This window comes from Phasianus colchicus, chromosome 27 (genome assembly GCF_987193195.1).
Source record: "Phasianus colchicus chromosome 27, bPhaCol1.hap1.1, whole genome shotgun sequence".
NCBI classification, from domain to species: domain Eukaryota; kingdom Metazoa; phylum Chordata; class Aves; order Galliformes; family Phasianidae; genus Phasianus; species Phasianus colchicus.
This window is the reverse complement of record NC_143462.1, coordinates 2387482-2650395: the sequence shown is the minus strand read 5'-3', so window position 1 is coordinate 2650395 and position 262914 is coordinate 2387482. Positions and strand designations below refer to the sequence as shown.

The window sequence follows — 262914 nt, the reverse complement described above, 5'->3', positions numbered from 1 at the left end:
ACTGGAACGACATCACTCAGAATCTTGGGCACAGAGACCTTGTGTCACGACATGCCTCAGTGTGCTGGAAGAAGAAATCAGAACTCCTGATTGATAACAATGAAGAAACGTTAGGACCTCTAGGTAGGAATAAGGAAGAGCATGTTAAGGATCAGAGTTAAACGTTCATGGGTAATGTCCATCCCAGAAAATGAAACTTCTCAGCCAGAGTCAAAAAAACAACAGTCACAAAGTACTACATTATAAAAGTGCAGCAGACAAATCCAAATGAGGAATTTTAGAACTGAATTTAGAACTGGGTTATGAAAACTATTGATGATACAGTCGTTACAGTAATAGATGTGTGCAGACTTGTAGGAATTGATTCACTAGAAATTGGTTTCTGATAAAATTTAGTGCGAGCACTGACAGAAATAGCATATGAGGGACCCCCATTTTCAGGAAGTGCACAGAATCCTCTGTCAGCAAACACGGTAAGGGTCATTTTGCACAATGGCAAAGAGGAAACTTTCTCTTGAATGTTTAGGTCTTCTCTATGTGGAAATCTGTGTCAAGATTGTCATATGTATCTCTGAGTAAAACTGCAGATGCTAACATAAATGCCATAAATCTGCTTTAGGAACAGTTGGAATTGACTGCTTCCAGAGAAGTCTGTATTGAGAAAGGATGGTTGGGCACTGCTGAACAAATGGGTTAACTTCTATTTCTTTTAAAGACAATATATTTTTTTTTTTTTTGCTACTGGAGTTGCTTCTGGAGTACTGTGTTGAGGTCTGGAGTGCCCAGTACAAGAAAGACAGAGCTGTTGGAGAGGGTCCAGAGGAGCCACAAAGATGAGCAGGGGACTGCAGCACCTCTGCTATGGAGACAGGCTGAGGGAGCTGAGCTTGTTCAGCCTGGAGAAAAGAAGGCTGTGGGGTGAGCCCATTGCAGCCTTTCAGTACCTAAAGGGAGCCTACAAACAGGAGGGGAATCAACTCTTGGAAAGGGTAGATAACAGCAGGACGAGGGGAAATGGCTTGAAGTTGAGAGAGGGGAGATTGAGGTTGGATGTCAGGGGGAAGTTGTTTGCTGTGAGAGTGGTGAGGTGCTGGAACAGCTGCCCAGAGAGGCTGTGGATGCCCCGTCCATCCCTGGAGGTGTTCAAGGCCAGCTTGGATGGGGCCCTGGGCAGCCCGGGCTGGTATGAAATGTGGAGGTTGGTGGCCCTGCATGTGGCAGGGGGTTGGAGCTTCGTGATCCTTGAGGTCCCTTCCAACCCTGGCTGTTCTGTGATTCTAGATTAAAGATTTGAATGTAGCAATAGCTTCCAGGGAAGATTTCAGAAGTTATTATTTCCTAGTTTTTTTGCAGCTTAGGGACAACTGTAGCTGTCTTAGAATGCTGTGGGTTATGTGCACTTCTTACTGTGCTTTAGGAAAAGCTTTTTTAGGAAAGCCAGTAGTAATAGTACCTTCTCTATTCAGCACTGTCCACTGATTTACCTCTCAGCTGATCCTGCATCAGGATAGGGCTTTTTCGAGACTGCTAAGTTAGAGTGCATCCCTACACGATGTCTGGATACGCCTCAGCTGTAAGGCAGCTGTTCAGGTGCTGCGTGGAGCCCCTGCTTTCATTTCCACACCAGATGCAAAATGCAGGAAACACAAAAGCCTGAAGAAACTTCGGTTCAGGCTTTACGTTGCCTGGTAAGAACCATATCATTCTTACAATAAATCCCAGCCGTGGAATGCATCCCTACTCCAGCCTGAACGGTCCCAAGTCTCAGAATTTCTCCATCGCAGAACCGCTCCGCTCCATTCATCGCCTTCGTAACCCCGATGCGACGGACGCAGGAGGGCGGTTGCGGCCCCTTTAAGGGCCGCCTCGTACCACGTGCCTCCGGAACCGGAAGTGCCCGCGGAGTCGGTCCAGGCCCCGCGGAGTCGAAGCGCCGCGGCCCAGCCATGAGCCGGCCGCCGGCTCTGCAGGCGCAGACCTGCGGTCCCTGGGAGATGAAGGAGCGCCTGGGCACCGGCGGCTTCGGCAACGTCATCCGTTGGCACAACAAGGTAAGCGGCGGCCGGCCCGCTCCTCCGGGCCCGAGCCGAGCCGCGCTCAGCCGCGCTGTGTCCGCAGGAGACCGGCGAGCAGGTGGCCATCAAACAGTGCCGGCAGGAGCTGAGCCCGCGCAACCGCGACCGCTGGGCGCTGGAGATTCAGATCATGAAGAGGTGAGCTGGCGGCGGGCGGGAGCGGGGCCTGGCGCTGCCGGCCGGGCTGAGCGGAGCTGAACGCCGCCAATCCGCCGGGCCCGGCCCTGCGATGTGCGTTGTGATGGTTGCGATAAGGGAAGGGCGGGAGAATCGTATAGAACCGTGGGATCGTATAGAATCACAGCACCATAGGATCATATAGAACCAGAGAGTCACAAGGTTGGAAACGACCTGCAAGATCATCGAGTCCAACCGCCCTCCCCTCACCACTGCTACCACAAGCACTAAACCAGATCTCGCAGCTCCTCATCCTCATCCAGCTCCTCATCCATCTTGAACGCTGCCAGGGACGGCGACTCCACCACCTCCCTGTGCAGCCATTGCAGTGCCTGAGAGAACAAGTTCTTCCTTAAGTCTAACCTAAACCTCCTCTGCTTCAACTTGTGGCCATTTCCTCAGGTTCTGTTTGTTGCCTGGGAGAAGAGGCCAAACCCCTCCTCACCACAGCCTCCCTTCAGGAAGCTGTAGGGTGCAGTGATGTCTCCCCTGAGCCTCCTCTTCTCCAGACTGAACGATCCCAGCTCCCTCAGCCACTCCTCATAAGACTTGTGCTCCAGACCCCTCACCATTTGTGTTGCCCTTCTCTGGATGCTTTCCTCAATGTCTTTTTTTGTAGTGAGGGGCCCAAAGCTGAATACAGTACTCTGAACATGCTGAGGAAGATCTCGCTTTGTTATTCCTCACAGCTTTCTTCTTCAGCTGTTCTGCTGGTGTCTTTGGTGTTAAAACAGTTCTGCTATATTCAAGCACGTGCTGGGCTGTGCTTTGGACTGATTGCAGCTGGGGTCCTGCTGGGGGGGGGGTGGGAGCAGGCTGTCAGCATTGAGCTTTAAGTGTAGTTCTGTGCACACCTGTTGTGGGTGTGTTTGTTCATGGAAAGCACTGGCTGCAGATAGAGCTGGGATGAGTCTGTAGGTCTGTGAGGGATGGATGAATTGCAGGCCTTTAGAACTGGCTGTTGCAGTTTCTAAAGCCATTCATGGCCTTGTAGGACTTAAGGTGACAATCACAACATGTGAGACTATGCACCTATTCAGGAAGGTGTTTATCCCAGGTTCTGATGATTGCCTTGTTTTTGTTTCTCAGGCTGAACCATCCAAACGTGGTGGCTGCCCGTGATGTTCCTGAGGGAATGCAGAAGCTTGCACCAAATGATTTACCGTTGCTGGCCATGGAGTACTGCCAGGGTGGAGACCTCCGCAAGGTGGGGTCACCGGGGTGGTGGTGTGGTTGAACCCAGCAGGTGGCAGCCATTCACTCACTGTCGTCTCCTTCGCAGTGAGATGGGGGAGAGAATTGAAATAAATAAATAAATAAAAACTAGGACTTCACAGAACCACAGAATGGCCAGGGTTGGAAGGGACTCAAGGATCACAGATCTCCAACCCCCTGCCACATGCAGGGCCACCAACCTCCACATTTCATACCAGCCCAGGCTGCCCAGGGCCCCATCCAAGCTGGCCCTGAACACCTCCAGGGATGGACGGGGCATCCACAGCCTCTCTGGGCAGCTGTTCCAGCACCTCACCTCTCTGTAAACAACTTCCCCTTGACATCCAACCTCAATCTGCCCTCCCTCAACTTCAAACCGTTTCCCCTCATCCTGCCGTTATCTTCCCTTTCCAAGAGTTGATTCCCCTCCTGTTTGTAGGCTCCCTTTAGGTACTGAAAGGCTGCAAAGGACTTGTGGGTTGAGATAAAAATCTATTTACTGAGTTAGAGAAAAGGATAATAATTGTGATAAATATGTATGGGTAGATAAATTAAAATTTGTGTGACAAATGATGCACAGGCATATGCATACCACCCCTTAGTCAATGCCATGCTAGCCCTCTGTATCCTTTTCAGCAGTTTAAGTCAGCTGTTTTAATCCTGTTCCCTCCCAGCACCTTGGGCCTTTGCTTAGAATGGCCCTGACTCTGTACAGTACTACTTAGCAGCAACTATAAACGTTGGTGTGTTATCAACATTGTTTTTTTCATAGAACCAAAACATCATCACACCCAGCACTCTGAAGAAAACAGCACCGCCCCAGCTGAAGCTAAGACAGGTGGTGGTGGTGAAAGTGCTGGTAGTGGCTAAAGGTTGGATTAGCTTCCCAGTGGAGTGGAACCTGGGATTAAAGAGACAGTTTTTAGAAAGTATTTTCATGTTCTGATGCTTCCTAATTCTTTACCAACAGGATTTTTTACCGACAGGATTTTACTAGTTTGTCCTTGATAAAGTTCTGAAAATTTCTGTGCTTTTTGAAACTTTTGACTCTTATTTGGCTGCAAGTAACAATACAGCCATTTTGCATGTAGAGGATGAGAGCATGTGTGAAGGATATGCAACAGGATCTGGAGTATGTCCAAGATCATTGTAGCTCAAGATGCTACAGTGCATCTGAGCATTGTATCCCTATCTGTAATAGTAAGATAAGTAATTGTATTTTTTTCCTATTATCTTATCTTACTATTTTTTTTTAAACCTTTGCTGTAACCTGCCCATAGGTGAGACCTGTAACTTACAGCTGACAGCGGAGCTGACATTGCCAGGCTCCAGGAAAAATGCTTATGAAGGACACAGCAAAGTCGCAGCAACACTGATATTTTTTTTTTTCCACCCACCCTTTCTTATCCCATGGATACATCGAGGCTTGAAGCTCTAATTATTACTATGAGGGACCCCAGTTCCATGGTTTTGCCTGTAAAAAATTCAGTTGTTCATGCTTAAACATCTTGTGTTTTGACAGACTGTGGGACTGAGATCCTTCAGTGGGATATAGGATGGAGAAGCAGTAGCATGTGGTATGGAGAAGCTGTGATTTGTGATGTTTTCTTGCAGTACCTGAATCAGCTGGAGAATTGCTGTGGTTTGCGGGAAGAAGCTATTCTCATCTTACTATCTGATATTGGTAAGTGATGGCAATATCTTCACGAGTCTGAGCGACAGAAGTGTTGAATCACTGCAGCAGTGACTTTAACCAGTATTCTTGTTTTGCTGACCCACTTTGTAAGAGAATGAGCCTTTGAGGTTTTCTTAATTTTTTTTTCTTGACACTTTCCGCCTGGAAAAAGCACCTTGGAACTGCCATCAAGTTTTGTTTTTCTTATTTTTCCTAGCAACACACTTTTTAATTTTATCCAGGAAAAAAAAGAGACATTGTGAAGTATAACTTTGAGAAAGTGTGGAAAATAAAGGCCGTTTATTTTGACTATGGTGTATTCTTAAGATCAGGTTTTTATCTTGCTTAGATAGCATTTCCTAGTTTTGGGGTGGCAGTGGCTCTGTGTGAAAATTTGGAGAATTCTTGTGAATCTGAAGAATTTTGGAGGTGAAATGGGGACAGCACCACTTTATGGACGGGACAGAAAAAGATGTATGGCTTTTGGATCTGGATTTAAAACTGAAGAAATTGGCAAAGAAGAGCTGAGTAGAGGCATTTATCTGTTGAAGAGATGTGTTTTACTTCTGCCAGCTGTTGCAGTTTTTTTTTTTTAACCTTTAGTACTTGGGCATGGGTACAGAAAATGATTTGAAGAGAAAGAAATCTACTGTAACTTTTAAAAATGTCATGCCAAGAGAACAGATTTGTGTCCAGAAGTGTTTGGTGCTAACTTTTTCCTCTTGCACTTGGAATTTTATTTTTCAGTCAATGATTTTGTCCTTTGTACAAGATTCAACTCAAACACCATGCTTTTGTACCACGTAGAAGTGAAGCCTTAGCAAGCTCATACTAGGTACTTTTACATTCTTAGCAAGTGGCTCTTTGTGTCTCAGCCTCTGCTCTCAGGTACCTTCATGAGAACAGGATCATCCACAGAGACTTGAAACCAGAGAACATTGTACTGCAGCAAGGAGAGCAAAGGGTAAGCAGTAACGTGGTGTCTCTGCCTACACAGACAGGTAAATGTAAGTGGAGAATGTGTGTGTGCTTGCTGCAGTTAAAGTGGTGAACATGCAGAAGCAGTCAACCTAGGGTAACAGCTCTCTCAGATCTGTGAGTCGTTCAGCACCCTTCCTGCATATCTTTGAAGAGCTGAACTGTTTTTGTCTGCTGTATGTATACAGCAAAACTTACCTCGCGTTCTTTTTTTCTGTTTTATGTTTCAGTTAATACACAAAATCATTGACCTTGGATATGCTAAGGAGTTGGATCAGGGTAGCTTATGCACATCCTTTGTTGGGACACTACAGTACTTGGTAAGGAAGGAATTCAGCTAGATGGGTGAATCTCACTTTGTGGGACAGAATTAACAGTGTAATTCAAGTTTGGACTGGGATGAAGTAATTGTCTTGGTATGGGGTGCATTTGGAGTGCTGCAGCTGACAAAGATAACAGTTTCCTTCTCCTGCCTTGTTTCCTTCTGCTGCCTCCCACCCCCACTGGATTATCACAGTGTCTATGATAACACTGTGTTCTGTATTTATAAGAAGCAGGAGTGTTCTGTGAGATCTGAAAGCTCATGAGAAGCAGTGTTTCAGCACAGCCATTAATGTGATACAAATGTTAATGAGCTCTTAAGAGGCAGAGAGAGCTGAGAGATGGATGGCTTTGACTTCTGCATGTGTAAACTGTCTCAGGCTCCAGAGCTGCTGGAACAGCAGAAGTACACGGTTACAGTGGATTACTGGAGCTTTGGCACACTGGCTTTTGAATGCATTACAGGCTTCAGACCATTCCTACCCAACTGGCAGCCAGTACAATGGTGAGTGACCTTGGGCCAGGTGATAAAAAGAATGCATGCAGTGCCACTGTCCTGTCTGTGGGAAGTAGAGGTGTGGTCCCTTGATTCTTTAGGGTAATATCTCTGTATTCCATACCCTTATGGAGATTGACTTCTTTTACTGGAGTTTGATCTACTTGAGCAAGTTGAGCATTTCTTAGATTTCTCTTTGGAATCGGGGCTGGCTTCTGCAGGGCAAGTAGCAGAAACTCAAGCAGTGTCTTTGTTTTAACCGTAAAAATTTGCTGGGAAAGGCAAGTGATGACTTCACTATTGTACTTGCTTGGAATTCATTAGGCATACAAAAGTGCGACAGAAGAGTGAGCTGGATATTGTTGTTTCAGAAGACTTATCTGGAGAAGTCAAATTTTCCAGCAGTTTACCCTGCCCAAACAATCTAAACAGGTGAGGACTAGAAATCTGTTGTGATCTGCTGTGACATACTGAAATGAACTTCTTACTCTGTGAATGGACGTTTGGAGTCCATGGAATGGACTAACAATTATTTTGTATGCCTTTCTGTAAATAAGTTGAGTGCTTGACACAAACAATGCTTGTGTACCTTATCAGACATGTAGGTGAGTCTCCATTTCTGCCTTCTAAATAGAGCATTTACACTCGGGAAAAGAAAATTGGTTGTCAGTTCTCCTGCAGAGACTCAGCCAGGTGATGACTGCAGATGCACTTCCTTTTCTGATCCCATTCTTGCTTTGGTCCTTCAGTGTTTTGGCTGGGAAACTGGAGAAATGGCTGCAACTCATGTTAATGTGGCACCCACGGCAGAGAGGTACAGATCCTGTGTATGGGCCCAATGGGTGTTTCAAAGCTTTGGATGACATCTTGAATTTGAAGGTGAGTAACGCACCAGGATTGCTTTGAAAACTTTTCCAGAGAGCAGTTGAACCTACTCCATGGGTTGAGTCATGAGCCTAGGAAGAGGAAAAGCACAGAATCTTACTTAGGAGTGTGCTTGCCTCATGCTTTTTGGAGAAGTTGATCGTGTTGGGTGTAGCAAATAGCAAACACAATTTGGTCTTGTATTCTGGCAAAGGTTTCTACTGAAAAAGCTGTTTAATTGGCATGTGACTCTCTTCCAGCTGATGAAGGATGAGGTCTTGAGCATATAATGTTATGAAGTAGCTGCAAAGTGACTTCTTGAACTTTGCAAGTGCTTTGAAACAGTTTATTGGTCGTCATTGTCTTAGTCCAGAGATTTCTGCTCAAACATAACCTATGCATTTTCAGCCCTTCTCATGTCACACTGATCTCCTTTTAGTTACTGCATGTTTTGAATATGGTTACGGGAACTGTGCACACCTACCCTGTGACAGAGGAAGAGACTCTGCAAACAGTGAAGGCCAGGATTCAGTCAGATACTGGGATCCCAGAGCAGGATCAGGAGCTCCTGCAGGAGGCTGGTCTTGCATTGTTTACTCAGAAGCATACAGCTGATAGCAAGGTGAGTCTGGATATTCCCCTTCCTTGGCTGTTCAGTGAATTTGCAAGTGCAGCTCTTGCACTGGGAGTACAGCACTTCCTGCTGTTCTGGCAGGCCTTAGTCATAGCAACCACTTAGACCTGATCCCTTGCAGAATAGGCACCATGTTCTCTTGGGGGGGAAAAAAAAAAAAGCATTTTGTTTGTGGTGTTATTGAGGCTTGCTGTTTTTGAAAGAACTCCGTTGGGTTCTTCTTTCTTCTGCAGGTGAATGATGCTGCAGTTGCAGACACAGACCTCCTCTTCCTCTTTGATAATCAGAAAGTTTCCTATGAGGCTCAGGTTGCCTTGCGACCTCATCCGGAAAGTGTTGACTACATCCGTAAGGACTTTCTCTAGCATGAATGTGAGAGGTTGTTCATGTTGAGAGGGCTGCCTGTATTCTCTAGTCTGTATCATGTGCAAAGAGCAGAGAGGGATTTTATATATTGGTACTGGCGAAGCAATAAAACAGTCTGGGATAGCATTTATTCAGCTTTTAAAAATAACTGAGGGAAGGAAGGGTTTAATAACACTGGGGAGGCTGCATAGAGGGTAGCCAGCTATAAAGCTTACAAGAGGTTTGGCTGCATGCCTTTCAAAGGAGTGATGTTTCAGTCTGTTTTGTCACACAATAATAGGACTTTTTCATACTGATTTCCTTCCACCCATTTTTCTGTTTCCAGTTCAGGATCCAAAGAAGAATCTGCACTTTTTCCAGCTGCGGAAAGTTTGGGGTCAGATCTGGCACACAATCAGGATGCTGAAAGAGGATTGTAACCGGCTGCAGCAGGGACAGCGAGCAGCCATGTACGGTGGCAGTCTCACTGGAATACATATTTCTGCCTTTGCTCCCTGGTGAAAGTGAAAGGACAGGAATAGGATCCTGTTAGAATGGGGAAGCCCATGAGTGGAGCTATTAACAACTAGTGGAAAACTGGGAATTGTGTCCTTTAGCACAGCTGCTTTTGTGCTCACTGCTATGCTCTGTCGTATCTACTTTTGTTGTAAGTGGAAGCCTGCATTTATAACTTGGGAGGATAATAGGATATTCTTGTCCATGCAGGATGAATCTATTGCGTTACAACAGTACTCTCTCAAAGATGAAGAATTCTATGGCCTCCCTTTCCCAGCAGCTGAAAGCAAAACTGGACTTTTTCAAAACAAGCATTCAGATTGATCTTGAGAAGTATAAAGAGCAGATTGAATTTGGAATTAGTGAGTATAGTGTCTTGTAGACAGAGGTCTTTTACATCACACACACAGTATCTTACCTTTCCCTGTGAGAATCTGAAAAAAAACAATTGTTCTTTTTTCATTCCTGTAGCTTCTGAGAAGCTGCTCTTTGCCTGGAAAGAGATGGAGCAAGCTGTGGAACTTTGTGGTCGGGTATGTTTCTAAATCTTCATCACTTATCCTAAGAAAGAAAGGTTATTTATTCCCCTTTGTTCTCCTTTAAATAGAAACCTACTGTGTCTGTGCTGACTCCACACATCGCACTGCCTTGGTTTGCATTGCATCTTTTCTTTTTTCTTTCACCAGTTTTTGCAAGGCCTTAGGGAGTGAGGGTGATCTTGCAGAATGTCAGAAGAGATTTTGCAGTGGTTGCACTCAGAGGTCCAGCTAAACAAGCCCGGAGGTAGATTTTTATCAAGAAAGCTGAAAGAAGGATTTGGGATAGTAGGTTAAACTGAATAGTAAAACAAATGATTAGATGATTGAACACAAGACAGTGTAATCTCTGTAAGTACAGCTAAGGGCCCTCCCAAATGAGGAGTGAAAAGTAACTGGTTGCATTAGTCTTATTCTGTGCCAACACTTCTTGCTCCTTCTCTAGTTGAAGGATGTGCAGTGGTGAAGGACTGTCTGACAAGTGACAGCTTCTGCATATCAACAAGTTCTGGTGAAAAGCAGAACTTGGGTTGCCAGTACTGGATGCAGTTGTATGCCAAATGAAAGGGGGGAAGAAACGATGATAGGTAGGATGAGAGAAGAAATCTGGAGCAGTGAATAAATAAGGAGGAAGCATTGCAGCCTGGAATTTAGTGCCACGTGTATTATGAAGCTTGGTCCTTCAATGGCACTTTGTCACAGACCAAATTTATCAACAAAAAAAAAAATATCAGAAACTATTTTATTCCAGAGCAGAGAGCTCATTTATTTGGAATGAATTCACTCATGTTCTCACTTGTCTTTGCCCAAGACTGTTTGCTGCTTTGTTGACATGTTTAGAAATATGAATGAGAAAGGAAGAGTTGGTGAGTAGTAGTGTCTCTTAGTATGTGCCTGCCTCATTGCTTATATTCTGCTCTGTTTTCAGGAGGATGATGTGGATGAGCTAGTGAAGAGAATGATGGCCTTGCAAACAGATATTGTGGACCTTCAGAGAAGCCCACTGGGTCGTAAACAAGGAGGAACACTGGAGGATTTGTAAGTTGCACGGTCTTCAATGTCAGATGCAGGAGTGCTGCTAGCAAAACTTAATCCCTTATTCACTTCAGGACAATGAAATTGCTCTCTTCAGTTTAAATTATGGGGAACTTAAAAAATTAAAACCTAACAAGAAAAAGTTTGACTCCTCACCTGTTGATCTGAAATAGCAGAATGTTATAGAAGACATTTTAGTTCTTGAATTACTCATTCATAATTTAGGCCCTAAAGAAATCCTTTGTGTTCTGTGCCTTTTTCTTCTAGAGAAGAACAAGCCAGAGAGTTGTACCGGAGACTGAGAGAGAAACCAAGAGGTAAAAGATATTTTATGTCAAGTTCAGCTTGCTTTCAGTAGGTTGTAACTTTGAAGATGGAATAATCTGCATTGAGAAAACTTTCTCTGCGTTTTAGGCCTGCACTTATGTTAGCTGTACGTGGAGTCTTCTGGATTTGCCTATTTTGGAGAGGGGAGTCAGGGATTCAATTTTAAACCAGGCCAGCCTTGCTTTCTTGACACCTTCTGAGCTTTTCCTGGAACTTCTGAGCTCTTCTCAGAGCAAGCTGTTACTGCAAGCGTATGCTGCTGCTTCATTTTCTGTGTAGGAAGCATGAAAGACACAGCTGGTTGTTTGAGCAGCTGTACAGTCCTAAGGCAGTAAACCCACCCTACCAACTCTGCTTTCCAGTTCTCATCTCTTGGTGGCTAAAAAGCAGTGCACTTCATCCCACCCAAACATGCATGTCCTTTATATTTGGGATGTTTCAGGATTGAAGAAAAGGTGGCAACAAACCACTAAGAAGCTTCTCACTGTAATAAAAGCCTACTTCTCTGGGTAATATTCTGACTCTCATTCCAGATCAGAGGACAAGTGGTGACAGCCAAGAAATAGTACGGTTGCTCTTACAAGCAATCCAGACCTTTGAAAAAAAAGTCCGAGTCATTTATGCTCAACTCAGGTGAGTTTGTAGTTAGCTTTTATTGACTATTGAAAAAATGTTTCTTCTGTCAGCAAGGGGTTCTGTTCTAGCAGTATAAGAAACAAGTTTACCTGTGTTATAGGGGTTAAGAAACTTCAGAAAACTTCCCCTACTGCAATTGATGATGTGTGATCTAATTTATTATTATTTTGTTTTTGTAAAGCAAAACTGTAGTTTGCAAGCAGAAGGCACTGGAATTGTTCCCCAGAGTGGAGAAAGTGATGAATCTCATGAATGAAGATGAAGAAACAGTTGTAAGGCTTCAGGAGAAACGACAGAAAGAACTGTGGAACTTACTGAAAATTGCTTGTGTAAGTAAAATGAAAACTCTGCTCTATTGTTAAAATAGTAGCACACCCAAGTTACAGAAATAAGTTTAGTTTATCCTATGGTTGTTTGTCTTCATTACCTTAAGTTAGGATTAAAGATGGTTTCTAGGCTGTGGTGGTGTTTTTAGATGGTCTTGTGTTGCTGGCTATTGGAAGTAAGTGCAAAGAATTGCAGTTTCAATCTGCTGTCTTGTCTTTAGAGTAAAGTACGTGGTCCTGTTAGTGGCAGTCCAGAGAGCATGAACATGTCACGTCTTAATAGCCCTGGTCAGCTGCTGCTGCAGGTCCCTTCTGGAACCTACGCCTTACCAGAATCTGTCAGGAAAAGGTGAGCTGAAGGCTGGAGTTCTGCTACTGCTAGTGTCAGCACTGCCATACAGAAGCTTTCTTACGTTTCATGCTTAGTGTTCAGTTTCCAGTGTCAGTCTTACCTACCCAGTGGCTGCTTTAGTTTGGTTGGTTGGTTGTTTTTTCTGGGGTTTGTGAATATTCCTTATGAACAACTGGAAATAAATATAGCTGCATGCCCCCCACTTCAGTAAATAGAGCTTGTTTTATCTGGACTTGCTGGGCTTGCTTGAAGTGCACTGACAGCAGGAATTGTTATTGTGGAAGGTAATGAATGGTAGCAGGGCTATGTCAGGAGATTGCTCTACCAAGCACCTGTAGTTCTGGCTTGTTTAAAGCAACTGGTCACTAATTAAAATGAGACCTGAGCTTGTTTATTTGTATGTTGCTTCATGTTTTCGTTTATAGGCTGCTCTAAAACATTTTCTCTAGTGGCAGTGGCTCCATGTAAGAACCCAATTCCAATTTGAACATGCTTCCTCTTCTCCCATGCCAGTAAGCCTGGGGATGCCACTGACTTCCCCTGTTGCAAAACAAGTTAATAAGCTGATTGCTAAAGGTTAATGTTCCTCAGTGTTGTGCAGTATACCTTCACAAAGTATTTCCTAGAGAAACTTCCATGGAAAATAATTGTCAAACACTCTCCTCTTTCAGTGAGGAGCTACTGCTGGAATCACAGAAACTGTGTAGCCAACTAGAAAACGTGATGCATGACACGATGAAGGATCAGGAGCAGAGCTTTATGGTAAAATGCTTGATATTCTTGTAGAAGTGTGGACTAGGGAAGCTTATTGCTTAAAACTTCTGTTCGTGTACCTCTGACGACTCAGTAAGTGAAATGGTTAACAGAAACCTGGAATTATGTGAAATGAAACCACTTGTTCTCCCACTTGAACTGCTGACACATTCCCTGCTTGTTGAGAGTGGGGGCCACATCTTTGGGTTCTCAGTCATTTTATGCCAAATTGTAAAGCAGAAGGGATAATCGGACTTCCCTTTCTTGGAAGGGCAGAGGCAAGTGGGGGAGGTACTTGTCTGTGGTACAAAAATATTGCAAAACTGCACTTTTCCCATTGGGATGGATCTGTGGTAGCTACACAGGTGTGCAGGGATGCTTATTTACTGCAGTAGAGTACTGACAAGCAAGTAAAATATAGAAGGAAACAGTTTCAGGTTGTGTTTTTTCATTTAAATAAATCACATCGTTCATCATGAAGCTACACTGACCAAGTTGTTTGCAGTAAAGTTTTTAAATCTTTGCAATCTCACATACAAGCTAGCACTGAACTTTGTATTTCTAACTGTTTTTACTTCAGGCTCTCGACTGGAGCTGGCTTCAGCTTCAGGCAGAAGAAAGAAGCAGTCCAGAACAAACCCATATGTAAAATCACCTCAACTGCCTCTTAAGACATGCTACCTGAGTAAGCCAACTGTGATAATCTGCTGCCTCTAGAAAGGGAAGTGCCTCTTTTTACTGCTGCCTACTGCTTATGTGAGATACGTGGCACAGCTAGTATCCACATCTCAGATACTTTATTTCTGAAAGATACAGTAGGAAATGCCTATCCTAACTGCTTGGAAAAAGTTCTTAACAGTGCCTTAAGACAGCAGATATTGATGTTTCTTCCCTTAGGCACCATGTGTGGTTGTTCTTCTGCCTTTCAAGCTTTCTGATGGAAAATGGACAATGCATGCAGTCAGCTTGCACTGTCACTGGTATATGTCACCTTCCTAATACACCTGAACTGTGAACACATTTTCTTAGGCTTTGCTGATTTGCACTTTTTTTCTTAAATGTAACAGTTATAATTAATACTTGTTTCCTGTATGGGAACGAAATTATCTAAAGTGTGAACTTTTTGTTTGTTCTTTTTAATGTACTCAAAACATTTTAATGAAAGAGCTGATTTTACTGTATAGGCCTCTTAAATGTGAGGTAAAGGTGTTAGCTTAAAGAGCACAGAAAAGCAAATTGTTTTCCAGTTAAAATTCTAGAGCACTGCAGCACCTCTCCTGTAGAAAAGGCACTTCATAGCCTAGAACAGAGAAAGGCTCAGTGGTGAATTTGATCACTGTATATAAAACACCTGAATGGAATAAGCAATGAAGATGGAATCTGGTTTTTTTTTCTTCCAACTGTGACTGATTTATTTCATTCTGACATAAAACAAAATTTTGCACAACAGCACGGATCACCTTTTATAAAAGGGAGTGAAATACAGGACATGCAATACAGTACAATAAGGGGAAGAGGTGGAATATTCTTCTCCTTTTAAGAACCCATTTAGAATATGATAAACAAGTGAAATGTGGCACAAACATCAGAGCTTCCATGCATGCCTTCAAGTATCTTCTGTTAGAGGTGCTTGTACTTTCTGGACTTCAGTGTTAGGGTAAAAGCATACTTTAGAAGGAGTAGAAAGTTCACACTTCTTGAGACTTCAGTACATTGTTAAGGCCAGAACCCTTTGGGTACACTTTACCTTTATCTTCCAGAGCACCATCTGTTGTTTTACTTAAAAATGCATTAAGCTTCCAGCTCAAATCCTAGCCCAACTTTGTGACCTCCAGCACTGAAATTCTTGCCATCAATCAAGCCTGAGAGGGTCAGCTTTACACCTACAAAAGCAAGTAATGAGATTCTAATCTTCCCTTATAACATCCATCTGCCCTCCCCCTTCAAGTACACTAATGTGTCTCAATTGCTATAGGACCTTTATCTACATGCACAGCCTTTACTTCTATGAATCTGTGAAAATTTCTAAGTAATATTTTTTGTTTGCTCATTTGGTTGGGTTTTTTTGCCATCTATCTTTTCTACTCCAGAGATAATATTAAAATAACACACAATGCTACCACTTGAACTTACGTACCAGGTCGAAGAGCAAGAGTGTAACCAATTCCAATCAGGCTGGCATTATTTACTTTAGCCTGCAGGAAATAAAAGAAATCACACCAATAAATAAATATTCAGATAATCATCCTGGTAGCCCAAGAAAGGAGCTTACATGTTATTGGTCCAGCTACTTGTAGACTAACCTCTAGCAGTGGCACATTTCAGTCTTCTTTCACACAAGTTTCTAGTCAGCTCAATTTCACTACATTCCCTGAATTCAAACTGTGACAGGCTTGAGTGATAGCTCTGATCTTTAAATTGTGACATATGTAGAGGTTCTATATCAAGAGGCAGCCTTGTTTTTAATATACAAATGAGTAAGCAACAAATATATGAATATGGAAACTTTTTCTAAACTGACTTTGAGCTGGTCATGTTTTTAATTCTAGCCAAATTATCCTGGAATTAATTAAGTGCTTAGTGTTACCATGTATTCAGTTACTTCTATTTGCTGGTGGGCATGTTTTCTCTCTGAGACATCTCTTGCCAGTGCTCAGCTCCCCTTCTTTCTCTTTTTGGGCCCTGGTATTCCTGCAAAACTTTGCAGGTGTTAATATCAACACTTGTGGTCCTAGTTGAAATCTGAACCACAACAGAAGCAACACTTTGTTATCTACTCTAATTTCTTAGGAAGTAGCTGAAGCAACTATTTCACACCACTAATTTTGAGCATTTAAGAGAACTTGGAAATACTTCTTCCTTTATAAAAATCCTTACCACAATGGAAGTCTTCTCATCCAGTTGGTACTTAGCAGCAATTCCAAAACGCGTGTTGTTACTGCCAGCAGTCCATGCAAGATTGACTGATGTCTCAACCTTATTATTAACCTTCTGATAAATAGACCCACCAAACTCTGTGCCATCATTCCTGTTTGTAAGAGATGAAAGCATGTAAAGATCTGCCTTCTTGAGAAAAAAGAAGCTCTTGAGATTAACCCTTTCTTTCCCAAGTCATGTGATCGTTATCTCTAAATGAACTGAGCATTCCATGGACCTACAGTCATCTTCTTCCTAGCTGGAGCTGATGTTATTCAAAGCATGTGTAACAGACCAAGATTTTCTGACAGTCGAGACGCAAGGTTTGAAATTCTGATAGAAATACCTTGTGTGTCTTAAGAAAAGCCCGTGGTAATGCATAAAGGGGCAGAGGCAGCTGTGGGAATGAGGAGACCAAAAACAATACTATTGCATGGCAGTTGTTCTCACTGCATTCGAAGGCTCCCAGAGCATCTGAGTGCCAAGGCCAGAACTACATTAAGATGACTGCTGGAAACACTCAAGCATGATGCAGCAGGCACCTCCTTCCTCCACTTTGGCTATTTCTGAGACACAGATTTTCTTCTCGGAAGAAGAAGGACATTATAGCTTAACTGAAGACTCTTATTGCTAATACAGAAATCGCAGTTTACAGATTTCACTCCAAATTAACAGTATAAAGTGCCTTTTTACCACTATCTTATGTAGACACAACTAAAATTACCCTGAATCACAGTTGCAAAAGACAGTTGAAAGTTGAAAAGTTGCCTCTGCTTTAATTGTACTGAAAATGGAATCACAGAATGAGAATTACTTTGCAACAAATCAGCATCTTCCTTCGTAATCCCCCTCCCCCTTTTTTTTTTAAACTTAGCTCAGTTAATTCTTACTACTCATCAGTTTGGTTTCTCCAAGAATGTTTTCCAAGTGCAAATCAATACTTACACGTTAGTGTGCAGCTGAAAGTCTCCTGCCTTATATCCCAAGGCAAAGTTGTTTTGTGAAAGCTTAGATTTGGCTGTATCAAAAGCCATCTGATAGCCAGCAAGCCAGCCTTCATAACCCAGCACTGCCCAGCCATAAATGGTTGGTCCAGAGAGATCAATGTCTATATTGCAGCCTAGGTTTACGTATTCTCTTTTGTAGGAAGTCTTCAATTTTCCACTCTTCTTCCTGAAGAGAAACAGGCCATTTTATTGCTGGTGGTATATCATAGGAGTAGTTTTAGTCCCATATGCATGTCCCTTAAGTCTAGTTAGTTAAATGATGGCAATGCCTACTCAAACAAGTATCACTGATATATGTATTTTGGTGCTACTTGTTCCACCATCTCAAAATCCTTGAAATCATCAAGAAGTTTATGGGAAATAAATAAGGGTTGGGTTTGTTTTTGTTTTGTTTTTTAATTTCCCAGAAACCATCAGTTCTCAAATCTTGTTCTTCACAAACAAGTGCAGTGTACCATGGTATCATCTGTTTCTTTCAGCACCATCTGTGACATCTCACACTGATAGCTGGTCTTTTATTGTCTTTGGCTATTCATATATCTCTCATGTTCCTTCACTGGTCAATTCCCTCCATCATTCTCTCACATGCAGTGCCTGCTTTCCTTCCTTCTTCACTGCAGGATCCCACTCTCCTCTACTGAAAACAAATTTCCTCATCTTCCATGCATCATCCATTTGGCCAGCCTTCTGGAGAAGCATGTCTGTCAGTGTGTCTTTCTGCTCATCTTGCTATCACTTCATAGTTAACCACCAAAAATAATGTATCACCTCCCTCATCCTCACCCCAACCTTGTTTATATTCCTTATTGAAGGCACCTGTCAAACCTAGGCCCAGGGGCTCATTTTTTAACTCCTTTTTTATTTCCTTATATTCAATTAATACCTTGAACAACAACTGTTTTGTTATGCTGACTCCAACGACAGACAATACCAGTAATTAATTATGAAGTCTCAAGCTTCATCTATAGACATATGTACCCTTTATATACTCCTCTCCTCTTCTCTACTGTTAACCAAAAGAAATCAATAATAAGAGAAGACAAAAATATGCTATTGCAGTGCTTATCATAATTAATATGCCATTCAATTGTGCATAGCCATATGCCCACAAGCTTTAGGGAAAATCAGTACTTTGCTCAGTGTTCCTAAGGCACCGAGTGGGCAGTAAATGGACCACAAACACCATCACAAAGACAGTACAAATTAAGTAGTGAATGTAAAACATAACTGTGTAAAAGGACAGTTAGAGAAACATAATATCTACTCTACAGTGAAACATTTGCAGTGGCCAAAAAGCCAAAAAATCAATCTCAGCACATTCTTCAGAGCCCACTGCCTTCAAAATACTCTACAGTGCAGGACAGGAATTTCTTGTTGCAGTATTTGAATATGACCATTCAGTGACAGTGTATTTTGAGCATTTACACAATGAACAGTACAAGGATTTCTAATCAAAAGGTAAAGACAATTCTAGGGCTTCCCAGGTTAAAGTAACAGAAAATATTTACCCTGTATTTGGTACAAATATAGTGTCAAGAGCAACCTTCAATCCTTCAGCCAACTGTTAAGAAAAACAGAGAAGTCTGCTCACAGCTCTGTCAAAATGTGGTTTCTAGTACTATGGCACTACTTCAGGTCTTAAGAGATGACACAACACGAAGGGAAAATCTCACACATTTTTACCATGAAATCTGTACATGCTGTATGATAAGAGCTGTCCTGCCTCATTTTGAGCTGAGCAGCATTTTCCATTTTAAAGTATTGGTTAAAGCACAAAACCATAACTACAAAAGGTGATGGACATACACAGTGGAGGGCACCACAGAACTTTCATTACCTTTGGCACTGTTACCTTATGCTGTAGGCACTTTGTAAAAAGCATAAAGCTACTGACTTTGAAAAGGAGTTATTTATTTTAAGAAACTCTTTGCTCAAGCAACGCCAAGCTGTAAAAACTCATCTTTCTCTTCAACCTCACAAAACATTCAGTCTCAAGGTAGCCAAACTTACAGCTTTCTGTATTAAAACATTAAAAAGGAGAGGCTCCTCTTTGGTTTTCTTTTATGAATGCAGCAGTGACAGCACTAGATAGCTAGACTTGATCTTCAAACAAAAACTGCTTAGATTGGATAACAGTGATATTCATTCAACTAGCTGATCTGGCACGCCTGCATCAGCAGTCATTCTGTACTTTTGGATCATAATGTAGCAGCACTTTGCTGTGAGGATCCTTGCACCCCCTATCCCTCAAAATTCATGCTGCTTCTCAGTCTGAACATCTGCAAATACAGCATAACTTTTTTTTTCTTTTTTTTTAGTACTTCAGGTAGTTTTGTGTTTCAGTGTCTTCTGTTCAACTCAATACTACTGTCTCATACCAATTGCAGAAACATTTTTAGAGAATTAACTTCCTCTTACCTGATCCTCCATGGAAACTTCTGTTCCCAATGTGTTGTCTGTGTTCCACTTCTGAATGAATGTAAGTCCATAGTCTTTGATCTTATACTTGGTTTCTAGATTACCCAAAGCCTTGCCTGTGTCTGTATTGGAAGAACCAGTTGCAGTAAATTCCTACCAAGAGAAAAACAAGAGTTTCATCACTCTAGATACTTTAAATTTGTCCACTTGTCAAATGCTAGCACTCAAACACTTGCTGACTTCAGACCTTTCAACAGAGCACTCCTCCCTGTCTACAAATAAAATAATTATTTTTGCATCTCAAAATGCACACCCCCTTTTCATCTCCATTCTGGATTTGTCCTTTATTAAGATGTGCTGATACAGCCCTGGAACTTTCTTAGGCCCTAACACACAAAGGCTTGGCACTTCACTCACCCCTCCTTGATCTTTTGTTACATTTTTTCCTAAATTATTCACCAACATTTCCCCTCAGCTCCCCACTAAAAAACAGAAAACCTTTGCTATCCTTTACTATTCCAAAGCTGCAACTGTTATTCCAACATTCTTCAACTTGTTCTGTGCTTCACATAGATTTGCTGTCCCTTAACCACATACAAGACATTCATCTGAAACACAAAGCTGCTCGTATCCTATGATTTTTCTTCTTAAAATTCTCCATGCTGTTTTTAAACACGCTGTCCTTTGCTATTTGAGCAGCTCCTAACATATCAGAGCTCCTCACTAAGGGCCATGAAATCTCAATAAATACATCTCTTCTGAGAATAACTTTAAGGTAGCCTATTCAGTGTTTGATGTATAAAGCAACAAGTAGGCATATTTTTGCAGTAAGTCCAAGGAATACCAGCCTAATTTAAAAAAGCTTCTGAGAACACAGCTAATTTCTGTTGTCCTCATCTCAGATATCTTCCCTGAATTAATCTGCCATTGCATTTCCAAGTCATCTCTCTTTTGAAGTTTAAATATTTAAAGTATCTACTGTCAACACATCTTAGTTTTAGAACCCTGACTTTTCAGATCTGGCTCATTCCAGGACAGTATTTCTAGTTGCCACCACATTACTTTCAAAATTTAGGATTTCTCAGGGTGCACTTAAAATCTTTAAATGGTTCTGAATTGCCAGGGAAAACAGCCAGATAACATTCCTAGCACACCATGGAAAAAAAGATGACATTTACTCAAGCTAATGCACTACTACAATAGCACAGCAGTTTTATTGCTTATCTGGTCACCTTGTGAAAACACAGAATGTAAGTCAGGATGCATGACTATCCTTGAAGATATATTCACTGCAAAGTAACTCTAATATCACTTCCACAAACACAATGTCAAGAATCTGCATCAGACTTCAGAAATAACTTTCTTCTGATCTTAGTGTGGATAACTGATTAAGGTTTTATCTGATTCTCAGATCAAGCAAATGGAAGGTTGTAAAAGTCTCTCTTTTTTAAAAAAAACATCTAAAGGACAACCAGCTGCCACAACTGGATCTGTTTCTGAAAGCAGAATGCACACAGTTAACATCTACTGCAATCAATCTTCAGTTTTCTAAACCAATCTTCTTATCAGGCCATTTCACGTAGAAGCATCATTTGGATTATCTGTAGATGAAAACCAAACTCATTCTGGCTCTGTATCAAATTCCAGTCTGACTCAGCAGTCAAGCTCAGCTTCTCATTGACCTTTTAGTTCACAGTGGCTGGTTTCCTCAAGAACATGATGCACTTACCACAGCCAAACAGTTGTAGTCTGTGAAACAATTATAATCAACAGAAAACAACAATGGTACTGTCTACACCCACATGAAAGAAAAAAGAACAACAAAACATTAATGTATGAAAACAGCCAGAGATAATGTTAATACCCAAGTATGAATTAGATTCCACACTCTGTACCTAACCTCTTCTCAATCCTCAAAACCCTATTTTGCAGTGAAATGTTTGCCAGAAACACTAATGAGCATGAAACCTCTAGCAGCAGACAAATGTACCAATACAACACCTATCCAGATTTTCCTCTTAATGTTTTTACAGTGTTCTTATCTTAGATTGCTGGACAGAGATCACAAATGACTTTACATTCGTGCATCATTCAGAACATTAAGCACTATGGACACAAGGCAAACTTCATGATGCAGATTGCAACTCAAAAACAACCAGGCAGATGAACAATAACCACCACAAAAACGTCAACAACAGAAGAATCAAAAGCCAACATGCCAAAATAGCCACTATTCTTACCAGCTGAAAAAGGATCCAGCATGAAATTTGCATGGAGAAGGAAAAACCCATTTTAAAACTTAATATTCTGCCACATGCAGAGTGTAAGTAACTATTACTAATTTGTCTGAGAATCATAACTTTGTGGCAGGAAAACTATATATATTCAGAGATGTCAGCAACTAATAGCAGTTGGAGATCCTCAGCCTCGTGTGCTGGGTGCATGATGCAAGCAATCCATCAAAAGCTTAAGTGAGACATCATGAAATAATACAAAAGGAATGAAAATGACCTGCACCATTTATGTGATAAGAATGCAAGAGAAAGTTGGAGGCTAAAACAAATATGGTTAAAACAAGTTGAAAAGCAGCATAAGCTTGTCAACTGGACAGCAGCAATAAGAGCTAGCACTCAGAACTGAGACTCACTAGAGGAGTTAGCTTATCTAGTATAAAATACGTGTGCCTGTGGGTAAAGATCAAAGTTACAAAAACAATTTCTTGTTTTGCCAGCTTTACTGTGAAGTCACAGAACTACAGAATGACTGGGGCTGGAAGGGACCTTAAAGATCATCCATTTCCAAACCCCCTGCCTTGAGGAGGGTTGCCACCCACAACATCAGGCTGCTGCAGATGTTCAAAACCTGCCTGGATGCTTCCATCTGCAACGTTCTCTACAGAACCTGCTTTAGCAGGAGGCTGGACTAAATGATCTCCTGATCTCCCTTCCAATCTTTACAGTTCTGTGATTCTGTAGTAATTCGTGTGCACCAAAGGAAAAGAAGTACAGCTACACCAATTCCACATATCACTGTAGAAACAAATCAGGGATAGCTAAAATGAGAAGCAAAAGACAGAATCAACATATGCTAGCAAGTTATTGCCACCAAATCAGGAATTTGCCCTTGCTGGTGCTGTTGAAAGCCCTCAGTACTTACCACCCCACTTGAAGACTTGGTCTTCAACTCCAACTTGACCATTCCGAATCCTGAAAACAGAAGAGTACACAACATGTATTTCACTGCAATATACAAGCAAGACGTATTTGCTACATAACCAAAGTCCAACAAATGGGGAACACTGGCCAAAAACAGCCTATTTCCAGATTCCAACAAATGTTGATATTAATGATGAATGACTGAAGGAGTTATGACAATTCAGAGTGGTTGGGCTCATAATTTCTGTTGCAACAGACAGAATTTACCAATAAATGTCATAGGATACACCTGTTCTTAGTTTTTGGCCAGGTTTAATGGTCACCCATTATTTGGTATCTCTGCTATCTTGGGACCAGTCAATACTGTTACCATTTCCTCTGAGTAACAAAGTTTACTTTTGAACCTCTGGTTCCAAGGCAGGAATTTTCCTCTTTAAGAGGAAGAATTCTTCCTATCGCTCTGCTGAATTCCCATCACAAGGTATCTGATGGGACTCTCAAATAATAATGACTTTGTTGTGGCTCTCAAGATGCCTAAGCCAAAATACAAAAACATCAAACCTCAGCTTACTTACCATAACCCTTATTGAATACATCCCTGGCAGCCTTTCCCAAATCACTGTATGACGGTGGGACAGCCATTGGATCTGAAACATAATGGAATCCTAAAAATATTAATACAGAATCTAAGCTATCTCCAAACATTTATAGACATCTATGACCAAGTACCCCCTATGTGCTTCACTGATGAGGAACCACAAAGCCTTTGGAGAACATTCATGAAAGTCATCCTTGTGTCACTGTTGCTTTGTCAGAAACAAACAAACACAAATACGAAGTAGTTATAAGAACAAATTCACTCTTCGAAATCACTAAGCCCTAGGATCAGTCTGAAAGTAAAGTACATACTTAAGGCTGTTCTATCTCAAAAAGAGCTCATGGAAGCATCTCATCACTGTTGTGAGACACAGGAACATTGCTTTCATTACAGGACTCTCTGAAAGAGGCTCCAGGCAGAGAAGCCACATCATCACTGAACAATGCCAAAGGATAAGACAGCTAATTTCCATATGTTTTGTAACTTCTTAGGATGTGGAAAATACATAAAAAGATCTTGATACAGCATCCAGTGGCCATGTGGGACTATTCCTAACACTAGCAACAACCACATTTTCTAATACACACAGCTGCTGCAACATAAATGGACAACAAAATTCATAGGGACAAATGTAAAACAACAACTTTTAAATTAGGAATTTTGCACCAGAAAGTCCAGATTAAGGGGAAAAAAAAAAAAGAAAAAAAAAAAAGGAAGTATGAATACTGTTCTCTGGTAGAAAATTAATTTTCCCCTTCTAGAATAAGATTGCAGAAATCTAAAGGTACACGTGTGTCATAAAAGAAAAGCAATTAGAAATGATGCTTGTGTTTTATTCTGATGGTAACTGCCATTTAAACTTCCTGCAGCTGATTGATTTGTTGATATTCTTCCCTGCAACAGCTGAAACACCAGAAATCCACCTTTGTTATCATTTCAAAAGACTGACTGAAAATAATAATGCAAGCAAAACATGTAAAATCTCTAAAATCATCACATTCCTTTCATAATTATAGTTACTTTCTTTTTCTGTACTGTCATCCTGCTGTTAATAACCCAGCAGGACAAGGGGAAATGGGTTTAAGTTGAGGGAGGGGAGATTGAGGTTGGATGTCAGGGGGAAGTTGTTTGCTGTGAGAGTGGTGAGGTGCTGGAACAGCTGCCCAGAGAGGCTGTGGATGCCCCGTCCATCCCTGGAGGTGTTCAAGGCCAGGTTGGATGGGGCCCTGGGCAGCCTGGGCTGCTGTGAAATGTGGAGGTTGGTGGCCCTGCGTGTGGCAGGGGGTTGGAGCTTCGTGATCCTTGAGGTCCCTTCCAACCCTTGGCCATTCTGTGATTCAGTTCTTGCTGTTAGTGCTCTGTTCTTTATTCAGACTTCTGGCAAAAATGTAACAAGCATTACTTGGACCTTTAATGTAACCACAAATCTGTTTCTTCAACAGCTTCTGACTTCCAAAAACACAAGTAACCAAAATACAAATAGATTTGCAAACTACAAGTCCAACAATCCCTGTATTATGCAATTAAGCTCTGTTTGGACAGTTGGCTCCTGCCTAAAACAAAACTCTCACACACTCTGCATCCCACAGAGAGGAATGCTTTTGTTCAATGACTCAATGTCTAACCTGCACTGCACGTCTAATAACCTGTGGGTCTGGAGGATCTAAAACAAGTGGATGCAAATGCAGCTTCCTTATCTGATGCTGAGGCAATCAGATCAGCACTTATCAAAAATCACTGTGCAAAATGGCCTCTGACCTGTCAAAAACGAGAGGATAAATTACAACTGGTGACTCGCTAAACTGATGATAAATGGAATACGGACTTTTACCACAGCATGATTTTAAATCATAACAGAACACTTTTCACAGCTGCGGGGCAGAGCAGTTTTTTTCGTTTTTTTTTTCTTTTTTTTTCTTTCCCCTCAGTTCAGAAGTTCCAAAATCCAAACCCAATGTCTGACAGCGGCGTCTCAACGTTCCTCACACCGGCTGTCCTGAGGAATCCCGCTCTCAGCCCTTTGCGAACAACCTTTCCCTCACCCCAACCCGATCCTTTCTCGACGCATTTTCACACAAAAAAAACCTCGTTCCCACACAGCAGAAATCCCCGCTTCCCGCCTCACAGCGGAGCTCCCTCAGCCAGCCCGATAACGGCGATACGACCGCCGCAACGACACCGCCCCGCAGGGTGAGCAGAGAGGGCAGCCCCGCCCAGACGCCCGCAGCCCCACCGCTACCTGCCGGCCCTGTCCTCTGCGGAAAGGTCTGCGGGGCGCTGCCGAAACGCTGTCGGGTCCGCATGCGCAGGGAGGGCGGGGTGGTGGTGTGTGAGGAGGTCCGCATGCGCAGAGCGGCGGCAGGGTCCGCGTGTGCGAAGGGCTAGTGGAGTACGCATGCGCAGAGAGAGGCGGGGATACGCATGCGCAGAGAGCTGATGGTACGCGTGCGCAGAGCGGTGCTTTTAGTCCGCATGCGCAGAGGGCTGGGCGTGTATGCAGATATACTGCTAGTCGGAGGTACGCATGCGTAGAAGGCTAGTGGAAAATGGTAAGTGGGAATACGCATGCGTAGAAGGCTAGCGGGTGGTACGCATTGCGCAGAGGGTTAGTGAGTACGCATGCGCAGAGCTGTGGTTTAATCCGCGTGCAGTGCTCGTTCGGAACGCACGCATGCGCAGAGGGCTAGTGGGGGGGGTAAGCATGCGCAGAAGGCTAGGCAGAGGGCGAGTAGGGGGTATGCATGCAGTGTTAGCGGGGGGTACGCATGCGCAGAAAACTAGGATGTACGCATGCCCAAAAGGCTGGGGTACGCGTACGTCAAGTGCTAGTCGGGGGTACGCATGCGCAGAGAGCTAGTGGGGAGGGTGTAAGGAGCACGCATGCGTAGAAGGCTAGTTGGGAGTACGCATGCGCAGAGTTGTGGTTTAGTCTGCGTGCGCAGTGCTGGTTGAGGACGTACGCATGCGGAGAGGGCCAGTAGGAGGCTACGCATGCGCAGGCTAGGAGGCATGCATGCGCACAGGGCTGGTGTACGTAGACGTCGAGTGCGTCAGGTTTACGCATGCGTAGAAGGCTAGTTGGGATACGCATGCGCAGAGGGCTAGGCAGAGGGCGAGTGGGAGTACGCATGCGCAGAATGCTGGGGTGTATCCAGAAGCTTTAGCCCGCATGCGCAGAGGGCTAGCCGGGATTACGCATGCGCAGAGGGCGAGTAGTGGGTACAGCATCTGCAGCGTTCAGCAAGAATGAGTGGTTTTGTCTTTAGAAGTTTACATAGGAATGGATGTCCGAACATTTAAGAACAGTAGCAAAGGAAGAGAAATAAACGTTTGTATCTCCCTTAAGGTAAATTGTTTATTTCATCCACTTCAAACCCTCCACAAACATCTCTACAGGCTTCAGTGCAAAGAAAGGAACCGTACAGATAGCAGTACGAGGATGTTAGAAGAACAGAACAGAATAGAAAGAAACAAATTACATTTTAAAATATGGAAATACGAGACAAAAACCAGTAGAACACCACATTTAAGGGGCAGGGGGGTGGTTACAGCTTAAAACAGCAGAAAGTATTCTAGGCTACCAGGACAAGCACAGCAGAAGGCAGACTACAAGCACTCTGCAGGGAGTGTTGGTTCACACTGGGTTCTCATCCACTTTTTCTAGAGCACAGAAAGGATTTTAAACTTGACTACACGTACCCACCTTTTAAATATCAGCAATGCACATTTTTTTTTGCAGTCACATCTAAAGAATATGCATGTTTTCTATATGTGTGTTCACAAAAAGCTATGGAAACATCTTCCTAAGTCACAGTTGCAGGCAGTTATTCACTCCGATCCTTTGGCTCTCGGTATTTCCACTGGATGTAGTCAAAGATGTCTTTCTCACATTCTACTGGTAGGGCTTCCCCGGCGACTCCTGCAAGCATATTGCAGATGCTGTTTGAAAGATAGAAATTCCATCTAATCCTGGACTGTCAAATGCATTGCAAGATCAAGACAATCCGCTGTAAGCGAAATGTATTTGCAAGTGAAATGATAAGCACCAAAAAACACACGGGAAAAAAGCCCAACCCCCACAAAAAGCCACCACCACAAACACCACCCACACAGTTTTTCACCCAATATTTAGGTATTCATCCTCAGTGTCAGAAGAAAGAAAATAATTAACTGCGGAGCTATAATGTTTATAGAGTTAAAAAATATACACACAATTTGCAGTCAGGGCCCCTCCCCCCAATGGGAAACAACTGAAAGATATAAATCACATTAAAAGAATGAGAAAGTATGTGCTGTGCATTGCACAGCAAATCCAAACTGTAGTTCAGTTAAGACCAGGTAGATTAGGTGTCCTGATGTGCTTATTTTGTTGCACAATGCTGTCTATACATTACTAGCTTGCTTCTCTCTGCTAAAATGGTTTACAGTTCCAGGAAGGACAGAGTGAAAAATTTTGTTAATTATAGTATTTGCCAAGATTTCCAATTGAGAAAATGATTAAAGGAGAGGATCACACAAGACGTGCAACTAGAAAGAATACTGTTTAAAAGCCCAGACTGACCAGTGACACCCAAGGGACGGATTGTGTACTCGTTGATTGTGAAGCCCATTTCCAGAGCATGGGCTCTCATGTTCTTATTGAATATATCACTGCCTGTGAAATACAGTACACCACAGTAATACTGATCCTTAGGGATAAGCCTAGAATAAAAAGAGAAGAGAAATATATATTCAGGACAAATATGAAGCTACAAGCCATTTGGAATTCAGCCACTTAAAAAGGGAGCAAATCTAGAACAGTGCTCACAAGCACACATTCTGGAATTCTGTACATTTGATTCTTTCAGATGCCCAATTCAAGAATGAAGTACATATCAGAGAAAAGTACAACACATCTAACCTGACTCATAACTTATTGTTACGATGCTTCATCAAGTAGGTCACAATTTTGAAACTGGATACAAAGCCATGATTTCAAATACAGTGTTCTTGCTAATAACCTGTTCTACACATGGGCACTTACACAGTGGTTTCCATACAAGGCAATTAGAAACCTAGTAAATGCCTTCTTCTAAACACAGAAATAGAGATGCAGAACTTGAAGCGAATGTCTGTAATACAGCAAATAGCTAAATTCTTTATTTATTGGAAAGTATACCGAATATCAATTCTCCTATGTGGGTAAGATGTTCCATCATCTTTATTTGGCAGCTGGCAGACACCCTAGGAGAAAGTAAAGGAAGTAAGAAATTAAGAATTAAGTTAAACAGGTCTGAGATAGACTTACATTATAGGGCTGGGCTGTTCTCGACTACCCCAGTGCTAAACAAACTTTTAAAATACACAGTTCCAAATGCACATAGCTCTTGTTTGATCATCAGTTATCTTGGAGAGTAAAATTAAATTCTTACCGAACCGATCAAATATTTTATTAGAACAGCTGGACATCACTAGTACTGGGAACTGCTGCTGACAAGAGGACTGTAATTCAACATAGCACATAATTACTTCTTAAGTTATATAGCAGCAAGGACAACAGGAATTATTTGCCATTTTAACATGAGATTCACTAAGCCACAACTGCAAAGAGCTTTTAAGAGAAAAAAAATATGAAAAATCCCACAACAGCAGCAGTCTAAACAATGTTTTTGTACATATCCTAGCTTTTGTCATGAGAGGTGATCCCTACCACATCCTCCCTTTCCCTGAAAGGTCTTACCATGAATTTGGTGTCACCTTTAGACAGCACATCAGTGACAAAGTGGACTTTTTCCAGTTGTTCTATAACTTGATGCAGAAGCTTTGACTAGGAACAGTAACAACACAGAAGAAGAAATTACTTCACTTACAGCAAGAATATCTTACCTATCTAGCTGCAGGACATCACATAATTACATAGCTTACTGACAGGAAATTTGACCAAGAGGAAAAGGATCAGAGCAACACTGAGAAAAAGCTAATAAAATTATAATGTTGAAACATGAGAAAAGTTTCCAGTGAAATCCATGTCAGATTGTATTCATTTAGAGTGAAAAAACTTGCTTCTTGGTTTGAGTTTTCAACTTGGAAGCAATTAATCTATAGAAACAACACGAAAAAATGGATTATCATTAGGACTGCCCCAGAGGTAGCCACAAAAGACTATAAGGGCAGCAGGACATCTGCTTCACCTCCAAAAGAAAGAGACTACATAAGGAGATACTTTAGTCCCTGCTTTATTCACATAGTTGTTACAATTCTACTTTGTACAGCATATGAATTTAGGAAGAATCAAGGAAGAAGACTGAGGGAAGGATGAGAGTAAAGACTGCTGAGAACAAAACATAAAATTGCTTCTCAGATCCATGCATTAACTCCTCAAAATAAAAATGGTGATCAAACAGCTACAAAAAGATGCAGGAAACTGAAATGCAAGTCTGACACTACATATCACCCACATTTAAAATACCCTTCTGGAAATATTGCTCAGTACTAAACATCGTAACACACCTGTTTGGATGATTCAGATGTGAAAGTTGGATGGGTTAAGAGAACATCCATGTCACCACTCGACTCTGCACCTACGCAAGTAAGAAGCAAAGAAAATTCCTTTTACATAAGATGAGAAGTATATGAACACTGACGAAAATGCTTCTAACCTCTTCTGATAAGTACACATTTCTTGTACATAACAGTCGGTGAATTTTCCAGAAACAGCATTTGTAGCATAAACTTACTCTCTAGAAAAACATGTATTATCGTGTTTGCTTATTTGCCCAAAATAAAATACAGCAAGATCACAGTGTACCAACCTCGCCTAAAACTGCCACAGACTGTAGCAATATAATTTGGGTCCACATTCTTTACCTCTTTCAGCACAATTTCCTATGGAAAGAGGAAAAATGAATGTTTCAAGATGCCTGTTGTTCACTGGCCTTCAATGCCTCAAGTCTTTGACAAAGACTTTCTGACCTGCATTTGCAACATTTCTTCCCTTGGGATTCTTTTCTCAAAATCTTCAAAATACCTGTGTGCAGAAAAGTAAAAGCGTCTGAAATTGGGTATGGGTAGCATCTTAAAATTTTAGTCAATTAAAAGTAGTATCAGAAGAAACAATAGAATTTTTATATGACATCACCAAAAGTTCCCCATTCTCACCACAGAGAACCAGCCCAATCCCTGCATCTTCAGACAACTCTCCTAGATGTAGGACTTTCCTCCAATCCCACTTCAGGTGGGGTAAAGTGGAACTAGGGACAAAAGGAAGCCTGCAGAGAGCTGAAAACTATTCCTGCAGTTAAGTACTGGAGTAACATCTGAGCACAGTGCCAGAAGCAGACCCAAGGATGATACACAAGCTAAACAAGTAACACTTCTCACTCTCTAGCAGGCCACAAACCCTGCATCCCTGCCACTGATTCAGATACACCAAAGCTGTCCCTGCACATAGAGCATATAGAGAGGACAGGACCTTACTTGGCCTCCATAATCTTACATTACATTCTGGTGTCTTAAGCAGTTATTAGAAAAGCCAAGCACAAGCAGCCAAAAAAACCTTACTTCAACCCAATTCGCTGGTGATGGGTCAGCTTGTGCTCATTTTTTCTTAGATCTAAAAGATTAAGAAGAAAGTTACTTAAGGGCAAAATTCTTACAGTGAGTTTTCAACAAGACAAAGATGATACAAATGAAGAATATCTGACAACCAAATAGCAACTTCAAACAAAATGAAGAGATTTTAAACAGGTTGCTCAGCTGCTGACAGTATGAGTAGAAATGCCTAGCACACCTTCCTGATACAGACTTCAATGGACTATTAATTTTAAACACAAAAATGATGTTATTTTCAATGTAACCTATAAATACTCTACTGCACGTATGTATATAGTGCCTCTAGCCTGTGCACCACATTTAGATTAGCTTGTTGTTGTTATTTTATCAATACAGTTTTCTCAAACTGAAGGCTTATCTGCTATTACAGTATCACTGTGAAACAAGCAATGTGATATAAGAAACATTATTGGAGAATAAACCAAGGACCAAAGTTACACTCATACTCACCTTCTAAAGTCTTAATTCCTTCCTCAACAAACTTCCTAGCAGCAGCAGGTCTGCAAAAAGGGCAAAGCAACATGCAGTTAGGAACAGCAGGAATCTTATAATGCTGCAAAGGACATTAGAATTCACTCCTACTGCCTAGATTCTTCAAGGTCAAGATTAAAGTTGCTTGTAAAGCTTATCATCCTTTTGTCATGCACGTTTTCAATTTGTATTTTCAAGCAACAGAAACAGCTATCCAAAGCTTGGTCCACACATTTTTAGTACTGATGGAACTATATACCAATTTTATGATTTTTAAAAGTAAACAAAATCTCAACAAACAGCCAATACAACTTTAGACAATGCTGATATGTAACTGAGGACACAAGAGCTACATTAACTATAAGCAGCCTCTGAAACAGCTTAAGGCAACAATGCAAGTGTCTTTAGAATAGAACTTAAAAACAAACAAAAATCCACATAAAACTCTGGCTTGCAACCTACAGTACAGAAAAGCAACTTGGCCAGAGGGTTTATCATAAGCACAACATAAACATCCACAAACTTTCAGCAAATCTTTCTTCAGAATTACTTAAGAACCACTGCATTCCTTGCTTTCAATCTCAAGGGGTTTCAATATTGCTTTTCCCTCTTCTTCCTCACAGCATTCCACTCTTCTGTTTTTAAGCACAGATGTTCTGTATTTAGCCAATCCTGTTCTTGGCAAGCAGTATCACAGCCCTTCTCACTCAAGATACGGACTTCTACTTCTATGCACATGCTAAGTGCCTGTCTGCAGACTGAGCTCTTTGCTGCCAGAATTTCCCTATGCACAGAATAGGAATGAGAACAGGCTTACAACCTCCTCGTATTATCCTTCTGAAAAGCCCTGTTTTTGAGGAGTTGGCAGGGCTCTGGATCTCCTTTTACAAACATGGTACAAATTCTCCCTAATCAGATTTTGCACCATAAGTCTCATAGGCTCCTACTCTGTCTTCTTGATTTTTCTCTTCTCAATCTTGATTCTACTTTTCTCAATCTTTTGATGCTGTTTTTGATCACCTCTCTCCTTCCCCTCTCAGCTTGCACACAGGAGCCTTCTACTTCCACTCCTCTACTGCAAAATCTGTAACTGACAGCTCCACAACTCTGACAACGACTTCCCCCTCCCACCACTAACAAATAATAACTAAGCTTTACCCAATGCCAGTAACTCGTGTCAGGAAGTTGATGGAAGCACTTGTATCATCTTGTCGAATCTGCAAAAACAGAATAATGTGAACTAACTCTTCTTTACTCCATTTCAGTAAATAAAGAAAGCTTATAAAACAACTTGTTCTGATTTACAATAGGTCTCCAAAGCAGAATCTGACCAAAACAGTTCTAACAGTAATACTGTGCATTAGAACAGTGCCATATGTACCACTCCTACAAATTAATTGTCTTAACTGCCTATACTAAAGTCAACAAAAAAAGTGGTTAAAATTCAATTCCACAGCCTTTCAGAGTCAGAACTCCACTTCCCACAGAAGACATTCATTGCCTATTATACAGTCTAAAATATTTTCATAAGTAGACAGTTCTGAGGCTTTGGCTAAGCTTCCTGTTCCCCACTTTTTACTTTGCACAGAGCCCACCACTCTTCTGCTTGACATCAGTCTCTCCACAGAGAGCAACAGAAACTGCACAAAGCAAGCAGACTACTTCACAAAGTACAAACTAAAACAACTACTGAGAAATAAAGCACAAGGGAAAGAAACACACCTTTTCCAACTTGCGAAGCTTTCCAGTAGACAAAAACTCATCTATTTTCTCAGCTATTTTAGCACCTACTCCATCCTAAACATTGAGGAAGGATGAAATACAAGTCAATTTCAAGGTCACTTACAGTCATTATATCTAAGAAAAATAAAGCTCAACAAAAAGAACAGTGAAGTCACAGAAACCATTTTAAAACACTGGTCTATAAGAGATCAAGAACATTGAAGGGTACAACACCAGTAGCACAAACACAGTACTTCAAGTGCTGTATTACAAGTCCCCTGAAAACAGTTATTTTAAACCACGTTTTGATTCCTACAACTCCAATTCAATTTACAACTCTTTGAAAGGGTAGATAACCCAGCAGGACAAGGGGAAATGGCTTGAAGTTGAGGGAGGGAAGATTGAGGTTGGATGTCAGGGGGAAGTTGTTTGCTGTGAGAGTGGTGAGGTGCTGGAACAGCTGCCCAGAGAGGCTGTGGATGCCCCGTCCATCCCTGGAGGTGTTCAAGGCCAGGTTGGATGGGGCCCTGGGCAGCCTGGACTGCTATGAAATGTGGAGGTTGGTGGCCCTGCGTGTGGCAGGGGGTTGGAGCTTTGTGATCCTTGAGGTCCCTTCCAACCCTGGCCATTCTGCGATTCTGTGTGAAGGGGAAACCTGTCACAGCAGAAGCCTTTCACCAAGGAGATCCAGCTGGAGTCCCCAGTTCCACCTATCAAATCCCTGCAGCTCATATGCTCCACTCCCCCCTCCTTAAGCCGGCTGCCAGCAGAAGCTGATGATACAAACAGAATCATTCACACACCGCTTCCCTCCTCCTGGAAACCTCGGTGCCATCCTAACACAGCTCCTCCACCCTGAGAAGCCCGAATTCGCCCCGAGGACCTACCAGCTTCTTAGCTTCGGCTCCATTCCGTATTCTGCTGGGGTACCGGGAGATGACAGAGGCCGCTTTCCTGCAGAACGGCGTCGGTCAGCGCGCAGAACCGAGCAGAGCTCAGCCCCGCGGCGAGGCCGGGCCCAAGAGAGACGGGAGCGGGGAAAAGAAAAAGGCAGCCCTGAGGAAAGAGGCGGTACCTGTAGGCGTTGTACTTGTGGATGGCTCGGTTCACGTTGCGCTCGTAATTCGCTAGCTCTACGGGGAGAACCATAGTCGGAGCAGTCGAGCCGGATCCCAGAACATTCCCACCACAACCTCATCGCCCTCCCCCCCGAGCTCCCCGTACCCATGAGGAAATCTGTAATGCCCTGGTTGAGGCTCTCCTGCGGCGCCTTCCGTTTGCTCATTGCGGGCAGCAGCAGCGACCGACACCGGAAAATCACGCAGAAGCGCTTCCGGCTGTGACGTCATCAGACCGCGACGGGCTGCGGCGCGCAATGCAGAACGCGCGAATCGCTCTGCCGCTGCGCTACGGCTCCAGCGGGGGGAAGGCGGGGCGGGGCGGGGATCTGCGTTCCGCCCGCGCCGAGGAGACACGGCTGACAGCGAGGAGTCAGAACCACGAAACCATTGAAGCATAGAATCATAGAACCATAGAATCACAAGGTTGGAAACGACCTGCAAGACCATCGAGTCCAACTGCCCTCCCCTCACCACTGCTACCACAAGCACCAAACCAGATCTCGCAGCTCCTCATCCTCATCCAGCTCCTAAGCCATCTTGAACGCTGCCAGGGACGGCGACTCCACCACCTCCCTGTGCAGCCATTCCAGTGCCTGAGAGAACAAGTTCTTCCTTAAGCCTAACCTAAACCTCCTCTGCTACAACTTGCGGCCATTTCCCCGGCTCCTGTTTGTTGCCTGGAGAAGAGGCCAAACCCCTCCTCACCACAGCCTCCCTTCAGGAAGCTGTAGGGTGCCATGAGGTCTCCCCTGAGCCTCCTCTTCTCCAGACTAAACAATCCCAGTTCCCTCCTGTGCTCCAGACCCCCCTCCAGTTTCGTTGCCCTTCTCTGGACACGCTCCAGGGCCTCAATGTCTTTCCCGTGGTGAGGGGCCCAAAACTGAACACAGCACTCGAGGTGCGGCCTCACCAGAGCTGAGTACAGGGGACGATGACCTCCCTGCTCCTGCTGGCCACACTATTTCTAATGCAGGCCAGGATGGCGCTGGCCCTTTTGGCCACCTGGGCACACTGCTGGCTCATGTTCAGCCGAGCATCAACCGACACCCCCAGGTCCAGTTCCTCTTCACAGTCATCCAGCCACTTGTCCCCAAGCCTGTAACGCTGCATGGGGTTGTTGTGGCCAAAGTGCAGGACCCGGCACTTGGCCTTGTTGAATCCCATCCCATTCCCCCCAGCCCAGCGATCCAGCTTATCTAAGTCCCTCTGAAGGGCCTCCCTACCCTCAGGCAGATCCACACCACCTCCCAGCTTGGTGTCATCTGCAGACTCACTGAGGGTACACTCAGTCCCCTCCTCCAGGTCATCAATAAAGATATTAAACCAGACAGGCCCCAGGACTGACCCCTGGGGGACACCACTTGAAACAGGTCGCCAGCTGGACTTCGCTCCATTAACCACCACCTGTTGGGCACGGCCCTCTACCAGTTCCTTACCCAAAGGAGTGTGTACCTGTCCAGGCCACGGGCAGCCAGTTTCCCCAGAAGAAGCCTGTGAGAGACCGTGTCAAAGGTCTAGGTAGACTACATCAACAGCCCTTCCCTCATCTCCCAATCTGGTCACCCAGTGGTAGAAGTACATGAGGTTGGTTGAGCACGATGTGCCTTTCATGAACTCGTGCTGATCCCCTGGACACCACGCACACGCTGTGCGAGTCTGCTCTGCTGCTGCTTCTAATTGTGTGCTGCATTTGCATCCGGCAGCGGAGGCAGAAACACCAGTGAGTTGCTCCCCCATCCCCACCCCAGCACGCTCTTTATTCCAGCCCTGCTCTGCGTGGTGCCGGGAGGAAGGAGAGCGGGGGGCTCCGCGGGCCCTCAGCAGTTCCTGTCTCTGCAGGCGCCTCATGGAATCCGCCAAAGCCCGGGCTGCTGCCCACGGACGCTCAGCACATGAGGACAGACACATGGCTTAAACAGAACTGGCTACCTAGTTTGTAGGAGAGTTGTTTGCGGTTGGAGGGCATTACGTGGGGCTGTTGCCAGTTTCACCAGTGAAAGGGGTCAAATGGTATGGAGAACATGAGTGAGGAGGTGCAGGAGGAGCTGCAGCTCTGGGCTCGCTGCAACCAGGCCAACATCCCTGGTGGTCGGTGTTGCTCTGGGGGGCTTTGGGGCTGCGTGAACGACTGCAGGAAGAGATGTAGCAAAGTGAATACGAAACATTTTGTAATTTGATGTAATTTAATGTAATTTAATATAATTGAAGATAAAATAACATAAAATATCATTCAATAACATAACATAAAGGAGTAGAGTTCCGCATTGTCCCAGTCCAAGGTGGTGTTGGTGGACAGCCCAGGTTTGGAGGGGTTGGGCTGAGGCTGCTGCTGGTGCCCCTGGAGCACTGCTGCTGCTCTGTGTGTGCCGCGGGGGCCGGCGAGGAGCCCAGGGCTACGGGGAGCCTCGTTTGTTGGCCATGGCCGTGTCTCCTGCTGCAGCACGTGGGCCGGTTTCTGCAGAGGCTCCCGTTTGTGCTGAGCTCACCCAGCTTTGCCTAGCGCCGGCGTTTCGGTTCTGGAGCATCCTGGCCATGTGGCAGCTTCCTCTTTGTGGCTTGGATGCTGCCAGTGCACTGCTGGTGCCCGCTGGTGGTGCCGGCGGGCGCTGGGCACTCGGCCGGCTGGGTGCCGTCCCCGCTGTGATTGTCCGGCACGTGGCAGGAGATGCAGCCGGGTGGCAGTGCCAGGCGGGTGACAACCACCCGGGGCTGCTTCTGCTGCGCCTCCTGCACCAGATGTGCTGTGCAGGGCGAAGGAGGTGCTGGGACGTCCAGGGGGCTCGGCACGGGCAGCTCTGGTGGCGTGCCGGGGGACGGCAGGAAAGGCCTGCAGGGCAGCGGCCTGGGGAGCTGCCTAGAGCATGATGGATGCGTGCAGAACAGGTCGCTGCTGATCCAGGCCTCTCCGTTCTGCCCCGTGCTGGCCCAGGGAAAGTCAGGGAGAGCTGCGATGAGTGGAAGTGTTTTGTTGCTGCTGGGGACGGCTGGGCTCGGTGGCCGTGTGGCATCGATCCACCGCAGCAGCTCTGCCCTTTCCTGGCTGTCCAGCTCAGGCAGCAGCTCATCGTGAAGACTTTCCTCGTTGAGATGTTCGGTCCCCTCTGTTTCAGTATCAGCAGGGTCCTGGTTCTGCTGGGGGACCTCCTGAGGACTCGCCACTTCTGAAAAAGCAAGAACATCCCCAGAACGATGAGGACAGCCTTCCCACAGGCACTCAATGCAGATCCCCCCCTGCCAGCTCTGCAGCCCCCAAACTCACCGGTGTTTAGCCATGTGAGCAGATCATCCATGCCCGGGATGTTGTCCGGGATCTCTGTGTCGGATGCCGCTTCTGGAAAAGGAAGAAAATCCCCACAGGGGTAATGCCAGCTTTCCTCACCCACGCAGTGCAGATAAGCCCCACCAGCTCTGCTGCCCCCAGACTCACCATTGTTCATCCAAGTCAGGAGCTCATCCATGTCCGGCATGTCATCCGGGACGTCATCTGGGACCTCTGTTTTGGGTGCCGCTTCTGGAAGAGGAAGAAGATCCCCACGGGGAAATGCCAGTGTTCACACACGCGCTCGGTGCAAACAGCCCTCCCCTGCCAGCTCTGCTGCCCCCAAACTCACCGCTGTTCATCCAAGTCAGGGGGTCACTGTAGTCAGTGATGTCCTCCTGGATGTCTGAGCTCGTTGTGGCTGCTGGCAAAGCAAGAACGTCCCCAGTAAGGCAATGCCATCTTTCCCACAGCCACCCGAGCGGACAGCCTGCCGCCCGCTCTGCAGCCCCCAAACTCACCACCTGATTCCAGCGCTGCGGTGCCGCAGGTGAGCGGAGCCGTGGTGGGACGGGGGCACACTGGAGCTCCTCGGAGGACTGTGGAGGGGCCGGGGCGGTCGGGGCCCTGCAGCGGGCAGCTGCCTGCGGGCTGCGGGGGCTCCCCATGCAACACAGCCCCAGGCCGCAGCCCCATCGGCTGCTGGGGCTGCTGCGTCCCTGGCACCAGGGGATGTTCCCAGCGGTGGGCAGGGGCGCTGGGGGCAGGCATACCTGGCTTCATGTCACCAGGTGGGAGCGTGACCAGGGGTAACTGCTGCCCCCCAGCTGGCAGCTGACCAACGTTTAGGGGCATCCCCCCAGCTGGCAGCTGACCAACGTTTAGGGGCATCCCCCCAGCTGGCAGTTGACCAACGTTTAGGGGCATCCCCCCAGCTGGCAGCTGACCAACGTTTAGGGGCATCCCCCCAGCTGGCAGCTGACCGATGACTGTGGGTATCCCCCAAGATGGCAGCTGAACCACATTTGGGGGCATCCCCGCAGGTGCCAGTTGAACCACATTTGGGGGCATCCCCTCAAGTGGCAGCTGAAGCACAACTTGAGGCATCCCCCCATTTGGCAGCTGACCCACCGTTAGAGGCAGCCCCCCAGGTGGGAGCTGCGCTCCCTGTCCCTGGACGCCTGGTACCCCAGGCCAGACAGAGCCCTGAGGCACCATGTAGGTGACATTGGGGACAGGGAAGGGTTGGAAGGACACTGGCACCGCTCCTCCAATGGTGGGCTGCATTGCAGCAGTGGTCGGTGGTGGCACAAAGGATCCGGAAAAATTGGCGTCGGGTGTCGGAAGCACCGTCAGCGTGCGTGGAGGAATTCTCTCTGTGGGGAAATGCCCAAATGGGCGCTGGGGTGAGATCTGGGGCACTGGGATCCCCTGGAGGGCCACAGTGCCAGGAGCAGGAGGAGCCTGCTGCCTTACCTGCCATGGTAGCTCGAGAGTGGCAGTGCGGGGTTCCGTGACCACATGGGTCAGCCCCTCTCCCCTGAGCTCACAATGCCCCTCTGTGACACGGTCCCATGGTGTCACAGGCATTGCTCTGAGCCTGCCCTGTCCCCATCACTTGCTGTGGCCGCACTCGTGGTGGTGACAGCATGGGACGAGTGTGGGGAGCTATGGCGCGTCTCATACTCCTCCTGCTGATGGCTGCATCTTTCTGTAAGGACAGTGCTGCTCTGCGGCGAGCACCAGGAGCAGGTGGGTGAGCAAAAGTGAGCGGCACGGGAGGCAAGAAGTCAGGCTGTGTCCCCACGGCCAGATGGCAGGCTGCCCTGGGGCTGTCCTTGCATGGGGGATGTGTTGGGCAGGGGAAGGTAGCCAGCACCCAGTTCCCAACACAGGGTCCCAGTCATCCCCCAGCCCAAGGGAAGAGCCAGGCACGTTTTCCTCCCATGCTGTAGTTTCACCTTCCTTTGTGCCCACCAGAGATCTGCAGGAAGAAAGGCCCGAGTGGCCAAATGTTGCCCCATGTCAACCATGGTGGTGTTGCACACGTTTAATGGAAACTTCTCCCATCTCTTTGTGATTCTAGATGACTACACTGGTTCTTTTCCTGAGGTTGCCTGGTCGGACTCGGCTTTTGTTCCTGAGCTGGAACCCGGAGGTAAATCACTGCCAGAACAGAGCCTTTGGGGCTCCCCCTCCCGTTCTCTTCCCTTCCCCTCCTCCAGACAGTTCCACGCATGGATTGCTGTGTATCAGCACGGTGCCACTGCAGGCACCCAGCACCTATGGTTGAGATGCTGCTGCGTGGAATGGAGAGAAGGGTGCTGTGGAGTGATCCCCCGTTGTTCCCATCTAGAGATGGATGTGTGGACGTGTTTGACACAACCTGCTCTGTCCTGTTTGTTTACAGATGTGAGTGGAAGTGAATGGGGTTCAGAATCCCAGCTGGCTCCTGGATCCAATGCTCTAGCAGATGGCATGGGTATGTCATGGCTTTTTACTATCTTTGCGAGCTGCCAGCTCACAGCCCCAGTGTCAGCCAGGCACGCCTGCAGGAGTGAGAGCACAGAGCTGCACGTGGGTGCGCTGTCCCTGCACCATCCCCGGGTACCACCTGCTCCTCAGCTGTGCCATTATGCAGTGACACAGACTGTGGTGTATGATGGAAAGCTCTCGTGGTTCTTTATTGCAGAAATGCCTCCAGAGAGGGCTGTGCCAAACCCGCAGCTGCTTCCCACGATGGAGCCCCGCTGGCCTCCCAGAGGTGGGTACTCTGTCTGGATGGACTTCACCAAACAGAGCGCTCAGTTCAGCCGTGGGTTTGTCTGAAATGGGTCCTGCTACGTTCTGTTCAGGTCCTGCGAGACAGAGAGGGAAACCGGGACAAGGAAGATATTCTCCGCGGTTTGCTCATGCTCTAAAGGCTGTGACGGGGCAGAATGAAGTGCCTGGTGGGTATATTTCTGTCTGCTCAGCAGAAAGCTTGGGAAACTGGCGTTCTACAAAGACATGGAGAAAATAGTGCTGTCTTTGGTGAAGTAACGCCTCCTGAGGATGTCATCCTCCTGACAAGAGCAGACATTTACAGTCCCACTTTGCTGCCTTCTTTCTCAAGAGGTCGATGGAGAGCCTGTGGACGAGGCTGTGTTTCAGGAGGGCAGCAGCCACACGCTGTCCATCTCCCGTGAAAGCGCAGAGGACGTGCAAGCAGCTGGCGCTCCAGGTAAAGGCCGAGCACAGAGCTCTGTGGCTGACGGTTGCAGGTTCTGTGATTTGTCTTCCTGGAACATTTCATGGCAGAGCTCTGATGAGGTTGCCAGTTAGGCACGCGGCGCGGCAGTGACCACAGTTGTTCCTTCAGGTGCAGGTGAAGAACACACTAAGGGCATCTACATTAAGGACGCCCCCATGTTCTGCCTGAAAGGTGCTATTGGTGTGTTTGTCCCTGTTCTGCTGATAATAATTGTGTGCTGCGTTTGCATCCGGCGGCGGAGGCAGAAACACCAGTGAGTTGCTCCCCCATCCCCACCCCAGCACGCTCTTTATTCCAGCGCTGCTCTGCGTGGTGCCGGGAGGAAGGAGAGCGGGGGGCTCCGCGGGCCCTCAGCAGTTCCTGTCTCTGCAGGCGCCTCATGGAATCTGCCAAAGCCCGGGCTGCTGCCCACGGACGCTCAGCACACGAAGACAGACGGTCTCGGCACCACCGGGCTCCACATGTGCCAGGACGTCCTGCCCGGGTGCTGAGGAGCCCCAGCAGATCGCCGCCCCCCAGGCCCAAACGTCCCCCAACGCGGCCCCCCAGCCCAGCTACGTACACCCAGAAGGCCCGAAGCCCCCAGCCCCGCCGGGCACCGCCACCGCCACCGCCACCCACATCCTTCAGGGGATGGTAGGAGGCTCCCTGGGGCCGAACACCGCGTCCCACTGCTGGACAGCCGCTGCTTCCATCAGCTGTGGCTGTCCAGATTTCTATTACACATAACATCAATAAATAATAACATCATTTCCTAACTGTATGAGACCTTGCTTGATCTGTGCGGGACACAGGGTGGGAAATGCCCCCAGTCCTCACGCTGGCTTCTGTTCAGGGTACGAACTTTCCACGCTACACCTGCCTAGTGTGTAAGTCACAGCGACCTCGTGTGTTTTTGGGGTGATGGAGCAGGTCTTCCTGGAGGAGATGTTGAGGCAGCTGAGGGATGGAGAAGGGATCCAGGACAATCAGGGCTGCGAGGCACCGAGGGCAGATCGTGCCTGAGCCACCTTCTTGTGATGCCGTGATGGCACTGATGGACAGCGGGAGGGCAACTGATGTCGTCTCCCTGACTCATGCAAGGCCTTCGCTGTGGTCCCGCACCGCTTCCTTCCCTCTGAGTCAGACAGAGATGGGTGCAAAGGACGGGCTGTGGGGTGGAGGTTCGACAAAGCCCAGGTTGTGCGTTCAGATGGGAATTTGCCTCTTGCGTGCCCGACATCGATCCCAAGTGAGAAAAGGAAACCTTTTTCTCCAGGTGGTTGGCTCAGAGGCTGCAGCACCTGTGCTATGGAGAAAGGCTGAGGGAGCCGGGGGTGTTCAGCACGGAGCAGAGAAGGCTGCGGGGAGCCCTCATTGCAGCCTTCTGTTGTTTCAAGGGAGGTGATGAACAGGAGGGAAATGAACTTTTCATGTGGGGAGATGGTGCCAGGACAAAGAGGAATGGTTTTAACGTCAAGGAAGGGAGATTCGGTTTAGACGTCGGGGAAGTTGCTCACAGAGGAGGAGCTGAAGCCCTGGCACTGCTGCCCAGAGAGGCTGTGGGTGCCCCATCCCTGCGGGTGCACCCGACTCAGCTCCCATGGCAGTGAAGGGAGACGAAGGGAGGACGTGGCTGATGACACTCCAACGGCCGGTGGCTTCGCAGGGCTGCGGTGCTTTGACCGTGCAAAGCCACCAAACATCCACCTGCTGGCTGCCTGCTTTCACACATCCGTCTGTCACAAGGCTCAGGGGCTGGGAGGGACCTCTGGAGTCTTAGTACAAGTCCTCCCACTCCCCAGTAGCTTCCCTGCAGCAGGTTGCACAGATCATTGCATTGAATGCCAAGTCTCCTGCTGCCCCTGACAGGTTTCTTTCTCAGGTCCTTAAGACAAGCAATCACAGAATCATAGGATGGCCTGGGTTGAAAAAGACCATGATTACCTGATTTCACCCCCCCTCCCAAGTGCAGGGTTGCCAACCACTGTACCAGGCTTGTTTTGAATCATTTCTAGGTCTGTCTTGCTCCCCTCTGTTGGGTACTGCAAGACTGGGTTCTGTGAGACTGTGCTCTGGTGATCCTCTTTCCTTTATGAGCAGTCCTGTTCCTGCTGCTCCCTCCGCACCTGTTTTAATTTAGCCTCTCCTTCTTCAGTTTCCTTCTTCCCCGCACAGAGATCTAGCTAAGAAGGCAGTAGGAATTTATTATTGGTAAGCTCAGTATCGGTCATGTCAGGGAAAGACCAAAGGAAAAGGAGTATAAGAACTGGGATCATCAGTAAGTCCCTCAGTGCACTGAGTTATAGACAACAAATGGAGCAGCGTTCTACTCCCAGGCACCGATGGTTCACAGAGAAACTGCAGGCCTCTGCTCCTGAACCCAGGAAAGAGGGAGTGGATCAAGGAGGGCAGGCTGAGCAGCAGCTGTCCGTCTGTATGGCCTCCAGGTTTAAGTAAGTGAGATCACATCCCCAATTTAAGAAATTTTCCTGAGGTGCACAGATCAGAGGGCCTTCTCAGCAACAATGCTGGGAGGAGGAAAAGCTGCCACTGCTGAAGAACAAGCACTGTCCAGCTGGGGAGCAAAGCTCCAGCCTGGAGGTCAGCCTGGGTGAGCTGCTCCACACATGGCTCAGTCACCTTGTTTCACGATGACATCAGACAGGTCCTCTGTGCCATTCAGTTTCAGATTCTGTGGAAAGCAAAAAGCTGAGTTTAGGAGAGCTCATCTCATCCCCTTTGAGGCTGAAGATCCAGGAAGCTGAATAAAAACACACAAGGAACGCTCAGAACAACCCCAGCCCCTTCTGCCTCCACCATAGTGCAGAAGATTGAGGAATGCCCTCAGCTGCTGTATCCACTCTGAAGCACCCACAGCATAATAACATTAAGCAGTGATGTGCTTCATCCCTTCGGTCCTCCCGTGTCCTCATATCTGGCAGAAGATAGAAGTCAAGCTGGAAATACTGCACTTTTTATTTCCAGCACATCCACCTGATTTGTGTTCACTATAAATGTGGAATGGGATTTAATTATAAGATTCTGATGTAAAAATAAAATGCTGTGTGCTTTGCCCACTGCTCCTATCCCATCTCTCTTACATACACTGCACTTACCTTCTCATTTGCTAAGTGCAAGAGGCAGGCAAAGGCTAAAGGGACAGACAGATTTTTAGCCATCACAGAAGGCAACCTAAGAAAGAGAAGGAAGGTTAGGATGGCCAGAGCCTGAGACTGTGGATAGAGCATGTCTGCAAGCTACCAGGTCACCAAAGATAAGCTGCATGTGACAGCTCCTTCCCCAGTCTCTGATTTTCTCCACCTTATTCCATTAGCAAAGACTTGGCCAAGCCAAGTAGCTCCATCAAGCAAATAGACAGCAAGAGATTTCCCTCCTCTCAGGATTCAGGTAGCAGGTTGCAACAGAAACAAAATGGATCAGTGCTTGCCCAAGCGCTGCTCAAAAGTCTACCCAGCCTGGAGTCCAGCCTTTTGTAGGGCCTCTCTACCTGTGAAGCAGTTCCTTTGTGATGCTGCTGAAGGCCTTTTCCCCCGTCACCACTGATACGTCGCTCCGTTTCTCCACATCTTCAATCTATTCAGCAAAAAGACAGACACTGCTGAGGCAGCTTTTGCTCCCCAGGGCTCAGCCTCACGCTCAGAGAACCATCACTGCAAATCACTGCTCACAATCCATCCTTAACAACTATCTCATGGGAGCAAGGCTATTGGAAAGGAATTGCCACTAACATGTCCATGATGATCTCTTCAGAAGCTAAGTATTGTTACATGCAGGGCATACTCTTCTCTTCAGGCCTGTTAAAGCATCTGGCTCTGCCTACACTCACCTCTGCCATTGTGTTTTTCTGTATATCAGTAAGAAGATCCCACATGTTTTGCTTCAACCTCTTCATATCCATTTTCTTGGCTGTCTTTGCGTACTGAATTGCTATCTTATTGACCTGAGGAAAAGACATTCAGGGTTAGCAGAGAGCAACTGAGCAACAGCGTCCTCAATCACAACCAAAGGAACAACCCAAACTTGATTTTCTTATAGCAGTGACATCATTTCAAAATAGAGCATCCATCAGCAAAACCCTGGAGATCCTGCACAAAGAAAACTGTGCTCTCTCTCAGAGAGGCCCTGCTGCAGATCTGCTCCGTCAGTGGCACACAGCTGGGCACAGCATGAGTCCTTACCTTCTGAGGCTCAGCAATGAGGTTCAGCTCCCCATACATCGTGATATCAACACCATCAGCCCCGTTGAGCTCATGATCTTGACCCTCAGGGTGAGAGGTAAGGTTGAACTCTGTTTGGCCCATGAATTGAACAGGGTCATTGTCATCATCACTATCTGCAGCCTGGTCAAGAAGAGACACACCAGTAAGGCCGCATCCAGATATCCTGGAGGAGCTGCAGACTTCCTGCACTGAGTACCCACCCCTCAAGGAGAGTGCTGATACCTGCCCACTGCCCCTGTGGACGAGTGATCTTCAGCCTCTTCTGACAGCTGAAAGCTTGGGTTAAGGCTAAACCCACCAGAGATCTAAAGCAGAGAATATCAAAAGGCTGTCCTACACAGAAAGATGACAGAGATGAAGGCTCTCCCACCAGCGTGGGGCCATGAGACCTGCAGCATTGGCCTGGCAGAAAGCTGAAGCTTTAGAGAAAATGTACTTCAGCAGGAGCTCATTGTGCAGAGGTGACTGCAGAAATGAGCAATGGCATCTACTGCTAGTTCATGGGAGGTGCCGTATGGAAAAGCATGGAATGGAGTTTCTGCAGGAAATCAGCCAGCAAACTCCAAGGGCAGACTGTCTAATTGACGTTACCGAAGTACCACTGAGTGACAGGACAAAGGTGTGTGGCATCAGCTTTGCCACAATCTGATGTCAACTCTTTTTCCACTAGTAAGTGATGCTAGACGTAAGATTCTTGCTGAATTCCTTCTACCACATGTCAAATGTGAGCAACAGAGAGAAATGTTCTTGCTCCCAGTTACCTGTGCTGCAGGGCAGAAATTGGAGGTGTCATTGGGGTTATTGTAATCATATTCACCAATCTCATCTTCATGATCCAATGAGCTGCCTGGGTTAGGCAGCCTGAAGAGCTGCAGAGATGAGACTGGAACATCAGGAAAGAGGAAACTAGATGTTTTCCCCAAGCAATGCCTACATCTTGCTAATCCTCCACCCTTTTTCCCAGCCTGCTGCCTCTTCCTCCTCCTCATGTACCACCCACCAATCCCCTCATAAAGCATAAAAGCCAAGCACAGACAACTTAGCATCCACAAGTGAGTTAGTTCACTAATAGGCATCATGATGGCTCATTTCCTGCCCTGAGGAGCATCCCAGAGTCACTTCGAGCAGATTAAGAGTGATTCTGCACACGGAACATTGCCAAGAAGATTTTGGAGAAGCCTCTTACCTTAGCAGCTGGTTTGAGGAACAGCTGGACAATGTTGTTAGGGTTGTAGTTGAAGTCTGCAGGAAGTGTGGTGCTCTTCACATTCTGGTTTTCCAGAATAGATTTGCTCAGAGTTAAAGCAGCCTGCAGAAGGTAATGCCATAATCCATGTGATATCCAGTATTCAGATGTGAATCAGCTTCTTATAAGGGCAGATGGTGACATGACAAGGATGAATGGTTTTATACTAAAAGATAGATTTACATTAAATATTTAGAAGAAATTCTTTACTCAGAGGGTGGGTGAGGCTCTGGAACAGATCACTAAGAGAAGCTGTGGGTGCCCCATCCCTGCAGGTCTTCACAGCCTGGTTGGATGGGGCCCTGGGCAGCCTGAGCTGGTGGGTGACAAGCAGCCCATGGAATGGATCTTTAAGGTCCCTCCCAACTCAAGCCATTCTATAATTCTTCAATTCTATGACCAAACATGGATATTTGTTTAAAATGAGAGAAGTTCTGAAGTGCTTCCAAAGATGAGTCCTACACTGCACGCAGTGACTTAAACACAGCATCCTGGGACACACAGCTGGGCCTGTGGGCTCTCGGTTCAGACAGGGTATTGGCCAGAAAGAATCCAGCCCAATTCTTCACTTCAAGGTTGGTAAAACTGTAAGAAGCTTTGGAGCCAGAAGACCCTGCATGAAGGAGCATGTCTGATGCTGTGTTTACAGAGCCAGTTTCCACAAGAGAACAAAGGTGAGCCACCTGCTGATGGCACTCTAAGATGCACTGATATAAGCAGAAGAGAGCAGAGGCAGAAACTCAGTGCATACCTTGGTCTTACGGAAATATGTCTCAAAGTCAACATCCTCATCAAAGTTCACTTCAAATGCTTTCTTTGCCTTCTTCTTCTTGTTCTCTTTCTCAGAGTCAGCACTTGCTGCAGAAAGGAAGGAAACTCTCAACGTGAGCATCTGCTCCACAATGACAGCTTACCTGTGTCCTTTACAAATACTTTTTTTCTGTGTTAGAGAAAGAAACAGGTGGTGTCCTCTTCTTCACACTTTAAAAGGGACCAGTATGTCCTTACAGAAGCAGTAAGTATAAATTAACCTTCAGTTTTTATGCTGAAGGATCAGTATTTTCTTCTATTGCTACAGTGAGACACCCCCTCAATGCTGAGCACCATTAACAAGCCCAAACAACAGAGAACATATCAGACACCAAAGGACCTGTGTGTGACCTGAGAGCCTTTCTGGCGTCCTAACTCAGTACTGCCTCCAGTCAGGCTAGAAAAGAGCCATGCAGAGTAGTCTCATCTCTACTGCCTTTGCTTTATGGCTCACAGAATTACAAGGTTGGAAGGGGACTCTGGAGATCATCTAGTCCAATTCCTCTGCTAAAGCAGGATCCCTAGAGTGGGCTGTACACCCATGTCCAGATACATTTTGAATATTTTCAGAGGAGAAACCACAATCTCTGTCACTCTCAAAGTAAAGTTCTCCCCCACATTCATATAAAACTTGCTCTGCTCCAGTTTGTTGCCCCCTCTTCTGGTGCTGAGCACCCAATCACTTGACAGCCACCTTTTACATATTTCTAAGATTGGTCAGATCCTCCTCTTTTGTTCTCCAGATTATACAGCCCCAGGGCTCTCAGCCTTTCCTTTGAAGGGAGATGCTCCAGCCCCTATTATCTTTGCAGTCCTCAGCTAGACTCTCTCCAATAGTTCCCTATTCACATATTGCCCATTTCCCAACAGAACCACAACCAGGCAGCAGCACATGAGCTCCAGGCTCTGAATACATACATACATTTGTGTCGAGGTTTGAAACGCCAGTGCTCTGGGCCAGCCCACATTGACAGAGTTCGGGGGCTGAAGTAGGAGTATTCCCCTGGTTTCATGGAGAGATGAAGGCACATGGTCCCAATGTCTCCTTCTCCAAAAGAAACTGCATCAATTCTGGAAAGAGCGCACACACTGCTCAGTAAAATCCTTCCTTTGAGATACACTGGGCCTGAATGTGTTTAATACCCTGACCAGCTCTGTAAGACTCCTGCTTTCTTATCAGGAAACAATACTGCGAATACTGCACTGTCTGGAGTCTGTGAGGCTGCTGCAAAAAAAGGGGGGCAGGGCAGGCTGAAAATGGGAGCAGAGTGAGCAGACAAGCAACCAAAGAGGAAACGTGACCATACAAAGAAGGTCGTTCTGGAAGGCAGAGATGTGAATTCCTCAGTGAACCTGAAACTTGATTAGAAAGCAAACTACAGCAAGATGGAAAACGCGCACATGGGAAAGTGAAGATCCTCCAGAGAGCTATCTTAACTTGTTGCTGGCAATCAAAGCAAAGCTATATAAGTGCAGTGACTACTCACCTCTTGCTCTCACAGACTGCCACGAGGGATTTGTTTCCTGCAAATTCCCCAATCTTTTCTGTTGTTACACTCCTGGGGGAGTCTGCACTGAAGTCATCATCTGACAGGGCAGGAACACCATCTTCCACATCACTGTCTCTTTCTGCATTGATATCGAACACTTGGTCGCTCTTCTTAAATTTATCCAGCAGGGCTGATACTGACTGCAAGAGAAGGTGCTCAGGGGAAAAGCCACAGCACCCCACAGCACACCTTGCTGCCCCACACAGCTCTCCAGGATCACTCTGGAGTGACAGAGCAGAGAATACAGCTCAAGTATTCAATCCTGCACAGAGCCAACTACGTACCTCTTCATGGGATTCAGCATCCCACTGCATGAACTGGAAGTCAGCCAGTGTAGAATAGATGGGGCGTTTTAAAACACACTTTTCTAGCAGAGCTAGAGATAGGAAGGATAAAGAAGTATCAGACAAAGGATGAAATAACCAGCAGGTAAAACAAATGCCAGGTGCTAAACTATTCTTAGTTTCAAAAGCACTTAGGCTCATTTCTCAGCAGAAAGGGATGCTCAGTCAGATCTCTGACGGAAGGGTGGGCATAACACTGTGAATCTTAACAGAGTAATGGGGTTTAGGAATACTGACAGGGTTAAAAGACTCTATAAAGGTCACTCCATAACCTGGAGCACGCTGATCTTAACTACTGTGTGGCTCCAATCATGCATACATGCTGTGCAATAGGTTGAGCTACATGCAGAGATCTAAGAGGCTGTGAGGGCCCTGATCCTGTCAGCAACCAGCCTCAGCCCAAGCAGGATCACAGCAAGGTGCCACAAGAGGTCAACCAAAGTATAAGCAAGCTGGCTGAGGCTAAAAAGGAGTATGCTTGGAAGATGAAAATGATGTCTGGATGGGAGAATTGCTTAGTGGTTACCAGCACTCACACTTCAAATCTGTCACCTTCACAGGATCACTGTTGGGCAGGACGAGGTTTTCCGAAGATGGGAGAGGCACAATCTTGGAGTCAAAAAGGAGCTCACTGTGACAATTCTGTGTACGTAGGCTGGTGAGGAAGATGCCAGCTGTGCTGCATTCATCAAAAGATGCTGCTGTTTTCTGGAACATGGGGTCAACCTGCAGGTGCAGAATCAAGGAATGGAACAGATGGGTGGTGAGAGGTAGAAGTCTCTGCAGAAGATTTGTAAATACAAAGCCAAAGGGAGAATGACTCATGCATCTTTTCTCAGTGAAGAGAAAACTCTCACAGCTGCTTCACACAGGAAGAATAGACACAATTAAGGACCACCGTGTTACAATAGCAAAATTCAGACATGAATGTGAATCTAGCAGCCCAAGAGAGGACAGCACAGTAAGGAAAACAATAACAAGGCAAAAAATGAGGTGAGCTTTCCTTCCTCCACTCACTACTACAGAAGGTCTATTTCCACCCACCTCACATCTCCGATTGGCCTCTGTCACATTGATGTTGTTCAAGTTCTGTTCAATCGTTTTGAAGGAGTGCTTTTTCTTTGTTTGAACTCTCTTGGCAGAACTGGAAGCTGTACTGTCTTCTTCTGAAAGAAAAAGAAGCTGTGGTTAGAAAAACTTGCTAAAATATCCTGAACAGCTGAAGGACAGTACAACTATAGTTGACTTTGTGTGCACACACACAAAAGCCCAATGGGCATAAAGTTACTCAGTTAGGGATCCATTAGCACAAACCACCAACACTTCAGTGGCTGCTCAATGTGCTTCTTTTTATTTTGTCTCCTTTGTCTTAACAGCACATTTCTGTTTCAAAGCAAAGGACAGCAAAGCGTGGGGTGCTTCATTCTCAAACGTTTCAGATTAGGCCATTCCTGTTTTGCACTCAAATCTAGCTGGCCAAGTATTCAAATACAGGGCTGAGCATCAGGTTCTCATCTCAAACGCCCCCAGACAAAGAAACTCAGTATTTCACATCCCTTAAGAAGAAATAAATACATCAAGCTAGTGGTATTCTACCAGCTATACATATTAGTAGAAAGAAACAGTGCTTTGAAATTCAGAAGAACACAGGAAGTGTTATGGGTGGAACCAGGAAGAGCTTAAGAGAAAAGGAGTGAATGGCACACCTTCTCCTGGGCTGCCCACATCTTTTGTAGGTGCTGACTCCTTGCCTAAGCCTCCAAGAACTTTGTATGTGTCTGCATGGACCGCATCCACACGCACAGCGTAGATCTTCACGCTGGCATCGATGGTGCCAGCTGCCATCTGAAAGAGGAACACAGGATGCAGTATTTAGTGAGGAAGGAACAAGACACATCAAGAGATAAATGCAAAAGACGAGATGCAGACCTTGGAGCAACAAGGAACTATCAATATCGAGAAGTCTTTGCTTGGATATTGCCTATTTTGATCTGTCCCTGCTGTCTCCTATACTCAGGTCACATCACCTTCTTTCCCATCACAGCCCTGCTCTGTTCCTGGCTGAAACACCCAATGTTTACCTCAGAAGCCTTATTATTAAAGCTCTCCTTTTGAAGGACCATCACTGAAAGAGGCACCTAGCTTTTAATTTCTGCAGTATCAAAGCAGTCAGCAGTATTAAGTTCCACTAAAAATGACAGTGCTGCCTCTACCAGATCTCTTGCTAAAAGCTCATTTATTTGAGATGTGTCATTTATTAGAGCTTCAATCCAGAGACCCAACACCGCTGTGAACAACTCACCTTGAAATTGGTCAGCTCAGAGTCCTTCTGTTTCAGTATATCTGTCATGTAGTCTATCAGATGTAAGCCAAAAACATTCTTGGTGTTGATTTTCTGCAATACAAGTGCAGGTGAAAATGGAAACCCAAAACATGATGCTGTCAACCTGCAAGCCACCAACCAACAGGGTGCTCACAGACCACTATGACCTGCTTGAAAGGCCCAAACCAGCTTTACACCAAGCTGAGCAGTGCATCTGACACATCAGAAAGAATGAATGCCATCCAGAGGGACCTTGAAAAACTTGGAAGGATGGACCTGCGTGAACCTGAGGTTCAACACAGCAAAGAGCAAGGTTTTACACTAGGGTTGGAGTAATCTCAGATATGTATACAGACTGGGGGAAGAAATCCTTGAGAGACAGCCCTGCAGGGAAGGACCTGGGGGGGGGTCCTGGTGGATGAACAACTGAACATGAGCCAGCAGTGTGCAGCTAAGAAGGTCAGTTGCAGCCTGGGCTCTATCAGCAAAGTAGTGGCCAGCAAGGAAAGGTGACTGTCCCTCTCTATTCTGCCCTCATGAGGCCCCATCTGGAGTATTGCATCCAGGTCTGGGAAGGAAAGATGTGGAGCTGTTGGAGAGGGTCCAAAGGAGGGCATGAGGATGATCAGGGGATTGGAGTACCTCCACTACAAAGACAGGCTGAGGGAGCTGGAGAAGACAAGGCTGCAAGGAGACCTCATTGCTGCCTAATGCTATTTAAAAGGGGTTTATAAACAGGAGGGGAATCAACCTTTTACAAGAGAAAGCAGTGATAGGACAAGGAGAAATGCCTCTAAGCTTAAGGAGGGAAGATTTAGATTGGATATCACTGGGAAGTTCTTCACACAGAGAGTGGTGAGGTGCTGGAACAGCTGCCCAGAGGGGCTCTGGGTGCCCCGTCCATCCCTGGAGGTGTTCAAGACCAGGTTGGATGGGGCCCTGGGCAGCCTGGGCTGGAATGAAATGTGGAGGTTGGTGGCCCTGCGCGTGGCAGGGGGTTGAAACTTGGCTGCCTTCCACCCGGAGCCATTCTACGATGACTCAGGAGCTGTGACATGTCGCAGAGGATTACTCCCACCCCAAATCCAGGTGCGATCAGAGCAGGGAACCCACTCACGTTCTCAGCGGACAGCTTGATGCAGGCAGAGTAATGCTCCGAGATCTGCGCGTTCGTCCATCCCGACAGAGCCGGCAACGACGCGTCCGCCTGCCTGAGGGAAGGAAGCACGGCCGTGCCAGGGGAGCCGAGCCCGCCCGCCGCCACCCCGCGGCCCGGCCCTACCTGGGCACCGGAGAGCAGAGACTGAGCGGCGATTCGGTGCCGCCGAGCTGCAGATCCACCGCCCGCGAGCGCCGACGCTGCCGCCTTTCCCTCTCATCGTCGTTACCGGGACATTCCACCAACGTAGGGGTGGCCGAGGCGCTGAGAGGGCGCGAAGCCGGGGACTCCGCCGCCCCTCCGCCGCCCCGGCCGCCCCGCCGCGGGGTCACGGCACTCATGGCAGCGGCGGGCTGAAGCTGCGCCCACCGTTCCGGAAGTTCCGCCGCCGAACTCCCGCCCTCTCTTCACCCGCTGACCAATCAGCGCGCGCCTCCCTTCCTCTCCGCCAATCCAAAGCCGCGGGGGGTCTCACGCCGCGCCTTCGCCTCCTAGTTTAAATTTGCCGCGCTCGAAGGGTAACGGTCGCCGCCTTCTGGCGCTGTGGAGCGGAGGTTTTGTTTCTCTCCTCCGCCTGCAGCGCTCCTGCTTTGCGGCTTTTCGCAATAAATTCCTCCATCGCGTATCAGCCCAGGTTGCCCAGGGCTCTATCTAGCCTTACCTTACACACCTCTAGGGACAGGGCATCCCCAGCCTCTCTGGGCAGCTGTTCCAGCACCTCAGCACTCTTTGTGAAGAACTTCCCTGACATCCAAATCAAACCTTCCGTCCTTGAGCTTAAAACCATTCCTTCTTGTCCTATTGCTATCTACCCTTGTAAGGAACTGGTAGAGGGCCGTGCCCAAGGGGTGGTGGTTAATGGAGTGAAGTCCAGCTGGCGACCTGTTTCAAGTGGTGTCCCCCAGGGGTCGGTCCTGGGGCCTGTCTTGTTTAATATCTTTATTGATGACCTGGAGGAGGGGACTGAGTGTACCCTCAGTGAGTCTGCAGATGACACCAAGCTGGGAGGTGGTGTGGATCTGCCTGAGGGTAGGGAGGCCCTTCAGAGGGACTTAGATAAGCTGGATCGCTGGGCTGGGGGGAATGGGATGAGGTTCAACAAGGCCAAGTGCTGGGTCCTGCACTTTGGCCACAACAACCCCATGCAGCGTTACAGGCTTGGGGACAAGTGGCTGGATGACTGTGAAGAGGAACTGGACCTGGGGGTGTTGGTTGATGCTCGGCTGAACATGAGCCAGCAGTGTGCCCAGGTGGCCAAGAGGGCCAGCGCCATCCTGGCCTGCATTAGAAATAGTGTGGCCAGCAGGAGCAGGGAGGTGATCGTCCCCTGTACTCAGCTCTGGTGAGGCCGCACCTCGAGTGCTGTGTTCAGTTTTGGGCCCCTCACCACGGGAAAGACATTGAGGCCCTGGAGCGTGTCCAGAGAAGGGCAACGAAACTGGAGGGGGGTCTGGAGCACAAGAGGGAGCTGGGATTGTTTAGTCTGGAGAAGAGGAGGCTCAGGGGAGACCTCATGGCACCCTACAGCTTCCTGAAGGGAGGCTGTGGTGAGGAGGGGTTTGGCCTCTTCTCCAGGCAACAAACAGGAGCCGGGGAAATGGCCGCAAGTTGTAGCAGAGGAGGTTTAGGTTAGGCTTAAGGAAGAACTTGTTCTCTCAGGCACTGCAATGGCTGCACAGGGAGGTGGTGGAGTCGCCGTCCCTGGCAGCGTTCAAGAGGCGTCTGGACGAGGAGCTGCGAGACATGGTTTAGTGCTTGTGGTAGCAGTGGTGATGGGAGGATGGTTGGACTACATGATCTTATAGGTCGTTTCCAACCTTGCGATTCTACGATTCTATGAAAAAGCTGATTATAATCTCCTTTTAAATATTGGAAGGTTGCAATGAGGTCTCCCTGCAGCCTTCTCTACCAGGCCCAGCAGCTGCCTCAACCCTTCTGCAATGGCCGCAGCTGGATGCCTGAGTTCTTCCCGACAGACTTCCAGCCTGAACCACTGGATGGTGCAAGAGGAAAAGATGTGCTTGGAGTCCAACTACGGTCCTCAGAAAGAGATGATGGAAAAAGACACTGTGTGTGCTGCTGAGCCAGCCCTGGTCCCATTCCCTGTTCCCCAGAGCTGAGGAATGGCCGTGCCATCAGCCGGCTTTTGCACTGACTCCAATCACCCCCAAAAATGGCCATAGAATCAACTTCTGGAGATTGGTATCTGTTCATCAGTGCAGCTGTAGTACCCTGGAAGCCTAGGGCACTTGTGCAAGTAGCAATTCAGAGGAACTCTGAGGGGAGGAAAAATCCTATAAAGCTTTTTTCTCATTTACAAATAACTCAGGGTCTAAGCAAAGAGGTCTGACCCTCTTCTTCCTTGGCTCCAGCAGGGCCAGACTAAACTGGGGGGGTTGTAAAAGCCAAGTCATGCTTCATGATGCTTTCCTCCTAACAGAGCTTCTAGCGGCCACTGTAAACAAATCAGTATGTCCAGCTTTGCATCCCAAATAAAGGAGGCACAGGGAACTGTGAGGGTTTTTGCTGTTCAGACGAATTATTCCTGCCCTTGCAATAGCGATGTGCGAAGCATTTGATTATCCCCTGCCATCAGTGGTGCAGGCGAGGACAGAAATATTCATGTTCTGTATTTAACTGGAAATTAAGAGAATGCATCATCTGGTGACAGGAACTTCTACACGTGGCTGCTTCCCACTCAGTCAGCTCCCAGACCTCTACATCACTGGGGGGATATTAGGAAACTTGATTTATGACTGGTGGATGTTTGCTGGAGGAATGTATTCCCCAAAGTTGATGGAGGTGTGCAGGGATTCTTTCCCTCTTGGAGGAGCACTTTGGGCTCTTACAAGGTTTGCCAAAGTAGCTGGGAAGTGACTCCAAAGGGGAGGCTGCCTGCCTGCCTGCTGAACCGCTGGTACTTCTTCACCTGTCTGCCTGCACTGTGCCAGGGCTGCGGGAAGCTCTGGGGTGAGTGAACTCAGAGGATGTCTCTGAGCTGCAGGCAAGCACCGGAGAAGAGGGGAAAGTTGATACGAGCAGGAAGGGGAGCACTCCTGTGTGACTGCTGCAGCTGCTGTGATGGATTTAAAACCTCATTGGTTGTGTCCTTCTGAGCTGCTCAGCAAGTTCCAGGGTGAGATCTGCTGTCTGCTCCGGACCCACAACACAGGTAACGTAGCAACAGGGATCTTCCCCAGCTGCAAGATTAAAAGTAGAGCCAGGGAATATTGAGCTTGCAGCCTTCTGAGGTTTCTGAGGCTGCTGCTGGCTGCAAGCATCTGACTTAGGCTCAGCTTTGGGCACTTGCCTGTGACAAAGGATTTGCCAGAAGCTGGGTTATTGTATGGGTCTGCAGCCTTTCTGTGCACACACACAGTCACCTTGTGTCTGGGGACTCTGCTGCAGCATCTGAGGTTGATGTTGCACAAGCAGAGTCTCTACTTGTTGCACCCTTCTACAAATGACCCATGAACTAAAGATTATCTGGTAATTTCCATGTGCTGCCGCAGACACTGCAGGAGCACTTATTAACTTGCTGCTACTATTTTTATTTAAACAAATGCTGCTCTTCTCAGTAATAAAAAGTGATTTGATACCTGCTCAGCTGCTGCCATTGACCAGGAAGGAAGGCGCTCGGTTTTGGTTTTCATTGCAGATCCTTTTTGGAGACAGACATCCTATGCTCAGCCTCTCTCATTTGTTTCTCCCTTCCAGAGTACATTCTGTTTTTAGCTTTGTTTGTTATTGTTGCAGAGCTACTTCTGTCTGGCCTTGCTCATACCTAGGGGCACAAGGAAGAGATTTAAACCTCAGAAGAGGTAAATGGTTTGATTTTTCTAGCTCATTAGGAAGGCCTGCTTTATGTCTGGAAAGGCTGAGGCACAGATTACACTAACACAAGTTGGATTTGTTTTTTGTTTTTGTTTTTTGTGTTTTTTTTTTCCTTTTGGCCCTCTGTTAGTGAATGCAATTATGAGCAGGGAGGTTAGTGGGCAAGGGACCGTATGGTGGGGTCAGAGCTAAGGATGGCTCGCATTTCCCTTTGCTGACTCCTGGCTCATTTGCTATAAACACCAATGATTGGAACTTTTGTTTGATAAAACAGCTCTCACGTTTTATTGCCGGTTGGAGTATTTGTACTATCCTGTAACCAGGATTTCACAGACTCTGTAGCAGCTGTAAAATGAAAGAACTCCTCACATGCAGAGATTTATAAGCCACCCGTAGCAAGGCTGCAGCGCAGGCTATACTTCCAGCTGAGAAGTCCTCAAGGTTCTGACAGAGCAATCAAGATTGCAGGGTTGGAAGCATTTGAGGGATGCTGTGTGCTGTAAATCCTCTGAGGCCACTGGAGCCAGCAGCAGCCCCGTTGGCACAGCACGGTGCTGGTGGCTGGCTGTGCCCACACATGTCTTGTGTTGTTCTTGGCAACTTTCCCTTACAGATGAAGGGAGAGAAATGTGCAGGCTGCTCTGGGCTCAGCTGCCACAGCTCCCAGGAGCTGCAGCACCAGTCATTTCTGAGCGCAGGAACCCACTGCAGAGATTATAGTGCTCACAGCAGTCCAGCTGGAACTGAGGCTTTCTTATTCAGGCCAATTTTGGGGGGATTTAGGAGTCTTAGCAGTTTGAAAGAATGTTGGCGATGGTGAATGAGGGGTTAGAGCAGTGCTGTGTATGCATGGGGGAGAGCAGGATGGGGGACACAGTCTGAACGTGACAGGGCAAGCTTAGTGATTCCCTCTATCCATGGGGGAAAGAATGAGTTGCTGAGCTCTGAGTCTTTGCGTAAGCTGCCAGCTGGACTGGCGTTTTTGGAAGCCTGAATGCCTTGGGAAGTGCTTTGAATGGCTTATGCCTCTGAAGAGCAGGGCAGAAAATCAGATAGCTTGAAGAGCAGGACAGCTCACCTTGCCCCACTTCTTACCATTCCTCAAAAGGAAGGACTTTGTAGATGGATGTGGGGAGAGCATCTTGGGCCTGAGATGCTCTGTAGAGCCTTATTGCTGCGTACTCCATCTCCTAAGCATGATGAGCAGCTCTGACATCTCTGGACATGTGCCCTGTGTGCTTCTGCTGCCTTTTTATGCTGCTGATCAAATCCCAGTGTGGATACCACCGTCTGGGTGTCGAACATCTGAGGGTTTTGTGGGGAGAGGTGGTAACACAGTAATGTTGGTGCTGCAAGGTAAAGTCTTAACTCTATCTAAGAGGCACTCAGATCTGATGAGCGTGGCTGGAGAGTTATTGCTGTGCTCCAATTCAATTGTGGGTATCAATCTCAGCATTCTAGATCTGTGTGATCTTATCTTGGTGAAAGGCAGCAGGACTGGTGTTGGTGGGGTAGGAATCACATGCAATGTTTGTTTTCTTCTAAAGGCTGTGAGTTACCAGAAGTGTCATACAGAGAGACCCGCTGCTCTTTGGGGTGAGGACTCCTAAATTCCTCAATTTCAGTGCAGATTTGCAGCCATTTGATAATGCCATGCATCAGAGAAGCTTTTGTACAATCAACAGCTTGCCATAATCAACTACACATCCCTCAGTACCGACATTATCTGCTGTTGTCATCATGGCTGCATGCCTCCACAGGAGGAAGAGTGGTTCAGAACAACACATCTTTTCTTCCTCCTTTCACTGTTAAAATTTTATCTTGTTACCTCCGTGAAATCTTTTAAATCAACCTGGACAGCACAACCTGCTTTGCAATAAGCGGGAATCATATTTTTGGAATATTTTTGGAATAATTTTGGAAGTGTTTTGCTCTTAGGAGTGTGAAATGCTGCTGTTCGTAATGACTGTGCCTTCAGGAGAAGCATGTTGCTTGACACTTCAGTCTTCTGTAGCCAGAATGTTTTGGTTGGAAAACTTATAGCTGCTTATATGAAAGTGAAAGGGGAAAGCAGGATCAGCATAGGTTGTTCCTGTGGGTGCACTGGTTGTGGCATGAGCCATGGGAAGCTGTTCCCAGTGGGGATCTGTGTCCTGGGAGATGTTCCAGGATGAGGCCTTGAGCAACCTGATGTCACGCAGTGAGACCAGCAGTCACACCAGGACATACCAGACCCTTCTATGACACTTCTCTGCCCATCAAATTGCTCAAATTAATCACATTTGACTTTTAATCGAACCCATCAGAGCCATCACCATGCTCAAGCATCCTTTTTAGCAGTAATTGCTCTCTCCCACTCCCTTCCTTTCCTTAGTTGCTTCTCAGGTGTTTGGGTCTTGCTGATGCAAAGTCCTCTTGATGTGTTTACTTGACTGCATCAAGAATATGGGAACTGCTCTTAATCCTCATTTCACACTTGCAATTGGATTGGGTTGATTTTTGAATCGCCACAGCAGGTTCTCAGATCTTTCATTAGCTAATGCTTGATTCATTTAATTCAGTGATAAAACATAATTGCTTGTCTAAACAAGCAGGCCACGTTGAAATGGTGTCTGTAATTCACTGAGTAGCCCCATTTGTGAGAGGGAAACCAAAACCCACCATGATCAGCGCAGAAATTGAAGTGAGGAGGTCAGGAGGTCAGATGAAAAACAGGAAGAACCCTCTGCCCTCCATACACTTCACACTTAAGCTGCTTCTCATTCAGCTCTTTGGTGTAATGATCTAACACACCATTTGGTGCTATGGAAACCCCAGTTTAAACACTGGTGCACAGCAGCAAGCAATTGACTATCCCTAATTTTCATTTTCTGAGGATATTTTTGACTCATGCATTAAGCAAACATTTATGCCAAGCACTGTGGAATCCAGAAACGCTAATCAAGTTGAACTTCTGTCTTTGTTGTAGTAAATAATCAGACTGACGGTGTCACTGATGTCTGCACTACCTGCGGGGATGACAGTCAGCAGCTATAAAAAGACAAGTGTACAGGTGCAAACAAGCTGCTGCTCTGGGCAGCTGCTCTGTTGTGCTCATGCTTCATCCTGCTTTCACTGCTGTATCTCAGCCTGACTTCTTGTCTCAGCTGCACATCTGGGCTTTGCTCTGATAACGAGACCAGAGGGTTTTGCAGGTACTGCATCAACTGTTCCAATGTGTGCTGCTTGCTGTGCCAGAGGGTGGTGGCATCCAACAAGCAGCAGAGCTCTCAGCTGGGGAAGCAGGATACTGATAGAGAAGAGCTCTGCAGTACTTTGCCAGGCAGCAGATATAGGGCACAATCTCTCTATCTGTCTCCTTAAATCCTTCCCAGAGACTCCACCTTGATGCAAACCCACCAGAGCACTTTTGATTTGGAGCTTTCCATATCTGATTGCAGGGGGAGGAAATGAGCAAATTGCTATGGGCTGGTGCATGGGAAATTTTGGATTTGCTTGTATGACTTCTGCAGCAGATCACTGTGACAGTGAGCATTTCTTATAGCAAGGAAGTACGTTCCTGCCATGTGCAAATGCATGCAGGAAGTTATACGAACCCCTTTGGGATTCTATGATTCTATTCTATGATTCTGTGAGACAAACTGACTCTCACTGAGAAGTGGGATCACAGAATCACAGAATTGCCAGGGTTGGAAGGGACCTCAAGGATCATGAATCTCCAACCCCCCTGCCACATGCAGGGCCACCAACCATTCCACCTAATGCTAGACCAGACTGCCCAGGGCCCCATCCAATCTGGCCTTGAACACCTCCAGGGACGGGGCATCCACAACCTCCCTGGGCAGCTGTTCCAGCACCTCACCACTCTCTCCGTAAAGAATTTCCCCCTGACGTCCAACCTAAATCTCCCTTCCCTCAGCTTAAAACCATTTCCCCTTGTCCTGCTGTCACTCACCCTTTCAAAGAGTTGATTTCCCTCCTGTTTGTAGGCTCCCTTTAGGTACTGAAAGGCTGCAATGAGTTCACCCCGCAGCCTTCTTTTCTCCAGGCTGAACAAGCCCAGCTCTTTCAGCCTGTCCTCATAGGGGAGGTGCTCCAGTCCCCTGATCATCTTCGTGGCCCTCCTCTGGACCCTCTCCAACAGCTCCCTGTCTTTCTTGTACTGGGGGCTCCAGACCTGGACGCAGTATTCCAGATGGGGCCTCACAAGAGCAGAGTAGAGGGGAACAATCACCTCTCTGTCCCTGCTGGCCACCCCTCTTTTGATGGAGCCCAAGATACCATTTGCCTTTCGAGCCACAAGGGCACACTGCTGGCTCATGTTAAGTTTTTCATCTATCAAGACCCCCAGGTCCTTCTCCACAGGGCTGCTCTCAAGGACTGCTCCTTCCAGTCTGTAGGGATGCCTGGGAATCCTCTGGCCCAAGTGCAAAACCTTGCACTTTGCCGTGTTGAACCTCATCAGGTTCACCCGGGCCCACCTTTCTAGCCTCTCGAAGTCCCTCTGAATGGCATCCCGTCCTTCAACCGTGTCGACCACACCACTCAGCTTGGTGTCGTCAGCAAACTTGCTGAGGGTGCACTCAATTCCATCATCGATGTCATTGATAAAGATGTTAAAGAGCACCGGTCCCAAGACAGACCCCTGGGGGACGCCGCTCGTTACCAGCCTCCACCTGGACATAGAGCCATTGATGACCACCCTCTGTCTGCAGCCTTTCAACCAGTTTCTTATCCATTGAGTGGTCCACCCATCAAATCCACATCCCTCCAGTTTAGAGATAAGGATGTGGTGGGGGACCATGTCAAAGGCCTTGCTCAAGTCCAGGTAAATGACATCGGTCGCCTTTCCCTTGTCCACCGATGCTGTCACTCCATCATAAAAGGCCACCAGATTGGTCAAGCATGACCTTCCTCTCACTGCAGAGAGGGCTCTCTGGGAGCACAGCAGCACTGTGTGGCACTATCCATCCTCTCCCTTTTGCATGATAAAGTAACCCATGGAAATAAAGAAACAGGGCTTAATAGGCATATGGGACAGGGCCTTTGGCAGTGATGTCAATCAAATGTGTCTCGGCAATGCTCCTCTCATTAACAGCTGCAAATTATAACCTATTCACCCCTTCTGCCCCACTCCCACCATGCTGCTGGCCACTGCCTCCCATAGCCGCGGGCTCATTAACCAGTTGCAACATAGCCTCAACAAAAGAAACATTTATTTATGAAAATCCACCGGGACTTAACAAACCCAATAATTAGAGAGGGAGGCCATTTGGAACAGGAGGGCTCTGTGGAGGGAAGCTTTTGCTGTATAGAGATGCTACCATGGGAGGAACCTCACCCAAAGCTCCTATGCACTGCACCACACCAAATACCCAAACCCTTAATGTACGCTGCAGCCCAGCTTGTCCCATCACATCCCTCAGGCATATTGTATTGCACTGAAACTGGATGCCTTTTGTCTGGGATGGAAAGGTTAAGGGCAGAGACACCAGAGAGTCTTCTCATATCCTCAGCTGCTGTTGGGATTCATTGTCCCTCCTCTGACATGCCCCAGCGAGCACATTTCACTGATGGGTGTGATAGAAGCTCCAACAGGGATGGTATTTTGGGCAGATAAGCCATGTGAGAAGGAACCAAGTTAAGCTTTTCATTAAAACCACTGTGTGAATTACTCAACTGGAGACAGGTTTGGGGATGCAGGATGATGTGATTAGACTAACAGGTTGCTGAAGCCTGAAAGCTGTGTGGTTGGGTTTTCTTAATAGCAAGCAAAAGCGAGGTGCTCTTGTGCTGGGAGCTTTGGCTGTGGTCTTGCATTTCAGAGAATCAGGAAAGAGGCAAAGAAACTCTCTTGCTTTGCAATTGAATTTCTAACCAGAGATCTGAAAGCAAACTAGAAAACCAGGCTTAACAAAGTAGGAAAAGTCTCTGTATCACCACTGATCTGTCTGATAGGAAAGCTGAATGTACTGCAGCTGGCATGATCAGAGGTCCCATCCCCCTCCCAGGCAGGTGAGTCTTTTTCTGGGCTTCTCAGACTTCAAAAGAAGATTTCACTGTGGCTTTTGCACACCAAGAACATGGTGAACGCAGCATGTCATCAGCATGGACACAGCCCTGCTGCAAACACTCCATCTCACAGGTTGGCCTGGAGCCTAAATGTTACAATAGCCTTTCCCACCTCCACCTGTGAGACAGCTTGGCACTTGGAGTTGGGAAGAGTCTTTGGCTCTGGACATATTCCCATTTACCCAGAGCATTCTCCTTTTCCTGTGTTGGCCTCCATCTGATGAAAACTTCCCCTAGAGTCATTTCTACCCGCTTGGACATCCCAGTTTGTAACTGGTGGGAATTCTGCCTGCTTTATCTCAAGAGACAGCTTGGTACAAGGGGCACAAGGGGCATTTCAGGCTGCAAGCCTTGATCTGAGGTCTCCACAAACTCTCTTGGGGTTATCTCATGTTTCAAGCTGAGCATTGCTTGTGAGAAGACGGCTGTCGTTTCTCTGCACATCTCATAATCACAGTGTCCTGAGGGCATCAGACACAGGGGAGAAAAAAGGCAGCCTGGTTATTTTCTGTGTATTTGAACGCTGACTTCTGTAAGCTCTTAAGCTAACACAAACTTGTGTGCTCAAGGTGCGTGCGGACCAGATCTCTGCTGGCCTTACTTGCTGGCTCTTCAGTGCACTTTGAGACATTCATTTTTGCCTTCATTTTGGGTTGGCAGCTGGAAATAAATCAGCATTTGGCTCTGGTTTGTATCACCTTCTCATGTATTGGCAGCACAGCACCTGTGGAGCTTGTGGCAAAGTTCAACCCACTTTGTGAGTCCGATTTCTGCACCAAAAAAGTGAGAGGTTATGCCAGCAGCTTTTGAGCAGGAAGGAGCAGTCAATACAACAGCCCAGACTGGTGGGTTTTTTCCTAACATGCTACATTTACCAACTTCTCATTTTATTTCATTTTTCCCTCCTTCCATACATTTACTGACCAAAGGAGCCCTTGCTGAGAGCAGCCCCTGGTTAAAATTGCATCATCAGAACAGGACTAAAACATAACAAACATCCAAGTTACCCATCATAACCTTAATGTTTCATGCACAAGCCAGGGAGAGGAAAAGAGAAACATTTCCCTGACTAAAACAAAATCCAGAAAGTGTGAGTGAAATCATTTCTGCTCTCCCCTGAGTCAAAATTTCTGCAAAATTCATGTCACCCTTCCAACATTTTATGTTGACAAAGCTTTGTTTTTCCAACAAAAACCTACTGTGCCTCTTTCTGAGCAGCTCCAGGCACTTTCAGGTTGTGAAGATCTTGTCCATTCAGTCAGTTCTTCTCCAGAGCTCCAGAGACTTCCAAAATCTACTTGTGACCTATAGCCTTAGGCCTAGAATGAGATCACAGTGATTGATTTTGGCACAGATGAATGATTAATGGCAACTAAAGCCTGGTTTAGTTCTGAAATCCTTTCCAAGAGCCCTGATTTGATGAGCTGAGCTGTGTTGTGGAGTGGCTCTTTGCAGAATAGTGGGTGCTGGAGATGAGCTGAGACTACAAAACCACCATGTTCAGCTGAAGCACTGACTGGCCAGTGGTGCCACAAGGGTATTTTGAAGTTGAAAACAGCACTTCTGCTTGATTTTGGTATTGAATACCTCTCTGGATACTCAACTGGGAAGGACAGAATGAAATTAAAGTTGGGAGCAGGAAAGATTTATTTATTTTCCCTTGGAGGTTGGATGCACTGAGAGACACCTGCTGCCTCGTAGAAAGCAGGGAAGTGCCTGCCAGCATTGTACTTCTGGTTTAAGAGAAAAACCCAGCTCTGCTCTATTTCTGCAGCCTATCAGCACATGGCAGGTTGGAGAGGCAGATAGCAAGGCGGAGGCCAGAAAAACCTTGTTTGTGTTTGGACATGAGCCATGATGAAACACATGAAATCAGTCTGAAGCTTTTGCTCTTGGGTTCACTCAAGCATCACAGGTGAGCAGCAGCACAGCAGGAGATGAAAAAACAGCACAGACAGAAGCCAGTACATTAAAACCAGGGTGATGATGCTGGGTGGATCACGCGCTGGAGCATTCTGGTGAGGGAAAGGTATGGCAGCATCCAGATGGGTGGCTAACAGAGTTTGGGAGCCGCTTAGGTGAGTGTGTTGGAGTAGAAGCTGAAGCTTTCGGAGACAGTTTTGGAGTCACTGCGTGAGGAGCCATTGGAGGTCATGTCTACAGAGAGACGTTTGCCCTTTTTGCTCTCTTCCAGCTCCTCCTCAGCTGCACCAACCGCCAAGGACACGGTGGTCTCTATCCGGCTGACCTTGTACATGCTGCTCTGTGTCTGCAGGTACCTGGCTGACTTCATCTCCAGACCCTCGTACTCAGCAGCACTGACAAATGGGCACCACCGGAATGCATGCTTGAAGCCCACGCGGAACCTGAGGGGACAGAAGGGTTGCAGAGAGGCAGGAGTGAGGAAAGTGGGGATGGGGAGAGTGGGGAGAGGACCCCACTGGACATGAGAGGCCAGGTCTAAGTGCTGCTGAACAGTTAAACAAACATTGCTTTTTATTCAGATGTGAAAATAAAAACAAAAAAAACACCACTGATAAATCCCAGTGAGGAGTAGGGAGGATTGTTTTGAAACATGAGTGACTTCAGATCCCATAGAGACTTCAGGGAAGATTTATTGAGGTGAGTCTTGTCCCCACAACAAACACAGCCCCTGGAAGAGGATAGAACAGAACCATCCTAGAATGCCTCTCTATCCACAGTCTCCTCCATCAGAGCCCTCTGTGTTTCTCTCTTCTCCCTGCCCTGCTGTGTTGGGCTCAAACCCACCTGTCATTGAGGCAGCAGTAGATGATGGGGTTGTACATGGTGGAGCTCATGGCCAGCCACATGACAGCCAGGTAGACCTGCTGGATGAACTTCTGCAGGTACCACTCGGGGTTGAAATACTGCAGGGTGAAGTAGATGTGGTAGGGCAGCCAGCACAGCGCGAACGTGCACACCACAATGATCATCATCTTCACCACCTGTGAGGAAAAGAGAGCGCAGGGCAGGGAGGACTTCTGTCACAAGTCACCCTCCAGAAGAAGCCACCTCAGAGACCTTTTCAGCAGGGAACACACGCTTGGCATCACGGAGGACGCACGTTTGGAGGACACGCTCTGCTCCTTTAGGAACAACAACCTGTTTCCATCTTGCTACGTTCTTTTTGGCTGTGGTTAGTTGGGATTGAGTGTGAATGATGGCTGCTACTGTGCAGCTTCCTTACCTTCCGCTTTGCTGAGACCTGCTCGTGGTAGCGGTCAGAGGAGTCACCAGGTATCTCACTTGCCCAGAGGGTGATGCTGACCACGGTGTAGGCACAGCCTATCACCAGCAGTGGCAAGAAGTAGATCAGGACAGTCATGCAGAAGTGATACCTAGAAAAAATGATGGCTGTTGAGAGCATCCTCTACCTAGTCAGCCTGTTTCTTGCAAACCAAGCTTGGAAGCACAGTTTCACAGGGGCAGAGGGAATGTAGCATGATTCCTCTGTGCTCAGTACCAGGAAGAACTCCCTAGTTTCATCCCAATCTCTTCCAAGCCTTCACTGCTGGCTTCTGGCATGCCAGCACACTCCAGGAATGGGAGAGAGAAGCCAGTGAAAGACTTACTTATGTTACCTGTGCATAGCAAAGACGTCTTAGATGAGGTAGCTCTACTATCACATCTACTTTATTTACACCCTAATTTATCCTGAAGGTGAAAACTGATGCTTGTCAGATCTTTCATCTAGCAGTCCTGTGCAAATGTATTAAAACAAGACCAACATAGAACAGAACATATGTAAAGGATAGGGTTGGCAATGGGGGTTGGACTAGTTGATCTCTGGAGGTCCCTTCTAGCCCCTACAACTCTGTGATTCTTTGATAGGAACCTTAAACTAAAGAGAAATGCAGGATTTCCCTGCATGGCAAATGCAAAGTCTTAGCTTGCCTGACTCTTGATCCACCATAGGTTTGGTTCTGCTCAGGCAGCAGAAGACATAATCTCAGTCCCCACTGCCATAAACACAGCTGGGAGCAGCTCCATGCACAATGCACAGAAGTTGGGCTGCGGGAAGCTCTTGCTAGCAAAAGGTCAACGTGCAGTTCATAAAAGCAGTGTGGTAGAAATAGCCTTTGCTTCCAGCGTGGCACTGCTCCAAGCTGTGTTCCTTCCCAGTGCTGATCCAACTGGTTAGTTTTCCGCACACATGGGGAGGGCAGGATCTTTGCATCCCTTTATAACATGGATAAAGGTTCTGTAGCCTTGCTCTGTTCTTGCACTCTCTCCTCCTAGGAGCTCAGATTGAATAATCTCTCCAAAGTGTAAGTCATGGGTCAGGTTCGTGCCTGATGCAACTCCTTCTGCTCTGGCAGGAGTGAGGTTGGCCCCAGACCCACACTGCCATGCCATCTCCTCCTTGTTTTGTACCTGCAATCTCATTTGGCCTCCTCTCCACCCAGGGCTAATCGCATTTCAGCTGGATTTTGTAGGACTGTTTTCTATTTTGCTAATTAAAGAGGCGTCTCTGTGGCTCCATGATGAAGATTTCATTGTTGCTGTGCAAGGCAGGGTCTTAAACCAGCTGCAAAGTGTGGAGAGCGATGCAGAAAAGCCCCAGAGCAACCATTAAATAATGCAAGCAAGACACGTCCTTATTTTCAGAGCCACAGCAGCATGGTGAGGAGAGGGATTGCCAACACATCCTGCTTTTTGGTTCATTATTTTCTGTACTTTGGATGATGAAACCCATCTATTTATTACTCTATGAGGATCAGGCAGGCAGGGAAGCCTGGATTTTGTGATTTAGAAGTCTTCAGTGTGGGGATTTAGTAACTTGTGAAGAACAGGGGAGCACGTAGGAGGGATGACAGGAACATGAGAGGAGGCAGCTGATGTCTGGACAGTCACTGTGGGCTGGTATCTCCCTGATAAGCCAATGAGTAGTACAGTTTTGCCCCTTAATGAATCAAAATGAATGGAAGGGAGCTGAGTCACCAGCTCCTGGTGCAGATGCAGCACCTCCTGCCTTAAATAATTGCACTACAGCCGTGCAAGCAGGAATGGTGTTTGACAGGGGCCCAAACACCCACCTGCAGTTATTTTGGGGGCAGTAAGATAACACATATGATCTCTGGCTCTGTGCAAGTGGATTCCCATGATTTGGACAGCATTTTGTGCTAGGCTGAGCTGCAAACTATTTTCAGTCCTCAGCAGCTGTTTGAGATTTGTCTACGGAAAAGCTTCTGCTTAGCATCTTCTCTCCTGGCTGCCCTCAACTGTTTGCTGAATGGCCTGCTCACCAAAGAGCGTGGGATATGCAGGCTTTGGGGTGGCACCCAGCTTCCAAATTATCCATGGGTTGGTAGTAGTGTTTTGCTCTTGAGTCAACTCTTGAAAAGGCAGTGGCTCTGGTAGATGGCAAAACGGTGAATGATTTGTCAAAGTGAGACCCTGGGTCTGTGCTGGTCACTTTTTCAGACTGGGGGACCTGGGGACTCAGACTTGTGGGCTGAGTTTCTTCATGCTGGCTGCATTTATTGCAGTTGCATGGAATCATGGAGGTTGGAAAACACCTCAGCTCAGCTCTTGCTTTATGGACAGACTCACGTTGGCTTTGAGCACTTTTTCCTGTGTGCACATCCCCTGCTTTGCCTCTAGCACAGTTTCACAGCACTAATTCATTGCTCTGTGGGACTGGAGTCGCAAAGGTTGGTTTTTTTTCCCCTTTTTCCTTATGACATTTAGCTCACTGCATGACTCACAGACCTCAAAGAGCAAACTGTGGAGGACCATGTGCTGGCGGTCCAGCAGGGTTGCCCAGACCTGCTGGAAATGCCAGATGTAATTAGCTGGAACCTTGGTGGGTAGGAAGGAGATGGCTGCTGAGCCCTCCTGTTCAGGCATCCACCTTTCATCCTGAGCTGGTTCTGCAAAGCCTCTTTTCAGAGCTTGTTTTTTGAAGCACTTGAGTGAATTTTTGAGGTGTTTGGGCTCAACACATCCCCAGACAGCCTTCTCTGTTACTGCCTGGCCAAGGTACACCTGATACAACGCTATTTACTTCTTACAGGAGTAACTCTCACCCTAGGAAGCCTGTAAAGATGTAAGCTGAAGGAAAGGTGCTACAAAAAAACAGAGCCATGCAGCCCCTGGGGGTAATGCAGACTGCATCCCACAGTTGCATCTTAGCAGTTGGATATGAGTTTCCCTCAAGGACGAGCACTGTAGAAGGGCTGGGAGCTCATGCAGTGTGGACCAGAAGGAGCACCAAACTCAGCTTAATTAACCTCAGTGTGCCTCACCATGCTATAGATGCAGATCTTGCTACCATCAGCCACGTAGCACCAGCCTTACCCTGGGTGGGTGGAGGATTTCCCCATCCCAAGGAGCCTTCATCCCTCCTCAGCTTTCCCCACTTCTTTTTAACGATGTTTTTTAAATACTTTTTTTACTTTTTTTTTTGTATAGGTCAATTTGTCCATTCCTCTTGGAAAGTCTGACTCACGTTTTGCCATACACGTCGGTGCTGTGCTCCGGCCATGCCACCAGGCACACCAGTCGGCCTGGCAGCTCCTCTGTCACCGAGTAGTAGCCCTGTGGGAAGGCCAGCAGGAAGGCCAGGAGCCAGATGACACCAATGACCACTTTGGTGGCAGTGGCTGAGAGCCGGGGCTGCAGCGGGTGGATGATGGCCATGTACCTGCAAGGTGAGCAAGAGAAGAAATCAAAGCTTGGTAGCTTTGGAGGCTGTCTCAGATCTTGTGTGTGTGTGTTGTGCTTCTGACACCTGCTTCATGCAGCTTAGCAGCCCTCAATGCCACACAGAATGCATCCAATAATCTTTCACAGAGGGGTCCCCAACCAATTCTCTTGCAGCAAATTCCCCTTGGGCCCGGAGTCCCATTTGAGGCACTCATTGACTCCTAGCCAAAAAGCAGCTTTGCTAACGCAACCATAGAATCATTAAGACTGGAAAAGACCTCTGAGATCATCAAGTCAAAGCCCAGTCCATCCCACCATGCTCACTGACCCCATCATCATTCTGGAACACCTCCAGAGATGGTGACCCCACCACTCCCTGGGCAGCTGTGCCAGAGCCCAGCCACTTTCTTGGATAAGTATTTCCTAATACCCAACCTGACCCTTTCCTGGTACAGCGTAAGGCCAACACCTCTTGTCCCATTGCCATTACTGGTAGCAGAGGCCAACCCCCCCTCACCGCTACCTCCTTTCAGGGCAGTGTAGAGAGCCATAAGGTCTCCCCTGAGCCTCCTCTTCTCCGGACTGAACCATCCCCATAAGACTTGTGTCCCTTTCCAGCTTTGCTGCCCATCTCTGGGCACACTCCACGGCCTCAATATCTTTCTTGTAGTGAGGGGCTCAGATCTGTACTATACTCATATCTGATGCTGTTGTCTGGCAGCACCTCCATTGGCAGCACTCAATAGTTTTGCACTGGAGCAAAATCATATCTATACAGTAAATTGCAGTGCAAAGGCTTCCAAACAGGAGAGCCAAAACAAAGCATGCTGGAGCTGCCCCATATCTGCCTCGCTCATGGGATCTTCCATCCTGAACATCAGTCATCATACATGAGGCAGACTCCAGTGACGACGGGGCAGATTGAATTTATCCTTCTGCAAATCTGGTTTTGCAAAGCTGACAGCAGCCAGCAGCGCTGGAAGGATTAAGTGAGCACACTGCAAATGTTTTATTTCCCTCCCCCATGTCAAGCTTTGGAAACGCTGCCGTCATACAATGAGGAGAAACGTTGCATTGCTCTGCATGTTACAGCCTGAGGCATTTGCAGTGTTCTCTGTTTCTCCACTCCCCCCCACTCTTTTCAGATGATGGACAGTTTTTGCTTTTCGTTTTCTCCTGGATGAAAATAGTCCCCGTGTTCCATTACGTGTCCATTTGCTGCGGAAAAGGTGCAGGGATTAATAGAGAAATACACACTGCCATCAGCTCTTCCCCTGCCCTGGGGTACCAAACCTTATCAGCTTTGTGCAGCTGCAAATTCACCTGATAATTATCCTTCTAAAATCTCTGCGAAATCTTTGGCGCCTGAAACAGAAGCTGGTGAGTAAAAGTGAACGGAATGGATGCTGGCAATGCTCTGCCACAGCAGCCAGCAACACACTGACCTCTCCGGGCTTCTACATCCCCACTGTTCCACCATGGGAGCTGGAGGAGGTTTGGTTGGGGTTATCCTATAGTACTGGTGCTCTGATCTAATTTCTGCCAGTGCACTTTGGAGGATTTTCCTTATCAGATTCAAGCACTTTGTGGCTGCAGAAAATCTCACAGGTAATAAAATGCCCAAACAATTGATAAAACAACGAGTTAAGCCCCAACCCCATTGCCCAGAGACCTTTCCAATCACCACTGATCTGTCTGTGATGCTCTGGTGTCCATGATAGAAAGAAGACAGCAAAATTAATACAACTGAAGAGTCAAAGAATAAAACAAATATGCCAGCATTTCAAGGAAGGGGCCAGGAGGAAGCCAACCAGTGGTGCTTTGGGAAACACTGGTCCTACATTCTACTTTTTGACAGCAATTTCCAAACCTCCAGGAAAAAGGCTCATAAGGGTCTGAGCTGCTTGGAGGAGCTAGTGATACTGGAGCTAGTGATACTGGAGATAGATGGAAATGTGCAAACATCCTGAGAATAATTTGATCATTATTTCATATTAAAATACTGTCTAATTAAATAATAATTGTATCAGCAAGTAAAGAGTTGTCTCAATGTTTTAATAACTGCATCCTTGCTGTTTTTTTCTTTTGCTTGACAAGAACATTTGATGCAAAATTATACTGCAGGGAAGGGAGGAGCACAGAATATGGCTTCATGGCCTCCTTAGCTCAAGTAATAGCCACTGTCATGCTCATATTGGGGTGGGAAAACACCAGTGGGGAAACAAAACAGCTGCTTTTGCCTTCTTCCAGTACTTGGTCCATCCATCCCAAACATCTCTCAGTTCCTTGCTGACTGGTTGAGCTTTCCAGTTTCTTTCCCCTATAGGTTGGTGTGTATTCCTTTCTGGGGGATGCACCTATAATGTTTCAGGGCATGTGCAAGTTGCTGGTGGTTCCGCAGGCAGATGCATGCCTGATTTGGGGCACAAAGACATCAATCAGAGCAAAGTGCTGCAGATCCCAGTCACTCTGTTGGGAAGCAGATTCTTGAAAGCAGGCTAATGAGTTTATTCGCTCATATTTCTCCTTGCAAAGTGCCTCTATGGCCCCGCTCTGCCCATCTCCCTGTATCCTATTAGAGAGATTTATTCTTTTCTCCACTGCCCAGGAGGGCAGTTCTCCTGGCCAGACAGGAGCGGTGGTTTGCATGAGCTGGGGAGGGGAAGGAATATCCCCATGTACAGCAGGTGAAGAACCACCACGGGCTCCTGATGTCCCATTTTTCTATGGGGAGAGAGTCCTTGGTTGAAGATTTAAGGGCAGATTTCCTACATTAATGAAAAGGTTTTGTTCCTGATGGGCTGTAAGTGTTCCGAGGGGGTAGAGCTCATACTGGGCTGCAGGAGATGTTGGGTTGGGAAGAACTAATGATCCTCTTCCTCGAGATGCAATGACCTGCTCTGCTTGCCTTTGGGATGGGAGCTTCACACCTGAGGGTTACGTTTTGCAAGCCCAGGGCTGCCCAGCTCCTTTCAACCTCATGCTGATGCTCATCCCTTTTTCCTTCCCCCCAGAACTCAATGGGACTGAAGACAGCTCCAATTGCCAGCAGCTTTATATACCCACTGCACTGAAGGACACAACTTTAGGCCAGATGCTTTCTTTTTGGTGACGTAAGTAATGCCATTTGCTGTTGTTTTAAATATTTTATTGTGTTTCGGATTGGGGGGGGTTGTTACCATGGTGAAGCAATAGCATCTGAGTACAGTGTTGTAGCAAGGTAGCTCTGAGTGTATCACTTATTACGTAGCTAGATGGCTACACTGCCTCAAATGCACTATTAATTGCATCTGGAAAGCTGGAGCCTGCCTGGAGAATGAACATGACACATTTGTTTCCAAAGAAAGAATTTTGCCAAATGCAGACAGAAGAGGACCAAAACCCAGAATTGGCAGCAGGCTGGGGAGGAGGCAGAGGGCCCCCCAGTGTTCACTGCACTGCTGATAGCGATGAGATGGGAAAGGAGGATCCAAAGCACAGCACAGCCCTCTTGGGGGGGCTCTGTGAACTCACCAAGTACTGCTTAAGGAAAGCAGATAGCCCCATGGCACCATTTAAAGCTGAGGAATGAATGTGGGAAACGCAGGGCTGATAAATCTGAGATCAGTGCATGCGCTAATCCAGATGAGCCATCGAAGTGTTAAGAACAAACTAAGGGCCAAATTAGGAAAGCCATCAATTAAGCAGAATAACTCCCCTCCAGCAGCTTGTGCCAATGCTCTGCTTGCAGCCAAGCACCTCAGAGGCATGTCTAACACCTGAGCTCCTACACTGCCCAGCCACCCACCAGCCTGTTGCTATTTCATCTTCATCGCATATTTATCACAGCAGAAGAAGAAGAAAAAAAGGATGCCAGTTAGCTTTTGACCTGGTGAATTCAGCTCGTCCCCCCAGGCTCCCTTCCCTCCCACTTGCTCTTCTTCCAAATCCCATCCCAGCAGGGCACAGTTACGCATTGTCAGGCGCAAATCAAAGTTCTGTCCTGCAAGCCCCAGAAGACCATTAAGTCAAGATTAAAAGAACTTGTGCTATATTAGGGCGTAAATGACTAATTAATATGTCTGCGCACTGATGTAATTTGTCCTCTCCAGAGGGTTTCTATCTGCAGTAATCGCCTCTTGGGGAAGGCATGGGGTCATTGAGCTGGCGAATGTATTCCTGGTATTCAGCTGGTTCATCTAAACTGGGAGTTCAAGCTTGCAAGTATAAATAATTTTCCAAACCACCTTTTCTGTTGCATACAGTATGGGGTTGTGGAGATATGAACAGGTCTGCAGGCTGGTGGCTGTAGGAGCCATGGAGGTGAAGGAAGCTTTGCAGATTTGGTGTTTCTGCAGCTCCTGCTGGCACATGGATGGATTTCAAGACACTTAATGGAGTGTGATTTAAAAAAAAAAAAAAGAGGCATATAAATAGGATCCCAGTTTGATTGCCCAGCCCTGTGTGCTGATCTGGCTCTGATTCCACACGTAATCCAGGATCCTCGGCAAGGAGGTCCATCCCTCCTGCAGCAGTTTGCTAACAGCGCGGGCGAGTGGCAGTCCCAAGGAGAGAGACAATGCCTGCTGTTCCGCGATGCTCCATCCTGCTCCTCACAGATACTGGAGAGGAAATAGGAAAAAAACAACTCTGGATGTCCCTGCACGTGGCTGCAAAGTGGCTTGGACACAATACGGGCTCCCAGTTTTCCTGGGAAGCTGGAGAAAGCGGAATCTCACAGCTCTTTCTTTGATGTGCACACATTCATAGCGTTCAAAGCCAGAAGGGGACGCGTTGTGCTCTGGAACTGACACACCCAATGATGAAGGCCATGCTATGCAGTTCCAGAGTGGGCTGCTTGGCCCTAACTGCTGCAGGATGCTGTGTGGCAGCGGCACTGCTTTTCCTGAGGAGGCCTTCCAGCTGCCAGCCCCAATTCCTGCATTTCCTGCCATTGTTGCAGTGCTCAGAGCTCTGTGGTGTAGGATTAACCTTTGTTTTATTTTATTTTATTTTATTTCAGACTGGTTGTTCCCGGTATGAAACAGCTTTTGGTAAAAGTGCAATCCTAGTTTCAAGCAAAAGCCTTTTTCTTTTTGTTATTGCCATAGTTTTCTTAGCTGCATCTGATTCATCACAGGGAGAGGCAGCTCACAGGCTCCTAACCACTCCAGAGCCAAACAAAACCCGAGCCCGTTTCTAACAACCAGAGCATCATCTATCTCCAGCTCTGTTTCCCAAGCTGTCACTGCACTATTTGTGGCAGCGCTGCAATTTCTTGTTGGGAAATGCCCATGCCAGTTTGGGCAGTATTTACACCTCAGCCCAAATCAGGCTGGTGTATGGTAGTGCCAATCCTCCTCCCACCCTGTTTGCATTTATCCCCAGCCAAAAGGTGTTCTGCTCCCTGGGAAGGAGCACAAAAAGAGGCACTGCAGAGCAGAGTTTTCTTCAGGAAATCGGTTGCACTGGAAAATGCATTGTGCCTGGAGCACTGGTAACCAGGAGGGAACTGCAGAGCTTTTTGGGAGCCTCAGGTTATCCCTAGCACCAATACAAAAAGACATTAAAGACAAACATTAAGGATTTTGGAGGGAGTTACACACCAGCTGTGCCTGGAGGAGGGCCCTCAGCATGTGGCCAAGTTGTGCTCCTTCCCCCTTGCCCTGTGCCACCACAGCCTGCCAGGCTTTGCCCAACTTTTACCCTTGGCAGAACACACATGGGATGCCATCATGCTGGCAGCCCCCAGCCATCCAGCAGCACAACTCCCAGAAAGCTGCTGGGGAAGAAAGCAGCTCATTTGTTCTGCAGCCCAACGAGAGCCATCCATGGGACTTCCCTCCCCTTTCACTCTCTGGTAATAAAATCCAGGTGGTTTTGTGAAATTCTGTGGTTCGGTGGGCAATGCAACAACATGCAACCTGAGCATCACTCCGAGGTCCCCAGCACCTGAGATCAGGAGCCAGGAAAGGGCTCCTGCAGTGCATCCAACAGGCATGATTTCGTTACTTGACTGTTTTATGCTAAGCAGTGAGCTAAATGAGGAGGTTGGGAAAGGAATGGACTGCTCTGGAGATGAGCTGGGAAGGGAAAGGACAGAAAAATGCCAGAAGTACAAGCCGTGTACACACTACCAACATGCATTAATAGATTACAAAAGCTCTTTTGGCATAGCTGACAAAGGATTCCCTACAAGAGGATTCCCTGAACCACCTGCAAACAGGTCAGGGAGAGGGATTCTATCTCACACTCCTTTACTGAGAAGAGCTCATTTGAATTGCAGTGCTTTCCCATGGCCAGATATCAGGCAGAGCTGAGCACAGCGCCCAGGCAGAGGCAATGTGGATGTGGGGAGGGGTTGGGGTTGGGTGCTCACCTGTCCAGGGCGATGGCTGTCATGGAGTAGATGCTGGCAAAGACGGCAGCGATGGGGAAGAAGTTGTGAAACTTGCAGTAGAGCAGCCCATAGTACCATTCGTTGTGGATGGCATAAGTGAAGTTCACAACTGTGTTGAAGGCAGACATGGAGGCTTCAGCAAAAGCCAGATTCACCAAGAAGTAATTGGTGACGGTGCGCATCCTTTTGTGAGCCAAGATGATCCACATCACCACCACATTCCCCACCACTGACACCACCACGATGAGGGTGTAGGCAACGGCCCACAGGGCCACCTGCCATGGGGGCTGGACGAATTGGTTGGCAGAGGACTCGTTCAGGGAGGCATTGAGCAGCCATCGGTGCTCCAGCTCTGCTTCCAGCGGCGGGGAGTCATCCATCACAGCGTGGCACTGCTGGACCAGGCACGAGGATGCTTTGGGACACGGAGCCCTGTGGGTTTAGGATACAGCAGGTTCGGTGGGGAAGGATACTTCAGGTCACAGCACTCTGGGGTAAGGATGATTTGGGGAGCAGCACCCTCCAGGTCTGGGCGTGCGGATGGTTCAGGGTGCAGCAGGTTCAGGGGTGAGGATGCTTTGGGGCACAGCACCCTCCTGGTTAAGGGCACAGCTGGCGCAGAGCACGCAGGTTTGGGGCACGAAGGCAGATCAGGGTGCGGGACCCTCCGGGTTCAGAGCCCAGCCACGTCGGGGTTTGGAACCCTTCCAGTTCCAGGCGCGGCTGGTTCAGAGTGCTGCTCCCTTCCTCTTCTGGGTGCAGCCGCAGCAGGGTACGCAGCCATGGCAGAGCACAACCGTGTCGGGATGGCAGCTGGGGGGGACGCAGCGGGACCGGGCAGCGCTTTTCACCTTCCAGTCGGTTCGGTTCGGTCCGGGGCCGTTCGGCTCTGTGCGGCTGATGCTGGAGCGGGGCCGGGACCCTCCGAGCGCAGCCGGAGCTCAGACACCGCCGCGGCTTTTGTAGGCGGCGCGGGCGGTGCCTGAGAGCGGGGAGCGGAGCCGGGAGCCCAGAGCCCTCCCCCCGTCCCCCCCCACCCCCCCCGCTGCCCCTCGCCCCCTCCTCACCCTCCTCAGCGTCAGTGTTCGCCTCTACGATTCAGCCCAAAGCTTCTCTACAGCCAGCGGACAGCCGGGGGTGGGGGATCGATTCCAACGGCTTCACACACACACACACACAATAACCAACAAAAAACGAAAACCCAACCGAAATGTTTGAGTTTTGTCATGAGGAATGGTCTTCTTGCCCAAAGCAGCACCAACGGGGAGGTCCGGTTCCGTGCCCCTTCCCTAATACGAAGCAAGGAAACAGCTCCCGGGGGACAGCAAATCTTTTTTTTCAAATTACCGCTGTAATTTGAACGTGCTTCATCCGCAGGCACAGAGCTCCCTTCTGTCCCCAGTCCTGGTTTATAACATCCACCAGACGGGGGTGATTTTAACTTACTCATCCAGTATCGTGTTATGGCCAAGCGTGGGCGCAAAGTGCACCGCTGTGTGCTGGGAGCGATGGTTTTCCCTTAGGATGCACCGATGCAATGAGGATAAAAAGCCCCTCTGGAAGCAGAGCTCGTCCCTCTGCTTTGCTAAAGGATGTTCCCAAATGGCTGCGGACTCCGATAGCAGCTGGGAACCGCTCCGAGGGAACACTGCGAAACTAACGCTGCGAACCCCGGGGTGAAAACGGCACTGCTGCTCGTGTGCAGGGAGGATGGCTCAGCTCATAAGCTGAAGCAAAGCAGGAGGGACTCCGAAAATCTTTAGTTCTTGACACAGGCTCCGCTGTTAAAGTGAGACGGAATTTTTAACGGCGGGACAGACGGACGAGGAGGTGGATTTCAGCTTAGAGCCTCCGCATCGCCCGCAGCCCCGCAAGCAGGAGCTGCGCTGAGGGTCCCCTCTTCCTGCATCCGGACCACTCGATGGCAGCACTGCCTAAAAATGCGGCAGAGGGACGGCTGAGCAGCCTGCCGGCTTGGGGAGGTTTGCTAGCGACGGTGTTTCCAACCTTTCCCTTTGCTGCTTTGGGGCATTAATGTGAATACGACCAAACCCCAAAGGAGGGGAGGCCCTGGCAATGAGGAACAGCTTCAGCAGCCTTCTCAGTGCACCACAGCAAACCCTCTCCCTTTCCAGCAAGCCCCTCTGTGCCCCATCTGATAACAGCACCCCACTGCAGGGCACAGAGACATCACACCCATTTCTCCACCTCCGTTTTCTCACTGTGAAAAAGGAGGCGATTCCTTATGCACATTCCTGTTGGAAAGAACCACCTATTTTTTTCCTGTTCTGCTGCCATGTGAGGAATTGAATTGCTACCTGAAGCAGGCTGCAGACAGGCACGTGTGCCATGGCATGTCCAGGCTGGGCAGCTGGGAGGAATGTCCATTAAGGGGGAGGTTTTTTTAATTCCAGAAGAGAAAAAGAGGAAAAAATTCAATCCAAAGAAGAAATCCTGCATGAGAGAGAGCAGATGTACTCATCGCTTGGCAGCTATGAGCAGACTACTGCAAGCTTGTGACAGCTAATTAATGCTTACAGGTCCCTGTGAAGGTGCCAGCCCTGTTCTGTGTGTGATGTCCCCCTCCTCCCCTTTCCCGAGAATGCTTGGATACCTTTGCGTGCACTGCCAGCCCTTCCAGAGCAAAGCAAACCTTTGTAATCGGCAGATGGAAAAACCTTGACTTTTCCTGTTGTGTTTTCCAGCAGGACAGGAGCCTCTTCCCCTAATAGGTCCCCCAGCAGTCCCCCTGGGGCCACCAAACAATGAGAGCACATACGAAGCATGATTCTCTGGAAGGAAAATCTGCTGAAGGGAACCATCAGAGATGACCTTTTTGCTGCCTCAGCTCCATGCTCCATCTGAGGGGTTGGACCCCATCTCCCTGTGCAAGTGAGACGTGCAGTGTTGGGTTCAAGATTTGCCATCTCCCAGAAGAGTGGTCCTAACCACCCAATATCCTGCACAGAGGTGCTTGCAGGGCTTTGTGCTTGGGTGACATAAGAGCAGGCAGATCAAGCTGCCCTGCAGATCTGGGGGATAACACCTAACAGGCAGTAACATCTTTTCCTAGAACAGCTGGATCCCAAAGGGAACAGCTGCCCTGCTTAATCTGCTTGCTTCTGCAGTCCCCCCCACCTGGGCTTTCCCTGGCTTTAAATTGAGCACACTGATCCCTGCTTTTGTGGGTAAGGTTCTGCAGTTGGTTGGGCTTTTTCTAGTTCTCTGTGCTCTAAGTCCCTGTGCCTTGGGGGCTCAGGAGTAAGGGTGAGTGGAGGCTATGCAGCTCCAAAGTGATGCTTTCTCTGCTAAAGGTGAGGCTGCTTTATAGTTTTTAGAAGCCTGTGTGTGAAGCCTACCTGTTCCTTGTGGCCTGAGGAGGAGCCATGAGGCTCTGATGATGAACAAAATGTCTTGAATCATGCTTGAGTTTTGTACAGTCACCAAAATCCTGTGGAGGTGAATAATTTGTCTTCTGCAAAAAGCCTCTGTGGAAGTTCGAAAGCTGTTTCCCCCAGCAAAATGTCTCTGCTTTGAGCTCCTTTACTTTGTCCTCTGCTTTGAGTGCTGGCAGCAGCAGTTGGGGCTCTGTCTCCAGGTACGTTTGGGGTGCAGGGCATTTTTCCATGCCTGGAAGGAGCCACTGCCAGGAACAACTTGCTCTGGAAATTGTGATTTTATGTATTAGGGAGCTGTAAGGAGGAATCTAAATGAAAAGGGGAGGTGGGGAAGTCTTCCCCCTCACCTTTTGTTGGTCACTGGTGATGTTTTTCAAGGGGAAAATGGGATAACAGTAGTGTGCCTGTATAAGGGACAAGGAAGGTAAAGTTGGTGTTGCTTTTGCACATGCCCACATCTATAGCGACCGGCCTGCCTGCTTCTGTCACTTTACCCCAGTCAGCAAGGGCAATTTGCTGTGCAAAGAAGTGGAGCCAGCATTTGCATTGCCCTAGATGCTGGGTTCCTCCGGGCAGTTTGAGCCTCTCCCCTGCAGCTTCCTTCTGAATTTGCCCCTTCTCAGAGCCTCCTGCAGCTCTCTGCTGTTCCTGCAGCCCTGTGCAGGTACCCTAGAGATGCTCTTTACCTTGCTAGAGGTGGCTGGGGGTGAGTGGAGTGTGCCAGACCTGTACCTGCCACAATGCCTGTGGGCACCCCAGAGCTGCCCTGGCTCAGAGGCATGCTTCAGCCCTGCAGGAGATGTGTTCCCTCATCTTCCACTCCAAAAAAAAAAAAAAAAAAAAAAATGGAGAGAATGTGTAGGCTTGAGGTTTTTCCCACCTTTGTGAAGTTGCATTCAAAACACAGGACTGGCTTTGCCTCCCCACCTTCTGGGCAAATGGGCTGCAGTGGTGCTTGTGACCCAACTGAGCATGTGCACGTGTTTTTTGGTTTCAGAGGTGATCAACCACTGTGACCTGGGTGAGCAGCTGTCACAAGCAGTGCCATTGACATGACTGATGCCCTTGTTGAAACCATGCTTGGTGCCTGCTTAACTGAGCTATCTGAGGGTAGATAACCCAGCAGGACAAGGGGAAATGGTTTAAAGTTGAAGGAGGGAAGATTTAAGTTGGATGTCAGGGGGAAGTTCTTTACAGAGAGAGTGGTGAGGTGCTGGAACAGCTGCCCAGAGGGGCTCTGGGTGCCCCATCCATCCCTGGAGGTGTTCAAGGCCAGGTTGGATGGGGCCCTGGGCAGCCTGGGCTGGTATTAAATGTGGAGGTTGGTGGCCCTGCATGTGGCAGGGGGTTGGAGCTTCGTGACCCTTGAGGTTCCTTCCAACCGTTCTGTGATTCTGTGAGCTGGATGTTGGGCTCTGTGCTTGTCTTCTCTTAGGTGTTTTCTCATTGCATTGTGAAGTCTGTTCTGTTTTGTGTTCAGAAGGTGGGAACAGCATGCTTTTAGGATGACTAATCCCTACATGTTCTCATCTTCTTCCTCACCCTGTGCCTATGTTTCCTGCTGAAGCTATCTTCCAACATGGTGGTATCTCCAGGATTGTTGCACCAGAATTATTCCCCTTTCTGGAGGTTTTCAAGAAAAGAGCAAATATGGCACTAGGGGGATGGTTTAGCGGGCATGGTGGTGATGGCTGGTGGTGGGACTAGATGATCTTAGTGGTCTTCTCCAACCTGAATGATTCTATGACCCAGACAATTTGGAGGACTTGGAAGATGTGGAGAACCCAAGTGTTCATCATGAAGTGAAGGGGCTGAATGACAATGCACTTGATGTACCCATAGCTCCTGGGAATCCATTTCCAGCTTTTCCTTGTGATGACTGCAAACTGTTTGAGTGGGGAAAGCTCAGAGGGGGTCCCACAGCTGCAATGAATGAGCTGCCTCAGGTCAGTGGGAAGTGGCTCTGGGCATCCTTGTGGTCAGCAGTTCCCACCATGCTGTTCCCCATTGGAGCACACTCATGCTATGGGAGGGCAACTGCAATTTTCAACTGGCCTTTTTCCCACTTAGCAGCTTTGCTTCCAAGCTACCTGCTGAAAGTCATTCCTGGGTTGGGCATTTGACGAAGCAGTCCATCAACAGCCCAAAGTGCTGTGTTTCAACTGGAAACCTGCCCACAGATCTCTGAAGCCCAAAGTAGGAACAAAGGCTTCAGCAAAGACTGGCAACTTACGTGAGAAGTGGAGATGGAGGAGGAAAAGTTCTTATTTTTGCCTTGCTGGGAGTGGAAACAGCAGCACATAGGCCACTGCCATAGAGCTGGGGAGCTGCAGGAAGGTAAGCTGAGAGCAAACATTTGCTAATTGAAAAAATAATAAAAAGTTTGATGTAAGTCTTATGGCTTGCTAGTAGCTTGGCTACAGTTACTCCTGTAAATTGGGCTGTAGAAGGGTTGTACAGTTTCTGAATGCTTTATGTCTCTGGTGTTGGGTTTGCCAAGGCTCACCAATCTGGATGATGGCTGTGGGGGATTTGGGTCTGCAAATACTTCTTGTAGTCTGGGTTATTGCTCGGCCTGACCACAGTGCTGCTGTCTTTGTGGTGTTTGTGGTTACAGAAGATCATCTCCTCCACTGAAATCTGCTTTGCTACCTCTCCCTAGCTGTCAATGAACTAATGAGCTGGCCCTAAACCAAGAAGAAGCTAATTAAACTATTTTCAATTCCCAGAAGCACTTAATTCATCCTCTTTGCAAGGATGCAATATTAAGTGAGATTGAGATTGGCTTTTGCCAGAGCACTTGAGAGACCTTTCCTCTTCACTGCATATTTCCATGCACAGCTCCAGCCTCCCAACTGCTGGGGTTGGAGGACAAGCTGTGCTAACAAATCTGCCCGAGCTGCTTGTAGCTGCAGAGCACAGCTCTGTTCATGGCCATTTCCCATGTAAGCCACTAGCTGTTGTTTAAGGGCTGGGTTTGATTGCCTGATATTGCTCTACCTCAAAACAACTGCAAAAAGTCGTCTTCCTTTGCATATTCCTTTTCCAGCTGTATTTTGTTTCTAACTTGCCTGGCTGGGATTTCTCTCCTTTATTTTGTAGTGGAAAAATTGAAGTTGCTGAAAAACTCTCCTGCAAGAGGTAAAGCAGGGTTCTTACGCAGAGCTGTTAGCAGATGGATTTTTAATGTGTAGGTCCTCAACATTGGAGGTGATAGGTGATGTGAGAACATGTGTGGGAAGGATGCTGTCCAGAAACTGTCCAAACACTTTCAGACAGTGGGGCTCACGCAGGGACAGATAATTGGGTAGGTTTGTGCTGGGGGGCCCTCTAAGTGTCCAGGGGGTATTTTGGCACTCGGGTGTGGTGTTATCTGTGTGCTGTTATTATCCTGCAGGAGAATTCCAGCTGCATTTTCCCAAAGGGATTTCTCCCCTAGTCATCTACCCTCCCCGAATTTGAAGAGAAATGGTAGCAAATGGTAGAAAGCCTTTCTGTCAATAGAATCATAAAGGTAGGAAAAGCCCTCTAAGATCCCCAAGTCCAATTCTGATCCACCCCCACCATGTCCACTGACCACATCCCTCAGTGCCACATTTACCCTTTCTCTTGAATACCTCCAGGGATGGTGATCCCGACACAGCCCTGGGCAGCCTGTGCCAGTGTGTTCCTACTCTCTTAGAGAAGAAATTGTTCCTATTATCCAACTTAATCAAGTAAACATCCATTAATATCCAACCTCCTCAAGGCAAACATCCCTCCAAGCCCACCGTTAAACCATGTCCCTATGTCCTCTACCTGCATATCTCTTACACGTCTCCAAGGATGGTGACTCTACCACTTCCCTGGGCGGTGTGTTGGTACAAGAACATTGCCTGAAGTGTTTAGCTGAATTCGCCCTTCTCCTTTTGCTTCTTTTCCCCACACCCTTCCCAAAATACAACCTATGTGGATAGCTATAAATGGCTTCAGGCAGAAATCGGGTTGAGATTTTTATAAGCGCAGCCAGGGATGTGTTGGCCAAATCAAATGTGAGATGAGCAATGCGTTTGGGTGTGAAAACCATTACAGCACCTCTGTCAGTGCAAGAGGGAAAAAGGAATGAGTCCTGACAGCTGCTGATGGGGAGAGAGGTGTTAGCACTTGAACTGGCAATATGAAAAGGTGAGGAGCTGCCAAAGGGCAGAAATGTCTTGAGAAGGAAAATCAGGCTGGGATTTAGAAAAAAGACAACCCAATTCTGGGCATAAAGAGGAGCACCGAGGTGATGCTTCAAATGTGGGAAGGTGTGGTGAAATGAATGAATGAATGAAAGTATAAAAGGTGAACAGCTTATATCAGTGCTTGCCACTACTTAATTAAAGGTACAACACAGTGCTCCGTAGCTGGAGGGAGCAGCCTTGCTACTGATGCTTCACAGCTGTATTTCTGGCTTCCATAAATAGAACCATTGAGTCATTAAGATTGGAAGAGATCTCCAAGGTCATCCAGTCCAACCCCAACCCATCTTCACCATATCTTCACAAATCCCTCAGCACTGAGCCTCCAGAAGGATGAAATCTGTTCCAAATTGGGTTCCTCTCAGAATGTCTGCCTGCTGGTACAGCATCTCTTGGGCAGGTTACCTAGTATCCTTGCAGATAGTTTTCTTTGGCTTGTGTGAGCTGGTAGATATTGCACTGAGAGGCAAGGTGGTGATGGCTGGTGGTGGGACTAGATGATCTTAGTGGTCTTTTCCAACCTGAATGATTCTATGACCCAGACAATTTGGAGGACTTGGAAGATGTGGAGAACCCAAGTGTTCATCATGAAGTGAAGGGGCTGAATGACAATGCACTTGATGTACCCATAGCTCCTGGGAATCCATTTCCAGCTTTTCCTTGTGATGACTGCAAACTGTTTGAGTGGGGAAAGCTCAGACGGGGTCCCACAGCTGCAATGAATGAGCTGCCTCAGGTCAGTGGGAAGTGGCTCTGGGCATCCTTGTGGTCAGCAGTTCCCACCATGCTGGTCCCCATTGGAGCACACTCATGCTATGGGAGGGCAACTGCAACTTTCAACTGGCCTTTTTCCCACTTAATAGCTTTGCTTCCAAGCTACCTGCTGAAAGTCATTCCTGGGTTGGGCATTTGACGAAGCAGTCCATCAACAGCCCAAAGTGCTGTGTTTCAACTGGAAACTTGCCCATAGATCTGTAAAGTCCAAAGTAGGAAGAAAGGCAAGCCTTAGGCATCTCAGCAATGAGAACTCTTGAGAGCTGCTCTCTTCTAAGCTGTTCTTATGCTGATAAATGTGATAATGGGGCTGGGGATGGTAGCAGGCTTGTCACCCAATCTGCAGGGTGCAGCAGCCCCCAAGTTCAGGTACTCCTGCTTGAAGTGTGATGCAGTTGTTAAATCTCTGCTTCTGAGCATCTTTTAATCTCTACTTCGTCCAGGAAGGTCCTTCTAATAGGAAAGGGTCTGGCCCTCCTGAAGAACTCTAGGCATTGCTTGGTCACAGTGTCCACACCAGCATGCTAAGATCAAAGTTGAGATGAAATCTTTTTTCTTTTTCTCCTTAAAAAGAAATCTGCAGCCATGGTGTTGGCAATGCCTCGCAGGCTGAGGGTGAGTCTATTGATGTGTTCCCTGTTGCAGGTGCCCAGGGCATACTGGAAAGTGAGTTGAGGGGAAGGCGAGCTGTGGGATTTGGGGAGGATTTGCTGGAGGTTTAGTGAAGTGACTCTGAATTTCTCGGAATGGAACCAGTGGGGCTGTTTGGAACAGCTGCTTGGATGCAGAGGAGCAGCAACCAAAGCTGGGAAGGAAGACTGAACGAGTCCAAAACCAGGATGTGGTCCAAGCCTGTCCTCCCTAATGATGGTGTTTTTGTTGGGAGGTTGCAGTGCCTTGAGAGCAGAAGGAAAAACCTCTGGTTTGTTTTTAGCTTCCTTAGGGCTTGGCCAGCAGCACACAAAGAAATCTCCATATGCCTCTGCTGCTTTTCCACTCAACATAACTCTTCGTTAGGTCAGGAGCACTGCGCATTTCCAAGTGTTGGCCTTTTATTTATTAAATGATGGCTTTATTTCCACCCGGCAACGTCTGCCAAAAGCGCTCTAAATGAAGAGCGGAGATTATCCATAACGCAAAGCACTCTGCTCGCAGGGCTGTGTGCAAATGAAATGAACTCAGCTCAATTGGATGATTGCTCGAAGCAATTTAAACCCAAATACATCTTGCTCGAGTTACCTCTCTTCTTTCCTCCTCTTGTTTTTCCTTTGGACACTGACTTGCACATTTCAGAGTCATTATAAGAGTAATAAAAAGGGATGGCTCGGTGTTGGGGGCAGAAGGGAAATGACATGGAGCTGATGGAATTTAGGGGCAATGTAGGGAGATCTCAGCATCCTGGCTCTATGCAAACATTCCCCAATCAGTTTGCATCTCATTTCCTTAAAAAAAAAGATAAAAAAAAAAGAGGAGCAGATCCATGATTTGGAAACCACCGTTGTTTGGGTTGAGTTTGGGAAATGAAGCTGGATGGGGTCTGCTTGCTACTGGCCAACAACGTCCTGCCTGGAATGTGCTGGGCTCCCATGAAAACTCATGGTAGTGAGAGCTTCCTGCAGTGCGAGTGCTTTTTGAGAATGCCAAAAAATACAGCTGGAAATAGTCGACTGGTACAACTAAAGCTTGGGATTCCCTCCTTAAAAACCTTTCCTGAGGGTGTCTGAGAAATTGCCAAGTGTAAATGTTCTGGGTGTTGTCAGACAAGCTTCCTTATTTCCTGGCAGCTCACGCCTTGCTCCCAAAAGAAGAGATGCTTGCATTCTCCACACTGACAGCCTGGCCTTGGGATCCCAGTCTCTTGGGATGGGGATGATGCCAATGTGTGGGTTTGGATTTCCAGTCATGTTTCTCTTGAGCTGGAGGTAAACCCAAGGGCAGCGCCCAGGCAGAATCTTCCCAGTGCCGTGCAGGCTTTGCTGCTGTTCCCTCACCAGACACTGCTGGAGGAAGAGCTTGATTAGATAACTGTATTGTGAGCAGCTCCAGCAGCCGTCAGGATGGATAAAGCTCCTGAAGGCAAGAGATGGAAAAGGCCTTCATGACTTCACTGGGTGTTGAGCACAGGGAAAGCCACTGGGATGGGTAAGGACTGGAGGAGCAACGAAAGGGGCTGCAGGGCTTGATGTGTAGGCAGATCCAGTTGTCAGCTGTGTCTCCCACTCAGATGTGGTGGTGGGTGTTGTGTTGGTGTTTGGCATGCCCCTGAGCTGTGTGTCTGGGGCTGGCGGCATCACTCTGCCCTTGGCTCCTTGATTTCCTTTATTTATATGTGATTCTTTGTTGTTGTTTTTTTTTTCTTTCCCCTCAGTTGTTGTTTAACTGAGGTTCCTCCCTGCAAACGTTGCTTTTCCTGCAGCAGAAATGAGTCATTTGTGCTGTGAATTCAAGCTGAGACCGATGCTGGAAAACATACATTTATGGTAAACTGTCACAGCAAAGGGAAGGGATCTGGCCCCTGTTCCAACACTATAACCAATGCCAAACCTCAGCATCATGTGAGGCATCACACTGGTTTTGCTGGCTGACTACTGACAGCTTGCTGGGTGCTGTGTCTCTGATTGCATCCCTCAAAGGAAAATGCTTTATTGTTGGACACTGAGCAGTGTTTACCTATCTAGAACCAATTTTTGTTCCTGGGGATCTATTCTATCTATTCTCAGTGTGGCTTAGCATGTGCTCAGTGTATTTGTGCAGAGGCTTAGGGGAGTTGGTGTCTCTTGGTTTAAGTGAGCACTGGGGGGTTTTAAACCATTGGTGCTTTCACTGACAGTGCTGCAGTGGAGGAAGCAGCTCTTGGCATGGGCACTATTGACTTATAGTGGGCTGCAATGGGGAGCATTGCTGGGAAGGCCATTAGGCTGCTTGGCCTTGTGCTCACTGGTTTTGCCTCAATTTGCAAATGGTTCTGCAGCTCCACCAGCAAACTGCTCCATCCCCCTGGCCACCCCAATCCCATCTGCAGGAGCTCTGTGTTGGTCCCACGCTGCTGGCAGCCCTGAAGGACACAGAGTGATGAAGCCATTGGTGGAGCGGTCAGCGCAGTGGTTGGGGCGTTTCAGAGAAAAAAACCTTAAAGGAATGAAATGTAATTTAGTATTTCCTGGCTGAATTTCAGATCTGGAGGGAAACTGAATTGCTGTGGGGTTGGGAAGGTGATGCAGCTCTTGCAGTCCCACCTTTTTCGTTGGGTGCAGAAGTTGCAGATGTTTCATGGGGGCAGGACGGTTGTCAGTAGGATAAATCTTGCTGTTGATGCTGCATGCAAAATGGTTTTATAATGGCAAATTGGTGTGACCAATCCCAGATTCCTCCAGGGATCTGGTGCAGGACTGTAAATCCTTTCCCTCCATGGGATATCCAACAAACAGACCCTGACACTGCTGGGAGCTGGTGGCACCTGGCTTCAGACTGCTTTGTAGATGAATGGAGATAAACTGCAAGCTTGGAGGAATGGTGTCACACCAAAATCTGCTCCTACTTGTGGCCAGGATCGTTTTCTATCATGACATGATGGCTTTTCTCCCTACATTGTGGCTGATCAGAGTGCTTAATGCTGCAGTGCAGAGCTCAGACTGGAGTTTGGCTTTTTAGCTTTTAAGTCAACCCAGTATGGGGACTTTTCTTCCTCCCCATTAATCACATTTGCTTCTGGTGGCTTCAGATGCTCCTCTGAGGTACGCTAAAGAATCTGATGTTTGCTACAAGTGCACTGTGAAACTGGGAGGGGTTGAGAACAAGACAGCACTGCTCAGGTTTCTAATTTCTTGGAGGCCTGGGGGTGAGAGCAGAGTTGGGATCATCAAATCATAGCATCAGAGGTTGTACAGCAGGGCTGGGGGATGCTTACCTATCATCAGGGCTCTGACTTTGGCTTGCATTGTTGGGAAAGAACAGAAGCTGCACTGGTGCTTGAGCCATGCATAACCTCTGCAAATTGAAAGCTGTTATTGCATTTGAGGTTTTGGTTTTCTCTATTGCTGTAGGGCTGGAATGTGTTGGCACAGATTGGAATTTGGGAAGAGCTTGCGTGTCTCCTGCGTGCAGCTGAGCACGAGGCAGCAGCAGTTTCTCTGGTTCCCAGGCTGTGTGTTGGTGGTTTAACAGTGTGCAAGGCACCTAAGCTGCCAAATAGTTCTGTGATAGTAGCAGTGATGCATTGCTGAATGAGACACGGGGTCTCTCCCACCCATCACCTTCTGTTGTGATGGCATGTTCAATCCCCACATGGAAACTTTCCCTCCCAAAATGCAAGCAAACCACAGGAGGGATGTTTGCTAGGGTTGAAATTACAGCTGCCTGATTGCATTGGCTCTGTGCTGAGTGGATCATAACAAGCTCAGGGACCTTCCAGGAAGATTTTTGATTTTTAAAAAAGAAAATATGCACAAATAAGGGAAAAAGCAACAACACAGAGTATATGCGCTCAGGATAATCCACTAAAAACTAAATCCATTGGAGTCCTTTTGAAAAAGGAGCGTCAGAATTCCTCCTCCACTCCCAACCCTGGGGTCAATTGGTTGCTGGGTCAATTCTGCAGTCCCATGGCTTTGCTATTTAGTGTATTTAGGCCAGTGTGCCAGGGCCAGGTATGAAACACCAATAGAAGAGACCGAATCTGAGCACAAGAATGAGAATTAGGGACAGTGGGAAAGCCACAGCAGAGCCTCCATCAGTGTTTCTGGACCCTCAATGTGTGGTGGGACTGAGAGACAGAAGGATTGTTTTAAGTTTTTAGTTATCCCTAGTGCTGGGAACCTATGTAACGAGTTTATGATTTGATTTATATGTGGGTTAATTAGCGAGGTGTTTTAATGAAGAGGGAGAACAGCAGTGATTTAGGACTTTGGAGCAGAGTCTTTGGGGCTTTTAGCACAAAGATGGCTAAAAATAAGGAGAACAAAGGGGAAAAGAAACCAAGTGAACACAGTGAATGGGACCTTTAGGAGCTGCAGGGGAAAGGCAGAAACTCCTGGCACACATGAACCTTGCAGACATGGTAAATGTGATGCTCTCCTGCCCTCTCTGCTTTCCTTCCAGGGCTTCAGGCTGCTGAGGCTGGGAGCATTGCTTGGTTCCCAAGGGGAGAACGCAGGTTTGTGAAGGACAGCTCTGTGCTGTGCAATTACAAGTGATGCTCTACAGAACCAGCTGACCCAGGAGCTTGCTCAAGTGCAATTGAACCCTAGGAGTCAGAAATGCCTTTGCTGCACATCTCTTTGCCATTGGCATGGGCACAGCGTGATGCTGAGCCTGGCATCCCCCAGCCCCAGTCTTCACCCTCCTCCTGTAATCAGAGTTTTACAAATCAGAAAATTGCACATTAATGCTTCGGTTTTATTCCTGTTCATCACCACCCAGCGCTGCTTGCTTATTATCTTAACTCCTCAGAACGATTTCTCCTCCCATCCCCACTGCTCACTTTATTCTTGATGGCTGCTCACGATGGTATTGAGCCAGCTGCGCCGTGGTTTGCAGCAGCACAGATTAACATTTCCACTTTAATTGCTGCCTGCCTGGGAAAATGCAGGCCAAGCTGTCATTCAAGCAATGCAATTGCACCATGGAAAGTCTTTTCATTTGCTGGTGCATCTGTTAAATGATTTCATATGCTACAGGAGGGGGACAGCAAAGCTGAGACGACTCTGCGTGGGGAAGGGCACCGTGTAAGGTGGGAGCTGATGGATAAATATAGCTTGGGCTTACAGAATGCAGTGATTTAATTTGGAAGCTGGCAGCTTGGTGTACACACTGCCCAAGAAATAAGAATGGCTCCGGCGTGCAGCTTGAGAGCTTCAGGCTTTAAAATGTCAAATAAAGCATTAGCCAAATGCCATCATTTTAGAAATCTTGCATCAAAGTTTGCAGGTGACACCAAGCTGGGAGAAAGGGTTGGCCTGTGTGAGGGTAGGAAAGTGCTACAGAAGGTTCTGGATGGGCTGATCAATGGCTGAAGCCAATGGCCTCTTCTCCCAGGTAACAACAATAAGAAAGGTGGTGGCCTCACGTTGTGCTGGGGAGGTTCAGGTTGGGTATTAGGAAATGCTTCTCTAAGAGAGTAGTGATGCATTGGCACAGCTGCACAGAGCCATGGGATGTGGGCATGGTGGGATGGGTTGGGGTTGGACTTGGGCATCTTCGACATCTTTTCCAACTTTGATTTTGTGATTCTATTCTATGACCCTTCCCATCAGGGGAGACAATGCTCTGCCAAAGTCAGCCAACTCTGTCCCTGTGTAACAACCAGTGCAAGCAGGGTGGTGAGCCAAAAGGACTGCGGTGTAAGCTCTTTTGCTGTGCTGAATTGCTCTTCATCTCCTAAGACCTGATGTGAGAAACTCTAGCACCATAGATGGGTAAATATGGGGCCAAGCATTTGGGTGCAGACCTGAGTCACATTACTTCTCCAAACCTCACTATAATTCTCCATTTCTCTCTGCAAGTGAGAAGCACTGCACCACTGCTGCCTTCCCCACCAGAGATGGGGCTTTTTAAAACATTTCCCAGGGCAGTGAACCACGCAGTGGACAGCAATGCATTTTTCTTTACTTCTCCAAACTGCAGCACACTGCAGAAATGAAGGTTTTTCCCTTTGTAGGTGATCCCAAGTGCTTCCCAGCATCGAGGGAGCAAGATCACACAGTGGCTGCATTTCCCTTAACCTGTCCCAGCATTTCCCAGCTCCTCCAGCCTCACTTTTGCTCCTTTTGTTAAACATCAATCTTCTCTCCTGTTTTCCATTTTCACAGCCATGTTGTGGAGGCTGGTACGGAGACCCCCCCTGTATGGTCTCACGCTGCTGCTTTCCTGCTCCACGCACCTTCTCCTCTATTTTGTTCCCATGTTCCTACCCAGGCAGCTGCAGGCTCGAGGCAGAGCTGAGGCAGAGGCTCTGCCCCATCTGCAGCGGGCAAACACGGACTTTGTTCTCCAGCACTGAGCTCCAAACGATCGCCTGGCGGAAATCTGCTCCGTTTCTGTTCCATTTGGGGCTGCCGCTCACCCTCTGCTGCTGCAGGACACATCACTGCAGGATCACCCCCAGCTCCGCCAGCACTCTGGGAATGCCAAGAGATCCTGCCTGCAACACCATTAACAATTTTCCGGAGACCCCCGCAGAACACGCACCGAATTGAACCTTCCTGCACAGAGCTCCGCTGTCGATTTCGGCAACAAAGGCGAGCAGCAGGCGCAGCAAAGGGTTAACTCCGGCTCTTCGCGTTTCTGCCTTCCCTCTTTCAGGCTGGGTTCCTGCCAGGAGGAAGCAGTTCAAGTTGAAGGCTGGTGGTGCGTGCAGCAGCATCGGGCGCATGTCTGCGCTCCCCAGCAGCCGGAGCTGGGAGGGTCTGGCAGGCAGCGAGCGGCCGCCCCGGGATGGCACAGGGCTCCGAGTGCCGAAACTCCCTCCTCTATTACTACAGCATCAAATTTGCTTTGTCCACCTATGCCACTCTCTTCTCGGTAGGTGCTCGGGTTGCTTTGCTGTTTTTCCTGCTGTTGTTCCCCACGGTGCCACCCCCGTGGGTTCAATTTTCATGTTCCAGTGTCCAAATTTCCTCCTTCCAGGCATCAGATCTCTACTATAAAACCTGGTGCTGTGCTGTGTGTTTCGCTGAGTCCCTCATGCTTTGCATAAGCAAAAAAAGAAAAAAAGGGTCCCAGCTGGTCCAAAAACTGCAGCTTTTGATGGGTTTAAGAGCACCCTCGGACCGCCCATCCCCAGGGCTGCTCCTGGAAATGCCCTGTGGCAGCGAGCTGTGTTTCAAAGCACTCAGCAAACACAGATTTAACACTTTGATCACTCAAGGGGCCACCGGGCAGCAGTGCTGTTCCCTTCACGTGGTTCGGTAGGGATGGGGCTGGAGCAGCTGGCAGAACCCATTGGCGTGGATGTGGCAGCGGTGGTTATTTGGACCAGGCTGGTTATTTTAAGAGGAAAAGTAACACTTGTCGTTAAGCAGTTTCAAATCATTGAGGCAGATGTGGTCGGGGTGAGGCTTCCCCTGCAGCTGGAAGGTATAAGCAAGTGTTGAGGCCGGGGGAATCAGCAGGAAATCCCCCCACCCGAGCTCTGTACACCCCTGGATAACAAATTCCATGTGAGCTTGGCACCTTCCTAGGGTTAACCTTGCATAATCCAATCCATAGTATTTATAGGTATTTCCTCCTGACAGCTAATTAATCATCTTTGCCCCATGCACTCTTGCTGCCTGGGTGTGTGTAGTGGCATGCATGCCTGATTGTTTCAGTGTAATTGAATGCACAAATATCTCTGGTGTTCCTAGGCGGGTTGAAGAGTAAATAGGGTTGCAAACAAAGCTTGAAAATGCCTCCCTCGCCCCTTATTGATTTGTTTGTTCTATCAGTGAGCTCATGGGAGGGCAGCTCTCACTCCTGGGGTTGGTGAACTGCATTGTCTCACCATGCCAGAAGACTTGTGCTCACCTCTGAGTGTGAATGAGAGATTAATCACCACCACCTGTCACTGGGGTTTTGTTTCCTGCAGGGATCTGAGGTTTGCTTTCCTGGAAATGCCTTAAAACAGCAGTAAGGATGAGGAGGAAGTGCTGTTTTGTTTTAATTCCAAGCTGTCTGACCATAGCTCTTGGCTGTGCTTTGCAAATGCGGATTAGTGAGGGGATGTGCAGTGCCATGCACTGATGGGTGGGTGCACAGTGAGACAGGGCAGTCTGTGGGGTACACAGCAGTGTGTGGCTGGTCCAGCCTGCGAGCAAGAAGAGCCTCAGTATTTCCTCATTAACTGACAAGTAGCTGCAGAAAAGGTGATTTGGAATGGCTCTGACCCAGCCTGCCTTTAACCAGGGATGTGTGAGCTCACTGAGGTCCCCAGGGCAGTCCCTGTCTGTCCATTGCTCTATTGAATCCACACGGATCTCACGGCCTTTCCAGCCCCCTGACCCACTTCTGGAGATGCACGCAGTGCCTCTGTGTCCATCCAGCAGCTCTCCCATCTCATTAACCAGACGTGACGGGGCTGTGTTTTGCTGCAGCCGAATGCACTCGGTAGTAATTACTGTGCAGACATGTCTTGTTGCTTTGAGTGAAGGCCTTGAAAACGTAGCACCTCCCATGGAGAAGCATTCAGAATAATTCACCGGGAAGGACTGAGGAGATTTGGAGGGGGAGGTGATATGGTTTTCTATCCAGCCTGCAGGGAATTGGTTCAATGGAGAAAAGAACACCATTGGGTCCTTTCCAGCCCTTTTCTGTAATGAAAGTAAATACATATAGATGGGAAAATCTATAAAGCAAAGGAGTGTAGGATAAACCAGAGAGTGGCTTGAAACCACGCATGAAGCCAATTGCCCAGAGGTTGGAGTGCTGTGTGTTGGGCTGGAGTTTCCTATGGAGCACTGCTGTGAGCACATTACATCCCATTACATTACCTCCCATTTCCCCCTTGAGGGTTTCATCATCTCCCAGAGCTGCTGAAGACCTGGAGTACACTCCAAGAAAATAAGCAAAATAGGTCTGTTACCCTGCAGGTAGCTCTGGTTTTTTATTTATTTATTTATTTTTTCTGCATTGCATCCGCCAGGCATTGGATATTTGTGTTTATGTGATGAGAGGCAGAAGGTGTGTGACAGCCAGCATGCCACAGGCCTCCTGGCTGCTTTTATACCATCAGATTTAACACCATTCATCGTCCTGGCTGCTTGTCAGAGGTGGAGTAGCTCTGTTTTCAGTTTTATTTCAAACAGGAGCATTCTGTTTTTTCATGTCTGAATGCACTCAGTGTTCCCTCCCACCTCAGCAGGATGGGGAGGGTGGAAACAAAAGGTACAATCTATGGGTTGAGATAAAAACAGTTTAACAGGACAGAAAATGAAGGAAATTAGTAAGCATCATGGTGTGTACTCACTGTATCCTTTTTCAAGCAGAGGAACTCTTACTTCTAGTGGGTGAGCTACTGCTCTGTACTGGTGGGAAGGAAGATAGATAATCTTTGAGTTGCTGAACCTCTTGGGAATGTTTCTCCACAACCAACACACAGACCCAGAGGGAGGAAGGGAGATTTTCTTTGTGTTGTTGAGGCATGACAGCTGTGTCATCCACCTTTGGCTTCTCTCTGTGTTTCCAGGCCATTGGTGCCATTGAGTTGGGTTGGTAAGCATCTGAATCTTGGGATGGCTGCTCATTGACCACGTCAACATCACACATCTCCTCCAGAACAGCTAATTCCCTCTGGTACCAGGTACCTTTCTCCACAGATAGTCATTTGTTTGGGAAACATACCAGGTCTTCCTTGAAGGGATCTCTCCCCTTTGTGGCTGACAAGAGTTGCCTCCATAGGGTGAAGATTTGTGACCCTTTTCCAATCTCTTTATCTATTCAGTTCAGGTCAGCTGTCCTGGTTCTGTCTCCTCAGCCTCTTTCACATCATGAGAACCTGAGTTCTTTGTTTAGCATAAGCATTGCTCAGCAATAACTAAAACATCAGCATGTTATCAACGCTGTCCTCCTAAATCCAAAGCGCAGCACTATGCAATCTACTGAGAAGAAAATTAACCCTATTCCAGCCAAAACTAGGACACACCACCTGTCTGCCTGGGTTTGAAACCACTGTTGTTCTGACTTTCGGTGTTCCTGAATGAGGAGAAATTACTGCCTGGCATTAGCACTGACTCATCTAATTAAAGCTGATCACCCTGGGGTGAGCCATGCCTGCTGCTTGGCCCCTGGCAGGCTGCGAGGTTGCTCTGCTTTGGCAGAGATTCTGCCCTCAGAATCCCCCTGCTCTTTTTTTTTTTTTTTTTTTGCCATCAGATAGAGCACTGTCTTTCTCCACAGTGGCAGTTTGATCCCACAGTTATGCAGAAATGAGATAATCATCCTCTCGTTAGACAGTAAGCGAAGGTTTGCTTTTTCTCTTGGATGCATTGCAGAGCGCTCATTATGAGCAGCTGCTGGCTACCTTGGAGTTTGCACTGCATTAAGGTGATCACTGGGCAATTGGTGTGTAACTACAGAGGATTTACTGGCAGACTTCATTATGCACCTTAGCACGGCATTGAGCGTGTGTGGAGGAAAGCAGTTGTGATGCCAGGAATCAAAAAGATCTGTGCTGCCTGAATTCATATGGCAAAAACAACCCCTCCAAGATGAACCCAGTGATGGAAACCAGAGCAGCCAGGCTTTGCAGGGAGTGGTGCAATCTCTTCCTGCTGCTTTAAGTGCTCTTCTTCAGCTGATGATCTCATTTGTGAAGTGCATGTTGCTGCACAGGTTCTAGCAAAGGCTTTGACTCTGCCAATTTGCTCCATAATCCACTGTTTCTCAGTAGAAACACTGCTTTTCAGGGAACTTTTTTCCCCAGCTATTTTTCATCAAAATCCCTTTGCCACCCTTCAGTTCCCTCTTGTCCTTCGGGCATCGATCCCCTCTTGTCCTTAGGAAACTCATTATATTCCTGGCTTTGCTGTTAATTCCTTGCAATCTCCCATTGCTGGGAGAGGTTCTGGTATATCCATTCCCTTCCTCAGGGTGTACGTTGCTCTGTGAGGTGCCTTCTCATGCCTGAAGGTGCTTTGAGTAGCAGCAACTCATTTTATTTCTAACTAGAAGTTCCAGCCTGCAGTGGCGACCCTTAGCAGAACAGGTTGCAGAATGCTGGGGGAGCTTCACAAGCCAAGAGCTGAGCAGAGAGAGATGAGAAATTCAGGCAGATCAGCTGAGTATTTGCTAATTTTGGTTCTTCCAATTCACTTGTTTGTCTTGGGTAAGAGAAAATCTGGAGGTGTGTGCACAGGGCTGCCTGGGGCAGCTGGGTGGTGATGCTGGGAGGAAGGACTCCTGCATGCCACGTGCTTGAAATGTTTCAAGGAGCAGTGCAGCCCTGGGAAGGCTGTTGTTAAGCAGTGCATCCTGAAAGCCCTCCTTGTTTTCTCTCCCTTGGTAGCAGGTGAAGCCCAGTCTGTGTAAGATGCTTCCTCTGTCCCTCGAGTGCCCAGCCCTCAGCCCCACTCCTGGGTTTCTTTTATATGTTTTCCGTGGTCTCTTCCCTAATTTGCATCACTGATCATTAATTAAAAAGGAGAAAGTGTTTCTTATTGGCATGCTGGAGTGGAAATTACAAGCATGGTGTGCACATCTAACTCCTGAGACATGGTGTAAGAGAGAAGCATTACATCAAGCCTAATCCCAACGTGCCAAGCTGGTACTTAAAATAAAGGATAAAGAAGAAAATGGATGAAAAGCCTGTTATCAGGAATAGGCCCACCTGTTTAGTTTCAACCAGTCTGCAAATATCACAGATCTGGACTTGACTTTCTGGGAGATTTCAGTTTCTCTATCAGTGAGATGTAGCCTGGAAGTGGACAGTGATGGGTAAACATAAACTGAGTACAGTAACTCCACAAATAGAGTCCAACCAGAGTAGAGAAGAAAATAAATCATTCCTCCAAAAGGATTGTGCAGGAAAATTAAGGATTGAATTGGCAATGTGAATTAACCAGAAGAGTTTGAGCAAACTCATTAAGGAGAAATGGAGCCTCTTGGAAAGGGAAAGGAGTGAGATGGAAAAAGGAGTGAGAAAAGGAGGTTTTCTCCTCTTTGAGCTGAGGCTTTCCTGCAGTATTTTCCCACCAAGATTCAGGGTGGGGGAGCTGCAAAAAGCAGCAGGAAAATCACTTGGGATGCTTCTTGCTTTCTTCTCTGACCTTTCCAGGAGTCAGCTTCATGCTGGTTGTGCTGGGAATGGCTTCTGACAGCTCCGAGCACTTGGAATCTCCGTGTTGGCTTTCATCTGTAGGAACCAAAGAGATGAAAGGAGCCCTTTTCAGAGCCCTGTTTTATCCTGGCACCCTTGGGCTCTCTTTTTCAATTAGGGCTGTTTTATTGGAGGGAGGGGAGGAAGATGGTCAAAAATAATCTGTTGTTACATTTGATGATGTTTTTCATCCATGGCACAGAGACTGAGTGGCTTGCCGTGGGTTTTGGTACAAGGTGGTGCTTGAGGGAGGTGCTGGAGTGGAATGAGTAATTTGGGGGACTGGTCTGTCTAAGGATGGGAGTTTGGGTAGATGGGCTGGCAGTATTGATATAGACAGCCCAGGGTCTGTAAACACAGGGCAAGGGTCAGCTTGAGCAGCTGGGTGTATTGAGTGAGATGGCGAGAGGAAAAACCTTGCAAAATGCAGCTCCTTTGTGAGGAAGACGTAGGGCTGCCATGGAGGGAGATGGAACCCTGATGGATGGAACCCCATTTTCTATCAATCACCCTTTGGGTCTGACCCAGCAGCTCACTCATCGTGTTATGTTTTTATCTAGCAGTACACTGGACATTTTTTTCCTCTGGGACCTCTTCCACCTTCATCTTTTCCTCAGAGTTTCTGATTTTTCCCTTTGGCATCTGATGCACATCTCACACTTTCCTCGTAGATCATCGGCCTCGTGATCCTGTGCATTGGGATTTATGCCGAAGTGGAGAGGCAGAAGCACAAAACCTTGGAAGGGATGTTCCTTGCTCCTGCCATCATCCTGCTTCTGTTGGGCTTCACCATGTTCAGCGTCTCCTTCGTCGGCATGGTGGGGAGCCTCAGGGACAACCGGACGCTTCTGAAGATAGTAAGGCTGGTGCTCTGCTGGGTTGGTCTGGTTGGTTTCAAGGAGGAAAATTAACGTATCCTAATGGGTCACTACCATGAATTACAGTAAGGGTGTGCCCCTCCATGCTTTTAGCTCAGCCGTGAAGCCAGTGGACAGTAATGGGGAGAAGATACATGTACAGATTGCAGAGCTGGCACCCAGTTATCCACATCATTAGGAAGCTGCTGCCTTCCTCCTGGGGCAGCAAGGATGCCAACAGAATCATAGAATGGCTTGGATTGGAAGGGGCTCTGAGGATCATCAAGTTCCAACCCCCCTACTACAGGCAGAGCCACCAACCTACAGATCTGGTTCTGGACCCCAGCAAGGAGCTTGAGGCTGCATGGGTTTATAAGCTGGGTTATAAGCAAATGCCTGCAAATGGGGACATAGCTCATCCATCATGCTCAGCCCAGGCTGGCATCCACTGACAAACTCGGTGACAGCTCAGTTGGTTTTTCAGCTGTGACCAATGCTCTCTCAGTGAGGAAGATGCTTTGGGATGAATATTCTGTGCTGGTCTACAGAGCCTTCCTGCTGGTGTGTGTGTGCCTTGCATGCTAATGACCCCCATAACAGCTTCCTCTCCCACTGATTTGAGCTGATTCGCTTATTAAAATCAAACACTGGGAAGCTAGCACTCCCTTCCACTGGCTTGCAATATTGCTTTTAAAAATTGCTCAGCATTTGCATCTCAAATTAATACAGATGATAGCCTGGATCGAGAAGCCCATATTGTCTTTGCTCCTGTGTTACTGGCTGAAAATATCATTGCTTTCCAATGTATCTTGTTTCATGCCACGTGTGGTCGGTGGCTGTTTGCACTGCATTGAGGAAGGGGGCTGGGATCGAAGCTGCTCTCTATTGCAGTGTGATATCATGCGCTCTGTTGGAGAGCTCTGAATGAGTCACCTCCTGACCCTGTGTTTGAAGGAGTCTCTAAATTAATGGCCAGATCAGTCCTGTCCAGGTATTTAAACTGTGGTATTTAAGTAGCCCTGATAGCTTGCTTGCTAAAAATAATAATAATTTTTAATTAATTCCCTATCAAATTAATTTTATCTTTCTTTGTGAATTCCGTGTTATCCCAGTGGGCATTTGCCTGGGCTGGCTTACATCTCCAGAACATAACCCTCTTCTTGCTGTCCATCCAAACAACAGGAAAAGCTCTGTGTTTCTTTATGACATAAACCCAGATGACATTTTTCTGCCAAAGCTGAAGTTCTGTTGCTTGTCGAATAAATTACATCTTCTTTTTTCCTCCATCTCACTTTTAAACTACATGGCATTATGTTCATCCTATCGAGGATTATTCCAAAGAAGGATAATTACTTCAAATTTCTGATAATATTATCCTTTCTCTGCTAATACTTCCTTAAGTTTCACGGCTAATACTCTTTCTTTGGCTGACTTTAGAAGTGGGAAATTGACACATCAGAGGGTAGGAACTGTCATCCTTGTAGCAACCAGAGCCAACAGAAACCCAAGCTCATTAACTGCATTTCACAGCTTGTCAGTCAAATCAATTCTGTAGTGGCACAGCTGAGAAAAAAGTAATCCTGCCCATTTGGGTTGCTTTTGTCTCCCTTTAGATATAACCAGCTTCAAGCCTGCTGTGTGGAATAAATAAAGCAAAGCATGTGCAAGTTATCAAGCACAGCAACCCTTGCAGCTCTTTTGGCTAGGATGTAAGAAGGGGGATGTTGACCTTATGTGTGGAAATACATTGTTATTTTGGTTTTTTTTAGGGTTACTCGAGGCTGCTTGGTCAATTGTTGTTGGCTGCAGAGTGGCACAAATGGCCCAAAGTCACATCAGTGATCCCTTTTCTAGCAGCAAATAGGGGAAATGATATTTCTGGTAATGAATCAAAACTAGTTCCCTGTCTTTGAGCTGTTTCCTCTACAGATCTGTTCAGCTTGGTGGGCATCAGCACAAAGAAGATAACGTGACAACAGCCTTTCCCAGTGGAGGTACATTTTACCCAGCAGAAGCTCTTCATACCATTAGCTTACAACAGTTCCCTAGTGAGACTGGAAAGACCATTGATGCTAGCATGGTTTTATGGCACTGAATTACTTAATGCCTTTTTGTGCTTTCACCAGCTCATATCAGCAAAAGCGTGTTGGCCAGCCCTGGAACTCTCCATTGTTTTTATGTTGGAATTGTGCATTAGTGTTTCTATCCATCATTTAGAAGTGAGTGCTCAGGCCATGAATCTGTAGGAAGTTTCCATCTGCTGAATTTGGAAGGGCTCCTTTCAATTCTTCCTTGGTTGCATCAGAGAGGACGTCATCTCCCATGCACCAGCCCATTCAGGGTTGCTTTCCTTTTGCAGGAATGGTTTCACACCATTTTTCTTTCAAATTTCTCCAGGCAGAACCTTGAAAAGACATTATTCCTTAGTGAACTTTGCAGTCAATTGACCCTTGGGTGGGAATTTGATGATGCAGGGACCATGGAGAAGGGAGCTCAACCCTGAGCTCCAAAAGCAGGCTCAGGGCAGGCCTTGAAGAATGTACAGTAAGACAGAATAAAATTGTGTGTATTGATGTTTATGGAAACTCAGTGCATGATCCCCAAAGAGATCACACATAGAGATGTATTGTAGCTGGCTTGAGTACATGTACCTGCCATTTTCTGGGACCACACACTCACAGCAATGAGCAAAAAAATTGCTCTGAACTTCAAATCACTGACAAAAATTGAATTGCCTCTACATCTAAAAATATGCCTTGCTCATTCGGAGAGCAGTAAGTTCTCTATTTAGGAGAAAATATTTCTGTGCCCCACGAAAACCCATCAGCTTGCACCTGAATAGAAACACTGACACACGATTCCAACATCAGCACCATGGAGGGGTCCAGGGTTGGCCAACGTGTTGGGAAGACTTGCACTTAAAAGTGGAGCTTCTGCTTGGGCATCAAGTTTTCATTTGCTGTTCCAGGCTGGAATAATTGGAAACTGTCTGATGGTTTAGCAAATTGATTCTAAAATTAGTATTACTCTTGCTCAGCTAGATGGCTGTGGGGAGCTGGGTTGGTTTGTGTAAGATCTGGAAGTGCCATGGGACAGGCTGCTCCGTGCATCTCTTGCACTGAGATAAGCTCAGCTTCTGCAGATTTGCATTTGTTCTATGCAGAGCAAGAGAGAAACAAAAGCTGAAGTAGGAGCAGAAATCCAACTTGCCTCCCTTCTTCTTGGTGAGCTTTTTGGGTCCCTCTTTTTCTGTCTTGTGTTAGCCCACACTGATCACACAGGGCAGGATTTGACTTTGGGTCTGCAGCAAGAGATCAGCTGCTGTGTTCACTCTTCTGGACTTCTGCAAGTTATATGTATATATGTGTGTGTGTGTATATGTATAAATACAGATATATTTATTGATCTATATGCTGTTTCCAAGTGTAAGCAGTGCCAAGATATGAAAAGCAAACAGGCGACCGCTTGCAGCTTTTTTTTTTTATTATTTGCTTTTTTTTTTTTTCCTTGTTATTTTTCCTCTGAAGCCACGGCACGACTTCCAAAGTAGGGCTTGGAGCGTGTCTTTTCCCTCAGCTGCAGCTTCTGATTGCACGTGTTAATAGGGAGATTAAATGCTATCAAATGTCTCCTTTTCAGGTTTGGAGAGGGGAGCGAAATTGGAGAGGGAGCAAACTCTGGGGAAGTGGGTGGCAATCATAGAGCTATTGTGTGAGTGGAGAGTTGTCCTCCCAGCAAGACAAATTCCCCCTTGAAGATAGTCAGATACTACAGTGATTTGAAGCTTTGTGGCCCTCACTGTTTCTGAACAAAAGCAATCAGATGGGCGCCTGTGTGAAGGAGCATTCTGAGATCTGAGCAGGGCTGAGCAGCTGGTTTTGTTCCCAAGCAGATGGAAAAAAAGGGCAAAAATGGCACAGAAAACCTCTGTTGCAGCGGAGCCCTGCAGAGCATCCCTCTGCCACATCGCCAGCACTAATTATTGCCAACAGCAGCCACTTCAACCTGCTTTAAGGCAGCAGATGTGAAAACATCAGTGAGTGGCAACTTCCACTTGGTTTTTTCCACATCTGGAAGCACTACATAAAGCAATTTAAAAGAAGTAGTGCTTGTGGGTGCACTGCTTGCATTCCAACTCCTCATATACTTGATTCAAGCTAATTCCACTTGGTTCCATGGTTCTCAGCTGGGGCAAAGCATTTGCGTGGGGTACCCAGTTCAGCAATTAACTGTGGGATGCTCAGCTCCAGGCCAGCAAAAAGAAGCAGTCCCTTGAATATCTGCTGTAAAGAAACACTCCTGAGGGCTGCAAACAGGCACTACTATCCCTGTATTATGCTGGGTAGGTTTGGGGTTTAGAGATAGAGTCAGAGTTAGGGGTTAGGGTTATGTTTGGGATTAGGGTTAGGATTGGAGTTGGGGTGAGGGTTAAGGTTAGGGTTGGGTTTAGGGTTAGGATTAAAGCTTAGGGATAGGTTTAGGGTTAGGCTCTAAGGTTTAAGGTTAGGGTTTGGGGTTAAGGTTAGGGTATGAGCAAAGCAAAAGGTTTGTCCCTTCTGTCTTGGCCATGGCAAGAGACCCTGCTGCTTGGTTTGTCCCATTGGATGCTGTTTCAAGCAGGGCTGATGCAGATTTCAGAGAAATGGCTGCAAATTTTGATTGCAGAAGAGGAAGGTTTGGGGGCTCAGGTGCACCTCCTCAAAGCTACTGTGAATTTCTAATTGCTACACATAATAACTGATAGAGCCATGCAGTCACTGGGTGGCAGCTCTCTGTTGACCCTGCAATGCACTGTGTGGGGTATTAAACATCACAGTCAGTGGAAGATGGGATAAGAAAATGCTCCTTCTGGTTGCAGCATTACATGAGAAATGCTGCCACACAGCTGCATCCAGTGTTCAACTGCTGGTGCAAGCAGGTCACCAGGACTTTGTCCTCCTTCTTTTTCTCCCTGTAGGTTGAAGGTTAACTGGAGCACGCCTTGTGCAAATCATCACTGCAATCTCCTATTGCTCTGTGCAGCCTGGGGTCTGTCTTTGCTTCCTAGGGTTCAAAGCTTGCTGCTCCTCGGGGTGCAGACTTTGCAACAGCAGTGAAGAGCTTCCTCTGGATACCTCCATATCAGCAGCTTTCAGTGGTGTTGGTCAAAACCCCCAAAAGGCAATTCCTGGTAATCAGCACACAAATAGAGCCCACTGGAGAAAGTAATGGAAGAAACTCCTTCCCACAGAGGTTTGTTTGGGGATCTACATACATTTCCTTGCTAAGCCCACTGATTATACAGTGCTCTGATTAGAGGCTCTCTAAACAAAACCTCCACTGCCTTGATTTTTCTCCTTTGCTGCACAGGGGGTGGGGATAAATGAGTGAGCCTGAGGTTTGCATAGCAGTGAGTGTTCAGGATTTGGGGGGAGCTGAGCCCATCACCAGCTCTGGAACAAATGCTTGGGGTGAAAGGAGCACAGCCTGGATGAGATGAGGTGGGACAGGATTTGAGGCTGAGCTGCTCTGTGATTTGGGCTGCACTCTCAGCAGTGGGGTAGATCTGAAAACGTTCCAACACAACAATCCCAGAAAAATATAGAGTCAGAAAAAGCTTTGCAAGGGCCTCCCAGCCTTCTTAATTAGTTCTCCTTTGAATCCTTTTTTTTTTTTTCTTTTGCATTATCATTACTACAATCATTATCATTTCATTTGACTGAGACAATGAAGGAACCCCAGGGCAGCAAGAGGAACTTTCTGCAGGCAGTAGTGGTTGATCTCCTTCTTTAAGGGTTAGTCACCACTTGATTGGGGCTCTTTAATCACTGCGATGTGCTTTCAATGGGGATTTGCTTGGCCCAGGTTTGACTCTGGGGGAAAGGAGGGAGCTGGAGCCCTGCAGGAGTGAATGATTCCTTTGCCACACTGATTATTTCCACTTTCACATTCAATTTCTTGCTGTGTCTCCATTCGCTGTCATTCTAGGAGTGGTTCAGGATGGTTTTGCAAGCAACAAAAGGCATGCTTTATTCTTCCCAAGGCTCTTATGTTGAGCATCACCAGCAAACTCCCAGCACATTGTGTTCTTTTACGTGGTGCTTGCTCTGTTTCGTTTCTTGTGCAGGTTTGTTTCTTTTTAAATCTCTTCCCTGTATCAGCAACTGCAGTAACAACAGCCCTCCTTGCAGTGAATTAGTGGGGCTTCATAAAACCCTCCTTTTGTGTGGTTTTCTGGGGGGGCATGAGTGTGTTGTAGCTCTGCCTGGTGCACTGCAACATCTGACTTGGTCTCAGGATGGGAGTGGAGGGTTGTAGAATCATAGAATGGCCTGGGTTGAAAAGGACCACAATGATCATCTGGTTCCAACCCCTTGCTATGTGCAGAGTTGCCAACCACCAGACCAGGTTGCCCAGAGCCACATCCAGCCTGGCCTTGAATGCCTCCAGGGGATCCACAACCTCCTTGGGCAACCTGTTCCAGTTCCAGGTCACAGGACTTTTACCTTTAAGATGGAAGTGATGGCAATCTGGTAGAGGCTGAAAGTCTGTAAAAACCCAAATGAGGGAAAGAAATTCTTTTCTGGTAGGTGTGGGGAGCAGAGAGGGGCATATTTGGTCTTCAGAGCTGGCATCTACAGGACAGGGTGCAGGCAGGGCTGCGTATCTGTTGGGTGGGGAAGGACCATGCTGTGTGCTTGGGGCTCTTGGGTCATCCCAGCCAATTATTTACACGGCTGCCAGCCCTCTGGGAGTTGAAAACAGGTTTCTTGGTCGTTCAGATGGTGAAGCATATAGGAAATGGGTATTTCAACTCGAACCCAGTGAGATGGATGGGCAGAGGAGCAGGAGAGGCAAATTGCATGTCCTGTAACTAAAACACCACAGTTTGCATGAAGCAGCATCTCAGGCACCACAGTGACAGAGGGGATTATTGCTGTTTTTCTATAGAAGAAGGTGCTCTGCAAAGTCTCAGAAGGAATAACCACTTCCCTCTCCATATGTCCAAAACCAAAGGATTGCTTTGCTGCAGACTCCTATGTGTGTAACCCTCCCCCCCTCCCAGGTTGTGATTCACAAGAAGAGAAGGTAAATTGCATGAGTTTCTTTTTGTCTTGGCAACAAATTCAGGTTTTCCATCCCTTGCCAACCTGTTGTTGGTGTTAGCAGATCCCAACCCTTTTCCTGTATTGGCTTCAGTGGGCTGACTTAGCTGCTTTCCTTGGGAAGCAACTATAGAAATGGACAAAAATAAGACATGGTGACATATTTGTGTGAATGCATAACAGGCCCATTCCAATGGGAGGCTTAGTGGTGCTCACAACAAGAATAAAACATTCCGTGAGGGTGCTTGTATTAAATAAACCTTACAGATCTCTCTCATGCCTCAGGTTGGACGTTAGGAAAAACTTCTCTGAAAGAGAAATCTGGGATGGGTGGAGTCACCATCCCTAGAGGTGTTCAAGAGGCATTTAGATGGGTCTGCACATGTACTGAGGGACGTGGTCCAGTGGGAAATACCAGTGATGGGTGGATGGTTGGACTGGGTGGTCTTGGAGGTCCTTTCCACCCCTAGTGGTTCTATGGTTCTATTCTGCATGGCTCCAGGAGCTCTCTCCCATCCTTGTGGCTGCATCCTTTCCCCTCCACATCCCTGGCAAACAGAGCGTTCCTTTACCATCCCAAATGCCATTCGTGTCACACTCGGGCTCAGCAGGTTTGAGCCTCTCATGGCCATGAGAGTGCTGAGAGCCCAGCAGCACGGAGCAATGCTCTGCCTCCATCCAAGGCTGCAGGCACTTTGCATAGGCTGGATCCCTGCATGGTTTACTCACCGTAAAGCATCCAACCTTCCAGAAACACCCACCCATCCCTGACCCATGGCAATCCTTTCTGCCCTGCTGTGGGTGTGTTTAAGCTGCAAATTGGAGATGGCTGCGTGATGCCCGTACTCTGGAAATGAAACGCTTTCAGCTTTGCACTCCTCTTCAATCCATCCCACGTCTAGAAGTGCTTGCTGTGCACCAACCAAGGATTTCAGGTGATGTTTAAGCTTCTGGGAGAGCAAACTTTGCAGCAAGACATCCCACCTGACACATGGAGATGGCAGAAAGAGCACTTGGAGGCTACCTGGGAAGGCACAGCTCCGGGTGTATTCAAAGCGATGAGCTTTGTTAAGGGCAGCTGACTGCAGCAAGTGTTAATTTAATGACAACTGAGAATCTTTTCTCTTTGCCAGACATCTTGAGCAAGATAAATTGGCAGCCGAGGGTTTTTTTAAGGCTATTTTTTCTTCATGAAATGTTTTGCTTTGCGCTCTGCAGCTCCTCAGTGCGCTGCTTTTGCTTTGCGATTCTTTTTTTTTTTTTTTCACTCACTTTATGATTTTTTTTTTTTTTTTCAGCTTGCTGCAAACCTACAGCGACTCAAGGCAGGATTAAATGCTGCTTAGGGTGGGTTTTTGCTCAGTCACTGTGCTGCTGGAGTCTTTTTAAGGGAAGTAAAATGCTGTTTTATTCATGCCTGGTCTGGCAGGTAGCAAAGGCTGTGATGCGTTTGTAAGAAGGGTGATTGCAGACACTGACAACGTTTTCGCTCCTACACACGTGTTCCTGTTACTGATGGTTGCTGCAGTCCTTGGGAAAGCAACAACAAAAGGCACTTTCTGCTTTATCAGTGCAATCAGCGAAGGGTCTGCCTGCTCCATTCAGCCTTTGCTTGGTTTTCATTCAGGCTGAAGGTCTGCAAGGAGATGGGGCTTGTGGCTGCTTTCCTTGCCAACCTTCTGTACGTGATAAGGGAAATGTTGGTCTTTCTGGAGGCAAAGTGACACGCTGCATGGTGTCCAGGGGCAGCTGGGCATCACCTGCATGACCCCCCAGGTTTGTACTTTGCCTCTTGGAAGGACTGGCAATCAGCCTCTGCCAGCTTCTCCCTTCCTGTGCCTGTCTTTCTGACACAGAACTTGCACTTTTCATTCATTTTCATTCATTCACTCTCTGCTCTCATGGTAGCAAAGGGCTTTAATAGCTGTGGACCTCATCTGATGAAGTATTTGAAAAGCAGTCATTTTTCTAAACAGCCAGGTACAGCTGACATCCCCTGGACTTATCCAAAATATGGCCACGTTTGTCTGTCAACCAGCCAAGACTCCCGGACATGAAATATTAACCTTGATTTCAGTATGCATGGAGCAGACTGGATTACATCACGTGAATCTTGCTTTTTATGCCTTGACTTGACAAGCTGTGCAGCAGAAACACAGACCACAAGAATGAGATGGAGTGGGAAACAAAGAAATCAGTGTGCAGCACTCAATGGCCAGAACATGGGGAAGACTCAGCTGCACCACCCTGGGCTTCCTGCTGACTCAAATTCCTTTTCCATCGGGTTTGATGCATGCTGTGTTGTCTCTGACTATGGGATAATGGGTGTTTGGTTACGGGATTCCCTGCCTAATTAAACTTGGCCCATTAGAAGCTGATTTAGCTGATGGGAAAAGCAGTGCTGCTTCTCCAGTGGGATTGCAGTGGTTGGCTGTTAGCAAACAAGCACAGTGCACAACTCAGCCAGGGGTGGCTAATGAGAACCCTGCAGTTTGGGGTTTGCACACCAAGCAGGATGCTGCTGCAGGGCTGCTTTAGTCTCATTGAGCTTGGGTAATAAATTCTGGGCACATGGATCCGTGCAATGTCTGCTTCATAACAAGGCTCTGCTAATAAACCAGTGGCCAAAGTGAATATCATGGTAATAATATACCTCCACTCGCTTTATTTTTTATTTTTTTCCATTTTTGTTTGGATTTTTAGCTGGTTACCGTGGTAACTTTCCACCTTCCTTTTAATGGTGAGTCTCCAAAGCCGCAGAGGAAGGTAGTGCTGGGGAGGTCGATGCATGTGAGCCAACCAGAGCTTTGCTGTCCATCCTCTGCAAAGTTGAGCACAGTCCCAGATGGGATCTCTCACATAGGACTGAGGCTTTAGGAGTGTGGGCTGCAGGAATAACAAACCTCCCAGCTGAAGTTGTGTGCTTCATCAGGACACCAATTTCCAGATCAGGTTTATTTGTCACCATCAGTCTGTCAGAGATGTGAGTTACTGCCCTGCTCTGGGGATGGAGAACTTTCTATTGGATGCCTGGCCTGGAAACATTAATGTTCAGCCAAGGACTGGCATCTCATCATAATAGGTGTTGGCATTTCTCTGCACATCTATATCCACTCAGAGGAAATACTTGCTTCCACTGCATCCATTTTGCCTGTTTCCCCACGCAGAATTTAGCCATCCAAATTACATTTGGTTTCTTTTTTGATCCATCCTTCCTTCCTGCCATTCATTCTACCGGGTAGCAAATTTAGGACTGATATCTTTGGAGGAGATTTGGAGCTCCCTGGGGAGATTGTAATGAAATGATCTGATTTCTAAGTGTCTCTGAGCATCTCTTGGTTTCCAGCTCTCCCTCATCACAGCTAACTGCTGGCAGCGGACGCAGCCTGGCTTGCAGCAGGGCTAATCCTTCTCTGTCTCTTTCCAGTTCTTTTGGGTCCTTCTGGTGATCTTCATCACAGAGCTGCTGCTGATATTCATTGAAATCATCTTTGAAAACAAGGTGAGTGCCATCAGGAGGCTGGAGGAGCTGCTCTTTGGCACAGTGGCAAACTGCAGCCCTATGCATGCTGGGGGGAGATTTCCTTCTCACCTCTTGTCTACATCTGCCTATGAGCTGAGAATGGAAGATGTTGGTTCTTCTCAGGCTGCACCTTGCACTCCAGAGCTCTTACCACAGCAGCAGCTCCCATGCAGTCTCCCAGCCAAAAATTCTTGTGCTTCTCATTAAGCTCCTTGTCTCAATTACATTAACTGCTGGCTTGTGTGCAAGGACAGGTTTGAGTTATAGCTGAACCAGCAAGACTGGTAAATACTTCCAATGGAAGTATTCCTCGCTGCCCAGTTTCTGCTGAAGAAAGCACACCGTATTCGGTTTTATTTTACTATTGTAATCAATCATACAATTAAATATCAAATCTCAGCCTCTGCTGGATGGAGAACAACATCTGAAATATGTACGTAAGGGCTCTAAACATCAATTCACTTTTGCAGAGACAAATTGATGCTTTCAAACCTTCAAAGGCTGATGGGTTGGGGCTGGGTTTGGGATTCAGGCACTTGGTGAGACCCAAAGTGGAAGGGAAGGAGAATGAATGGATGCTGCAGCCAGCTCTGCCCAGCAGCTCTCCAAAACCCTCCAGTTGTGGGGAGCTGCAGGGTATCAGGGAACCAGTGGGGAAATGTGATTCTATAAGGAAAATCAGAGCACTGGAGTCCTTCCCACGTAAAGGAAATCAATATGTGCTGGCACAGCACGTGCTGGCTGTATTTTCATAGAAAACGGCACAAAATCGCTGACTTTGCTCCCTCTCTCCACCTTTGTTCCCTTGTACTGATGCTCAGCATCACCCCGTGCAGCAGGAGAGGGGATCACAGCTTTGCAGGAAAACTCAGGGGATGAATCAAACCATTAGTGCATAAATCATCCCTTAATTTAAATCTAATGTGTAATTTGGAAATCAAACAGCGGGGCGGAGAGAAAAGAGACCCAACAAGTGATGAACCACCCGACCTAAAATTGTGAGGAGGCACAAATCTGCATCTGGAGCAATGCTTGTCAAGCTAGTCAAGGAGATTCGATTGGGTTTTGTATTAAATAAGTAGGGGGAGCTGACAGTGGTCTTGCACTGCTGAGTACTGAAATGCACTCTGTTGATACGCAGGTGGTTTGGGGGATTATAACACATTTGATGTCCTCCCTGCAGCCTTATCTCCAGCACTTGGAGCTGAGATCTCATCTGGGACACTGTACCCAACCTGGGATCATATGGGAGGGTGGTGGGATTGCAGGGTGAGCCCATCTGGGGAGGAAAGAAACGGGGAGCAGCAGAACCCGGGCATTGCCTGTTGTGTTGGGAAAGCCATGGAGCAATGTCTGAATCAGTGTTCACAGGGGTGGTTTCTGAAAGGCTTTTTCAGTTCCTCTACCTGATCCCTCACTGTCGGCAGGCTTTGTTTCCCACTCTGACATGCCTTCATTTTCTTCTTTTTTTTCTGCTCTTCCCATCTTATCTCCCTGCTCCCAGTTTGCCCAACCCCTAATTTTCATGTCAGAGTGAATTATGAAGAACAACGTTCTTTTTCTCCTCTCATCCCTTACTTCTAACTCAGAAAACGTTCCCTTTTCCTCCATTAGCATTTCTGCCTGGCCCTTTTTCAGGAGCAAAGTGGCAAACCCACGCCAGGCTTGGCATAGCACATTAGGAGGCTCTGCTCCCAGCTCACAAATAATCTTCCCATGCATCTATGAAATGCATTTTCCATTTGGTTAGCATTTAATTTGAAGCATCAAAGCTCCCTCGGAGATGCATGCAGCTCACAGAGCCACGGTGCTGCTCCATGGGCACAGCTGCATCACTAGAAGGTTTGTTGGGATTGGTGGTGATTGAGGGCTCTGGTGAGGACTCTGCTCCCATGTGCAGCTCATCTGAGGGTGGTGGTGGCTGTCAGAGGCTGTTTTGCCTCTTCCAGCTGCAGAGCAACCCCACCAGGGATTAAAGCTACTTCAGATGGTGAGGTTGGAGGTTTGTAGGGAGCTGTCAAGAAGTTGTCACCCTAATAATTCAATTGGATATGCAGCACATATTAAATCTCAGGTGGGTGAAGGATGGTGGATGCGGCTATGAGAACTCAAAAATGATCAGTTATGCCCCAAAAACAGGATTGGGGCAGCATGCAAGTTAGATTCTTGTTCCAGTAACAGCCAGCAAAGCTCGCTATGAAAAGATTTCTCTGCAGATTTTCATAGGTTGTGATAATTTGCTGTTGTCTGTTCCAAGTGTGAAATGTGTTTATGTTTCTCCTGTCCCCAGATGAATGCAGTTTTGCACTCTAACATTCAAGAGGGCATTCGGCACTATTATGACGACCTTGACTTCAAGAACATCTTGGATTTTGTCCAAGAAAAGGTTTGGCTTTGGAGGGATGGTGGCATAATGGGGAGGGGGCTCATGAAGTTTTACAAGCATGCAAGGATGGGATGCATAACGAGTGGTTTGCTCTGTGCCTCACTGAAGGACAAGCGCACTGCTGGCTCAGATTTGATTTACTATCAACCAGAACCCACAGATCCCTTTCCCCAGGGTTGCCCTCCAGCCTCTCATCTCCCAGTCTGCACATGTATCCATCCCAGCTGCAGAATTTGTCACTGCCCATGTTAACCTTCATGCAGTTGCCCTCCAATTGCCCCCTTGTTTTTGACGAGCACCTTCTCCTGGTGTGTGCTATGAAAACATCCTTCAGTTCTATGCTGTGGCATGGACAAGGAGACCTCACTGGGATATTTGTATTTCCCATAGCCAATAGAAAATCAGCATCCAATTCCTGAAAGCTCTTTGGTCATTATCCCAAACTGCAGCGGAACAGCTGGAAGAATGAACTAAAACGTGTAAAAGCCTCTTCAAGCCACAGCAACCCTCAGGTGGGCTGCCTTAGATACTATTTTTGAGATGTGTCACTGAGCCAGGCAAGCACTTGACTTGATGGGAAAACTTCCAAGAATTTCTTTTCTCCTGGTAGCTGGGAGGAAAGAAGAGCCCCTGGCTTTCCACGGGCAGCACTGTGAGCAAGCTGCCCCAAAGACTTGCAAGAGCAGTGCTCATCTGCACCCAGTCCTGTTTTGGGGCTTGGCCATTCTGCTGGAGCTTCTTTAATTGCGTGGCTGTGCATCTATTAAGCATGGCACCTAATGCTTAGAGGCTGCCATGGCTTGGCACCATCTGTCTCCTGTTCTCAGGCCAACCTTCAGATTGATAAACTGCTCTCCTTGCAGCTATCACTTCTTTTTGTACCAAACTTATTATGTGCCTTGGCTGCTGTTGCCTCATATTTCATGCACTGCGTAGCTTTTTTGAGATTTCTGCTGATCACGCAGTGTATCAAATAAAATGTCTTCCTTGTCCCTATTTCTCACTGTTCCTCCCTTCCATCTCAAAAAACCCAAGGTAGGTGTGCTTCAGAGCAACGATCATAGAATTGTAGAATCCTTAGAGGTGGAAGGAACCTTTAAGGGTCATCAAGTCCAACTCCCCTGCAGTGCACAGGGATGTGGAGCATCCCTCCAAATGAACTGAACATCCAAACAGGGAGGGATCAGTCCCTGGCACAGGGCCTCTCAGACACAGCCCCTAAGTTACACGCAGGATCAAGGCAGGTGGTTGAGTTGTATTGCCAGTGGTGGGTTATGGACAGAACTCTGCCATGCTAACCCTTCTCCTTGAAGCCATTCTCATGTAATACGTGCATTTAGCAGACAGCTCACAAACCTTCTGTAAGGGTCAGACTTGAAGTCTTTACCCAGTTCAGACAAGCATGGTTGGCTCTAATTTATTGCTTTGTTTTCCAGCACTGGTAAGGAAACAGTTCATGGGAATTTGGGGAATATAGTTTTGCTCCTGTTTTGATGGAATGTATTTGGTATGTCCATTGCGAGTCTTATTGGGAGAGGGGAAATGCTTGGCTCAAAGCTTTTGGTGAATGTTTTGAGGGAAAACGGGGGGAAAAACGAAACCTTGAGATCTAGGGGAGGAAAGAGGAAGAAATCGCAGTGAAGTTGCACACTCAGAGCTTCGTTGTGGGGAAAGGAGCCAGGCTTTGCCACCACAGCTGCATTCTGATTAATGTTTCTTCATAATGGATTGGAGCCTCACGGATATGTGAAATTTACCTCCAGCTTTGAAGGAACCCATGAAGTTCCCTTGATGTAGCTGAAATTGAAGGCTGATGGTGCCCTCCATGTTCCCCTCTCTGTAAATACCCACCTCTGTCTCCTGCAGCCATCATTACTGAACCAAATGCATCAGTATGACTGGGAGCCCTCCGAAGATCTCGAGACTTAAGAGATCTCAGGGAAGATCTTTATCTTTCTAAAGCTTGGCTCCAACCTCTCTGGGAGGATGCTGTAATTTGGTCTTCTCTGAATGGAAGATAAATGGACGCAGCCACGAGCCATCAGAAAGTACAGGAGCCATCCTCAGTGTGCCTTGGCAAGGAGTGGGGACAAGATCTCTTTGCAGGAAGGTTTCTGTGTCTCCAACCAAGCGAGGATCAGGCACTTATTGTATGATCTCAGCCCCTGTTTATGTATTTTCCCGTTGACCTCTTCACTTGACTTTTTATTAAGGTTTTCTGTTGGAGATACTCATCTCAGAGTCTCTCTCTGTACTTAGAAGTTGTGGCCACTTCTGGCGTTGCTGAAAAGTCTTTGCATGTTTTGTGTTCCAGCAAGAAAAGGAGCTTTGCAAGAGCCTGCATCTCATTGCTGTGAGCTCTTGTGTTAGCACAGCATTTGCAAACCAGGAACCAGCATATCAGTGATTGAAAGGCACCATCCCATCACGCCAAGGACAGGAGCAGGGAGAAGCAATGCAGAAGCATAACTGCTTTCAAGAGACGAGAAATGGCAGCATTCTGGCAGCTCGACAGCCCTTGGGTTCCATAAAACACAGCTGAGCTGCTGATGGTGTTCTCATAAAGGATGGGGGGCTCCTGTGGGGCTTTTCAGGACCTGAGCAGCCTGCTTCACCTTGGAACGATGAAAATATGTAGCCAGCATGGAAGGATTGCACCCAGACTTGGGGTATTTTGCAGTCAAAACGCAAGCTCACAGCACCCTGTTACCACCACTTCTTTCTTCCCTGGCCATTTGCTGTGCCAAAGCCTCGTCTGCTTGCAGGTTAGCTGGCACACAGCTGGTTTAGCTCAGGGAAAACCACACCATGCTCCTTAGGATTGAAATTTGGTGTTCACCCTCTGTCAAGCAATGCTTTCAGCCTGTGCTGAATGCCTGCACACACTTAACCTGGTTTCGTACATAAAAACAGCAGGGAATGGTGGTCCTTTCCTGGAGAACAGTTGTGTGTAGAAGCATGAGATGGTAATATTTTATATACCATGATTATTGCTCAAGTAAGGTGGGTTTGTCTGCCAAGACCGACTTGTTTTGTCTGCCTGTGAGATGGCAGGTATTAGAATGAATTGTCCTTAAGAAATAATACTTATCCATTTGTATTACTCATTTGTGATGAGCTGCTGCCCTTTGCAAGCACAGGGATGTGGGGTTGGAGGCCACGATGAGTCAGAAGCCCCACTTTGCTGCCAGTGATGAAGTGCAGCTCTGTGCTGCTCCTCGTCTGTCTCTTTTTGGTGGTTTACTGAGCACAGGTAGGAGAGGGGAAGTTCAAAGCCAGGATTTGAATTTCAAAGCGATGGTGGTTCACGCTCAAACCCAAACAGCTCCAAACTCAAAGTAAGACTCACAGGGAGGAAGGCACTGTGCTTGCACACCTCTTTCATTCTCTCTCAGGAAGATGAAAGGCAGCTCCCACCTGCACATCTTGGAGCACTTTGCTTTGCTGCACAGGATGATGGCATTGGCTGCGATGAGCGTGTGTGGCCCTTCCCAAAGCAGCCCGCAAGGCTCCGTCTGCAGGCTCTGCTGTTGGTTTCTGCTTGTTATCCCTCTCTGAGCTCTGCAAGCCCCCATGAAAGTAAAACACAGATCCAGGTCTGTCTCAGCTTATAGGAAATAAGTCCAGGCACAACAGCAGTGCAGCCTAAGCCTTTCTTTGCAGGGAAGAAAACACCCCAGGGAGCTCTCCTGCAGTCAGTAATGCTCATTACAAGGATTTTATATCAATTCTTGCAAGAAAAGCAAGTGGAATAAACTTCTTTGCAGCCCCAGAATATCAAGTAGTGCAGCAATATCCAATATTCCTCTGGAGGTTTTCTCCTTTTTTCCTGAACTAGTTCTGCAGGCTCGCCTCCCTCACTGACACAGATGGCATTAAAAGCAATAAAGGCAGGTTAAAACATAGTTTGAAATCCAACCTGAGGAGCTGGTGTCTGTTCCTATTCCTGTGGGCCAAGTATTGCCAGCAATCTACAGGAAAGGGAACAGATGCTCCCAGAGCTAAACCTGTCTCCAGAACTGTTCCTTGGAGATTGTTGTGCTTAAAAGAAGTGGGGAAAACCCTTTCTGTCTCGCTGAGCACACACACACCTCCTCCCTCCCCTGCCCACTCTTTTGAGGGGGAAAGATTGTTCAGATTGAAGCTTGTTTACCAAAAGAAGGGATGACTCAGGATATATTAAGCCCACTTTTATTCCATGGAGAGCGGAATATGACATTCATTACTCTTTTATTATTATTAATATTATTGCCCAAACAGAAGAAAAAGAAGCTTTTTTCGTTTGTAGCTGCAGCATTTGATCTCTAATTTAACCTGACGGGAAGAGAAATGGCTGTTAGACACTGGAGTTTTATCAGCATATTGCCAAATAGCACCAACTAGTTGAGCATTCATTCAAGGCACTGAAAGAGCATCTCTCTTGCATGCCCTGGGAATAGGATGGATTAGTTACCTGTAATTAAATCAGCTGGAGCAAAGCATGAATGAGCCTCATCTTTCCTGGGCTTGTGAAAGCTGTGATGCCTCCAACACATGTGTGCACAGTCCTCTATCTGCTGCATGTCTCTAAAATGCTGCTAAACTAAAATGCTGCCTTTTTTTGTTTGGTTGGTTGGTTTTTAACATGCCATCTTCAGCCTCCAGCTTAGGGTTCCAGAAAGCAAGAAGTAACTGGGGATCTCTGCATACCAGCAGCACCAGAGATGCAATATAAGGCTGGAGGGAGATGCAAGGGCGGGCTGGAAACATCACACTTTGTACATCTGCCTGCCTCATCCCTTCCTTTTCTTCCTTTGCAGTTTTCTTGCTGTGGTGGTGATGAATACCGAGACTGGGAGGTTAATCTGTACCACTCCTGCAATGGCAGCGGACCGCTTGCGTGCGGTGTGCCCTACACATGCTGCATCAGGAAGGTAAGGCAGACAAGGCACAGAAAGTGCCTCTATTTCAGCAAAATCCCATCTTCTCACTGGTTTCTGCACTGGTTTCTTATAAACCGTGTTGCCACTTTGAATAGTGTCTTGGGACTTGAAAGTCTCCAGGCATGGGGCATCCACCACAACAGCAGGCAGCCTGTTCCAGTGCCTCACCACGTTCACTGTAGCAGATTTTTTTTCCTTATATCTAACCTAAATCTACCCTCCCTGAGTTTCCCCAGGGAAGTGGTTGAATCACCATCCCTGGATGTGTTCAAAAGCCATTTGGATGTGTTGCTCAGGGACATGATTTAGCAGAGGGTTGTTAGTTAGGGTAGTCTGGTTAGGTCATGGTTGGACTCAATGATCTTTAAGGTCTTTTCCAACCTGAGTGATTCTATGATTCTATGATAGCTGTGTTTTGGTGGGCTCTGCCTGCTTTAGTGCAGTGTGAATAGCAAAGCACTGGGCTGTATTGTGCCAAGAGGTTGTTTGAAATGCTGGGTTCCCATCTTTCTACCTACTGTCAGACACTACATCTGGTTTGGGAGGATGGTTTGACAAAGAGCAGCATCTTTAGCTGACTTGGCTGTATCTCAGCATGGATCAGGATCAGCTGTTGTCCTTTCCTTTTGCTCTCCTGTGCAGTGGCTTGCTGTTCTCAGCTTGCTGCCACTGGGTTTAGCAGTATGGGCTTCACATTCATAATAAAGAGGTTTTGTGAGTTTTGCTGTTAGAGGAGACATGGGAAGAGTTTAGGAAAAAGCCAGGAGCTGGGCAAGAAAAAGTGCAAATATCCTCAGCTGCTGTGGCTAAAAATGCTGCCAATATTGCTGAAAATAATTTACTCTCTTTAACACCAGTAATGGACCCCTGGGCCCCCAGCAAATTGCTTTGGATGACTGCAGTACTGATGGAATGATGAACACCAGCCAGCTCTGAACTTGTGCAGAACTTGCTTGCATACTTGCACGTATCTTAAATCTAGCATTGTTGTTGGCCTTTTAATTTATTTTTTAATGGAAAAAAAGGGGAAAATTTGATATATTTTGTTATCAGTGGAAGGCTGGCATGCAAATCAGCTGCAAAAATAATTATTTTCTCTAATCAGGGCGTTGATTAAGGATCTCTGTCAGCTCCTGAAGATGGAATTAGAAATTCATGTCCTGTCCTTTCTTTTATTTCTAGTGAGGATGTTTTGGAGAAAGTCAAGTGCATTTTTCAGTATTTTTACACTCCCTGTGGTTTTTTGACAACTTGGGAAACAAAACTTCTTCACCTGGCAAACTGTTTCAGAGATGGAAGATAACACAGATATTGAATGTGGTGGGATAAGTAATAGAATCATAGAATGGCCAGGGTTGGAAGGGGCCTCAAGGATCACAAAGCTCCAACCCCCTGCCACACGCAGGGCCACCAACCTCCACATTTCATAGCAGCCCAGGCTGCCCAGGGCCCCATCCAACCTGGCCTTGAACACCTCCAGGGATGGACGGGGCATCCACAGCCTCTCTGGGCAGCTGTTCCAGCACCTCACCACTCTCTGTGTGAAGAACTTCCCAGTGATATCCAATGTAAACATTCCCTCCTTGAGCTTAAAGCCATTCCCTCTTGTCCTGCTGTTTTCTACCCTTGTAAAAAGTTGATTCAGTAGACAACTTTTTGGCTTCCCACTTTAACGAGCCAGATCTGGAGGATGCCCTAACTGCTGGGAGGGAAAGCCCATGGCAAATCCTGTACACTAACTTCAACAATTAGAGCTTGTGAGTGTGTCTCTGACAGGTGGAGAAGTTTTATGGGAAGTGAGACATCCCATGACTGCATCTTGTGTAAGCTCCAGCACAGCTCTGTACGTAGATATGTGTTGAAATGGCAAAGCTGTCATGAGAGTTAGCCCTGCAGGTTGAGAAGGTGGGAGAAGCACTGTGGGATGAGGATGGTTGGACATAGCTGGTTGGGTTGAGTGATGCAAAAACCCTGCTCAAATCTCTTTCCACCAAAATATTGCATTTAAAAGCTGAAGAAAAGATCTTACCTTGGCCCTGTATGAATTTGTGCCTCTTTGAAGTGAATAGCAGCAAAGCAAACAGCTTTTTCATCAGTCCTTCTGCTCTCAGGCTTCTTGATTCAGTCCTACAAACCAAGGCAACACAAGACAGCAATATCCCAGGCAGCAGATGTTCCTTCTGTGCCCCATTCCAAGTGGCAGGTCCGGGTTGGGAGCTTTTGTTGGACGTGGTGCACTGCTCCTTTGTTTGAGTGGTTACTTTGTGAGTTTGTCTGGAGGAAAGAGCCTGAAACATAGATTTGGAGGTCATTTGCAATGTGTCGTCAACCTGTCACTGAATGCAGACCTAAAACCATCCCATTTTTGAGGGGAGATTTTTCCTATTACAAATCCCTCCAAAGCATTGTATTGCATCCCCTTGGGCATCTCCCAGGGCAGGCTGAGTTGTATTAATGAGAACAGACATCCTCCAAAATTTCTCTTGCTATTTTGAAGAGTCTCATCTCCAAGGTCTACCCAAGAGTAAGGAATGGGCAAATATGCACCTACTTAAGGGGCTGAGATGGGATCCTCATCTCTGAGCACTTTTCTCAGTGATTTTCCAATGCATTTATTCTTCTTGTGGGGAAAGTGTGGGTAGCTGTGCCTCTGCCAAGAACGATGTCTCCTTTTGAATGGAACTGCTGACATCTGGCACAGGTTTTGGGGGGGAAAGCAGTCAGTTATAAAAAGCATCCAAAGATCACAGCCTTTTGCCCTTGGTTGGTTTAAAATGTCTGGGTTTGCTGCTGTTTTGTGGCCTCTGGATGCATCAAAATTAATTCAGGTAGAATAAGGGCTGTCACCTCTTTTTGTATTGGGAATATCCATTCAGCTCTGACCTTTGCTTCCATGCAACATCTTGGCAAAAAAATTGATCAAAACTGAAGCATCGCTTTTCTTCTTTCTGCATTTAGCCCCAGTGCAAGTTCTTGAGGGAACGGATGGGCAGGACTGGGGGTGACTGAGAAACCCTTCAGTGTTTGATGCAAGAAAGAAGAAAAGTGGCAATTTGTGCTGCAGCCAGATGTTCAAATGGACGAGCCCTACAGAAAGCAATTGTGTCACCAGTAAGGATCCTATGATGTCCACATGTGAGCAGCAAGGCCAGCTGAAAGCTGCCAAGAACGATGGTTTGGGGGTTATTGGGTTTTTGTGAATTCCTTTCTTTGTTTATGATGCAAATGAAATAGATGGATCCTCCATCATGCACGTGTTCCTTTGTAGCACTGCTGGCAATGGCAGTGAGAGAACTGCAAGTTCTCCATACCCATTTTCTCCATTTCATGGGCCAAACCCAGGGTGAGACCTCATCCCAGAAACACCAGCAGGTGCTTTGCTGCCAATCTCCGGATTTCCCTGCAAACCTTTAGTAGGCACAAGGACTAATTAGTCTCCTTCTTTATGCCAGTCTGTAAGTAGAGCACTGAAGTGATGAGAGAAGGGATTTTGTGAGTAACGTAGGCAGTCTTGGTAGAGTATCACTGGGATAATTTCCCTGCCAATTACAGAAGGAACAAGCTGCAGTTTTATGGCTGGGACCTGAAAGTGCACATTTCTTTTATGCTGTGTCTTGCAGGAAAGCATAATTTACCCCTAAATGTGCACATTTCTTTTTCATCTCTGTGCCTCCAAAAGCACGGGAAGTTTTTGTTTTGTTATCCAGGAGCTTTTGCTGGTTGCCAAAGCCATCTTTCTGAAAGTGTGATCATTTCAGCTTGTTCTTATTCTATGGATACAAGGCCCCTTTAGAATCTCACAGCATTATGGAAGATGCTGTTTTCCTAATGAAATAAGCCAAAAACAGGTGAAAAGCCAACATCAGAAGATCAGTCCTGAGATGTATGAAGTAACTGACTGGCTCAGGACATGCTGGAGCTACCCCCCCCTCCTGGCATGGCTTTTCATGGGATGGGTAAGAATTGCTTTTGTAACCAACGTTAGGAAATGCTGTAGTCCATTAAAAATGTACCCCTTCCATCCTGATGGAAGCAGAAGAATTTGGACTGATTTAATTTTATAGAGCTCCAGAACAGCAGCGTTTGGCTGGGATTTCTCTCATTAGCTGCAGCTCTTGAGATGCATTCATTGGCCAACAGTGATCTAAGCACTCAGAATCTAAAATCCTAAAGTTTCTCCCTAAAGTGCTGGGAGGCTTTGGGAAAATTCCCTTTTGATTTCTGGAAAACCAAATACGTTTAATCCTTGTGAAATTCCCTTTGTTATGAAGGAGAGGCGCAGCTGAAAATGTGAGAAAAGGAGGTTAGAATTAAGCAAGGGGAAAATGAAGGGAACGTTTTACAGAGCTGCTTTGTTCAATGCTCACGTAATGTGGAGGTGATCCCAGCTCGAATCACTGGAGAAGAGATGAGAAGCATCCTCTGAAATGGCAGAAACCAAAGGGGAAGGTAGTTCGAGAAAATCATTTTCTTATTTCCTATCTGTTGCCTTTGATTTCCTCCAGCCCAAGTTTGTGCCATCTCTGTTCACAGGTCCCTGGAGAAGTCATTAACACCCTGTGTGGATACAGGACACTCGATAAAGAGGTGATGTTTGCTTTTTCCTTCTTCTGTACAAGAAACCCTTGTGAAGCCCTTCCCAAAGCACCCCTAAAATGACCTGAAGCTCTGCCTCACAGTGGAAGGCTTTTCCCAATCGGGACAGCTGTTGCTGCGACTGTATATAAATTTATTTTTAATTATATTGATTAGCATCCCAAGGTCCTGCATGGGCTCAAAGGCACGCGGCACGTTTGGGTGGTGAATGCAGGCTTTGGTGGGGCCTTTTGGGGACAAATGAGCTCTCGTTGGTCAGTCCTAGCAAATGCTGGCCCTGAGTTTTGGTTTTGGTGGTAGAACTGATTGTGAGGCCCCCAGGGGTGGCTGTAGGACTGTGTCACAGCAGAGAGGCGCAGTGAGGACTGTGGCTGTAAAGGGACTGTTTTTTGGCAAGAAAACCCAGGGAAAAGAAGTCCAGTCTAAGAAATGGATTCCCAAAAGCTTGCCATGGCGCTCCTTTGCATAACAGAGCGAACCCATCCAAACCCACAACCTCAATTCTGACTTTGCTGCTTCTTTTCAACCTTCCTCCAGCGCCTGGAGCTGCTCGATGTCATCCACGTGCGAGGCTGCATCCACGCCGTGGGGCTGTGGCTGAAAGACAACTTTGAGTCCACTTTGAGCATTGTTTGCTCCCTGCTGCTTCCCCAGGTAGGTTGTGGATCAGGTCAACGTCCTCTTGGCTTCTTTCTCTGTTCTGGGGGAGGAAAATAATTTGTTTTTAGGTAGTTTTCCCTGCTGCATTTATATCTGAGACCTGTGTCTTGAGTGGGAATGTAACAGCACTTTCTAGAGCAACCTTAGCAAAGTTAGTAATTGACTGCTGTGGTGCTGGCTGTCTCATAGCACACTCCCACATTTAATTAATGTTCAAGTAATAGCATCGGAAAGCAAGACATGTATACGATACCCAGAAATCATGTCGCATTTGTTTTTACATCTCTCTTCAAACAGTGCATAAATATCAACCAAAATAAACCATAATCATAAATTCAGCAGTTATTTCCGTGCACCATGAAATCTGTGTTTAAATCATTGGCTGCTACCAATGCCTGAGAATCCAAGCAGCTTTCCAGCACAGGTAATTAAGCTCTCCATCACAAATGCTGGATATAGAGAGAAATCTTTAGTTGCAGTGGGGATTTCTCCTATGGAGAACTATTGGCACTGTGCTTGCAAAGATGTGAATCTCTCTTAGCTCTTTCCAGAATAATCTTTAACAGAACTGTAGTAATTTGGTGTTGATTATGTCTTTTTTTTTTATTATTATTATTATTATTATTATTATTATTATTATTATTATTTATTTCCTTCAAGGTTCACATATGAAAGCTTTCTCTTTAACTCCTTGGGTATAACTTTGGGTTTGCCACTGGAGGTACTTGGTGGTGCTTTCTGGATATGGGGTTTTATCTAAATGAGGCTGAAATGATTATGTATTTTTCCTGGGCTTCCACTTGCAGTGATGTATAGAATAGTGGCTCAGTAAAGTAGAAGCTATTTGGGAAATATGTGCCACACTGAGTTAATTTTTCAAAGAACTGACTGTCCTGGATGTCTCAGATGATCACAGAATCACCGAATCACAGAATCACCAAGGTTGGAAAAGACCTACAGGATCATCCAGTCCAACCACCCACCTACCACCAATATTTCCCCACTGAACCACATCCCTTAGTGCAACATCTAAATGCTTCTTGAACTCCTCTGATTCATTTGGACCCTTTCTTGATCGGAATGAAAAAATCGAGGTGGGGAAGCAGTTTGCCCAGTCCAAGCTGCAGTGCTTCACATTTATCAAGTGCCATCTCTGCAGAGTGCAGATGAGAATGGAACCTCTGCTGTGCTACCAACAGGAAGCACAACAGGCACAGAAATGGGGTGAGAAAGCACCATAAAAGAGGCGACCGCTTCCATCTGCCTTGCAGGATGTCAAGAGCCCATTACAGGAGCTGCCTGTTGCGTTATCCATTAACCTACCAACGTGGTGCTCTTAATTAGGAAGGACAGGGAGACAAACCAGTGATGGCAATAAGGATTGCTGAGCCTTGATGAATATCAAGTGCTTTCGAGCGAGCGTTGTGATTTTTCTGGCATCCCCTTAAATGCTCTTCAGATAAAGAACGTCGTTCTTCCCATCTGCTTGCGACTTCCAGGTTTTAAATATAAATTGGATTTGATGCTGTCAAGTTTTGGAGGGAATTAAGTTAGAAATGGCCGTCTGCATTGCCAAGAGCTGTCAGCCCAGAAACAGCTTCAACCCTGGCAACTGCCAATGGAAAGCCAGGATGAGAATATTGTCCTTGAATTGCCAGTCTGAGGAGAGCAGTGTTGACATGGAAAGGTGACGGTGCCTTGAGCTTCGGGTAAATGTATTAACACGTCTTGTCTCTGGCCATGGGGCATTTGTTGTGTTTCACTATACGCTTATTCTAGTCTCAAAAAGAGCTGCAAACCACCTTAATGGAAAGTTTGCAGCAAGCCAATGAGAAGGTTGTGACCCAAATCCACATCCTGAGTACAGTTTTGGGTTTTGGCCAGTTTTCCAAAAGATGTGGACTTCCTTAGGATCAAACTTTAACCTCACCTGTGATGTTGAGCAGCTCAAGGATGGAGTTTTGAGCTTGGCTGATATCCATCACCGAAGTGCCCAAGATTTGTGCTTGGATTTGGGATGAGTGACATTCTTAAGCCCTTCTTATGCAGAAGGAAGCACCCAAGAAAAATTTGGAGTGCCATAGATTGCCCTTGGGAAGGATATCCCTGGGCAATTACTGCTCTCAGCATTGGCTTTCCATCTTACTCACATGTTGGAAACCACCAGATTTTGATTTCCTCTGTTGTTTTTTCCCCTAAAATTATGCACAAGAGGCCCGATAGCACAAGGCTGAGCTTTGCTTTCTCACAGATGTTAAGGTCTCTTTTTGGATTTGGGAAATGTAAATCTGATGTGCCCTATCAGGTGCTGAACTGATCGAGGCAGGGAAAATGCCTGGGAATGTCACCAGCTGCCCTCCAGGCCAGTGCAGGGCACAAGGAGTCTGTAGTTTTTTGCTCACTCTTAAATCATCGATGTCTTCATCTTTTCTAAGCAAGCCATCAGGAAACTTGGGTTGGGGAGGGGATACTGTTTAGGGGGTGAGGATTTGATTGTTTTCATTTGCCTTGCTTTGTTTGGAGCAAAGCATAAATGTATCGACTCAATTGTTTTTCTGCCTTTGCAGAATACCTTTATTTCTCTCTTCCTATGTTTCATTCTCTTGTAACAGTCCTCTCTCTTTCCCATTCTCAGCCAAGCTGCAGTCAGTGGCAAATTCCCATCGTGTCCTTATACTATTAGTGTTTAACTGTGAAGCAGCCCAGGATTTTGCAGCAGAAAGCAGTGAAACACCTGAATTTGTTTTTATAACTTCTACCTCCCCAGTTTCCCAGCATCTAGCTGGGATTATACAGGGAATCTGCAATTTGCTCTTTCCCCTTTGCATGCTGGATGGTCTCACAGCAGCTCTTATATCAACCCAAGGAAAAGCATCTTCAACTTTCCTGTTCACTGATCCTTGCCAAGGATGTTTTCCGACGGCATTTAATCCTTCTTAGCAAGATGGAGAAATAGCCTCTGTAATAAGGAAGAAATAAGGGGATAAAAAAAGCTCTTCAACCCTTTCTTTTTTTCTTTCTCCATTCTAAAGAAGGAGAAAATAACACAAGTCCAATTAAGAATCAAATCTCTGATGGGTCATCCGCAAGGGTTAATATCTACTGACTCTGTAGTGCAGCAGACTTGCAGTAAATTGTTTCTATCTCTGTTTCACTTTGATATTTCATCAATCTCCAAAGCTCTTAGCTGGAAGGGCACTCTGCTGTGTTGCATCAGCATGGAGGCAGATATGGAAGTGCTGCAGTCCGTGTCTCTGGAGGTATTTAAGAGATGTGTGGGCATGGCATTAACAGTGTGGGGATGTGACTGTGCGATGGTTGGGCTCAGTGTTCTCTGAGGTCTTTTCTGACTCTATGATTCCAAGAATGTGAGTCCTGAAGATGAACTATTTTGTGCATTTTGCAGGTTGGCGCCTGCCTCTCTTGGTGGCAGTCACCTTAAGCATTTTCTTGCCTAAAGGAGTTTCTTTCTTAGAGGGCTTTTGCCTTGCCTTGCCCTTCCCCTTTCTTTCCTCTTGCCTCATTTTTTTTCCCTCTCCTCTCCTCTCCTCTCCTCTCCTCTCCTCTCCTCTCCTCTCCTCTCCTCTCCTCTCCTCTCCTCTCCTCTCCTCTCCTCTCCTCTCCTCTCCTCTCCTCTCCTCTCCTCTCCTCTCCTCTCCTCTCCTCTCCTCTCCTCTCCTCTCCTCTCCTCCCCTCCCCTCCCCTCCCCTCCCCCCCTCCCCCCCTCCCCCACCCCCTCTCCCCCCCTCCTCCCCCCTCCCCCTCCCCCACCCCCTTCCTCCCCCTCCCCTACCCCCTTCCCCCTCCCCCCTTCCCCCCTCTCCTCACCTCTCCTCTCCCCCAAGATTAATTTCTGTTTTGTTTCCTTTTTAATGCCTAAGTTGCTCCAGGGACTGGGAGGCATTATATTCCCAGGCAGCTCATGCATGCTGAATGAAATAGGAACAAGGAGTAAAAAGAATTTTTCCATTTACATTCTGTGACCTCTGTGAGAACCCTGCCTTTAGATACCAATTTGTGGAAGGGAGAGACAATAAAACATAAATACTTTTACTTGATTAACTCTGGGAAAGCTCAAAATGATTCAGCTCTTCTTGTTAGCATGATCCATCCTGCTTTACAGCTGCCCAAATGGGAGAGGACCTCCATAACTGGGAGGAAAAAGCATTTTCCTGCAGAAAATTTTGCTTGCAGTAGACCCTTGTTGGGCCAATGGATTATTTCCTCCATGTTCAGAGCTGCCCTTACCAAACCATCTCTTTCCAACCTTTCTTGGGTAGCTCTTAAGGCGTTTCTTCGTGCCTTGGAGTAATAGTGGTGAACGAGATGACACCTTTGCTGTCTCAGGTTCAATAACAGTTTATTTTCTGCAGCAGTGGTTTGGAAACATCAGCAGATGTTGTCCTGGTGTTGCTGCTCAGCTGGACAGGCAGACACCCATAGTTAAACATAATACAGTGCCCAGTTATAATTAGTGTCACTAATCTAAGTTAGCTAGAAATAATTATAGGTTCAGGATCAAAACATGTTCTTAATTTGCTTTTTGAGCTTTTGCTGTTTTGCATAGAGAAAACTCACAGGTGTTCCAGAAAAAGCCAGTAGCATGGAATTGCAGACGTTCATGGGAACCTTCTGGGTTTAACTGAGCAGTTATCAGTGAGTCTTTGAGTTCAATAACAAAAATATCAGACTGCCTACCTCTCCATCCTCCCAGGACAGGAACAAGGGCAACATTTCTGACAGTCTGTGCTTTGGAGGGCTTCATTTTTTTTCCCTCTGGTAGCCTTGAATTTCCTTTAGCTGCTTGGGTTGGATGGGAAAGCTTACAGGTGGCCCTTGCTGATCGCAGAGGTCCCCCTCTGTAGTTCCTTCTTGCTGGTTGGAAAGGAAAATGAAGAGGTTGCTTTGCCCAGTTTGGATGCTGTGGGCAGAGTTCAGCTGCTGCTTTTTGGGTGAGACCCAGAGCGATGCTGAAAGAAAAAGGGCATTGGCTGCAGTAAGATGCTGCTTTATCAGCTCAAAGCTGCTCATTTGCAGCTGGGAGAAGACAGAGAGATAGGAAACAGCAGAGAGATAGGGAACAGCAGAGAGATAGGGACCTCGTGAGGCAGCAGCAGTGCTTTCTGTCCCTTGCTGAACACCAGCCAGAAAGAACAGGCAAATCACTGCTTCCAGTGACCCGCCAGCGGTAGCTTGAAGTCATTACAAGGGGAAAAAGCAGAGAGAAGAACAACTTTTTTATTTTTTCTTTCCCTTTTTTTCTTTAATCTGATGCTTCACCCATTGTGGCAACTCCGCAATAAAGCCTTTCTTCATACCGCAGCTCAATAAAATCAGCACTCCCATTAGAAGTCTCTTTACTTCTGGAAAACATGGTGCCCTTGGTGCTGGGGATATTGAATTCATCTATATTCCTGACAGCTTTTTCCATTTTCATTAAGTGGAAGAGGATATTTAGAGCTGAGCTGGAATGGCACTTGGTTCATTACTCAGAAGAGAGTGAAGGCGTGGGGATGCAGGCTGCTGGTTGAGGATGTGGGATACCTTAATGAAGTTAAATAAATCCCCTGGTTCACCCCAATGCTGTGTCCCATCAGGAGGAGAGAAGCAGGAGGCAAATTTCCAGTGCTGCATCCCCAAACCTGGTTGATTTTGCAGAACAGGATCGATTTGGATTCAAGTTATTGTAGACACAAATCTTTTTTCCTGAATTACTGTTTGGTTAATGAAGGAAAAATTTTATGTGCTTGCCTAAAACTGTGTCCCTTCAAAGAGGTTTGCTTTCCTGGTCCCTTCACTCTAACAGCAGTGGGCTGTTAATCTGCCCAATGACCTCACAGATGTAAGTAATGCCGGAGCATGACATATATTTGAATATTATTTTCAAACTTTTGAAGTCCTTAGGGGCTCTGCTGTTGGATGTGGATGAGAACAATCTTATTCTCAGCATGGGCATTGCAGTGGTTGCTCTGTGTTCTCTCTTGTTTCCATAGGGAGATAAAGGTACCTCCAAGCACCACGCATCACCTTGGCCTCCTGCATCCCTCTTCCCCACAGGTCCCTGCAGCTCAATTTTTCTTGCAGTATCTGCAATCCTATTTCCCAACAAAGAACCCTAATGGCATTCACTGATTCTTTCTCCATTTTGGTGAGAGCCCTGCTGCCCATAACCACACAGCATCCCCTGCACCATGCCTGTTGTCCTGGTGATTCATCCTGTTATCAAGGGGGTGAAGATGCTTATTGTGTGCCATAATTAAGTGGAGTGTAACATAGGCAGGATGCTGTTTGAGGATTGGTGGAGTCAAGCTGAGACTCAGAGCAGGGAGCAGACCTTGAGGGAGGGCTTTATGCTGGGAAAGCACCCCAGTGGATGTGGTTTTCCCCATTTCGTGTTGAGCAAAGAGCTATCAGCTTTGAGTGGGTTTCCCCTCTGGATCCACCTCCTGGAGAATGTGGGGAGGGAAAACCAAGGTTGAGTGGTATGGAGGTATCTTCTGTGCCACGGGCACTGCTGGTGGGGCTGGTGGAGCATTTTTCTGTTCCTGAAAGGCAAACGGATGAACCTGATGCTGTTTGTGTTTGCCTGTGTTTGCTTTCAGCTCAGCAGATAACACTTTTTGTGATGTGCTTTTTCCCTGTGGAATCATAGAATCACCAAGGTTGGAAAAGACCCAGAAGATCATCCAGTCCAACCTGTCACCAATAGTTCTCACCAAAAGGAGTTTGCCTCCTTTCCATCTGGAAGTCCCCACTGATCCCTGGTTTAAGCTGCATGACATCCCCATTTGTCTTTTCCTTCACTCTCCCCCTTTGCAGACCCTAATGGATCAGCCAGGACACAGCTCAGTGATCAAAAGATGTTTTTTCAGCTCCCAAAGCAATGCACTGCAGTACTGCAGGAGATGCCAGTGGATGGATGGTACAGGTATCACCCCAAAGGAAGCATCGGGTGAAATCAAGTGACGGACTCGAATCCCTGGGCTGCTGGAAATGCTTGTCTTCACCCTCCTTAAGATCTAAATTGTATTTTTTTCCCCCCTGACAGCCAAGCAGGGAAATAACCCAAGTGGCACCTTGCTTGCAGCGTTATCCTAATTTTAGCCAGAACGCAGACCTGTGCCACTCTCTTTGCAATGCTCACAGTGATATCCAGCATGGCCCACGGTCAGGGCCAGCGTGGGAAGTCATGAGACAGACAGAGCTGTCAGCAGATTTAGCAAAGATCCTCCTGCTCTGTCAGCTGGCATTACTGCATCTCGTCCGCTCCCATCTCTCGCTCAGGTTGGGGAGTGAGGGTGACAGCCCCTCTTGCACACAAAGACCTTTGGGGGTGGTTTGCATGCCTGTGGTGGCTTTGACTTGTGCATTTTGCAGGTGGTCGGCCTGGTGATGGCGTGGCTGTATTGGCAAAAGCTCAATGAGATTTACTCCCAGCTGGACACCGTGGACTTCAGGATGCTGGAGGTGCGCGATTTCAGCTTCGGGGCTTTGGATCTGAGCGGTGCAGGCTGGTGCTGGTGCTTGCCCAAGGAAGGAGGATACATCCCTGTCAATCCCATGGAGGAGGAAGAGGAAGAAGAAGAGGAGGAAGGCGTGTGTGCTGCAGCCAAGAGTGAGGAGCTGGAGGGCTGAAAGCAACGGTGGAAAAAGAAGCTTTCAGTAAAACTCTCAGTGAGGCAGCTGATGCTGAATGTGAAAATGTTGCAATGTATTCTCAGGTTCAGGAGATCCCTTTGGGGAAAACTGCAAAGTAGCATTGGGAGGCTGTAACAGTGCAATGCATTGTGTGGGCACATGAGCTACCCGGGGCCCTTTTGCTACATTGCTGACTTGAAGTATTTGTACATCTTTTTTAAAAAAAATTTTTACACAATAAATGTGACTGCTGTTCTATTTTGCAACATCACTGGCACTTGCTGCATGCTGGTTGAGTCGTTGGGGAGGGAAGAAGCATCACCAGTGCACGTTGGGGTGTCCTTATGTTCACATTTAGCCTGACCTCCTGAAGCATAGAGAGACCTTGTGGCTTTCTACAACCACAGAAAGGAGATTGTGGTGAAGGGGGTTGGCTTCTGCTCCCAGTTAACAGAGATGGGACAAGAGGTGATGGTCTCAGGTTGTGCCAGGGGAGGTTCAGCTTGGATATGAGGACAAATTTCTTCTCCATAAGGCTGGTTGGGCACTGGCACAGGGTGTGCAGGGAGGTGATGGGGTCACCATCCCTGGAGGTATTCTGGAACCGTGGAGATGTGGCACTGCGGGAAGCAGTCAGTGGGCATGGTGGGATGGGTTGGGGTTGGAATGGGGGATCTTAATGGTCTTTTCCAACCTTAACAATTCCATGATTTTTCCGGAGACCAAATCTAAAGACCAGACAAGGAAAGGGTTTTTCCCTCTTTTAACATTCCTTATTTTTACTGCAGCATCTTGGTGATGAAGGCAGCAATTCCCTTCTGCATTGCTCAGGATATAGGAATTAAATATGCTGACTGGGATAAATGGGCCATGCTGGGAATCAAGCTTACAGAGGGAAGCCCAGGGCAGATGAATTGCAAAAATATGAGTGCGTTTTTATCAAAACAAGCCAAGAGTGAAAGCCTTGCAGACTCCCCTGTGCTGGTTCAGCTGTAACCCATTGGTTGAAGCTTTGCCATCCATCAGCCCAAAGCCAAACGCAGCTCGGTGAGTGCAGAGGAGGAGGCATCGATTGGAGATGTTTTCTCCCAGGAGGAACCCATGGGCACCCTCAGGGCAGTGGTGGCAGCTGCATCCATCGAGTGTGCAAAGTCACTTCACAAGCAAAAACGGAAAGGAAAGAACAGAAAGTCTGCTGTTAAAAATGTGTTGTTCTTTTTGTTTTTTTTTTTTCTTTCTGCTCTGCCCCCCAGCAAAAGAAAGGCTGGAGTTATTAGATGTGCTTCTTATTAATAAGGGCGTTTTAGAAGCCAGGAGCCAAGTTCTATAATGTGGGCACCCAATGCACTGTGCTGCATACAACTGCTGGGCTCTGTCTCCCTCTTCTGCCTGTTTTGAGACTTTTTTTCCTTTAACCAGATGAGAAACCCTCCCCACCACCTGGAAAGGGCTTTTTGCACGGGGTGGTTCCCATAGGTTGCACTGAAAATGGAGCTGTGAACCAGCAGTAGTGGGGTTGTTGAGTGGTTTTAAAGCAATGCGACCAACACTGTGGGATTTCTTGCAGGTGAAGAAGGTCAAAACCTCCAGGTGCTCACGATCATTTAAGGAATAACAGGTGTTTGCCTTCATCCAGGCATCTCACAAGCCCCAGAGATTTTGCTTTTTTTCTTCCTTCCTCCTCCAGTCTCTGGGAAGCACTTAATAAAACCATTATATATACAAGCTGATAAATCCAGCCTGCTCTTTGGGGCTAATTTCCATGTAATAGCTGGGGAAAATTCATTCTGTTATTTTCCTCTTTTCTTTATTACTGGACAAGCTGCTGCTGTTGTCTCTGTACCATTTCCTAGCTGGGCAGAGCCTAGGAAGGTTGGAGTGCAGCACATAGCAAGTCAGACTCAGCAGGTTTTCCTACCTGGACTAACAAGGGATGCTTTGTAGCAGGCACTGAGTGATGAGAGATACAGTGGATGTAATGTGCATGGAGGCTTGGCACCCTGCTCTGCTATTCTCATTTAACAAACAGGGATAAAGCATCCAACAGACTTTGCTTCTGCTGAGACTCCAGACGATGCCAGAGAGGTGAGAGGAAAAACACTGCTATCAGACAGCCTTAAAGCCCAAAGCAGGATTTCTCTGCTTGTTTGCTGAGCGATGGGACGGGCTGCAGCCAAGTGTCTGATGCTGCTTTGATGCAGATTTATTGATATCCCTGTTAAAAGGCTAAACAGACGTGAGCAAGCCAGGCGTTAAATAGACTCAGGCAGGCGAGGGAGCATCTCACCCACCCACAAAGCCAAGAGGTTGGCTCTCTTGTGCTCAAATTTGGGGATATTTCATGTGTCAAAGGCAAAATGTGGAACGTTTATCAAAAAGGCAAAGAATTAACAGGCTGCCCAGGGAGGTTGTGGATGCCCCGTCCCTGGAGGTGTTCAAGGCCAGATTGGATGGGGCCCTGGGCAGCCTGGTGTAGCATTAGGTGGGATGGTTGGTGGCCCTGCGTGTGGCAGGGGGGTTGGAGATTCATGATCCTTGAGGTCCCTTCCAACCCTGGCAATTCTGTGATTCTGTGATAATTTGGTGGCACTTGGGCTGGTCCTGTGGTCCCCAGCGGGTTCAGGAGCTTTCTGCCTCTTGGCGGTGCTTCCCCACCTCCCCAAGTAATTTCCTCATGTTCTTTGCTAGCAGCTGTGTGTGAGGTTGCACTGAGTCAAAGAGCAAAAGCTGTTCCTCTCCCCGTTCCCCATCAATCGAGGGGAAACCGATAGGAATCAATAATTAAAGAGGTAACAATTAACTCAGGAGAGACAGATCATGGATGGTTAGGGATCGGCAGCCAAAATATTGTTACATCCCATCTGGAAATTGTCATTGCACGCCACCAGGTCTTCATGGCATGAATGTCACAACCTCTCTGAAGGTCTATTTATGTCCCATGATGCTTTTCTACCCTGAAAGTCAATCAGCATTACCCAAAAATACATTTTAACCTGGGAGCTACAGAACTGCAGCCAATGGGCGTCAATACGATGTTTGCAGGACTGGTTTCCTCCCGAGGCAGTCCAGGCTCCTGCATCCATCAGCACCCACTGCATCCCCACACCAGGCACAGCCCCTTCAATTTCTGAGTGCTTCTGGAGAGCCAGAGGTGAGTTTGTTGATGCTAACATTTGTTTTTCTGGAAGTGAAAGCTGGTTGGGATAGTGGGGTTTAATTGGGTAGTATGGATGTGCTCTTTTTTTTCTCTCTCTTTTTACTTCTACAGCACTTTAGGTCATATTTCCCCTATAGTTCTAGTCTGTGTCATGCTTGTGTTTATATGCAAAGACTTCTGGGGGGAAATAAAACTGCCTATGTAAAAAATGAGATGACAAACATCCCGAGGCACAGCTTGGATACATCAGTCGGGACTCCTATTTATCAGCGGATTTAGCAAAGTGTGTTTTTGTTGGGGAAGTGAGTTTTGTGGGGGTTTTTTTCTGCCAAACAGAGCTGTGGTGGAGCTCGTGTTGGCCAGGATAGGTTGTAAAAAAAAAATAATAATAATAATAATTCATATTTCTTAGCAATGTAAACCCAGTGGGAGGGCTGCGTGTCTCCATCCACACCCAACACTGCTGCCCTTGGGGAAATCTCTTGTGGGGGGATTCATGGCATTCATCTGCTAGGTCAGTTTTAAAGCAAAAATATTTATACCCACAGTTTTAAAGCAAAAATATTTAGCTGGTTAAGTATAATGCTGTTTCTCTTGCCAACATCAGCTTCCTGAATCCCCAGATTTAGCCCCATAATGTTATTTGCAGGAAGCCAAAGCTCACAGGTGATGAGTGTTATCCTCCAATACAGCCAGCTTTGGGGCATGGCTGTCCACCTAGAGCAGCTTACCTTTAAAATTGATTGATTCCTACACCTGAGCAAGAACAGTTGGATTAAAGTGGTCAAAAACCCCAAATCTGTTAGATCAGGGGATGTCTTCATGTCTTCAGGTGGCAATTAGCTAGAGTTGGAGCCCGTGTTGGTCACAAGGTGGTCTCTGCCTTGGGGAAAAACGAGTCAATAATTCAGCAACTCAAGCAGAGCTGACCTGGCCAGCAAAAGATCCTTCTGGCTCCTTGTGTGCACACCTAGTTTGCTTTTTATTTTAAACCTTTTTGGGGTTGAATTGGGATTTTACTTCCCTGCAGGAGATGAATGGCAGTAAATTGCCATGGATGCAGGCAGGCAGAGGGGGGGATGCAGAGAGAGCTGCTCTCAAAGTGACTTTGGGAGGCATCGACTGGGCTGCCACTAGTAGTAACCATTCCCCCATCCAAGTCAAGTGTGAAAGACAATCCCTGGAGGTCAGATAATTAGGAAGATTAATTAGTGTCCATGGCAAAATCCAAATAATCTCACATGGGAACTAAAACCAAAGGTTTGTAGGAAGATATCTGGAAGTGGAAACGTGCAGCAGAAAATCAGATTGTGCTCAGGATATGGGGAAAGACAAACTCTGCTTTGACACAACCCCTTTTAGCTGCGCTCATCCCCCTAGAAGTTAAATGTCTGTTTATTCCCCAACCAGCCCCACTGCAGCAGCTCTGATAGCCAAGCAGGTCTCCATCATCATACTGGGAAATCCTTCTAATAACCACAATAACCACTTACACCTTCCTGCCAGCAGCAGGAGGGAAGGATGGAGATGTCACCCCAATCAAATCCATTTCTGAGCTATGTGGACAACGGGAGGAAGGTGCAGCGATGGTGCAGAGTGAGGCAGGGCTGAGTTGCTCTGGGGGGAGGGTCAGCACATTGCAGGAGGTGGCAGACCCCAATGTGCCCTCAGCCCTCCGGGAAGATCCCCGTGCTTTTGGCCACATGCAAGAGCTTCCCATAGCAGGGATTACCCATAGCACAGGGGCTGCTTCCCGGCCCTTCTCACTCCCTCTCCCCTTTCTCTACCCTTGACTCCCCGTTCAGCTCTCACCACAAGCCAGGACCATGCTGGAGGATGAGGATGGGCTGAGCGAGCGGGGACTGAGCAGCTCGAGGAGGAGATACGACGATGAAGAAGGTGAGCGACACAGCGAGCATCCCCGTCGTGTGGCAGCGGGACCGTCCAGAGCCCCGAGCGTTCTGGGCTGTGGATGCTTTGAGCCTGCTAGGAGGAAGGCTTTACAAGCTAGAAATGCTCAAACCCGCTCTCTAATTCTTTTCTTCCCATCCCAGATTACCATTCCATCTACATCGGGGTACCGGTGCCCCGGGGATACCGGAGGAAGCGGCGTCGGCGGCGATCCGCCTCCAGCCGGGACCGGACCAGCGAGAGCGAGCGGCACTACGAGCGGCAGGAGCGCTCCGACACCGACGACGGCGGCCACGGCTGCTACGAGAGCGGCAATGATAACGCCAGCAGGACCAGTGAGTTGTCCTCTGGCTTCCTGAGAAAGCAGGAGGGGTTTTGCGGTGTGATGTAAATCAGGGTTAAATCATCCTCGCGTGCGCCCTGCTGCGTTTCCTGCTTGACTTTTGCTTTCGGCACTGGTTTTCCCGATGTCTGAGAGCTGTGCGCAGGGCATGAAGCAATATTTGGGACTGCTTGTGTGATGGGTAGTCTGAAAAGAGATCCTCCTTGCTCTTGGGAGGTTGCATGGGGTGGTACAGCGATGTCCTGGGGGTGCAAACATCCAACTCCCCCCTTTCCAGCCCCAACCTTGTTCCCATTAGTCCATCACTCAGGACCTTACCCAGCCTCCATAATTCTCCTTATCAAAGATGAACATTTTGCACAGCAAAGTGCTCATTGATTTCTTGATTTATTTACTTTGTGTTTGGCTTTATATCAGACCAGCTGCTCTGCTGCCATGTGTCAGCAGTGCAGGAAGGATCCCAGCCATGGTTTTCCCCACAAAGGAAAATGTTCCCCAGCTTTTTGCATGGGTTCAGAGTTGGTGTTTGCAGCCTGAACTCAGAGGAAACACTGCAGGTGGTTTTCCCACTTGGCTCCAAGTGGAGGGAAAGAAAACCACCTCCCCCAAAGCAACCACAGACCCGTCCCTGGGTTTTGTTCTCCCATCCCTCCCCTCCCTCCCCTGGCCCTGCTGCCACACATGCTCCCAAGTGCTCACCTCTCCTGAACGCATCTCGCTTGATTTGGTAACTTCCCGTCATGAGAGCTGAAGGGAGAGGAAAGTGCTTTATATTCTCTATAATCTGCTCCTTAAGCCTGGGAGTTTAACAGGCTTGAGTGGATAAAGGAGGAAGTTTGGGGGCTTTTGTGCTGCGCAGGGAAGGTTTGTTTCGACGGGAAGAAATGGGGGAAAAAAAGGACACCGTTCCAGGTAGGAACCAGCTCTGTGTGCTATTCCTCCTCTGTGGTCACGGCGGAAGGAGCAGGAGGGGAGGGGAGGGAAGTCCCCATTGCTTTGGGCTTTGCTTCTCCCTGGGGTCAGCACGGAGCTGCCACAAGTCCTGGTGATGCCAATAGCTGGGATGAGCCTGGGGACACCTCGAAATGGAGCTGGGGAGGGGGCACCTTATCAATACCTGTCCCCAGCTCAGGGAAGCAGCACAGGCAGTGTTTGGGAGGATAAACCCAGACCTGGGGCCATCTGATTTCTTGAAATGAATGGGAACAGAGCTGCTGGTAGCATGGGATGCACGCCCCGGTCTGGTGTTATCTGGGGGAGGAAGGTCCATTCTGAGCCATGGAACTCAGGACAAAGGCTGTTGTGTGGAAAAAGGAGTGACAGTGGGTGGTCAACGTGTGACAGCCTGAATGGGAGTTTGCAAAGGAGCTGTGTGGGGGGTTGTGCAGTACCTCTGCCAGTTGCTGTCCACGAGCAGCACCCATGGATTCCCCCTCCCCATGGGACATCAGCCTATCTTTACTGTACTTCTCAATGAGCCCCACAGGCAGAGTGGGGTTTTTGGTTTGGATAGGTGCTGTTGGCTGAGATTCCACTGCTGCATTCAGTGTGTGGTGTGAAGGGCTCTGTGCCCCTCTAGTTGGTGTAACTCATCTGTCCCATGCAATGACCCATAGAAACCTCAGCTCTTTTCTGCATACAACTATCCTGAATCATCAGTGTTAATGCTGAGATAGTCCCACATCTCTGGGCTTGATTTGGATCCATTGCAGCTTGAATTAAAAGTGATTTGCTGGGTGTAAATCAGAACAGAGAAGCTGTGAGCATCTTCCCACTGTAAGAGTTGATTGAGGGAGGTACAGATTTATTGTGTGCTCGATATCCTGTTTCAGTGATATCCTGTGAGATGTAGGTGCTGGTTCTGGGTGTCTCTGCAGCAGTGTTGCATTTCCCAAATGCAAACTACATCCTCCAGCACACAGCATGCTCAGGGGATGTTGCCACACAGACCAGTAGCAAACTGGGAGAGCTGAGCAGCAGGATGGGATGGATATGAATGGCAGCTCCCTGCCCTTCCCACATCCTCTGAAGAGAAGACACTGTTCAACATATCCACCCAAGCTGGTGATATCCAGGATTGATTTTGTGGCTGGATTTTGTTTGCAGAAGGAGCAAAAATCTGCAACCTGGTGCTGGGCCAGGAGGGTCCTCCAGGTGAACAAATCATAGGGGTTTGTGGCACAGCAAAGCCCCAGAGCTTCAGCAGTTCAGTTCTTTGTTTGGGTCGGTGGTTTGCGGGAGGTTCAGCAGCTCCATGCTGATCCACCTTTCAGCAAGGAACACATGGCACATGTCGAGAGACAAGGGTATTCCTTCAGTTGGCAGTGGGAATACGGGCAGTGCTGTGAGCAGTGATCACAAAGGGGATGGAGCTACGCCCCATGCTGACCCATTCCTGGAAAACTGAAAATCCCCTTTCTGTAATGCACCTGGAGATGCTACCTGGAAAAGGCATTCCCAGCAGCTCGTTCTGTTGCAGTGCAGCTCATGGCAGCGTTTAAGGTTTGTGGTGAATTTAAGTTTTGCAGAGAAAACACAAGTCTGACAGGGAGCAGCTGGGGGAGCTGGGATGGTTCAGTCTGAAGAAGAGGAGGTGCAGGGGTGAACTTATGGCTCCCTACAATGCCCTGAAAGGAAGGAGGTGGTGGTGAGGTGGGGTTGGTCTCTGCTCCCAATAACAGCAATGGGATGAGAGGTGGTGGCCTTAAGCTGCACTGGGGCAGGCTCAGGTTGGATATTAGGGAAAAATTCTGAAGAAGAGCAATGATGCAGTGGCACAGCTGCACAGGGAGGTGGGGGCACCCTGGAGGTGTTCCAGAACCATGGAGATGTGGCACTTGGAGACATGGCCAGTGGGCACGGGGGGATGGGTTGGGCCTGGGGATCCTAGAAGTCTTCTGTAATGATCCCACAATTCTATGAGGGTAAAGATCCTGTAGCCTTCCAGACGTGTAGCCCAGCTCTAAAATTAACAGGAATATTAAGAATCTTAATAATCAACATCATGGAAGTGCAAGGAGGACTTGACAACAGGGCTTTAGCCCTGGTGGTGTGGCTTAAAGTGCTTAAGCAGTTAAGCAGGCTCAGCTGGACTGCAAGGGACATCCTATTCTTTCCCAGTGGCCACAACTCGGCCTTCAGCTGATCTGCTGGCAGGACAAGGCAATGCTCCAGCAGCACTGTGAGTTTGTCCTCTGCATGGCAACTTAATGAGCCGTGTGCTGCATTACCCGACTTTCTTATTCCAGGGTTTGGGAACAGGAGGATTCTGCTAACAAAGACATTTTCATTGCTGGATTAACTCCTGCCATATTAGGTGAGGGCTAAGACCCAAGATTTTATTAAAAATACACCATTTCCACAGAGCCTGGCGTAGGGCTGATTATCCTCTTATTCAAATAGCTGGGCAGCTATGGGGAAAGGAGGAACGGCCCAAGCCTCCCTGTGTCCATTTGGGTTGAGCACCTCGAAGACACAAAACTTATTTCCTACCCTAATTGAGAATGGGCTGAGCCACAGAGGTTGGCAGCTGGGTGATGTGCTGCAGCTCTGCTGTCCAAACAGACGGAAACAGGAGGCAGGGGGTGTTCTTCCCAACCCAGCCTGCAGTCTGTGGCAAAAGAGGTGGATTTTTCTGCAGAAATGGTAAATTTGGATCATTCCTTTTGAAAGGGGCGTTGGGAGCTGGAGGGAAAGTGTACACAGAGCATTCGTGCATCCTGATATGCAGTGCCAGAGCGTAATGATGTGGATTTGGTTGCTGATGGCAGACAGCTCTGACCTGGCAAACTCCATGGATGGGGAAAAAATGCAGGAGACCCCATGGAAATGGGGTGCAGAATGCTCCTGGGCTGAGAATTTGATTGCATTGCATGTAGGGCTGGTTGCATTCTGCAGTTCACAACCTGTCCAATGCCCACTAGGTAATACATAGGTGTGTATATATAAATATATAGGTAGATATTACCCTCCTGGCTGCTGTACCAATTCCTCTCACCCTTTTTTTTTTATTATTTTTAGTGGGCATGGGAGGGATGGATTGATGGTTGGACTGGATGATAGTGGTCTTTTCCAATCAATTTTATCTCTTTGCACAGAGATTTTGGGACAGATGTACTCAGAGATTCCACACTCTTCAATAACTGGTTGGCAACTTCAACGTTCTGCTCAAAATCCCTCTTATTTTTATTTTTGAACCCTGGCATCCTAAATAACCCAACAAATCAATCTCCTTTTCTTGCTGGGCCTTACCTGCAAGGGGTTGGCTTGAGTTCATCTCAGCACAACTTTTCTTTCTCCCCCCTCCATCAGTGTCTCCAGCTGCTGAACGTCTCCGTTACATCCTGGGTGATGACGACGAGCCTCCCAACCCCACACTCTTCACAGAGATGGACACACTGCAGCACGACGGGGAGGAGATGGAGTGGAAGGAGTCAGCCAGGTGAGGCAAGCCGCCCTTTAAGTCAGAAATGCATCGGCCATAGCCAACCCCAGCTATTCCTAGCTGGAAACATTGCCCTGTGCAACGGGTCAGTGGATAAGCATTGTTTCAGTGAGGTTAAGCACAATCCTTTTGGCTTTTGGTCATGCCCAGTGTAGGGAAATGCAGAGAGCACAGCATTCTGTGGGTCATTGCTGAAGATGTAGAGGAGGGAAGGAAGAATTCCCATCTTTCCCACATCTCCCCAGGCTGCATCAATCCCAGAGCTGGGGCTCTTCCCATTCCTAGATACACCTATATATTCCCCTCCTGCCTGCTACCTCTCCTTCACTCATCCTTCCCCCCATCAACCCATATCAGAGGGACTTTGGGACAGGTTTACTTAGAATTTCCCCACTTCTCAGTAACTGGTGTTGACAACATTCAACGTTTTACCCAAAACCTCTTTTTTTTTTTTTTTTTTTTTTTTTTAAACACAGCCTCCTAAATAGCTCTGCAAATCCCCCTTTCTCCTGGTTGCCAGCCCTGCTCTAGAAGCAGCACTGCAGGGATGCTGTTGATGATATATATTTTCCTCTCTATTGGTGTTAGACGTGCATATCACCCCCTCCTCCCCAAAAACACCCAACACAGAAAAAAATCCCAATGCATTGGGCTTTTCATCGGGCACGATGTTGGCACGAAGGCTTCCAAATCCCTACCATGGGAATGGAGTTCTCAGTACCCAGATTTCCTCTCTCCACTGAGGAGCAGTTCAACCTCTTGAGCTGCAGGAGAGCTGCTCCTTGGCACGGCTGCACTACCTGTGGCTAAACCCTGTGGTTGGGATTTAGTCCCTGCAAGGGGAAATAAAGAAATGAGCACAGCAGGTGGGGGGTTTTGCTGGAGCTTTTGCAAAGGCATCGTGGGGTGCTGCTCCCAGGGCAGAGGAGACGTGACTCAGGTCTCAACGCCATCCAGAGCAGCTCTCACAGCAGTGCATGCATGCTAACCCACTTTCAGCAGGAAAATGGGGCAAAAGAGAAAGGAAAACCAACCTAATCGGCTTTGGGTGAGCAATGTGTCTTAGTGGTGCTATGGCTGGGGCAGGGAGAAGCTGGAACTTCCTCCCAATAAAAGCAGTGTTGTTTGAAAGGCTGGAGAAGGGGTTCCTGCAAAGAAATTGGGATGAGGAGCTTTGAAGCCAAGGATGCAGTGCTGGCCTTAGGAATGAGCTCTGTGTTTTTGAGTGGTCTGGATTTCTGTCCTCTGCATATTCGATTCCTGGCACTCCCAGGTGGTATTTCGTGGCTTTTTGTCCTTGCATTTTCTCTTTCCAGCAGCACTTTAATGCACCTCCTGCAGCTCACACAGTCCCAGGCTCTCCATGAGCCATCAGAGACTCCCAGAAGCCCTTCTCCTCCTCTGGCATCCTTCTGTCTGCGCCCTCTGCAGCAGCAGAGATCCAAATCCACATTGTACCAGTTAAAAGTTGCAAGGTTGAGCCCTGCCGAGACTAATCCATGGAGCCTGCAGACCTCTTTAAAAAAAAAAAAAAAAAAAAAGAATAAAAGAATAAAAAGGCAGCTTTCTTCCCCAAATTGACATCTCTCCAAGCACTCTGTTCCCAGGGTGCAGGAAGAAATCAACCGCTGCTCCCATATCTGCTCTGAAGTCTTTGGCCTGTGAAATGAAGGAATGGAGGCAGAAGGGCTTATTTCAAAGGACAGGGGCTTGCATACCTTCTCCTCTCCCACCTTGGGAATGAATTGCATTGAATTTTGAGCATTGCTAAGACGTTAAAAAGACCTTTGCAATGTTATGGGTTTATGCATCCCTGCGTGCATAGAGATGAAGTTCTGCTGTTCTGTGCAGAGCCTGGCTAAGGCAAGGTCAGCTCTGTGGGGAAAACATCCCACATCAGTACCAGGAGTGTCACAGCTGCAGGGCTGAGTGGTGGAGACAAGTTGGTTTTGCTCCACTCTGCGACTGCACAAGCAGTGAGAATGAGGTGGCTTCATTTCTCTGTTCTCCCCCTGAACAGCGAGCAAACCCTTTGCAGGAGGAGGTGATGAATTAACTCGGGCTTGTAAGCTTCCTGAAGAAATGCAGTTCACTTCTTCCCCTCGTACAGCAGCTGCACTCCGGGCCCATTCCCACCTCTGCTGCTGTCCTTTCAGGTGGATAAAGTTTGAAGAAAAGGTGGAGGAAGGCGGAGAAAGGTGGAGCAAACCCCACGTGTCCACGCTGTCTTTGCACAGCCTGTTTGAGCTACGGACGTGCCTGCAGACAGGAACGGTGCTCCTGGACCTCGATGGTTACTCTTTGCCCCAAATCATAGGTATGAGTCTGCAGGTAGCAGCGACTCGTGCCAAGGGAAGTGAAGATGGCAGTTGAAAGCCATCAGATTGGTCCAGTTGATGTCTTTTTAGGTTTCTGGGAAGGGGGAGAAGGTTTTGCAGTGGGGTGACTCTCCCTCATTTGATGCTTTCAGACGATGTCATTGAGAAGCAGATAGAGGACGGTCTGCTCAAACCTGAGCTGAGGGAGAAGATCAGCTATGTGCTCCTCAGGAAGCACCGCCACCAGACCAAGAAGCCAATCCACCGCTCCTTGGCCGACATTGGCAAGTCAGTGTCCTCCAACACAAGTGAGTGCTCAGCATCCCAGTTGCATCCTTCAATCTTCATGTAGCAGTCCTTGGGGGAAGCAGATCTCGGGAGACAAAGAAGTAAAAACACCAACCATCTGGGGCATAAAACTTCTGGGGTCTTTCCCGCTGCCATAAAGTTTTGCCACCCGCTGACAGCGGCAGGTCATGGAAGCTAAAAGCCAAAGAAGTGTCTGCTGAGGTGGACAGAAGCATTGGCGGTCACTTGGCCAAGGGGCAAGCAGCCTACAGACAAATCCAGTCTGCTCCGTCACTGAACCTGCCTATTTCTGAGCCTTTATAAAAGGGGATTTGTTTGTTTTCACGCTAGATTATTTACTTAGATTTAAATGGAGGTCATTTGGTGGAGCCCAGGATTTGCCAGGCTTCAGCTGCTCTCTGGGCAGACACAAACAGCACAACCCAAAGTGCACGTGGAAGAGGCTGTCAATAAGCAATATATCCACCCCATGGGCATCCCGAGGTTTTACAGCAGACATCATCCACGTCACAGGACTAGATATTTGAGCTAATATTTGCCCAGAAGCTCTCAAAACAGAGCACCATTTGGAAATTTTGTAGTTACTCCCTGTAGATATGGAAAAGAGAGGTTTCTTTCATTCGTTTCTTGTGGTTTGCTAAGATGATGGCATTGCTTTGACTTTGCAAAGAGGAACGCCAAGCTCCAAAGGTGGTTGTTGGCAGGAACAGATGTGTCCTCACCTTTCTTGTGCCAACAGTAAATCTTCAATACCAGAATAAATACTGCTGGCACACAGAACACACCAGGTTCCATCCTTATTTCCAGTGGCATTGGTGTTGGGTTGTATAGAAAAAGAGGACAGTTGCTGTGGTTGCAGCTGGTGTTTCAGAGAGAAGCAGTGCAGCCCTTCAAGCACTTATGAATGTTTACAAAGACCAGACAGTGGATGTGAGCGTAGTAAAGGTTGGACTGCATGAGCAGTGTTTTGTTAGCAACAATGCTGTCATAGCAGCTGTGCAACAGTGCAGCACCTCTGCAGGTGCAGGTTTTTACAAGGGTGGCATGCAGACTCTTGTTCATCACTGGTGAAAATCCACAGCTCACAGTGGTGACTTTGCTGGAAAATCATGACTTGTAGCTGAGAATCTGCTCTATCAAAGAGTGCTACTGTGCTCTTTGTGTCAGTTTTCATGGAAATAAATAGGAGGCATTACTTTTGGAGTGACCTATGTAGAATTGCGGGCCTCGAAATCAAAATGCAAAACACTGATTCTTTAGGAACAAAATTGCCATCTGAACCCGGTGATGGCCTGAAAGAGAGCCTTGACCAGGCACTGGTGGGGGTGCAGGCTCTTTGCATGGAAAGCAAGCGAGGCTTAAGGCAGCAAAGTCTATTTCTTGCTAATGGAAAAATTCCTACGGGTGGAAAAAATTGCAAATGAGTTCAGAGGCAAAAGCAAATTGCGGGTGTAGCGGTGCCACAAAAGCCACCCCAGCACCAGGAGGCCGATGATGAGCCTCCTGCCCCTTCCCTGTGCTTCCCACATCCTCTCTATCCTTTCTTTTCCCAGGTCGCAGCCCCGTCCGCAGCCCAGCTGCAGGTGCTGCCTTCCATCGCTCCACGGAGGACCTTCGGATGCGGCAGAGCGCGAGCTACGGCCGCCTGCGTAAGCTGGGGTGGGCAGCAGGGAGCTGAAACCACCCGAAAAAGGAGCTGGGAGGGGAGGGGGGAAAACAAAACTGAGCTGCAATGTGAGGCAGGGTCCTTCCACGCCACCCCTCTTTGGCCACGAATGTGCTGTGCAGCTGTAGGATGGTGTTAGAAAAGCTGTTGTTATTGAGTTTTTATCTTAGTGCAAGCCTGGCTGTGCTAAATAATGATCTATTTAGTCATGGAATCATAGAATCACAAGGTTGAAAAGGACCTACAAGATCATCCAGTCCAACCGTCCTCCCATTACCCTTGCTACCTCAAGCCACTAAACCATATCTCAAAGCTCCTCATCCAGACAAAGTCCTCCTCTCCGTTTCATTCTTCCAATTGGGGTGAAATTCAGCTGTGCACCATATAGACTTTTTCTCACCCTGCTTCTTTCTCATCTCCAGGCCACGTGCAAAGCCGAAGCATGAATGATATCTCAGACACACCGAGCACCGACCAGGTAATAACCCCCAAATTCTTGTGTGATGTACTGAGGAGCATCTCTACCACAACTGGCTGCTATGGGCCTGCTTGCAAATGAGCTGTGATATGTGGGAGAGTCCGTGAGAGTTAAGGTCCACGTGAGCATTGTGCAGTCAATAACCACACAAATTACTAATTAGTGAAACGAATACGTATTGATCCTTATTTGTTCATGGGGAAGCTGTCCCAGAAACAGCCATAGAATCACAGAATCCTTTACGTTGAATAAGACCTTCAAGTTCATCAAGTCCAATCGTCAACCTGACCTACCAAGCGTTTCTTTATGGAAAGAGTGGCTGGGTGTTGGAAGTGCCCAGGGGAGTGGTGGAGTCACCATCCCTGGAGATACGTGGGAGTTGTGCAGATGTGGCACTTAGGGACGTGGTTTAGGGTGGACTTGTAGAGTTAGGGAGATGGTTGACTTGATGGGGTTGGATATTGACTTGATGGGGTTAAATATTAAGAAAAGTTTATTCTCAAGAAGGGTGTTCAGGCACTGGCAGAGGCTGCCCAGAGATGTGTTGTGGTCACCATCCCTGGAGGTGTTCAAGAAAAGGGTAAATGTGGCTCTGAGGGATGTGGGCATGGTGGGAGTGGGTTGGGCCTGGGGATCTTTAGAGGTCTTTCCCAGCCTCAATGATTCTATGTGATCTTTAATGTGGAGAAAATATCCTTGAAATGTAATGATAGGAAAGGAAATGGTCTTGACAGTGCATGAGTGTACACATCCAAAACAGTGCTGGGTGCAGGCAGCTTGCTTGTGGTAAATCCCAACCAGTAGTTGGGCTGCAAACAAGAATACAGCCCAGAGAGGTTTAATGCTGTATTTAAGATCTGTTGTCTGCAAGAGCAGTGCAGAAATTAGGCATGCTTCCTGTGCCATCCTGCCAACATATGGCTTACAGGATGGAGCTTGCAATTCAATCCTTGGAAATACAGTTGATGTTTTCCTACAGCTTTCAGTGTTTTGCGTATTTGACCTGAGGCATCTGGTGGTGGAGAGCAAAAGGTGGATATGTTTGAAGTACAGCTGCTGGAGCCAGAAGCAATGCTGATTGGGGGAAACTTGGCATGAAGGCCAAAACTGTGCAGGTTGAGTCCAAAAGCTGTCAGCTGTGAGCTAATTATCAAGCCCAGACAGTGGGGATGGAAGGGTCTGGCAGGGATTTGTAGTGTATGGTGTGGTATAAGTGATTGCCTTGCCTCAAGGGACATCCTCAATGGTCTTATCTGGTGTGATGCAATGGATGGAAATCCCCATTTTCCTGGATTGCCTGAGCATAATGCTCTGGGGCTCTTCATGCCATGGTAACATCTCCAAGCTTGGCCTCACCCTTTAGGGCTGGCTTTGAAATATGTCACTGTGTGCCAGAAGGGATTGTGTCCCTTCTGCCTGCTTCTCTTGCCTGCTGCCATCCAGCAGGTGGCACGTCCCCAAACCCAGGCACTGGGCGTGAGGAGGGAGCAGCAGGATGAGGATGCCATGATGCATGGGAGACAGCTCACGGAAAGAAGATTTCCAGTGCACCTTCCTATTATTAGAGCTGCAATATAGCAAGCAAATTGCCCTGCAGTGGACCCCAAATACCAGCCTCCAGTGGTGGGATGCAAAGGGTTAATTCCAAAATATGCAAAGCATGTAGTACCAAGAATGCTGGGTATAATCACTCTGTAGGCCTGCTACAAAGGGACTTGTTCAATGTTACACGAAGCTTAGTGGCCACTGTTAACTCCTGCTCTTGCTTATTCCAAGCTGCATTGGAGGAATTGGTTTATTATTATCTTTCTTTTCTTTTTCTTTTTTTCTTTTTCTTTTTCTTTTTCTTTTTTTTTTTTTTCCATTCGGGTTTAAAGGATTAGAAAGGGAGAGCTTGCTGCCCAACTCACATGCCTCCCCTCATGCTGGCATATAGATTATAATAACACCCTGCCTCGGTTTGTATTGAACCATTTGGGCTAATAATGAAAGAGCTGCAGGGGAGAAGAGACCCGGGGAATAAATCCATGATGGAGGTTTCCTGCTTTCATTATCCATTCCTGCTCTGAGGATGGGATGTGGGGGAATGAGCTGCAAAGACAGGAGCCCAATCCACCTGTGCAAAGCAGCAAGCGGTGTTTCAGCCTTCTGGGGGAGCCTGGGGCTACAGGGCTGCAAGCAGGCTTAGAGAGACGCCTGCAGGCTTCCCTCAGAATCAGTATTTTTGGCTTAGATTTTATGCAGTCAGTCTGGGGATTGCCATGGACTTTCCTTGCTTAGACCCCAGCACAGCAAAGCACCTTTTCCAAAACACGGAGTTGCACGTTTGCATTAGGCAGCCCGGAGCACGTGCTTCCAAGTTTATCTCGGTGTTGAAATTCACAGATTCAGCTTTACAGATTCAGCTTTATGTGTTCTCCCTGTTTTATTTGTGGAAATGGCCTTCACACTCCCTGGGAGTCCCAGGAGCATCAGAGGGCTGAGGTTGGAGCCTGCAGCCCAACCTGGTGCTGCAGCTTTATGTTTGTAGTCAGGGTACAGGAGAGGAGGACGGGTTGGATTTTAGCAACCGCTCCCTTCCCCACCTCATCTTCCCCAACAGCTGAAAAACAAGTTCATCAAGAAGATCCCCAAGGATGCAGAAGCCTCCAACGTGCTGGTGGGAGAAGTGGAATTCCTTGAGAAGCCCTTTGTAGCGTTCGTGCGGCTGCTCCAGGCAACGATGCTGGGAGGGGTGACGGAGGTGCCCGTCCCCACCAGGTGAGCCTGGTTCTGAAGCACTGGCTGGTCTCACAACAGGGGATTTGGCAGTGTGAGGATGCCAACATGGTGCCACTCCCTTCCCAGATTCCTCTTTATTCTCCTGGGCCCTGCAGGAAAAGCCAAATCCTACAATGAGATCGGCAGAGCCATCGCGACCCTCATGGTGGATGATGTGAGTAAATGCCAAACCTGGCCCTGCTGGGAGCCTCTCTTGCTCAGGGCTAAGAGAAAAAATGCAGTTTGCATCCTATTGCTCAAATGAACAAACTTTAAACATCCGTAACAATGTGGGGGGACATATGGGCTCTGTCCCCAGACTGACAGCTCTCTTGTCCCTCAGCTCTTCAGTGATGTTGCTTACAAAGCCCGAGATAGAGAAGACCTGATTGCTGGCATAGATGAATTTCTGGATGAAGTCATTGTCCTGCCACCCGGCGAGTGGGACCCCAACATTAGGATCGAGCCACCCAAAAAAGTGCCCTCAGCTGAGAAGAGGTGAGTGGGAGACGTGGGTTTGGCCCCGGCCCTGTGGTTGTCCCCATCTGTCTCGTTTTGGAGATGCTGGAGGAGGACAGCCGCTTTGCTTGCCCTCATCCCTGTGTGTAACCTCTGCAGTAATAATAATTCCCACAGGAAATCCGTTTTCTCTTTGAACGAAGTGGGGCAAATGAATGGCACAGCTGGTGGGGCAGGTGCTGGGAGCGGTGGAGGAGGCAGTGATGATGGGGAGATGCCTGAAGTGCATGAAATTGGGGAAGAGCTCGCGTGGACTGGCAGGTGAGCATCACCCAGCCACCCAAAAGCCCCAGAGGGTGCTGGAACCCATCAGCAACTCCTGCTGCTCACCCTATGGCTTCCAAGGGTGCAGAAGGGTGAATTCCTAATGGGAATTTTGTACAGTGCTTTTGTACAGTGCTGTATACGTTTTGGATCTTGGTTTTATCTCCACAGGTTTTGTGGTGGCCTCTATTTGGATATCAAGAGGAAGCTGCCCTGGTTCCCAAGTGACTTCTATGAAGGCTTTCATATCCAGTCCATTTCTGCCATCCTGTTCATCTACCTGGGCTGCATCACCAACGCGATCACGTTTGGGGGTTTGCTTGGGGATGCGACAGACAACTACCAGGTGGAGTCCAAGGACAGGGGTCACTTTGGCTTAGCAAAGGCAAATGGGGATGAGATGGAATGGAGCAGGAGCCATGGCAATCTGATGCTAGGGGTAGAAATTCATTCCCAAGTCATAGAATAGAATCATAGAATTGCTCAGGTTGGAAAAGACCTTAAAGATCATCAAGTCCAACCACATTCTAACAACCCACCACTAAATCATGTCCCTGAGCACCACATCCAGATGGTTTTTAAACACATTCAGGGATGGAGGCACAACCACCGCCCTGGGGAGCCCATTCCAGTGCTTAACAACCCTTTCTGTGATATCCAACCTAAACCTCCCCTGGGGAGGCTGTCCCCAAATACTTGGAGGATGGGAAAGCCCATATCAGCGACAATACCAAGAGCAAGGGAATGTGATCCCAAGCCACCCTATATGAGTCCAAACAGGAGTCCTTAATTCTCATCTCTACCTGGGGTATCCCTGGGGATGTAACCTGGCTCAGCACCACCATAACTCTGGGTTTAATCTGTTCCCAGGGTGTCATGGAGAGCTTCCTTGGCACAGCAATGGCAGGTTCCATGTTTTGCCTCTTTGCTGGGCAGCCACTCATCATCCTCAGCAGCACCGGCCCCATCCTCATCTTTGAGAAGCTGCTCTTTGACTTCAGCAAGTAGGTGCTGAGTGATGCCAGAGGGGTTGGGAACTCTGACCATTGGGGTCTGACCCCCAACCCATTGCATGTTCCTGGGCTGCTCTCATTTTCTGCCTGCTTTCAGAGGTAACGGCATTGACTACATGGAGTTCCGCCTCTGGATCGGCCTGCACTCTGCCCTACAGTGCCTTATCCTGGTGGCCACTGATGCCAGCTTCATTATAAAGTACATCACCCGCTTCACAGAGGAAGGCTTCTCCACCCTCATCAGCTTCATCTTCATCTACGATGCCATCAAGAAGATGATAGGGGCCTTTAAGTACTACCCCATCAATTCGGACTTCAAGCCAGACTATGTGACCATGTACAAATGCGAGTGCATTGCTCCTGACCCAGGTGAGTACAAACCTTTCTCAGTGCTGGATGGGGATGGTGAGGGGGAGGTGGGTGCCCCAAGGGGGTCCCGCTGTAGGCAGATTCCAACTGGATCATCAGCCAAAGATATTCAAGGAGCTACCGGTGGGAATGGGGCAGAGAGACCTCATCATCCTCCTCGGGGGGGTGATTTTGGGCAAGGTGATGGAAATGGAGCCTCATCCAATGGCCAAGCATGTCAGTGCTTGCTGGGATGTGTTGGAGAGCCTGGAGCAGCTGGACATGGATGGATAAAAAGAAAAGATGGAAAGAAAGATTTTATTTTTTGTTCTTGGATCGCTGATTCCGCTCTGCTGCCAATGGAAACTTCTTTCCAGAAGACACACTGAGTCCTTTCCCATTTCTGGAATGCCATAAGGATATCCCAATTGGGTTTGGAGAAACTCTTGGACTGTTTTTCTTTTTTTCTGTTTGTTTGTTTTCCTCTTTTTCTTACTCCTTTTCAAAAAGGAGAGGCCACGAGGCTTGGAGCAGACGGTCTTTTGGCATCTCCTCTGGTTTTGATCCAGTTTCTACTAAGAGGAAGAAGCTGCAATTTCTTATCAAAACAAGCTGTGCTTTGGGGGAAGTGAAGTGAAGACATTTTCCAAACATAGCTTTCTCTGATGGTGAAGAGGACTATAATTCAGAGTTGCCCTGGATAGATGTGCAATGATCCCAAATCCACATCATGCAGCTCAAACGCTCCCAGTGTGGGCTAATGCCAGTGACCACCTTCTCTCAAATGGGCCAAATTTATTAAAAAGTAGAAAAGCAAATGATCTGTGAGGCATATCAGCTTCAGGTAGAGGAGAAAAAGAGGGGTGACAGCAAAGAAATAAAAGCTTCCAACACCTGCCATACAACCTGCCCCAACGCGTCCATCGCTTCCAGATGAGATCTGCCGTGCCATGATGGAAATAGCATCCAATCCCTTGTTTGGTTGGGTTTTGTGGTTGTTGTTCTTTTGACTCAGTTCCCATTTACTCACCGTGCACTGAATGACTTGATCGCATCGGGTTTTGGATGGAAGCTCCCAGCGATGGCACTTGTCCTGTTGGAACCCAGACTCTCCCAGTGTTGGCCAGCTTAATCCAACTGCAACTCCCAGGGCTGGAACATCCCAACCTCAGAGAGGTCTCTCCCTTCTACAGCCCCCACCCCAGCCTCTGCCCAGAGCAAGCCCCACTGTTGGCACCAAGAGCCATCTGCACCACCCCAAACCTCCAACCTCTGGGCAATCTGGCCCTTCTTCCTCACCTTTGCTGCCCCAGGCACCAAAGCAATGATGGATTTTCCATTCCACTAGATATTGAGAAGTTGTGTTTATTCTCCCCTCCGTACTCTTTTTTTTTTTTTTTTCTTGTTCTTCTTCTTTTTTTTTTTTTAATAGTTCTGATTTTTTATCATTATAACTGATTTGTACCATATTTGTCTCTGCTGCACACATCAATTTGGGCTGATTTCAATCTCAAGTGAGTATCACCTTCTAAATATTAAAACTCTTTTAATATTTGATACTCGTACCCCCCCGTGGGGCTTTTGTTGTTATTTTTTTTTCTTGTATTTTACTTTTCTCTCTGCTCCAATAGAAGGGTTTATGTAGAGCCTTTACAGGTTCCCATGTAAGATACTGCCAGTGCTACACCACTCTTTGGGTTGTAGAAGTAATAAAAAAAGAAAAAAATCAGATTTCTGGAAAAGCAAAAGGTTATGGAGGGAAATAATAATGATAACAGCAACAACAACAAGATGTTTTAATGCTGTAAAGAGGGCTGGGTTTGCCAGCACTGCCTCCTGGAGTCTGGTTCCAGCAGCCCCCAGCGTCTCTGCTTCTAACCCAGCAATTGCTTCTCCTTCATTAATTCTCTGCACCTGGGAAGGCTGCAGCAAGGTGGAGCAGCCGAACTCCCACCTGACCACAGGAAGAGGATGGAGCCCAGGGACTGGGGGGGAGAGCAATCCCAGACCCCATGTAGTGCAGCACGAGGAGCTCCCGACACCACGGAGCTGCATCGCCCGAAGAGCGGAACCTCTCTTTGTGCTGGAGGAGAAGGTGCCATGGTTAGAGAGGAGAACCCAGCAGGTTGCCTTTTACTGATTGCTTTGCAGTGAGCCACAAAAACACCTCCCTAAAAAATAATAATATATATATATATATACATAAAATAATGCCAAGCGATGCCAACAAATTGAGCGTTACTGGGTGCCACCTCTCCAAAATGGACAGGCTGTTTTCTTGGTCTTTATTTTCCCCCCTTCCACCCTTTGGATTGCATCTCCGACTCGGGTGGCTCCAGGGGGAGTGCATGGGATTAATCAGGGAGAAGTTACTGTGGGGTTAGAAACAGGGGGTGCTCCCCAAACCTTGGTCAGCCTTTGGGTGTCGACCGCTGCACGGGGCTTCAGAGGATGTGCTTGGCCCCACGTTTGTTTTTACACCCCCCGGTCCAGGCTGAGCCATGCTTCTCTGCATGGAGCCTGGCCAATTTTTAATGCAGGAACCTCTCTGTTAGCCAAGAACCTTAATAACAAACTTCTTTCCTGCAGCCAACATGACACTGTTCGATGCTTCAGTTCCAGTAGCACCAAACACCACTAACGCGTCTCTGGTAAGCGGGGCTGTGTGCTCCCAAGGGGGGAGGTGTGGCATGGCTGCACTGAGGGATGGCACCCAGGTTGAGGTTTGGGGGAATGCTTTGCAGCGATTTGGGCTCACAGTTTGACTCGGCAGCGCCAAATCCCCACCTTTTAGCCCAAATTAATGGCATCTCTGGGGTCTTCCCACAGTTATGGGGTTGGAGCAGCTCCCATTGGAAATTCCCCTTCCTGGTGTGCTACCATTGCTTAACACTAATTTTGATTTTTCTTTTTTTTGGGGGGGGGTTCTCCCCAGTACAATGCTATTAACCTCACAGCTCTGGATTGGACTCAGCTGAGTAAGAAGGAGTGTCTCAAGTACGGCGGCAGCTTAGTGGGGAAATCCTGTAAATTCGTGCCCGACCTGGCCCTCATGTCCTTCATCCTCTTCTTTGGGACCTATTCCATGACTCTCACCTTGAAGAAGTTCAAATTCAGCCGCTACTTCCCCACCAAGGTAAGAACAGCACCAACATCTGCAGGATTTTGCCCCAGTCTTTCCCAAAGGTAGGAAAAATGGGAGCTGCCAGTCTCCTTGCTGGGTGAGAAAAAAAATCCGTGTTTCTCTTTTACAAGAAAAGGAGATGTTGGTATCAATAAGGATAATCCTCTCCAAGCTTTCAGATGCTGCTTGGGCTCTTGCGTGCTGGATGTCCCAATGCCATGAGATGCAAAAGGGGGAAAAATGCTTTTTGTGAGTTATGCCCATCCGTGTGCAGAGCTGGAACGCCAAGGGGAAGCATCAGACACGGCAGCAAATTCCTCCATCCCATTAATGGCCCTTTCTGCCCCCATTTCCCATCTGCCTCCAGGTCAGGGCCTTCATTGCTGACTTTTCCAATGTCTTCTCCATCCTGCTGTTTTGTGGTGTGGATGCCTGTTTCGGCCTGGATACCCCAAAGCTGCACATCCCCAGTATCATCAAGGTTTGGCCGCACTGCTGTGGTCTGTGCCTCTCCACCTCTCTCCCTTCAGCTTCTCGGTGCTTTTGGGGGGACATGGTGGTCCCCTTCTTCCTTTTGGGGCAAAAAACGTGGTGTCTGAGCGCCTTCTGAAACACTGCTTGGCGTTTCTGGGGGAATATTCTAATTCTGTGACTTTTCTTCCTTCTTTTTCTTTCCTTTCCCCTCTCTCTGTTCTTCCCACCTCTCACTCCGGCAGCTCCGTAAGCTCATTAGCGATTTCTCTATCTTTATGTCCATACTAATGTTTGTGGGGCTGGATGTGCTTTTCGGACTGAACACCCCAAAGCTCCAAGTGCCTACTGACTTTAAGGTAAAAAGCAATAAATCCCTTTCTGGAAGTGTGGCTGAGAACATCTCTTCCCCATCGGTGGTGTGGGAAAGCTGTGCGAGGGCAGCTCGGTCCAAATGAGTATCTGGGGAGTATTTGGGACTGCAACACGTGGCTATAGGGGTGGATGAACGTGGGATAAAGTGATGCTCACAAGGAATGGGGTGTGAGGTGATGTGGGGCTTGCCAAAATTTCCAAGTTTAGGATTCTTCACGGCTGTGGCATGCAAACTGCTCTCTCCCTCCAGCCCACGCGTGTGGACCGAGGGTGGTTTGTCTTTCCCTTTGGGAAGAACCCATGGTGGGTGTACCTGGCCAGCGCGCTGCCTGCCCTGCTTGTCACCATCCTCATCTTCATGGACCAGCAGATCACAGCCGTCATCGTCAACAGGAAGGAGCACAAGCTGCGGGTGAGTCGGGATGCACCCTCACGTGGGATCGTGGAATCATGGAATTTGGGTTGGAAGGGACCCCTTAGGGGTCATCTGGTCCAACTCTCCTGCAATGAACAGATCCATCAGTGCTCAGAGCCCTGTCCAGGGTCATAGAGCAATAGAATGTCTTTGGTTGGAAGGGACCTCAAAGATCATTTGGCTCCAACCCTCCTGCCTAGTGCAAGGTTCCCAACCGCTAAATCAGGCACCAGGTCAGTCTGCCCACAGCCCTGTACAACATGGAATAGGTCATCACCACTCTGGGCAGCAGTGCCATGGCCTCAATGTCCTCTCGGTGAAAAATTTCCCCCTGATATCTAATCTAAACCTCCCCTCTTGCACTTGACCGTACTGAACCTCATCAAGTTCCCGTGGGCCAATTTCTCAAGCCTGACCAGCTCCACGAGGATGTCATTCCTCCCTTTTATTGTGTCAGCTGCACCCACTCAGATTGGTGTCATCTCCAAACCTGCTGACGGTGCACTCAATCTCACTGTCAGTGTCACTGATGAAGATGTGAAAGAGCTCCAGTCCAAAGAAGGGTGCTCAATGCAGGGGTAATGCAGGGCACTTCATGGGCTGCAGAGTGCAGAGTGCCAGGGGAAATCTCTGCCTTGCTGGGCCCTGTGGTGTACAGAGGGACCTCCCCCCACCTCCCTGTGACCCCCTGCACTGTGTTGCAGAAAGCAGCAGGCTACCACCTGGACCTCTTCTGGGTGGGCATCCTCATGGCAGTGTGCTCCTTCATGGGGCTGCCCTGGTACGTGGCAGCCACCGTCATCTCCATCGCCCACATCGACAGCTTGAAGATGGAGACAGAGACCAGCGCTCCGGGCGAGCAGCCCCAGTTCCTGGGGGTCAGGTGAGGGGGGCTCAGCCGTGCTCTGCCCCAGTGTTATGGGAACCCATCGGCACAGCCTCACCCCCCTCTTTCCCCACCCCAGGGAGCAGAGGGTGACAGGCATCATCGTCTTCGTGCTCACAGGGATTTCTGTCTTCCTGGCCCCGATTCTGAAGGTAAAACACCCCCACTGCCTCATCCTGCTCTGCAGGTGGTTGGGGTGGGTTTTTTTCCCCCCGATTCGTCCCCCGGCATTTGTCCCCCTCCCCAGGAATGAGCTGCCACCTTCCCTGGGGTAAGGGCCGTGTTTTTCCATGTCCCCAGTACATCCCCATGCCGGTGCTGTACGGTGTCTTTCTGTACATGGGCGTCGCGTCGCTGAATGGCATCCAGGTGAGCACTCCTCCTCTCCTGCCACAAAAGGGCCCAGCACTCGAGCAGAAATCAGAGAATCACAGAATCATCATGGTTGGAAGATCCCCAACCCATCCCAGCATCCCCACTGACCACATCCCTCACTGCCACATCTCCACGGTTCTGGAACACCTCCAAGGATGGTGACCCCACCACCACCCTGGGCAGCTGTGCCAGTGCCCTGCCAGTCTTTTGGAGAAGAAATTTGTCCTCATATCCAACCTGAACCTCCCCTGGCATAACTTAAGGCCATCACCTCTCTTCCTAATGCTGTTACTTGGGAGCAGAGTCCAACTCCTTCCTCTCTACACCTCCTCAAAGATGAGGATTTTGGACCCCAGGGCTTTTCCATCCCCAGCATTTCCAGCCACGTGGGGCAGCAATTTTCCAAACCCCTCTGTGAAACATCACAGAGCTCCAGCTGCCCCATTTGTGGTACAAGAAGAAGAAGGTTTCTCTGGGCAACTGGGAGCCTGCATGGGGGGCTGATGGCTCACATCAGCCTTCATCCCACCCCAGTTCTGGGACCGCTGCAAGCTCTTCCTCATGCCAGCCAAGCACCAGCCTGACTACGTCTTCCTGCGGCACGTTCCGCTGCGCCGCATCCACCTCTTCACGCTGGTGCAGATCGTCTGCCTGGCCGTGCTCTGGATCCTCAAATCCACCGTGGCTGCCATCATCTTCCCTGTCATGGTAAGGCTCAGCACTGCTGCGTTCCCCAGGCGGTTTTTGCTCGTGTTCTATTGCAAAAAAAAAAAACCACGCTGACTTTCTGATTTCCCATGTGCATCGCCCTTATTGCAGCCTTGCCTGCAAGATGTTGGGGTTGAAGGAAATCTCAGCAAGTGGTGGCCCCCAGTCCTCACTCTCCCATCCCTTCCTCTCAGATTTTAGCCCTGATCCTGGTGCGGCGACTACTGGACTTTGTCTTCTCCCAGCATGACCTGGCCTGGATTGACAACATCATTCCTGAGAAGGAGAAGAAGAAGGAAGATGACAAGAAGAAGAAGAAAAAGGGCAACAAAGGGGACAGCAGCAGTGATGAGGAGGTGTGCAGCTGAGGGGGCGGAGGGGAAGGTTGGGACAGCACAGGCACCATGGGGAGGGGGAAGGTCCCACTGAAACCCCCAGGGCTGCAGTTTGGGGAGAGGGTCTTTGGGTTTAAAAGGGCAGATGAGTGCAATTTGGGCCACATCTCGTTCCAAAAGCATCCTGGCACACTGCTAGGCTCAGCTGGGACAGAGGGGAGTGGGTTTCTAGGGGGTCTCCTTTCTCAGCTGGGAGTGTTTCACCTCCATGTCCTTCCCAGGAAAGAGGTCCCCCACCTGGAGCTCTGCGTTCTGACTCCTCCCCCAATGGTTCTGACATGGATCGCAGGTGAGCAGCACCCACAGCTCCAATGCTCACCTCATATTGCCCCATCCTGAGAGGTCCCCCATCCACAGCATGAAACATTTCCAGGTCCAGCAGCCAATGCTTCCCACTGAGCATCACTTTTGCCATTACCTTCAGCCAGTTCCCATCAGTCTCTGGGCAATTCTGAAATGCTGAAGTATATTTTCACAGCATCCTTTGTGACTTTTTGACTATTTTTTCCCAGTAGTAGCAACATCTGGAGCCCTTCCGTGGGGGAGTTCTGGGCTGTTTGGGGAGCAGGTGGGCACTGTGCTCACCTCCACGTCCCCCTCCTCCTCCTCCTCTGCAGCATTACACTCCACCTGAAGATTTCATGCCCATCATCTCCTGCATTTAATTACTCCCGAAGCCCCATCTGTGCTGTGCCCCAGGTGAAGATAGAGATGGAGTCAGACTATGAGGACACCGACACCGAAAAGCCACCGCGGGACATGGGCAGTGAGACCACGCTATAGTTCCCTGCAGTGCTTCCTCTAATTTATATATATATATAGATATTTATATATTCATATATATATATAAAGCAAATTGGACATATTTTTCTACATGAGACTGAGGAGAGCTTTGGCCCCCAAGGCTGCTGCTCCCGTAGTTCTTAGCGCTGTCACATTTCCTCCCTTTCTGTTGGGCGAAGGCAACCGGCGCTGATGGCAAAATGGGGCTGAAAATGTGGAAATGAGCATTTTTGGCCTCTGAACCACTGCTGGGCTGGAGAAACCAAAGGCAGCTGGCGGTAGTGCTGGGAAATGTCCCAGCCATCCCATCAGGGTCCTTCTGCTGTAGCAGGAGGGTTCTCCTGCCCGGGGGGCTCAGCACAGAGGCATAGCAGGGGATGAGGATGCATTGGAGGCTGAGCACTGGCAGGAGGAGGGAAAGCTCAGGAGCTGGAGTGCCTGAGGTGGGTGTGTGCATGGGAGCAGCAGTAAGGAACAGAGCTTGATCACTGCTGCAGAGAACTGGGAATGGTTTCCATAAGGAATTGGGCAGCAGAGCTGAGCACAGCCATTCCTGACCCCATGTCACTGCCCCCAGCAAAGCACAGCTTTCCCAGGGCCAAAGTAGGACCTGCAGTACTGGGTCCCAAAATCCCAGCCAGTAACTGGGCAGGAGCTCTATTGCTGCACCCAGCCAGGACCTGGCACGCCAGGCCCTTCCTGCACCTTTTCCTTGCCCCATACACACCAAGGAGCCTCCCAGCTCCTGGACAAGGGAGTCTGCACCTTCTTGAGCTCCTCCACCCCCATTACACACACACACGGTTTAACAGCAAACATCCCCCCACGTAACCCCAGGATGGGGCTTTTTCTGGCTCTATTCTAAGGCTGCAAAAAGCCCTCCTTCCTCCCCCGGGCAGAAACAGCCTACCTGGTATTTATAGAAGCTCTGTGCTCGTGCCAGCCAGCAGTTCCTGGGACACTGACTAAATATTGCACCTGGTCTGAACCTCTGCATGGGACAGCCCAGTTCTTTGTAAATAGTCAAGTCAAACAGGACTTGAATGCAGTTTCATGTTTATAGCAGTCTTTTTCTGGATCAAGAACACCCATGGAGCCACGGTGAGCTTAATAAGACAGCATTACTCCAGTCACCACTTTAGCTTGACGTTAACATTAAGAGCTATTTCAGCTTGGGTGCACTGTGTCTATTTTTTAGTATTTTGTACCAATCTCATGTGTGGTAGCTGAAGCATGGCACAGGTAGGTTTCTGCTTGCAATCACTCCACCATGGTTAATTTGCTTTATCCACTATGTCAGCTCTACTACACAGCAGCCCTGGAAAGGCTTCATGGACTCTGGGGGCTGTTCCATAGGGCACAGCTGAAGCCTCAGCTCAGATCCTTCTAGAACACAGCTTGTTTCGATTTCTCCATTTTGCAGGTCTCACACATGGTTTATACTTTTTGTATATGAAATACTGGAGCATCACAGATTTGCCAGCCCCGTTACAGTACTACTTTTAGCCATTTTGTATTTACCAGTGATACGATCCAATAAATCTCACTTAAATTAGCCTCAGCTCTCACTGTGTTTCTGGTGCAGCCTCAGCTTCCCTTTCCAGGTGCTCCCTGGTTAGCATTTGTATAAGCATCCTCCCCTCTAGAGAAGAGCAACTAGAGGTGACTTTGCAGGTGGCTGCAGTTCTTGCACAGCAACAGACCTTCAGCTCTGCAGCAAAGCTTGCCTGTACACAGAAACATGGAATCAGTCTTCCCAGGTATGAATGACCACAGGTGAGGGTAACTTTAAAGAGAAAATAATTAGGACTTTGTTTGCTCTTCCACTATCAGCTGCTGCTGTCTCAATCCAGAGCCATAGTGCAGTTGCATTTTGGTCCAACTCATAGAGAAAGGTTGAGCCATCCCTGCTCTGAGAGCACAGGGAGCTCATAGTACAAGTGTGGTAACTTGTCAGGGAAGTACAGAACTTGCTGAGCAGTAATTCCAGGAATCAAGCAGCATTCCCCCATTTCTACTTTATTCAGAGTCTGCCCCACTCCATCCTTCCTCCCTTCATGCTATAGTCCAGGAAGCTTTCCACATAGCCAATACAGACACCAACAGCCTTCCATCATTCTTTGGTTGAAGAAAAAGTTTTAAAAAGTCACCATACAAACAGGAAAAAACAAACAAACAAAAAGCTTAGCTGCACACTATGAACATGGTACATCAGCTCTACCACTGCCCAGAGCCCCATCCGGGCTGAGAACATGGCTTTTTCCAGTTGCTGCTTCTACAGAAGAGCTCAGCTCCAATTGAACACCCATCACAGAGTTAAACGCTTCAGAGCAAAGCCTGAGCTGACTGAGCATTTGTGAGAACAAAACCATGAAGGCCATTCTTTTTTGCACTGTGGAGCACACTCCACTCCACTCCCCCCAGGACTGCTATCACTGCAGCAAGCTCTGCACACCCAGAGGGTTTCCACTGCTGCTCAGTCCCTGCAAGAACAGCAGTCTGCAAGGCTGGCTCCTTTAGAGAAGTGCTGGTTTAAAAAGCAGCTGTGCTAGGAGGCCAGGAGTGTAGATGCATATGCCTTATTACAGTTAATATGCATATGCTTCAGCTTCAAATAAATATCTATGACCTCAGAATAGTAAATACCACCTCTGTACAATAAATAAAGTATTGCATTTTCTATCGGCCTGTCTAGGAGTCATCTTGGAATGTTGTTTTCAGAGCTAAAAAGAGAGTCCTGTGTTAAGCAGTTAAGGCTTCCAGTGCTTTGGGTTTCAACAGCTTTTTGGCAGCAATGATGGTGTTCTTCATCAGCATGGCAACTGTCATGGGCCCAACTCCCCCAGGGACAGGAGTGATGTAACTGGCTTTCTTCTTCACCCCTGCAGGAAGGACAGAAAGAGTTCACCATGCAAGTCAAGGGCAGTAAGGTTTATCAAGCCAGCTGGTCAGCACGAAACTGTAACCAACCTAATGGTGTTGAATTCCTTTATGACTATTAGTTAAAATAGTCATTTATATTAGTCTTTTAATTTAGATGTTTGCCCCCTTTGGCCAGGGCAGCACCACATTCTGACCATCCCCAAACTCACATCAGAGCCTAAGCTGGGGAAAAAGCAAGGTCTAATTAGCCAGATTTGTACAACACATATTGAGTATGAGACCAGATTCAGGCCTGATGCATGCTCTTGAGAAGAGTTCCAATGAAGTAACAGTGAGCTTTCGCTCACTTTCTTGCAGGAGAAGGTTCCAGTACTTTTTGCTGGGCACATGGACATGTGAGGCCTGCTTGGGCACTGTTGCAGCTAAGTGGTGAGCAAGGCCAGGAAACAGCAAGCCAAAAGGGAAGCTCTGCATGCTTTTGGTTTGCTTGGGGGGGCAGAGTTTAAAAGCAGGAGTCTGGGTTATAAACTGGAGTAGAGGCAAAGCATCCCAGCTGCCTTAGATTCAGAGTCAGTCTCCTCTACATGTTCCCGTGGCATATTACAGGAGAGCTGCTCCCTTGTAAAACCAAATGCAATAGAAAGAGAGCTTCAGGATTGGTATGCATCTGCTCCACTGCATGAACCAGGACTTTCTCCCCACTTCTCAGCTAGATGTTTAATGCTCAGAAGTATGAGATGCCAGAACCATTTTTTTTTTTTTTTTACCTTCAAAATCCACATCCCCAACCAGCCTTGATTTGGCAGTGATAGGATCCTGTACTCTAGTTATCCCCACATCGATAACTGCAGCTCCTTCTTTGATCATATCAGCTGTGATCAGATTAGGAATACCTGCAAGAGAACAGACACATAAGCTCATAGTGGTGCTAAGCAGCTCCCTGTCCCCCATCACCCCCATCTTCTCACTGCACAGCCCAGTATGTTTTGACCCACCTGGGCTTTTTTCCTGCCTCACCAATGCATTTGTCACAGACACATGATCCAGAACTGCTCCTTGAGATGTTCAGCTCACCCAGAAATCAGGGGTTTGAGTGATTTATTTATAACCTCAGAATAAAAAGAACTGGAATCTACCTCCAGAAAGAGGTCTGGCAAAGAAGCTGCAGCCAAGATGCTCTCCAATTTGCAATCTTAATGTCTATGGCTACACAGTGCTGCCTTCACCACTGACACCACTTCTAATCCTACTCATAACTTATGTCTCCTTATGCCCAATTTCTAACCCACATTTCTCCCTCACCAAGTTTCTGTTGCCAGGCAAGGACACCCCAAATCAACTCAATTCTTCTGCTAATGAGCTATCCCCATGCCAAAGGCACTGCCCAGAGAAGAGCACATGTACATGTGGGACCTCTTGTGCTCTGAAGGGGGTACTGCAGATGTCCTTCAGCATTTTCAACATCTCTTGTAAGTAGATGCTGTCTCAGTATTTTTCTCTCCCCATAAGCACAGAATGTCTGTACACAGAGGCTGTATAACTGGCTGTTAGCTGTTCTCTAGGTCTGATCAGGTGCTTGGGAGGACACTAAGTCCTCCTGCCAGGTGTCATTTTGCATTTCCAAGAGCTACAAATAGTTCTATTAGTCTGTCCTAGGCTTTATCACAGGATTAACTGCCTGTTTTAAACAGCCCACCCTTGCCTGCAGCAGTTGCAAGCAGTTATAAGGGTGTCAGATTGTCCTATATTGCCAGAGCTGCTTCAGGCAGGGAGGCCTTGGGACACATACCAACAGGACTATCTCCTACAAGGAGAGATTCCCTTCAGAAACATCACACAAGCTGCACTGCCTCTGTGCACATCACCTGCACTGGCAGTTCAGTCTTACCTGCTGCTGCTACCACGATGTCAGCACGGATCGTGTGCTGCTTCAGCTGCTCCTTGGGAGTATAGCGGTGTGATATTGTGACTGTGGCATCACCTGCAACAGGGGTTACACAAAGCATTTTACTCACATGTATGGCAACTTCTCTAACCCTCCACCTTCACCTGGAAAAGTACCAGAAATACAAGAGCTTGATGACAAACCACTAGGAGCTGCCTACAAAGTCAGCACCTCCTGTGGACCTTTCCACTTCAGCTGAAAAGGGATGTCAGACTGAAATCTGACAAGAAGCACAGAATCCAGACCTGGTAAAGGACTAACTGATGAGGGCTCTGAAGTGATTGCCTGTGTGCAGAGTTAACTCCCCAGCCTCCACCACAACACATGAGGTATGTTAGAGCCCCCAGAGCAGGCCTGGGGCTGGTTTAAGAGCCCAGCAAGGACTGTGAGACAGGCAGAGGGCTTCCTCCCACAGCTGCCTGGTACACAGGCTCTGAGACCAACAAGCTCCTACCTCCTGGACGCTCGTGCCTGCCATCTGTGTGCAGCAACATGGCAATGGGCATCCCCACATTCTTCGACCGGCCAGCCACCACCACGTTCTTCCCCAGTGTTGGGATGCCTGAAGTAGACAAAACAGTGTCTTAAGACAAATACAAACTGGAGCTGGACCAAAAAGCAGCCAAATATTGCAGCTTACCTGTTCTCTTTATGATCTCCCACACCCCCCACGGGGTGGCTGGCAGCATGGAGTACTGGTCAAGGCACATGCGCCCCACGTTTATCACATGAAAGCCATCAACGTCTTTGTCTGGAGTCACAGCATTGCAAATCTTCCGTTCATCAATGTGTTCTGGAAAAGAGAAAGGAAAAAAAAACAACAAAGGATCAGCCAAAAAACCTGATCTGCTGCACCAGTCCCTCAGAATCATCACAGTTTGGGGGCTTGAAGCTATTCCAAGCTTCTAGCAAGCTCAAGGCTAACAGCTCCCAGCAGAAGGGGACTGGGACCACGTGGGGACTACACTGCTGCTAATGGAGCATGGATATTTTTAGACAGCTGCAGTTTTACAGCCAAGTTTAAGCTCCTGGTGCATGAAGCTGATACCACCAACACAAGATTAGATTTCCACTGCCCCCAGCAACGTACAGGCAGCTGTATGATGGAGCAGTGTTATCTTTAAGCTTGCACTGTGGCACAGTGCCACTTATCATGTCACAGGAGGACTCCCGAGCTACAACTCCTTCTGGCACATAAACTCATAACAGCTTAACACAAAAAATAAAGCAGATTGAGACCGAGCTACTCACCAGGTAAAGGAAGCTGCACTAACAGGCCATCCACGTTGGCATCATTATTTAATTTGCTGATCAAATCCAGTAGCTCCTCCTCAGTAATTGAAGCAGGCTTGAGGATTGTCTCACTGCTGATTCCTGTGCAAAGTGCTGCATTAGAGAGTGGCACGTACACAAGTGGGACAGCAGCTTCCCTAATCCATGCTAATTTGAGCTGCCTGGTTTGAATTCTACACAAAATCTGATATGGGCACATCAAGGATCGTATGCTTCATGCAACAGTGGCTGCCTTCCAGGCTGCAGACCTTCACACATCTTGCAAGTCATGATTTAAGACCATTTGCCTGCCTGTGCAGCCATCCCTAGGAAAGACTAGTTGAAAGCAAACATCCTCCAAGAGTGGGGAGGGCGTGGAGGAACCACACAGGAACACGCTATGATGCAAATGCAATTGCACCTCCTGGACCTTTTCACTTCAGCTGGAAAGGGATGTCAGACTGAAATCTCAGCTCCAAATAAGGTTTTAGCAGCACGGAACCCAGCATGGAATTAAACCACTGTGTGTCCCAGACCTTTCTCAATACATTTTCTCCAGAAATACACTTGGGAAACCAAGTAGGATCTCAGCTCGCAAGACTGAAAGTGTCACAGCACAACATGACTGCACTGAATGATGAACACATCTCGAACAGTCAATTAAAAGAAGGCAAATCAAAGCCCTGCTGGTGCTTTACATAGGCCCACCAAGGCCACAAATCCAAGCTGCAGAGCCTGACGTTCCCTGGAGGATTCAAGCAGCATAATGCACATGTGAGCTGTGCCTACTCACTGCATAGCAGTGCTACCAGAAAGGCAACCAATGCAGACAGCACAAACTCTGCATTAAGCCCATGCAGCTGAGGCAAAAAAGCTACTGGGTGGATGCACCCTAAATGCTCCCCCAGTATCCAGCAGAGGACTCCCAGCAAAAGCCAACAAGCAGCATTTTGTCTGAGTTTTTCTGCTCCAGTTTTTCAGAGCAGAGCACAAGACTTACCCACATCAGCAGCCGCTTTGGTTTTGTTCAGCACATAGGAGTGACTTGCAGGATTTTCACCAACCAGAACCACGCTGAGGTGAGGTCTCTTGTTCCCAGCTGCTACCCACTGTTCAACTTCATGCCGGGCTTCTTGTCTGATCTGCCGTGCCAGCTTCCTTCCAGAAATCACAACAGCATCATCTCTGCAGTATGAGAAGTATCACCATAGCAGTGTTAGGGCCAACAAATCCAAGCTTTGCGCAACATCAGCACAGCAAACAGGCACGAAATGGGGCAGAAGCAGTTCTTTCATCTGAGCTCAGTACAAGCCTTCACCTGTAAACCTGTTTTCTTTTTCTGCCCGTTACATTAAGCAGTACATTCCAGTCTGCAGCCTCACTGCTGGAGGAGGAACAGAGCAATTCCTGCAGCCTGAAGAAGCACTCAATGAGTTCAGGAGCCTACGTGTGTGTTGTTGGCACATGTGCCACACTGTCAGCTTCCCTTTGGGGCAGTCGGCCTCCCTCCCCTTTCTAAAGGACGACAGCTTTGCTCTGTGAGGCAAAACTCATCCCGTGTAAGTGGAATTTGCACTGCTGGAAGTGCTGAACAATTCCAGCCCACCCCGAGGTTGCAGGAGGCACAGCTGCCGTGCACAGCCATCCCCCAGCAGCATCCCAGAAAGGCGTCAGTCCTCCAAGCACAGTCTGAGCTCCAGCCTCCCTGCTTTGCCCATCTCTGCAGGGTGACAAAGCCTGATAGGGGATATAGGATTTCAATCCCATCGAAGGATCCCAACGCTCAGCTGGAGCGGAGGGGGGTATCCGCCCATCTGAAACGTGTCACGGCAGCTCCTCGCCTGCATTTCTGATCTAAATCGGTAACAGAGGTTCTGCCAAACGCATTCCAGGCAATCGGACACGCTGCGCGCACGGAGCCGCTCACGTTCGCTCCCCTTTCGGGTTCTGACGATCGCTCGCATCTCAGCGCCCTTCTCATCAAAGAATCCCTCCCGGAGGGTTTCACCTTCGCCAGATTCACCTGCGGACTTCTCCGCAGCACCGCCCCGCCTTTCCGTACGGCCGGTGTTCAGCCCTCAGCCCCGCCGTTCTGCCCCATCTCAGAGCCGCTGCCCCACAGCCCCGTTAGCGGTGCCGCCCCCCGGCGCTGGAGCAACCTGCGAGCAAAGCGCATCGCAACGACACGGCGCGGCGGCTCAGCGGTCAGGCATCGCTTGGAGAACAGCCCCGTGGTTTTCCGACCCCAGCTCCGGTTCCGACCCCCGCACCTCTCACCCCCCCCGGCACCACGCAAGGCGGCAGCGGGATTTCATCAGCCTGCAGCGCGCGGTGCGGCCGCTGGGGGTCCGCTCCATTCATTCCGAGGGTAGCGGAGCCGCGAGCCGGGCCGGGCCCTACCTGGGTGCGCTGAGGTGCAGGCAGCGTGCGCGGGGCCGGAGAGCGGTCCGGCCGAGGGCGCGGAGCGGGCAGAGCGCGGTTGCCATGGCGGCAGCGAGACAACGAGAACAGAGAACACGCGACAGCAATTAGGCGCCGCGCCGCTCCGCCGACCGCTTATATAGCATCCGGGATCCGCCCCCTGATGGCAGCGGGAGCCAATCGGAACGGCAAGCGGCGCGGGGCTGAACTGTAAGTGGCGGAGGAGAGGAAGAGGGCGGGGCGGAAGGGAGAGTAGGTTGAGGAAGGGGGCGGGGCTTCCCGCCGTAATTGGGCACGGCTGCGCCCATTGGCTGGGCCTGGCGAGCATGAGGCCGCGGGAGGAAAGGGCGGGGCGAGGTTACACTTGTTGCCATGGCGATAGTGCCGCTTGAGGCCACGCCCCCTGGTCCGGCTCTCGCGAGAGCTGGCGGCTGGGGCGGGAGCTGCGGCTGCCGGCGGCACTGTGCCTCGGGCCGCGCCGCTCCGCCATGAGCTTCCTCTTGTGAGTGGCCGGGGGTCGCGGTGCCGAGGGGGGGAAGCCGGGGTGCTGAGGGCAGAGGCCTCGCGTCACGGCTGGCTGCGGGTCAGGAGGGCTTTGGGGAGGCCCTGTGTGAGGGTTGCGAGGAGAGGCGAGGCCTTCTGGGCTCGGTCCGTTAGGGGAGGCCTGAGGGCGTCCTGTGGGACCTGGTGAGGGGCTGAGGGGGGGATGCAGGGCTGGGGGGCTGAGGGGGAGGAAGAGCTGGGGACCTGCAGAGGGGCTGGGGGTTTCATCTGTTGTGGGGCGGTGCTGGGGGAAGGCCTTGGGAAGATGGAGGGTAAATAACTGCAGGACAAGGGGAAATAGTTTGAAGTTGAGGGAGGGCAGATTGAGGTTGGATGTCAGGGGGAAGTTGTTTGCTATGAGAGTGGTGAGGTGCTGGAACAGCTGCCCAGAGAGGCTGTGGATGCCCTGTCCGTCCCTGGAGGTGTTCAGGGCCAAGTTGGATGGCAGCCTGGGCTGCTGTGAAATGTGGAGGTTGGTGGCCCTGCGTGTGGCAGGGGGTTGGAGATCTGTGATCCTTGAGGTCCCTTCCAACCCTGGCCATTCTGTGATTCTGGGGGGGCTCATCCCTTCGGGTTCAGGGTGCTGAGGGGGAGGCGGAGGGGAGAAAGAGGAGGAGGCCTTTGTGCTGTGTGTGTGGGGCTCCCAGCTGGATGGAAGGGGGGCTCCTGTGGGGGGGGGGGTGCCCAGCTGTGGTGTGCAGGGAGTGCCCTCAGGGCAGGTGGGTTTGGCTTAGCTGCAGTGGGAATGGCACTGGTTTGGCTGTCTGCTGTTAGAGTGCATCTGTAACCAGCTGTATGGATGGGCTGTTATGTACCTGTGTGGTAGATGTGAACACTCGTGCAATTCTAGCCCTTAAAGGTATCAGAAGGAGCAGCGACATCTTGAGGTGTGAGAAGGGGCTGGGGAGCCTCATTCTGTTGTCGGTGATGTGTTGGGACCCTCTGTCCAGTATTAGCACTGTTTGGGCCCTGTGTTCCCTCCTGCAGTACAGCAGGCGGCGGTGGCTGGGCTGAAGAGCGAGTTGGATCGAAGGATCTTTTATTCCCACTGCACGTAAACAGTGTGCAAAGCCAGCGGGCTGTGCTGTAGTGCTGCATCAGGAAGCTGAAGCCAGATGTGTGCAGGCTGAGCGCATCCGGCTGTGTGCAATGGGGGGGAGGAGGTGGGCAGCAAGCCAGCAGTGCCAGGAAATGCGTGTAACCCCCAGCGGTGCTTTGGCTCTCACAACCCCACATCAGAGCCAGCACAGAGCGTGGTGACTGTGAGCTGTGTGAGTTGGGAGTCCGAAAGTTAATGTTTTGTGGTTTGGAGGCATTAAAATGCCGTCATCTCTTGGCAGCGTTGGTTTTTGTGCGTGGGTATAAAGCCAATAATGAGCTCTGACACTGGTATTCCTCTGAGTGCTGCCTTGCCCTGTTACAGGGCTGTGGAATAATGCAGTTGTATGACAACACGGGATGGTTAAAGCTGCAATAAAGATGTGTCTTTTAGGGCTGGAGGGGGTTAAGCTGCTATCCTCCGCAGATTGTTTCCTATACCATGTGCCTTCGCCCTGTTAAGTCAACCCAGTCAGCCAGTAGTTTTGCTCCTTGGTGGAGTTATGTTGGCTTGTCTGCAGTGTGACTGAATGCAGCCATCACTGGTCTGTCTTTGGGCCTTTGCACCAAATGCTCTTTGTGATTTGAAAAGGGAAGCGTGCACATGGCTGTCAGAAATGCTCACACGTAGGGTCTGTTCACCTTGATGGTGGAGAAAAAAAGGTCTGGTGTCACCACAGCTGGACCTGCCAAGTAGCAAAGAGCAACGGGTGATGCTGTAGTGGGAGGGAAATGCTTCTGAGAAGGGATTGCTGCTGAAGGACTCACTGCAAGTGTTTCTCTTTGTTTTCTCAGTGGGAGTCGATCTTCGAAAACATTCAAACCCAAGAAGAATATTCCTGAAGGCTCCCATCAATATGAGCTCCTGAAACATGCAGAAGCCACTCTTGGGAGTGGCAACCTCAGGCAAGCAGTTATGCTGCCGGAGGGAGAGGACCTTAATGAGTGGATTGCAGTTAACAGTAAGTCTGGGAGACAGAGATCCACCAGTGTGTGGAAGTGGAGTGGAACGATACAAATCTCTGCTTTTCATCCTTAAAAGAAACAAACAGAAAATCTCCTGAAATGAAATTCCTATCCCAGCTGTATTCTGTTTAACTGAGTAAGGATAAAGGGGCAGTAAGTGTTAGGACATGCTGACCACTTGTGTGTCAGAGCAGTGTTGTGCTCTGGAAATAGCAAAAAGTGAGAAGCAGATACATGCAGTCGTTGTTTCAGAGTGCGTTTTCTTTGAGTTCAGACTTCTAAAGGCAATTAGATTTGTGAGTGGTTATTTTTGGAACTGGGAGTAAGACCTGAGGACTGACATTTGGAATTAAGGTGTCTGGAACCTAAAGCAGTTATTTACGAGTTGCAGTTGGAATCATCTTGATGTGTTTCCATTCCAGCGGTGGATTTCTTCAACCAAATCAATATGCTGTATGGGACCATCACGGAGTTTTGCACAGAGGCAAGCTGTCCAGTCATGTCTGCTGGACCAAGGTAAGAAGTTTGTGGTGGTCTACAGCTGCAGTTTGTGTTGGGGAAATGGCTGGATGGTTTCTGAAGCATGTGTCCAAAAGCTGAAGAGGATGGGATGTATCTCGATGGGGTTTGGGTACAGCATTGTGCTCCTGCAGTCACTCACCTGTGTCTGAAGCCCTGTGGGCTGTTAGGGAGGCTTTGTGGTACCAGGAACAGATTAATTTGAAGGAAAATGGAGAGATTTACCCTGACATGGAAGTGCCAGATCTTGCTGTCTGTTGTGTCTCAGTCTGACCATTGTGTGCATGCAGTCTGACCGCTGAGTGCGTGCAGTTCTAAAACCACGGCTGCTAATGGGACAGGACGTGAGAGAAAAGGAACCCAGCAGGTGCTGAGATCAGATTGCTGAAGAGAGCAGGGGATTTGTAGGAGAAGGCTGAGGCACCGTGGAAGGAGAAAACAAAGCAGGGCATGGAGGCTGGCTGGGGAGCAGTATTTGCAGTGCTGTATAAAATCCTGCCCTGCTTTTCTAACCAGAAGTATCTAGATTGCGAGTTCCTGTTTCTATATCTGGGGATGCTTCCTGTAAGGACTTCCTGTTTGAAGTGCACTGTTCATTTTTACTTGTTGATTGTTGAGAAACAACAACTGAAACATAATTTTCTCCCCCTCTCTGTAGAGATTGTACAAAAGATTGCTGAGGAAGTTCCTTGCTGCATGGTGTTCTCGTAGACATCTGTGCCAGTTCTGGGGAGCTGTGAGACTGATAAGCACGTCACATTGAGAGGGTGGTTTTCAGAAGGCTGATGTGGGGCCTCTGGATGGTCTTTGGAATGTCAGCTGTCCCACGTGCTGGTGGACACTTCTCTGAGGGAGAGCTGAATTCCTGGCTGGTGTCTGAAGGCCATACGTGCAGTAACTCAGGAGGTGGGGGGTTTCCCCCTTCCTTCCCCTTCAGCTAGTTTTTGTCTCACTTTCAGTTGACGTCAGAGGAAGTTGTGGCAAAGCTGAACGTCACTTTTGAGGGTTGAACCCTGGTGGCTATTGCTGCAGTTGTTGAATGGAGATATTAGCCTGAGCTGTTGTACTGGGCTTGAGGAGCTCAGACGTAAAGGCAAAGCACCACACAGAATACTTGTTTTGCAAAGTCATTCTTTACCGCGATAAAGAGGAAGCTGTGGGGTCCAGTGGCCAGAACAGGGCCTGAAAATTCCATTAGGCCAAGGAATTTATTTTTTCTTTCACCCACCAGATACGAGTACCACTGGGCAGACGGTACCAACATAAAGAAGCCAATTAAGTGCTCAGCTCCCAAGTACATTGATTACTTGATGACGTGGGTTCAGGATCAGCTGGATGACGAAACCCTCTTCCCTTCCAAGATCGGTAATTGCAGTGGCACAACACGACGTGCCTTGTGTCCAGGACCAAGCCACAGTGCCACCAGAAAGTCTTAGTGATTTTTATTCAAGTCTTGGTGGTTTGTTTTGTTTGTTTTATAAATACTTCTGACCAAACTGAAGCTTGCCCATGCTTTTCAGGTGTCCCTTTTCCCAAGAACTTCATGTCTGTGGCCAAGACCATCCTGAAGCGACTGTTCCGTGTGTATGCCCACATTTACCACCAGCACTTCGACTCCGTCATGCGGCTGCAGGAGGAGGCACACCTCAACACCTCCTTCAAGCACTTTATCTTCTTCGTGCAGGTGAGGTGCACAACAGCTGCTCAGCTGCCTCTACTGGGGTTTTTTGTTCCCATTTGCTTTTAAAGGGAGTTGGAATTTAGAAGCCTGCTTTATTTCTGAAGGTCTACAACTGTAGGGGAGCTAGCTCAGCTCTTACCCTCCATACATGAACTGTTTGGGGTTTACTTATGCAAGCTGGCTGTAAATGCTTGAATTCCCCTCTCCCTCTACTTTTATTTATTAGCAAAGGGACCAGACTTTAAAGAGAATCTGAGAGGGGAAGGGGTTATAATTCAGTAACTCATTCTGAGATAGCAACAGCAGCTTTTCTCCCCTTGCCCATTTTTTCAGTATCTTGTGACTGTGTGGCAGCCCATTGCACTCCTCAGCCACACAACTAAGTTCAGTTTGCTTGAAATGCTTGAATTTCTCCAGAGAAACAGCTGAGGTGGCTGCAGCTGTATGCATGTTGGCTGGATCTGGAGCTTTATTTCCTAGGGTTCTTTCAGCAGCGTGTTCAGTTCTGCTGTTCCTTTTTTCCTACCAGGAATTCAACTTGATCGACAGGCGGGAATTGGCTCCGCTGCAGGAACTCATTGAGAAGCTGGGTTCCAAAGACAGATAAACTTTCCCTGGGAGGATCCACTCAACTTCCAGTCGTGGCCACTCCTTTCTGCTTTGTCCACAGCCATTCTCCCCTTCACCCTCAGTGACACAAGCCCCAAAGAGCCGGATGATGTGCTGGCTGGCGCTGCCTCACTCAGTGTCACAGGCCCTTGGCAAAACTGTTTGTACTGTGCTGCAGCAGCCTGCATCACCTTCTAACTGGTGGCTGAGCTGTGACGCCTGGCACTGTTTTGTCCACTTTTTTTTTCTAAAACTACATACTCAAGTCTGGCAAGAATTGCAGTGGAGAACTCAGACGCACAGCTTGCAGCAGGTTGTTTTGTTTTGTGCAGGCAAAGTTCCAGAATGCCACACTGCTGTTATCAGTGCTGGAGCAAAGCTTTCCTCAGATCCCATGTGGCCATCCTGGGGCTGCGTCCAGCGTGTGCTTCCCATGGGGGAAGGGCAACAGAGGCACAGCTTATTTTTGGAAGTGCTTTTTTTGGATTTAGATGCACTTTGGCCAAGAGCCTTAAGCTCCCCTCATGGCAACAGTGATGGGGAAGGAAAAAAAAGTGCCTGGCAAGGGGAGCCTGCCCCTTGGGGTGCAGAGCAGCTTTTCTGCCCCAGTTGGGGGAGGGGGGAGGGCAGGGGGAGGGGCAGGGACCATGTTGGCAAGGCAATAAAGTTTCTTCTTCCTGCTCTCCTTTCTAATGGCTGTCCTGTCTGTGTGCCCCCCTGCTGCCTGCACTCTAGGTGCATTGTTCTCTTTGCAGAGCTCCCCTTGGGTGGAGGCTGTAGCAGCACTGTCCCTCCCCACCCCCCCCAGCGTGGTCCAGGAGCCTCCTCATGCAGCTACACATTTATTGGGCAGGTCACCCCCTGCAGCCCGCCCCCCCTCCGCCCCCTCCTGCAGCGCTCAGCTCCATCAGGATTTGGGCACGGAGGTGAAGATGCGCAGCCCATGCATGCTCTTGATCTCCTCGCTCAGCGCCTGCAACAGATGAACATACGGGCTGTGTTCTGCTGCAACACAGAGGTGAGTGCCTTGAAAAGCAGGGCTCCCCATTCAGGGCCGGGCAGCCCTGCTCTGCGTGCTCTCACCTGATTCACCATCTGGTGCTGCTGCACCGTCCGCTTCTCCCGGAACTCCTCCGATTCGATGTGGATTTCATACATGGCCCCGCAGCCACCTGCAAGGAGCGCGGCCCACTCAGCACCACAGAACGGCTGGGGTTGGAAGGGACCTCAAGGATCACGAAGCTCCAACCCCTGCCACACGCAGGGCCACCAACCTCCACATTTCATTCCAGCCCAGGGCCCCATCCAACCTGGCCTTGAACGCCTCCAGGGATGGACGGGGCATCCACAGCCTCTCTGGCAGCTGTTCCAGCGCCTCACCACTCTCACAGCAAACAACTTCCCTCTGACATCCAACTGAAATCTGCCCTCCCTCAATTTCAAACCATTTCCCCTTGTCCTGCTGTTTTCTACCCTTTCCGAGGTAGAAACCCCCCTGTTCGTAGGCCGTTCGGGATGGTAGAAGCCTTTTCCTTACCCGAGATGTCCACCACGCGGATGGCGGAGGCGCGGGGGAATTTCTCGCGCAGGACGCGGCTCACGCGCTCCTCCCCGTCCGCCCCCGCGGAGAAACCGCGCCAGGCGCCGCGCGGCACGAGGAGCTGCGGGCACAGAGAAGCGGAACGCTCCGGGGGCTGAAGGGGGGATAGGGAGGGAGGGGGGAGTTGCAGCTGGGCCCACGCGGGGCCTCAACGCTGCCGGAGCGGGGAGGAAGGGCCGGAGAAGGCCCGAAGGCCTCGGGGTCGTTCGGTCACTCACCGGCCCGCGGCTCCGCAGCCCCGCCGCGGCCATCGTGGGCGGCGCGCGCGCCCGCTGCCGGAGGAGAGCGTAGAGGTGACCGCCGCCCGCCAATCGCCGAGCGCCACGTCATAAGGCCGCGCCGCGGCACAGCGCCCCCTGCCGGCCCGGAGGTCTCAAGAGAGGCCTAGTAGACAACCGCCCCCCCAACCCCCCAACCCGCCCCCACCCACCCCAAATCCCCACAGCGCACAGCGGCCTCACCTCCCCTCCAGCGCTGCCCCGTCCCACCGCTCCCCCCCGGGCCTCATCCTGCCTCACCCCCCCCCAAAAAAAACCCCACCGCACAGAACCCATCCCGACCCCAAGAACCGCCCCGCAGCGCGGGCCCCAAACCACCCCCCCCCCCCCCAGTGCCCCCCGCGTCTGAACGCAGAGCCAAAGAGAACGGCCCCCGATTTGAGTGCAAAAAATAAATATAAAATTTATTAAAACACCCACAATATTTTAAAGATATCAGGAATAATACATTTTGCAGCCGGGTGGGCCGCGTGTAACTTAGAATAAAATACAAATTAAAAAAAAATCATGGGGGAAGAAAAAAGGGGGGGGAGGGGAGAGGGGAGGGTCCATACTTGCGATTTTTAGGCATCCTAAAAAATAAATTTACCAAAACACTGAAGGGAGGGGGTGGGGGGGAGGAAAAGGGTTTGAAGAAACAAGAAACACACAAAAGAGGAGAAAGAAAAGGGAAAATTATACAAAATAAAATTATCGGCATAAATTTACTGTCCTAGGAGTTATCTACAGTTTAATACACATTAATCCTATTGCCTTGAGACATGGGAAAAATCTACCGCTCCTCGATCCGCCCCGGAAAACAACAAAAAAAAAAAAACCAAAAAACAAAAAAACAAAAACAAAACAAACTTCATTTCAAGTAACCACAGCCCCGAGCCGGCCAAGGAATCTTCAAGTGTGTCCCTGGGGGGACCCCCTGCCGCCTCCACTCCTCCAAACCCCACCAAACGCCACAGCAACGCAACCCCAAACCCTCCTGCCATCGAATCCCGAGCGCTGAACCCCACAGAAATGGCGCTTTTTATTTCATTTGTTGTTGGGTTTTGTTTCGTTTTTCTTGTTTGTTTTGTTCACTCGTTTCCTTTTCCTTCCTATTCTCTGCGCCGCGGTGCAAAACCCCACCGGCGAAACGCTCCCAGAATAAAACAAGGCTGAAACTACGGCAGTTTGTAATCCCTGAAGGATGCGAAAATGAGGAAAAGCCCGGGCGGAAAGGGTCAATGAAAGGAAAAAAAAATAAAAATAGGAACTAACACCGCTGCGAAAGGATCCCTGATTTCGGAAAGATTCGCCCCGGTTTCACTGCCTTCGCTGCCGCGGCGCTGCGGGGTGTGGGGTTGAGGTATTTGCCTGGTTTGGGGCACGGGGGGCTGCTGCCCCCTCAGCTCACGGGAACCCAAAGGGAAAAAGTAGCACCAATGAAACCCAAAAAAAATGGAAAGGAGAGCGGGGAGGTGGAAAGGGAATGAAGAGATGGGAGAAGCGTGAAGCCCAGCTATCCCCTGCCACAGCTCCCCGCAGCCAAAACCCACTGTTCCAGGGAGGGAAAGGAGCTCCGGGGCCAGGAGGTGCCAGCACCATGTTTGGGTGCGCCAGATCCAAGCGCCACGGCTGTGCTCGGGGGGTGAGCATCAGGTCCTTGTGTAGTGCCAAGCACCCCAGGACCAAGCACCAGTGGGAGAGCGCTGTGCCCCTGCACCACATCCACACCCCACGTCTGAGCACCACGTTCAAGCACAGTGTTGGTGAACGGTGGGCGAGCACCACGCCTGAGCAACTGTTCCTGAGCACCACGTCCACACACCGCGCCCAAGCACTGTGTCCATGGACCCTGTTCAAAGCACCGTGACTGCGGGCAACGTCTGAGCACCGCGCTCGGTGCCTGAGCACCATCCGAGCGAGCACCGTGCCCGTGTGCAGTGCACGCACACCAGCTCTGAGCACCACAGCTGAGCACCACGTTCCCCTCCCTGGCTGAGCACCGCATCCAAGCACCACGTTCACACACGGTGTGGCCGAGCACCACATCCATAGCACCGCTGAGCGCCGAGCATCGTGAGCGAGTACCGCGCTCACACCCCTGGCTGAGCACCGAGTCCGTGCACCGCCGCTGGGCACCAACACACAACCAAGCACCGTGTTCACACACCTGGCTGAGCACCACAGCCAAGCACCGAGGCCACGCGCAGTGGCCGAGCACCGCGACCGAGCACCACAAGCAAGCACCGTGTCCGCAGCGCGGGGCCGAGCACCGTGCCCGAGCACCATGGCCACACGCTGGGGCTGAAGACCACATCTGAGCACCGTGTCTGCCCACCCTTGGTTCCTGGAGGGGAACGAAGCTGCCGCAAAGCAAAGGTGCCCCCAACGCTTCAGCGTGGCACCGGTTTCTGTTTGCATAAGAACAAGATGCTCCCGGCACGCTTTGAGCTGTCGCTCCGGAAAAGTAAACTTCCTTCTCAACGACATCATTGCTTTTTTTTGATTTTTTTTCTTGGTTCTCTAGTTTCGTATATACATTAGTAGCACCTCGGCAAGATGGAATCAGGCAGAAGCATGATACAGTTTGTTAAAACACCATAGCACCATTTTGATTAGAAGATTTCATTTAATAAAAATATGCCTTAAAGAGCCCACAAAGCATATTCCAGTACTAAAATGAAAAGTTAACAATTGAGGCACCTCAGGGATTCTGGTTTCCTTCTCCTTCCTGAGCCTCGTCCCAAGAGTGCCAAGAGGGGGAGCGGCCCCCGGCCAGCACCGAGGTACCCACCATGGCTGGGAACACTGCAGTGAGTGCGGAGATCTCCCCCCGGCTCCCATCGTGGGTGTTGTTCTAGCACCAGTGTGGCTGCGACCTGCTGCAAAGTGTCTTCCCCCCACCCTCCCCCTCCCTCCCCTCCCCGGCCCCGATGCAATTAAAAACACCGCCCCCAGCACACCCCACTGCCCACCCCGCACCAGGACGTCCCCGCAGTGCTTCCACCCCATGGCTTCAGCGCAGGTGGGACAAGCGCGGGTGCTGGTAAAGATAAAGAAAAAGATTTTGCTTAAAACAGACTCTCAGCAGCAAGGGGTTAAAGAGCTGTGCATAGTTTTCTAGTTTTCATATAAGAAGTCTGAAGCATGCTAATTTTCAATGACTGAGATTTGAGGTAGGTTATACGTAATGTAGTGTAAAAACGTGAGACTGCAGCAGTTCTCGCCCTGACCCACACGCCGCTGCCCCCCCCCCGGACCAGTTTGAGCCTCCCTTCAAGGCAGGGGGGGACGCCGCACTGGAGCAAGCCCCCAAACCAGACACCTCCAAGGAAGCAGGACTTAGACAGGTTGCACGGACCGAAACATTCTCCAAACGCGCCCCTTTCTCCCAAATTTCTTGCTAACATCATCTACGCAAAGCTTTCAAGGCACCCCTGCGACAACCTACAGCATGGAAGTCAGACAAGACCTGGGCGAAGCAAACCAAGGCCGGCACCCGAATCCGACCTCTTTCATTCTTAGACCTCCAAACAGCACTGCCGCTGCACCACGGCTGAGCCCCATGGCCAAGACCCATGGCCAAATGCTACAGCCAAGGCCTATAGCCAAGCTCCATGGCCAAGCCCTATGGCCAAGCTCCACGGTCAAGACTCACAGCTAAAACCACGACCAAGCCCCACGGCCAAGCTCCATGGTCAAGATCCATGTCCAAGCTCCACGGTCAAGACTTACAGCCAAGACCAATGGCCAAATGCTATGGCCAAGACCCATGATCAAGTCCCATGGCTGAACTCCATGATCAAAACCACGGCCATGACCTATGGCCAAGACCAACAGCTGAACCCCATGGCCAATACCCAAAGCCAAGCCCTGCGGCACGCAGCCCCAGGGCACCCGCAGGCCAACCTAAGGACTGACTTGCCATGAACTCTACAATCCTGATATGCTATTGGGTACTTATAAGAAAAGCGATAATAGCTCATTGAATTTCCTTGTCAAATATACGCGACTTTACAGATTACAGTTAAAAAAAAAACAAATTATGAAGGACGGACAAAGCATGTTAAATATTCTGCCAGTATTTACAGTTCTCCCACCATAATTGTGTCTAAAACATACTGCTTTCAAGTTGTCGGGAGGGGGAAGAGGGAGTTTGCTTTTTTTTTTTTTTTTTTTGCGTTTTTTTTTTTTTTTTTTTAAGTTTCGCTTTCATTTTTAAATCTAGGTGAAAGTGCTTTTTTAAAAAATTCTTTCCCTATGTACAGGTTTTAAAATCAGACTGACTACACAAAGGTTCAGGCTGTTTTACCGAGATCCTGCTGAGCTGTGCCAGTGCGTGGGGTTGCAGTAAACACAGACGGTGACTTCAGCACGGTGACAGCGCCGGCTCTCGCTCGCGTGTTCCCCAAAAGGCACCTGGAAGTGCAAAGCGACGGCGCAGCCCCGTCCCGCACCCAGCGCCCAGCATGGCTCGAGGGTGGCAGCCTCAGCTGAGGTTGTTGGGAAAGCACCACGCAGTGTTGTTGGATGGTTGGTGGGTTGGTAAGTTGGTTGGTTGGTGGGTTGGTTGTTTTTTTTTTTACTGTGGGAAGAACAGCAACCTGTAGGAAGGTGAGATGATGGCACCTGGGGAGAGAAAAACGCGGAGCGCATCGCCGCGCCGACTCACCCATCGGACTGAGAGTGTGGGGAGACGAGTCCCAGAGTCTGGGTTTGCTCCTCCCAGAGCCGCTCGTACGGCCAAAGTCCCCCAGAGACTGAAAGCACCAGACTTCAGCAACAGTGATGTACAGAGAGCAACGCTAGCTATTCACAGTTTTGTGTTGGTTTTGTGGGTTTGTGTTTTTTCTTTTTCCTATTTATGTGTTTGATTCCTGTTGGGTTTCTCGGAGACGCAGCCGAGCTGCTCCTATTCTTAGGGCAACGGAGCCCCAAACGAACGCAGAGCCCCGGACCCAAGCATGGAGCTCCGGGAGCAGCACCCTCCACACGATGCCCTGAGGTCTCCACCCATGGGGATGGACTCCTCCAGTTGTAAAACAGCCATTGTAGGTCCTTGGGAACCAACAATTAAAAAATTGGATGTTCGGTGCATCCGGCTGACGTTAGAGCACTCGTTTCCAGGTGGCTCTGTGAGGCCGTCCCTGATCCCCGCTGCCTGCACGGCACTGGGAAGGTCCACCTCTGCCTTTATACGCTGGTTTGGTGTTCGGGTTGTTTCTCATTTTTTTCTTTTTTTTTTTTTTTTAATTTATCCATGTATTTTTTTCCTCGATGTTCGCTTCGTTTTTTGAAGGTCGGCTTCGTCATTCTCGTCAGATTAAAAAATAATAATAATAATCCAATAAATACGCGGTTTTAAGTGGAATTAAAAACCTCTCCTTTGCGAAAGGACGCTATAAACTTCTCTCTCCATTCTTGCAGTGCACAAGGATAGATTAAAAAAACACAGAGATATAAATATTAGGTTACCGAAAAACGTCAAAGAGCATTGTTCCTTTCCTATTTTCCTACTCTTTGCCAAGTGCGGCTTGCACCCGCGTCGATTCCGTTGTTTCCAAGCGTTGGGTTTATTTTGCTTTTTTTTTTTCCTGCTTTTTTTTTTTTTTTTCCTTTTTTTTTTTTTTTCTTCTCCCCCATGCCCGAGGAGAAAGCACCACGAAGCAGCACCGGGACTCCAGTGCTGCCGACTTTGAGGTAAGAAGGGCTGCGGCGGCCGCCTCCGCCTCAGACCCAGCGGCTGTAGGGCCCCGTCACCTTGGTGTACGCGTAGGAGGACACAGTGATGGCAGAGTTGGTGGGGATGGCCACCGCCTGCCGCGTGGGGACCGCGTTCCTCCGCTCCTTGGTAGCCGCCTCGGCCGCCAGCGCGCCGCCCCATTTGCGCTTCTTGGTGAAGGCCTTGGCGTCCTGCTGCAGCCCCAGGCGCGCCGCCTCCTCCTGCCGAGCACGGGCGCGCTCCGCCAGCTGCTTCATCTTGGCCTCCCACAGCGCCAGGCCATGGTTGGGCTGGTTCAAGTTCTTGTGTTGGTAGAAGACCAGGGAGATGCGGGTGGGGTGGCAGCGGTTGGGTTTCTTCAGCGGGGTGGTGGCGTGCAGCTCGCGGCGGGCGCACTCGATGAGGATGGAGCCGTGCGCGGGCGCCACGGCCACGCCGCCGATGTTCTCGTCCAGGAAGTTGTGCTCGCTGTCCGACCACTCCTCCTCCTCCTCTTCTTCCTCCTCCTCCTCCTCCTCCTTCACCGCCTTCACTGATGCCTCCTCGACGCCCTCCTCCAGCCCAAAGGGATCCCACGGCTTCTCCTGACGGACCCCCGCCGCCCCCTTCTCACGCACCGCTGCCTCCCACGGCTTTTCAGGCAGCCCCGCCACGGGTGCCGGTGTCCTCCGCCCCTCCGCCTTGCCAGAACCCCACGGCTCTTCGGAGAACACAGGCAGCTCCGGCAGGGCCGAGCCGAAGCCCAGCGGTCCCAACTCCCAGCCCTTGTCCCGCAGGGTCGGGGTACCCGCACCGCCCAGCACCGTCTCCCCCAGCTTGCAGGGGCTCCACGGCTTCGGCAGCAAGCTGGAACTGCATGACGACGACGCTTCTTCTGCCAGGACATTGGGCCACTGCTTCTCTGGCAGAGGCAGGCGCACGGCAGCGTCGAAGGCGCTCAGCTTCTCCCGTCCTCCGGCTCCTGGCACCAGGCTGCTCCACGAGCTCTCAGCCGCACTAGTCCGCTCAGGTGAAGACGAACCTCGGGACGATGCTTTGTAAGGACTCCACTGCTGCTCCGGTACGGGGACAGCGGGTAGAGCCAGACCGGTGCCGGGCATGGCAGCTGCAGGATTGTTTAGGGGCTCGATGCTGGGCGGGGGGTCTGGGGACTCCTGCTTGATGGCCCTGCTGCCGAAACAGTTCTGTGCAAACGGTGATGCCTCCTCCGAGCCTGTGCTAGTCCTGTGCACCCCGGCCGCAGCCGCCTTCTGCTGGCTGGCATAGCGGCTGGCCCGCTCGTAGGTGCGCTGGTGATGGTTTTTGCTCCGGACGCTGTGTGGGATGGGCTCGGGGAAATCCGTGTTCCTGTAGGTATGGTTGAGGTTCTCCTGCAGCACCTGAATGTTGGGCTTCTTCTCGTAGCTGTTGCTCACCCAGCTCTCACCCCTCTCGGGCACCCCGTAATTCAGAAACTGCGAGGGGAACATGTGGTTGTTGGAAAAACCATAATACCCAAAGGAGGGCAGCGTGAACTTGGAATGAAACCCGTTCACGGAAGGCAGATTGGGCTGTGCATAGTAGGAATGGTAAGAGTAAACACTGTTCATGCTGTAAGGGTCGGAGGGCCGGCAGCTGCCCAGCACCGAGTAGCTCTCCACCACCGCATTGCCGTTGTACTTGAAGGCGTTGTAATGGCTCTGCGGCTCCACTTTGATGGAAGGTTTCAGCGGCTGTGGGGAGAGCCCACTTTTCAACGCCATACCTGTGGGCACAGCACACACAGCCACCATGACCAGCTGGCCAAGGAGACACCAGCAGGAACTGAGGACCCCCTGCCTAGAAAACCCAGACAGCCTCAAAAATTCAACAGCAACAGAATCGCTGGCCGAGTCAGCCTGGCTGTGACTGGCATCACCCCATGCGCTGGCAGCAATTTGCACCCATTTGCTGAGATGCAGCAAAAGCACGGACGCCACAAAAACCACAGTGCAAAGCCAGACCCCACAGCATAAGCTGGTAATGCCAACTTGCACACAGCACTGCTGGTGCACCCTGTGGCCCAAGAAAGCCCCCATCCATTACACCTCCCAAAGCCACAAGGGAACATCCTCATCCCCTCACTGCTTTCTGGACAGCTTGGGGCCATGCGACCTCAGCTCTGTCCCCATTACCTGCATTTTGTTGGAGTGTAGGAAGTTCGAGCGCTTCCTGCTTGATCTTCTCTGGTGTCATCAGCTTCTCCTTCTGCAGTTTCTTCTTCTCCGCTGCGGCTTTCTTTGCCTCCAGCTGTCTCTGCCGACAGGACTTGGCGGGCTCGGGCAGCTTACGCACCTCACGGGGGAAAGATGTGAGCACCTGGATGGCCCCGCTGCCCACCTTCGCGTTTTGGTTCTCCTCACTGCCAAACTCATCCGTGCTGGACATCTTGTAGAGGGGGAGGACGTGCAGCTGCTCATCTTCGGGGATCTTCCCCACCACGCGATTGTCTTCCTTTGTCAGCGTGCAGACCTGGGGGAGCGCAGGAGGCCATGAGGGGACGGGGCTGCCAAGCTCTAGAGATGATGACAACTGCAGCCCAAGGGAGATAGTGGTGACAGCCCTGACTCAACACCAATCCACACCCCAGGCTTGCACTGGTGTGCATTCACCAGCCCACTCTGCTCCCCTGCTGCTGTCTGGAAACTTCCTATGGGGTTTGGGTCAGACAACAGCAAATGAGCAGTTCCCATTGGTGCTTTGCTTACATCTGGTGGGGACAGCTTCAGCCTTGCAGACACAACGCTTTCATTTGAAGGACTGAAGCATCAAAAAACAAATTGCTCCATGAGTGCAAGCACCAAGGATCAGCCACCAATCTGGGGTGACAGTGGCTCAGACATCTCTGCTTCAAAATGCTCCCTACAGGATCAGCTGGACACCACGCAGCTCAAAAAGGCACCAGCAGCCAAAGGGAAACCATCCTGAAAAGCCTCACCAGTGCCTACTTACCACTGTGCAGCCATTGTAGAGGTTATGCTGATCTTTGTGAGCATGAGCACAGAAGTCCATGCACGCTGTCACCCCTGAAAACGGCCTCCCCTCCTTCAAGCCCAGCCGGCAGTCTATTGCAATATCCTCGTTGGTAACCTAGCAGAACAAGAAGGCTCCAGTTACCTGAAATCTGCATGCTGCCACCCGGCTCCCATCCTGCTGGCCGCCAGGCTGCAGAGCCCAGGAGAAGGTGGGTGGTTGGGTACCTGATTCTGGTAGGCCTGTGGTGCCAGCCTCTTGTAAAGCGGAGCAACCTCAGTGGCCAAGTCCTGAAAGCTTTTCCGGAGCAGTTCTTCCTGCAATAGAGAAAACTGGGCGTTCGTACACAAGAGGACATCACCCAAGGGTTTTGGCAGCAGGGATGCAATCAGGGATGCAGCCCTTGCACATCACACTGCGCCCAACTTTCCCCACTATGTCTGCCATCACACAAAGCGCACAGCCTCAGTTTCTGGTGACATCTGGGCTACTCAACCCCCAGCCTCAGTCTGTTGTGCTTCTAATTGCACAACACAAGAGTTCTCCTGCATCTCCCTGAGGTTTTTAGGGAGGCCCCATTTGTCACACCTGGCAGCAATGCCCTGAGACATCAGTGAGAGCCTTACCAGGTCAGGCCGTCGTTTTTTCTCCCCAGCTCACCAAAACCACTATAAGGGACCCTATTTTCAGACTTTCTCCTCCCAAAACTTGGAGCCAGGGCTAAAAGGAAACCACCCCCCTCTTCCCAGTACTACCGTGCCACTCACCTCCTTAGGATTGTCCCCCACCAGCCTGAACTTCCGTGGAGTTTTGCTTCGGGCGTACTTGCAGCCATTAAAATACATGCTCCAAGAGCAGCCGAAGGAGAAGGAAGCGCCGCAGGTGTTGGGGTCCTTGCCTTGGCACGCACAAGTCCGGCTGCAGGAGGGACAGCGAGGAGGAGCATCAGACACCAATGCAGTGACAGCATCCCCCTCCCTAAGGGTTGGAGGGCTGACAGCTGCCCCTCTGAGTGAGAAACATGGGAGAACACCTGTGTCCCCTTCTGACCCACTTCCCCAAGCCGGTGTGGTGACCCACTGACACTTACTCGTCATTCAAGCCGCAGCGGCGGCTGGTGGGGTTGCCGTACTTGGTGAGGGTGTCAGTGAGCTCCTGGTACAGCGTGTCGCCCAGCGTGCGGGGGATGCCCTCCCAGGCCAGGATCAGGATGATGATGACAGCGTTCTGGCAGTGGTGGCCAGCTCGGTGACGCACCAGGCATAGCAGCTTCTCCTCTTGGTTGTGTCTCCGGATCACCTGTCAAACAGCCGGGCCCAGTTGGCACACAGGTCGCCACCAGTGGGTGCTGGCTGCCTCTGCACCATCCCACAGGAACACGGAGAAGAGAGCCGCAGGAACAACCCTGGGTATGTCCTTCCATGTAGGCTTTGGGGTGCCAGAGTGACCCCAAGGCCCACAGCAGTCGATGGACGACACTGGGTGAGCACTGTGGGTGCTGAGTTGATGGTTGGATCAGAGGGTCTTAGTAGTCCTTCCCCACCCTATTGATTTTATAATTCTATGATTCTATGAGAGTGAGAAGCCCTGCAGAGGTTCCCAGAAGTGGCCGCCACTTTTGCTTTGCCCTTCACTGCTACACCTTGAGCATCCTGTCCTGGTCTCCATGACTACCAATGGTGAGGACCTCCCTGTCCCCAAGCAGAGAGGGGACAGACAGCAGCATTATGCTGAGTATGGCAGGGGTGGGACAGAAGCCCTGAGCTTGGGGCTGTTTCATTCCCCCTAACCCATGTTTGATTGAATGGCACTGATGGAGAGCGATGTACAGCCCTGGGGAATTCTGGGGCCACTGCTGCACTGCTGGTGCCACAAAGGGTCTGGGGGCTGCAGGCACTCACTCACCCACTTGGCGATGGGGCAGCCCCGGGAGCTCTTCCCCTCCTTCCCAGTGTAGATGACCTTCTCGATGCGGATGGCTTTGCCCTTCTCGCCGTACCTGTGGGCAGCCCCACATCAGTCACAAGTGTCCTGCTGAGGTCTCACCCCACACACCTCCCCCTCTGCCCTCTGAAGACCCCCCCTCTCCGACAGCCCATAGCCTGGCTCGATGTCGGGGTCCTGCAAGGGGTTGGGGTGGGGGTCCCTTACCGCTCCTCCATCAGCTCCCGGATGGATGCCACGGTGGGCCCCGAGCCCAGGTGGGTGTAGTACGGCCCCTCGTCCTTCTCCACGATTTGCTCTGTAGGAAAAGGCCAGGGGAGGGGGGGATGACAGAGATGTTGGGGTGTCCTCTGGGAACCACATCCCCCAAATGTCAAATTCCCTCAAATGAAGCACTTTTGCATGAAATATCAGGCATTTCCTCACTGACAAAGCACAAGCCTCGATCCTGACTGCACTATTTTGGTCCTGAGTGTTTTAGGGCTGAGAGAGTTTTGCTCTGGGTTTACAGCTCCTGACAACACTGGGGAAAACTGGGAGATCTGTGGGAACAGAAAGGTCATAGGGGCAGTGCAGGGGTAGGACCCACAGAGCAGGGTCAGACATGGTTCAGCCCCATCCTATGCTCCCAGCACTGATTTTCATTCTCATCATGTTCAGCAGCTCCGCTGCAGCTGCCCAGGCAGGGATCAGTGCAGGATGCACAGCGACGGCCGACTGCATCGCAGTATCCAACAGCATGGGCACCTCATGGAGCACTGAGCCCCGCCTCCCACTTAACTGTTTTCTCTTATGGCTTTTTCTTGAGAAAACAGAGCCCGTGGGAGAAGGGCACGGTGGAAGTAGCCGGGCTGCAAACACCGTGCTGCAAAGTGTAACAAATGCCAGCACAAAAACACGTGGATAAAGCGCTCACTTGCCACTGACCACCTGGCCATGAAAGCAAGAGAGAAGAAAGCCCAAACTTGCCCTGCAGCCAACGCAGCTGCACGGTTTGGCCGTAAAGACAAGTCCCACCAAAGCTGCGGAGCAGCCTCAGTGCCCCCCAGGTGTTGCCGGGGTGACTTTCCCACTCCCACCGAAGGACCTCCCAGCAGCATGGCACAGCCCCAGCCCCACACATCACCCCCACACCCCGTGCCCCCACTTACCCACACAGTCGCAGGTGGGGAACTCGGCCTGCGCGCGCTTGGCGGGGGTGTCCAGCAGGCTCTTGGTCGGCGTGTCCAGGTATTTGAGAGGCGACTCCAGGAACCCGCTGAGGGTGGGGGTCAGCGGCACCTCATCCTTGGTGGGCGTCCCCTCCGCCTCGTCGGCGTTCTGGCTCTCCTCGGAGTAAAAGCACGTGGTGGACACCACGGTGATAGCACCAGAGGACTCAATTTTGATCTGCTTGGGGGAGCGCACGGAGAAGAGATGCTCTGGAGGAGGTCCCTTCCCCGGTGACAGCACGGAGCCCCCAGGGGCGGCACTGCTGGGGGTCACGGTGGCGGTGCTGGCGGCAGTGGGGGGCACCTGCGGGGCTGGCGGCTGCCCCTCTGGCAGCGCGGTGGTCCCGGTGGGCGGCAGGCTGAAGGTGTCCCCGAATTCGGCCTCGAACTGCCGGATAAGCTCCTCCAGCTTGTCATCCACCACGGCGGGCGGCGCTCCCTCTGGGCCCGGCGCCAGTGGGTGGCTGTGGGTGTCCCCCCCAGGGGTACCCCTTTCCTGAGAGTCGGGAGCGGTGGGTGGGCGCGGGGTGGGCGGCGGGGGCTCGGGCTGCGGCGCTGCAGCGGGGGGCTCGGCGGGGGTCCGCAGCCCATCCAGGCTGATCTGCCAGAAGGGCAGGAAGAGCGGCTGTGAATCCTTCTGCTTGGGCTTCTTGATCTGCACCTGCTTGCGGGCTGGCTTGTCTGGCTGAATCCTTTTCTTCTTCTCCTTGGCCTGCTTCTCAAAGGTCTTGGGCGTGCTGGGGGTCCACCAGCCAGGCGGGCGCTCCGGGGGGGTCGCGGAGAGGCTCTGCTCGAGGAAAAGGCTGCGCTTGTGGTGCAGGTGCTGCTGCAGGACCAGCTGCGTCTTCCTGTGCAGGTCAGGCTCCTGCAGCACACGGGGGCTGCTCGCTGTCTCCTTGCCCGGCGTCCGATCCGGGGGCTTCGGGGCTGCTGCAGGGGGGGCTCTGCCGGCCTCGGGCCGCTTGAAGGCCACAGCGATGTATTCGGTGCTGCCCAGGAGCTGCTCCAGCTCCGCCATGGGGTCGGTGGTCCCGGACGGAGGCACCACGTTGATGGATGGCTCCGGGGGGGCAGGGGGCACCGGGGGGGGCGGCGGCGGCGGTGGCGGAGGGGGGGGCGGCCCATCAGCACCAGGTTGAGGGAGCGTGGCCGAGAGCTGCGTCAGTGCCTCGATGGCGATGGCTGTCTGCAGGCTGATGTTCTTCTCCTTGGCAATGTTCAGTGCACTTTGGGAAAAGGGGAGGCCGTCCGATGGGCACGGCTCGGCGGCCTCCAGCACCGCAGGGGGAGCGATAGCACCTTTGTCGGGGGGCGGCGGGGCATGGGGCAGCGGGGCCTCTCCCAGGGCCACCTGGATCTTCTGCTCCAGCCACTCCAGGTAGTCGGGGCACTCAGGGCCGTCGCAGTTGCAGTTGGGGGGCTTCATGCCATGCTTGGCCAGGGCGAGGGCGGCCTTGAGGGCGTGCAGGTCCTCCCCCCTTGGCACGCCGTCCCGCGGCGCCAGCCCTCCCCGGCTCATCTCGGTGTCAAACTTCTTGTAGAGCAGCGAGGGCGAAGCCGGGGCGGGCAGCCGGTAGGAAGACACCGCTTCGGCCACTGCCGAGAAGGCCACCAGGTTGCGGGCGTCCTCCAGGCGTGCAGGGCCGGCGGGGGGGCCGGGCAGCCACCCGCTGGGCTCCATCAGCGTGCTGCCCCCCGCCTGCGGCCGGCCCCCAGCGGCCAGGCCCAGCCGGCCGCCCTCGCTCAGCGTCCTCTCGCCGCCATAGTCGATCAGCCCTTCTTCCATTGGGCCTCTTCTGGGGCCATCAACCGGATCGCCCCCCGGACCTGTCTGAGAGCAGGGAGAGAGGAGGGGTGTGAGTAACCGCTGCAAAATCCTGTGCCTCGTATCCCACCCCACAGCCTACCACCCCCCCATCCATCCCAGCACAGCTGCAGGTGCTCCTGCGCCCCTCTCATCCCCGCATCCCAAAGGCCCACAAGGAGCTGTGCTCTCTGGGACTGCAGCTCAGCACCGCAGCCATGGGGCACTGAGCAAGGAGTGGGGCAGAAAGGAGAGGGTCCAGAGCCCATCGCCCCAGTGGGGGCATGACATGGGGGGAAAGGGGAGGTGGCATCTCTGTGCCCATGGGTGGAGGTCTCAGTGCCACGAGGGATGGGATGCGGATTATTTTGCGGTTTGTCACAAATAGGAGAGCCCTGTGCAGGGCTGGGGGATGCCTTCACCCCTTTCTGGGGCTGCATAAAAGTAGGGAGAGATGGAGCAACAGGCAGAGCAAAACCCCCGTGGAAGCAGAGAGAAGCATCTCGAGTCCTCCTTGCCCCAAACATCCCCCCGGGGGGAAAAGTAGGGGTGAACCCCACTGGCAGCGCAGAGCAGCGGCCCCATCCACCCTTCCCACGGCCCCTCCGCATCGGGGAGGGAAGGGATCCCCCCCTACCAGCCCCCCCCCGCAGGAACTCCCGCACGCGTGGCCCTGTCCCGGTTGGAGGCTTCCCCACGAGGGCCGTCCCTGCGGTTCATCCGACCGAGAGGGGGGGGAAACACGCGGGGCTGCACGCGGCCTCCCGCACCGCTCCTTTTGTTCCCGGCACCGCCGTGGGGGGGAGGGGGGGGTTGGAAGAGGGAGGGCCGCGGGATTCCATCCCGAAACCAACAGCGATTCTCCCCCCAGCGCCGCCGCGAGGAACCCACCCGTGCGCACCCACCGCCCCGGGGGGGGAGTTGGGGGGGAACCGGAACGCCGCGGTGCGGAGCGGCCCCGTCCGCGTGTCGTGAAAAGAAGGGGAAATCCCTCCGAGGAACTAAAAATCATCTCCGCTTCATTTATTTATTATTATTCCCCCCCTCCCCCCCCGCTCCCCTTTCTGTTTCCAACGCTTTGGGCGGAAGGAAAACAAAAAAGGCCGCGGCACGCACCGACCCCGCCGGGTACCCCCGGCCCGCGCCGCGCTCCTCCGCAGCCACCGGGACCGGCGCGGCCGCGGCGCGGCACTTACGCTGCGGGGGAGCGGCGGCGGCGGCGCGGAGGGACGAGGCGCCCGCAGAGGGACGGAGGCGCCCGCGCTGCTCCGCGCCGCACCGCGCCCGGCCGCGGCTCCCCGCCCCCCGCGGCAGCTGCAGGAGCCATCAGCCCCGGCGCCGCGCGCACGTACGGGCGGGGAAGGAGGGGGTGGGGGTGGTAGGGGGGGTTGGGGGGGGGGGGGGGGGGAACGTGAGCTCGGCCCCGCAGCCCCCGGACCGCCCGGACGGCTCTGGAGAGCCGGCACGTGTCACGCGTACAGCCCGCAGCCTCACTGCTCCGCGGCTCGATGCGTCCAGTACATCCCCCAGCCCCATACATCCACAGTCCGTGCATCCCATAACCCGTACATCACATAACCCCTGCATCCCATAAACCCGTACATCCCCCAGCCCCGTGCATCCCATAACCCTGCACGCATCCCATAACCCACACATCTCACAGCCTCATACATTCCACAACCCTATGCATTCCATAACCCACACGTCCCGCAGTCCATGCATCCCACAGCCCCGTGAGTCCCACGACCCATACATCCCACAGCTCTGTGCATCCCATAATCCATACATCCCACAGCCTCCTACATCCCATAACCCATACATCCCACAGCTCTGTGCATCCCATAGCCCATACATCCCACAGCTCTGTGCATCCCATAGCCCATACATCCCACAGTCCATGCATCCCACAACCCTGTACATCCCATAATCCATACATCCTGCAGCCCTGTATACCCCCCAGCCCATACATCCCCCAGCCCTGTACAACCCGCTCCTCTGTACACCGCACAGCCCTGTGCATCCCACAACCCACAACTCTGTAGATCCCCTTGCCTGTACATCCCACAACCCCACATATCCCATGGCCCTATAGATCCTGCAGCCCCACACACTGACCAACACCATGTGATCTGCAGCCCTACACATCCAGCAATCCTACATCCCTTGCACCTCTGTTTACTCAGCAAATTATGACCAGCAGCCATCAGCAGTCTGCAACCCTACAGAACTGTGTTACCTGCAACCCTACACAACCAGCAACCCTATAAACTCAAGCAACTCATATCCAGCAAGTACCATACCCAGCAGACCCACAGACCTGGCAAGCCATTAGGCCCAGCAGCCCCACAGATCCAGCAAGCTGTACATACAGGAACCCCCTACACCCTACACAAACAGCAGCACCCCATGCGGACCAGGCATCCCCCCAGCTGCAGTGCCACAGCCACCACAAGGCCTTTTTCCTCCTTTTTTCCCCTCTCCCTCCCTATTTTTTATGTTACTGTGCCACATCTCCCCCTGGCCCTATATTAAACATAGAGCAAAGGCGCCCTGGAGATGCAGGCAGCATTCTGCTGTGCTCCTGCTTGTCCCAAACCACACATTTGGGAAACAAGCACCTCAACGCCAGGCAAAGGATTGGTCCTCATCCCCAGCGCCGGGAAACCACCCACGAGGCCCATCCGGCCCCATGAATTGGGGGCTGAAGCAGCAATCCCTTATCCGGGTGCTTGGGGTATTTGTAACCCCCCCCCCCCACACACACACAAATCTCAACTGATTTTGCAGGCATTGGGCTTGGAGCAGCCGAGCGCTTCATCCCACCACAAATCATTGCACTGGAAGGGATTTGGGATATGGAGGTGCCCAGATGTGGCGATGCATGGCATGGGGTTTGGGATGGGGGGGGGGGAGGTGTAGGGGGGAGGAATTGATGCAGTGCTGGCATAGCCAGGGCACGGCAGGGTGCTCGGGAGGTCAGCAGTGCTGCCAGCGCCAGCGGCTGGGGCCGGCCAAGAGGCAGGCGGCTGTTTGGCTGCCGGCCCCGTGCCGCGCTCGTGGTTTTCTTCCCCTGGCAGCAGCCCCGGGATCCTCCAGGCTCTGGGGCACCGTGGGGCCCCCGCGGGATGGGGAAGCCCAATGTGGGTGAGCATCCCTGAGCACAGCCCAAAGAAGGGCACGCGGCCGGCAGCACGCCCTGGGGATGGATGTGCTGCTCAGCCACAGCGGCAGCGGGCACGGAAAGCTGCTCAATGCCACCAAGGTGCCGGCAGTGGGGGATGCTGGAGAGGAGCCCGGTGGCACGGATGCCCCGAGCGGATGCGACAGCCCTGGGAAAAGCAAACTGGAGAGCCATGGAGCCCCTCCCGGCGCTCCCAGCCGCCCGCTTGTTTTCCAAGCTGTTTCCGTGGCCCCGGCTGACCCCAGCACTGGGTTTGAGCCGCTCGCTCCTGTCCTCATTTAGCCCGGCGGAAAGGCAGAGCTATGGCAGGGCTGTGTCACAGGGAACCCATCCCTGCTTCCGTGGGCCTCTCAGGGATCCCCAGAGCCATAATCCTGATCTGGATGCCATTGGGACAAGCATTTCATCCTCTTTTCCATCTCATAGGGAACAAGCTGGTTTAATGACACATATTCACACCGCTCCAGCACCAGGAGCCTGCAATAGGGACGGGGAATTTTTCTCCACCAGGAAACATTTCCAACCCCATCCTCTCTGGTGGGGATCCAGGAAAAGCATTTCCCAGCCCAGCCAAGCTGCAAGCAATGGGAAAGCTGATCAAAGCAAGGGGGAAAAGATGGGAAACCAAAGGTGTTTGGGAGCAGGATTGCCCAGCGGCAACCCTTAATGCATGGAGCAAAGGGGAGCTGAGTGCCTGGATGCAGCTCCTCCAAAATCGTCCTGACCGAGAGCAGCTGCACACCGGCATCTGTTGTTAATCCACCCTGGATGCCTTTCAAAGCCGGGTTGGAACATTCATCCCCGCGCACGCAAGCAGCCCCTGAGGTCCCACTCCAGCTGGGCAAAAGGAGGAACCTGCAGGGCACAGCACTATGGGATGCTCAGCACCAGCACAGCCAGATCAGCTCCTCAGGAGCTGCACAGGGCTGGCGTTCCCATCACAGCACTGAGCCGGGAACCAGCATTTGGCAAGAGAAAGGGAGAATGGCTTGCCAGGCTGCGTCAGGCTGCTCTGACCGGCAGCGAGGGAGGGGAGAAGAGCTCTTTAAAGGGAAAAGAAAAAAAAAAAAAAAAAAAAAAGGGGAAAAAAAAAAAAAAACGTGGCGCTATTTTTGTTTCTTGGAGAGGCTTCAGTCCAAAACAGCTGACTCCTCTCGTGCAGGCGCTCAGCTACCAGATTGGCGCTGCGGCCGGCTGGGCAATGCCAAAAGAACGGCTGGAGGCAAGCGGTGCTCCAGCAGAAATGGAAGGGATGGAAAGGATAAAAAGGAGAGGAAGGGATAAAAAGGAGGCTAAGGGGAAAGGAGAAGAGAGGAAGGGGAAAGGAAAGGAAAGAACATAAGGTAAAGGAAAGAAGGGACGTGGACTCACCTGGGAAGGAATAGGAAAGTGCGTGGGCTGTGGCAGAAACGCCTGAGGCTGTGCTGAGCCTCTCCCTGTGCCGGCAGCACTTTGCCACCCACCTGAGCTACCCATGTGGGGCCGGGCTGCATTCTGCAGCCCCTCATGCCCTGACAGCACTGCCTGCAGGGAGACAGGGCACAGTGCCCTCCTGCACATCTCCCATCAACCCCAGTGGGAATTTCCCCCTCGCCCAGTTCCTCTGCCTCGCAAGCAGGGTGCAGAAATCCGGCCAGCCTTCGGGAATTGGTGGCCATGGCGCAAAGCCGCCCAACTCCCGTCCCAGGGCTGTGTGCACTGCTGGGATCAAGGGTCCCGTGTTGCACCGTGGGTGCACGGCTCTCCAAAGCTCACCTGATGGCCCGCTGTACCTGGGGGATGCGCAGCCCTGGCCCCGCTCCTTGCTTCGTGAAACCCTTCAGCAGCCCAAGCTTTCAGCAGAGGAGGAGGAGGGACGTGCGTGCAGCAAGCACGAACACGTCGGCAGCACGATGGCTGGCGGGCAGGAGCAGGGAGATGAGTGGGAGCCCGGCCCTGCCCAGTCTGGGCGCGGGGACAGCACCGGCTCCCCCAGCCGGTTTCACCACCACGACCCGTCCCGGCAGGGAAAAGCACCCGGGGAGAAAGCGAGATGCAGGGCAGGCTTGGCATGGCCCAACACAGCGCGCCCGCGATGCCCTGCCTGCTGTATGCTGCTCCCCCAGTCCCTCTGACTCACCCCAAAACACCACCACCGCTACCCCACGTGCCCCACCAGAGCCAGGGGGGTCCTGAAATGTCAGAGCGGACGTGACGGGAACCAAGTCACATCCAGGAAGAGCCTCTTGGGGGACACATCCTGCTCTGCAAGCCGGCAGGAGACATGGGGACAGCCGCTTCCCCTTTCACTGGCTTCAGGCTGAGATCCTCTTTCTTGCAAGTACAGAAGCGGACGGTGCATTTTCCTGTTTGGCTCCAATCTCTATGCGCACGCACAGCTGAAAGCTCCGTGTGCAAGCTAGCTGCCCCCCCCAAGGGGAACACTGCCACAGCCACATCCCCCCGCCGAGTGCCCTCCCCACGTTTCCCTGTACTCACCCCAGCTCGGCGGCCGGCAGCTGGCACTGGCGCACAGACAGGTCCCCACGGAGGGGAAGGTATGAAGACCCCCACCATGAGGTTAGCAAGGCAGCAAGATGGGGTTGAGTAGGGCAAGCTCCTTCTCTATCCTATGTACGGGCTCAGACACATGCTCAGTCAGAGCTGCTGCATCTCTCCTACACACAGTGCTGAAGAACCATCTGAAAAGCGAGCAGGAGGCTTTCTACACAGGGACGTGTTTGCATCACATCCTTTCAATGCAGTCCTGATCAGCACCGGCACAATGGCTTCTGCAGCACACCGCACAAAATTTCCCTTTTTTCTCCCCCAGAAAATGACAGCCCCCTCCCACCTCGGCTGCCTCCTGGGGTCCGCAGTGCCGCTGAGTCAGCGCTGGCGCTGCTGAGTCACCGCAGCCACATCAGCCACGATGAGCTCAGCGCGGGGGCTCCAGCACCTCCGTGCACGCAGTCAGAGGCCGATGCTCCATCCCATGTCAGGGGACACGCACAGCTCCAAGCTCAGCCCAATGGATGCCACCGGTTCCTTGGCCCCCTCCAAAATCTCCAGGCATAGAACCGCATTCGCGCAGCCCCCGGATGGAGGTTGTGCTGCCATCCTCTCCCAAAACGCCCCATCACGGGCGATGCCGCAAACAGACATGGCATCATCACGGCCGTCACCGCCGCGCCTTCTTCATCTCGCTCAACCTTTTCCATGACCGAAAAAGGGAGGGGAAAAAAATACCCAATTTCTATTTTTTTTCTCTGCTGGGGTCATCAGCGCCAAGGGGGGAAGCGCAGATGCCGCCTCCGGCTTCCCTGGCCTGCGCTCCCCTGCACTGGTGACGGGGCTGATGACTCACGGGAAGGGAGGGGGGAAGCGACGTGTGCACGGGGCCGTAATGTTTGTAAACCTAAAAAAAGCCATGTGCAGGCAGGCAGCGTGCTCCGGCCAGGAGCACCGGCTGCCAGCGGCTCGGAGAGGCTGCAGCCGCCAGTGAAGAGTCCTGGGACAGCAGGGACAGGCAGCAGCTGCCTCTGCACGAGCATCACCAGGGAAGGGTCAGCCCCATTCCTCTGCTACAACACCTGTAACCGGAACGGCTCGAACCACCACGGGTTTAAAAGCAGAGGCTTTAAATGCACGCACTTTAAATGCGACGGCTCTAATTGTAACAGCTCCAATTGCAACGCCAAGCTGGGGCTTCCAGGGGTCATTAAAGCCCTGTGCTCTCGTGTTTCTCAGCCTTCTGCTGCACCCAACTGCATTCTGGCACGGCACTCACACAGGCCCACGGCTCCCTGTGTCCTCATCCACCTGGGGAGCAAGGACCTGCTCCAGGGAGTGCGGTGGCCATGCCATCAGCAGCCAGCACTGCAGCCAGTGAGCTGGAGCCGAGCCCTCCAGACATTACACAGCATCCCCCGGCCTCCACGCTGACGACTGCAGCAATTAGAACTTGCTCCAATCAATTTTTTACAGCGTTTGGAGTGCTCGGAGTGGGTTGGTCCACCCCCACCCCCCCTCCCCTGCTCATTTGGCTGCATTGGAAATTGCAGCACTGGGAGCTCCCAGGTCCCCAACTCCACCACTCGACAGCAAAACCTCGTTGAATCAAAAAGATGCATCCAAGAGATGTGCAGAAACCATCTTTTTTTTTTCTCTCCCCCCCCCCTTAAGAACTGCCATTTTAGCTGAAGCAAACAAACATCCTGCATCATCAGCCACAACAGGACCCCTACAACATCCAGCAGACACCTGCCCACAGTTCCAACACCACGAATCCCTCACCCCATGGGCAAAGGGATGGGGAGAGAGCAGCTCCCAGTGCTGGCAGCAGTGTGGTGGGTGGATGTGGAGCGAGGACAGCTTGCAGCTGTTCCACCTCCAGCCCCTTTCCGTTTCATTTCATCTCCCCTTGGATCCCGGCCCAGGGGAAAAAAAAAAAGCTCTTTTATCCTCAAAAAAAGAAAAAATTGGGTCTGGCACCCTCTTGCATTGAGCTCAAAGGAGAGATAAAAGAGGCGCTGGAGCCTCAAGGGTGGCACAGATGGGGCTCAGGCTGGGGAGCTCCCACTCGTGCCCTACGCTGCAGCGGGGACAGCACACCAACCATGGTGAAGGCAGGGCTGGTGCTGTGCCATTAGAAACACACACATGGAACGAGGCTCAGGGACTGCACTGGGCACAGGATGGAGATCCCAGCACACACAGGCAGAGGGCTGAAGACCCCAAGCCATAGGGACAAAGACAAGGGACACATGCAGGCAAGAGACCAAGGATCCTGGTAACACAGGACCAAGGACAAGGGAGCCCAGCACGCGTGGGAAGGGGACAATGGACTCTGAAACCATAGGGATTCAGACCAGAGAACCTGACACTGCAGAAACAAGGAGGAAGGACCTTTGCATGCACAGGCAGGTGTGGGATAGCAATGTCCCAAGGATGGGAACACCAGCATGCACAAACAGGGGACGAAGGACACGGATGCAGTGGGGATAGGGACCAGAGAACGGGCACACGTGGGGAGACAACCTGAAAGCTTGGGGTTGTGGGGACCTCAGTGCCAGGTGACAGAGAACCCAGCACACGTGGGCAGGGGACCGAGGGCTGTGACATTCTGAGGATTGGGACCCCAATACACGCAGGCAGAGGACTGGGGGACAGGTTGCACCCAATGTGCCAAGACCCCATGGGAAAGGCTTTCTAGGGCACAGACAACAGCACAACCATGTCGCTGCCGTGCCACCCCACACCTGGGGACAGCCACACAACACCAGGGACGGGATGGGGGCACCGTGTCATCCCCCAAGGTCCCGGCAGCCTCTGTCACCTGCAGCCACGGGTCCAAGGCTGGAGACCGGGACACCCCCAAAGGGTGGCATTCCGGGGTCACCACCTGGTCCATCCCCAGGGCCACCCCTCACCCCCCGGTACCCCCGCACCCGGCGGAGCCTCGCGGTAACGCCGGCACACGGCAGCGACGGAGGATCCCCACCGCGTTCGGTGCCGTCGCCGGGGTGGGCCGAGGGATGAGCAGGGGGGTGGAGGGGGGGGGGACCCGCGGCCCCCGCCCCGCACCCCGCAGAGTGACGCAGAGCGGGGACCGTCCCGGTGCGGGGTGACAGCCCGTGACGTCACCGCGGCCCCCGCCACGCTCGGTGCAGCGGGGCACGAGATGGGGGAGGGGGGATGGGGGGGGAGAAGGGGAGGCCGGGGAGGGGATAGGAGGGGAGAACCGCGGAGAAAGGGGAGGGGGGGTGGGAGGTAGGAATCGCCGGAAAATATATTAAAAGCGGAAAAACGGCGTTTTTCGGTAAGGATGGGGGGAGGGGGGGCACCGGGGCGGGTTGGGCGCGCGGGGAACCCGTGGTGGGGGGAGGGCGGGGGGGCAGCCGAAGGGGGGTCCCGCCTCACCGCCCCGCTTTGTCTCCGACCTCCGCCGCGCCGCCCCCCGCCCCGGCCCCGCCGGGCCCCGCCGCTCCCTACCTCGCCCCGCCGCTGCCCCCGCCGCTACGAGGCGGCCATCTTGTGCGGCGCTGCGCCCGCCCCGGCGCGGGGGGGCTCCGCCTCCACCCGCCGCGCGGCCCCGACCGGGGGTGGCCCGGGGACGGCGGCCAGCAGCGAGCTGTCCCGGAGCAGCGGGTGGGGGAGGCGGGGTGTGGCGGGGGGAGGAAGGAGGGGGGCTGCGGTTGGCGGGGGGGCTGCAGGCCGACCGCAGGGGTTGGGCACGGGTTCGGCTGCGGGCCCGAGCGCAGAGCGGGACGCCCGAGCAGCTGCGGGACCGGCCGCAGCCCCGACTGCGGGCACGGGAGCAGAGTCAGGCCGTGCTGCAGGCCCGGCTATGGATCCAGCTGCGGGCCCGGCCGAGGCCCAGCTGTAGGCCCACCCTTAGGCCCAGCCACGGGTCCTGCAGTCCTGCCCACAGGCCCTAACGTGGGAGCAGCTGTAGGTCCAGCTGCAGGCCCGGCCACAAGCCCGAGCAGAGACAGGCCGCAGGAGCAGCATAGCCTGAAGTTGATAGCAATAGCCACAGGACCAGCTCCAGGCCTGGCTGCGGGCCCAACAGCAAGCCCAGCTGCAGGCCCAACCGCAGGCTTGGCCACGGGCCCGGCTGCTGTGAGCTGACCTGGCCAAGAGGTTCTGCCAGCACAAAGTGGGTCACGACAAAGCAGGAACAAAGCGTCAAAGAGTGGGTGGTGGTTGAAGGTACCACAGGGAACCAGAGCGCTACGATAGCTGCCGTGCTCCATGTTGGCAGTGGGGCCGGGCTGTGGTCATTGTGCCCCGCATGAGGAGGAGGCAGCAGCGCTGTGTTGGTATGGCAGGTGTCACACAGCCAGCCCCAAAGTGGCTGAATTCACAGCCAGCCCATAAAACAGGGTCTACCGCCTCCGTTTAGGCTGCTACACCACAAAATCGCAATGGTGGTGTAACATCCCAATGCCTCCTCAGGGATGCCCCCGCCTTGTCCTGGGTTGGAGTGATTTCACAGCTTCTCTGCCAGCAAACACTGACCAGTTTGGGTGTCAGGATAAATTTCTGGTCAGAAAGAGTGGTGATACACTGGCACAGCTGCACAGGGAGGTGTTTGAGAACCATGGAGATGAGACACTTGGGTCAGCGGGCATAGTGGGTGTGGGCTGGGGTTGAAGCTGGGGATTTTAGAGATCTTTTGCAACCTTTATGGTTCCATGAAATCAGGGAAACCCTCCTGCCCAAAAGATGGACAAATTCAGTGCAGAATGCTCAGGGTCCCGTGCACCAGCACCAGAGTTTCCCTTTGGGGTTTGTTCCCTCAAAGCTGATGGGGGGCAGCCAAGCAGGGCTTTGCAGTGTGCTTTTTGTGTTGGTAGGGAGCAGTTGAAGAGATGCTGATTGTTTACACCAATGGAGCAAGAACATGGAGAGCCATTTGAGGAGGGTGGCATTGGCAGCATCACTGAGCAACAACAAATTTCAGCCTCCAACATCTTCCTTCTCTGTTTTGCAAGAGTACCCATGGCTCAAAGAAACATAGCAGGAGGAAGAACAAGTGCAGAGCTGGAGTGATGGAGGTGTGAGGGCTGAGCACAGGAGGTTCACAGCCAGCAGCGCTCAGGGAAGAACAGGCAGAACCGGTCATGGTACAGCCAACCCTTGGGAGAGGCAAGGGGACGTGGGAACAGCATGCTGAGCCCAGGGCGTGCAGGGACCCGCTGGGAGCTCTCACCCCTTGACACGTGGGGGGCTCTGGAGAAGCCCCTCTGCTGCCACCGTCATCCCCAGCAGTGTCTTATTGAGCCGCTTTTAATGTTGCAGCGATACAGATGGGCAGCCTCAAAGTCCAGGCTCAAGGATGTATTTAATGGCTTTTTGTCAAGGGCAAAGTGCATGCTGCTGGGAGGCAAAGGGGCTGATTTACAATGCAGGGGAAGAAAGCCCCGATGTCCCCAAAATCAGCTGCTCCCTGGGCCTCAGCTGTCACCTCGCCTGTGGCTTTAAGGCAAAATCCTGCCCTCACGGGCAGCCACTCATCCACCTGCAGCGGCTGTGAGGCCCCAAAAAGCAACGCAGCAACACTTGGTGCAGGGCAGAATCCCAAAGAGCCGAGCAGGGAGTGCTGCCCCATCCACACCTCTTGGCTTAAAGCTTTGCCTGAAGTAAAAACAGCGCTCTGAACAACCAAAAAGAGCCAGGAATCCCCCCCAAAACCAGCCCCAGGGACAAGGGAGGGCCAACCTTCACCATCTCCTATGGTTAAAGAACTGTATGTGCCATATCATAAATCAGCTCACTGCAACCACCAACCACTCCAAGCCGGTAAAACCAGAAATGTGGGTGCAAAGTGCTGCACTCTGTCCCGTGTGCAGATACAGAAATTGCCCTGACTTGTTGGCCTCACAGCTGGTGCCAGGGGTGCTGGGCAGGGTGGGGTGGCCTGGGGACAGGGCTGTCCCCTTCTCATGGGGCCCCCCAACAGCACGAGGGTGGAGGTGGGGGTGGGAGAGCACTTGCGCAGTGTTTTGCCATTCTAACACTAAGAATTGGCTGAAAGAAACAAGTCATAGTGCTGGAGGATCCCCATCCCCATGCAGTGACATTCTGGGGGGACCAGCTAAGATTTTGGGGGCAATCACTGCAGCCTTTAAGGCAACCTAAACCCACAGACGAGCTCCCTCTGACCCTGCACATAGCCCCAGACCACAGCGGGGGGGTGCAGGGAGGGCAGCACTCACCTCCCAGTACCCCATGGCCACAGGAGAGTGATGCACTGGAGGGGGGGGTGAGGAGGGGCACCCCGCTTCCCCCTCCCAAAGGCTCATGCAGGGACAGAGGGAAGCACGGGAGTGATGCTGAGACAATTTCACTTTGCTACCCTGCTTCCAACAGTACCCATGCACCCCAAACTCTTGGCAAAAGGGGGTGCTTTCCCCTTCCCTTCCCCCCCGTTTTTTTTTCTTAATTCTTTGCAAAACTTCAGCCTTTGTTCGTGCAACTTCAGCACGAGGCACAGCGGCAACTTTCTGTCCGCCGATGGGAATAGAAAGAGCGTTATCCGATTAAGAAAAAGGGGAGAGGACGGGGGGGGTTCGGTTCCGCTCGGCTGGGGATGGGGACGGAGCCCGCAGCGATGGAACCGCAGCCACCGTCCTTTGTTCTGTGGCCGCCGCTCGGGGGGGTGCGGGGAGGGTAAAGCGGGGCTCTGCGGGGAGCGAGGGGAGAGCTGAGCCCAAAGGCTGTAGGGTCGGAGGTGGCCCCAAAGGGGAGGTGCACTCCGCTGCGGGAAGGGGGGGCCGGGGAGGGGAGAGGGCGGTCGGTGGGGGTGTGCGGCGGTGGTCCTTGTTCTTGTATGGCTTTGTAAGGGCTGTGTCGGCGTCCCGCTCGGGTGTTACTGTACGGTACTCAGCCGTGGGGCTGATGGTTACCGCAGGGCTGTGCCGGACCGTTGTTGGGGGGTCCATGTCAGCATCCCCACTGCTTGTTGTTGTTGTTGTAGGGTCGCCAGCTGTGGGATCGTGCCGAGAACCCTGCTCTGCTGTTGCTGGGTGGCTCTGGGGGCTGTGCAGCTCCCACTGCTTCTGCAGGGCTGCCTCTGCCCACCTCTCCCACTCCCACCAGGCTGCCCTCCCCCACAGCTTCCTACACGCCCCACCCGTGTTTACATTGGATCAGTCAGGTGGCCGCAGCCTCCGGCACTCAGAGCAGAGTCCTCCTTGCATCTCTCTTCTCCCCCTCGTCCATTTCAGGGGTGTCCAATCCAGACAGATGTGGGGACACTACGCACCCCGCGGGCACCAAATCCTCACCATTCCCCTGCCAAAGTAGTGCAGTCCTGGGAACCACAGGCAGGCACTGTGCCCCACTGCAGTGAGCAGCACAGGAACCCTAACCCTCCCCTCGCCCCCCCAGAGATATCCAGGGGGAAGAAAACCAGGAGAAACAGCATCCCTGTGCTGTTGTTATCCATGCATGACCCCTGCACAGGCCCTAACAGCCACCTGGGGGCACAGCAAAGCTCTCCCTGCCCTGGAAAAAAAGGATTCAGGAGATGGAAGACACCTCTGACCCGTAGCAACCCCCATGAGAGATTTTATCCTATAAGAGGAAAGGGAGAGATGAGGCCGCTGTCTGTCCCAGGAGGCCCTGTCCCCAGCAGTAGGCATGGTGGTGGTGGGGGGATTATGTGGTTCTCATCCTCTACACAGTGCAGGGAGTGAGGTGCCCCCACACCTCTCCTTAGCTTGAGGCAGAGAAGAGCTGCGTGACACTTTGGTTTCAAGGAGAAAAAAAAAAAAAAAAGAAAAAAAAACCAAGAAAGCATCTGGAATTTGTTGTACCCTAAACACAAATAAAAGCACAGAGATTTTTGCTTTGTTTTTTTTTCTTGGCTTTTTGTGTTTGCTTTCCATTGGAATGGACCCAAGCATGTTCACCCTGTGCTGCAGAACAGATGTGGGGGGGGATCTGTGGCACGTGTAGGGCTGCAGCTCCCAGCGGCCTCGTGGATACCCACAGTGCTGCTGCAGGGAGTGCAGCTCAGGGCCCAGCAGCGGTGCCAGCCGTGTGCCCATCCTCGTGGCCAGGGGGCTCATTTGGACTCGGTTGTTGTGGTGGAGCTCCGTCTCGCAGCGCCTTCACGAAATCCTCCACCTGCAGGATGGGATGGATGCCACCAGCTGTGCAGCAGGGCAGAGATGGGCAGCGTCACCCATGGATGAAGGCTGAAGGCTGCAGGTCAGTTTGTGCCGTACCCACCCGTGCCATCAGCGCGTCCTGCGCAGCCGCATCGTGCTCAAAGTCCCCTTCGACGTCCAGCACCAGGACAGGTGCGTGCCTCACCTCTGCGAAATGCACCCTGCGGAGGGGCGGGGGATCAGAACCGGGGAGGGGCAGAGCCGGGGCGGCTAGAACCGGGCAGGGCCCTCACTCGGCGCTGCGCTCCAGCAACCACCGCTCGTGCTGCACGTGGAGCTGCTGCAGGTACCGCAGGGTCACGTCGCGCTCCTCCGGCCTCGCCCGGCACCGCAGCCGCTCCAGGCATCTCTGCGAAGCAAAGCGCTGCGTATCGCACCCGCACCGCCGCGGGGCTCTCCCGGCTCTTCCCTCCTTCTCTCCCTCCCGCACACCTGCGGGGAGGCGCGGAGATAGAGGAACGCGTGCGGGGCGGTGTGCGCGCCCAGCTGCCCCACGAGGAACGTGTGCCACTCCTGGTAGACGGCCCACTCCAGAGCGTCCAGCTGCCCGCCCTCGAACAGGCTCTTGGCGAACACATACCTGCGGGCGAGGGGGAGGCGGCTGACACACCCGCAGCGGCACCAGACCCGCACGGGGTCCCCCCACCCCGCACCTGTCGCTGTACACGGAGCGCTCAGAGACCCGCACGGGGCCTTCCGGCCGCTCGAGCTGCGCCTGCAGGCGGCCCAGGCACGAGAAGGTCTGAAAGGTGAAGGCCCAGCGCGCCGGGTCGCGGTACAGCCGCTGCAGGAGATTACCGCCCTGCGGGGAACGGCCGGCGCTCAGCCGCGGGTCCGCACCCACGCGGGTCTCTCCCCGCACCGCCGCCGCTCACCTCCGCCGCGCCCGCCGCCACCTCCCGCCAGCGCGCCACCGGCTCTGCCGCCCGCTGCCAGGCGGGGAAGGCGCGGCCCAGCAGCCGCAGGAACGTCGATTTGCCCACGGCTGCGGGCGGAGCGCGGAGGTCACGCGTGGGACCCGCGCTCCGCCGCCGCCCCGCCCCGCCCCGCCCCGCCGCCCGGTACCGATGTTGCCCTCCAGCGCCAGGCGCAGCGCCGCGCCGCTCCGCCCCATCCCAGCGCCGCCGCTCCCGGTGTCGCCGCGCGCGAATGCCATGCAAATGAGGGGGCGGGGCTTTCCGCTGCCGCGTGACGTCATGGCGCGGGTGTAGGGGCGGTGTCGCGTTGTGTCAATGCACGTGGGCGGGGAGATGGGGCGGGGATATGGTGATTTATGCAAATGAACCACCGTCATTGGGGTGGTCTCGGCTGCGTTGGAACGAGGAAAGGGAGTGGTGTTGGGGGGGGCACCAGGATGGGCTGGGCGGGTATCAGCACGGGGAGGAGACGCTGCCAAGAGGTCGGGGACACCACCGTAGGGTCAGAGCACCACCACGTGGTTGGAGCCATCAGCGACAGCTGGGGCACCCAGATCGGGTTGGGGCATCGTGATAGGATCAGGGCAACGCCATGGGGTTGGGGTTGTCGTTATCAGGTCGGTCACCACCATGGGGTCAGGACACCACTATGGGGTCGGGGCAGCACCATGGGGTGTGGGCACCAACAAGAGGTTGGAGGCACCCATGGCAGTGTGAGAGTGTGACCGTGAGGTGGGGGCACCAAGAGAGGGCTGGGGGTCAGGATTGCAGTGTTCCTGCCCCCGCTGCTCCCTGCTTTCCATCCCACCCCCTCCCACCCCACAACACTTCAAAATCTCCCAGAGAAGGGGCAGAGCCTGGAGAAAAGGCTTTATTGCGCAGTGGGGGACGGGGAGGAGCAGTGGGGTGGAGGAGGAGCGGGGTGCCCCAGCCCAGGCACGGGGCAGGGCGCTTAGAAGCACTTTCGGTGGACGATGGAGGGCCCGGCCTCGTCGTACTCGGGTTTGCTGATCCACATCTGCTGGAAGGTGGAGAGGGACGCCAGGATGGAGCCGCCGATCCACACCGAGTACTTCCGCTCTGGCGGGGCGATGATCTGTCAAAGCAGGGGCTGTTAGCGTGAGATCGGGACCCCCAAAGCACCCTGAGGTCGCCCCACCGAAGGGGGGGTTTGGGGTGGGATGATCCCCATCGCCTACTTTGATCTTCATGGTGCTGGGGGCCAGCGCTGTGATTTCCTTCTGCATGCGGTCGGCGATGCCGGGGTACATGGTGGTGCCGCCGGACAGCACGTTGTTGGCATACAGGTCCTTGCGGATGTCGATGTCGCACTTCATGATGGAGTTGTAGGTGGTCTCGTGGATGCCGGCAGATTCCATGCCTGGGGTGGGAGGGAAGCTCTCAGCACCCCAACCCCCCCACACCTGCACAGGGTTCCCCCAAAGGGCTGCCTATGGCTCATGGGTGCAGTGGGGTGCGCTGGGGTGTGAGCAGTGGGGCAGCATTGGGGTGGGCTCACCGATAAATGAGGGCTGGAAGAGGGTCTCGGGGCAGCGGAAGCGCTCGTTGCCGATGGTGATGACCTGCCCATCGGGCAGCTCGTAGCTCTTCTCCAGGGAGGAGGAGGAAGCAGCCGTGGCCATCTCGTTCTCAAAGTCCAGGGCCACGTAGCAGAGCTTCTCCTTGATGTCGCGCACAATTTCCCGCTCGGCTGTAGGGGACAGGTGGGCTCAGCATGGCTCTGCGGGACCCCCATTCTCACCACCCCCATCCCTGACCCCGTACCAGTGGTGACAAAGGAGTAGCCCCTCTCAGTGAGGATCTTCATGAGGTAGTCAGTGAGGTCGCGGCCGGCCAAGTCCAGACGCATGATGGCGTGGGGCAGAGCATAGCCCTCATAGATGGGCACATTGTGGGTGACGCCGTCCCCAGAGTCAAGAACGATGCCTGGGAAGGGAAGAAGGGTGAGGGATGGGGCTCGGAGGCATCCAAAGGGCCCCCGATGGTGGGCGCCATATGTGGGACTCACCAGTGGTGCGGCCGGATGCATAGAGGGAGAGCACGGCCTGGATGGCGACGTACATGGCCGGGACATTGAAGGTCTCGAACATGATCTGTGAGGAGGGGCAGTGGGTTGGATGGGGACACACATCTCCACGCCCCCCCATGCACACTGAACCCCGCGGCGCCATACCTGGGTCATCTTCTCACGGTTGGCTTTGGGGTTGAGCGGTGCCTCAGTCAGCAGTGTGGGGTGCTCCTCAGGGGCCACGCGCAGCTCGTTGTAGAAGGAGTGGTGCCAGATCTACGCAGGCAGAAGGGAGGTGGGGTCATCCCGTGGGATGGAAGCGGGGCTCTCCCCTCTCCCTGTCCCAGGAGGGCTCTCACCTTCTCCATGTCATCCCAGTTGGTGATGATGCCGTGCTCGATGGGGTACTTGAGTGTGAGGATACCCCTCTTGCTCTGCGCCTCATCGCCCACATAGCTGTCTTTCTGCCCCATGCCTACCATGACGCCCTAATGCCAGCAGGAGAAATGGCCTTGTTAGTCTCATTTAAGCAATCAGATGAAGGGGCAGAGAAAGGAGACATCCTGGTACCCACCTGGTGCCGGGGCCGCCCCACGATGGAGGGGAAGACGGCGCGGGGGGCATCGTCACCAGCAAAGCCGGCTTTGCAGAGCCCAGAGCCGTTGTCGCAGACCAGGGCAGTGGTCTCCTCCTCACACATGGTGGGGCTGGGAGAGGCTGGCGCTCAGGGGGACCTGGGGGAAAAGCTGGGGTGGGGGGCAGGGGGAAAAAAATGCATTAAACGCAGCAGTGGGGATGCGGCGTTCTGCCCGGCTGCCAAGTTGGGTTCTGCATGGTTTCAGGGTTTGAGTTCTTTTGCTGCAGGGGATGAACAGCTCTGCAAAATCCTTTGCGGGCCGCGATGCTCAAAGTCAGGCAATGCTCAGCCCCAGCACTGCTCCTTCATCTCGTGCCAGCTGATGCCCATAGTTTGTTCCAAAGCTGTCAGCTCATGGCTGGGAGCTCTGCGTGGCATCCTGAGCTGATACCCCTCAATTGGGCAGGCGATGCCCAGCAGTGGCCGATCCCATCTCACTGAGCCCCTCTGCAGCCTTTCCCAAAAATGGGAAAAAATGTTTCAATGTGCTCTCTCCGGACTGGAGGAAAGCAGGCAAACAGCCCAAAATAAAACAATAATAATGAAGACAGGGATTTCTCCGTGTCTGGAATTGTGCAACCCATGCTGGCTGTAGCCTGGTTCTCTTCGGTTCCACGGACACCCCTGGCTGGAGGGGTAGTGATGGGGCTCAGCCCCCCCTATGCAGTGTAAATGAAGCTGGGGGTATCCCAAAGCCCCGGGGCACCCCAAAGCCCCCAGAGCTGTGCAGGGGGAGGGGGGGGGTTGCTCCTTCCTGTTCCCGCAAGCAAAGAGAAATCAGTGCTGGCAGTACTCACCGCAGACGTGAGAGCTCCTTTCCTCTGGGACCGAGTCCCGATCTGCTTTGGTATAAATACCACGAGCCCACGAAACCTCAGAGGCGGATCCTCTCTACACAAAGACCCTAAATAGGCTAAGTGATGGTGTGTTAGCCATATGGCCATATAAGGTGTTTTATTGCATTAAATTGACCTTGGACTGATGGTAGGACCCAGCACAGTTAATTATTGTAAGGAAAAAAAAAATCTATGTGGGGATGCTTGGGAGGCAACATCCCATTGGTGAGGCTGTTCCTTTTATGCTACGTTTCAATAAACAGGCGAGACACAAGTCCTTATAAGTGACGTTCAGCAAAAGCGAGGTGGAGGGACTCCGGTCCGATGGCCTTTGGTCCTCTCTGGCTACAATCCTGCCCAGGAGGGCGGTGGCTGTAGGGATGACCTGGGACTGTGCTGTGCACCTGAGTCATAGAATCATAGCATATCCCAATTTGGAAGAAGTTCAGCATCCCAACAGCACACCAGGTGATGGGTGGTGCATCACAGCCTTGAGGTGCTGTGCTCCATCCCTGTGCCCCGGCATCTCCATCCTGGGGGTTTCCTCCGTGGGATTTTTTCCCCTCCCATCATTGCAGTTGCTGAGGACAGGCAAATGGGCCCAATTCAGTGCTGCGGGAGTCCTGGAAGTGCTGCATTCACTCTGACAGGGAAAAGGTCCCCTGGGCACCATGCAGCCTTGCTAAAACCCCAGACCCTCATCATTGAGCCTCATGTGGTCCTTCCAAGCCTGACCCTGCATGATGGGTGCATCCTCAGCTTCCCTCCAGGAAGGTTTGGAAGCAGGACAAGCCCCAATCCCAGGGGGATGTGGAGATCTGCTGTCCCCAAGCAGCACCAGGGCCACCCCAGTGCCCCACCATGGCAAAGGCCCCAGCCCCCATCCCTCTTACAGCACCTGCTGAACTGCCCGGTGCCTTTCTAAGGACAACCATCCTGTTCTGAGGCCTCTCAGCAGAGCCTGAGGATGGGAGGAAGCCACGGAGCTGCTATGGGGAGTTGTGGGAAGTGAGGCTGCAGCTGGGGAAACTGAGGCACAGAGCAGGTGCTGCCTCCTGCTTTGTTTTGCTGCATCTCCATCCATTCTCAGGGTGAGGATGTGGAGGTGAGGGTGCAGCAGTGAGGACCCACGAGCTGCGGGGCTGCTGCAAAAGGAACACAGGAGGTCCCACATGGCCTCAGAGCTGTCATTATGTCAGTGAGGATGTGGGCATGGTCCCAGAGCATCCCACAGCGGTGGCTCTGCCTCAGTTCCCCCCATCCCTGGGGACTGGATGTGTCCCCAGGTCCCAGCTGAGCGTTCAGTGCTGTGGGCACCGCAGCTCACGCGAGACACCCGCAGCCACTTTCATCCCAGCCCGCGTCACAAGGCCTGCTGCCAAACATGAGGTCACCAAGGCAAAAGGTTGCCATATATGACATGCTGAAAAAAAAAAAAAAAAAAAAAAAAAAAAAAAGCCAGCAGAGCAGGAAGGAAAAAAAAAAAAATCAAAAGGGAGTGGGACGGAGGCAGCCCGGCCACCGGGTTCCATTGTACCCCACTGTGGGAGAACCACAGCAACACAGAGCTGATGCTGTCCCAGCAATAGAAAAGGGAACTGTGCCCAAAGCCACAACACCTCCACCTACGGGGCCACGAGCCCCCGCTTTGCCCAAGCCATAGCGGTCCCAGCCCTCCTCAGCCCCCCCGGTTCTCTCCCAGGGCCACGCAGGGCTGTTCCACGGCCACAGCAGCTCCTGTGCTGGGGCTGAGCCTCGGCACGGAGAGACTGAAGCCGGGACCGGGGTGGCAGAGCCCAGAGCCAGAGCAGATGCAGCCTAAAAAGGAAAGGTTCGGCCACCGCAGCCAATCCAGCTGCCGGAGCATGGCCGTGCCCGGGCTGCAGGGAGGGCTGCAGGCAGCCTGGGATGCTCACAGGAACGCCCGGCATCCCACGGCACGCGAGGCCAACGCCAGTGCCACGAGTGGGAGGGGGCTGCAGGCTGAGGGCAGCGGGGGGAACGCAGAGCTCCCCGCACACCACCGGACCTCTGCACCTCCCTATATGGGTAATATTCGCACGTTCCGCTGCCGAGGGCTCCTGGCTGGGAGCTCGGGCACGGGTTTGGTTCCGTTCCCGTGTGCCTGAGGGCACAGACAGGCACGGGTGGTGGGGAAGAACCTGCAAAACACGCAGCCCTCGTTGTTGCAGCAAATAAAGCATTCCTGCAAAGCGTGGTTTCGTTCAGGCTTCGCTTTGTACCGAACTCCTTTGAAGGTCCGACAGTCCCAGCTGCAGATGGATGCGGTGCTGGCATGTGGGAGATCTCCCTGGCACAACGAAGTGATGACTGAGTGACTCCAAGTGAAAAAATGCAATTGGAAAAGGCAGCAGCTCAGAGAGCAGCACCAGGAGCACGGCTGCTGCTGTGAGAAGTGCAGCCCTCGGGCACAGCCACACTGCAAGGAATCCAAAAAATCCCCTGTGAGGGTTTATGGGTCACTGGGACAACATGGAGAGGAGGCAGTGAAATGCCCACAGCTCCTCTCTGCTCACCGCCAGGCTTTGCTCAGACCTGAGGCTGCACCAGGAACTGGAAGGAAGCACTGCTTCAGGAGCTGTCAGGCTGAAGAACAGACTGCTTCCTTCCACCCACAGGCAGGGGATGGACACCCCGACAGCAAAACCCACCTCGGAGAACAGCTTAAAGAAATGAAGGCTGGAAGTCAATTCCCAAGGATGCCATGAGATCCCACTGCTTCCCTCTGCTGCTGAAACCACACCGATAACTGCAGCAGCTGTTGTCAGATAAACCATAAATAAACAGATTCCCTCCCATTCTCAGCAGCTCCTTCCAGCCCAAGGAGTTAACTCAAAGAAAACAAGCAGCCAATTATACAACCTGTCTGTATTAAACTGTACACCAACAAATGTTGTTTGCTGTTTTGTAGGTAGGAGTACAAGGGCACGGTATATTCATGTCTGCGTGTCAGCTGGAGGCAGCTCCAGCCCTCCCTCCTCCCCATGCAGATACATGCTGATGACCAGAGCATCCTGACAGAGGACACAGAGAGGTGATGTGTCGCACTTTGAGCTTTCCACTTTTCAGTACTGCTCTTTCAATGCTGATACAGGCGAGGGTGGAGGCTCAGCGTGGACAGCTCAGGGATGCAAAGTCACTGCTTGGCTTTCAACAATGAGGAGTACAGAGAAGGACCCCAGCTGGTATACTGCATCACAGCAACACCGTGGAGCACTTGGTTTGGCAAGGACAGGCTTCATAATGCTTTAAGGACTGCAGAGGGAGTCAAGAACGAGTGTTTAAGGATTCAAGAAACACAACATGCCCAGGAGTTTGGGCCAGCAGCTGTGCCCCACATGTGGATCAGCCACAGAGTGCATCAATGCTGTAACCAGAGGAGAGCCTCCTCTGTCACATTACCAGCACCAGCCAAACCCAAACCCTCGCCGGAGTGAGCGCCCCATCCAGGAAACGGAAGAAAATAAGCAGATAACCCCCTCACCATCACTGGAATTAAGCAGTGCTGCATCCAGGAATCTTCTCACCCTAAACTCTTGAAATGGGGGTTCCCAAAGGAAAGGGGGAGCACAACAGTTGAGCCCCTTCTTGTTCCACTGGGCAGAAATGTGAGCACCAGGAGGGAGGATGGGTTCTTGCATGGAGTGAGAGGTGTTAGGAAGGTTTAATTTTAAACATTAGCAAAGATTTATCTGCTCCAACCAGCCACGCTCAAGGCCACAGTTCACCAACCCAGAAAGAGAGTCAAAGCAGAACATGGATTAATTTGGGCAAGACCCACTTTGGAAAGCACTTGAAGAGGTTTCACAGCTGAAGGATGCAGCAACTTGCAGGACCCTCCCCACCCAAGAAGCTGGTCAAGCTACAAATTAAATAATTGTTTCATGTTAGCTTCTGTCTTTGAATCTCCTGTTAGCTTTTCTCCACACCTTGAACTCAATACCATTTCACCAGTCCAACACCAGGCACTGAGTTCATGAGCTGAGGTCAGGGAATCGCTTTCACCCTGACTGCTCAGGGAGGAAGGGAAAGGGGCACCACACGGTGGAAATCATCTGCTACAAAAGGAACCAAAACTTCACCTAGGCCTAGAGGGAAGGTAGATGGTTTTACAGTCGGTATTTAAGGCAATAGGCCTATCGTAGATCCATCAGCACCACATCTCTCTCGACTACTGACACATGATTGCAAGTCTGGAAGAGAAAGAAGAAATGGGGTTATTCAGATATTCCCACAGCTCAGGTGTCTCCTCCAACTCCTGATGCAATCTGCATCCATCGGCCTTCTGAGAACTGCCCTCTCCTTGCAGTGAAGAAACAAAGACCTATCAAGTCAGAAAGCTTTTGCATCCCAACTCCAGTGAGGAGCAGGCCCCTGTGAGGCTCTCTCCTGTCCTGGGCCACAGACCAGTGACTCACCATAGATATAAACTCAAATGAACTGTCCAGTATGCTAACGTATGGTACTACAGTCCCCAGTGCCCCGTGAGGCAACTTACAGTGAAGAGAGGAGGGTCTTTGGGGTGTGGATGGAATCCTTTCTGTCGACAAGAAGAGATCTCCTCCAGGCCGTGCTCCGTCAGCTTGAAAAACCCTGTCCTAGAAATAAGCACAAACTTCATAAAGCTCAAGCCTCTGCAAGCAGAAACAGCTGCTTCTGCACTTCAAGAGCATGTTTGAATCTGCTTGTCTCAAGCATGAGACCCCACACACACTGCAAGGCACTCCTCTGCCAGCTTTGTGGCTGCAGAGCTGCTCCCTACCACGGATGGGCAACCACACTTACTCCTGGTACTTTGGAGAACACACAATAGCGATGGACTCTGGCAGCATCATCTGGTAGGAGCAGTGTGTGTGCAGGTCAACACTGGAGAGGAAAGCTGTCTGTGTGGGGTGAGTCTGAAACACAGGGTAAGAAAAGAGAGAACACCACAGCAGGTTTGGATGGGTTTTTTCAAATAGGCTGCATCTGCCAAGTGGAACGGTAAAGAGGCACAGCTCCTCAGATGGCACAGAGGACTTACTAACATGCTGAAAGTTGTTCTGGATTGATCCAAAACATCTGCTCCTCCTTTGCATTTGGAAAGAGGACAGGAGAAGCTCTACTTTTCTGGCCACGTCCCTTGCAAACTCATCTTGTAATACACAGCATTTCCATTGCCTTAAATGCAGGGCACCCTGCAGGGCAGTCACCTCACACACCTCTGAAGTGTGGCTATCTCAGGGCACAGCATCACCAGATGCACAACATATCACCACGACACTCCAAGAGACTACATTCCATGAAGATGGCTAAGCTTTTAAAAATCACAGACAACATCCAATGCACTCAGCTCCTGATGAGAGATTTCATAGCCTCACTCTGGCAGAAAGGCCTTTCCTTCTTCCCCTGTAAGGATTTTGTTGCCAAGAGTAGCAGAAAGCTCAAAGGGATCCCCAAGCGTGCCTGGATGTAACAGGGCCATCACTGAAGAGTTAACAGTGACAGCAGACACCCGCACATATCAGGCACACTCAGCAGGCATTTATTTGTCAAAGTCTGCAAAGCAGCTGCTGCTTTCGAGAGATTACTCAGCAGCACCAAACGTTTTGCTTGGCACACATCCGACTGCCAAAGGCTCCACGGGGACAGGCAGCAGGGAGCCAGAGGAGGAATCTGGAGCTGGCACATCCTGCGGCAGAGCAGCACACAGCTGTCTGCAAAAAGCTGTGCTACTATAGGGACACATCACTGCAGAGGCCACGCACTGACAGCAGAAGCTCCAGGCAGAAGGCTGGGATGTCCCAAGTCTACTTTTAGCCCAGTGTCCCACTTCTAAAGGAGTCAGTGTTCTTGGAAGGGATCTGAACCTCCAACAGGCCTGAACTTCTCAAGCAACACGAGTTGTGAGCAAGACTGTAACACAGAGGAAAGGATGCAGATGGCAGGACAAGACGAAATGGTTTTAAATTGAGGAAGGGAAGATTTAAGTTGGATATCAGGGGGAAGTCCTTTACAGAGAGAGCAATGAGATGCTGGAACAGCTGTCCAGCTGATGTGGATGCCCCATCCCTGGAGGTGTTCAAGGCCAGGTTGGATAGGGCCCTGGGCAGCCTGGTCTAGTATTAAATATGGAAGTTGGTGCATGTGGCAGGGGGGGTTGGAGCTTGCTGATCCTTGAGTTCCCTTCTAACCCAACCCATTCTATGATTCTATGATGCTGACAGCTCCACACCAAATCCTCCATCAAATCCTCCACCCCCAGCCCATCTCCCCACACCCCTTTCCTTCCCAACTCCAAGCAAGGTCAGACTGGAAGTGAAGCAGGGATGAGAGGCTCACATGGATCCAGCCAAGTGTAACGAGGCCGTGCTGGTCCTGGATCAGGAAGAGTTCCTCCTCATTCTCTGTGTTGCAATAATCAGGGCCTCCGTACTGCTTGGGAACAATGACGTGGGTTATGGTGAACTCATTCCTCATCTGCAAAGCAGCACAGAGAGGCTGTTACCCTTCAGAAACGCCCCCCAAACAGGAAATCTGCTGCCGCCCACTGGTGCAAAGGTAATTTCCTAAGTTTTGAGTATGAAACATTTCTGTGTTCATCACTCAGAGGCCCAGCAAGGGGAAGAGCAGCTCTACAAACAAACAAGCCCACGAGTTCATCTATTATCGATGGTAAGGGAAACTGTATGGCAACTGTATCTGAAAAAGGAGTCACAGATTCAGTCCGCGTCAGCCTGTGTCTATTAGTTCATCTTCCCTGCAAGCACCCACAGGAGCTCAGCCCCACACCCCCATCTGAAGGAAATCTCTGCACTCACTCAGAGCTGGTGCCTCATAATTAAATAGTCACCAAGTATCCAGAGGGAACCAGATTGCAGAAAGTTGTTACATCAAACTATTTCATTTCAAAGCAAACTTCTGTGAGCAAAACAGCCTCAGATGACAAAGGAGAGAGGCTGGAGCTGCCAGCAGAAACCTGTGCACACAAACTCATTGAGGGAAAACTGCCTTCAGCCTGTGCTTGCACAGCCTTGTCTTGGTGAGGGTGCTGGCTCACAGATGGGACTTGTGGCAATCAGAGAGAGGAAGCAGAACACTCACAGCTATTGCTGGCTGTCACTCCACATTAAGGCACATTTCCTTACATACAGACTGAGGAAACCTTTGGATTAAAAGCAGAGGCAACCTGGCCCCAACACTCATATGAAATCCCAGTCATCAGTGAAACTGCACTCTGGCAGAGTCCTCCAACCACTTCTAAAGCTATTCTACTTAAAGAAAAGGCCTCTGTCCTGCTTCCAGGGGCTTAATTACTATTATCACCTTACCAGCTTACCACAGAGGATCCCACAGGTCTCCACACCTCGGGCTGTGTTGGCATCAGCCAGCTGGAGGAATTTATGGCACAGCTCTCTGGGGACAATGACCTGGCGAAGGGTTTCCACACCTGCAGCTGTGGGGAGAATTGGGAGCACAATGAGCAATGATAGCCAGTGCCACTGGAGAGATGTTCCCTCAGTCTGGACCTAGAAGGACTAAACTGAAAGAAATCAGCCTGGAAACATTAACTGCTATGCTAACTCTAATATCTACTTTTTCCATTGGCAGTCACAGGTAAATAAAGTCACAGTGACACTCCATAAAAGACAGTCAATACCTCTTTCAAAATAAGGAAAGAGATATGTAGAAAGAAAAGATGTTTAGAATTCTATTAGTATGTGTTTGGTTAAAGAAAATGAAAACAGAAATGCTCATAAAATGTCATTAAAAAGTAAGATGTTTCTCTGGTCAAGAACCAGTTGTTTAGAAATGTCTGGATCACTATTTTGGATCTATATTTGGCAAAAGAGGAGAGTTCAGTCAGTCTAGCCAGAAATTAAGCCCCACTCTCCAAAAAGTATTTGGATCTAGGAAGGTCAAAAGCCAAACAGGTTGTAGATTTTAGGTCAGCAGAGAGAGACTGAGGCTGGATTACTAGGAAACAGTTCTCTCCAGCCTGCAAACCTTTGCTGGACATTGGGGAGAGCAACCCCAGTAGCCTGGAAGACCAAATCCCCAGAAGGGATGGAGATCTGATGAAACAGTTCCAAAAGCCTCCCAGACAGCTCAGCTCCTTGACTGTGTTTGGGTCAGCCCCAGAAAGGGAGAACGCACAGGAGATGTACTAACTGTGTTCTGTGCTCCCCAAAGCACTAGGTTTCAAAGATCTGTCCACAACAGGAGGTTTGGCTGAGAGAGTCCCTACTGATGGACTCGCAGGGTGAAGTGGAGAGACAGGAACCCTTGGCATTAAATCAGTAGGTGGCTTTTCCATGCCAGGGATGAGGGGTCCATCCAGAGACTCAGGACTTGGCTCCGGCTTTCCAAATTCCTGCAGTATCCTCAAACGCTCCTTTTCCAGCTCCTGTCGTCGAATCATCTCCTCGAAGGCAAGAAACTGCTCTTGTTCTGCCTGCTGCTGCTTCATTAAGGCTACACGATTTCTTTCCTCTTCCAACTGCTGCTGCAAAGCCAAGTTGCGTGCATCTTCCTCTTCCTTCTCTTTCTGCAAGAAGAAATACACCAAAGGACATCAGCAGACTCAAAGGACATCAGCAAATACCACTTCTTTAGAACTGCAGTTTCCAGCCTGCTTGCAGACCCTCAGCAACCACAGATCATCCCTAAAGGGTCTGCAGAAATTAACCAACAAGATGTACTTTCTGCACAGATCAGCACTTCTATTGGAAAACCAGCCAGACTAGAGCAGTAAACTGCTGCCTCACCCAGGCCATTGTGTGGGAATATGATTCTAGATTGATTTCTGTCTCTTCTCTCCAAAATAGCACTTTCTTACAGCAAAACTGACTGCAGAGCTTTCTGCTTTGCCCACAGAACCCCAGAACCCTACTCATATTGTCATGAGGCATCTGCTGAATTTCTGAGCCGTAAGACCTCACACACTGAGACAAAAAGAAAGCCAAATAAATGTTCAGACTGCAACAAAATGAGAAGCAGGGACACTTATGACAAGTTCACCCACGTAATGACAGCAGAGACAGCCCAGTGCTGCAGGTGATGAGGGTGGGCTCTGAAAGCTGGGGCCTCCCAGAGTTCATCTTTCAGAGTGCTCAAGGAGCCCTGGAGACCTCTTCCAAACCCTTGATGGCTGACAATGGAAACCCTTCCAAACCCTTTGAGGCTTTGCATGCTTCCCAGGAAGCAGAAGCCTCCAATCTCCTCTCACTCACCATCTGCTCATTGTATTTAGTGTAGTCCTTTTTGTACCTCTCTAATAGCTCCTTCTTGAGGTCTTCAGCTCTGGGAAAGGCTACTTCCTTCAGCTTCTGAAGGGAAGAAACACAATTCTAAGTGCAAGAGCACCAAGGCAAGAAAAGCAGGCCCAGAATGGATGAAAGAATCAATAGATTCTTGGAGAAAATAAACCCCAAAGCATTTTCAACAACAACCACTGAAAACTTGGAACATTACTACTTACCTTCATTGTCTCCTTCCTTTCAGGTATGACGGCAGTTTTGTAATCACGGTGCTTTGGCAGCTTCTCAATGAAGAGCCTATAAACACAGGAGAGAAACTGTATTCCTGAATCCCAGCAGAATGGTGCCAGCAGAAGGAAATGGCATTTGGGGAGGTATGCATCATTTGCCTCCAGCACAGTATCTCTGCTCTGCCACTTCCCTGAGTCCTGTGCTCCTGCAATCAGGATGGCTGTCTGCCTTTCTGCAATAAACTCTCCACCAAACAGGGCCTTTCTGAGCTCTTTGTGGCACACAGGGCTCCTGCTCAGCCCCAGGAGAGCACCTTGCAACAGGACTTTTCTCCCATCTGGGCTTCGGTGATGATCCTCTGGGATAAATACTTCCTTAATTTTTACTTTTGGAACAGAAACATTGATAAACCAGTCTAAAACACCAAGGATGTTGTCAGTGTTTCAGGAAGGACTTGGGCACCTGCCTTCACCTCTGAGAACATCCAAAGGGAGAACAGACATGCTCAAGGACTCATCTAACTCAGTGCTCACACAGTCCTGCATGGGGGGAGAGAACAGTTTCTGCAAGAGAAGGAGAAATTAACTCAGACCTTGAATAGGAAACCTGCAGAAAGGCTGTGCACAACCCCAGGAGGTCAGGACAATATTTCAGGCCTTTTTCTAGGCAGCAGTGCTGGTTCTAAGCAGATTTCTGGGAGGGAAATTCAAGACTGAGTTCGATATTACCTCGCTCCCAGCACAGATACAAACAGATTAATTTGTGGTTTCTCTACAGATTAACCTGCTCCAGGATAGAAGCTCCTCCTCCTTCCAGGGTTAGGACACAGCAGCTTAGGACACAGAAAAAGAACACTGCAAGTCAAGCAGCAAGGTGGGAAGCCCACAGACACAGGGCCATCTTCTGCTCAGCCCCACACAGCTTCCCAGGCTGGAGGGATCCCATCATTACCCCCAAGTGTGAGTCCAAACCCAATGCTCCCTGAGCTCCAGCAGCTCAGAGCTGTGCTCACTGCCCAGGGAAGCTGTGCCATCCCCTCCACACTCCAGTGCAGAACCTCTCCCTCACCCCCACCTGCCTCTCCCCTGTTGCTGCTCTGTGCCATTCCCTCAGTCCCTGTTGCTGTCACCAGAGAGCAGAGCTCAGTGCTGTCCCTGTGAGGAGCTGCAGCCACCACGAGGCCTCCCCCCAGCCTCCTGTGCTGAACAACCCAAGGGACCCCATCTCCACAGCCTTCCTTTGGATGCTCTCCAAGAGTTTTACGTCTTCCTTGTATTGTGGTACATGAGGTGAGGCTGCACCACTGCAGAGCAGAACAGGAATAAGAGCAATGAGCAGGGACAGAGCTGGGAGCAGCTCTGTGTGCAGGCAGAGGGAAGAGTAAAGAGCACAGCACAAACAAGCCAAGCAGAGCCAAGTGGGAAAGCCACAGTGTGAGCAAAGAGCTTTCCTCCTGCCGTGAAACCACTGCATGTGCACTAAATAAACCCATCTGCTTTAAAACCCAGCCCTCTGGGAAAAGGAAGAACTTCTCACAATCCCAGCCCTTGGTTGTACTTGTGGTTACCATGGAGAGCACGAGGATGCCAGAGACCGCGGGATCAGCACAGCCATGGCACAGAGAAGCTGTGAGGTCCCTGCTTGGGGCTGGTGGATGCAAAGTAGGTCACTGTGTCAAGGAGACAAAACAAGGCAATGATCAGTGCCAACAGATTGAAGATTAAAAAGGAAGGGATTCATTAAGAAGGATTAAGAGCAGATGCTAGCCTGGGGAAGACAGAAGACACAGCAGAGGCAGCTGGCTTTCCAGAAGGCACGAAGGGGGAACAGTGAGCAGCGGGGTGCAGGGAGGACTGAGGCAGCCAGAGGAAAACTTTGAGGGAAGACCAGCAGCAGGCTGAGGAAGGAAGCTGAGGAGGACTCTGCATTCACTGTATAAGAACGCATCACATTTCCTACCCACAGCCCAGATGAGGCTTGGCAAGGCTTAAACCCTCAGCCCCCATCACCAGAAGCTTTGGGTTTGTTGAAACCTCTGGCTGTTGTGAGTCTGCTGTGAACGGAGCGGCTGCTTGGCACTGAGCAGCCACATCGTAGGCTATTTTTAAGCACTGTTACAGCACACACGCCAAACCAGTATCTCTCGAGTCCCTTTACACCTCACACAAACCTTTGGAGCCAATCCTAGCAGCTCGCAGTCACACGGACAAACCAGGAATCCACATCTCCCAGGAAATTCATGTCACGTTTCCCTGCTCTGCTCTTCCTTGGCTCAAAAAAGCTCCAGCACCCTCCAGCTTTGAGAACAAATCTGTTCTGAATGGTGCAGAAGCTGATGATGAAGAAAAACAAGCAGATGTCTTTCAAGGTGACAGCACTGACATCTGTAAAGTGCAGCCTGGTTGTTCTCAGAGACACTCGTGCCTCCCTCCTGCCCACTATGGGATGGGCATGAGCTTCATTTCAGCATGGGAAACAGAAATACTGAAGACACAGTCAAGATCAAGTGGGAGACTGAGTGCCAAGAATGGAACTGGCTGCCTCAGTGGGAATCTCTGTAGATCCACCCTCAAATTATCCCATATTGATCTAAAATCCTCCCCAAACAAATGGCTCTCTCTCAGGTGTTGCTACCTGAGGAGTGGCCTGTAGGGAAATAAAGGGACATCCAGCTTCCCAAAGCCATGCAGTCAAAACAAAGCCAAGGACTTGCTCCTGAGGATGGCGTGCTTGCTCCTAACAAACACACCACGTGCAGAGCTGTAGCCAGGAGCCTCTCACACACTTCTCAGGGCTGAAGTCTTCCCTTCACAAAGCGGCAGCCTGCACTGGTCCATACATTCCTGCTGGGGAGCTGGGCTCTGAGGAGAGGCAGCCAAGCCCAGAGTTACAGCAGTGACCACAAACTTGGGCTGAAGTAGCAAGAGAGGGGGGTGGGAATAAATCAAATCCCATTTCTAGAAATGGGAGAGCAGAGCAAGCTCCACCAGAGACTCCAATTACAGTGCTTTGCTCTTGCCTTCCAGATCACAGTCTCAGGGAAGGACACCTCAGACAACGCTCTGCCAAGCCTCTCACTTCCACGGGAGCTACAGCATTACTCTTCCATTTAAAGAAATGAGATGATGACATTAACTTTGTATCTTCAGATAATCCAAACTGGCAGCTCATACTCATTAACATGAGAAATCACACCACCAAAAGGGAAAGCTTTTCACCTTTCCTGCAGCCTGAGAGCCAGGCTAATGTAAATGCCACAGGCATCTGAAAGTTGCTGGAAGAACAGCACGCCAGCACCTAGCATTGCTGTAATGAAAGAGCAAAGGCACGTTTCGTTCATTTGTTTAGTTAAAGAGCTTCTCCTTCAGCCTCAGCTATGTAACCAGCCTGGAAACCTTCCCGATGGTTTTACACTTTGCAGCTCCCTACGCAGAGACAATGACCATAAAAGCTCAGGAAGTGCAGGGCGGGAAGAAAAGCTAATCAGAGAAAAATGTGTTGGGTTGAAGGAGGCTGGGGCAGGAACCCTGTGCACACAGGCAGGCAAGAAAGGAAAACACCCATCGAAATGCCAAGCTCATTCTGGATAAGTGGGTAGAACAGCAGAAAGGAGATTCGACCCTCTGGTGAGTGAGAATGGGAGGATTTGGGGCAAAAAGCCTGAGGGAACAGATACTCAGTGCTGTCAGGATGTTTCCTGAGCATCACTACTTTCAGCCCTTTGAACACAGGGAGGCACAGCAAGAGACACACATTTGCACCACTCGTACTCTGAGCTGCTCAGGCAAAAGCAGAGCTGCTGCCACGTCACTGCATCGGCACGGCGCACGCTCCGCTCTGCAGTGTGGCTTTCGGACCCAAGATGGTTTGTTCCCAGCCAGCCCTGGAGGTGACAGCGAGAACAACTCCACGCTTGTCCACATGGACAGCCCCTGTGCTGGAGACCTGGCAGCTGTGATACCAAACAGGGTCTTGGGTGGGTTTATATACAACCTCTGGCTTTTCAGAAGAGTGTTCGGAGCCTGGAGATCTCACGTACTGTACAAGTTGGAAGACTGGGATCAGGTTGTTCAGATTTGGCACTCTTTTCCTCATGTCCCTCCTCAGAAGGGTCTGGGTGCATACATACATGCATGGTGCATGTGGGGAATTACACTGTTTCTAGGTAGAACTAAACCTCCAGTGCTGCACAGCTGATTTCTGTGCTGAAGGTGAAATGCGGTGACTGCTATAAAAGGTTGCAGTAGCTTAAACATAAAGAAAGCTGCTTCTCTGAAGCTGGTTTATCAGAGAACCACCAACCAGCCTTCATCTCCTTCTGATATTGTGACCTTTGACCATGGATGCCTGCCAATCCATACATCATCACAGTCTTGAGATCAACCTAACCACTCTGCAGCAATAAAACACCAGGAAATTTTTAAATAAAAGGAGCCAACACCTTCCTCCTGCTGACAGAGCTATATAAGGTCAGTCTGATCTCACAGGAAATTTTTACTGACATTCTGCAAAGCAAGGAGCAGTGCTTGTACTTTGTACCTCTACAATGTGGTCACCCTAACCAGATCACCTCTATCAGTTCAAAAGGAGTAAAGCTCTGAACAGAATCTGGTTCTTCCAGCTCAACAATATCTTGCTGTTGTCTACACACGCTCAAAATAACCAACTGAAACCTCACAACCACTTGCATCAACATAATTGTAAGCAAAGTAGAGCTGCTCTTACGTGATGTACTTGTTGTATAAGATGAAAGCATGCTCAATATTGCCCTCCTCTGAGTAAATGGCGGCCATGCGGAGCATTTCCACACCGGAGCGATAGTAGCGTCGTGGCGGGACATCCTCATTCACTTCCACAGCACTCCCCATCTGGATCAGGCTTTGAACACGCTCCTCTGGTGGGAGGCTGACATCAGCATGTTTGGGCATAACGAGGCACATCAAACCTGCCGCAGCGCTGACCAGCTCTGCAGTGGGAGGAAAGCCGAGGGAGTCAAAACCACCGCAGAACAGGTAATGTGTCTGGTTTCCCTGACAGAAATCATCCCTCCAACTGGAAAGCGTGTAATACTAAGGTTAGGAGGTCCTGAGGGAGAAATGTGGGAGAAGTCAGGCTCTTATTGGACAGCACTTGGATATAAACCTTTATGACCTGAAAAGCGACCATGAACTCAAGCTCATTCCTTGGGTGACCCATCTCAAGCTAAGGTCTGAGTGATGTGAATCCTACCCAAAACAGCTCCTCCTTTCTCGTTGTCTCTCTGTGCAACACCAGTGCCAGCCTTTGATCTGGGGTCAGTTGACCAACACGTTTTCCTCGGACGTGAGCAGCAGCAGGTTTACACAGGGTTCCTACACTGTACACCTCACACGGTGGTGAGGAGAGCCGCAGGCCGTGCTCCCAGGCACTGCTATTGGGCAGAACCGCCCCTGTCCATCGAGCTGGCTCTCAATTGTCTCACTCGGACACAGACCGCTCTGTGCCGCAGAAGGCACCGCTGTCACCCCAGGAACGGCCCTCCCCCCCTCCCTTTCCCACAGTGCCCCAAGAAACACAAACGAGTCACTCCCGAGCTGCTGCCGCCCCACCCCGCTGCCCCCTGGGAGGCATCTCCAGCCCCACAGCCGCCGGCGCAGGAGGTGCTGGAGCAGCCCGCCGCCCCCCCGACCCCGCAGCCCTTCACGCCCAAAGCGGAGCACGAAGGGTGACCGGTCGCTGCCAGCGGAGCCCCCCCCCACCCCGAGCGGGAACGGGCGGTAGGGCCGAAACGGGGCACGACCTGCGCCGGGTGGACAGCCGCAGCCTGCACGCAGCGCTTCCGGGTTGGCGCCGTGACCCCGCCCCCTGCTCCGTTTCAGCACCCAATCACGACTCCTCCTCACATCCGGGCATCTCGCAGCCGCATCATGCTTCCGCCCGGCCTCAAAATGGCAGCCGCTGGGCCGGGCGGAAGTTTGGCGTCATCACGCCAGAGGAGAGGCCCCGAGCCTTAAAGGGGCCGCTCTCAGCCCAGGGTCCGGGCTCGAGGCTCACACCCTGCAGGGCTTCTCTCCCCCACCGGGCTGGAGACACTGGCCCAGACAGAACACACGTTCAGGATGTAAGCAGGGCAGAAGTTTACTCTAGCAAATGTGAGTGAAAAAAAAAAACACCAAAAAAACATCACCTAGCTTCAGGTCAAATCCTATTTCTTCACATGTATTAAGGAAATCATCAGCAAAAGCCCTTTTGTGGAAGGTTAAAGAGATGCTCCTGATGACGTTTCTTTAGAATTAATCCAGCTCCATTTATTCCCTCCATCACTTGAGAAATGGAGCCAGGACTGCAGAATATCACATAGCAATTTGAAAATTCTGAGTCAGTTGTCAAAAGTACCCAGAAGAGTGTAAAAAAGAGAGGAAAAAAAAAAACAACAAAAGAAAGAAGAGAGATGTGCTGATCTCAAGAACACCTTCATCCATTCGCAGTTCCCACCATCCAGCTCAGCTGCTGATGGATGTCACAGTTCACTCAGTTTGGAGCCTCTGCGCAACTCCTTTGTGGAAACACAGCCCTGAGTGGATGCTGTTGTGCCTCTCAACTCTGCCAGACGTTTCTTACGCCGCCGCCGGCGCTTCCTGGCCACGTGTGTCTCCTGTGGTTGTTGCTGGAGGGGACTTGGAGCTAGGAAGCACACTTCATTGCGTTGCATGTTGTAAGGCAAAGAAACCGGACAGTTCCTCAGACCCAAACTGCAAGGCCACCTTTTCTCAGCCATCCCAGGTTTGTGCACAAGCTCCTGGCGCTGTTCGGGCACTCTGTGATGTCGCTTTTTCTTCTTCTTGGCACAGCCAGAGTTCCTGAAAGAAGATTTGGAAGTCAGTACCTGGAGAATTCAACCCCCTTCTGTCTCTCCCAGGTTCTGCTGAGGAATTTGGGATCCTTTCAGCCCTGTGGCTCAGTCCCTTTTGCCTCAGACTAAAATGTGCAACACGCAGGAAGAGCTGTCAGCTCATCTCCTAGACACTGCTTTCTTACAGCTGTGCAGCATCAAGGAACGTTTCCAGCAGGAAGCATTTTGTACACCCAACAGAAGCAGGGCTGAAGAAGCTACTGTCCAACAGCCAGCAGGCACTGATCCTGACAGATGGTTTTGCAGCTCCCACACCATCCTGTAGAGGCCAATCCAGGGCATGTGACCCAAGCAAAGCAGCAGCTCTTTAGCTGTCTTCACTACTCCCCCGCCATCACTACCAGATGGGGTGACAGAAGAACAGCTCCCACTGACCCAAACTAAGTGCTCTTGTCCCTGAAGTATCTTACAGTTTGAGAACTCTGCAACTCCACCAGGAACTAACCTACACTGTAATGAATACCATTCCACATCTGCAGGCACAAGTGTGTTATTCAAAGGCAAAGCGCTTCATGCTGCTGCAGACATGAGGAGCACTTCAGCATTAACAAGACAGAGAGATCCCCTGCCTCCACAGCCCCTAGAAATGGCAATGGATGCTCTCTTGTATGTGGCGAAGTTGCATCTAAACTTGTGAAAACAGGAGTTTAAGTTACTTAAGAAGGAAAAAAAGAGCATTTTTTGTTCTGCCCAGCTGTACAGTAAGCACAGAGAAAAGAGGCAAAAACCCACCTGGACGTTGTTAATAGGAGGTGTTCTGAACGCTGTGGGTGATGTTCTGCCTTCTGCTTTCTACTGTTCAACACAGTGCCCACTCTTCCTTTGAGGGGGGCTGACCCCAAATTCTTCACTTCACGTTTCCTTAAACAGAACTCTTGGTCACAGCTGGGCTCACAAACCATTCATCAAGCGATCACAACAGCTCTCTCACACTTCAATTAACCCACTTTCAAAACTCCCAAGGAGGGCAGCTGCCTCCATGCAGATCTGTAACCCCACGTGTTCCAGCTGCCCACCTTCTTCCTCATCCCAAATCCACCCTACCTCAAGCAGCAGCAGTCAGCCAAGCTTAAAATCTATCTATTGCAGCTCTCATTCTGTGCGCACTCACATTCCAGATCTTCTCCGGAGATCTTCAATGTAGTTCATTCTCTCGATGGGGTGCCCTCGAGCTCTGTTGAACACTGGAGAAAAAAAGGTCTGAGTTCTAAAAACGCACGAATGGAACAAGCACAAGCCCATTTAAAACCAGAAGCCCACAATAAGTATTTTGTATCTTGACAAGAAGAACATACATGTACGTACACTCTATTGCGGTGTTGGGCTCCATGCCTTCAACATCAATTAGGTACCTGAGCAGACCAACAAGACAGCTCTAATCACACAAGAAACCTCAAAGACATTTACAGATTAGAGACAATTCAAAAATAAGTGGGAATTTTTTAGAGCTTCTGTTTACAAGTCAAATTTGAATATAAGCATTTTGTTGCTTCTTATTCCTGATTTTAACAAATCCCTGCAAACAAAATCTTTTCTAAGCTTACAAGCTTCAGATATTGCAGGCCTTGGATTACACACGCCACTTGACCCCTTTTACTGGTGAAACTGACAACAACCCCACCTAATGCCCTCCGACCACAGACAACTCACCTACAAACCAGGTAGCCTGTTCTGTTTAAGCCATGTGTGCAATGCACTCCAATAAGTTTATCTGTAACAAACAGCAATCAAGTCATCTTTCTGCAGAGTTGCTTTTCCTAAACCAAGTCAGAGCAAAGCAAGCTGGACATTTGTCCTCCAACAGTAATGAGTCTAAATAAACTGAAAGGATCGTGCAACAAAGTCCCATTTGTAGTTGCTTATCACAGCTGATTTGGATCACTAGCTCATTTCATCCCATATTTGCATGGTCACACAGCTCACTGCTGGGAGGATGTTTTTAAAAGCTCTGTGAAAGGCTATCTCACATTTCCCAAGCAGAAACAGCTTCCTGTTCACACCCCTGCTCATAAACTATCACGATTTACAGTGAGCCTAGAGGCACAGTCCCAATCTCAATTAACACATGACCCACTGCTACTTATCAGCCAGCATGAACTCCTCTACCACAACAGACTGATCTCGCTGCTTTAACATTCAAACACCAAGTGGAGGAAAAGAAATTCATGCTGTGCATGAAGGTGAATTAAGAACACCAATCTCCAAAGCTACACTGCCCTTCCCACAGACAGCACGGGGTAACAGAAGGGAAATTCACATTACCGTTGTCTTTGTTGTCTCTCAAAAAGTTTTCCACAACACACTTGAACTGAAAAATAGTCTGATTGTTTGGTATTTCATGTCCCATTGTCAGGATCTTTGAATACCTGAGCGTAGCTGGCAGCTCCTACAAGAAACAAAGGAGGACAGTAGTTTCTTTACAGTTATCACCAAATAGAGAACTACTGGCAAAAAGATGCAAGAAATTGGCATTCCAACTAAAACCAAAAGAGCAGCAACAGTTTTAGGTAAGACAACTTCACCCCTTTAACACAGTGCCAATATTTCAGAATAACCCATTTGTGCTTTCACTCCTTCCACCCTGAGAAGGGCAAAGCACTGAGGTTGGAATAACTTTTCCTGCACATATCCCCGCACATTTAACACCATGAGCCAAAAACCACTGTAATCAGCTTCTTGTTCAGAACAGCCCACAAAAACACCCTTAGCATATCCAAAAACCTGTGGTGCTTGCAGAAAGAGAAGGGCTGGAGACCTCAGTGTCACACCTGATCAATTACAAACACCCCATCCCAACGGCTGTGAGATGCTTCCCTGCATTCCCCGGGAAAGGAATTGAGGTGTTTCATACTCTTTAAAGTAACCTTCTCACAAGGTTACTTCTCATCCCACTCAGCAGCAATATCAGGGCTTGAAGAGACCATTTCCCTCCCCTGCGCTGAGACCAACACTGACCTCCGGTCCGTAGTAGCGCGTTGTGTACGTCAGGTCAATGATGAGACCCAGTTCTTCTTTCTGCTCTTTGATTTTCTCAATGAGGTCACAGGGCGAAAATCTGTCCTCTGGATGAAGGTTCTGATTAAAGCTCTGAGTGAAAACAACATTCAGCAGCAAATGTTAACCACAGCTGCACTGAGACTGGAGAGCTGCTGCACCTCCCAGTGATCACAGAGACATAGAATGGCCCGGGTTGAAAAGGACCACAATGATCATCTGGTTCCAACCCCCTGCTTTGTGCAGGGTCGCCAACCAGCAGACCAGGCAGCCCAGAGCCACATCCAGCCTGGCCGTGAATACCTGCAGGGATGGGGCATCCACAGCCTCCTTGGGCAACCTGTTCCACTGCCTCACCACCCTCTGAGTGAAAAACTTCCTTCTCATATCCAACCTAAACCTCCCTGACTCACTTTAAAACCATTCTCCCTTGTCCTATTGCTATCCACACTCTATCCATCATCTGTCATCAGGTCAGGGATGAAAGAAACAACAAAAGGCAAATCACTGAACTGTAGGCGTTGGAAGAAACCTGTACAGATCTCAGCCCGCAGCTCAGCACAGGCAGCTCGGCCATTGCATTGGGACGAACCGGGCACGGACAGCCCCTGTTCTGAGCTCCCGGGCAGTGCAGACCCACATCAGCAGCAGCCGTGTGGGACAGCGCGGCTCGCGCTGCCGCTCGCCGCTCCCCCTCAGCACCGCGACACCCGGGGCGGCCCTCGGCCCCCGCTCACCTTCCTCAGGGGCACTTTGAAGGCGATGAAGCGGGTGCCCGGCAACCGGCGGCCGAGCGGCACGTAGTCGGTCCACCTGCAAACGGAAGCGGAGGGACGTCAGAGCCGGAGTTGGAGCAGCCCTCTCTCAACGCCGTGCGGAGGAGCCCGTACTGCACTCACCGCTCGGGGACGCGGGAACGGCTACGGCCCGGCATGCCGACAACGGGACGGAGACGCGGCCGCGACTTCCGCTTCCGCCACTTCCGCTTCCGCCGCCGTGAGCCCGCGCGGCACCCGTCTGCGTGACGTCATCAGGAGCAGCCGGGAAGATTGCGGAGCGGGCGGGAACCTGTGGGAGATCTCTGCGGGGATTCCTCCCAGCCCCTGAGCCTGGTGACAGACGGATGTGTGAAAGCAGGCAGCCAGCAGGTGGATGTTTGGTGGCTTTGCACGGTCAAAGCACCGCAGCCCTGCGAAGCCACCGGCCGTTGGAGTGTCATCAGCCACGTCCTCCCTTCGTCTCCATTCACTGCCATGGGAGCTGAGTCGGGTGCACCCGCAGGGATGGGGCACCCACAGCCTCTGTGGGCATCAGTGCCGGGGCTTCAGCTCCTCCTCTGTGATCAACTTCCCTGACATCTAAACCGAATCTCCCTTCCTTTACATTAAAACCATTCCTCTTTGTCCTGGCACCATCTCCCCACGTGAAAAGTTCATTTCCCTCCTGTTCATCACCTCCCTTGAAACAACAGAAGGCTGCAATGAGGGCTCCCCGCAGCCTTCTCTGCTCCGTGCTGAACACCCCCGGCTCCCTCAGCCTTTCTCCATAGCACAGGTGCTGCAGCCTCTGAGCCAACCACCTGGAGAAAAAGGTTTCCTTTTCTCACTTGGGATCGATGTAGGGCACGCAAGAGGCAAATTCCCATCTGAACGCACAACCTGGGCTTTGTTGAACCTCCACCCCACAGCCCGTCCTTTGCACCCATCTCTGTCTGACTCAGAGGGAAGGAAGCGGTGCGGGACCACAGCGAAGGCCTTGCACGAGTCAGGGAGACGACATCAGTTGCCCTCCCGCTGTCCATCAGTGCCATCACGGCATCACAAGAAGGTGGCTCAGGCACGATCTGCCCTCGGTGCCTCACAGCCCTGATTGTCCCGGATCACTTCTCCATCCCTCAGCTGCCTCAACATCTCCTCCAGGAAGACCTGCTCCATCACCCCAAAAACACACGAGGTCGCTGTGACTTACACACTAGGCAGGTGTAGCGTGGAAAGTTCTTACCCTGAACAGAAGCCAGCGTGAGGACTGGGGGCATTTCCCACCCTGTGTCCCGCACAGATCAAGCAAGGTCTCACACAGTTAGGAAATGATGTTATTATTTATTGATGTTGTGTATAATAGAAACCTGGACAGCCACAGCTGATGGAAGCAGCGGCTGTCCAGCAGTGGGATGCGGTGTTCGGCCCCAGGGAGCCTCCTACCATCCCCTGAAGGATGTGGGTGGTGGTGGCGGTGGCGGTGCCCGGCGGGGCTGGGGGCTTCGGGCCTTCTGGGTGTAAAAGGCCGGGCTGGGGGGCCGCGTCGGGGGACGTTTGGGCCTGGGGGGCGGCGATCTGCTGGGGCTCCTCAGCAGCCGGGCAGGACGTCCTGGCACATGTGGAGCCCGGTGGTGCCGAGACCGTCTGTCTTCGTGTGCTGAGCGTCCGTGGGCAGCAGCCCGGGCTTTGGCAGATTCCATGAGGCGCCTGCAGAGACAGGAACTGCTGAGGGCCCGCGGAGCCCCCCGCTCTCCTTCCTCCCGGCACCGCGCAGAGCAGCGCTGGAATAAAGAGCGTGCTGGGGTGGGGATGGGGGAGCAACTCACTGGTGTTTCTGCCTCCGCCGCCGGATGCAAACGCAGCACACAATTATTATCAGCAGAACAGGGACAAACACACCAATAGCACCTTTCAGGCAGAACATGGGGGCGTCCTTAATGTAGATGCCCTTAGTGTGTTCTTCACCTGCACCTGAAGGAACAACTGTGGTCACTGCTGCGCCTCGTGCCTAACTGGCAAGCTCATCAGAGCTTTGCCATGAAATATTCCAGGAGGCCACGAAGACAAATCACAGAACCTGCAACCATCAGCCACAGAGCTCTGTGCACGGCCTTTACCTGGAGCGCCAGCTGCTTGCACGTCCTCTGTGCCTTCACGGGAGATGGGCAGCGTGTGGCTGCTGCCCTCCTGAAACACAGCCTCGTCCACAGGTTCTCCATCGACCTCTTGAGAAAGAAGGCAGCAAAGTGGGACTGTAAATGTCTGCTCTTGTCAGGAGGATGACATCCTCAGGAAGCGTTACTTCTCCAAAGACAGCACTATTTTCTCCATGTCTTTGTAGAACGCCAGTTTCCCAAGCTTTCTGCTGAGCAAGCAGAAATATACCCACCAGGCACTTCATTCTGCCCCGTCACAGCCTTTAGAGCATGAGCAAACCGCGGAGAATACCTTCCTTGTCCCGGTTTCCCTCTCTGTCTCGCAGGACCTGAACAGAACGTAGCAGGACCCATTTCAGACAAACCCACGGCTGAACTGAGCGCTCTGTTTGGTGAAGTCCATCCAGACAGAGTACCCACCTCTGGGAGGCCAGCGGGGCTCCATCGTGGGAAGCAGCTGCGGGTTTGGCACAGCCCTCTCAGGAGGCATTTCTGCAATAAAGAACCACGAGAGCTTTCCATCATACACCACAGTCTGTGTCACTGCGTAACGGCACAGCTGAGGAGCAGGTGGTACCCGGGGATGGTGCAGGGACAGCGCACCCACGTGCAGCTCTGTGCTCTCACTCCTGCAGGCGTGCCTGGCTGACACTGGGGCTGTGAGCTGGCAGCTCGCAAAGGAAGTAAAAAGCCATGACATACCCATGCCATCTGCTAGAGCATTGGATCCAGGAGCCAGCTGGGATTCTGCACCCCATTCACTTCCACTCACATCTGTAAACAAACAGGACAGAGCAGGTTGTGTCAAACATGTCCACACATCCATCTCTAGATGGGAACAACGGGGGATCACTCCACAGCACCCTTCTCTCCATTCCACGCAGCAGCATCTCAACCATAGGTGCTGGGTGCCTGCAGTGGCACCGTGCTGATACACAGCAATCCATGCGTGGAACTGTCTGGAGGAGGGGAGGGGAAGAGAATGGGAGGGGGAGCCCCAAAGGCTCTGTTCTGGCAGTGATTTACCTCCGGGTTCCAGCTCAGGAACAAAAGCCGAGTCCGACCAGGCAACCTCAGGAAAAGAACCAGTGTAGTCATCTAGAATCACAAAGAGATGGGAGAAGTTTCCATTAAACGTGTGCAACAGCACCATGGTCGACATGGGGAAACGTTTGGCCACTCGGGCCTTTCTTCCTGCAGATCTCTGGTGGGCACAAAGGAAGGTGAAACTACAGCATGGGAGGAAAACGTGCCTGGCTCTTCCCTTGGGCTGGGGGATGACTGGGACCCTGTGTTGGGAACTGGGTGCTGGCTACCTTCCCCTGCCCAACACATCCCCCATGCAAGGACAGCCCCAGGGCAGCCTGCCATCTGGCCGTGGGGACACAGCCTGACTTCTTGCCTCCCGTGCCGCTCACTTTTGCTCACCCACCTGCTCCTGGTGCTCGCCGCAGAGCAGCACTGTCCTTACAGAAAGATGCAGCCATCAGCAGGAGGAGTATGAGACGCGCCATAGCTCCCCACACTCGTCCCATGCTGTCACCACCACGAGTGCGGCCACAGCAAGTGATGGGGACAGGGCAGGCTCAGAGCAACGCCTGTGACACCACGGGACCGTGTCACAGAGGGGCATTGTGAGCTCAGGGGAGAGGGGCTGACCCATGTGGTCACGGAACCCCGCACTGCCACTCTCGAGCTACCATGGCAGGTAAGGCAGCAGGCTCCTCCTGCTCCTGGCACTGTGGCCCTCCAGGGGATCCCAGTGCCCCAGATCTCACCCCAGTGCCCATTTGGGCATTTCCCCACAGAGAGAATTCCTCCACGCACGCTGACGGTGCTTCCGACACCCGACGCCAATTTTTCCGGATCCTTTGTGTCACCACCGACCACTGCTGCAATGCAGCCCACCATTGGAGGAGCGGTGCCAGTGTCCTTCCAACCCTTCCCTGTCCCCAATGTCACCTACATGGTGCCTCAGGCCTCTGTGTGGCCTGGGGTGGCAGGTGTCCAGGGACAGGGAGCGCAGCTCCCACCTGGGGGGCTGCCTCTAACGGTGGGTCAGCTGCCAAATGGGGGGATGCCTCAAGTTGTGCTTCAGCTGCCACTTGAGGGGATGCCCCCAAATGTGGTACAGCTGGCACCTGGGGGGATGCCCCCAAATGTGGTTCAGCTGGCACCTGGGGGGATGCCCCCAAATGTGGTTCAACTGGCACCTGGGGGGATGCCCCCAAATGTGGTTCAGCTGCCATCTTGGGGGATGCCCACAGTCATCGGTCAGCTGCCAGCTGGGGGGATGCCCCTAAATGTTGGTCAGCTCCCAGCTGGGGGGATGCCCCTAAACGTTGGTCAGCTGCCAGCTGGGGGGATGCCCCTAAACCTTGGTCAGCTGCCAGCTGGGGGGCAGCAGTTACCCCTGGTCACGCTCCCACCTGGTGACATGAAGCCAGGTATGCCTGCCCGCAGCGCCCCTGCCCACCGCTGGGAACATCCCCTGGTGCCAGGGACGCAGCAGCCCCAGCAGCCGATGGGGCTGCGGCCTGGGGCTGTGTTGCATGGGGAGCCCCCGCAGCCCGCAGGCAGCTGCCCGCTGCAGGGCCCCGACCGCCCCGGCCCCTCCACAGTCCTCCGAGGAGCTCCAGTGTGCCCCCGTCCCACCACGGCTCCGCTCACCTGCGGCACCGCAGCGCTGGAATCAGGTGGTGAGTTTGGGGGCTGCAGAGCGGGCGGCAGGCTGTCTGCTCGGGTGGCTGTGGGAAAGATGGCATTGCCTTACTGGGGACGTTCTTGCTTTGCCAGCAGCCACAACCAGCTCAGACATCCAGGAGGACATCACTGACTACAGTGACCCCCTGACTTGGATGAACAACGGTGAGTTTGGGGGCAGCAGAGCAGGCAGGGGAGGGCTGTTTGCACCGAGCGCGTGTGTGAACACTGGCATTTCCCCGTGGGGATCTTCTTCCTCTTCCAGAAGCGGCACCCAAAACAGAGGTCCCAGATGACGTCCCAGATGACATGCCGGACATGGATGAGCTCCTGACTTGGATGAACAACGGTGAGTCTGGGGGCAGCAGAGCTGGTGGGGCTTGTCTGCACTGCGTGGGTGAGGAAAGCTGGCATTACCCCTGTGGGGATTTTCTTCCTTTTTCAGAAGCGGCATCCAACACAGAGATCCCGGACAACATCCCGGGCATGGATGATCTGCTCACATGGCTAAACACCGGTGAGTTTGGGGGCTGCAGAGCTGGCAGGGGGGGATCTGCATTGAGTGCCTGTGGGAAGGCTGTCCTCATCGTTCTGGGGATGTTCTTGCTTTTTCAGAAGTGGCAAGTCCTCAGGAGGTCCCCCAGCAGAACCAGGACCCTGCTGATACCGAAACAGAGGGGACCGAACATCTCAACAAGGAAAGTCTTTACGATGAGCTGCTGCCTGAGCTGGACAGCCAGGAAAGGGCAGAGCTGCTGCGGTGGATCGATGCCACACAGCCACCGAGCCCAGCTGTCCCCAGCAGCAACAAAACACTTCCATTCATCACAGCGCTCCCTGACTTTCCTTGGGCCAGCACGGGGCAGAACGGAGAGGCCTGGATCAGCAGTGACCTGTTCTGCACGCATCCATCATGCTCTAGGCAGCTCCCCAGGCCGCTGCCCTGCAGGCCTTTCCTGCCGTCCCCCGGCACGCCACCAGAGCTGCCCGTGCTGAGCCCCCTGGACGTCCCAGCACCTCCTTCACCCTGCACAGCACATCTGGTGCAGGAGGCGCAGCAGAAGCAGCCCCGGGTGGTTGTCACCCGCCTGGCACTGCCACCCGGCTGCATCTCCTGCCACGTGCCGGAAAATCACAGCGGGGACGGCACCCAGCCGGCCGAGTGCCCAGCGCCCGCCGGCACCACCAGCGGGTACCAGCAGTGCACTGGCAGCATCCAAGCCACAAAGAGGAAGCTGCCACATGGCCAGGATGCTCCAGAACCGAAACGCCGGCGCTAGGCAAAGCTGGGTGAGCTCAGCACAAACGGGAGCCTCTGCAGAAACCGGCCCACGTGCTGCAGCTGGAGACACGGCCATGGCCAACAAACGAGGCTCCCCGTAGCCCTGGGCTCCTCACCGGCCCCCGCGGCACACACAGAGCAGCAGCAGTGCTCCAGGGGCACCAGCACCAGCCTCAGCCCAACCCCTCCAAACCTGGGCTGTCCACCAACACCACCTTGGACTGGGACAGTGTGGGACTCTATTAGATTTCATTATGATATCATATTTTATGTTATTTTATCTTCAATTATATTAAATTACATTAAATTACATCAAATTACAAAATGTTTCGTATTCACTTTGCTACATCTCTGCCTGCAGTCGTTCCTGCAGCCCCAAAGCCCCCCAGACCCAACACCCACCGCCAGGGATGTTGGCGAGGTTGCAGAGAGCCAATAGCTGCAGCTCCTCCTGCACTTCCTCACGCATGTTCTCCATCACCACTTGACCCCTTTCACTGGTGAAACTGCAACAGCCCCACCTAATGCCCTCCAACTGCAAACAACTCTCCTACAAACCAGGTAGGCAGTTCTGTTTAAGCCATGTGTCTGTCCTCATGTGCTGAGCGTCCGTGGGCAGCAGCCCGGGCTTTGGCGGATTCCATGAGGCGCCTGCAGAGACAGGAACTGCTGAGGGCCCGCGGAGCCCCCCGCTCTCCTTCCTCCCGGCACCGCGCAGAGCAGCGCTGGAATAAAGAGCGTGCTGGGATGGGGATGCGGGAGCAACTCACTGGTGTTTCTGCCTCCGCTGCCGGATGCAAATGCAGCACACAATTAGCCACAGCAGCAGAGCAGACTCGCACGGCACGTGCGTGGTGTCCAGGGGATCAGGCCCAGCCAGCTCGGGTTCAGGAAAGGCACGTCGTGCTCGACCACCCTCAGCTCCTTCTACGACTGCGTGACGAGACTGATAGCTGAGGGAAAGGCTGTTGATGTAGTCTACCTGGACTTCAGCAAAGCCTTTGACACGGTCTCTCACAGGCTTCTTCTGGGGAAACTGGCTGCCCGTGGCCTGGACAGGTACACACTCCTTTGGGTAAGGAACTGGTAGAGGGCCGTGCCCAACGGGTGGTGGTTAATGGAGCGAAGTCCAACTGGCGACATGTTTCAAGTGGTGTCCCCCAGGGGTCGGTCCTGGGGCCTGTCTGGTTTAATATCTGTATTGATGACCTGGATGAGGGGACTGAGTGTACCCTCAGTGAGTCTGCAGATGACACCAAGCTGGGAGGTGGTGTGGATCTGCCTGAGGGTAGGGAGGCCCTTCAGAGGGACTTAGATAAGCTGGATCGCTGGGCTGGGGGGAATGGGATGGGATTCAACAAGGCCAAGTGCCGGGTCCTGCACTTTGGCCACAACAACCCCATGCAGCGTTACAGGCTTGGGGACAAGTGGCTGGATGACTGTGAAGAGGAACTGGACCTGGGGGTGTTGGTTGATGCTCGGCTGAACATGAGCCAGCAGTGTGCCCAGGTGGCCAAAAGGGCCAGCGCCATCCTGGCCTGCATTAGAAATAGTGTGGCCAGCAGGAGCAGGGAGGTGATCGTCCCCTGTACTCAGCACTGGTGAGGCCGCACCTCGAGTGCTGTGTTCAGTTTTGGGCCCCTCACCACGGGAAAGACATTGAGGCCCTGGAGCGTGTCCAGAGAAGGGCAACGAAACTGGAGGGGGGTCTGGAGCACAAGAGGGAGCTGGGATTGTTTAGTCTGGAGAAGAGGAGGCTCAGGGGAGACCTCATGGCACCCTACAGCTTCCTGAAGGGAGGCTGTGGTGAGGAGGGGTTTGGCCTCTTCTCCAGGCAACAAACAGGAGCCGGGGAAATGGCCGCAAGTTGTAGCAGAGGAGGTTTAGGTTAGGCTTAAGGAAGAACTTGTTCTCTCAGGCACTGCAATGGCTGCACAGGGAGGTGGTGGAGTCGCCGTCCCTGGCAGCGTTCAAGAGGCGTCTGGACGAGGAGCTGCGAGACATGGCTTAGGAGCTTGTGGTAGCAGTGGTAGTGTGAAGGCGGTTGGAGCAGATGATCTTATAGGTCGTTTCCAACCTTGTGATTCTGATTCTATGAAGAGGAACAAACACACCAGTAGCACCTTTCAGGCAGAACATGGGGGCGTCCTCAATGTAGATGCCCTTAGTGTGTTCTTCACCTGCACCTGAAGGAACAACTGTGGTCACTGCCGCGCCGCGTGCCTAACTGGCAAGCTCCAGAGACAGAGAAGACTTGTGAAGGTGTGTAAGCGATGTGAGAACTCGCAAGAAACGACCTGCATCGTTCCCGGCTGAGTCCGTGCGTCAGGCGCTGCAAATGGCGCCCACCGCGTGCAGCAAAGAAGCCGAGGCTGAGCGAGCCCGGCCCGGCAGCGCCGCCCGACTGAAGTGCGGAGAGGTTGTTTGGCGCCCGCAGCGTTCTGCAGGGCAGAAGGTGAGCAGTCGGAACTGCGGCGAGGTCGCTGACGAAGGAGCGGCCAGGAAGTCTTGCAGCACCACGCTTCGTTTTCGCGCTTCAGAATCCGCCCGTATCTACCTCAGCTTAGCTGCTTTTCTCAAAGCGATAAGCGAAAACGTCCCCGAATTTCCGAACGCCGGATTCTCTCCCGACGGAGAGCTTTGGGACAAAAGCGGCGCAAAACTCCGGGAGCCTGCTGTTCCTAAGACACAACGGCTGCTCAACTTGGACGCGTTTGGCAGCAAAGCACGGAAGGGCTTGAGCAAATTCGCAAGGAAGAATTCCTCGCGACGATTCCCCGCCGCCCTCCCTCCCTCCCTCCCACCCCCGCCGCTGCCCCTCGCTGCACAAAGCAGCCCCGCTCCGCATTCCACCCGCGGCTCCGCCCCCACCGCTGCCCGCGGAGAAGAGAAATCGCGACCCGCCCCGCGCTGCTGCCCTCGGCTCCGCCCCCGGCGCTCGTCCCGCTCCCGCTCCCGCTCCCGCCGCGCCGCTCCCTTCCTCCCCCCCGCGCACAGCGGACGGCGGACAGCGTGCAGCGCCTGCTGCCGAGTGCCCGCAGCCTCCGTGTCAGCTGCTTGGAGACAGGGACGGGGACGGGGACGGGGACGGACCCGACCCGGAGGAGCTTTTTATCCTGCTCCACTTCCAGGTCCGGAAGACAAAGCGAGCGTTTTCCCTCCTGATGATAATTGGAAGGGTGCGGGAAAGAAGCATTCTTCTACGGTGCGCTGCGGCGCCTTAGAGAAGTGCGGGAAAGAAGCAATGTTAGGGGGTGATGCTGACACGATGCAAGCCTTTCCTGTGATGGATCGTCCAAAGCAGCGCCCCCAGTGGGAATCCCTGCCTTCCGGGGCAGTAAAGCAGCTGAGGAAGTCAGTGAGAGATGACGGAGTTCAGTCTGCCTTTACATGGAACCTTCTGGTTGCAATTGGTGGCGGTTATGTTGTGACCCCCCACGATCGGAAAATTCTGTCGCGAGCGATCCTGTGTGCCACGCCATGTACCGTGCTTAGGACTGAATGCCCAGAACAGGCTGCCATCCGGGCTACGAGCAATTTGAATAACTCAAATCATTCTGGCACGGAGGACCTCATGGGACCTCACAATTCGCTCTCCCAGTGCCCTCTATCAACCAAGCAAGCCCTGCTCAGCGGTATCACTGGACTGTGCTACCACAAGGAATGCTTAATAGTGCAGTTAGAGATTAACACAGAACGGGACCTTCAGGGATTTATTTCCAGGTGGCAGAAACTTGAGTCGCAGGCCAAGCGCGTGTTTGTTCTTTCTAGTAGGTTAACGGTATTTCTTGTCATGATGCTATGTTTGCCATGTCTCCTTTCTCACATTTAGAGTATTGTCACTCGAGGCCGCGACTGAGTCATAATGATTCTGTTATTAATGTAATTAGTGTTATTATTTTATAGCACGGTAGTAGTTTGCGAATAAATAAAAAAGGGGGAATTGTGGGAATACAAGAAAAACTGCTCAGAGCAGAAGCTGCCGTCTCCGGCCCCAGGGAGACAGCTACCATCCCTGTAGGATGGGGGTGGTGGTGGTGGCGGTGCCCGGCGGGGCTGGGGGCTCCTGGGCCTATTTTGATGTATGTGGCCGGGGTGGGGGGCGCAGGGGCTGCGTTGGGGGAAGCCAAGCTGGGAAACGGCGAAGTGCTGGGGCTCCGCAGAACCCGGGCAGGACGTCCAGGCACACATGGAGCCCTCTGGTGCCGAGACTGTCTGCCATCTCCGTCTGGGGGGCGACGACGTGCTGACGCTCTGCAGAACCCAGGCAGGACATCCTGGCACACGTGGAGCCCTCTGGTGCGGAGATCGTCTGTCCGCTCTTGGCAGTCTGTCCTGCTGCCCATGCTGAGCGTTTGCGGGCAGCAGCCCGGGCTTTGGCGGATTCCATGAGGCGCCTGCAGAGACAGGAACTGCTGAGGGCCCGCGGAGCCCCCCGCTCTCCTTCCTCCCGGCACCGCGCAGAGCAGCGCTGGAATAAAGAGCGTGCTGGGACGAGGATGGGGGAGCAACTCACTGGTGTTTCTGCCTCCGCCGCCGGATGCAGATGCGGCACACAATTATGATGAGAAGAAGAGGGACAAACACACCAGTAGCACCTTTCAGGCAGAACATGGGGACGTCCTTAATGTAGATGCCCTTAGTGTGTTCTTTACCTCCACATGAAGGAACACTGTGGTCACTGCCGCGCCTCGTGCCTAACTGGCAACCTCATCAGAGCTCTGACATTGCCATGAAATGTTCCAGGAGGCCACGAACATGAAACACAACAACAGAACCTGCAGCCGTCAGCCACAGAGCTCTGTGCTCGGCCTTTACCTGGAGTGCCAGCTGCTTGCACGTCCTCTGTGCCTTCACGGGAGCTGGGCAGCGTGTGGCTGCTGCCCTCCTGAAACACAGCCTCGTCCACAGGCTCTCCATCGACCTCTTGAGAAAGAAGGCAGCAAAGTGGGACTGTAAATGTCTGCTCTTGTCAGGAGGATGACATCCTCAGGAGGCGTTACTTCTCCAAAGACAGCACTATTTTCTCCATGTCTTTGTAGAACGCCAGTTTCCCAAGCCTTCTGCTGAGCAGACAGAAATATACCCACCAGGCACCATCTCCCCATGAAAAGTTCATTCCCTTCCTTGAAACCGTGGGAGGCTGCAATGAGGGCTCCCCACAGCCTTCTCCTCTCTGGGCTCAACAGGTCCAAGAGTGGAAGGAACCAAAGTTCGAGAACCAAAAATAACCCTGTGTGCTCTTTCCCTCTAAGTTCCTTGCCAGGGGATCGCCCTGAGCTTCCCAGGGCAGACCTGGCCGGGACTCTGGCGAGGCACTGGTCATACAGCGGCAGGCACAGTGAGTTCAGGCACAGGGTCGAGAGCTCCTACTGCACGTTGAGGCCTCGTCTTCCCTCGGGCCTGCAGCGTCTGGCAGTGACAGAACAGCAAAACCACGTGCACAACTCGGCATTCAGTTCTTCTGTATTACTACCGCAGAGCTCAGGAAGCCACAGCACATTCCAGCACAGGTTGGATGAGGGCACTGAGTGCACCCTCTGTAAGTTTGCTGATGACACCAAGTTGGCTGGAAGTGTGGATGTGCCTGGGGGTAGCGAGGCCCTACAGAGGGATCTCGACAGGCTGGAGAGCTGGGCTGAAGCCAACGGGATGAGTTTCAACAAGGCCAGATGCTGGGTCCTGCACTTTGGCCGCAACAACTGCAGGCAATGCTACAGGCTTGGGGCGGAGTGGCTGGAAGACTGCACAGAGGAAATGGACCTGGGGGTGTTGATTGGTGCTCGGCTGAACACGAGCCAGCAGTGTGCCCGGGTGGGCAAGAAGGCCAATGGCATCTTGGCTTGCATCAGGAACGGTGTTGCCAGCAGGAACAGGGAAGTGATTGTCCCCCTGTGCTCTGCTCTGGTGAGGCCGCACCTCGAGTGCTGTGTCCAGTTTTGGGCCCCTCACTGCAAGAAAGACATTGAGGCCCTGCAAGGGGTTCAAAGAAGGGTGACAAAGCCGGTCTGGAGGGGTCTGGAGCACAGGCCTGATGAGGAGCGGCTGAAGGAGCTGGGGTTGTTCAGGCTGGAGAAGAGGAGGCTCAGGGGAGACGGTGTTGCTCGCTATAGCTACGTGAAGGGAGGTTGTAGCGAGCTGGGGGTCACAGAATCACAGAATTGTAGGGGTTGGAAGGGACCTCCAGAGATCATCGAGTCCAACCCCCCCCCAAAGCAGGTTCCCTACAGCAGGTCACACAAGTAGGCATCCAGGCGGGTCTTGAATATCTCCAGAGAAGGAGACTCCACCACCTCCCTGGGCAGCCTGTTCCAGTGCTCCGTCACCTCACCATAAAGAAGTTCTTGCGCACATTTGTGCAGAACTTCCTATGCTCCAGTTTTCGGCCATTTCCCCTTGTCCTGTCTCCACACACCGCTGAAAACAGTCTGGCCTCGCCACTCTGCCCCCCACACCTTAGATATTGATAGACCTGGACCAGGTCTCCTCTCAGTCTTTTCTTCTCAAGGCTAAACAGACCCAGCTCACTGAGCCTCTTGTCTCATGTAACTGGTGATAGAACCAGAGGGAATGGCTTCAAGCTACGCCAGGGGAGACTTAGGCTGGACGTTAGGAAATTCTGCTTTTCTGAAAGAGTGGTCAGGCACTGGAATGGGCTGCCCAGGGAGGTGGTGGACTCACTAATCCTGGAGGTGTTTACGGAACGTTTGGATTCTGTGTTGAGCGACATGGTTTAGTGATTACTATTGGTGATAGGTGGATGGTTGGACTGGATGATCTTGGAGGTTTTTTCCAATCTTGGTTATTCTGTGATTCTGTGATCTCTGCCAGCAGTCGTTCATGCAGCCCCAAAGCCCCCCCAGACCCAACGCCCACCGCCAGGGATGTTGGCGACGTTGCAGTGAGCCACGAGCTGCAGCTCCTCCCGCACCTCCTCACTGATGTTCTCCATCACCATCGTGCTGCAAATGCCCCACTGCCTGTTTTGTGCCTGGGGAAGGAGATGGTCACGTACTGAGTACTGAGCATCCGGTGTGTTGATGTGGGAGCACTGGGCAGTACTGGTGGCCCTGGGAGGCTCTTGAGGGCTGCAGGAAGCACTGGGCACATGTGGAGCACCGGGTCAGTTTTGGGCTCCCCAGCTCAAGGCAGACTCTCCTGTGCAAGCGCTGCAGAGAAGCTGCTCTGGGGGGAGGTGGTACTGTGCTCTTCTCCAGAGGTCCCTCCCAGCCCCTGAGCTTTGTGACAGACGGATGTGTGAAAGCAGGCAGCCAGCAGGTGGATGTTTGGTGGCTTTGCAGGGTCAAAGCACCGCAGCCCTGCGATGCCACCGGCCGTTGGAGTGTCATCAGCCACGTCCTCCCTTCGTCTCCATTCACTGCCATGGGAGCTGAGCCGGGTGCACCCGCAGGGATGGGGCACCCACAGCCTCTGTGGGCATCAGTGCCGGGGCTTCAGCTCCTCCTCTGTGAACAACTTCCCTGACATCTAAACCGAATCTCCCCTCCTTTACATTAAAACCATTCCTCTTTGTCCTGGCACCATCTCCCCACATGAAAAGTTCATTTCCCTCCTGTTCATCACCTCCCTTGAAACAACAGAAGGCTGCAATGAGGGCTCCCCGCAGCCTTCTCTGCTCCGTGCTGAACACCCCCGGCTCCCTCAGCCTTTCTCCATAGCACAGGTGCTGCAGCCTCTGAGCCAACCACCTGGAGAAAAAGGTTTCCTTTTCTCACTTGGGATCGATGTAGGGCACGCAAGAGGCAAATTCCCATCTGAACGCACAACCTGGGCTTTGTTGAACCTCCACCCCACAGCCCGTCCTTTGCACCCATCTCTGTCTGACTCAGAGGGAAGGAAGCGGTGCGGGACCACAGCGAAGGCCTTGCATGAGTCAGGGAGACGACATCAGTTGCCCTCCCGCTGTCCATCAGTGCCATCACTGCATCACAAGAAGGTGGCTCAGGCACGATCTGCCCTCGGTACCTCGCAGCCCTGATTGTCCCGGATCACTTCTCCATCCCTCAGCTGCCTCAACATCTCCTCCAGGAAGACCTGCTCCATCACCCCAAAAACACACGAGGTCGCTGTGACTTACACACTAGGCAGGTGTAGCGTGGAAAGTTCTTACCCTGAACAGAAGCCAGCGTGAGGACTGGGGGCATTTCCCACCCTGTGTCCCGCACAGATCAAGCAAGGTCTCACACAGTTAGGAAATGATGTTATTATTTATTGATGTTGTGTATAATAGAAACCTGGACAGCCACAGCTGATGGAAGCAGCGGCTGTCCAGCAGTGGGACGCGGTGTTCGGCCCCAGGGAGCCTCCTACCATCCCCTGAAGGATGTGGGTGGTGGTGGCGGTGGCGGTGCCCGGCGGGGCTGGGGGCTTCGGGCCTTCTGGGTGTACATAGCCGGGCTGGGGGGCCGCGTCGGGGGACGTTTGGGCCTGGGGGGCGGCGATCTGCTGGGGCTCCTCAGCACCCAGGCAGGACGTCCTGGCACACGTGGAGCCCGGTGGTGCCGAGACCGTCTGTCCTCATGTGCTGAGCGTCCGTGGGCAGCAGCCCGGGCTTTGGCAGATTCCATGAGGCGCCTGCAGAGACAGGAACTGCTGAGGGCCCGCGGAGCCCCCCGCTCTCCTTCCTCCCGGCACCGCGCAGAGCAGCGCTGGAATAAAGAGCGTGCTGGGGTGGGGATGGGGGAGCAACTCACTGGTGTTTCTGCCTCCGCCGCCGGATGCAAACGCAGCACACAATTATTATCAGCAGAACAGGGACAAACACACCAATAGCACCTTTCAGGCAGAACATGGGGGCGTCCTTAATGTAGATGCCCTTAGTGTGTTCTTCACCTGCACCTGAAGGAACAACTGTGGTCACTGCTGCGCCTCGTGCCTAACTGGCAAACTCACCAGGGCTCTGACATTGCCATGAAATGTTCCAGGAAGACAAATCACAGAACCTGCAACCGTCAGCCACAGAGCTCTGTGCTCGGCCTTTACCTGGAGCGCCAGCTGCTTGCACGTCCTCTGTGCCTTCACGGGAGATGGGCAGCGTGTGGCTGCTGCCCTCCTGAAACACAGCCTCGTCCACAGGCTCTCCATCGACCTCTTGAGAAAGAAGGCAGCAAAGTGGGACTGTAAATGTCTGCTCTTGTCAGGAGGATGACATCCTCAGGAGGCGTTACTTCACCAAAGACAGCACTATTTTCTCCATGTCTTTGTAGAACGCCAGTTTCCCAAGCCTTCTGCTGAGCAGACAGAAATATACCCACCAGGCACTTCATTCTGCCCCATCACAGCCTTTAGAGCATGAGCAAACCGCGGAGAATACCTTCCTTGTCCCGGTTTCCCTCTCTGTCTCGCAGGACCTGAACAGAACGTAGCAGGACCCATTTCAGACAAACCCACGGCTGAACTGAGCGCTCTGTTTGGTGAAGTCCATCCAGACAGAGTACCCACCTCTGGGAGGCCAGCGGGGCTCCATCGTGGGAAGCAGCTGCGGGTTTGGCACAGCCCTCTCAGGAGGCATTTCTGCAATAAAGAACCACGAGAGCTTTCCATCATACACCACAGTCTGTGTCACTGCGTAACGGCACAGCTGAGGAGCAGGTGGTACCCGGGGATGGTGCAGGGACAGCGCACCCACGTGCAGCTCTGTGCTCTCACTCCTGCAGGCGTGCCTGGCTGACACTGGGGCTGTGAGCTGGCAGCTCGCAAAGGTAGTAAAAAGCCATGACATACCCATGCCATCTGCTAGAGCATTGGTTCCAGGAGCCAGCTGGGATTCTGAACCCCATTCACTTCCACTCACATCTGTAAACAAACAGGACAGAGCAGGTTGTGTCAAACACGTCCACACATCCATCTCTAGATGGGAACAACGGGGGATCACTCCACAGCACCCTTCTCTCCATTCCACGCAGCAGCATCTCAACCATAGGTGCTGGGTGCCTGCAGTGGCACCGTGCTGATACACAGCAATCCATGCGTGGAACTGTCTGGAGGAGGGGAGGGGAAGAGAATGGGAGGGGGATCCCCAAAGGCTCTGTTCTGGCAGTGATTTACCTCCGGGTTCCAGCTCAGGAACAAAAGCCGAGTCCGACCAGGCAACCTCAGGAAAAGAACCAGTGTAGTCATCTAGAATCACAAAGAGATGGGAGAAGTTTCCATTAAACGTGTGCAACACCACCATGGTTGACATGGGGCAACATTTGGCCACTCGGGCCTTTCTTCCTGCAGATCTCTGGTGGGCACAAAGGAAGGTGAAACTACAGCATGGGAGGAAAACGTGCCTGGCTCTTCCCTTGGGCTGGGGGATGACTGGGACCCTGTGTTGGGAACTGGGTGCTGGCTACCTTCCCCTGCCCAACACATCCCCCATGCAAGGACAGCCCCAGGGCAGCCTGCCATCTGGCCGTGGGGACACAGCCTGACTTCTTGCCTCCCGTGCCGCTCACTTTTGCTCACCCACCTGCTCCTGGTGCTCGCCGCAGAGCAGCACTGTCCTTACAGAAAGATGCAGCCATCAGCAGGAGGAGTATGAGACGCGCCATAGCTCCCCACACTCGTCCCATGCTGTCACCACCACGAGTGCGGCCACAGCAAGTGATGGGGACAGGGCAGGCTCAGAGCAATGCCTGTGACACCACGGGACCGTGTCACAGAGGGGCACTGTGAGCTCAGGGGAGAGGGGCTGACCCATGTGGTCACGGAACCCCGCACTGCCACTCTCGAGCTACCATGGCAGGTAAGGCAGCAGGCTCCTCCTGCTCCTGGCACTGTGGCCCTCCAGGGGATCCCAGTGCCCCAGATCTCACCCCAGCGCCCATTTGGGCATTTCCCCACAGAGAGAATTCCTCCACGCACGCTGACGGTGCTTCCGACACCCGACGCCAATTTTTCCGGATCCTTTGTGCCACCACCGACCACTGCTGCAATGCAGCCCACCATTGGAGGAGCAGTGCCGGTGTCCTTCCAACCCTTCCCTGTCCCCAATGTCACCTACATGGTGCCTCAGGCCTCTGTGTGGCCTGGGGTGGCAGGTGTCCAGAGACAGGGAGCGCAGCTCCCACCTGGGGGGCTGCCTCTAACGGTGGGTCAGCTGCCAAATGGGGGGATGCCTCAAGTTGTGCTTCAGCTGCCACTTGAGGGGATGCCCCCAAATGTGGTACAGCTGTCACCTGGGGGGATGCCCCCAAATGTGGTTCAACTGGCACCTGGGGGGATGCCCCCAAATGTGGTTCAGCTGCCATCTTGGGGGATGCCCACAGTCATCGGTCAGCTGCCAGCTGGGGGGATGCCCCTAAACGTTGGTCAGCTGCCAGCTGGGGGGATGCCCCTAAACGTTGGTCAGCTGCCAGCTGGGGGGCAGCAGTTACCCCTGGTCACGCTCCCACCTGGTGACATGAAGCCAGGTATGCCTGCCCGCAGCGCCCCTGCCCACCGCTGGGAACATCCCCTGGTGCCAGGGACGCAGCAGCCCCAGCAGCCGATGGGGCTGCGGCCTGGGGCTGTGTTGCATGGGGAGCCCCCGCAGCCCGCAGGCAGCTGCCCGCTGCAGGGCCCCGACCGCCCCGGCCCCTCCACAGTCCTCCGAGGAGCTCCAGTGTGCCCCCGTCCCACCACGGCTCCGCTCACCTGCGGCACCGCAGCGCTGGAATCAGGTGGTGAGTTTGGGGGCTGCAGAGCGGGCGGCAGGCTGTCCGCTCGGGTGGCTGTGGGAAAGATGGCATTGCCTTACTGGGGACGTTCTTGCTTTGCCAGCAGCCACAACCAGCTCAGACATCCAGGAGGACATCACTGACTACAATGACCCCCTGACTTGGATGAACAGCGGTGAGTTTGGGGGCAGCAGAGCAGGCAGGGGAGGGCTGTTTGCACCGAGCGCATGTGTGAACACTGGCATTTCCCCGTGGGGATCTTCTTCCTCTTCCAGAAGCGGCACCCAAAACAGAGGTCCCAGATGACGTCCCAGATGACATGCCGGACATGGATGAGCTCCTGACTTGGATGAACAACGGTGAGTCTGGGGGCAGCAGAGCTGGCGGGGGTTGTCTGCACTGCGTGGGTGAGGAAAGCTGGCATTACCCCTGTGGGGATTTTCTTCCTTTTTCAGAAGCGGCATCCAACACAGAGATCCCGGACAACATCCCGGGCATGGATGATCTGCTCACATGGCTAAACACCGGTGAGTTTGGGGGCTGCAGAGCTGGCAGGGGGGGATCTGCATTGAGTGCCTGTGGGAAGGCTGTCCTCATCGTTCTGGGGATGTTCTTGCTTTTTCAGAAGTGGCGAGTCCTCAGGAGGTCCCCCAGCAGAACCAGGACCCTGCTGATACCGAAACAGAGGGGACTGAACATCTCAACAAGGAAAGTCTTTACGATGAGCTGCTGCCTGAGCTGGACAGCCAGGAAAGGGCAGAGCTGCTGCGGTGGATCGATGCCACACGGCCACCGAGCCCAGCTGTCCCCAGCAGCAACAAAACACTTCCATTCATCACAGCGCTCCCTGACTTTCCTTGGGCCAGCACGGGGCAGAACGGAGAGGCCTGGATCAGCAGCGACCTGTTCTGCACGCATCCATCATGCTCTAGGCAGCTCCCCAGGCCGCTGCCCTGCAGGCCTTTCCTGCCGTCCCCCGGCACGCCACCAGAGCTGCCCGTGCTGAGCCCCCTGGACGTCCCAGCACCTCCTTCACCCTGCACAGCACATCTGGTGCAGGAGGCGCAGCAGAAGCAGCCCCGGGTGGTTGTCACCCGCCTGGCACTGCCACCCGGCTGCATCTCCTGCCACGTGCCGGACAATCACAGCGGGGACGGCACCCAGCCAGCCGAGTGCCCAGCGCCCGCCGGCACCACCAGCGGGCACCAGCAGTGCACTGGCAGCATCCAAGCCACAAAGAGGAAGCTGCCACATGGCCAGGATGCTCCAGAACCGAAACGCTGGCGCTAGGCAAAGCTGGGTGAGCTCAGCACAAACGGGAGCCTCTGCAGAAACCGGCCCACGTGCTGCAGCTGGAGACACGGCCATGGCCAACAAACGAGGCTCCCCGTAGCCCTGGGCTCCTCACCGGCCCCCGCGGCACACACAGAGCAGCAGCAGTGCTCCAGGGGCACCAGCACCAGCCTCAGCCCAACCCCTCCAAACCTGGGCTGTCCACCAACACCACCTTGGACTGGGACAGTGTGGGACTCTATTAGATTTCATTATGATATCATATTTTATGTTATTTTATCTTCAATTATATTAAATTACATTAAATTACATCAAATTACAAAGTGTTTCGTATTCACTTTGCTACATCTCTGCCTGCAGTCGTTCCTGCAGCCCCAAAGCCCCCCAGACCCAACACCCACCACCAGGGATATTGGCGAGGTTGCAGAGAGCCAATAGCTGCAGCTCCTCCTGCACCTCCTCACGCATGTTCTCCATCACCACTTGACCCCTTTCACTGGTGAAACTGCAACAGCCCCACCTAATGCCCTCCAACCGCAAACAACTCTCCTACAAACCAGGTAGCCAGTTCTGTTTAAGCCATGTGTCTGTCCTCATGTGCTGAGCGTCCGTGGGCAGCAGCCCGGGCTTTGGCGGATTCCATGAGGCACCTGCAGAGACAGGAACTGCTGAGGGCCCGCGGAGCCCCCCGCTCTCCTTCCTCCCGGCACCGCGCAGAGCAGCGCTGGAATAAAGAGCGTGCTAGGGTGGGGATGGGGGAGCAACTCACTGGTGTTTCTGCCTCCGCTGCCGGATGCAAATGCAGCACACAATTAGCCACAGCAGAAGAGCAGACTCGCACGGCACGTGCGTGGTGTCCAGGGGATCAGGCCCAGCCAGCTCGGGTTCAGGAAAGGCACGTCGTGCTCGACCACCCTCAGCTCCTTCTACGACTGCGTGACGAGACTGATAGCTGATGGAAAGGCTGTTGATGTAGTCTACCTGGACTTCAGCAAAGCCTTTGACACGGTCTCTCACAGGCTTCTTCTGGGGAAACTGGCTGCCCGTGGCCTGGACAGGTACACACTCCTTTGGGTAAGGAACTGGTAGAGGGCTGTGCCCAACGGGTGGTGGTTAATGGAGTGAAGTCCAGCTGGCGACATGTTTCAAGTGGTGTCCCCCAGGGGTCGGTCCTGGGGCCTGTCTGGTTTAATATCTGTATTGATGACCTGGAGGAGGGGACTGAGTGTACCCTCAGTGAGTCTGCAGATGACACCAAGCTGGGAGGTGGTGTGGATCTGCCTGAGGGTAGGGAGGCCCTTCAGAGGGACTTAGATAAGCTGGATCGCTGGGCTGGGGGGAATGGGATGGGATTCAACAAGGCCAAGTGCTGGGTCCTGCACTTTGGCCACAACAACCCCATGCAGCGTTACAGGCTTGGGGACAAGTGGCTGGATGACTGTGAAGAGGAACTGGACCTGGGGGTGTTGGTTGATGCTCGGCTGAACATGAGCCAGCAGTGTGCCCAGGTGGCCAAGAGGGCCAGCGCCATCCTGGCCTGCATTAGAAATAGTGTGGCCAGCAGGAGCAGGGAGGTGATCGTCCCCTGTACTCAGCACTGGTGAGGCCGCACCTCGAGTGCTGTGTTCAGTTTTGGGCCCCTCACCACGGGAAAGACATTGAGGCCCTGGAGCGTGTCCAGAGAAGGGCAACAGAACTGGTGAGGGGTCTGGAGCACAAGAGGGAGCTGGGATTGTTTAGTCTGGAGAAGAGGAGGCTCAGGGGAGACCTCATGGCACCCTACAGCTTCCTGAAGGGAGGCTGTGGTGAGGAGGGGTTTGGCCTCTTCTCCAGGCAACAAACAGGAGCCGGGGAAATGGCTGCAAGTTGTAGCAGAGGAGGTTTAGGTTAGGCTTAAGGAAGAACTTGTTCTCTCAGGCACTGCAATGGCTGCACAGGGAGGTGGTGGAGTCGCCGTCCCTGGCAGCGTTCAAGAGGCGTCTGGACGAGGAGCTGCGAGACATGGCTTAGGAGCTTGTGGTAGCAGTGGTAGTGTGAAGGCGGTTGGAGCAGATGATCTTATAGGTCGTTTCCAACCTTGTGATTCTGATTCTATGAAGAGGAACAAACACACCAGTAGCACCTTTCAGGCAGAACATGGGGGCGTCCTCAATGTAGATGCCCTTAGTGTGTTCTTCACCTGCACCTGAAGGAACAACTGTGGTCACTGCCGCGCCGCGTGCCTAACTGGCAAGCTCCAGAGACAGAGAAGACTTGTGAAGGTGTGTAAGCGATGTGAGAACTCGCAAGAAACGACCTGCATCGTTCCCGGCTGAGTCCGTGCGTCAGGCGCTGCAAATGGCGCCCACCGCGTGCAGCAAAGAAGCCGAGGCTGAGCGAGCCCGGCCCGGCAGCGCCGCCCGACTGAAGTGCGGAGAGGTTGTTTGGCGCCCGCAGCGTTCTGCAGGGCAGAAGGTGAGCAGTCGGAACTGCGGCGAGGTCGCTGACGAAGGAGCGGCCAGGAAGTCTTGCAGCACCACGCTTCGTTTTCGCGCTTCAGAATCCGCCCGTATCTACCTCAGCTTAGCTGCTTTTCTCAAAGCGATAAGCGAAAACGTCCCCGAATTTCCGAACGCCGGATTCTCTCCCGACGGAGAGCTTTGGGACAAAAGCGGCGCAAAACTCCGGGAGCCTGCTGTTCCTAAGACACAACGGCTGCTCAACTTGGACGCGTTTGGCACCAAAGCACGGAAGGGCTTGAGCAAATTCGCAAGGAAGAATTCCTCGCGACGATTCCCCGCCGCCCTCCCTCCCTCCCTCCCACCCCCGCCGCTGCCCCTCGCTGCACAAAGCAGCCCCGCTCCGCATTCCACCCGCGGCTCCGCCCCCACCGCTGCCCGCGGAGAAGAGAAATCGCGACCCGCCCCGCGCTGCTGCCCTCGGCTCCGCCCCCGGCGCTCGTCCCGCTCCCGCTCCCGCTCCCGCCGCGCCGCTCCCTTCCTCCCCCCCGCGCACAGCGGACGGCGGACAGCGTGCAGCGCCTGCTGCCGAGTGCCCGCAGCCTCCGTGTCAGCTGCTTGGAGACAGGGACGGGGACGGGGACGGGGACGGACCCGACCCGGAGGAGCTTTTTATCCTGCTCCACTTCCAGGTCCGGAAGACAAAGCGAGCGTTTTCCCTCCTGATGATAATTGGAAGGGTGCGGGAAAGAAGCATTCTTCTACGGTGCGCTGCGGCGCGTTAGAGAAGTGCGGGAAAGAAGCAATGTTAGGGGGTGATGCTGACACGATGCAAGCCTTTCCTGTGATGGATCGTCCAAAGCAGCGCCCCCAGTGGGAATCCCTGCCTTCCGGGGCAGTAAAGCAGCTGAGGAAGTCAGTGAGAGATGACGGAGTTCAGTCTGCCTTTACATGGAACCTTCTGGTTGCAATTGGTGGCGGTTATGTTGTGACCCCCCACGATCGGAAAATTCTGTCGCGAGCGATCCTGTGTGCCACGCCATGTACCGTGCTTAGGACTGAATGCCCAGAACAGGCTGCCATCCGGGCTACGAGCAATTTGAATAGCTCAAATCATTCTGGCACGGAGGACCTCATGGGGGAGGGGGGTCCGGGCAGCACCTCAGGCCCGGGCACAGATGGATAGGCAACAGCCCAAACAAAGTGCCCGAACTTCATGTGTTGAAGGGCCTGACGGCCGCATGGCTCACGCTGCTCCTTACATCTTGCCAGTTCCCTGCACTCTGTGGGGTCGAGATCTTTTAAGTCAGCGGGGCATGATTTTGCTGACAGATTTTCCATAAGGGCCATTGATGGGCAGCAACCTACAGCCCTAGCTTGGAAAACAGACCAACCCACTTGGGTAGATCAGTGGCCCTCAGCAGAGGAAAAGTGGCTGCATTTACACGAGCTAGTTCAAGAGCAGCTAGCTGCTGGTCACACAGTGCCTACTATCAGCCCTGGAAAACTCCAGTCTTTGTCATCCTCAAGAAGAGTGGAAAACGGAGGCGTTTACAGGACCTGCGCGCTGTCAATGCAGTAATGGAGCCCGTGGGGGCGTTGCAGCCCGGTTTTTCATTCACCTTCAGCGTTCCCTTCAAATTGGCCCATAGCACTTACTGATTTTAAAGACTGTTTCCTCACTATTCGACTTCATCCAAAAGACGCAGCACGATTCGCTCTCCCAGTGCCCTCTATCAACCAAGCAAGCCCTGCTCAGCGGTATCACTGGACTGTGCTACCACAAGGAATGCTTAATAGTGCAGTTAGAGGTTAACACAGAACGGGACCTTCAGGGATTTATTTCCAGGTGGCAGAAACTTGAGTCGCAGGCCAAGCGCGTGTTTGTTCTTTCTAGTAGGTTAACGGTATTTCTTGTCATGATGCTATGTTTGCCATGTCTCCTTTCTCACATTTAGAGTATTGTCACTCGAGGCCGCGACTGAGTCATAATGATTCTGTTATTAATGTAATTAGTGTTATTATTTTATAGCACGGTAGTAGTTTGCGAATAAATAAAAAAGGGGGAATTGTGGGAATACAAGAAAAACTGCTCAGAGCAGAAGCTGCCGTCTCCGGCCCCAGGGAGACAGCTACCATCCCTGTAGGATGGGGGTGGTGGTGGTGGCGGTGCCCGGCGGGGCTGGGGGCTCCTGGGCCTAGCTGGGAAACGGCAATGTGCTGGGGCTCCGCAGAACCCGGGCAGGACGTCCAGGCACACATGGAGCCCGCTGGTGCCGAGACTGTCTGCCATCTCCGTCTGGGGGGCGGCGACGTGCTGACGCTCTGCAGAACCCAGGCAGGACATCCTGGCACACGTGAAGCCCTCTGGTGCAGAGATCGTCTGTCCGCTCTTGGCAGTCTGTCCTGCTGCCCATGCTGAGCGTTTGCGGGCAGCAGCCCGGGCTTTGGCGGATTCCACGAGGCGCCTGCAGAGACAGGAACTGCTGAGGGCCCGCGGAGCCCCCCGCTCTCCTTCCTCCCGGCACCGTGCAGAGCAGCGCTGGAATAAAGAGCGTGCTGGGACGAGGATGGGGGAGCAACTCACTGGTGTTTCTGCCTCCGCCGCCGGATGCAGATGCGGCACACAATTATGATGAGAAGAGGGACAAACACACCAGTAGCACCTTTCAGGCAGAACATGGGGACGTCCTTAATGTAGATGCCCTTAGTGTGTTCTTTACCTCCACATGAAGGAACAACTGTGGTCACTGCCGCGCCTCGTGCCTAACTGGCAACCTCATCAGAGCTCTGACATTGCCATGAAATGTTCCAGGAGGCCACGAACATGAAACACAACAACAGAACCTGCAACCGTCAGCCACAGAGCTCTGTGCTCGGCCTTTACCTGGAGCGCCAGCTGCTTGCACGTCCTCTGTGCCTTCACGGGAGATGGGCAGCGTGTGGCTGCTGCCCTCCTGAAACACAGCCTCGTCCACAGGCTCTCCATCGACCTCTTGAGAAAGAAGGCAGCAAAGTGGGACTGTAAATGTCTGCTCTTGTCAGGAGGATGACATCCTCAGGAGGCGTTACTTCTCCAAAGACAGCACTATTTTCTCCATATCTTTGTAGAACGCCAGTTTCCCAAGCTTTCTGCTGAGCAGACAGAAATATACCCGCCAGGCACCATCTCCCCATGAAAAGTTCATTCCCTTCCTTGAAACCGTGGGAGGCTGCAATGAGGGCTCCCCACAGCCTTCTCCTGTCTGGGCTCAACAGATCCAAGAGTGGAAGGAACCAAAGTTCGAGAACCAAAAATAACCCTGTGTGCTCTTTCCCTCTAAGTTCCTTGCCAGGGGATCGCCCTGAGCTTCCCAGGGCAGACCTGGCCGGGACTCTGGCGAGGCACTGGTCATACAGCGGCAGGCACAGTGAGTTCAGGCACAGGGTCGAGAGCTCCTACTGCACGTTGAGGCCTCGTCTTCCCTCGGGCCTGCAGCGTCTGGCAGTGACAGAACAGCAAAACCACGTGCACAACTCGGCATTCAGTTCTTCTGTATTACTACCGCAGAGCTCAGGAAGCCACAGCACATTCCAGCACAGGTTGTCCACGTGTGGGACGGGAACCCCCTGCCATTGCCGTCCCCTGCAGAAGAGTGCAGAGGAAGCAGCGGAGGCGCCCAGGAGCAGCCAGGCCTGCTGAGCACCCAGTGGGAGGCAGAGGCTGTGCTCATTGTCCAGGGGGCGGAGGTCACCCTGCTGACTTCTCCTCTCCAGGCCCAGCCCGTCTTCGTAAGGGAGGTGCTCCAGCGCTCTGATCATATTTGTGGCCCTCCTCTGAAGCCTCTCTAACAGCTCCCTGTCTTTCTTGTGTTGTTGGCCTCGCACCTGGGCACAGTACTCCAGGTAGGGCCTCACAAGGGCAGAGTGACTATCTTCTCCCTGTCCCTGCTGGCCACCCCTTTTCTGATGGAGCCCACGATACCAGAGAGTGGTGGTGAATGGAGCTAAATGCAGCTGGCGACCGGTCGTGAGCGGTGTCCCCCAGGGCTCGGTGCTGGGGCCTGTCCTCTTCAGGATCTTTATTGATGACCTGGATGAGGGCACTGAGTGCACCCTCTGTAAGTTTGCGGATGACACCAAGTTGGCTGGAAGTGTGGATGTGCCTGGGGGTAGCGAGGCCCTACAGAGGGATCTGGACAGGCTGGAGAGCTGGGCTGAAGCCAACGGGATGAGTTTCAACAAGGCCAGATGCCGGGTCCTGCACTTTGGCCGCAACAACTGCAGGCAATGCTACAGGCTTGGGGCAGAGTGGCTGGAAGACTGCACAGAGGAAATGGACCTGGGGGTGTTGATTGGTGCTCGGCTGAACACGAGCCAGCAGTGTGCCCGGGTGGGCAAGAAGGCCAATGGCATCTTGGCTTGCATCAGGAACGGTGTTGCCAGCAGGAACAGGGAAGTGATTGTCCCCCTGTGCTCTGCTCTGGTGAGGCCGCACCTCGAGTGCTGTGTCCAGTTTTGGGCCCCTCACTGCAAGAAAGACATTGAGGCCCTGCAGCGGGTTCAAAGAAGGGCGACAAAGCCGGTCTGGAGGGGTCTGGAGCACAGGCCTGATGAGGAGCGGCTGAAGGAGCTGGGGTTGTTCAGGCTGGAGAAGAGGAGGCTCAGGGGAGACGGTGTTGCTCGCTATAGCTACGTGAAGGGAGGTTGTAGCGAGCTGGGGGTCACAGAATCACAGAATTGTAGGGGTTGGAAGGGACCTCCAGAGATCATCGAGTCCAACCCCCCGCCAAAGCAGGTTCCCTACAGCAGGTCACACAAGTAGGCATCCAGGCGGGTCTTGAATATCTCCAGAGAAGGAGACTCCACCACCTCCCTGGGCAGCCTGTTCCAGTGCTCCGTCACCTCACCATAAAGAACCTCTTGCGCACATTTGTGCAGAACTTCCTATGCTCCAGTTTTCGGCCATTTCCCCTTGTCCTGTCTCCACACACCGCTGAAAACAGTCTGGCCTCGCCACTCTGCCCCCCACACCTTAGATATTGATAGACCTGGACCAGGTCTCCTCTCAGTCTTTTCTTCTCAAGGCTAAACAGACCCAGCTCACTGAGCCTCTTGTCTCATGTAACTGTTGATAGAACCAGAGGGAATGGCTTCAAGCTGCGCCAGGGGAGACTTAGGCTGGACGTTAGGAAATTCTGCATTTCTGAAAGAGTGGTCAGGCACTGGAATGGGCTGCCCAGGGAGGTGGTGGACTCACTAATCTTGGAGGTGTTTACGGAACGTTTGGATTCTGTGTTGAGCGACATGGTTTAGTGATTCCTATTGGTGATAGGTGGATGGTTGGACTGGATGATCTTGGAGGTTTTTTCCAATCTTGGTTATTCTGTGATTCTGTGATCTCTGCCAGCAGTCGTTCATGCAGCCCCAAATCCCCCCCAGACGCAACGCCCACCGCCAGGGATGTTGGCGATGTTGCAGTGAGCCACGAGCTGCAGCTCCTCCCGCACCTCCTCACTGATGTTCTCCATCACCATCGTGCTGCAAATGCCCCACTGCCTGTTTTGTGCCTGGGGAAGGAGATGGTCACGTACTGAGTACTGAGCATCCGGTGTGTTGATGTGGGAGCACTGGGCAGTACTGGTGGCCCTGGGAGGCTCTTGAGGGCTGCAGGAAGCACTGGGCACATGTGGAGCACCGGGTCAGTTTTGGGCTCCCCAGCTCAAGGCAGACTCTCCTGTGCAAGCGCTGCAGAGAAGCTGCTCTGGGGGGAGGTGGTACTGTGCTCTTCTCCAGAGGTCCCTCCCAGCCCCTGAGCTTTGTGACAGACGGATGTGTGAAAGCAGGCAGCCAGCAGATGGATGTTTGGTGGCTTTGCAGGGTCAAAGCACCGCAGCCCTGCGATGCCACCGGCCGTTGGAGTGTCATCAGCCACGTCCTCCCTTCGTCTCCATTCACTGCCATGGGTGCTGAGCCGGGTGCACCCGCAGGGATGGGGCACCCACAGCCTCTGTGGGCATCAGTGCCGGGGCTTCAGCTCCTCCTCTGTGATCAACTTCCCTGACATCTAAACCGAATCTCCCCTCCTTTACATTAAAACCATTCCTCTTTGTCCTGGCACCATCTCCCCACATGAAAAGTTCATTTCCCTCCTGTTCATCACCTCCCTTGAAACAACAGAAGGCTGCAATGAGGGCTCCCCGCAGCCTTCTCTGCTCCGCGCTGAACACCCCCGGCTCCCTCAGTCTTTCTCCATAGCACAGGTGCTGCAGCCTCTGAGCCAACCACCTGGAGAAAAAGGTTTCCTTTTCTCACTTGGGATCGATGTAGGGCACGCAAGAGGCAAATTCCCATCTGAACGCACAACCTGGGCTTTGTTGAACCTCCACCCCACAGCCCGTCCTTTGCACCCATCTCTGTCTGACTCAGAGGGAAGGAAGCGGTGCGGGACCACAGCAAAGGCCTTGCATGAGTCAGGTGGACGACATCAGTTGCCCTCCCGCTGTCCATCAGTGCCATCACGGCATCACAAGAAGGTGGCTCAGGCACGATCTGCCCTCTGTGCCTCGCAGCCCTGATTGTCCTGGATCACTTCTCCATCCCTCAGCTGCCTCAACATCTCCTCCAGGAAGACCTGCTCCATCACCCCAAAAACACACGAGGTCGCTGTGACTTACACACTAGACAGGTGTAGCGTGGAAAGTTCTTACCCTGAACAGAAGCCAGCGTGAGGACTGGGGGCATTTCCCACCCTGTGTCCCGCACAGATCAAGCAAGGTCTCACACAGTTAGGAAATGATGTTGTTCTTTATTGATGTTGTGTATAATAGTAATGTGGACAGCCACAGTTGATGGAAGCAGCGGCTGTCCAGCAGTGGGACGCGGTGTTCGGCCCCAGGGAGCCTCCTACCATCCCCTGAAGGATGTGGGTGGTGGTGGCGGTGGCGGTGCCCGGCGGGGCTGGGGGCTTCGGGCCTTCTGGGTGTACATAGCCGGGCTGGGGGGCCGCGTCGGGGGACGTTTGGGCCTGGGGGGCGGCGATGTGCTGGGGCTCCTCAGCACCCAGGCAGGACGTCCTGGCACACGTGGAGCCCTCTGGTGCAGAGACCGTCTGTCCTCATGTGCTGAGCGTCCGTGGGCAGCAGCCCGGGCTTTGGAGGATTCCACGAGGCGCCTGCAGAGACAGGAACTGCTGAGGGCCCGCGGAGCCCCCCGCTCTCCTTCCTCCCGGCACCGCGCAGAGCAGCGCTGGAATAAAGAGCGTGCTGGGGTGGGGATGGGGGAGCAACTCACTGGTGTTTCTGCCTCCGCTGCCGGATGCAAATGCAGCACACAATTAGCCACAGCAGAAGAGCAGACTAGCACGGCACGTGCGTGGTGTCCAGGGGATCAGGCCCAGCCAGCTCGGGTTCAGGAAAGGCACGTCGTGCTCGACCACCCTCAGCTCCTTCTACGACTGGGTGACCAGACTGATAGCTGAGGGAAAGGCTGTTGATGTAGTCTACCTGGACTTCAGCAAAGCCTTTGACACGGTCTCTCACAGGCTTCTTCTGGGGAAACTGGCTGCCCGTGGCCTGGACAGGTACACACTCCTTTGGGTAAGGAACTGGTAGAAGGCCGTGCCCAACGGGTGGTGGTTAATGGAGTGAAGTCCAGCTGGCGACCTGTTTCAAGTGGTGTCCCCCAGGGGTCGGTCCTGGGGCCTGTCTGGTTTAATATCTTTATTGATGACCTGGAGGAGGGGACTGAGTGTACCCTCAGTGAGTCTGCAGATGACACCAAGCTGGGAGGTGGTGTGGATCTGCCTGAGGGTAGGGAGGCCCTTCAGAGGGACTTAGATAAGCTGGATCACGGGGCTGGGGGGAATGGGATGGGATTCAACACGGCCAAATGCCGGGTCCTGGCCTGCATTAGAAATAGTGTGGCCAGCAGGAGCAGGGAGGTGATCGTCCCCTGTACTCAGCACTGGTGAGGCCGCACCTCGAGTGCTGTGTTCAGTTTTGGGCCCCTCACCACGGGAAAGACATTGAGGCCCTGGAGCGTGTCCAGAGAAGGGCAACAGAACTGGTGAGGGGTCTGGAGCACAAGAGGGAGCTGGGATTGTTTAGTCTGGAGAAGAGGAGGCTCAGGGGAGACCTCATGGCACCCTACAGCTTCCTGAAGGGAGGCTGTGGTGAGGAGGGGTTTGGCCTCTTCTCCAGGCAACAAACAGGAGCCGGGGAAATGGCCGCAAGTTGTAGCAGAGGAGGTTTAGGTTAGGCTTAAGGAAGAACTTGTTCTCTCAGGCACTGCAATGGCTGCACAGGGAGGTGGTGGAGTCGCCGTCCCTGGCAGCGTTCAAGAGGCGTCTGGACGAGGAGCTGCAAGACATGGCTTAGGAGCTTGTGGTAGCAGTGGTAGTGTGAAGGCGGTTGGAGCAGATGATCTTATAGGTCGTTTCCAACCTTGTGATTCTGATTCTATGAAGAGGAACAAACACACCAGTAGCACCTTTCAGGCAGAACATGGGGGCGTCCTCAATGTAGATGCCCTTAGTGTGTTCTTCTCCTGCACCTGAAGGAACAACTGTGGTCACTGCCGCGCCGCGTGCCTAACTGGCAAGCTCCAGAGACAGAGAAGACTTGTGAAGGTGTGTAAGCGATGTGAGAACTCGCAAGAAACGACCTGCATCGTTCCCGGCTGAGTCCGTGCGTCAGGCGCTGCAAATGGCGCCCACCGCGTGCAGCAAAGAAGCCGAGGCTGAGCGAGCCCGGCCCGGCAGCGCCGCCCGACTGAAGTGCGGAGAGGTTGTTTGGCGCCCGCAGCGTTCTGCAGGGCAGAAGGTGAGCAGTCGGAACTGCGGCGAGGTCGCTGACGAAGGAGCGGCCAGGAAGTCTTGCAGCACCACGCTTCGTTTTCGCGCTTCAGAATCCGCCCGTATCTACCTCAGCTTAGCTGCTTTTCTCAAAGCGATAAGCGAAAACGTCCCCGAATTTCCGAACGCCGGATTCTCTCCCGACGGAGAGCTTTGGGACAAAAGCGGCGCAAAACTCCGGGAGCCTGCTGTTCCTAAGACACAACGGCTGCTCAACTTGGACGCGTTTGGCACCAAAGCACGGAAGGGCTTGAGCAAATTCGCAAGGAAGAATTCCTCGCGACGATTCCCCGCCGCCCTCCCTCCCTCCCTCCCTCCCTCCCACCCCCGCCGCTGCCCCTCGCTGCACAAAGCAGCCCCGCTCCGCATTCCACCCGCGGCTCCGCCCCCACCGCTGCCCGCGGAGAAGAGAAATCGCGACCCGCCCCGCGCTGCTGCCCTCGGCTCCGCCCCCGGCGCTCGTCCCGCTCCCGCTCCCGCCGCGCCGCTCCCTTCCTCCCCCCCGCGCACAGCGGACGGCGGACAGCGTGCAGCGCCTGCTGCCGAGTGCCCGCAGCCTCCGTGTCAGCTGCTTGGAGACAGGGACGGGGACGGGGACGGGGACGGGGACGGACCCGACCCGGAGGAGCTTTTTATCCTGCTCCACTTCCAGGTCCGGAAGACAAAGCGAGCGTTTTCCCTCCTGATGATAATTGGAAGGGTGCGGGAAAGAAGCATTCTTCTACGGTGCGCTGCGGCGCCTTAGAGAAGTGCGGGAAAGAAGCAATGTTAGGGGGTGATGCTGACACGATGCAAGCCTTTCCTGTGATGGATCGTCCAAAGCAGCGCCCCCAGTGGGAATCCCTGCCTTCCGGGGCAGTAAAGCAGCTGAGGAAGTCAGTGAGAGATGACGGAGTTCAGTCTGCCTTTACATGGAACCTTCTGGTTGCAATTGGTGGCGGTTATGTTGTGACCCCCCACGATCGGAAAATTCTGTCGCGAGCGATCCTGTGTGCCACGCCATGTACCGTGCTTAGGACTGAATGCCCAGAACAGGCTGCCATCCGGGCTACGAGCAATTTGAATAACTCAAATCATTCTGGCACGGAGGACCTCATGGGGGAGGGGGGTCCGGGCAGCACCTCAGGCCCGGGCACAGATGGATAGGCAACAGCCCAAACAAAGTGCCCGAACTTCATGTGTTGAAGGGCCTGACGGCCGCATGGCTCACGCTGCTCCTTACATCTTGCCAGTTCCCTGCACTCTGTGGGGTCGAGATCTTTTAAGTCAGCGGGGCATGATTTTGCTGTCAGATTTTCCATAAGGGCCACTGATGGGCAGCAACCTACAGCCCTAGCTTGGAAAACAGACCAACCCGCTTGGGTAGATCAGTGGCCCTCAGCAGAGGAAAAGTGGCTGCATTTACACGAGCTAGTTCAAGAGCAGCTAGCTGCTGGTCACACAGTGCCTACTATCAGCCCTGGAAAACTCCAGTCTTTGTCATCCTCAAGAAGAGTGGAAAACGGAGGCGTTTACAGGACCTGTGCGCTGTCAATGCAGTAATGGAGCCCGTGGGGGCGTTGCAGCCCGGTTTTTCATTCACCTTCAGCGTTCCCTTCAAATTGGCCCATAGCACTTACTGATTTTAAAGACTGTTTCCTCACCATTCGACTTCATCCAAAAGACGCAGCACGATTCGCTCTCCCAGTGCCCTCTATCAACCAAGCAAGCCCTGCTCAGCGGTATCACTGGACTGTGCTACCACAAGGAATGCTTAATAGTGCAGTTAGAGGTTAACACAGAACGGGACCTTCAGGGATTTATTTCCAGGTGGCAGAAACTTGAGTCGCAGGCCAAGCGCGTGTTTGTTCTTTCTAGTAGGTTAACGGTATTTCTTGTCATGATGCTATGTTTGCCATGTCTCCTTTCTCACATTTAGAGTATTGTCACTCGAGGCCGCGACTGAGTCATAATGATTCTGTTATTAATGTAATTAGTGTTATTATTTTATAGCACGGTAGTAGTTTGCGAATAAATAAAAAAGGGGGAATTGTGGGAATACAAGAAAAACTGCTCAGAGCAGAAGCTGCCGTCTCCGGCCCCAGGGAGACAGCTACCATCCCTGTAGGATGGGGGTGGTGGTGGTGGCGGTGCCCGGCGGGGCTGGGGGCTCCTGGGCCTATTTTGATGTATGTGGCCGGGGTGGGGGGCGCAGGGGCTGCGTTGGGGGAAGCCAAGCTGGGAAACGGCAAAGTGCTGGGGCTCCGCAGAACCCGGGCAGGACGTCCAGGCACACATGGAGCTTTCTGGTGCCGAGACTGTCTGCCATCTCCGTCTGGGGGGCGGCGACGTGCTGACGCTCTGCAGAACCCAGGCAGGACATCCTGGCACACGTGAAGCCCTCTGGTGCGGAGATCGTCTGTCCGCTCTTGGCAGTCTGTCCTGCTGCCCATGCTGAGCGTTTGCGGGCAGCAGCCCGGGCTTTGGCAGATTCCATGAGGCGTCTGCAGAGACAGGAACTGCTGAGGGCCCGCGGAGCCCCCCGCTCTCCTTCCTCCCGGCACCGCGCAGAGCAGCGCTGGAATAAAGAGCGTGCTGGGACGAGGATGGGGGAGCAACTCACTGGTGTTTCTGCCTCTGCCGCCGGATGCAGATGTGGCACACAATTATGATGAGAAGAGGGACAAACACACCAGTAGCACCTTTCAGGCAGAACATGGGGACGTCCTTAATGTAGATGCCCTTAGTGTGTTCTTTACCTCCACACGAAGGAACACTGTGGTCACTGCCGCGCCTCGTGCCTAACTGGCAACCTCATCAGAGCTCTGACATTGCCATGAAATGTTCCAGGAGGCCACGAACATGAAACACAACAACAGAACCTGCAACCGTCAGCCACAGAGCTCTGTGCTCGGCCTTTACCTGGAGCGCCAGCTGCTTGCACGTCCTCTGTGCCTTCACGGGAGCTGGGCAGCGTGTGGCTGCTGCCCTCCTGAAACACAGCCTCGTCCACAGGCTCTCCATCGACCTCTTGAGAAAGAAGGCAGCAAAGTGGGACTGTAAATGTCTGCTCTTGTCAGGAGGATGACATCCTCAGGAGGCGTTACTTCTCCAAAGACAGCACTATTTTCTCCATGTCTTTGTAGAACGCCAGTTTCCCAAGCCTTCTGCTGAGCAGACAGAAATATACCCACCAGGCACCATCTCCCCATGAAAAGTTCATTCCCTTCCTTGAAACCGTGGGAGGCTGCAATGAGGGCTCCCCACAGCCTTCTCCTGTCTGGGCTCAACAGATCCAAGAGTGGAAGGAACCAAAGTTCGAGAACCAAAAATAACCCTGTGTGCTCTTTCCCTCTAAGTTCCTTGCCAGGGGATCGCCCTGAGCTTCCCAGGGCAGACCTGGCCGGGACTCTGGCGAGGCACTGGTCATACAGCGGCAGGCACAGTGAGTTCAGGCACAGGGTCGAGAGCTCCTACTGCACGTTGAGGCCTCGTCTTCCCTCGGGCCTGCAGCGTCTGGCAGTGACAGAACAGCAAAACCACGTGCACAACTCGGCATTCAGTTCTTCTGTATTACTACCGCAGAGCTCAGGAAGCCACAGCACATTCCAGCACAGGTTGTCCACGTGTGGGACGGGAACCCCCTGCCATTGCCGTCCCCTGCAGAAGAGTGCAGAGGAAGCAGCGGAGGCGCCCAGGAGCAGCCAGGCCTGCTGAGCACCCAGTGGGAGGCAGAGGCTGTGCTCATTGTCCAGGGGGCGGAGGTCACCCTGCTGACTTCTCCTCTCCAGGCCCAGCCCGTCTTCGTAAGGGAGGTGCTCCAGCGCTCTGATCATATTTGTGGCCCTCCTCTGAAGCCTCTCTAACAGCTCCCTGTCTTTCTTGTGTTGTTGGCCTCGCACCTGGGCACAGTACTCCAGGTAGGGCCTCACAAGGGCAGAGTGACTATCTTCTCCCTGTCCCTGCTGGCCACCCCTTTTCTGGAGCCCACGATACCAGAGAGTGGTGGTGAATGGAGCTAAATGCAGCTGGCGACCGGTCGTGAGCGGTGTCCCCCAGGGCTCAGTGCTGGGGCCTGTCCTCTTCAGGATCTTTATTGATGACCTGGATGAGGGCACTGAGTGCACCCTCTGTAAATTTGCGGATGACACCAAGTTGGCTGGAAGTGTAGATGTGCCTGAGGGTAGCGAGGCCCTACAGAGGGATCTGGACAGGCTGGAGAGCTGGGCTGAAGCCAACGGGATGAGTTTCAACAAGGCCAGATGCCGGGTCCTGCACTTTGGCCGTAACAACTGCAGGCAAAGCTACAGGCTCGGGGCAGAGTGGCTGGAAGACTGCACAGAGGAAATGGACCTGGGGGTGTTGATTGGTGCTCGGCTGAACACGAGCCAGCAGTGTGCCCGGGTGGGCAAGAAGGCCAATGGCATCTTGGCTTGCATCAGGAACGGTGTTGCCAGCAGGAACAGGGAAGTGATTGTCCCCCTGTGCTCTGCTCTGGTGAGGCCGCACCTCGAGTGCTGTGTCCAGTTTTGGGCCCCTCACTGCAAGAAAGACATTGAGGCCCTGCAGTGGGTTCAAAGAAGGGCGACAAAGCCGGTCTGGAGGGGTCTGCAGCACAGGCCTGATGAGGAGCGGCTGAAGGAGCTGGGGTTGTTCAGGCTGGAGAAGAGGAGGCTCAGGGGAGACGGTGTTGTTCGCTATTGCTACGTGAAGGGAGGTTGTAGCGAGCTGGGGGTCACAGAATCACAGAATTGTAGGGGTTGGAAGGGACCTCCAGAGATCATCGAGTCCAACCCCCCCCCCAAAGCAGGTTCCCTACAGCAGGTCACACAAGTAGGCATCCAGGCGGGTCTTGAATATCTCCAGAGAAGGAGACTCCACCACCTCCCTGGGCAGCCTGTTCCAGTGCTCCGTCACCTCACCATAAAGAACTTCTTGTGCACATTTGTGCAGAACTTCCTATGCTCCAGTTTTCGGCCATTTCCCCTTGTCCTGTCTCCACACACCGCTGAAAACAGTCTGGCCTCGCCACTCTGCCCCCCACACCTTAGATATTGATAGACCTGGACCAGGTCTCCTCTCAGTCTTTTCTTCTCAAGGCTAAACAGACCCAGCTCACTGAGCCTCTTGTCTCATGTAACTGTTGATAGAACCAGAGGGAATGGCTTCAAGCTGCGCCAGGGGAGACTTAGGCTGGACGTTAGGAAATTCTGCTTTTCTGAAAGAGTGGTCAGGCACTGGAATGGGCTGCCCAGGGAGGTGGTGGACTCACTAATCCTGGAGGTGTTTACGGAACGTTTGGATTCTGTGTTGAGCGACATGGTTTAGTGATTACTATTGGTGATAGGTGGATGGTTGGACTGGATGATCTTGGAGGTTTTTTCCAATCTTGGTTATTCTGTGATTCTGTGATCTCTGCCAGCAGTCGTTCATGCAGCCCCAAATCCCCCCCAGACCCAACGCCCACCGCCAGGGATGTTGGCGACGTTGCAGTGAGCCAAGAGCTGCAGCTCCTCCCGCACCTCCTCACTGATGTTCTCCATCACCATCGTGCTGCAAATGCCCCACTGCCTGTTTTGTGCCTGGGGAAGGAGATGGTCACGTACTGAGTACTGAGCATCCAGTGTGTTGATGTGGGAGCACTGGGCAGTACTGGTGGCCCTGGGAGGCTCTTGAGGGCTGCAGGAAGCACTGGGCACATGTGGAGCACCGGGTCAGTTTTGGGCTCCCCAGCTCAAGGCAGACTCTCCTGTGCAAGCGCTGCAGAGAAGCTGCTCTGGGGGGAGGTGGTACTGTGCTCTTCTCCAGAGGTCCCTCCCAGCCCCTGAGCTTTGTGACAGACGGATGTGTGAAAGCAGGCAGCCAGCAGGTGGATGTTTGGTGGCTTTGCAGGGTCAAAGCACCGCAGCCCTGCGATGCCACCGGCCGTTGGAGTGTCATCAGCCACGTCCTCCCTTCGTCTCCATTCACTGCCATGGGAGCTGAGTCGGGTGCACCCGCAGGGATGGGGCACCCACAGCCTCTGTGGGCAGCAGTGCCGGGGCTTCAGCTCCTCCTCTGTGATCAACTTCCCTGACATCTAAACCGAATCTCCCCTCCTTTACATTAAAACCATTCCTCTTTGTCCTGGCACCATCTCCCCACATGAAAAGTTCATTTCCCTCCTGTTCATCACCTCCCTTGAAACAACAGAAGGCTGCAATGAGGGCTCCCCGCAGCCTTCTCTGCTCCATGCTGAACACCCCCGGCTCCCTCAGCCTTTCTCCATAGCACAGGTGCTGCAGCCTCTGAGCCAACCACCTGGAGAAAAAGGTTTCCTTTTCTCACTTGGGATCGATGTAGGGCACGCAAGAGGCAAATTCCCATCTGAACGCACAACCTGGGCTTTGTTGAACCTCCACCCCACAGCCCGTCCTTTGCACCCATCTCTGTCTGACTCAGAGGGAAGGAAGCGGTGCGGGACCACAGCAAAGGCCTTGCATGAGTCAGGTGGACGACATCAGTTGCCCTCCCGCTGTCCATCAGTGCCATCACGGCATCACAAGAAGGTGGCTCAGGCACGATCTGCCCTCGGTACCTCGCAGCCCTGATTGTCCCGGATCACTTCTCCATCCCTCAGCTGCCTCAACATCTCCTCCAGGAAGACCTGCTCCATCACCCCAAAAACACACGAGGTCGCTGTGACTTACACACTAGGCAGGTGTAGCGTGGAAAGTTCGTACCCTGAACAGAAGCCAGCGTGAGGACTGGGGGCATTTCCCACCCTGTGTCCCGCACAGATCAAGCAAGGTCTCACACAGTTAGGAAATGATATTATTATTTATTGATGTTATGTGTAATAGAAACCTGGACAGCCACAGCTGATGGAAGCAGCGGCTGTCCAGCAGTGGGACGCGGTGTTCGGCCCCAGGGAGCCTCCTACCATCCCCTGAAGGATGTGGGTGGTGGTGGCGGTGGCGGTGCCCAGCGGGGCTGGGGGCTTCGGGCCTTCTGGGTGTACATAGCCGGGCTGGGGGGCCGCGTCGGGGGACGTTTGGGCCTGGGGGGCGGCGATGTGCTGGGGCTCCTCAGCACCCAGGCAGGACGTCCTGGCACACGTGGAGCCCGGTGGTGCCGAGACCGTCTGTCCTCATGTGCTGAGCGTCCGTGGGCAGCAGCCCGGGCTTTGGCAGATTCCATGAGGCGCCTGCAGAGACAGGAACTGCTGAGGGCCCGCGGAGCCCCCCGCTCTCCTTCCTCCTGGCACCACGCAGAGCAGCGCTGGAATAAAGAGCGTGCTGGGATGGGGATGCGGGAGCAACTCACTGGTGTTTCTGCCTCCGCTGCCGGATGCAAATGCAGCACACAATTATTATCAGCAGAACAGGGACAAACACACCAATAGCACCTTTCAGGCAGAACATGGGGGCGTCCTTAATGTAGATGCCCTTAGTGTGTTCTTCACCTGCACCTGAAGGAACAACTGTGGTCACTGCTGCACCTCGTGCCTAACTGGCAACCTCATCAGAGCTCTGACATTGCCATGAAATGTTCCAGGAGGCCACGAACATGAAACACAACAACAGAACCTGCAACCGTCAGCCACAGAGCTCTGTGCTCGGCCTTTACCTGGAGCGCCAGCTGCTTGCACGTCCTCTGTGCCTTCACGGGAGATGGGCAGCGTGTGGCTGCTGCCCTCCTGAAACACAGCCTCGTCCACAGGCTCTTCATCGACCTCTTGAGAAAGAAGGCAGCAAAGTGGGACTGTAAATGTCTGCTCTTGTCAGGAGGATGACATCCTCAGGAGGCGTTACTTCACCAAAGACAGCACTATTTTCTCCATGTCTTTGTAGAACGCCAGTTTCCCAAGCCTTCTGCTGAGCAGACAGAAATATACCCACCAGGCACTTCATTCTGCCCCGTCACAGCCTTTAGAGCATGAGCAAACCGCGGAGAATATCTTCCTTGTCCCGGTTTCCCTCTCTGTCTCGCAGGACCTGAACAGAACGTAGCAGGACCCATTTCAGACAAACCCACGGCTGAACTGAGCGCTCTGTTTGGTGAAGTCCATCCAGACAGAGTACCCCGGGCAGCAGCCCGGGCTTTGGCGGATTCCATGAGGCGCCTGCAGAGACAGGAACTGCTGAGGGCCCGCGGAGCCCCCCGCTCTCCTTCCTCCCGGCACCGCGCAGAGCAGCGCTGGAATAAAGAGCGTGCTGGGATGGGGATGCGGGAGCAACTCACTGGTGTTTCTGCCTCCGCTGCCGGATGCAAATGCAGCACACAATTAGCCACAGCAGAAGAGCAGACTCGCACGGCACGTGCGTGGTGTCCAGGGGATCAGGCCCAGCCAGCTCGGGTTCAGGAAAGGCACGTCGTGCTCGACCACCCTCAGCTCCTTCTACGACTGGGTGACCAGACTGATAGCTGAGGGAAAGGCTGTTGATGTAGTCTACCTGGACTTCAGCAAAGCCTTTGACACGGTCTCTCACAGGCTTCTTCTGGGGAAACTGGCTGCCCGTGGCCTGGACAGGTACACACTCCTTTGGGTAAGGAACTGGTAGAGGGCTGTGCCCAACGGGTGGTGGTTAATGGAGTGAAGTCCAGCTGGCGACATGTTTCAAGTGGTGTCCCCCAGGGGTCGGTCCTGGGGCCTGTCTGGTTTAATATCTGTATTGATGACCTGGAGGAGGGGACTGAGTGTACCCTCAGTGAGTCTGCAGATGACACCAAGCTGGGAGGTGGTGTGGATCTGCCTGAGGGTAGGGAGGCCCTTCAGAGGGACTTAGATAAGCTGGATCGCTGGGCTGGGGGGAATGGGATGGGATTCAACACGGCCAAATGCCGGGTCCTGGCCTGCATTAGAAATAGTGTGGCCAGCAGGAGCAGGGAGGTCATCGTCCCCTGTACTCAGCACTGGTGAGGCCGCACCTCGAGTGCTGTGTTCAGTTTTGGGCCCCTCACCACGGGAAAGACATTGAGGCCCTGGAGCGTGTCCAGAGAAGGGCAACAGAACTGGTGAGGGGTCTGGAGCACAAGAGGGAGCTGGGATTGTTTAGTCTAGAGAAGAGGAGGCTCAGGGGAGACCTCATGGCACCCTACAGCTTCCTGAAGGGAGGCTGTGGTGAGGAGGGGTTTGGCCTCTTCTCCAGGCAACAAACAGGAGCCGGGGAAATGGCCGCAAGTTGTAGCAGAGGAGGTTTAGGTTAGGCTTAAGGAAGAACTTGTTCTCTCAGGCACTGCAATGGCTGCACAGGGAGGTGGTGGAGTCGCCGTCCCTGGCAGCGTTCAAGAGGCGTCTGGACGAGGAGCTGCAAGACATGGCTTAGGAGCTTGTGGTAGCAGTGGTAGTGTGAAGGCGGTTGGAGCAGATGATCTTATAGGTCGTTTCCAACCTTGTGATTCTGATTCTATGAAGAGGAACAAACACACCAGTAG

General features: G+C 51.2%; 23 protein-coding genes across 40 annotated transcripts; 7 read left to right on the top strand and 16 right to left on the bottom strand.

Moving 5' to 3' along the window:
* The first annotated feature begins 1884 nt into the window (after nucleotides 1–1884).
* IKBKB (inhibitor of nuclear factor kappa B kinase subunit beta) lies at nucleotides 1885–14758 on the top strand. Its single transcript, XM_031602149.2, has 21 exons — nucleotides 1885–2051; nucleotides 2119–2213; nucleotides 3342–3459; nucleotides 5082–5151; nucleotides 6018–6106; nucleotides 6351–6440; nucleotides 6822–6946; nucleotides 7262–7369; nucleotides 7687–7816; nucleotides 8241–8423; nucleotides 8669–8783; nucleotides 9127–9250; nucleotides 9507–9658; nucleotides 9768–9829; nucleotides 10761–10870; nucleotides 11135–11184; nucleotides 11728–11827; nucleotides 12012–12159; nucleotides 12378–12505; nucleotides 13180–13270; nucleotides 13842–14758. The coding sequence occupies exons 1-21, from the start codon at nucleotides 1947–1949 to the stop codon at nucleotides 13908–13910; spliced, it is 2262 nt and encodes a 753-aa protein (XP_031458009.1). The 5' UTR covers nucleotides 1885–1946; the 3' UTR covers nucleotides 13911–14758.
* A 70-nt stretch (nucleotides 14759–14828) lies between these two features.
* On the bottom strand, nucleotides 14829–25840 carry VDAC3 (voltage dependent anion channel 3). 2 transcript variants are annotated; one of them, XM_031602151.2, is made up of 9 exons: nucleotides 25595–25840; nucleotides 23333–23404; nucleotides 22759–22808; nucleotides 19603–19755; nucleotides 18693–18745; nucleotides 17123–17350; nucleotides 16139–16289; nucleotides 15399–15456; nucleotides 14829–15144 (listed from the first exon to the last, which is right to left on the bottom strand). In XM_031602151.2, exons 1-9 carry the CDS (start codon nucleotides 25698–25700, stop codon nucleotides 15053–15055), a joined length of 963 nt encoding a protein of 320 aa, XP_031458011.2. In that variant the 5' UTR covers nucleotides 25701–25840; the 3' UTR covers nucleotides 14829–15052. The 2 variants fall into 2 exon arrangements, with proteins under 2 accessions (XP_031458011.2, XP_089981784.1); XM_090125658.1 differs by lacking the exon at nucleotides 15399–15456 and having other exon boundaries at nucleotides 15061–15144; nucleotides 25595–25838.
* An 852-nt stretch (nucleotides 25841–26692) lies between these two features.
* Nucleotides 26693–34517, bottom strand: POLB (DNA polymerase beta). Of its 2 annotated transcripts, XM_031602147.2 has the most exons (14): nucleotides 34363–34517; nucleotides 34214–34271; nucleotides 34026–34092; nucleotides 33139–33213; nucleotides 32575–32633; nucleotides 31396–31445; nucleotides 30895–30946; nucleotides 30307–30361; nucleotides 30147–30219; nucleotides 29845–29915; nucleotides 29075–29161; nucleotides 28514–28578; nucleotides 27917–28056; nucleotides 26693–27274 (listed from the first exon to the last, which is right to left on the bottom strand). In XM_031602147.2, exons 1-14 carry the CDS (start codon nucleotides 34421–34423, stop codon nucleotides 27180–27182), a joined length of 1008 nt encoding a protein of 335 aa, XP_031458007.1. In that variant the 5' UTR covers nucleotides 34424–34517; the 3' UTR covers nucleotides 26693–27179. The 2 variants fall into 2 exon arrangements, 1 of the variants encoding a protein (XP_031458007.1); XR_016460183.1 differs by lacking the exon at nucleotides 26693–27274 and having other exon boundaries at nucleotides 27975–28056; nucleotides 28514–28836.
* Nucleotides 34518–34673: 156 nt separating this feature from the next.
* Nucleotides 34674–39117, bottom strand: LOC149914808 (uncharacterized). The gene is made up of 6 exons (XM_090125648.1): nucleotides 38995–39117; nucleotides 38040–38894; nucleotides 37871–37942; nucleotides 37687–37770; nucleotides 37519–37590; nucleotides 34674–37420 (listed from the first exon to the last, which is right to left on the bottom strand). The coding sequence occupies exons 1-6, from the start codon at nucleotides 38999–39001 to the stop codon at nucleotides 36756–36758; spliced, it is 1755 nt and encodes a 584-aa protein (XP_089981774.1). The 5' UTR covers nucleotides 39002–39117; the 3' UTR covers nucleotides 34674–36755.
* Nucleotides 39118–39167: 50 nt separating this feature from the next.
* On the top strand, nucleotides 39168–41519 carry LOC149914807 (uncharacterized). Its single transcript, XM_090125660.1, has 8 exons — nucleotides 39168–39270; nucleotides 39605–39676; nucleotides 39929–40000; nucleotides 40211–40282; nucleotides 40374–40469; nucleotides 40634–40741; nucleotides 40880–41024; nucleotides 41144–41519. The coding sequence occupies exons 1-8, from the start codon at nucleotides 39168–39170 to the stop codon at nucleotides 41409–41411; spliced, it is 936 nt and encodes a 311-aa protein (XP_089981786.1). The 3' UTR covers nucleotides 41412–41519.
* A 1418-nt stretch (nucleotides 41520–42937) lies between these two features.
* NCAPH (non-SMC condensin I complex subunit H) lies at nucleotides 42938–52812 on the bottom strand. 3 transcript variants are annotated; one of them, XM_031602143.2, is made up of 17 exons: nucleotides 52550–52812; nucleotides 52385–52478; nucleotides 51247–51339; nucleotides 50651–50789; nucleotides 49989–50110; nucleotides 49481–49670; nucleotides 48885–48976; nucleotides 48538–48740; nucleotides 47973–48121; nucleotides 46992–47098; nucleotides 46181–46303; nucleotides 45756–45863; nucleotides 44953–45114; nucleotides 44601–44714; nucleotides 44262–44347; nucleotides 43870–43945; nucleotides 42938–43445 (listed from the first exon to the last, which is right to left on the bottom strand). In XM_031602143.2, exons 1-17 carry the CDS (start codon nucleotides 52765–52767, stop codon nucleotides 43386–43388), a joined length of 2136 nt encoding a protein of 711 aa, XP_031458003.2. In that variant the 5' UTR covers nucleotides 52768–52812; the 3' UTR covers nucleotides 42938–43385. The 3 variants fall into 3 exon arrangements, with proteins under 3 accessions (XP_031458003.2, XP_031458005.2, XP_031458006.2); XM_031602145.2 differs by having other exon boundaries at nucleotides 49989–50107; XM_031602146.2 differs by lacking the exons at nucleotides 42938–43445; nucleotides 43870–43945; nucleotides 44262–44347 and having other exon boundaries at nucleotides 45756–45877.
* A 7983-nt stretch (nucleotides 52813–60795) lies between these two features.
* TACR1 (tachykinin receptor 1) lies at nucleotides 60796–77291 on the bottom strand. Of its 4 annotated transcripts, none has more exons than XM_090125653.1 (6): nucleotides 76728–77291; nucleotides 75360–75812; nucleotides 68805–68999; nucleotides 65541–65691; nucleotides 65102–65298; nucleotides 60796–64698 (listed from the first exon to the last, which is right to left on the bottom strand). In XM_090125653.1, exons 2-6 carry the CDS (start codon nucleotides 75758–75760, stop codon nucleotides 64407–64409), a joined length of 1236 nt encoding a protein of 411 aa, XP_089981779.1. In that variant the 5' UTR covers nucleotides 75761–75812; nucleotides 76728–77291; the 3' UTR covers nucleotides 60796–64406. The 4 variants fall into 4 exon arrangements, with proteins under 4 accessions (XP_089981779.1, XP_089981778.1, XP_089981776.1 ...); XM_090125652.1 differs by lacking the exon at nucleotides 76728–77291 and adding an exon at nucleotides 76587–76704; XM_090125650.1 differs by lacking the exon at nucleotides 76728–77291 and adding an exon at nucleotides 76448–76557.
* Nucleotides 77292–88327: 11036 nt separating this feature from the next.
* Nucleotides 88328–128484, top strand: LOC116234503 (tetraspanin-15-like). 4 transcript variants are annotated; one of them, XM_031602141.2, is made up of 8 exons: nucleotides 88331–91290; nucleotides 97231–97416; nucleotides 107929–108003; nucleotides 110315–110410; nucleotides 115210–115323; nucleotides 119866–119919; nucleotides 120466–120582; nucleotides 127966–128484. In XM_031602141.2, the coding sequence occupies exons 1-8, from the start codon at nucleotides 91204–91206 to the stop codon at nucleotides 128221–128223; spliced, it is 987 nt and encodes a 328-aa protein (XP_031458001.1). In that variant the 5' UTR covers nucleotides 88331–91203; the 3' UTR covers nucleotides 128224–128484. The 4 variants fall into 4 exon arrangements, with proteins under 4 accessions (XP_089981783.1, XP_031458001.1, XP_089981781.1 ...); XM_090125657.1 differs by lacking the exon at nucleotides 97231–97416 and having other exon boundaries at nucleotides 88328–91290; XM_090125655.1 differs by lacking the exon at nucleotides 107929–108003 and having other exon boundaries at nucleotides 88404–91290.
* Nucleotides 128485–129984: 1500 nt separating this feature from the next.
* On the top strand, nucleotides 129985–155290 carry SLC4A5 (solute carrier family 4 member 5). Of its 2 annotated transcripts, XM_090125642.1 has the most exons (28): nucleotides 129985–130311; nucleotides 131269–131377; nucleotides 133189–133282; nucleotides 133438–133629; nucleotides 137949–138078; nucleotides 140238–140398; nucleotides 140552–140707; nucleotides 142262–142357; nucleotides 142797–142852; nucleotides 145455–145612; nucleotides 145700–145787; nucleotides 145956–146110; nucleotides 146249–146392; nucleotides 146567–146741; nucleotides 147266–147399; nucleotides 147506–147777; nucleotides 150346–150407; nucleotides 150692–150892; nucleotides 151248–151361; nucleotides 151687–151710; nucleotides 151977–152138; nucleotides 152846–153024; nucleotides 153107–153179; nucleotides 153328–153396; nucleotides 153937–154110; nucleotides 154305–154466; nucleotides 154727–154794; nucleotides 155123–155290. In XM_090125642.1, exons 1-28 carry the CDS (start codon nucleotides 130301–130303, stop codon nucleotides 155286–155288), a joined length of 3585 nt encoding a protein of 1194 aa, XP_089981768.1. In that variant the 5' UTR covers nucleotides 129985–130300; the 3' UTR covers nucleotides 155289–155290. The 2 variants fall into 2 exon arrangements, with proteins under 2 accessions (XP_089981768.1, XP_031458000.2); XM_031602140.2 differs by lacking the exon at nucleotides 151687–151710.
* A 2114-nt stretch (nucleotides 155291–157404) lies between these two features.
* On the bottom strand, nucleotides 157405–163947 carry MTHFD2 (methylenetetrahydrofolate dehydrogenase (NADP+ dependent) 2, methenyltetrahydrofolate cyclohydrolase). Of its 2 annotated transcripts, none has more exons than XM_031602134.2 (8): nucleotides 163789–163947; nucleotides 162389–162573; nucleotides 161368–161490; nucleotides 160757–160909; nucleotides 160571–160678; nucleotides 160060–160152; nucleotides 158939–159064; nucleotides 157405–158170 (listed from the first exon to the last, which is right to left on the bottom strand). In XM_031602134.2, exons 1-8 carry the CDS (start codon nucleotides 163872–163874, stop codon nucleotides 158031–158033), a joined length of 1014 nt encoding a protein of 337 aa, XP_031457994.2. In that variant the 5' UTR covers nucleotides 163875–163947; the 3' UTR covers nucleotides 157405–158030. The 2 variants fall into 2 exon arrangements, with proteins under 2 accessions (XP_031457994.2, XP_031457995.1); XM_031602135.2 differs by lacking the exon at nucleotides 163789–163947 and adding an exon at nucleotides 163548–163670.
* Nucleotides 163948–163957: 10 nt separating this feature from the next.
* Nucleotides 163958–169918, top strand: MOB1A (MOB kinase activator 1A). Of its 2 annotated transcripts, none has more exons than XM_031602137.2 (6): nucleotides 163958–164019; nucleotides 166246–166412; nucleotides 166839–166932; nucleotides 168167–168300; nucleotides 168456–168619; nucleotides 169146–169918. In XM_031602137.2, exons 1-6 carry the CDS (start codon nucleotides 163973–163975, stop codon nucleotides 169221–169223), a joined length of 684 nt encoding a protein of 227 aa, XP_031457997.1. In that variant the 5' UTR covers nucleotides 163958–163972; the 3' UTR covers nucleotides 169224–169918. The 2 variants fall into 2 exon arrangements, with proteins under 2 accessions (XP_031457997.1, XP_031457998.1); XM_031602138.2 differs by lacking the exon at nucleotides 163958–164019 and adding an exon at nucleotides 164170–164311.
* A 98-nt stretch (nucleotides 169919–170016) lies between these two features.
* BOLA3 (bolA family member 3) lies at nucleotides 170017–171149 on the bottom strand. The gene is made up of 4 exons (XM_031602139.2): nucleotides 171044–171149; nucleotides 170763–170886; nucleotides 170309–170397; nucleotides 170017–170198 (listed from the first exon to the last, which is right to left on the bottom strand). The coding sequence occupies exons 1-4, from the start codon at nucleotides 171074–171076 to the stop codon at nucleotides 170133–170135; spliced, it is 312 nt and encodes a 103-aa protein (XP_031457999.1). The 5' UTR covers nucleotides 171077–171149; the 3' UTR covers nucleotides 170017–170132.
* Nucleotides 171150–172118: 969 nt separating this feature from the next.
* Nucleotides 172119–194008, bottom strand: TET3 (tet methylcytosine dioxygenase 3). 2 transcript variants are annotated; one of them, XM_090125641.1, is made up of 10 exons: nucleotides 193909–194008; nucleotides 182891–184781; nucleotides 181947–182037; nucleotides 181701–181794; nucleotides 180886–181094; nucleotides 180563–180713; nucleotides 180023–180112; nucleotides 179775–179912; nucleotides 178958–179294; nucleotides 172119–178548 (listed from the first exon to the last, which is right to left on the bottom strand). In XM_090125641.1, exons 2-10 carry the CDS (start codon nucleotides 184734–184736, stop codon nucleotides 176813–176815), a joined length of 4692 nt encoding a protein of 1563 aa, XP_089981767.1. In that variant the 5' UTR covers nucleotides 184737–184781; nucleotides 193909–194008; the 3' UTR covers nucleotides 172119–176812. The 2 variants fall into 2 exon arrangements, with proteins under 2 accessions (XP_089981767.1, XP_089981766.1); XM_090125640.1 differs by lacking the exon at nucleotides 193909–194008 and adding an exon at nucleotides 190414–193587.
* Nucleotides 194009–198265: 4257 nt separating this feature from the next.
* DGUOK (deoxyguanosine kinase) lies at nucleotides 198266–199782 on the bottom strand. The gene is made up of 7 exons (XM_031602131.2): nucleotides 199662–199782; nucleotides 199472–199581; nucleotides 199250–199398; nucleotides 199029–199176; nucleotides 198830–198945; nucleotides 198658–198757; nucleotides 198266–198552 (listed from the first exon to the last, which is right to left on the bottom strand). Exons 1-7 carry the CDS (start codon nucleotides 199750–199752, stop codon nucleotides 198439–198441), a joined length of 828 nt encoding a protein of 275 aa, XP_031457991.1. The 5' UTR covers nucleotides 199753–199782; the 3' UTR covers nucleotides 198266–198438.
* A 587-nt stretch (nucleotides 199783–200369) lies between these two features.
* On the bottom strand, nucleotides 200370–203084 carry ACTG2 (actin gamma 2, smooth muscle). Its single transcript, XM_031602129.2, has 9 exons — nucleotides 202977–203084; nucleotides 202117–202288; nucleotides 201902–202030; nucleotides 201708–201818; nucleotides 201543–201627; nucleotides 201299–201460; nucleotides 201033–201224; nucleotides 200713–200894; nucleotides 200370–200609 (listed from the first exon to the last, which is right to left on the bottom strand). Exons 2-9 carry the CDS (start codon nucleotides 202240–202242, stop codon nucleotides 200466–200468), a joined length of 1131 nt encoding a protein of 376 aa, XP_031457989.1. The 5' UTR covers nucleotides 202243–202288; nucleotides 202977–203084; the 3' UTR covers nucleotides 200370–200465.
* Nucleotides 203085–205889: 2805 nt separating this feature from the next.
* STAMBP (STAM binding protein) lies at nucleotides 205890–218412 on the bottom strand. 2 transcript variants are annotated; one of them, XM_031602128.2, is made up of 10 exons: nucleotides 218286–218412; nucleotides 217232–217472; nucleotides 212497–212572; nucleotides 212249–212344; nucleotides 211188–211563; nucleotides 210347–210471; nucleotides 209358–209495; nucleotides 207822–207934; nucleotides 207535–207634; nucleotides 205890–207229 (listed from the first exon to the last, which is right to left on the bottom strand). In XM_031602128.2, the coding sequence occupies exons 2-10, from the start codon at nucleotides 217444–217446 to the stop codon at nucleotides 207173–207175; spliced, it is 1296 nt and encodes a 431-aa protein (XP_031457988.2). In that variant the 5' UTR covers nucleotides 217447–217472; nucleotides 218286–218412; the 3' UTR covers nucleotides 205890–207172. The 2 variants fall into 2 exon arrangements, with proteins under 2 accessions (XP_031457988.2, XP_031457987.2); XM_031602127.2 differs by lacking the exon at nucleotides 218286–218412 and adding an exon at nucleotides 217736–218035.
* Nucleotides 218413–218595: 183 nt separating this feature from the next.
* DUSP11 (dual specificity phosphatase 11) lies at nucleotides 218596–223399 on the bottom strand. The gene is made up of 9 exons (XM_031602130.2): nucleotides 223292–223399; nucleotides 223130–223205; nucleotides 222354–222485; nucleotides 221661–221784; nucleotides 221049–221109; nucleotides 220704–220750; nucleotides 220510–220582; nucleotides 220131–220259; nucleotides 218596–219345 (listed from the first exon to the last, which is right to left on the bottom strand). The coding sequence occupies exons 1-9, from the start codon at nucleotides 223324–223326 to the stop codon at nucleotides 219006–219008; spliced, it is 1017 nt and encodes a 338-aa protein (XP_031457990.2). The 5' UTR covers nucleotides 223327–223399; the 3' UTR covers nucleotides 218596–219005.
* A 1020-nt stretch (nucleotides 223400–224419) lies between these two features.
* LOC149914806 (uncharacterized) lies at nucleotides 224420–226841 on the bottom strand. The gene is made up of 8 exons (XM_090125661.1): nucleotides 226739–226841; nucleotides 226333–226404; nucleotides 226009–226080; nucleotides 225727–225798; nucleotides 225540–225635; nucleotides 225268–225375; nucleotides 224977–225121; nucleotides 224420–224857 (listed from the first exon to the last, which is right to left on the bottom strand). The coding sequence occupies exons 1-8, from the start codon at nucleotides 226839–226841 to the stop codon at nucleotides 224590–224592; spliced, it is 936 nt and encodes a 311-aa protein (XP_089981787.1). The 3' UTR covers nucleotides 224420–224589.
* An 83-nt stretch (nucleotides 226842–226924) lies between these two features.
* Nucleotides 226925–229492, top strand: LOC149914805 (uncharacterized). The gene is made up of 6 exons (XM_090125647.1): nucleotides 226925–227014; nucleotides 227115–228005; nucleotides 228103–228174; nucleotides 228275–228358; nucleotides 228455–228526; nucleotides 228625–229492. Exons 1-6 carry the CDS (start codon nucleotides 227008–227010, stop codon nucleotides 229287–229289), a joined length of 1791 nt encoding a protein of 596 aa, XP_089981773.1. The 5' UTR covers nucleotides 226925–227007; the 3' UTR covers nucleotides 229290–229492.
* An 8005-nt stretch (nucleotides 229493–237497) lies between these two features.
* LOC149914804 (uncharacterized) lies at nucleotides 237498–239930 on the bottom strand. The gene is made up of 8 exons (XM_090125662.1): nucleotides 239766–239930; nucleotides 239360–239431; nucleotides 239036–239107; nucleotides 238754–238825; nucleotides 238567–238662; nucleotides 238295–238402; nucleotides 238006–238150; nucleotides 237498–237886 (listed from the first exon to the last, which is right to left on the bottom strand). Exons 1-8 carry the CDS (start codon nucleotides 239866–239868, stop codon nucleotides 237619–237621), a joined length of 936 nt encoding a protein of 311 aa, XP_089981788.1. The 5' UTR covers nucleotides 239869–239930; the 3' UTR covers nucleotides 237498–237618.
* On the top strand, nucleotides 239832–242447 carry LOC149914803 (uncharacterized). Of its 3 annotated transcripts, XM_090125646.1 has the most exons (6): nucleotides 239952–240041; nucleotides 240142–240960; nucleotides 241058–241129; nucleotides 241230–241313; nucleotides 241410–241481; nucleotides 241580–242447. In XM_090125646.1, the coding sequence occupies exons 1-6, from the start codon at nucleotides 240035–240037 to the stop codon at nucleotides 242242–242244; spliced, it is 1719 nt and encodes a 572-aa protein (XP_089981772.1). In that variant the 5' UTR covers nucleotides 239952–240034; the 3' UTR covers nucleotides 242245–242447. The 3 variants fall into 3 exon arrangements, with proteins under 3 accessions (XP_089981771.1, XP_089981770.1, XP_089981772.1); XM_090125645.1 differs by having other exon boundaries at nucleotides 239832–240960; nucleotides 241061–241129; XM_090125644.1 differs by having other exon boundaries at nucleotides 239832–240960.
* Nucleotides 242448–251451: 9004 nt separating this feature from the next.
* On the bottom strand, nucleotides 251452–260152 carry LOC149914802 (uncharacterized). Its single transcript, XM_090125398.1, has 5 exons — nucleotides 260075–260152; nucleotides 258965–259079; nucleotides 256394–256569; nucleotides 256121–256239; nucleotides 251452–251838 (listed from the first exon to the last, which is right to left on the bottom strand). The coding sequence occupies exons 1-5, from the start codon at nucleotides 260150–260152 to the stop codon at nucleotides 251571–251573; spliced, it is 756 nt and encodes a 251-aa protein (XP_089981524.1). The 3' UTR covers nucleotides 251452–251570.
* On the bottom strand, nucleotides 259746–261594 carry LOC149914801 (uncharacterized). The gene is made up of 4 exons (XM_090125397.1): nucleotides 261561–261594; nucleotides 261106–261255; nucleotides 260803–260947; nucleotides 259746–260683 (listed from the first exon to the last, which is right to left on the bottom strand). The coding sequence occupies exons 1-4, from the start codon at nucleotides 261592–261594 to the stop codon at nucleotides 260416–260418; spliced, it is 597 nt and encodes a 198-aa protein (XP_089981523.1). The 3' UTR covers nucleotides 259746–260415.
* Nucleotides 261595–262914: the final 1320 nt, after the last annotated feature.

Coding starts and splice junctions, on each gene's coding strand:
- IKBKB (XM_031602149.2), top strand. CDS start 1,947: ATGAGCCGGCCGCCGGCTCTGCAGGCGCAGACCTGCGGTCCCTGGGAG. Junction 8,424..8,668: donor AGCATACAGCTGATAGCAAG/GTGAGTCTGGAT, acceptor TTTCTTCTGCAG/GTGAATGATGCTGCAGTTGC. Junction 8,784..9,126: donor GGAAAGTGTTGACTACATCC/GTAAGGACTTTC, acceptor TTCTGTTTCCAG/TTCAGGATCCAAAGAAGAAT.
- VDAC3 (XM_031602151.2), bottom strand. CDS start 25,700: ATGCGGACCTCCTCACACACCACCACCCCGCCCTCCCTGCGCATGCGG. Junction 23,405..25,594: donor GCAGAGGACAGGGCCGGCAG/GTAGCGGTGGGG, acceptor ATTATGTTTCAG/ATCCAATGGCTGTCCCACCG. Junction 18,746..19,602: donor AAGTTTCCATGGAGGATCAG/GTAAGAGGAAGT, acceptor TTTTCTTAACAG/TTGGCTGAAGGATTGAAGGT.
- POLB (XM_031602147.2), bottom strand. CDS start 34,423: ATGAGCAAACGGAAGGCGCCGCAGGAGAGCCTCAACCAGGGCATTACA. Junction 32,634..33,138: donor AGCTTCGCAAGTTGGAAAAG/GTGTGTTTCTTT, acceptor CTGTTTTTGCAG/ATTCGACAAGATGATACAAG. Junction 29,162..29,844: donor CATCTGAATCATCCAAACAG/GTGTGTTACGAT, acceptor TACTGTTCCTAG/TCAAAGCTTCTGCATCAAGT.
- LOC149914808 (XM_090125648.1), bottom strand. Junction 37,943..38,039: donor CGCAGCGCTGGAATCAGGTG/GTGAGTTTGGGG, acceptor TTGCTTTGCCAG/CAGCCACAACGAGCTCAGAC. Junction 37,421..37,518: donor GCTCACATGGCTAAACACCG/GTGAGTTTGGGG, acceptor TTGCTTTTTCAG/AAGTGGCGAGTCCTCAGGAG.
- LOC149914807 (XM_090125660.1), top strand. CDS start 39,168: ATGGGACGAGTGTGGGGAGCTATGGCGCGTCTCATACTCCTCCTGCTG. Junction 40,470..40,633: donor GGGGCAGAATGAAGTGCCTG/GTGGGTATATTT, acceptor TTCTTTCTCAAG/AGGTCGATGGAGAGCCTGTG. Junction 40,742..40,879: donor GCAAGCAGCTGGCGCTCCAG/GTAAAGGCCGAG, acceptor TTGTTCCTTCAG/GTGCAGGTGAAGAACACACT.
- NCAPH (XM_031602143.2), bottom strand. CDS start 52,767: ATGAGTGCCGTGACCCCGCGGCGGGGCGGCCGGGGCGGCGGAGGGGCG. Junction 46,304..46,991: donor CATATTTCCGTAAGACCAAG/GTATGCACTGAG, acceptor TACCTTCTGCAG/GCTGCTTTAACTCTGAGCAA. Junction 44,715..44,952: donor TCATTGCTGAGCCTCAGAAG/GTAAGGACTCAT, acceptor TCTTTTCCTCAG/GTCAATAAGATAGCAATTCA.
- TACR1 (XM_090125653.1), bottom strand. CDS start 75,760: ATGGATGACTCCCCGCCGCTGGAAGCAGAGCTGGAGCACCGATGGCTG. Junction 65,692..68,804: donor ACCGACGTGTATGGCAAAAC/GTGAGTCAGACT, acceptor CATTTTTTCTAG/GTATCACTTCTGCATGACTG. Junction 65,299..65,540: donor AGGTCTCAGCAAAGCGGAAG/GTAAGGAAGCTG, acceptor TTTTCCTCACAG/GTGGTGAAGATGATGATCAT.
- LOC116234503 (XM_031602141.2), top strand. CDS start 91,204: ATGGCACAGGGCTCCGAGTGCCGAAACTCCCTCCTCTATTACTACAGC. Junction 97,417..107,928: donor ACCGGACGCTTCTGAAGATA/GTAAGGCTGGTG, acceptor GTCTCTTTCCAG/TTCTTTTGGGTCCTTCTGGT. Junction 120,583..127,965: donor GCTCCCTGCTGCTTCCCCAG/GTAGGTTGTGGA, acceptor TGCATTTTGCAG/GTGGTCGGCCTGGTGATGGC.
- SLC4A5 (XM_090125642.1), top strand. Junction 151,362..151,686: donor ACATCCCCAGTATCATCAAG/GTTTGGCCGCAC, acceptor AACACCCCAAAG/CTCCAAGTGCCTACTGACTT. Junction 154,795..155,122: donor GGTTCTGACATGGATCGCAG/GTGAGCAGCACC, acceptor CCTCCTCTGCAG/CATTACACTCCACCTGAAGA.
- MTHFD2 (XM_031602134.2), bottom strand. CDS start 163,874: ATGGCAACCGCGCTCTGCCCGCTCCGCGCCCTCGGCCGGACCGCTCTC. Junction 160,679..160,756: donor GGAGATCATAAAGAGAACAG/GTAAGCTGCAAT, acceptor TGTCTACTTCAG/GCATCCCAACACTGGGGAAG. Junction 159,065..160,059: donor CATCGTGGTAGCAGCAGCAG/GTAAGACTGAAC, acceptor GTTCTCTTGCAG/GTATTCCTAATCTGATCACA.
- MOB1A (XM_031602137.2), top strand. CDS start 163,973: ATGGCAGCGGGAGCCAATCGGAACGGCAAGCGGCGCGGGGCTGAACT. Junction 166,933..168,166: donor GTCATGTCTGCTGGACCAAG/GTAAGAAGTTTG, acceptor TTCACCCACCAG/ATACGAGTACCACTGGGCAG. Junction 168,301..168,455: donor CCTCTTCCCTTCCAAGATCG/GTAATTGCAGTG, acceptor CATGCTTTTCAG/GTGTCCCTTTTCCCAAGAAC.
- BOLA3 (XM_031602139.2), bottom strand. CDS start 171,076: ATGGCCGCGGCGGGGCTGCGGAGCCGCGGGCCG. Junction 170,887..171,043: donor GGCTGCGGAGCCGCGGGCCG/GTGAGTGACCGA, acceptor CTGTGCCCGCAG/CTCCTCGTGCCGCGCGGCGC. Junction 170,398..170,762: donor CCGCGTGGTGGACATCTCGG/GTAAGGAAAAGG, acceptor CGCTCCTTGCAG/GTGGCTGCGGGGCCATGTAT.
- TET3 (XM_090125640.1), bottom strand. CDS start 190,491: ATGGTGGGGGTCTTCATACCTTCCCCTCCGTGGGGACCTGTCTGTGCG. Junction 184,782..190,413: donor CTGCCGGCCGCCGAGCTGGG/GTGAGTACAGGG, acceptor CCCTGCTCTCAG/ACAGGTCCGGGGGGCGATCC. Junction 181,095..181,700: donor GCTGCCCCATCGCCAAGTGG/GTGAGTGAGTGC, acceptor GCTGTTTGACAG/GTGATCCGGAGACACAACCA.
- DGUOK (XM_031602131.2), bottom strand. CDS start 199,752: ATGGCATTCGCGCGCGGCGACACCGGGAGCGGCGGCGCTGGGATGGGG. Junction 199,582..199,661: donor GGCGCTGGAGGGCAACATCG/GTACCGGGCGGC, acceptor CTCCGCCCGCAG/CCGTGGGCAAATCGACGTTC. Junction 198,758..198,829: donor TTGCTGGAGCGCAGCGCCGA/GTGAGGGCCCTG, acceptor GCCCCTCCGCAG/GGTGCATTTCGCAGAGGTGA.
- ACTG2 (XM_031602129.2), bottom strand. CDS start 202,242: ATGTGTGAGGAGGAGACCACTGCCCTGGTCTGCGACAACGGCTCTGGG. Junction 201,819..201,901: donor ACTGGGATGACATGGAGAAG/GTGAGAGCCCTC, acceptor CTGCCTGCGTAG/ATCTGGCACCACTCCTTCTA. Junction 201,461..201,542: donor TGCATCCGGCCGCACCACTG/GTGAGTCCCACA, acceptor TTCCCTTCCCAG/GCATCGTTCTTGACTCTGGG.
- STAMBP (XM_031602128.2), bottom strand. CDS start 217,446: ATGTGCCTCGTTATGCCCAAACATGCTGATGTCAGCCTCCCACCAGAG. Junction 212,573..217,231: donor TTATACAACAAGTACATCAC/GTAAGAGCAGCT, acceptor CTGTGTTTATAG/GCTCTTCATTGAGAAGCTGC. Junction 207,635..207,821: donor TGTTCTCCAAAGTACCAGGA/GTAAGTGTGGTT, acceptor GCTTATTTCTAG/GACAGGGTTTTTCAAGCTGA.
- DUSP11 (XM_031602130.2), bottom strand. CDS start 223,326: ATGCCGGGCCGTAGCCGTTCCCGCGTCCCCGAGCG. Junction 222,486..223,129: donor TCAAAGTGCCCCTGAGGAAG/GTGAGCGGGGGC, acceptor GTTTTCACTCAG/AGCTTTAATCAGAACCTTCA. Junction 220,260..220,509: donor CTCCGGAGAAGATCTGGAAT/GTGAGTGCGCAC, acceptor GTTCTGTTTAAG/GAAACGTGAAGTGAAGAATT.
- LOC149914806 (XM_090125661.1), bottom strand. CDS start 226,841: ATGGGACGAGTGTGGGGAGCTATGGCGCGTCTCATACTCCTCCTGCTG. Junction 225,376..225,539: donor GGGGCAGAATGAAGTGCCTG/GTGGGTATATTT, acceptor TTCTTTCTCAAG/AGGTCGATGGAGAACCTGTG. Junction 225,122..225,267: donor GCAAGCAGCTGGCGCTCCAG/GTAAAGGCCGTG, acceptor TTGTTCCTTCAG/GTGCAGGTGAAGAACACACT.
- LOC149914805 (XM_090125647.1), top strand. Junction 228,006..228,102: donor CGCAGCGCTGGAATCAGGTG/GTGAGTTTGGGG, acceptor TTGCTTTGCCAG/CAGCCACAACCAGCTCAGAC. Junction 228,359..228,454: donor CCTGACTTGGATGAACAACG/GTGAGTCTGGGG, acceptor TTCCTTTTTCAG/AAGCGGCATCCAACACAGAG.
- LOC149914804 (XM_090125662.1), bottom strand. CDS start 239,868: ATGGGACGAGTGTGGGGAGCTATGGCGCGTCTCATACTCCTCCTGCTG. Junction 239,432..239,765: donor GCGGCGAGCACCAGGAGCAG/GTGGGTGAGCAA, acceptor TTGTGATTCTAG/ATGACTACACTGGTTCTTTT. Junction 239,108..239,359: donor TCCTGAGCTGGAACCCGGAG/GTAAATCACTGC, acceptor GTTTGTTTACAG/ATGTGAGTGGAAGTGAATGG.
- LOC149914803 (XM_090125644.1), top strand. CDS start 239,928: ATGCCTGTGACACCACGGGACCGTGTCACAGAGGGGCACTGTGAGCTC. Junction 241,314..241,409: donor CCTGACTTGGATGAACAACG/GTGAGTCTGGGG, acceptor TTCCTTTTTCAG/AAGCGGCATCCAACACAGAG. Junction 241,482..241,579: donor GCTCACATGGCTAAACACCG/GTGAGTTTGGGG, acceptor TTGCTTTTTCAG/AAGTGGCGAGTCCTCAGGAG.
- LOC149914802 (XM_090125398.1), bottom strand. CDS start 260,152: ATGGAGCAGGTCTTCCTGGAGGAGATGTTGAGGCAGCTGAGGGATGGA. Junction 256,570..258,964: donor CGTCGCCAACATCCCTGGCG/GTGGGCGTTGGG, acceptor CCTCCTGACAAG/AGCAGACATTTACAGTCCCA. Junction 251,839..256,120: donor CGGCAGAGGCAGAAACACCA/GTGAGTTGCTCC, acceptor CTGTCTCTGCAG/GCGCCTCGTGGAATCCTCCA.
- LOC149914801 (XM_090125397.1), bottom strand. CDS start 261,594: ATGGAATCCGCCAAAGCCCGGGCTGCTGCCCGGG. Junction 260,948..261,105: donor GCAAGCAGCTGGCGCTCCAG/GTAAAGGCCGAG, acceptor TTGTTCCTTCAG/GTGCAGGTGAAGAACACACT. Junction 260,684..260,802: donor CAGCGGAGGCAGAAACACCA/GTGAGTTGCTCC, acceptor CTGTCTCTGCAG/GCGCCTCATGGAATCTGCCA.